Raw genomic sequence first — 288358 nt, forward strand, 5'->3', positions numbered from 1 at the left:
TTCAATGAATGTATGACCCTGCAGTGCTGACTGGGTGCACTTATTGTTTGCATGCTTATCCTGAGTGGATGCAAACACCTTTAAACCTCTGGGGACCCCTTTATAACAACTGTATCTTCCATTGAATACTGCAAAGCAAGATGGCCTGAATGCCTTGAAATGTGCACTATTTTCTTTTAGAATCGTATAAAGCTTATTCTTTTACCTTACAAAGCAGCGGATTTTGCTATCTCAACAATAAATATTTTAATAACATATATAGAGAGAATTTAGCACACTAAAAACAAAAAAGTATAAGTGGTTTTGAGTTTGTACCCACGTGTTGGGGGTGTTTATAGAAGAAACTTTTAAACTGTTTATACCCTGATCCTTAGGGCTTGCTTGCTCTCTTTCCCTGTGGTCTTATTTTTGTCTCGCAGCACTGCAGCCACACTGGTAAATTTGTATCAATGATCCAATACCACCCACTGTTTTAACACTTAAGCTTTATTTGATTTCATATTAAGTAGCATCTACTATCCTAAGTGATGCTTGAGAATTCTATAATCAAATTATTTTACTTCTGCTGGTCACAGAAGGGAAGGGAAAATCCTAAATATAAGGAACTAAACCAAAGTCTAAATGGAATTTATGTTTTCAGTTTGTTTTCTTTCTGGATTTGAAATTTGCTTCCAGTTTATTTGTTTTAAATTTGCTATAAGTCAAACTCTTTTCATTTGGAAGTTGATGCATGTGTTATGAAATGAGGTGACTTGAATTCTGTTTCAAACTCAAGATACAGTGTAGTCTAATGTGATATTTTTGTTTTCCTTTGGCCAGTTCTTTCCACTATATACATGCTACCACTGCAATGACAGTTCTTTTACCAGGCCACTTCTGCTTGCAAAATCCATTTTTGCTATTGTTCCTTAGGACTATTATGAAATGTTAGTAAGACTAATGTCTTTTAGTGATAAAGGTTTGGTAGAAAATTAGGGCGGTGATGGGCGACGATGGTTGCACATAGCATGTTTGGTCACATCTTTAACCTCAAATCAGATATAATCCTCATTATCCGTAATTTAGCTTTGCTCTTCTGTTTTTATTGTTTTGTTTTACTGTCAGTATTTTAAATTAACAAAACTATTTGTTATTGTGTTGCTTCTGCAAGTCCTTGACTTCCTTGAAATTATGTCTGTAGAACAACAAGAAACTATTTTAAAATTAAATAAATAGAGCGTTATTTAATGACCTAATTGTACAGCAATTTATTTTCTTGTCTCTAGAAAACATTCATTTTAAAAGCAGGAAACTGGTATGTAGTCTTTGTTCATGCTGTGATTGTTAGGATATCAAATGTCTAGTGTCATGCTTTGAACTGGTGAGGATTTGTTTGTTTTTTCATTCAAGTCTGAGGAATCGATGCCTGAAAAGTGTCTGCCAGTTTTGTCTGTCAAAAGTTATTGGGACTAAAGTCTTTAAACTGACGACAATGACATGTTGCATGTTTTTCATCCTTTCAGACAACTTTAACTACAACTTTAACAAACAACTTAAATTCTACTTACAAAGTTCTTCCTCAAATTTAAATATAATAATGGCAGCACACTGATTAAAAAGCCCAAAGTCCTGTCCATCAAAAAGTGTTTTGCACAAGTATATTCTTGTGTGTAGCAGTGAGAATAATTGCCATAATAGGTACAATACTTTATGACACGTCTCATTATTTTCTTTTATCCTGTTGCCAAACGTCTAGACAACCGCCTCGCTGTGAACAATACAACTTCACCGTCACCAACAAAAGTGGCATGCCGGGTCAGAGGTCACACTGTGACACCTGCCGCTAGGGGGACATATGGAGTTTGCATGAAGAGGACAATGAGGGAGTGAAGCAATGCAGTCTGCGGGGCCCTTTTCCTAAAACCAAAGCCCTTTAGCCAGCTCTTTTCACCCTCGGGGCAGAACATCAGCTGTATGCTAATTTTTACAGGGCAGTGGTGGCCTCACAGAGCAGTGAATGTGCTGGCTCACTCTGAAAAGCCAGAAATAAGTATCCTTCCTCTTGCAGATGTCTTTTTAGTCTAAATGATGCAGCTTTAGATTCTGTGTTGTACAAGTGCTGTTCCAGGCTTATTCAAAATGACAGCTCACTTGTTAATGATGCTCCAGCCACCAGCAGAGGGCTTTACACAAACAAAAAATCCATGTGACTACTTCTAATTACTAGTTTTACTTCAGACTTCAACATTTTTTCTGTTTTGAAACCAACTTCCATCCATCATGGATCTTGATCATTTCTGTTCTGAAAAGACAAGTTGGAACTCAAATGAACAAATGTAAAATATGAAGATTGGAAATGATTAGTCAATTAGTTGACTATTTTCATAATCGATTATTCGCTTTAGTCATTTTCCAAGCAACAATAGTGGGGGGGAAAGCCAAGCTGCAGATTCTCTTTGTCATATATAACTGTAAAATGAACATATTTGGCTTTTGGACTTTTGGTCAAACAAAACAAGACACTTGAGGATGTCACTTGGGCTCTGGAAAGAGATTGGTATTTTTTTTCACTATTTTTTTTTTTTTTTTTACATTCATAGACTAAACAATTAATTTTGAATTGATAATTTAAAAAAGATAGCTGCAGCTCTGAATATATTACATTATTTGTTGACATTATAATAGAAAGCAATGTGACTCATGAACATGAGGACAGAATGGAAATTCATTTTTCAAGAAAATCAAACATCGCAGTTGCTCTTGTTTTATATTATGCTAAAGGTATTGTAGTAAAAAGAGTTTGACAGTATTACCGCTCTGTTATTTGTGAGTAAAGGGAACTGACTGCAGTAGTTTGACCTGCACTGATAGTAAAGCATTGTGAAAGGCTCTTTGTGTGGCACGGCAGGCTTAAAGCATTAGATGGTGGGAACTGGAAGACGAGGACATATGGGACTAAGAATTTTGTGACCCCCTCAGCCTCCCCATGCCCATCTGTTCCTTGCCCCTTCAGGCTTAACACTAAAGGCAGAGAGGTTTTCAGGACACAGGCAGTTTTCAGCATATCTGCTGTACAGGAAAATGGTACAACATAGGGAGAGAATATTTTTCAAATTAATTATTATGAGAATTTAATATTTCTTAATGTTCTGTAGCAGATTATTCAGCTACATTTCCCTAATGGCTGTGTTTGTTAGTTACTTCTCACTGAGCCATCCTGGCTGGGACAACTGAGCCACTGGGTCCCAAAGTGTATAATTAAATTGAATCAAATGTGTTTTCTTGTCCTTAAAAAGATTCCTATTACAAACAGGCTATGTAATCTTTGCTCATGTGCTCATTAAGACTGAAAAGGAGTGTCGGATGTCAAGTGTGTCTAAGGAAAGAAAATTAAATTGGTGAGGATTGAAGTCCAATGAATGAATTGAATCTTCTTGTAATCTCCAAAACGTGGCTTTGAGTGTGGATTGAAAACACCTGTGTGGGTATGCAAGGCCTTTAATCTTGATGTATTATTTTATTTAAATTGATCATATGTTTTGTATGTAAAAATGAATGTCACTGGTAAGTATGGCTTGCAAATGTAGTGTAGTGGAAATAGAAACAAATTGAAGTACCTCAAAAGGTGTACTTAAGTACAGTATTGAGTGGTTATGGCACAGTGGATATGACACATACCTTTGGTGTGGGCAATCTGGATTCAATTCCCACTGCGATACATCAACCAACGACACGTTAACCCTAACCCTGACCCCTGACTTAACCCAGTTGCTCCAGACGCGTGTGGCCTCTGACATATATAGTAATTGTAAGTTGCTAGGAAATGTTGCTGAATAATATATTATAGGTTATTGGGTAATATTTAAATTGCATTTGAATTCATTTAAAAAAAAGCAGGCCCCTATTTCTGATGTATACATGCCAATGCTAAATATGAGATTGGTGAACTCATGTAAATCCCAATGGTCAAACATGAACAGGTCTTATCAGCCACAATGATTGAAAACACCTGTGGGGCCTTTAATCTTAAAAAGTACATCAATTACAATTTAGTACAAAGTACAATTTCCATTTTAATATTTTTGAAAAGCATTTCAGTGATATCCATCTCAAATTCTAAATAAACAATATATATGTGGCTCACTGGACTGACATTTAACCAGATGTCTATTTGAGGGTCTCCCACTGCCATTACCAAGTTCCTTATCTGGGCTGGTGGGTTCAGTAAAAGATGCTCTATAACCGTCTCTGGTAATAGAGAATATTTGGTTCAGTCATGGAGGGGCGGGTTGTCCAAAACACAGACATCCCCGCCCCTTTGCTCATCCCATTGGTGCTGTAGGTGCCAAAGCCGGTGGGTCCTTATTGGAGGGGTCCAGTGATTGGTTGATCGGGTCTGTGTGTGCTTGCAGCGCAGCCTTTCCGTTTGAATGTGCTGGGGACTGGAGGGGATCATTTCCATGGACCATCTGTCTCACTGGCTACCCACACAACAAAGAAGGACCCAGGATGGTGTTAGTACATGTTGGATATCTGGTTCTCCCCGTCTTCGGCTCAGTTAGAAATAGAGGTATGACTAGCCCTATATATTTTCTTATCCTAACCCTAACAAATGTCTCGGCTTTTCCTTCTTTTAAATGTCCTCAAATGATGTAAACAGAGCTGACACCTGCTAGCAAAAACGCAAGCCAACATAATAGCGACAGTCGAGCGTAGACAACATTAGCTGTCTTGCTAACCGTAGCGTCACGTGAAATTAGCCGTTAAAGACCGTTAAATCGTGGTTAGTCTGACTGAAGACATTTTTAATCTTATATAAAAGCCATGGCCGTTTGTTTTTATGATATTTCAAGGCCTGTTAACCGCATCAAATGACTGCAGCTGTCAAATGGCAGCCCCTCTTTTCTTTTATCCTCAGCTGTGCTAGCGCGGTCTGGTTTATATTTTACTGCGCGGTGTTTACGTGCGTTTGCAGCGTTTTTTGTGCAGTCACCGCTAAGCTACCGTCCGTTACTGAAAAATACCAGAGGCTTCATACAGCCACATATACTAGCTCAGCTTCAGCTAATAATATCCACCGCTCTGTGTGGATTTGTCATTAATTTGGCCCAAGCAAGTATCTGAATCGAGGCTGACAACTGATAACATGACAAGGGATGTTTGTCCCTTTGTGTGCAACTGGCATGGGGTCTGTTGATTTCCTGCGCTCATTTTACCCTGAGTTAGTTACGATAAGGGTTCTGCTCTGCCATTAAAGACTGGTAACGTTAGAGTAATGGCCGTAGCTCAGATAAGAGGCTATGACTGGCTAATTTAAATGGTACAAAATGGTCATTTTCACTTAAACCTCAAAACTGTTTGTCCGATGGAAAGCGTCAAATTAAACATGCAAATTAAGATGAAAGTGCAGTGAAAATCTGAACAGCATAAATATGAATAACCACACTCGCTGAATTGGGCATAATAACTATAATCATCATCCATTGCAGTATAGGCTATCTGTGCTGATTATGTAGTAGTAATAATAATAATAATAATAATAATAATAATAATGATAATAATAATAATAATAGTGGTAATACTTTGACGTGCATTGTTAAAACTACATGCAGTAGCACCAATGATTTCATTGTGCTTTTATTTGTGTTCTTTTTTCCTGTTCCATAGTATCGAGGCTGGCTCTACATTCCGCATTTCTCAGACCTTTGTCCCCCTCCATTGTGTAGCTAACGATCATCTGCTGCTGTCTGCCGTAGCCTCTGCCTGTTCTCTGCATCTAGCTGTATTGTGAACCCCTTCTTCCTCATTTCCTCTTTCCATCTGAAGACGACATTGGCATTAAACCGAGTTCTCACTCATACCGTATCCTTCTGTGTAACAGACTAAAGAATAACACCTTCTGTAGAAAACAGTTTGTCTTTATTTAAACTGTCATGTTGCTCTTCAGTGAATAACCCATTGTAGCATTAGACTTTACTACAAACTGTCATTGTGATTCTCCCATTCAGTGTGGATAGACTACATTTTGCTGTAAATTTCTGTAAAGTGGATACATTTTGATCCTCCCCGATTCGATTACAGCCAGGCTTGATCGAACTCTTTCAATTTTGTCTCCATCCCCTATTTGCAAAGGTGCATTGTACCAGCTTTTGTAATCATTAAAGCACTTGTACGATCACCTTCTCTAAATAATTTTGACCAATAATCCTTGGTTTTCCTAACATTCACCAATTAACCAATACCTGTAGTACTAAAACCACAGTGATTTGTGTGATGCCATTTTCACCTTTGATGGTCCACTGCACCTGTCCAAACGGCTGGTCATAATCCTATCCATGTGTGAAAGCCTTTGTTCCTGCTAGATGAATTGATTTAGTGAGTCACAGTAAATTGGCAAGACTCGGCTCTAACTCATCTTGCCATTTGAGAATCCCTGCTATCATGCACAGCCCCCCCCCCCCTCTTAAGTCTTCCCTCAGACACCTCCAGAATGCTATCCATTTTACAGGGATGTTTATATCCTGCACTGCTGTAGAACTCCTTTTAGAATGAAAATGTCTTTTATTCTTTGGTTGTGGTTTTCTACCTTATGTTCTTGTATTAGATCCTAATGCATGGTCATTTTACACTTTTGTTTTTTTCACATTGAACAGCAGATTCCAATGTAAACGTTGTGTAGAGATGTCCCTGCTATACTGAAATGTGCTGTAAGCATACACATCTACTCATTGGATGCTGCTTCTGTTCTGTTAACCCTACAGAGAGCATGGTCGGGCCTTGCCTTTTGGTCTTTATTTGCATGGTATTATTATGATTATATATGATATACTACTCTTATTATTACTATTATCACACAGTGCCGCACATACTAATATTTTCCAATAAAGACTGTAGTTTTCTTTCTAACCTTCAGTGTGCTTTTTGCTGATTTCCATGTGTTCCTCCCCTCCTCCCTTCACACTGTGCTGTCACTGAGACGGTCCCCTCACTCTTTATGTGCTCTCATTTCTCAGCTGTCTTTGACAGAGTTTATTCAAGTTGCTGCTCTGCTTACTTTAGAGTAGGGGCACCCAATTTTTCTATCCATTAAAACAAAAAAGCATGTTGTACTGAAAAACATCGGCATTGACTTTTAACGTTACACGCTGTCATTCCCTCCTACTCCGAACAAACGAAACAAAACACAGCCTCCCTCACATCCACTCATTGGTGTTCATTGACGAGTTAACATTGGAACAACTTTGGGCGATATGGATCAAATCTTCTGTTTGGGTATATATCATTTTGTATTTTGATGTCAATATATATTGTTAGTCAGTTTTCTGTAAAAATCAACAACTACAGCGTATGTTTTTGGCTAATCCAGCAAAATCCATGCACAAATCATATCAAAATCCAATATTGATTTGCAGCACTGCCTAAACTGGCCTAATACGCTCCAAAGATATTTAACTGTTGTACATCACGGTATAACGTAATGGCAAATTAATCGTCTTATCATGGTATATATTGTGTTATCGCCCAACTCTAACTCGAGGTATTTTATTTTAACACAAAGGACCTTTTCAAGTCTCTCCCCATTACATATTAAACACTGGATAACATTCTTCTGTAGGTTGTGTTAATAAAGGAATAGGTCAACATTTTAGGAAATCCTCTTTCTGGCGGAGAGTTAAATGATGTACAATAAACATAAAGCTCGGCCATCAGCCTGTTAGCTAAGCAAAGAGACTGAAAACAGGATTCTGTCTCAAGGTAACAAAGACCACTTACCAGCACCTGTAAAGTGTAAAAATGTCAATTTGCAGTTGTACAGGGGGTATGTGCCAGACTTTTTCTTGGCTTTAAAATAGTCACCAAGAAATAGTCTGGCACATAACCACTCATTATTTTGTATGGATTAAACAAGGGACAGAGAACCTGGCAGATAAGAGTGGTATTGATCTCCTCATATAACTCTCCACCAGAATGTCCAACTATCAATTGAATAAGAGTCTCCAAATGTGTATCATAATGAGAAATCAATTTGGCGCAATCAGCAGGTGGCAGCTATTTCATCTGTAAAGTGTTATATCTTTCTATGTAATGTTGTAAAATATTGGCCTCGTTTATCGAGTCCTTTTCTTGTCAGGGGTAGAACAGACCTTGACACAGAATAAAGCACTTCGCTTCTCAGTTTTAAAAATAAATTCCAGTTATCCATTTGTGCTGTTGTAGCTTGTGATAATAGCACAGGAGCAGATAAGGCTTTTGATTATTTATTGCAGGAAGTCCGTAATATTAAATTAAAGCTTTTTTGTTAATGAATAATAATATACTTACTATTTTCTTTTAATGTGCCTTGGTTAAAGAGCGTTGCTCGCATTTTAAACAATGCAGTAACAAGCCTTTTGTTTCTGTGATAACTTTAGAAGTGGGTAGATTGGTCACAACATTCAGCACAGGCTCTGGTGTCTTTTATTTTAAGTATTATTGAGCTGCACATTTTAAATGTAAACTCAGTGATTTAATTTTTAAAGTCTGGGACTTTTTGCTGTCACATTACAGCCACTTGAGCCTTGCATCTGTTCACAGCGTCTGAAATAGTCAAGTTATTTATGTGCGGACCCAAGGTGTGTCTGAGGCACAGCCATGTGTGCTCTGCAACTTTCTCCTCCGACTACAGCAACAGACTTTTAAATAACTCAACAGCTGTAATGCATAAGTTATTTCACAGTAGTAGCACTGGTACAGACCACATTAAAATCAGATGCTTTGTCTTCCACCTTGTCCTTGTTTGCCCAATGTTAAGCATCAAGGTCAGTAAGTGGTTTGCAAGCATGTGCCATGTACAGCCATTTGTATGCAGATTTTCTGTCCAGCTGTGCAGCTTTCAAGCTGATTTCACTCATTAGTCCCTCACTCTGATTATGAGTGTGCCAACCAGTGACATCAGCTGGTGATGGGTTTTCAATGAAAAACTGCATACACAAGGCACATGATGGAAGACCACCGCACAAGGCAGAAGACAGGATTACGTTAGAGGGGAGGTGCGATTGTAAAGCTGCAGTGATGGAAGCAGGAGGGGTGAGGGAGAGAGAGAGAGAGAGAGACAGGTTTGATGTCAGACTGCTGCAGTCGCGGCTGGGCAGGGCTTACAGGCTGTCACTCACGCAGGGACACCATGCCGCAGCCACACCGTGGGGGAGGGGCTGCCTGTGCAGCAGCTCAGGGGTGAGCAGAGGTGGATGGGAGCGTATAAGTGTGTGTGCTGTACGTGTGCGTTGATGGGTGGGGGTCTGTTCTGCACCAATCAGGCATTTTATGTCTGTAAGTCGAAGCAGAGACGGAACAATAACAACATCAGGGCTGTTGCTGGCAGCACTGCAATATGTCAAATATTAATGTCAGTGGTTCATACTGCGAAAGAGCCCAGAGACAAATCATTTGATATTTACTTTAAGCTTTGCTTGGACTCCATTCTTAACCGGGTCACAGGCTGTATTCAAAAGTGATGTACTGCCAATCCAAACCAGTAGTCTGCCATTTCTGCTCTACTTCCTCAGCCAAATGTTGTTTTCAGTTTGCTCATGGCTCTCAAGGTTCACTGGCTTCCCATGTCCCAAGGCTATATGCAACGAGAAGCAGCCATGCAAATATGTCATGTAAGCAATAATTAAAAGGAATTGTTTGACATTTTGGGAAATGTGCTATGAAATATGCTAAGATGAGAAGTTTGATACCAGTCTCAAATAAATTCCCCAAATATTGTACTATTCCTTTAAATATATATAGGTAAATGCACACGTATTTAAGGGATATTACTGTTTAACAAGTCTGGCTTAAATGTGCCTGACTTTGCTTGAAACAGCTGACACAACAGTAGATGAGACAATTATTTTCTTCCAACCAACACAACACTTCATTATACACAGTGCACAGTCCACCCTCCAGACCTGTTTGTACACACCTCATCCTCCTTTCAGCCCTCCTCTCTCTGAGCTTGGAGTAATTTGTATTGATTGTTTTGTGCAACTTGATACCGAGGTGATTCAGTGGGACTACCACACAATCTCGTGTCTCCTCCACCTCCTGATAGGAAGGGTGGGGGAAGGTAGAAATGGAGCCTGATAATGTTTTGAGCCTGCCTCAGTTGCTATGCAGGGCTTAATTAGAAATCCACAGTTGAATATTTGTTCCTTTAAACCGCAAACGTAATACAGACCCTGAATCTATTAAATTGACTAGCAGTGGACCAAAGACAACCCTCAGTGCCTTCGATCTTCTTGGAAACACAGCAGGCTGTTAGTGAAGAGCCATCCTTCATGCTAGCTGCACTATGGCAAGTGGAGAGGCAGGCCATTGGGTGCAATCTGTGTGTGGGTTTAGATGGTGCTCCACAGGGGGTCTTATGTCCTCCATCTGCTGTCGTGTGTGTGTGTGTGTGTGTGTGTGTGTGTGTGTGTGTGTGTGTGTGTGTGTGTGTGTGTGTGTGTGTGTGTGTGTGTGTGTGTGTGTGTGTGTGTGTGTGTGTGTGTGTGTGTGTGTGTGAGCCAGAAAGGACTTGTTTTTGCAATTATATGCGTCAATATGTACTTGTCACCGGTTTGTCTGGGTCTCTCTGTGGTGTCTGTCTGAATGAAAGTGATCCCAGCAGGCCTTTCTGGCTCAATTCTGATCACTTGCATTTACTCCCATAGGAGCACACTTCACCAGGCATCAACACAGCCATGCTACCTCCTGCCGACACTTTCACCTGGGCGCTCCCCAGGTGCCCATCTCAGCAGAGTTCCCTCTAGGACACGCCAGCCAGCCACCTCAGACAGGCCTGGCCACCCACCTGCCCCCGGCACACCACCCACCCCTCACTGCCCTGCCTGCACCCCCTCAGTTCCAGGATGTGCCGGGGCCTCCATTCCTACCTCAGGCCTTACACCAGCAATACCTCATCCAGCAGCAGCTTCTTGAAGCGCAGCACCGCAGGATTCTCCCACACTCAAGGTAGAATCACTACCTGCATGCAAATACAGTTTCCCACACAAACAGAAAACCACATCAGACATTTTGATCTTATCTTTATCTCATTGCAGAAGAACCCAGGAGCGTATTCCCCTGAACCCTCACCGACTGCGCTCAGGCTATGAGTACTCCCCTGCCCTCCATGTTCCCCAGCCAATGACACAGCAGCAGCAGCAGCGGTACCTGGCCGAAGGCACAGACTGGTGAGTCGCTGTTGGAGATTAACGAGAGTCCTGTAGAGTCGAGAAATGATCCCGCCCTCTCATCCCTGAACCCATCTGTCTGTCACATTGCCTAGCATGGGTGATGATGTTGATTTAGTCGCCTGTCTGTCTGCCTGCAGGGATCTCAGTGTTGATGCCGGCCTCCCTCACCACCAGTACCAGCTCCAGCAGCTTCCGCAGCACTATCAGCATTACCTGGCCTCCCCTCGAATGCACCACTTCCCCAGGAACACATCCTCTGCACAAGTGGTATGTTGGTCAGCCCCCTATCTTTCAACGTGAATTTTGTTATCATAATAATTGTTTCATTTGTCCTGAATTCCAAAGATATCTTGACCTATACGTTAAAGTTTTTCGCCGTTGATTTGATGCACTTCTGCCAACTGTGTTCTGCTTTTGCTGTTTTGGGGTTTGTGTCACCTTCGGTTTTCTTAAAAACTAGTCTTTTATTTCTAACAATGCACCGAAACAGTAGAGAAAAACTCTGTTTCACTTCCATCATGTTGCGGTTATATGATAGAGTTCTCTTTTGTTAGGTTGTGCATGAAATCAGAAACTACCCATACCCCCAGCTCCACCTGTTGGCACTGCAAAGTCTGAATCCTTCAAGGCACGCCACCGCTGTGCGAGAAAGTTATGAGGTAAATCTATCTCTTTATAAATTTCATGCACTTTCCACCCGTGCATTTATCAAAGCCGTGTTCAATTTGTATAATTTAGGTTTGTGCTTGTGCTTTTGTTCATGACCGTCTTCAGCAGTTGTCATGGAATTGTATTTGTTGCAGAAGAGTGCACCTTAGGGACTTTGAGGAAATTTGAGCTTCAAGTTAATTCTTGACCTTGAAAACATCAGTTTTACAAAACAATCTCACTTCGAGCTCCATTTAGTAGCTGTTCTATTATTAGTATTATTATATTATATTCTACTTTATACTATTCTCAACTGGCTACCAACTTTTCCTCAGGAGCTGTTGCAGTTGGAAGACCGGCTGGGGAGTGTCAGCAGAGGAGCTGTTCAGACAACCATAGAGAGATTCACCTTTCCACACAAATACAAGAAGGTAAGGCAGATAACCAGATGTTCATAACCAGTGGTGGTCCTTGTGTTTTTCACCTGGGCCTTCAGTACTATCCTACAGCAATTAAAACACCTTTGAATAACCTCAGGATGACACTAGGCCATTATCGTGTGGAATAAAGTGATTTACCACAAGGCTCAGCACCTAGAGTTTCAACACACTATAGCAGAGACATGAATACACGGGGACTACACAGTCCAAATTAATGTTATTACCAAAGAAACAAAAACAAACCCCACAACAACCGGTCACATTTACTCATACGACGACAACAAACACACACAAAACACAATTAGGAATCAACAGGCTTCCCCACAAATTCCAGCCAAGCTGCCGGGCTCAACAAACACGCCACCACGCACACACAGAGGCACGGCGGCCACTGGCACTGCTCAAACCTTGAACACCAGCAGCAACAATCTAAAGCAAGCAGTAATAGCTAGTAAACTCATTTGACTAAAATGCAGGAAAAAAAAATCCATTAAACTTACCAAAACTGCTCATCATTTGAAGAAAAAGTGCATCTTCCTTTCCCTTATTAACTTTACATCTAAAACTCTAAACGAACTTGAACTAACATGACCTATGAGCATTACTGATAACAGTTATGTGATGCTAGCTAGTTTTGCTTCAGTTGGCTAACTGGTATGGAAATTGGAAAATGCAGACGTGGGTGGCAAGGTTAGCTAGGAGGTTGTCAAATAATACGCCCAACAGGGCAAACTCGAAATTTGATTGGCTAAAGAATATGACAATAGACAACATCGCCCTATTTGCTTGAAGAGCAGACGGATTCACTCGGAATTCTGAAGGCCTCAGCAGATTTTTCAACCAGAGACAGCAAAGGGGGGAATCTGATTGGATAAAAGCTCTGATTTATGAGCTGCACAGGAAGCAGCACAACCGAGGGAGAGAATAGGAGAATAGCAATGAAATTACGGTAATAGACGCGTAGGAACCTGGTGGGAACGGACTTTGTAAACTACATATGAGATAAATAAATTATATATATATATATATATATATATATATATATATATATATATGTATATGTATATGTGTATATATATGTATGTGTATATATATATGTATATATATATGTGTGTGTGTGTGTATGTGTGTGTGTGTGTATATATGTATATATGTATATATATATGTGTGTGTGTGTGTATGTGTGTGTGTGTGTATATATGTATATATATGTGTGTATATATGTATATATAAATAATTATAAAAAATATATAGTTTTCTGATTCCGACAATCTCTTGGCCAGCAGAGAAGGCCTTGCTGGCCCTAAAGGCCCACCTCTGTTCATAACACACAGAGACTTACACTATTGAACATATTCACAGTTTTTATATTCCCTTTTCTGACCCTACCTTTTGTCTCTATGTAATCTGACCTGCTAACAGAGAAAGCCCCTGCAGCTGAAGATTGGGGAGGAGGAGGAAACAGATGTGGATGAGAAGTGTACCATCTGTTTGTCCATGCTGGAGGACGGAGAGGACGTCAGGTCAGAAATGCTTCACAGCCCCAGACATTTGTTTCCATTAAAACATCACTTTTTCAAAAAGGATTTTAAAAAGCTTTAAAAAAAAAACAATTTGGGAAATACACTTGCTTGCTAGCAAGTGAGATGAGAAGATTGATAGCAGTCATAGACAGACATGAGAGTGGTATCGATCTTCTCATCTAATGCGCCGCCTTAAGCAAATAGACATATTTTCCAAAATCAAACTATTCCTTTAAATAAATTAACATAATTTATAGATGCACATGCATATAAGGGATTGTGGGATTTTTGTAAAATTTTACAGACATTCATTTCATGTCATCATTTGTAAATTAGATCTGGACTCAGTGAACCATTTGCTGCTAAATAAATGTGTAAGCAAATGGTAAATATATCACACACCATTAACTGCAGCCAAATCCTCCCTCTTGCTTACATTAGACATACAGGGTCACAAGCTAACCAGCTGCTGGCTCTAGCTTCCTATTTAATGGACAGATATGAAAGTGGTATTGATTTTCTCATTTAACTCTGCCAAAAAGTTGAAACTATTTCTTTAAGCAGTGATATTAGCATGTGCACCCGCAAATGCATTTCAAACCAAGTTGATGTGTAAAGTTCAGGGGGTAGGAACTGTGTCCTGTGATAAGGAAAGAGGGTTAGTTTACAGCATGTGGAGTCTCAGCTGTCTGAGAGGCATGTAGGATTGATGACTCAACAGAAGTCATCTCTACGTGCCTGAATGAGCTAAATTAACCCCCTGCTAGTTTCAGAAGTTATTTTCAAGCACATAACTGTATTGCACTGGAAGAGTCAATGTGAATTAACATTGATCCCGTCTCTCTGTCCTCCAGGAGATTGCCCTGCATGCACCTCTTCCACCAGGGCTGTGTAGACCAATGGCTGGCCACCAGCAGGAAGTGTCCGATCTGTCGAGTTGACATCGAAACACAGCTGAACCCTGACAGCTGATGAGATTTAAACCCCCCTCCTTGTCAATCACCCTCGTCTGGTGTGGTTTCTGCTTTCTTCCATCCCGGCTTGCCGGCTCCCCGTTGGGTGCTTTGCCAAATGTCTCCAGACTTCATGTGACATCATCACCCTTCTGACTCACGCTTTATTGAGCCAAGCCAGGATAACTAACTGCACGAGAGGCCGCAAAGGACTCTCTTTATATAGAAGCACATCCCTCTGGAGGCAAAAGACACGCAGACACACACACACACACACACACACACACACACACACTCATGTACACAGGGTTTACTTGTAGCTTGCTGGTCGTAAGTGGGGTGTTGTTGCTGTTGTGGTGTTGTACTGTAGGTAGCCCCGGGCTGTGTAGCATGTCCTCAAAGCCATGACTTAAAGTCCTGAGAGTGGAAAACACATAACCCCACACTGAGCTGGCTACTTTCTCTCTTTTTCTCTATCTCTCTCTTTCTACATATATCTCTCTTTCAAACACACTTCAATCAAAATGAATATTCTGCCACACAAGAAAGCTTAACAAATGCTCTGATGCCATGTTTACCTAAAGATCATTTGTGGTCGTAGTAGAGTAGCAGTAACCAACAAGTGATATCTGGCTGTCGCCTTCTTGGGGGACACGCACCAGCTAGCTGAGTGTTTTAATTCTATCATGCAGCTTTGACATTTTTGCAATACAGTTGTACATTTACCTTGGGTTGGTGTCGTGTGAGTAGGTCTCTTTTACTGCTGTGGAAAACCGAGCCCAGTGATCGAGTCGTTAAGTGTTTTGAAAATTTTAAATATAGGTAGAAAGTGTTTTTACCAAAATGCATTTTGTCACGGTATAGCTTGAACCTGACGCGCAGGTGTGTGTAAGTGTGCTCTGCTCTGTGTGACTTAAAGAATATGTCTAAAAACGTGTGGATGTTCAAAGAGTGTGAATGTGAGTCTGTTTTTAAGGGTTCGACGCAACACCTCGACGTTAACTCACTGTAGGTTAATAGCATGGCCACTGGAGTGCTTATACAACACAAAGCCAAAAAAAAAAAAAAGGGATGGAAAAAGGAAAATATTAGGCACTGCAGAGCAAGGTGGGAGGAAGATTTAGCTGCCCTTGTACCTGTATCTTCCACCAGTGGCAGAACAGTATGTACTAAAATGCATGTTTCATCTTTGACTTGGGCTGTTAGCTTTGGTAGCGTTTCTTCAATTTAAAAAGGTACAGAGATGGCTTTGCATGACTTAGTTAATCTGAGCTGTGACTATCTTCTCAACACTAACAAACAAAACATAAAAACAGTGTCAGCGGCTGCTCCCCTGACTTGTAGCGTGTGTTCATCCTGTCCCCCTTTGGTGGCAACGATGGGATCCTCTTTTTGATGTTTACCTTATTGCCTAAAGAACAAGCACATGTGACAATAGTTATAGCAACAAAAGTTTTTTTTCTTGGTATTGCATTTGCGTTGGTTTATATTTAGGTATAGATTCATGCAGTGTTTCAGCGGAGAGAGGAGCTTGCGTATTGATCTTGTGTTATTTGTGTGACAGACCTCCCCTCGTGGTTGCTATGCTGGTTGCTATGCTGTATTGCTAGAACATGTAGAACGTGGTGCGACGGAGGCAGCCTCCCTCTCGCAGTGCACACAGACACCAGACTACATTCAGGCTGTTAATACTTGGTCTGACCAGTTTTTTACCCTTTGTGTCAGCCTGCCGTTTCAGTTCTACAGGATGCCTTTAGGACCCTCACTGTCCTATGCACTGTGATAGTAAAGGTTAAACCCAGAGACTCTTTTAGCCTCGTGGGTTAAGGATCAATTAACTCAGATTACTCCCTGTCTTGTGCACTGCCAGTGTCGACACTGCCTCCTCCTGTAGTGGAGTCATCTGTGATGAAGTTTTCATAGTTTACCCAGGGTGTTGTCAGTTGAGATGCCTTAAGTATTTAACAATCATAATTTATTACTAACTGTAGATATTGTGGGTATTTAATTTTATATAGTTTTTTTGTGGGGGGCTGAATCATAATTTATTTATTTAGAAATAACACAAAAATGCTATGAAAAAAACTATTACCTCATTTTTGCATTGTTTTGGGAATGCTTTGCATGCAGTTGTACTTTTTGGAACACTAAAGAAGAAGAAAAAAGATCCCTGCTGTTTGATCTCTACAAGCTGGCTGTGTGATGTTTACTGTCAAAGGCTGAGCTACTGAGCCCGCTCTCCATCTATCTCTCTCTCTCTCTCTCTCTGTCTCTGTCTCTCTCTGTCTCTCTCTCTCATGTGGTGCTGTGGATCTCGGTTACATTCCATTCAATGCAATTTCTCTGATCCCCCATGCTGTGATGTAGTGGACAAACTGCAATCAAGTGATTTTCTTTTTGTTTTGCACTTGTTTAAATATGGGAACCCTCTCACTGGCAAAAAAAAAAAAAAAGTTAGTTTAGATAATTTAATATTATCACTAAGAACTCTAGCTTTTATTTTTTATGCTCTGCTTCTCACAATGCACTATGGGTCTTAATAACGATCATCTGTGAAGCATGTTACTTCGCTTTAACTCTTTGTATCTAGCTTTGAATTTTCATCTCTCTGGTGTTTCTCTTCAGTTTGTAGACTTAAGCATAACAAGTGCCTCGCTTTATGTATTAGGAGATATTTCCATATTACTGAAACCATTAATAACAATCAATCCATGAAGCCACCATGCCTTATTGGTTGTATAATTAACTAAAAGAGTGAGTTGTGAAGGAGCTAAGACAACATTTGACAGGTGTCTACAAAAGCCATTATCCTCAAAATTGAAGTCAAACTGTCCAAACTAGCTGTTGGTTTGTAGAACTGGAGCGTTACATTTTGTGGAAATAGTTCTAACTATAAAGAGGCATGTTTCAGTGTGGGCTTTACAAATACTTCAGTAATCCTTCTTTAATTCTGTTTCTCTTTGACTCTTCACTTGTTTTTATTTTTTTATTTTACCGTCCATCTCTACTCTCAGAATCTATCCTGTTTCCTTTCAGTCTAAAAGGAAGGCAAGGATTTAAAAGCACAACCTTTTCTAAAAATGCATGTTTTCTCAGGTTTCAATATAGTCTCAATGGTTTAATAGTATATGGTGAAAATATATACAAAGAATATAACAGAAAAAAATTATAAATTTTGTTGCTGTTTGAAATTGAAAAACAAAACTGAAGAGAAAATAACCCAAACAGTGCCAGTGAAAGGGCTGCCGCCATTCTTGTATGAAACTCTGCTGTTTAGCTGTGACTGCGCAATGTTTTTCAATATAGGATATTTTATCTGAAAATAGAACTATTTATCATTAATATTAAAGCAATAGCGCATTAATGGTGATGAGTGTGTTGATGAAGAAATGGATGAGCATATTATGGGTAAATGTTAGATTCACATGTGGTGGAATTTTGTACTTTATTTATTATTACTACTAATAATAATGATAATGATTTCAAAAGTTGCATTGCTAAACCCAAACTGTTCTGTTTTTTAATTTTATTTCATGGCTTGTATATTATCCTTTTGTATGTGCTCTTTTTGTAATAAATTGGATAAAATGGACAGGTACTTGTTTTTATGTCTTATATTCTGGTATGATATGGTCTCACCTTTCCCCCACAAATACTAATACATTTGAGAAGCTATTACGTAAAAATCTGAAAATAGTAAAATAAAAAATAAAAACTGCCATCTTTTTACTTTACTTTTACATCAGGTGGAAATATTGACATGTATTGAGCATCAATTTATACACGTTCCTAAAATCCAGCTTAATTTATTGGTAACTAGACTTTAAAGCAGCAATACTTGTTGTTTTTTTTGTCCCTTGGGAGCAGCAGAACAAGCTGTAAACCAAAAATAATAATATAGTATCTCCTTATAAATTTGAATTAGCAAACAGTTCCCTTTTTACACACCCATCAGACACAGAGCACCATTGGCATTCATTTGGAGTTGAATACTAATTCCATTTCGTTCTGTTTTGGTCTGTTTTAAAGGACCAGTGTGTAACGTGTTTAGTTCAAAATCTGTGTTGCCCATTCACAAACTTTTTTTCATGAATATTTACCAAAACCATCAATTCCAAGTATTCCTATTGGCTTGACATTTTACATTTGCATTCGCATGAACTGGGGTAGACGCTCCATATTCATGCGCCATCTTGAAATACGTTAGCCGGTAAGGGACATACAGAACATAGTGCTCCGCCTTTCGTGTTTTCGCTATCACATGATAAACTCACAGGTGCTGCTAACGCTGCTAATGGGTATCGTAGCTTCCCGGCCCCGGCAAGTTTGAAGAAGTAAACATGGAGGACCACACGTATTCAAAATCCAAATTTCGGGAACAGGAGTCTTCTTCTTCGCCCAGAAAAAGGATATTGAAAAGAGCAAGAGACCGGCTTTTTGAAGCGTGAAGGCTACCGTAGCTGTAATACGTACTTTGAACTGCGTGGTGCGAGAGAGTTATGATCTCAATACTAGATGAGAGAAATTCCTACACATTGGACCTTTAAAGGTCCTATGACATGCTGCTTTTTTGATGATTTTATATAGGCTTTAGTGATCCCCTAATACTGTATCTGAAGTCTCTTTCCCGAAATTCAGCCTTGGTGCAGAATCACAGCCACTAGAGACAGTCCCACAATGAGCTTTCCTTACTGTACGTACACACTGCCGCCGACTTGAGCTTCTAAAGATACCGGAAGTCATTCATTTTCAATGGAAGCTGGCTTCTCTCAGCTGCAAGGAGCGTCAAATCTGTTGGCGTCGCGTTTTGAGCGTCCAGAGCGTCAATCAGAAAGTTGAACTTTGGTCAATTTTATGGTAATGAGCTATGACGCGGTTCAGCGGCAAGCAGCGGCAAATGCCAGCAACCAATCGGAATATAATCGTCCTTCGCACTGGCTGATCCCAGAGAAACATACGATGTAAACTTTTTTTCCTACCAAAACATTAGTTCCGTGAAAATGGAGGAAAAGCTCATAATTGCCGTTTCTGGGTTCCCCTATCATTTATGATATGACATTGTTTGCGTATAGTGACCAGTAAACGTTACCTGCCATCACATGGTCTCTAAACAGTCCGCTCACGGTGAAGTCCTGCACGGATCAACAGCTGCCGGCTGCTCGCTCTGCCTGCCTTCTGCTGAAGTTCAGCCGCTAACGAGCGAGCTAACTGCTAACAGACACCGCTGCGACCAACAAACAATACAAATTCTGTCCTTATATATGTAATTTATAAAAGGTTTCTAGTGTCAGTGTGTTGGCCGTGCAGTGGCTGCTTGTGCTTTGTCTTCAATTGTGTGTTAAAGTATCTTCTATCTATCTATCTATTGAACATGATCGAAGAATGCTGCCACGTCAGAGCGGCCAAAGCGTCAAACAGCTTCCCCGTACTTTTTGACAAGCGTCCTTGACAGGGCGGCCAGAGCTTCTTTGCAGCTCAAGTCGGTGGTGGTGTGTACATACAGTTAGTATGTGCCATTTCTGTGTCTGTAGCTATTGAGGAGGAGAGGGGGGGATCAAGGTGGAGAGTGGGGGTGTGACCTTGACCAACTGCCACTTTGCTCGTTTGAAAGCCATCATGTCTCTCTCTCATGGGTGGGCCAAATTCTCTGGGCGGGCAAAGCAGAGAAAGGGGAGGTAACCTTGCTCCTTATGACCTCATAAGGAGCAGATTCCAGATCAGCCCATCTGAGCTTTCATTTTCTCAAAGGCAGAGCAGGATACCCAGGGCTCGGTTTACACCTATCACCATTTCTAGCCACTGGGGGACCATAGGCAGGCTGGGGGAACTCATATTAATGTTAAAAAACCTCATAAAGCGAAACGGTCATGCCATGGGACCTTTAAGTAAAATATCTGGTTCTACAGTTGCTTAATGCTCCACTTTCTTCACCAGCTAGTACCTGCTGTACTGTTGGTTTATCAGAGCTTTTTTTTTCTGAAAACAGCTGTCTGCTGCTGGAAATGGATTGAAAGGAGTGGTGGAAGTTAACCAAAACAGGTAAGATGTGGGCCGTAAAAAACAAAACATTTAGTTAACAGATGCTAAAGCGCTCCGTAGAGCTGCAATAACCTGCAGAGCCAGATGAGTCAAACAGGTTCAAAACAGTATTGAGTATTGCAAAAGAGTTTAATATTTTATAAAACCTAAATTATAACAAAACAACTAAACAAACCATCCCTGACATATGAAACCTAAAAAGAATGGCACATTCAGTTTCCTACCCTAAGAGGGTATTGTCACAATATTTCATTGCAGGCTATATTGCTGTAGTATTAAATATCTAAATATGATATAATAATAAATATAATAAAAAACTGAGAATGTAAAAATCTGCCTCAGTTCCTGAGATATAAAACTTGCCAGAGCAGAATCTCTTTGGTCATTACTTTTAAACATGAGAGGGGATCTCTCTGCAATGGGAGTTTGTATAGATAAATAAATAAATAGTATTTCTAGTATTTTGGGTAGAAGACCCTGGCGATCTGCCCGTCAGCCCTCTTGGTGTCTAGCCACTTCCCACAGAGGAAGATGGTGGTGACACCATTGGCTGTGTTGGTGACTTCCACGCGATCCAGCAGCCAGCCGGGGCTCAGACCAGAGTTGTCGTGCTCCACCCGAACTTTCTGCAGCTCTCCCATGTCCAGCATTTCCAGCAGGAAACGGTCCGTCCGCCCGCGCTCGAAAAGGTTACGAAACTTCTGCCGCAGTTGCCGGCTGCCCGAATCTCCATTGGAGCCGTAGATAGTGATGAAAACATTGGCGTCTGTACCCGCTCCCTTTTCATCACCCGTGATGACAATAATCTCGTACTTGACGGGCACCAGGCTTCGAGCTTTACTGGCGAAGCTCTCGATGGCCTTTGTGCACTCAAAGGTCAAGAACTCATCCCTCTTTGGAGAGAGAGGGACGAGGGCATTGCAACTGAAGATGTACCTGGAGGTGACAGCACAGAGGAGGAACAATGATGTGTTACCAGCAAATGGTATGATGAACAGTAGAACGAATGACTTCTGCGTGGATGTAGATGTCTGAGCAGTAACTGTGATGTCTTACTTGTTTCCCAGTTCCCTTTCAGTGACGGCGACTTCCTGCACATGCCAGTTAACCTCCCCCTTTACTTTCTTTCCATCCTTGGGTGTGTGGCCCAGGCAGATACCAGCGATGTCCCCCAGGTTCTTGGACGAAAACTCAAACCTGTCAACATTGCCCCTAAGAAGAGAGAAAAATAAGCATGTTAGAGAAAGGAGCTGTTCGCTTAAATTAGCCCACGTACTTTAAATTCATGCCACTGCCAATTTGTTCTAGATGGTGTAATGTCATCATCTTGGATTGCAGCGTTGGTCTGAGCTCAAGTGCTTGGTGCTGGTAGGATTATCATAATAAGTGGAGAGGCCGAATTACAGGGAGAGAAAGCACATTTCTTTAAGCTTTTTCATGTAAACACGTTGCAGCTCATTTAATTAATCTTGCACCAAGTACCTACCGCAAGAACCTCTTCTTCTTTGAGGAGTTCTCCATTACAAATTCTTTGGATCGGCCCTTCCTCCCCTCAAGTACAATCCAGGCATTTTCTTTGGTTTCAGGATCTCCAGTTGTGATGCAGATTTCGTACTCTTTTAGAGAGAAAACATAAAGTAAATGGTGTCAGTTGTCCGCAAACAGAGATGTCCTGCACCGCATCATTTCCACACAGATGCCTAGCACAGAAATATATGGGATAATTTAAAGTTATAATCATTTTTCATGAATTTAAACCCCATTTTGTATTCTATGTATGGTCTGCATTTGTTCTGCAACAGCCATTTAATGTATTTACAATGAGTATTTGTCCTCCCTCTATATAGTAGTTTTCATTGTTATTGACAGAGTCCGCCATTTCCTCAGTGGAAACTATGCAGCATGTAATCCAATTTTGTCTCATTAATACCAGCCCCTTTGTAAGTAACTGCTAATGCAAACAGACCATCCTGCTGTTGCTGATTCACATTAAAAGTGCGTGACTCTTACTGTGAAGAAGACAGAGGAAACACAATGCATTTGTCACCAAAGGGACTGCTGTCTACTAAACAAGACAGCGTTCTTTGTGCATTTTACGCTTTTAAATATTGCAGGGAGTGATGGAACAAGAAGGAGCAGCCACAGTGAGCTCCTTAGGAAGGTAATCAATGTTACTATGCCCTGCTGTTGGGTGGCAAACTACATGTGCAGCATGAAACCAGATTGTGGCTGATCATGGCATGATGGGATAAGGCAGATGACTTGTTTATTAAAATGATTTGTCTTGCTGCACTGTAAACATAAACATGTATTTCTGACAAAGTAGCTACTCAAGGAGTGTTTGCTGCCTCTAGAATTCTGCAACATGTAGTATTCATCCATGCTTGCTGGTACCAAGGTAACCACATGTGTCACCAAATCAACCAGGACTACAATCTTAAAGATTACAACTTTAAAATGTGTCGTATGTGTGGGAGCGAGAGCTGAGCCCGGAGGGGAATGTAACGACAGTTTGGGACATTTCGCACTGTTCCAAGAACCCAAATCACCAGCAGATCCACTTCATCATATGCCATAGGACATATTGGACTCCTCAGAAGAGATACGTCTCCAAAGGCATTCCTACTCCCTATTACACGTTCAGCCAACGTGAACAAACTGGAACTTTCCTACACATGGTCTGGGAGCGTGAACAGGTGCATGAGTTTTGGAATAAAACAACAATAATATCTGATGTGATAGGATGTTGAATTCCTACTGACCCGATTGTTTTGTTACTTAATGACGACTCTAAATTACATCTGCTTGGGAGACAAAAGAAAATTTGGTCTAAATTTGTATAAAACAGTGGTTGGCGTATTTTCTGGACATAGTTATGCTTGAGCTCTCTACAGCAAGGATTAACAAAGCCAAATCATCTATAGACCTATGGAAAGGTGCAGCAGCACATGCATTAGTCCTAATGATGTCAGCATCACCAGAAATAGAGGAGGGCGACTAGGCAAGGTGTGATTTCTGTTTTTGTTTGTTTTTTCTTTCTTTTCCTCGAGACCGCGGAGGGTTGGGGGTGGGAGAGGGGGGTTGTTCTTGTTCAAGTGTGTTTGTCTGTTCTGTTATTGTTTAAAATGAAAAACTAAATAGAAAACTGATCTTAAAAAAAAAGTGGCGTATGTGCTGGCCTTACTTGTCTTCTCGTTGAGGTCCAAGTAGTCGTTGTTGGCGCATGCCAGTTCTCTCATGATCTGTCCATCATCGTCATTCTTGGCAAGCCAGCGGTCACAGGGGAAACGAAATGTTTTGTCCATGATCTCATCCTTCACATCGATATAATCCAAGTGCCATCCTGGAGCAGGACCTAGGAGGGATGTGATCAGGAAACCAAAAAGACACTAAGTAAAAATGTTGTCAAGGATGATGAAACAACAGTAATGCAAGATTCTTTCAGGCCAACGAGTAAAAAGCTGTGTCACCGCTTCAGGTTTCCTCAAAGCCAGACAGTGGTCGACAGCAGCTCAATTAAGCCATCAACTGTCCAGGTTTCATCAAATTCACAGAGGTGACTCAGACATCTCCTGTCATCTGTGGTCAGATTTATCTTACACACACTTCCTTTGGGTCATAAGTGAAGGATTGAGAGGGATTGCTTTTGTATTAGTCTAAGACCCTACATATTATACCTTTAAGTAAACTTCCTTTATACAGCACTTTTCACAATGCCAGTTATAAAGTGCAGATTTAATCGGCCCATGCAAAGTGACTGATTATCTCAGGGCTGACCTGAGTTGTCGTGCCAGACTCGCACTTTGGAGAGCTCTCCCATGCTGAGGATATCCAAGAAGCGAAATGTGTCCACCTGCTTGCGCTCAAACTTGTTGGACTTGTTGCACTCTTTTAATGCCAGCGTCCCTGTGTCTCCATTCTCTCCGAAAATTATGATCCACACGTTGGCATCAGTGCCTGCCCCTGAGAAGACAAGAGAGAGTCAACATTACCACGTTGGAGTCAAACATCAATTATTCCTACTTCGCTCCTCCTGGAAAACACAAATATTTGCCCAAGGTTGGGTCAAATGAGGACCAGGAGCTATGTAACATATATCCATGAACTCGGCCTTGAGCTCTGGATAATGATTGAAAAAATGAGACTGCAGACATAAATAGTCTCTACAAGGTTGTAGCGCTAATTTGGTATTACAGGGTGAGGAGTTCACTCATCTGAGAAATATCAAGCCACCATCCACTTTCAACTTAGCCATTTGGGCACCTGTAGGTTATCCTCAACTGCCTTAGAAAGAAAACAATCACGAGAGGTGATGGCAAGGTGGACCCAGGACCCAGACAAGAGAGAGTCATCCATTTAGAAAAATGTATCAGAATTTCTGCTTCCCAAGAACAAAACATGTTGAAGAACAAAGTGACAAAATGGGAACTTGGCAATAAACTGTATTAGCATCTGAATCAGCACATTATAGTTTCATTTAAACAATATAATTGTAATTACATTTCTAATTGTATCTTTTATATTATTCTATTTATTAACTCATTAATAATTAGAATACAATGTTGTAATGTAATGCTAACTACAAAAAAATGCACTAGATATTATACATTTAAAAGGGCTTGAACTTTGTTGTAGATCTTTTAAACTGCAATGCAGCTCAACTAGTGCAGGGATTTCTTGAATTGCCAATAAATACTGAGATTGCAAACTGAAGAAAACTGATCTGCTAACAACCAGCCACACTATGCATAGAGTAAAATGAGCAGCAGAGAAAGCTGCGTGACTCAGACAGCACATCTATAATTCCTCTATGCTTTATTATTTCATTACAGTGGGTTAGACACTAAGTGAATGTGTATTAGGCAATTGAGAGCCCAAACCTTGCTCAGTCTGCAGCACTTTTTCTAGTTCTTCATCTGTCTCTACACTGAACTAGAAATCTAATATTATAGTAGGTATAAAAAAGAAAAGAAAAAAGGAGAAAGAAAAAAAAATATAAAATATTAAATATTTTTTTTTTTTTTTTTTTTTTTTTTTTTTTATTTTTTTTTAAAAATAAAAAACATAATAAAAAATAATATATTTTTTATAATAAAATGGGGGAAACAGATAGGGGGGGGGGGGGGTGTGTGTGTGTGTGTGTGTGTGTGTGTGTGTGTGTGTGTGTGTGTGTGTGTGTGTGTGTTTGTGTGTGTGTGTGTGAGCCTGGCTCATTATTCCTCCCAGAGCCTCAGTGGTGGTTCAGGGCTACATCTTAGCTTCCAGTAACAGCCAAGGGTAGAGATCAGTCCTTTGAAGTCGGCTCAGACTTCTCGCCACGCTATCGTATTGATCAGCAGCACTACTGAGCTATAGAAAAGTACTGCGTGAAGAAAAGAGGGAGCAAAGCCGTGTGGCTGGTTTCTGAAGAGGATATCTTTCATTACCACGTTGGAGTAAAACATCAATTATTCCTACTTTGCTCCTCCTGGAAAACACAATTCTCTGCCCAAGGTTGCGTCAAATAAGGACCAGGAGCTATGTGACATATATCCATGAACTCGGCCTTGAGCTTTGGATAGTGATTGAAAAAATGAGATTGCAGACAAAAATAGCCTCTACAAGGTTGTAGCGCTAATTTGGTATTACAGGGTGAGGAGTTCACTCATCTGAGAAATATCAAGCCACCATCCTCTTTCAACTTAACTTAGCCATTTGGGCACCTGTAGGTTACCCTCAACTGCCTTAGAAAGAAAACAATCACGAGAGGTGATGGCAAGGTGGACCCAGGACATGACTTGATGAAGATGAAGTCTTGCATCCGACATTTGAGTCCTTCCTTTGAGCCGGAGGATGTTACTGATGAAAGAGGATGTCTGAGCTGATCTGATCACTCTAAGCATCCCTGGTTCTGACCTGACGCTGACCCAGAGATTTAAGGATGGATGGATGGATGGAGTCAGCATGCCTAATAAGTGTCCACTGTCTCACAGGTCTGATACAAATGATAACGTTAAAAGGTGTTTCCCAAAGATCAATCCTCGGTCCCCTTCTTTTTCTGGTGGAAATGTTAAAAAATATTTGATTTGATATTACTGAGAGCCTTTAGGTCAGTGGTTTCCAACCTGGGGGTCAAGACCCTCCAAGGGGTCCGCTAGATAATGAACAGTGCTATAATAAAGCCGAAAATGTTTCCTGCACAATTTTCTTTTCTAAACTTAGATTTTCGCTTGTGAATTACTCATCTTCAGGCTGCTAAAAACTCTTTAAATTAAACTTAACAACGAGCGTTGACATATGCAACCAGTGATGACGAGTCACAAGTAGATACAATTTCTTTTAGGCCAAAAAGGTTGAGAACCACAAGTTCACACACATGTACTCGTTTTCTCAGGGAAAGTGAAAGAAAAAGCTCATTCTCCGACTGCAACAGGACAGATCACATTCATGGTTTTCGACGGGACTACCTGATAAACTTAAAAAAAAACAAAAAAAACATTTTCACGATCAAGCTGACAGCAGCCGGCATGTGTTAAGGACTTACCTGCATTATCACTGGTCTTGACCTGGACTATATAGGTGGTGGGCTCCACCATCATCTCCTCGTTCACCACAGCAGCCATCTCGCAGATCATGGTTCTCTTGGGTCCACGGGTCCTGGAAAGCCACTCCTCATATGTGAACAAAGACACCTCCTCTGTGGTCAGGTTACGCATGATCACCTGGATGCACAGAGTTAGCTCTTTAAAGTTAATGTCATTCAGAATCCTGATGTTGATTTATTTATTTTTTTTTATGATCCACTGTCACAGTCAAAGCAAAATAAACCACTGGAGAATTAAAGTGTAATAAAGTATAAAGTATGACACCAAAAGTGTATGAATGCACACTTTTTCTAACATAGATTTAACAATCATAGGTACTGTTATTATAATGTGTTGTAAAGATTAAGCCATGTCAGCGTTTGTGGAATAAATATGCATCCACATATTAATCGTAATCAAAATATTTAATCAGTACAAGAAAGACACCTTTAACCATTAACTCTGATATAATGTGGAAGAGTCTATAGCCACCCAAGCGGCTCTGTGAGGTTGTACTTAGGCAAAATGGAGCTTTGAGCTAAATGCTAACATGCTCACAATGACATGCTAACATTCTGATTTTCAGCAGGCATAATATTTCCCACGTTCACCAACTTACTTTAGCAACACTACTAATTAGCACTATAGTACACCTAGGGCTGATGAAAATGTCATTTGTCATAAACCAGTATTAGACAAATTAAAATGTTGACCTGATGATGGCACTAGAAGAAACAATAAGGGATCAACTGTATCAATGTTTGCTTTAATGGCAATCCAACAGCTGTGAACCTCATGAAGATCACCAAAAGGTCAGTCAGATTTATTCTCTGGGCACCATGAGTGTACAAAATGTCATGTCTATCCATTAAATAGTGAGATATTTCAGTCTGTGGGCCAACATCCCTAGAGCCATGCCACTAGCTGGATAAAAACATGATCATATGAATAAGTGTTGTGTCATACATAATTATAACACTAATCGGACAAACCCTGCCTCTCCCAGGATGTCTGATCACTAGTCCTGGGGAACATTTCATTACTAGACAAAGACTCAGGCACCCACACTCATATTAACTCTCCAATCTGCATATTTATTTGGGCAGATTACCATGCTGGCAGTCCGCCCGGTGCACTGTTGTGTCCATTTTAATACATAGACCCAACAATTCATAAAGGCAGCACATCCGCTTGTGATGCTGAACACACAAGGCTCGGTGCAGGGTCAAGTCAAGGAGATGTTTGCAGTCGCTAAGTCCCAGGCACGGACGGACAGGGCTCGGTATTGTTCCTGACTGCTCTGCTGCTCTGCAGGCATGGTGCCTTTACCAGAGAAGACATTTGCATAGGAAATGTGTTCTGTTTCATCAATGCATTTGGCCTGAGACATCAGACTGAATTTGGAGGTGAGCAGTGATGTTGTCCTCACAGGGTCAGCCAAAGAGAAAAAGTACTGAACCATTTTGGGAAACGTATGTATATTACTGCAGTCTATTATATTGCCGGACTAAGCATTACAAATTGGAGATTTTTTTCACTAACATGCACCAAGTCACACTAAAGGAAATTTAAAATGAAATGTTTTCTCTCTTTACTGAATACAGACAAAACACACATCGCTCATTACTGTGTGTTTGTGTGTGTGTGTGTGTGTGTTTGTGTGTGTGTGTGTGTGTGTGTGTGTGTGTGTGTGCGATACCAGAAACAACAGCATGATGATTAAAATGGGTCAATATGTCACTCCAGGAACTCTGGGCCCTACTGTGTGTGTGTGTGTGTGTGTGTGTCTTTGTGGGTGGATGAATCATTGACCATTCTCCTGCAGGCAGGGATAGATGTGTGTGTGTGTATTTGTCTGTGTGCTGTGTGATATAATAGATTGAATGATCCTGTGACCTACAGCATACAGTGCCAGCATAAAAACACAAACCTGTGACTGCTTTGTACTATTGATTTTTGAAGAAGCTTTTACTGTTCTGCTTTTTATGCTCCTGGTTTATGTTTTATGGATGAGATCTGCAGTTTCTTCTTCATAACCAATTAGCCCTTGACAAGATTTAAGGAAACCTGGGCATCGTGCATGGTCAGCTTATTCTGAAGATTAAACCTGCATAGAGCTTTCCTTTTGCTTTAATCTCTGACAATTTTCTTGCATGTAATCATCCAAAACTCCTGTCTGTCTTGGATTAGGTTAGTACGAGAGTCCAGCACTGATTTAGCATCGCAATGCTGTCTAATTGTTGGAACTCCTGATGGACATTTAAATGGACATTTATATATATATAAATCAATGTTGCAGAACCAGAGATATTGTCTGTCTTATTCCATGCATTGTTCTTTCTTGTCAATACCAGGTGCCTACATTACCCACCACAAAACTCAACTGCTGACAGTTGAGTGTGGTATATTAGTAGTGGCTAATGTTGTCTTAAGCTGCTAGCCTCAAGCAGAGATGAGGAGCAGGCTACAGAGGTCTGGTAAGCTTGTTGCTTTCTAACTCCACACCTTTATTTTTATCTGGAGCCACAAAAGGCTTCATACATTTTTTCCCCAATATGCAGTAGTACTCCTCAAGACTTTTACACAGACTTTGATGTGTATAGTATATCCTTTAAGATGAGCTGACCTTTTCCAGAAACCAGTCAGGTCGGCTCCCGGAGCCATCAATGCGAAGCCTCATTTTCTTCAGTGGAGCAATGTCATCAATCTCCATGTTGAAAGTATCCTCCTGACCGCGCTCAAACCTGTTATCCACCACACAAACCACACAGAAGTTCATAATCTGCAGCATCATGAAACAGTCTCTTTATTTTATATTGTTTTCTGATGTCATGTTTGGGCTACCTGTCCTCATTCTTCTGCAGCAGCATCTCCTCTGTGCTGCCATTGGCTCCAAACACAGACATGAAGATCAGGGTGTCTGTTCCTGCGTTCTGCACGTCTCCCGTTACTACAGTCACCTCGTAAATAATCTGACAGGAAAATATTAGACATTTTACTTGTTATATTTTCTCCTGTACCCATCTCTCAGAAGCAGTATTACCTCTAAAACTTAACTAGACAAGGATATGAATTTATCTTGAACCTAATGAACAATATACCTAATTATGTTTTAGCAGGTATGAGGTTGACGCTGATGCTGTAAACATCCATAAATAATAGTGAATGATGAATGAAAAGCATGCTACAGTTAAAACAGTGGCAGGACATGGGGAGGGACAATTTAAAAATAGCCAAAGTTGTCAAGCAATGAGATTGCAATGTAGTAACTGTATAGTCTTATTGTTTCTAATGTTTATATTTCTAACATAAATAGATATGGAGACAGGGAACAACCCAGTCCGACGCCCCTTGATAATCAGATATCTTAAAAAGATACTTGTTGTGTATAATCTTACTTGAAATATGACTGTGTATAATTTCACCCAGTTTATTAAAGTGCCACCAAAGTTAAGGGGCTCCATATATTTATAGAAATAATCCTATTTTACGCTTTCGAAACATTCTCAAAATCAACCAGGATGAGCCCTAGAACATTTTAATTTTCATAAAACTTATTTTCCAGAGATGTCTAATACCTTCACCAATAAATCAACCTGTAAAGATTGGTTCGTTTGGCTGAACATACAACATACATACAACCGGCGGAGCCCTACTCTGCCTAAAAGATTTTTACACCAGGTGCTGCAAGAAAAAGGCTAGGAGGCTCATTAAAGATCCAGACCACCCACTGTTTTTAATGCATACATTGAAAGAACTGAAAGATTTTAAACTGAAATTGTATTTTTATATGATTTCACGTGACAAATAAATTTATTGAAGAAATCCATTTGTTGTGAATTATACTTTTATTTCTAAGATTCTAGTGTCATAGTAGCACAATAAGGGATCTTCAATTCTTTCGATAAATCAGATGTTTACGCCTACTGCATCTAGTTTAAAAAAAAAGACGAGAAACTAAAGGTACTCTCCCCCATCTCAGATGTATCTGAATATTTCTAACAGGCTGGATGTTGTTGTTTAATGAACTCAAATGTCTTATGAAAAGAATTTGAAATCCCATCTAAACCAAGATATTGACCAGATAAATGTATGGATTAGAAATGAATGTTAATTATGATTCCGAGGGGCAACAGTGCTGGTATAATTGGACAGAATTTTATATCTGTGCACCATGTTTCTTAAAGTAAATAGCTCCACTGGTTTCATTAGTGACAGTATAATAGAAATGGACTCATTATCACTAGTCCACTGCGGTAATTTGATTTATGTGTGATATATGTTTATCAGCCATATAACAGTGCTTGCGTCAACTTGCTCACATTTACATACCTGTTGGGAGATAGAAATGGCCTCTGCATCCAGCACGTTGAATACTCTAGCAGTCAAACCATCTCCCCGATCTTTGGCCAGCCAGCACTTGCAAGCAAAGATATATTTGACCCCTTTGGTTGGCACAGCAACAGACAGCTCATCAACCAGCCAGCAGCTCTCCGGAGTGGCCCCATCATGACCGAGCTGCAGGAAGCACGAGAAACAATCACTTCTCACAACGTGGGTGTATTTTTCTGCACGTTCATGTGTGTGCGTGCGTGCGTGTGGATGCATGAGAGTGCACGATCATCACTGAAATTCTAAAAGCTTCCCACCTCCCTCACCTCAACCTTTTTGATCTCCCCCACATCTGAACCGTGGGACTGAAAGCTCTCCAGAGAGCCGGCCTCAAAGCCCTTCCTCTCGTCCGGCAGGTCCAGCCACAGCCTCTCTGTCTGGGTGTGATTGCCCCCGATAATGATCACATAAGCCCTGCTGGTGGTGCTCGCATCCCGCTCCAGTCCAGTACAGATGGTGATGTGGTATGGTATGACTGCACAGGAAGGGCACAGCACTTATTCATTCATGACAGCAAGAGATTACATAAAGATGTCTGTGTTGGAATATTAATGACAAACATTCACAGAGCAAAGAAGAAATCCAGCATGCAGTTCTGAAGATTTACTTACTCGGGAGCTGAATTTCTTCTTCCTCCTTCTTCTTTTTGCTCTTTTTGTTCATGTTACTGTCGACACTCTTTACTGTTGGGGCTGAGTTCTTCTTTTTATTGTTTAGGCTCTCTCTGACTCCTTCATAACCCTAAAAGAACACAACACACACACAGTGATGCAGACAAACACACCAACACAGACAAATGCTAAGATCTATAGGAACACGAAGTCTATGTGTGTTTAATAAGGCCTTTTGAATATATGAACTTAGTCATGGTATTCATTACCATTCATTTATATGGCAGCATGTTAATGTTGTTATTGTGAGCATTTTAGTATTCTGACATTAGAATTTAGCACATCCACATATAGCTGCTGGCGTGGCTGTAGAATGCTTGTCTTGTTCAAATGTCATTTTTCAATGCTGTGAGCACCCCAACAACATTCCTTTCACTTTCATTGTAATAGGATGAAAACCCAAAACCTAAGAAACTGTTATCTCAAATCCTCACAGCACGTACATCTACATTATGTCATGTCAGGTAGATAGATACCATGATGGTTTAGTGACTTTTTTTTGGTAATTTGGGTAAACTGACCCAAAAGGTGCCTTACTACTTTTATTCTCCTTTCTACTATGTAAAGGATAATGTAGAACAAGGCAGTCATTACTCCGACAGGGTGATGCAGGTCTTGAATCAGCTGTTATAAAGAATTAGCAGACCGCAGAATGCTGTCGGATTCAACCAAGTCGTGTAATGTGTTTTACTATTTCTAGCTCTTACAAACTGTCACACACTGATGTCTTTCATGCTACCTTAACATAGAAGACTCTCTCAGTGCGTCGGTCCTCCCTCTTCCTGGACAGCCAACGTTCACATAAAAAGAGAAAGACCTCTTCCGTATCCCCGTCAACTACCTCTACCTGGTCCAAGTACCAGTCCGAACACATCATACTGTTATCATGCCTAATTTTTATCTTGAAAACCTGTCCGAGGTCAACGGCCTCAATAGTGAATTTATCCACCTGGGGAGATAAAACGTGACCATTGGTGAAATAATAACACAAGTACAATCATGCAGTTTGTACTTTTGTTGTAATATTCTTCTGTAATTCAGTTTTTTTTTGTAAAGTTGCTCATTGTGTAAAGCTTATTTGTCTATCCTCAATTCATTAGATAATACACAAAATGCTTTCTTACAGATCCCCGTTCAAACTTGTTGCTGTTTGTCTCCGACTTGCTGAGTTTCCTCTCCCCGGTGTCCCCAAGCTCCCCGTAAATCGTGAGAAAGACGTTGGCATCGGTGCCGCCTCCATTCACATCACCTGTCATCACTGACACGTTGTATGTGTGAGCTGTAGTGGGGACGATGATCACAGACAAGCGGTTTGAGTGCAATTGGCAGAAAATAGAGTGAAAAGTAATTTTCTATTGCTGGTTGATGCCACTGTCATAACAGAGACTCACTCAGGGATTACCTGAAGACCTGAAGGGAAAAGTGTCTTTCTGAACTAATGCTCAGAAAAGTGGGGACCAGACAGAACCAAGACAGGAAAACAAATCCTGCACATATTTTTGCATGTTTGTGTGTATAAATGTATTGTTTGTCTGCATATGTAGACATACTCTCCAGGGCATCTTCCACCTCGACTTCGGTGACTTTCAGGCTTCCGTCTCGTGAAAGTTTCTCAGTGATGATGTCAGAGGGCACCAGCTCTCTCACTGTTTCACCATCATCCTCCGACTTGGCGAGCCAGCGCTCACATGGGAATATGATAGTCTCTGAACCCTAAAGAGAGAGAGAAGTAGGCACAGGGATAAAACAATGCCTCAGAGAAGAATCATTGAACACAGTTTACTGTCTTTGTCTGAGTCTCGGCTCAGTAAGTAGGATGAAAAATGAAACCACGGGGCTGGATTACCCTCATCTGTCTGTGAGGAGAACATCTCCACCTGCTGACCAAAAATAGTGTTTGTGTGTTACCAGTAGACGTGAGTTTTAAGATGTTGGCAAATGTAAATCCTCTGCAACACACATATGAGATGTTTGTTAAGCATACAAGGTGCAAGTACGGAAATCAATATCAGTGTTTTTTTGAGGCACATGTACCTTCATTTGCACTCAATGCTACTTTATACTTCTACTCCACTTCTAGAGGCAGGCGGATTTACAAACATTTTACTTTTTACTTCCCTACATTTATTAACAGATTATTCCGTACAAAACATATGATCATCTTATAAAAAATGATGCATTGTTATAGATGACAGTATCCAACAGTATATAAAGTAGTTAAAATAGCTCCACCTTGACCTACTTTAACCGTAAAATGCTACATACACATTACTGCATCAGTAATAATCATCCAACAATATAATATATAACAGACACTCACTATGGCCACTTTTGACACTTTAAGGACATTTTGCTAATACATACATTAATGCAAGTTACATTTTCAATGTAGGCCTTTTACTTAAAGAGTATTTTTATTTTGCAGTACTGCAGCTTAAGTAAAGGATCTGTCCTTCGTAGGCAGTACCTTTCCCTTCCTGAGCAGACGTCTGATCTCCACTCTGTCCAGATGCCAGCCTGGGTTGACCCCACGGTTGTCATGGCCAATCCGGATCTTTTCAATTAAATCCCCCACATCTTCAAGCTGCACAGAGAGCAGAAAACATTACTAAATTAACACTGTATTCAGTAGACACTGATGGCCTTGCTCTACTGTACTGCCCTGGTCAACCAAGCTTAATGAATACACCTATTCTTCTTATTCATCTATTTATGACTATACATGTTACATGTACCTCAACAATAAACATGTCCTCAGCTCCTCTCTCAAAGTACATTATCCTCTCCCTCTTGTTGACACACAGAGACTTCTGCTGGGTGCACACTGCGTTTCGCCCGTACAGGACAATGAAGACATCTGCATCTGTGCCGGCTCCAAACAAGTCACTCGTGAAGATTTTAATTTCATAAGGAACAACTACAAAATGAAAACACATTCAAACATAACCAATGGTGTGCGTCAAATGACAAATATCTTCATTTTTGTGAGAGTGATGTAGACTGTCATGCAATGATGATTTACATGGTGTGTAAAGTTCCGTCTGAAGAGGATTTGGGAAAATGTCCCTGACGATGGCCCCGTCATCCTCCCCTTTATCCAACCAACGGCCGCAGGGGAAGCGCAGTTTCTGTCCAAGAGACGGGGCATCAATCTCCACCCAGTCAAGGAACCAGCCTGCTGATCCTCTGCCTTAAACATTAACACAAATTACTTTATCATCGCGCATGTGGACACATTTTGCATTATTCACTGCACAGGCAGGGAGTCCATCCTACTGTACCACAGTTGTCATGTCCAACACGCAGCTTCTTCAGTGGTCCAATGTCCACCGCTTCCACAATAAACTCGTCGATCATACCCCGCTCAAACTTATTCCTATGAGTCTTTGAAGCCTTCAGGTTAATTATCCCTGTAGATGTGCGCACGTCATAGAGTCATTTAATCATTTAAATACTAGATCTAATTTTTTTTTTTACAGATATAATTTCTGTATGGCAGTTGGAAGTATTACCTGTGTCATCCTTGGTGCCGTACAGGATGATAAAGACATTAGCATCAGTTCCTGCATACTTTTTGTCACCAGTTTTTATCCTCACTGTGTATGTTGTTGACATGGCTGTAATTATAAGAAACCAGCAAACCACAAATGAAGCATTAGGCAATCTTGTGGTTATTATTCATAGTCAATAACAAAAAAAAGCTCAATGTCTTCGTCAGAGGTCACTTTGATTCTCCACTCTCTTTTTGAGGGCAGCCATAATGTTGCTCTCACCTTTCTGTTCCAGACCAAGTGTGGCTTCAGAGTCTTCCTCATCATCATCATCCCCTCTCTTCATAAAGGCTTCGTCCACAGGAACGAGCTCCCTGGCAAGCTGTCCATCATCCTCATCAGTAGCCAGCCAGCGTTTACAAGGGAAAAAGTACCTAAAACACCATATATAATATATAGGTATTTTGTGCAGTGTGCAGTCTGCATAGTATCAATACAATAATCTCTGTTTAGGACTGTCAAATGTCCCTGTGTCCTTAAATGAAAAAGAAAATGGCCATCTCTATTTAGATTGATGCCAAGTCTCCACACTTTACCAGAATATTTCAGAGTAACATTTCACGCCACACGGTGGAGCTCTACAGACATTTTATGTACAACGTTTCTGCCTGCCATGTAGGATGATGCTGTTTTGTGAAACCTGTGGCAATGATTTGGTGTCTAGAATGACTCAGCGAGGTGTATATCATTTATCTATTAAATGACTGATTAACCATTTTTTGTAATTAATTGGTTGAATTATTCAAGGGATTTGTGTGAAGCTGCAGTTACACATCTGAATTAAAGTGCCGATATACCGCTGCTCTCTTTCTAACGTCATCATAACTTACGTGGTGTCATCTTTGTTGTCTACAATTTCCACTCTGTCCAGAAACCAGCCGGCACTGGCCTGACTGTTGTCATGTCGGATCCTCAGCTTCTTCAGGATCCCTAAGTCGACCGCTGTGATGTTGAAAATGTCTTCCTATGTCACACGCAAACAAACCAGTGACAAAGGGTCAAGAAAAGTCACAGGTCTCAGTTTAGCAGTCCACGAGAACCTCATTACTAATTTATTTGATCTGTATTTAACCTGCATGGCTCCTTAAATCCACCATTTGTTTGACAATAGAGGCTTATCCAGGAAAACAGTACCAATGATAACAATCATGACCATGCAGAACACAGCAGATCAAAAGTGTCTCCTGACTCTAGCCTCATATTTAACAAACAAACATTTCCCAAAATGTCAGGACATTTCTTTTGCACAAAACAATTCATATTAACACTCAGATTATCACATAAAAAAGAGCACATCTAATCTTACCTGGCCTTTCTCAAATTTGTTCAGGTTGTTTGCCTTCCTGAGCCGTCGCTCCCCAGTGTCGCCAATCTCTCCATAGATGTTTATGTAAACATTGGCATCAGTCCCCGCCCCCCACATTGTCCCAGTGAACACATGAACTTCATATGAGTTCACTAAGAGGAAAAACACAGACTCAGTTAGAAAGTGCGTGATCATGAGTGACATTTTAACGTTGCACCTGATGACATATGCCTTGTTGGAGACATTTTGCAGATTTGCCTTATTTAATTTCTAATTATGCTTAGACATCATGCATTTTCCATTGTGTATTATGATGATAATGAATTGGAATGTCTGTTTACATTTTGTTATTTTGCTCATCATTGCTATTATTATGATAATTGATGTGTGAAAACGGATAGGATGATGTGATCTGGAGGCGTGGTGAACAGGTGTTCGGGTGAGAGCAAACAATGTTCAACCACATGAACACAGAATCTGCATAACTATAGAATACTTTTGTTTGAAGTTTATTGATTTATTTATGCTTTTTCTTTTTGCTTTAAAAAACGGATGAACTGTGACGCTAAGAAGTACAGAATGCGCGTTGATTAACGGACCGCTCCCTACATGCCTAATTCAACATTAATTCAAAATGTCACTAATACAACATACAGTCTAGCCTTTGGAAGCAAATAACAATGGGTCAACACATTACATGTAATTATACTTACTCTCCAGGTCTTCACTGTCCTCAGTCAGCAGCTCAACCACAATCTCCCCATCCTCCTCATCCCTGGCCAGCCATCGGTTACAGGGGAAAGTAAATGCCTCCACCACTTCCTGCAGCTCCTCAACCATCTCTACCTCCTCCTCCTCTTCTTTCTTCTTCTTTTTCTTGTCCTTCTTCTTTTCTTTCTTGGTTTCCTCCTTCTTCACCTCAACCAGCACCATAGCCATTGTCAGCCGCTTTATGTCCACCGTCTCCAGGAACCAGCCATCTCCGATACCCTTCCCGTCATGGTAGAGACATATCTTGTAGATCTTACCGACATCCTGAGCCTCAATCTGGGTTGTAGGTAGGGTTCAAAATTAGCACCATCCGCCAGCCAAATGCTGGGAAAATATGCAATTGGCTGGTAGATTTGCTTCACTCACCAGCCAAAAAAACAATGTTAGTTTATTGAGTGGCTGGTAAAATTTGAACATTCGCTAGCCGTTTAGCTGGTAGACGAAAAAGTTAATTTTTAACCCTGGTTGTAGATATCAAACAGTGGTCAAAACAGGAACTTAAATCTCCTGCATACATTTAAAAAACACGGCACAGGCTTTATACAGACCCTGAAAATCTCAGTGGTGCCACGTTCAAAATTGTTGGAGCGACTCTTGAGAGCGAGAACTTCAGTTTTTCCTTCATCTCCGTAGATCTGACAGAAGACATTGGCATTGGTACCACCTGCACGCACATCCCCTGTGACCACTGTTACTTCATAGTTGATCACTGTTACAGAAGGGGCATCACAGTATTATGACAGGAGGAAAGATTATGCAGAGCAGAGCAATACACCTCAACTCATAATGTTAATGAACTAATGTTACTGTTTTTAAAATAATGAATTTTGACTATAGAGTACTTTTAATGTTGTTGTTTTTTACATTGTTCGATGTCCAAGATCTCACTGGGATAGATCTCAACCTCCACTTTCCCGTCAGCCTCGTCTTTGCAGAGCCAGCGGTGGCTTGGGAACATGTACTGCATCCCATGAACTGGCACAGAGATCTGCACACTGTCCAGAAACCAGCCAGCCCGCAAGCCCTCATTAGTGTGACCAATCAGGAGACGGTTGATCTGTAAACACAGAGGACATAAGAGGATGAAATAGAATTAGTAAACATAAACTCTGTTCTCCATGAAGTGTGTTCATGTCCAAACTTGCCTTTCCGATGTCAAAGGTTTCGATTGTAAAGATGTCAGTTTGTCCCGTCTCGTAGTAGTTCCTGAGGTCGTTGTCGGAAACTGCCAGTATCGTCTTGTTAGTATCACCCTTCTCCCCATACAGCTTGACAAACACCCTGGAGTCTGAGCTGGCCCCATTTACACTGCCTGTCTTGATTGCAAAGTGGTAGCTGACATCTTGGGAGGGTGGACCGATGGAAATTAAAAGTAATTTTAAGAATAATTAATAAGATATGTTGTCCTTTTTTAGTTTGCTTAACCTAAAATGTTATTTATGCACTCACTAAAGAGACGCAGGCCATCTCCAGCTGGGACTAACTCGCGGACAATCTGTCCATCATCTTCATTACGGTCCAACCATCTGAAGAAAAACACAAAGACACAGACAAATTGAATCATGTAGCATTAAACAAAGAATGAGATCAATCCTCCCACCAAACCACCCTGAATATTTAATTTGTGGATTAATTTATAACTTATAATAATTCATAAACATAGAAACATATTTAGTTTACAAAAGGAATAGGGTAGAAATGGTAAGACCCTAAAGTAAAAGTAGCCTAAAGTATTATTGATCATTGTGAAGAAATTAAATCACCATTAGCATCAAAATAAACTAATCTGAAAAAAAGATCAAACAGAACATAGCCACTACAAGCAACACAAACAACCGTTGTACGTTGTATTGCAACGGAAGCTACCAAACCTTTCCCTTTTAACAGACAGACAGGAAGAGCCTCTTTCCAGATGTAACACTGCACCTCCGCCTTGCGGTTTCGGCTCCAGTTACTGAAGGAAAGAGCTGGCTGACCGCTGCATTTAGTGCCTATTTGTAGTAGCAAACTCATCCATCAGCTGCTTAACTACTTAGACACACACCACTGGAGAACTAGTGAACGTAAGCGTGGCCGGTTTATGAGGCTTTCAGGGCAATTTTGTCCAGCTGTTTGGTGGGTTACAGACAAATTAACTAAGAAGAAAATTCAACAGACGCTTATGTGCCTTCTTGCCATGAGTTAGATTACACGATTAAAGCCACTCTCATATCTGTATCGTAAATAAGAAGCTACAGGCAGCAGCTTGGCATAAAGACTGAAAGGACTCCCTGCAAAACCACCATTTGCTATTTTTACACTTTATACTGTGTGTGTGTGTGTGTGTGTTCGGAGATGCATGCAGTTGGATGCTGTCCTCATCGCCAACTTCAATGCCTAACGAATCTATCTCTTTCTCTCCCCTGTCTTTCACTGGCTGAAAGCTGAAAATACTGTAAAACAAATTAATAACATAACTAACTACTGGTTTCAGACTGATACCTCCAGTTCAGGCTGGTCCTTATCCTCAACACGTGCCTTTTTCAGTCGCGGAAAATACTTTTCAATACTCATCTGGATTGAAGCAGCAAACATTCAGTGTAAGAGTAAAAAAATGACATAACCTTATTTATAATACGTTTATTTGATTCACAGCTGCTACATATAGTGTTTTGACCTCGACAACCCAACTGCATTTTACCGCAAACTTGCGACTAGCTAGTTAACTTTCTAAAGCGGGCACAATCGCTTGTTTGCTAAGAGTCGGGTCGGTGATTGTGAATGTGTGATTGTGTAAAGGTGTTCACGAGATAGATACCAACCTTTCATGAACTTGTGAATTTCGCCAGCCGTCTTCTCTCCTTGGTTTTAAGCCTCCAACGTCGCCTTACAGGCACTAACCCTCACCGTAACCTTAAACATAACCATTGCCGCGGTGCCTGGAAGGTGACGTTTGGGGGCTTAAAAAAAAACAACACCGCACTGTGGGAGGAGCTGTGTGTGTGTGTGTGTGTGTATGTGAGCGAGACACAAGTGACAGAGAGACGGAGATGAGCAGGGAAAGGAAATGCAGAAGAACATATTTGAAATAGCGTTTAAAAAAATAATAATAATAACGAAACACAATGTGCGGCGGACGGTGTTGATAGTGAGGCGGACCGCCACACAATAGTCTATGTGTGGGAAACACTGATATGTACAATAGAGACATGAGAGTGGTATTGGTCTTCTCCCACAACTCCCTGCAAGAAAGCATATAACTGTATATCCCAAAATATCAAACTATTCCTCTAAGTTATGTGTAAAGTAATATTGACTTGCCTGAAACATGGGAACTCAATGGCCAAACTCTCTGGCTGGCCCTCTTCTCTGACCATCACCTTATCAAGGAACCAACCGCAGCCTCCACCGCGGCCATCATGACCAACACGCACTCTGCGCACCCGGCCCAAGGACACGGACTCAATGAGAAACTCATCGTGCTAAGGGTAGACACAGAGAAAACTGGTTAAAAATGTTGGCAGTGCATTTCCCAGACAATATTTATTTATTTTTGTGTATTAATGATGCACTCACATTGCCCTTTTCAAATTTGTTGACATTGTTTTTGCTCATAAACATGAGTCGCTCCCCTGTGTCACCCAGGTCACCGATAATATTGAGGAAGACGCTGGCATCGGTGCCACTGCCACTGACGTTGCCAGTGCAGATGGTGACTCGATACTTTATCACTGGAAAAAATTTTAAAAAAAGGACATTCTGCAAAATCTGCACTGACTCTCTATCAAACAGCTTGTTTGTGTTTAGGATCAACCGAGCACATTTATATGTGTGTGTCCTCAGTGTTTCTTACAAGGCAGCGGCTCAGTGATGAGTGCTCCGGTAGCTTGAAGCTCTCTGACGATCTCATTGTCGTCTTCATTGATGTCCAGCCAACGGCCACATTCAAAAGAATATTTCTCCATTGTCAGGGTTTTGAGCAAAGTGACCTGCAGAAAGTCAAAGCCTCATGTGTCATCATACACATCCTCATCTCTGGTTCATGATCTAACCATGAAAACTGAAGCAGTGACATTAACACACATTTTCCAAATTAAAGTGAGATAAAATAAGTTACTTCCTAGCAGTGGCGGTTCTACATTGAATGGCGCCCTGGCCGAGACCCCCTTCGAGGAAACACTGTTTTTAAGGTGCATAATCTCTACCTCCAACATTGCCAAAAGACAATGAACACAATTCTGCACAAAATATGACAGTATAGGTTATCAGAACTTAAAATAAATATACACTATATACATAAATGTGCCAAAAATATATACAATCATAAAAAAATTTAACAAGAGCAGAGAGCAACAATAATATATATAGAAAAACACAAACTAAAACTAAAACCTGACCTTTCTGGCCTTCCTTGATGCAAAATCATCTATGATGTTATCGTATGAACTCTGCTCCCCTATTGAGTGATTGATAGTGATGACGGTAAGGCCAGTGATCCGTTCCTGGGACATGGTTGACCTCAGGTATGACTTGATCAACTTTAGTTTGGAAAAGCTCCTCTCTGCTTGAGCCACCGTTACTGACAGGGACGGATCTGCCCTGGCATTTTGGCCCAGACCGGCTCACCACATAAGATCACAAATACTACCCTTCCTTGCGCTACCCTGAATATGTATAGCAACTCCTACTCCTTAAAACTACGCCATGTGTGAACTGACGCCATGTAAAGCAAGAATCAGTGACAGTTGACACATTAAATACTTCAAAAAAGTGCCATTTATTAATAAAATAAAACGGCATACTCCTCATGAATCATAAAACAAGCTCTACATCATACCTGCTGAAAAAGGTGACAAATATATATATAAAAATATATATTTTTTTATCATTTCAAGAGGCCCTGTGCTTTAATTTGAAGAGGTTTATCATGAGTTTTTGTCTGCCAATGCAGATAGAAAAGCTACAATTCTCGTTAAGAAAGTTTGCATGATGTGCAACGTTTATATAGGCTACTAATGCAATCATACAGTAAAGCATGCCTACGTCTTTTATTGTTGTAGTGTTATCATCAACAGTTTGTCCACCACTCAGTTTTTGACTCAGTTTTATCAAGGGACAAAGTGTTTTAAGGGGAGTTGTGCTTACCGCAGGTTGTACCCTCACTCCCTCATCTCTGTCCCTCTCCTCCTGAGTCTCCTCCTCACTGTGCATGCCACTGACACTGACGCCGACACCGACACCACTATCATCAGCCAAGGGAGCTGATGAAGGTCCTGCTACTGCCGAAAACATGTCTTTTCGCTTTTTTCTTTTATTTGAGCCGCTTGGGTAACTTTGTTTTATTTTCGCGTTTAGACCATTGACATAAAAGAAAGGTTTAGACTCGTCTTGCTTCGTCTCTGTGTACTTCCCAGTTCTCCTGTCACACACAGTTACAGACTAGTCCATTTCATTGTGAAAGTAGGGGGTACAAGCAGGGCGCCTGCAGCTCACTGTGTGGGGAATTCCCCACACAGTGAAACGATAGATAACAGAAAACCGCTTCGCGCCGCAGAGGATTTTATTTAATTTTTTTAAGTTCTCGTGCCGCCCCCCATGTGACCTGAAAAAATGCCGCGCCAGGCAGCTGCCCGGTTCGCCCGTGCCAAAAAACGCCACTGCTTCCTAGTACTGTATACTCCTCCAACTGAATTGATTGCCAAGGTTTTTTCTGAAAGCTTATAACTGAGAAAACCATAGATTTCTTTAATGCGAAACATTTGCATTGCAGCCTTATTTACACATACGCTTTTCTTTATTACTGAGATCAGGTGCAAGATTAAACTCTAATTCAGTGTCTAACTTAGTGCTAAGAGGGGACACGCTACAACAGACTGAACAGCTTACAGATCAGACACAAAGAGCAAGGGGTCTCACCTTCGCTAAATGCCAGCCAGCGAATGGAGATCTCTTCTCATGCCAGATGCGCACTTTCAGCAGCCTTCCAATGTCTGGCATTTCAATCTACAGTGATAATACAGACAACAGATGTGATTCCTTAGGAACTTAGTGTAGAAAAGTGTGAAAACTTAACAGTGGAAGACACTGTAATGTGCCCTGTCATGCAGATGAGCAAAGGCTTACCATGAATTTATCAAGCTGGCCCTGTTCAAAACTGTCTGAGTTGTTTTCCAGTTTGATCTCATCAGACTTGCCCTTTTCTCCATAGATCTGCAGAAACACCTGGGCATCTGTCCCTGCCCCCTTTACATCCGATGTCCAAATCCACAGGGACCATGGGTACTCTGGAGTAAAAGAAGAGTAGATTTGAAGTAGGTTAGTCTAGTTTAATTAGAAGCCAACATATATAGATAGATAGATAGATATAACTCGATTAAATGCAACTTGAATTCTTTTTGGTAAAGAGAATATGAGTGATTTGTTTTTCTTTCAATGAGGAGAGATATATGAGTTTAATAAAGCCACACACTCTTCTGTTTTTTCTGCCTGAGAGAGACCATCTCGTACAGCTCCCTCTCAATCAGTCCGTCCCCCTCGTCCTCGTCCAGCCACTTGCCGCACGGAAATGTCTGCTCAATGCCCGTGAACGGACAATATATTACCACCTAGAAGGGAAACGGATGCTTGATGAGTAAACAACACTTTGAGAATCACTCTGTTAGCATAAACAGAGGTGTAGTACCTTTTCACAGTACCATCCAGCACCAACAGCCCCGTTGTCGTGCCCAATGGTGACCCTGCTGAGTGGGCTGATCAGTTCACAAATCTCCACGTTGAAAATGTCAATGAGACCACGCTCGAAGGCACCACCCTCCAGGAAGACTTTGCCGCTGTTCTTTAAGCCCTTGGAGCCGTGCATGACCATGTGGATCTTCGAGTTGGTGCCCGCACCCCTCACATCTCCAGTCATCACTTGTACATTGTATACGATTGCTAAGTACATGCAGGAAAATGCACAAAAAAATATTTGTATCCATGATTTATAATGGAATGAGATGTGATAATAGCCTATGACAATATATTCTTAGAAATCAGCATATATATCCTTGGTGTTTGTTTTGAATTATGTAGTTGTTTGGTCAACATTGTAATTCCCTAAAAGAGTTACATTTTTAAATTATATTTAAATGTTCTGCAGTGAAATAGTGGCTTGTGTTGTTCTCACCCATTGGTTGCACGGATCCAACCAACACATCTCTCTGTATTTTGCCATCGCATTCATCCATGGCAAACCAGCGATTAACTGGAAACTCATACAACTCTTTATTCCCCATGTCATCAATCACTACCTGGGAAGAAACACAATGCACCATCATGAGTGTTTTTATGCATGTGTGCACGTCTGTGAAATAAATGATGCACGCATGTGTAGATTTGACATGCCTTATCTAGAAACCATCCAGCTGATGATCCTCTGTTGTTGTGGCCAATGGTGATTTTCCTCAGCTTTCCCAGGTTTGGCGCCTCTATCGTAAACTTGTCCTCTGACCCGCGTTCAAAGTTGTCTTTGTCACTGTCCAGTCGTCTCTCTCCTTTCATAACAAACAAAGCATTTTGGAGCAGGAGTCAAACACATTGAAATCATATACAGCTACATTATTACAGTAACAATAAATACACAACAGTATTTGTCATGTCTATTGTTGGAGGTAAATAAGAGCCACCTGTGTCTAGCGATTTCTTGATCAGGACAGAACCAGAACAGAAACTAAATCCACTACTATTTTGATATTCAATTCATTGCTTAAGTCATTTATCAAGCCAAAATGCCAAATGTGCTGGTTTCAGCTTCACAAATGTGAGGATTTACCACTTTTCTCTGTGTATATCGTTGTAAATGTAATATGTTTTGGTCTGTAAATAAGCCAATTAAAGATGTCTCCTTGGGCTCTGGGAAATTAAAATTGTATTTAAGTTATTTAATATATTTTCCAACATTGTATAGACTATGTGGTTAATAAATTAATAGAAACATTTTCCACAGAATAACAGATGAAAAAATCATTAGTTCCGGCCTTACCTGTGTCACCATTCTCTCCAAAGATGTTTAGGAAGACATCAGCATCAGTTCCACTTCCCTTCATGTCAGCAGTGAACACACTTACTATGTATTTATTTACTGCAAAACATAAATTAGGAAATCAAGAATACAGTGATTTATATAACCAATGCCCAAGAAAGACTAACAGTGTAGTAAATGTTGATCTTTCAAAACCAACTGTCTACCTAGTAGCACTATTCAATTATAATTAGTTGGACTTTTCTATTGTCATTAGACAGGTGCCTTGCTAATCCAGCCTAGGATGGTTTCCAAGTTAAATATTCATAACAGTGTGTGTGTGTGTGTGTGTGTGTGTGTGTGTGTGTGTGTGTGTGTGTGTGTGTGTGTGTGTGCATATTGCTATGACCACTCCCTCACAGCACAGTGTCCTTATGTCTTTACTTGATCCTTGGCTTCACAATGTTCTGCTTGACTGACTGCAGGTACTGACATGTTGGATCACATTGCAACAGAGGACACATGGGCTTTACCTGAAGATTATACTCTGATGGCATTCTATTTCAAAATGAAACTGTAGGAAGATATGTAGGCTATCAGGCACCTTTGTGTACAACTGTCCAGACACATGGTACTAACACTGTCAAGTTTCTAAAATGCTTTCTTTCAAATTTGTAATTTGGAAGACTTACCTATCTAACATCAGTGTCAAATTGGTTTTAAGGAGATAGTGACATTAGCATAAGTATTAGAGCTCTTGGTCTTATTAGTTGTGAACTGTCGAGGCTTATGTATATTGTATTTTATCTTAAAACTGTAGTCTCTCTGGTGACATTTCAAACCAAGTGGTTTCTCTGCAATGTAGTGGAGGTATTTGGAATTTAATCAACTGTTATTTCATTTTAACCTTAGTGAACCTTTGTGTCTGCTTTGTGTTATGCGTTTGTCCCAGAGTGACCTACATTTTGGGACGTCCATGGGGTTCATGCTGCCCAGCAGGTCCCTGACAAACAGGTTGTCAGCCTCCTCCCGACTCAGCCAGTTGTTGCAGGCGAAATAGAAGCGCAGATGGGGCCGGTTCATGTCGGTCACCATCACCCTGTCCAAGAACCAGCTGGCGTTCATCCCCGTGTTGTCGTGCTCAATCCTGGGGAGTCAACCGTCATAGTGTGATATGAATTCACCCTGCAGGTAATCACAAACGAATTTCCCACATCACATGCACCAATGCATTTTAAAAAAGTATTTATTTATTTCAGGTTGTTTGAATTTCTGCAGTGGTAAATACCAAACAATGGAGAAGATGAGGGACGATGAAATACAGCCACAAGCAACTTGTTTTGACATATATTGATTTAACAACTTTTAAAGCACAATAGTCACTGTGTGTGTTAATAACAGACAGTAGAGAGAAACAGGAATATTCACACACTAAGGTTCCTGAGCTGGATTACAACCAGATTTAATATTCATTAGATTTTTGTTGTACAAATCGTTTGGGAGTAGTTGTGTAGATGCCAAAAATGGGCTTCTGCCAGCACTCACACAATAAAGAGAAAAAACAGCCAAACAGGAGAATAACAGTGCCTGCCAGCCCCAACACAATTAATCCAGACAATTCCAAGAGCTTTACAGCACCGGCGGGTCTCAATTTATGAGTAGCTGCCACGTTAAATGTAGACATATGAGCATATATATTGTGACAGGCTCCTATAAACTTTAGGACCTGTGGCTAATTTTGAGTAAACATGAGAAGAAACACTCTCCAGTGGTCAGTTTCTAGGTTAGTAGTCTGAATTTCACTTGAGGAGTGAAAAGCCTTGGTATCCCTCCGTCTGATTTTATAATATGCTACTACTTTATTGTTGAAATATAATTTGAGTAAATGGATAGATTCACACTCCTCTGGCGATGTCGACAACAATATTGTAGAAGCAATCATAATTTTGGAAGTAGTTGTTTGACAAAACAATCAGAACTCATGGTCCACTTACTAGCCTTTTCAGGAGCTTTCAACCATATCACACAATCTTTATCAGTGGATAGAGTTTCATCAGTTATTATGGAGATGGATCTGACATGCGAGATCAGCAGTATCAGTAGTAAAAGAGACAAACAAATGCTGGAAAGTGTACCTTAGTTTAGATTGTTTTGTAAAAAAAGGAAGAAAAAAAAGAAGTAAAACATGCTGGGAAAAAAAAGAAACACTCCTATAGTTCTGAATTTCTGAACCATGGTGCATTTTTTGCAATCTTTGACTAAATGTATCCTGCTGCCTCATTTCACTGTTCATGTGTGGCAGCTATGATGTAACTCAGTCGCCTCTGGAGTAAGACACTAACTCCCAACAGATGGGGCTTAACCTTCTGTCACTAGATGAAATCCTTTGATGGCCAGCTGCATAGCTGAAAAATAAGTGAGAAATGTTCCTGTGTGATCCTCTCTGTAAGCTGCTGTGATCCTGTGTGAGGTATACTTAACTATGAAGCATAGACAGTGATGTTGTCAGTGACTCGTAGCTGTGCTTTCTGTGTATCTGCTGCAGCCATGCAAAGAGGCATTATAGGATATATATATATATATATATATATCACAAATCACAGTGAGCGCTGTGTGGTTTTCTGTCACATTGAATTTGCTGTACAGTACCTCAGCTTCTTCAGAGGCCCAACGTTGTGTGTTTTGATACGGAAAACATCCGTCTTGTTCTTCTCAAATGCAGTTCGGCTTCTGTTAATTGAGGAAACATGGAAAACGTCAGAATTTGGGAGAAAGATAACTTTGTGTGTGTGTGTGTGTGTGTGTGTGTGTGTGTGTGTGTGTGTGTGTGTGTGTGTGTGTGTGTGTGACAGAGAAAGAGAGAGATGCTCTATTTGAGTCACAGAGATTATAGGAGATGAAGAAACAGTCCAGACAGACAGAACTGAACTCTGGAACATAAATTACATCTCCTGACTGATTCGCCTTAGGGAACACTGGTGGTCTCGTGGCAGTTGTATAATCTGAAACTCTCCTGAGGCTTGGCCACTTCAACGCTCCCTCCTCCTCATGTACCTTTACCCCTCACAGAGCCGAGCTCAGCCTGTGTGCACAGCGGACCCCCTCTGCCAACCACGGTGAATCAGACACCCTCTTTTCCATTAACAGAGAATACCTGCCTTTGTCTCTGACCCACATCTCCATCTGTGCTCATCTCCCTGTGATATTCAACCCACAGACAATGCCAGGGCTCGAATAATTAAAGTGCACGGTGTCATATACTGTCAAAAAACTCGTTCTCTGTTTCCATGTAAAATCACCTGTAAGACAATGATGGGGAGACATTGATTATGTGCAAAAGCAAAGCCAATGCAAACTTTGGAATTCATGCAATTTGAATTTGTTATAATCACAATGAATTTCCAACGAGTTGCATTTTTAATCTGCTGCGATTGTTCAATCGGGGCAAATATGCTTGGAGACATAAAAAAAAAAAAACTCCCTTACCTGTATCATGTTATAAAGTTTTTATCGATCATTACACAATACAGGCAGGACCTAATATATATTGGAGTAAGGTGAAACTCCTTACTTTGCAATAGTTTATTATATGACTCATCAAGTGACTCATCAACATCCATGTACTGTATGCTATTTCACCTGCTGAGCAACACTATGGCCACACAGCATGGCGATACTGAATACATGGCATGTTGATGTTGTCTAAAGTGGATGAATGAGACCACCGCCAGGTGTGGGTGACATGGTCCAGTGTGGCTTACAATACGTTGGTACATCCTATATACTGCACAGGTAACCCTATCAATCAATGTGTGCAGAGATAAAGGGAGCCAACTGCTGATAAGCTCCCCTGAGAGTCATTTGATCATCCACAGAAATGACATCGTGGTCTTCTTTCATTTGCCTCTAAATGAAAAAGAAGACCGGCCATGTCACATAGTTCCTCCTTACTCCAGATATTCTGTGTCCGACATTTTAAACAACTGTATAGGGGAGGGATTCCTGCACCACAACCAAACCTTTATCAAGGTGTGCTGGTGAGGATTTTTAAGTTTCTGGTTGATACAGTTTTGACAAACGGGTCAAAGAGATCCTTGGTGTGCAAACTGATTTTGTTTTGATTCATGGGCTCTGCAGGCATCAGATTAATGCTGAGCAGGAATGCTCCCCCATACAGTGTTATATACACAATACAACTCAACACAAGGACAGAATCATAACCATCCTTCAAAAGGCTAATTAGAAAATACCTCTTTTCTGTGCTGAAGGATCAGAAAGGAATAGAAAAGGTTAAAAGTTAACAGGTGACATTTAAAAAGTATTAAACGAGCTAGGCTTACTAATAATATGAACTGAAACAGAATGAAATCCAATGGACTCTATGTGACACATACAACCTGATATAATAAGTGAAACAACAAGTTAGAGCAAGTCAGTGAGACCTGATTTAGATCTTACATATTTTTTAAGCATACTATATACTATAACACAATGACATCAACATAAACCCTTTAAACTCACTTGCTTGCCAGGTGAACCTTGGGCGTGATGCCAAAGTCTCCAAAAAGGGTGACAAACACATTAGCGTCTGTCCCAGCTCCCTTTACATCACCAGTAATAGTGACCACCTCATACACTGAAACAGAGAAAAGATTGGAGATTAGACAGAGGAGAGATAAAACAAAAATGTGTGCCCCGTTGCCCATGTTGCAATAAAGATCACAAATCTGAAATAGTGAGATTATGTTCAGGGAATAAGTTCAATTAGATCTAACAAGGACTTAATTATTTAAAAAGTAGAAGGTTGAATAAAAGGACAAAGACACAAAGTCAGATCCTCAGACAGTGTCCAATAATCTATAAACATTAGGGAGCATTATGTTTCCTTCCATGCACGGTTGCCAGGGAATTCAATGCGGCGAATCTGCAGAGAATCCATGTCTGGTGTGATATACCAGCCAAGCCTCTCTCACATTTCACAAATATGTGTCTTCCTCTGGCCAAGCTACTGAGTTGATGGGAAGATAAACAGGATAAAAACTGAGTAGTCTGAAATATTCCTAACCTAATTGATATCGAAAATAAAATTGAATCAGGAATACAATCGATGTAGGACCTGGTGAATCGGAATCAAATCAATTCGGAAAATCATTGATGACACCCAATCCTAATGGTTAGTGCGCCCAAGTTAGCATTTAGCTCAAAGCACCACTGTGTCAATGTACAGTAGACTATGCTTGTGACTAAATAATTAAGTCCTTCTTTGTAATTTCTCAAAGATAGACAATCATTTCTCTTTTTATTGCACTATTTGCACATTAACACTGTACATTTTATCTTTTATATATTATTACTGTAAATTTGTTTTTAATATATATGTTAAAGTCTGGATAATATATGTTGTTTGTATATCTGGAGTTGTAACAAAAATAATTTCCCCCTGGGATTATTAAAGTATTTCTGATTCTGATTTACTTACAAAAATGCGTTATGGTCTGTGTAATCACATTGTGTGTTTTTTAATTTAACTTTTGTTACCATGGATCCAATGGGCTGATGATGACTCATCAGATTACTTTTAATTCCAAACACACAAACAAAGTATCTGTATTATTTGGAGAGGATTTTGAAAGTCACGCCTGTGTTTGAGTTACAGTAACAACATTAAATCTTCAGTAGGAGAATAGTCAGCAATTGATTGTTGCCTGTGACTTAATAGATCGGCCTGTACAGTGGTAATTCCATAGTCTATAGTCCTGCTGCATTACTGCTGGCAAATGTAAAGTCCTCTCTCCTGTGGTTATGTAAGATAGACAGAAAGGTATGGGACACTGTCTAGACTTACGGTCAAACCTAATCAGATGAAGGATAAAGTTGTGTCCAGTCTGAACAGAGGTAGACTGTGTTTTTGAGGGGTGGTAAGCTGTGTTCACTCATATCCAGGGTGAAAAACATCCATCAAGGAGTGCATAAAGGAACTAGTAGGAGAGGATACATTGAATGAGGGAGACATGCTGAAGAAGCAGAAAGAGAAGACCGACAGATTACTTAAAAAACATTCAGGAGAGGAGGAAAGGAGAGGCAGAGACCTGATAAAGAGTAATTTGGTCGCTCCGATAAGGACATGGATACCTAATTAACAGTGAGCAGAGCTATTAAAGTCAGATTAAAGAGAAAGAGAGACACCTGATAAAATCAGATAGACAGTGGCCTGGTAAAACTGTGCCTCGATAAAGTCCTTGAGTGTCAGAGACCTGAGTCAGCCAGTGAGGTATGAAAGACGTGTGCACAGGCATGTATCACTGCTACTGATGCTAAATAATGATACTTAATGATACATTAACTTTAATCAGCTACTTTATGGTAGCAATTATCTTACAGTGAAAATGCTGGAAAATACAATGAAATGTCATGGGGGTGGGGTGGGCGGATTAAGACATAAAAAGCTTTTAAGTTCAGATGTTTTGTGTTTATGGGCAATTTCCCCAATTACAGCACCTTTGAAAACAGCGCAGTGCTGTACTTTCCAAATGCAAATTTTTGGCAACTCTGTCTTCTAGAAGTTGCGTATATACCTATACCGGTTCTACTAATTTGTTTTATCAAATACGTTTCCCAAGAAAAAAACTTTAATTCCAGAGAAAGGGGTTGGCATCCTGAGTCCAGTGTGTGGTTGGGATTAGGCAACAAGAGCACTTTGGTTGAAATAAGGAAAAAATGTGGTTTTGGTTTAATGTAATTCCAGATATATACATATACTTCCTGCCTTATGTTGAACTCACTGTTGACTCCTCAATATTAAACCACAATCTTTCTATGACTGTAACCAAACCATAAAAATCAATATCACCCCTTACTTGCTTACTATGAGTAGATATATTGTGTTGTATTGCAGATACTGTCAGAAAAACAAACAGAATAAGTTGACAGTGAACATATGAGCTACGTTGAGTATGAACATTTTGTTTCTTTGCAGATCCGTTTAATTCCACATTATGTTGTTTAAAAAAAACAATTCAGGTGGCATTATGTTTCTCTCAACAAAAAAATTGCTATTGCATAAATGCATAACGTAATTTCTTGGAGACAGAGTTGTTTATCGTCATGATTTGAGCATGCAGAGCAGTAACAGTGCAACCGAGTAGTCTAAGCTGACTGGCTTTTGCAGGGTCTTTCAACTGCAAAATGTTTGAAAGATCAGGAAACGGTAGCAAGTAGACGTTTGAGCTCAAATTTTTCAAATGATGATATAAACTAATTCATGGTTTTCATTGCATGATAATGTAACTCATCTCCCACACAACTGAGTAGCTCAGAAGCAAGATTACATTAAAGTAGCTTTAGTAAAAAGAATTTACCGTATCTACCAGCTATGGTTATTCTGTTCAATATAATATGGTTACATTGACAGAGTAGTTGTCAGCATTTTCATTGTTCAGGTTGTTGCATCTTGTTTTTTTACCTAGCTCATAAATCACCCTGCAGTCCCCTTTCCCCTAACCAAACAAAAAAAAATATGTTGCAGCCTCCTGCGAGATCTGGTTCCCCCATTTTAAAACCTCTGATATGCTTAAGAAAGCTCCTCTGGCTCCCGGCCCTGCCTCTGGCCCCGGTGGTTCTCTCAGCCCCATAGTCTGGGACGGCACCCAGCACCTGTCTGCCCCTGAGCTTCTGTTTGGCTCCATTCATGTAGAACATAACTGAGCTTTCACCCAAGAACAATCACAGAGGGATTCCCCGGGGTGCTCCTGCTCGTGAACTAGAGGAAACCTGTATTCAACATTTGACCAGTTGGGACACTCCAACAGGAAAATACATACGTCATGTAACTGAGACTTACCTGACATACAACATGTGTGGCTTCTCTGTCAGCTCTACAATGTCAATCCTTACCTTTCTTTTTGTAGTACTCATCCTCATATCCATCAGACGAGTCTGTGTGGTAGTTCAGCAGCTCATTCTGGTAGATCACGCCATAGTCCACCTGTTTATTTTTGATTTTTTTCCCCTTTTTCTTTTTATCTTCGTCACTGTCCGCCGATCCCTTCTTTGCCTTCTTCTTTTTCTTTTTCTTTGAGTCCTCTTCCTCTTCCTGCTCCTCAATCAATGGCTCGTCATCACCACCATTATTGTGAGACTTCTTTTTCTTCTTTCCATCTTTTGACTTCTTATCCTTGGATCCCATTTCCTCCTCTCCTTCTGGATTCTCTGTGGAGGACTTCTTCTTCTTTTTCTTTTCCTCCTTCGCTCCCTCAGTCACTTTCTCTTTGAGCTTCTCTGATTTCTCCTTCTTGGAATTGGTCGTGGGGTCATTATTGTTCTGCTCACCCTCCTCAGCTTCATTTTCAATCACAGCAACAGCTTCAACATCATCATCTGGTTTCTTTTTCTTCTTTTTCTCTTTTACTTTTTCACCCTCTTTTTTCTTCTTCTCTTTCTCCGGGGCCTCCTGATTCTCAGAGCTCTCTGTGCTCTTGTGTTTCTTCCGACTCTTCTCTCCTTTTGTGGTGTCCGCACGGGTCACACCATTGCTCCTCTCCTTAAACTTTGGCTCTGTTTCCTCCACTTCGTCATCAACCTCTTCGGTTTCTTCCGAAGCTGTGGATTTTTTCTGTTTCGACGGCATCTTTTATTCATCCACTTCCCTAGCCTTTAGTTTCGTAAGTGCTGCCTTGAGTTTGTAGTGGTGTAAGACAATTCATTTGACCCTTGGCTGCAGAGAGGTCCTGGGATCGTGGGGTTCAGAGCAGCATAGGTGTGTGCAGCTGCAGGTTTACAGACTCAGGACACGCAGAGGGTGCAGTAGCTACCTGGACATCTCCAACTATGGCAGTTTATGGCCATATGACTAACACACACTACTCATGAAAAATTACTGTCACCTCAACACTCACGTGACCCATGGGAGAAAGCCCTGTGAAAAAGGAGCCTTGCACAGAGAACTTATCCTCTTTGCCACGGCACACTTCATTATTCATGGTGTTAGGATCGCTTTACGGAACGGGGGAGTCTCGCTTTTACCTGCAGTGACACGCACGCAGAAAGACAGACGCGTTAACACACACACAAACTCTTCCTCCCTTACAACAACTTCTTTTAGTTTTTTTCTGATGCTGTAGAAAAAAGTGTAGCAATGTGAATAAAGTAAAAGAAACACATGACTGGCAACATACTGACTGTATCTTAAGATTTACCATTGATGATTAAATAATCCTTGAAGCAATGATTTATTTCTTTTATGGCTGCATTCAGCAAACAGAAGTGTTCACTTAAAGCAGCAGTCCAGCATTTTGAAAATAGGCTTATTTGAGTTGAATGAGGAGATTAATACTACTTGTGCGCTCAACATGAAGCTAGGGCCAGCAGGTGGTTTGCTTGGCTTAGCATAACCACTGGAAACAGGGGGAAATAGTTAGCCAGGGTCTGTCCAAATCAGCCATTCCTTACAACTACAACAACTTCCTTTAAAAAAAAAGGGCCATGAGAGCGTAAAAGGAAAAGTATTTTCAAACAAAACGAGACTAGCTCGCCCCTCCCTCCTCCTCATCCCGTCCCCTACCCCTCCCTTCCGTGCTTCAGCAAACTAACCCCCCCAACCCCCACCCCAAATCCTTCTTGTCGGTTATTGGCCGAACACTGCAACACGGTTTGTTATGTTTTTGTGGTCCAGGTTGGCCACTTTGTTTTTGTTGGCGTTTGTGGACCCTGGGCTGTCTACAGAGACCGCGTTTTTTTACAGTGTGTTCAGGGGACCGGCAGCTCGCGGATAGTGAGGAGAGGTTTGCTGTATGTGACAAAAAATTTAGTAGCTTAGAGTACTTTAAACTAAGTTGCACTCTATACATTTTAGTATTTGGTTGGATGTTTTGATAAGAGCTGAAGTGTGAGCTGTACTGATCCTTCTCATCTCAGTAATGAAGCTTCACATTATTATTTTGTCCCCCAAAGATTTAACCAGATTTACCAAGAAATCTAGTTCAGTAAATTGCTCACTGAAGTAAGTAATATTAAGCATTTCATTCCTGATTTAGATTTTCAAGACAACTCAAATGCAAGTCTAGTCAATGCTTCAAGCAGAAATATACATCAAATTTTCCTCCCATTATTTGTTCAGGGGTGAGGGGGGGGAATTGCTTTCAAATGATGGATAATTAATAGGCCTACTGTATTGCTTTACAATGCGAAATCCTAAAAAACAAATGTTGAGTTGTTTACCCAGCATAGGTTTAGTTATTACATGGACTAATTTAATTGTATATCAACATTAACATGTAAGAAAAGCATCATAATATGTTTTGCGTGACTTCAGTCTTTAGAATTACGCAAGACTGTTTTTATAATAGCACAAATTCCTCTATGCAAATTTGTGTTGCAGTTTCATCACACTGGCATACACATCTGCACCTCTGAGCCACATCATCCTATTAGCCTTATTGCTGCCACCTGACACCTGATCATGTAGGCATCAAGGGGAAGGGCAGATTTTGGTCATATTGATCTTTCACCATCGGATTACCCAACCTACGGATGACAGCAGAGTCAAACCGTCAAACCTCATTTGATCCAATGCACTGAGGAATCATTCCCTAACATACAGACCAAACGCTACATTGTTCTTCACTAACGACTAGTGAGGAATACCGTAGCATTAATGATTAAATCACATTTAGAACATGTAGCTAGGCTTATAAAATTGTATAATTCGTAATGTCCTGCAGACCACCAAGGCGGCAGCATGCTTTTTTTCTTACTTTCCCCTTGTATTTAAATGAAGCAGAACTGCATGTTAATAATATCATGAGACTAAACTTGAGCCCTTCATCAGAAACCTGGATATTGTTAAAATAACTTTAACCATTTAACCGTAACGTTATAGGCTACTTTTAGCATACTAGCTACTACTATTTAAACTGTTTATCCATTAGGCCTACTTTTAGCCAACATTAGCTAGCTAGCTGTTTCAACTGTTATCCATTAATTTTAACCACTGGAACTATTTAAACTATCCATTTCTTTTGTTAACTATTTGGACGGTGTATTTAGCTAGCCTATTAGCCTACTTTTATGATATCCATCACTTTTAGCAAGCTTGGTATTCAACCGTTTATCAATTACTTTTAGTTAACTATTTTAATGTCAACTGTTGTTATACATTAACTTAACTACTTTAGCTAACTATTTTAAAATGTTATCATTAAAATTGTTTTAAAATTACATTACTTTCAGCCAACTATTTCAAGAAAGTTGTAAAAGTGTGCGACATCAACCATACGTTACCACGGCTGCGCCTCTCCCTTGCGTCCAGCAGAGCGGAGGAAGAGAGTAGGCTGAAACAGACGAGAAATGATGGCGAGGCAGGCCCTCGGTGTGTTTTGTGGCTATGTGGTTAACCAATGGCAAAGCCTTGAAGAGAACTCACAGGAGGCATTCACGCACCACGACTTGTCAATAAGGGATTTTGTCAGTCTTTATACTATGTCTCCTCCCCTGACTTTTTTGATAGCGCTGCAAACCCTTGGTGTTCTCTCAATGAGCTTCATGAGGTAGTCACCTGAAATGGTTTTCACTTCACAGGTGTGCTTTGTCAGGGTTAATTAGTGGAATTTTTTTCCTTGTTAATAAAAAAAGCAAAGGGTGGCTACTTTGAGGAATCTAAAATATAAGACATGTTTTCAGTTATTTCACACTTTTTTGTTAAGTACATAATTCCATATGTGTTCATTCATAGTTTTGATGCCTTCAGTGAGAATCTACAATGTAAATAGTCATGAAAATAAAAAGGAAACGCATTGAATGAGAAGTTGTGTCCAAACTTTTGGCCTGTACTGTATACGTACGTGCATATCCTTATTGGGTTGGTGGTCAGGGAGGCTGGTGGAGTGCATAAGCACAGGACTTTTAACGAGGAGCGTTGGGGTTCAAGTCCAGTCCAAAACCATAGGTCAATTGGCTGGTCTAGTGACTTATTTATTACTTACTTGACTTTTGTAACAAACATACTTATTTATCCCAACTTCATCCCAGAAGTACGGTGTATATAATTAATATACTAAAATATGAGCTCAGGTATTGCAGTGTGCTTCTATGCCATCCCCACTCACTCTAATGTACACACATAATAATAAATAATCCATAAAACATAAGTGAGAAAATCCAAACAAGTTTATTTACAAACACATTATCATTAAAAAGAATGATCCAGAGTAAGTTAAGAAGTACTGCGTTATATATTACATCTGTTCAGTACACAGACCAGTTCTAATCCTTTTCCATTCTTGATTCAGTTGTGTCTGTGCAACAATTTAGTGGTCACGCCAAAACATTTTTGGTGTTCATATTTGCTGAACTCATATCTCTTGTGCATAAACACACAAATAGTCTGTATAAATGATGAAAGAAACAATATTATTATTAGCAATGATGTCCATCAAATACAAAATAAATGAAATGGAAAAGTGCACAGCAGGGCATGAACAGAAGAGTGACAAAATATTATTTTACAGTCTCTTAAAAACTTTTGCCATGTACAACAAAATAAACGTTAAAAACCTACACAGCTTTCCAGTGCTTAAATGCACAATGCTTGCAAACTGAATTTTCACAGTTCAAAGGGGAAGGTGAAATAGTAATAAAAGTGTTGTAGCACTTCACAAAGGGCAGCAACCATCTTCATTTGTGTATCTTTAATCAATGAGAACTACATCTACTATTATACATTTCAACGTACCCATTCATTTTTTCTGTGAAAAGGTTTGTATACATATCTCCAAAAGCACTGTGCGCTCAAGTTGAGGCTTAAGTGTAAACATATTTCAGTGATCATTGAAGCAGGCACACACAAAGCCAAGCATAGAGTAAAGTCATGCAGAGTGTTACATGATTATGAATAGATTTTACAGGAACATTGCTAATTCCAATAGAATATAAGATAAGAAACACACATGAATTTCTATACCTTAGAGTCCCAAATGTCCTTGATTCAAGAGACAAATTAAGATTTAGTTTGATGTTAATGTATTTGTAGATAAGCAAAACACATGTGTGCATTGCATATCATATAGAGGGGTTTGATATCTCATAAGGCAGCATGGCTTAAGACATGAGAGGACACGAGAGGCTGGGTGGCATAACAGTACAATGAGTACTATTTTGCTATACAAATAAGACGGCCTTGAAAACAACATTTTGCTCAGGTGGTGTCATTTCAAAATATTTATCTGGCTTTTGTTCAAAATCATGAAAAGCCAAAAAAAAGGGAAAAAACCCTCCTCGCCTCTTCTCATACACACTTTTTTTTTACCAGATATATCAGAGGATATTTTTAGATGGGAGAAAGTAGGCCACTGAAAACCGCCGTTTCAATAGTGTTTTTAAAAAATTCACCCAGTGAATCTGGTGAATAGGAAATAGATTACAAAAGTAGACAATTGAATGTTACAATCTTTTTTCATTTTCCTTTTTTCAAATATTAGCTTAATATCAAGGTTCAGGTTTTGTTTTACACAAACATTAAAAGCTGCCACACCCACAGAGTGTCCAAGATAAGGAGAGAAGACAGGAGGAATGAGGGGGCAAAAAAACACCCACTGCGAACCATTTTAGCATAAATATCTGTGCAACATTGGGTAGAAAACAACACCTCTGTACAGCAGAGCCACTAGAAAACTTCACAGAAACAACATCACTATGAAGACCACTTTTCACATTAAAAACAAGCATCCTATGGTTAGAGAATCGGAGATGACCGTTGTGATTTGATTTAAGTAAATTAACGTACACATCGAAAAGAGAAGTATGAAATCAATAAAAACATTGTTTAAAAAAAAGAAAAGAAAAAAAGAAGTGTGTTGGCAAGTAAAGCAAGCAACCTTCACTGTGTTGTGGAATAAGTGTGAGGCCAACTCTTTAAATAGAGAGAAAAGTGATGAGTCTCATTGACTGAAATAAAACACAACATGTAAACCTGATTGAAAATAAAAAAAAACTAAAAGTTTAACCACATTAAAGCAGAGGAGTAAGGGATCACGTGCACTGCCCCGTGTGTACATTGAGGATCCCACGAGTATGCATGTGAATGAAGTTGAAAATTTCATGGGGCATCGCATGGAAGCCCGGCCGTGGCTTGACGTTGTCATAGTAATGGTGAGTGATGAAGATGCCAGAGGGGTTCATGGGGAACGCCCAGAAACCGTAGAGGTGGACTTCCTCGCACATCTCTAAGGCGGCGGTCACCAGCATCAGGCCGCTGCTGACCCGTTTGGCCCGGACACCCTGCACTGCCCAGAAACGCTGCACGTTGAGCAGGTACTGCGGGTGGAAGAAGAACACGCCTCTCTGGGAGTCAAAGTCATCCAGCATGTACTTGACTCTGAAAGAGACGTCGGTGTTGCGAGTGTTATAGAAGGCGGGAAGCACCACTGAGGAGTTCTCGTAATTTTGAAGGACTTCGTAAAACGGTCGCCGCCATTTCTCCAGCTTCTGAAATCTGCAAAGGAAGTGAAAAACATGACATTACAAAAGCCAAAAGAGAAGGAGACTAGAGACAGATTGAGAGAGAGAGAGAGAGAGAGAGAGAGAGAGAGGGAGGGATAGGCCTGATTTCTCACTCAAGACCCATATTTACAGTACCTCTCAGTAATAATGCTAGGATTTATTGTCACCAGATCTGTTTTAGTGCCAACATCAGCTGAGTACTTCGCATTGATGGGTGGTATGTTGCACCTGGAGAAAAAAAACAAGAACATGTCCACTGATAAGAGATTAAATGTATTTGAGTTGGGCTTCTACAATAAATCAACCGACTGTTTGCTAAACCCCTCCCCTTAACAGCAATTGTCCAATCATAGCTTAGAAACCTTAACCAAGCAAGGCAGGCCTGTCTAGCCTTGGATTTTCCCACATGTTGAGGCATGGAGCTATACTGTTAGTACAGCCATCAATTGCACATTTAGGACTCTTTCACAGCAGTCCCATTTTAAAACAAGTAAGATGAAACTTTAAAGAAGTCAGCTTGTGACAGTGTTTTTATCGATCTCATGTTAGCTTCCTTAGCTTGCTAGCTACAGCTGATAAAATCAGCCAGCAACTATTTATTTTCAGCCAGGACCGTCACCAGCCAGAAATAAGAAGCCTGTTTTTGTCTTCCTATATCTGAAATTAGGGTTTCAAAATTACTAAAACTTTCAAAAGGTAGATCTGCCATTTTCATTGTAAAATGTAGACTACTATGCAAGAAGAGAAAGCTTGACAGGCGTAGCAACAGTAACACTTTTTTTTACACTACACTGGCAAAATTTCAACAGTAATATAGAATGTTCTATGTAGGGATAGGTCTTTTGGGATTGCATGCTCTGTTGGCATAAAACCAACTTGTATTCATAGCAACAAAAACAAACACTGAATGATTATATCCTGTATACCTAAAAACAAAATCTGCTGAGTCAATTTCCTTCCCACATTTGGTGTTCTTGATGATGCCACCATTTCCAACAACAGCACATTTCTTGTACTGTGATTTGGAATACGGCATGTCCTGGATGAAACAGACATATTTTGTTAAATTCAGACAGCATTGTGGGCTCTCGAAATAAAAAAAGATCATATCACCAGGTTTAGTAGCATCCGACCAATGTTAGAATAACATAGCAAGCTCTCATAAACAGGTGATGAACTCACATCTTGGAACATATTGAAGACTTCATTGGTGATGGGAAGAATACCACTGGTGTCCACCTCGTACCTCAGCTTGGTCCCTGCAGGAGTGTTCCTCTTGGTGGTGAAGAGAAAGGAAGGAGCATTACAGCAGCGAGACAGAGACATCCTTCAGGAGGAAACCAAAGAAAGGAAGAAGTTATTATTGTAATATATAATAGTAATTGCAAAATAAAACAATTGTTTTGCTTTGAATATATGATTTTTTCTCTTTTTGTCCGATCTCAAACTGGGCTTTCACATTTGATGAAGGTGACAAAATGCAGATATTACCATAAAGCACTGTTATTGCACCACATAAAATTGTTTAATATGTTAAAGGACTATGTATGAACAAATATAGATTACTTTTGTTTGCCAAAAAGTCAATTACAGATGAAGAAATCTATAGTATGTTATACTACATAATGACTCTACTTATGTTTAGGATGAATTGGACCCCGTAGGAGTCTAACTCACCTGTTTGATCTCTTATGAACAAGATGTTATAAAACTCCATTACAGAAATCAAAATAGACTGTGTGGCGGGGTAGATTTGCATAAAAAAATGCTGTCAACACCAATCACAGATATAGAGAATATGAAAATCCACAGATTTACAGCTGGAGTCTCTGAGACTTCAAACAGCTATGTGGCGAACTTCTGAAACATATCCTTGGTTCAACATCCTGTTTATAAGCAATTCTTATAAAATTAGAAAATCTAAAAGTGATAAATCAATGTTAAGTATGTTTTTTTTAGCTGTATATGAACCCAATTAGAACATGGGTTGAAAGCACCAAAATGCATTTGTAAAAACAGACAATGAAAAGTAGAGAAATGTGCAGTGTGCAAACTGAGGGGTAATGAAATCATGTACAAGATTTAAAAAAAAATCTAGACATTGAGACGGATTAATGCTTACTTGAAGTTGCTGGTCTCCTCCTTGTTCTGCTCCCATCTACACACCTGCAGGTTTCGCCATCGCTCAAACAGCTCTGAGGTTTTCACCCTGGCAGACAGGCAGAGAGACTTGTGGAATGAGGAAGGATACCCATGGCCATGTATTTTCCGATTAATGTCTCTATAAGGGTAGTAAATTGAAGAAACATAAAAACGACTCACAAAGACAAACAAGGGGGCAGAAAATTGCAGTAGTTACTCTGTGATGGCTCTACTGACAGCACTGGATCTAGACTTCTTAATACAAAGACAGTGGCTTCATCAAGCATGTCTGTAAATAGCTGTCCTTGAACTGACATTTCCTTTGAGATGATTGGGAGATGTGTTTTGCTCTGGGGGGCAGAGTGGCACCATTATTCATCAAGCGTTCAGAATGCGTTACGCACAAAAGGTCACTGGACAATGTTTTAAGGAAATATGCTGCCCAAATTGCATTGAGCACAACCGGCTCACTGAGGCATTCATCTGCTCCATAATGTGATAATGTGTTATTTATAGTGTGCTGCAGTTTAACTGACAATAAAAGTTGAGTTAGGCAACTTGCTGTTTGCTGGTTATAAGATAATGACAGAGTCTCTGTCAATCACTTAATGATGATTAAAAAGAAGTGGGTGAAATAACTTATTCATAGGCTCAAGAGTCGTCAAATCCATTCATTAAATTCAACTCATCTCAGCCACATTTAGCTGAAATGCTACTGTCAGAGTCATGGAAAATATGTACATCGAATGCCAGACTCTAGAAATGAAATGGAAACGCATCTCTTTTTTGGTCTGTAATTCACCATAATATCAAAACTATAATGATATAATTTTAAACTGAACAACGTGAAAGTTAACAAAATCATTTATACTGCCAATCTTATATTTACACACGTCTTTTGTCTCTTATTGTGTGTATTTTAGTTTGTAGCTCTAGGGATGGCATTGAAGGCCAGTTTGTCCACCACTTTGGTCCGGACTGAAATAACTCAACAACTTTTGGGTGGACTGCCATGACATTTTGTGCAGACATTCATGTTCGCCAGAGGATCATTTGTTCAGATGATCAATCCTAATGACTTTTGTGATCCCTGACTTTTTCTCTAGCACCACCTTGAGGTTGACATGTTTTTGAGTGAATTGTCTCAACAACTATTGGATGGATAGCCATGACATTTGGTGCAGACATTCATGTTCCCCCTCAGGATGAATTCTAATAACTTTAAAATGTAAGTTTTTCTTGACCAAATACCTGCAAAACTAATGACATTGACATCAGCTTCAGCTGCACTTGGTATTTTGTGCTAGGTAGCTAATTTTAGAATGCTAAATTTAAAGCTATAGTGCATAGTTTCTGTTTCCCCCATGAGGAAGTAATGACAACAAAACTGTCTGCGTGTCCACATGATACGAGCCTTCCGTGATCCGCACCACCCCCACCCCTCTTCCAGCCAGTTGCATGTAGCCAAGGAGGACACGGAGGATTAAGAAAACATGATGGACTCTTCAGAAGAGGTAATTATCTTTGCTCGATTTTCTGCATGCGAAAGTCGCCGGACGACACCAGTTTCTGAACATAGCCATACTGAAAAAATACAGAAAGAGAGTTTGGTGGAGCTGATAGTCTTAACTAGCTTTGTATCAACTCATTTGGCAATGGCTTGAATGTAATGGACATTCATTCATATAAAAAAGTAACGCACTAAAGCTTTAAATATTGAATGTTAAACACTACACCTGCTTAACATCAGCATGTTGTCATTGTGAACATGTTAACATTCTGACATTAGCATTTAGCTCAAAGCGATGCTGTGCCTAAGCACAGCCTCACAGAGCCGATAATCAACAGTCAACAAGCTAAAGGAGTTTTTCACAGTTCTCACTGAACACAGGAAACTATTTAAAGGCTGTCATTCTTTTTGAGGTCCCACAGACAATATTTTGGGCTATTTAGGATTAAAGTGACAGTTGATATTTGTTTCCTCAGACCTGAAAGATATTTAGCAACTTAAGTATATGTATAGATCACAAAACAGGTGGTGAATTTTCTCCCTACCTACCAGGTGATAGAGGGTCACCTAAGGGAAAAAAGATGTTACTCTAAATAGAGTTGTCCACCGCAGGTGTGGGCTACGTCATAATGAACACTCACATTGTCAAGACTTTGACGTCCATAATCTCCTGCCTGAGCTCCCTGCATGCAGTGGAGTTGTATTCATATGAGCCATCATAGTTTTCCAGATACCTGGAGGGATAGACACAGTCATCCTCGGCCTAAACCTCTCCACACACAAGAGCATAAACAGAATTAACAAAAAAACTGTGGAGATAAAATGCAATATACGAAACAGTGCGAATAGACACAATACAAAGAAATAGCTTACATTTATTTCAAAATGTCTTTATGAAATAATATCAGTGTGGCATTGTGGGATGACAAATGACAGAAGTGATGCAATTGATTATAGGTGTCACAAACAGGATTGTAACTTACGGTTTACTGGACACTTGCACCAGATTCTAATACATCTTAGCCTAAACCAATGTGATACACTAACTGAAGAAAAATATTACCTCTCATATTTTCACTTATTTGAGTGGTTATGATGTATATTAATTTAGAAGAGAAACAAACTGAAATAGCAAATTGGTTATTCCATTGCATAGCTTGTTAAGATGGTTGATTTGATAGCAGTGCAGTGTCTGATGGATATGAGTATGAGTGCTTTTGCGTAAGGCAGTGCAATATATTTATTACATTTATATAATTAACTGCTTAAAAGTAATACGGTATGTCAATTGTGCTGGAAATAACATGACATTTGTACTAATTGATACAATTGTGCACATAAACGCATGCACAGATGTTCATGCAAACTGGTTATCAGAGCATGGAGGCAATAACCAACAGGATTTTTTGGAATTTCATACTTTCAACTAGAGTTAAAGAATCTGATCAATCAATTTTACATATATAAAACAATCATCACATTAAAATGTCAACATTAACCAAACAAAAATAATATCTTCAGTATGGTGGTGTGACTGTGTTTTGGTGGATTTGACAAAATGCATCTGCAGTGAAAGTGTTAATAAGTTGCCATTTATACGTGCACTCACTGATGCATCATATCTTGCAGCACAACAACGTATTTACATGCAATAAGATAAAAGCAGTCTGGATCAAATTTGTGCATTTGTGTTTTGGGACGTGGTGGGGTTGGTTAAGATGAAGGTTGAAAGGGGACATGAAGGAAAGCACTAGTGTAACGGTGTTATTATCATGTTGGGCAGAGGAAATTTGGGATTACGGGCACTTTGCTGAAACATTTAGTAGATGAAGTTATTTGCTGATAAAGAGGTTCAGTTAGATCACTATGTTAGATGTTTGAGATGTAAGTTCTGAAATTTGGAATTGGCATATACATATAGATATTTATCTGAGTCAGGGAACTCATAGAGTGGAAGAATCCTCCTTTTTCTGCCTGCCTCATACTAATTCTCTAGTAGAATGTGACTAAAACAAGTGCTTCAAAATAAACTTTAAAAAGCATTGAAAAGGCCTTTGAAATGTTTGAATTTACTGTTTATCTTTGCTACACAGGCATGAGGCAATTAACATGCACTAAAATGTAACAAATGTACATTAAGTTTTTACATCAGCCAAATGATTTTGTCTAATTGTCAATACTTTCACCCAAGGGTTGCTCTCTTTAGCCCTGATCTATAATTTACCTTTTACGTTGGGGCAGAGGGCCACAAAACTCTTTTTTTTTTTTAAATAAACTTGTTTTATATAAATAGAGATACTGATCCATACAGATCATTTTACTTTTCTATTTAACTTTTAAAATCTACAGTGGTCATAATTTTAAAATATACCCCTTCTGAGGTACATCTGAATGTTGGAATGCTTTAAATGTCCTAATATATTTTTCAAATTTACATGTGCAATGCTCGATGGAGAGTGACAGGATTAAATGCCAAAATGGCAGCAATTGCAATGTATTTGTAAGAATGAATGTTGGTTTTTGGTCACATCAGATACTGTAGATGTGTGTAAATGGATTGTGGTGTTTTGGAAGATGGATAATATTGCAGAATATTACCCGTGGCTGTGGAGGTAAATGAAGCAAGTTAATAAAACAAAGAATCATAATTAAAAAAAAAACACAACGAGCATTACAATGGAGAGATGCATTAAAGGAACAAGATGCTCAGATGAAATCGTACAAATGGGGAACGATGAAACTGGTTGTCTACATCCACCTGATGATGCAGTGTATTTCTGAGGGTTTACTGAGAGGAGCGTCTGTTTTTTTTAATATCTGAATAGGGCTATTCATGCTTGTTTTAGCTAAGATGATGAAACCTTTGCAAGTGTTCTCTGTGTAGTTCTAAAAGCGAGAGAGCAATTCACTTGATGAGATGATTTTCATCTCATGTGGCATCTTAGGTAAGCGTACAATGCTGGTTCAAAACCAATCCAGAATGAGACTAACCAGCATCTTACCACAGATACTGACATCTACTGCTCAGTGCAATTTGGATTTGGACCTTTTGGGGCAAAAACAATTCCGGCACCTTTCTGTCTTATTGTGACAAGGAAAGTAAAGTGGAAAAGGGGGTAAATCCAGGTCGCAGAGAGAGACAATGCAGATGTGAGAAGGGTAGATAGGGGGAGCAGAAGAAGTGGCCACACTATGTACATGGCATACACACAGAGCTGTGCAGAACACATGAGACACAGATTGAGGAGGACAAGGCATTCAGAGATGGGTGCTGGATGGGACACAGACGTACGAGGAGAAGCCAGTACATCAACAGGAGACCGTGGTTCAACCAGCTTCTGAAAAGGTAGGATCTGGGGTCGAAGTGGACGAGATCAGACAACATGCAAGAGCAAATCTAAAGTGCAACCACCACTGAAAAAATATGAGAGTTTATACCTTTCAGAGTAATGAAAAAGAAAGAGGCATTCTTGGGTTTCTGTGAAAATACTAAAAATGCCTTCAAACTGGCCTACCTTTTTTTTTTCTTCTTAATATCGGCTAGGCAGGGTGTGACTATTACGGAGATCTGTGAATCTGGCTGAAAATTCTGACGGAAACATCTGTCAACATGCAGACAGGTTAAGTTAGAGTTAAATATGTGTTGAAGTCCACCCCTGCTAACTTACTCAACCTGCAGATTTCAAAACAAGTAGAGCAAAAAAAAAGTGTACATGTGCTGCAGCTTCTATTCTCTCTAAAGCATCTGAGTAAACTGCTGTGCGTAACAGCGGCCCAGGCCACACATGCAGGGCTGGGTCATCACATGTATTTTAAACTTGTGTTCTCTTTCACTCACTCACTCTCTTTCGTTCTCTCTCTCTCTCTCTCTCTCTCTCTCTCTCTCTCTCTCTCTCTCTCTCTCACTCCCTTTCTCAGAGGTGTAGTGCAGTCAGTCACGCTGGAAAGGTACCTTTTCCTTCCATTTCTGGCAGACTTCAGAGATCCATCATCCGAGAAATTAATGGGACCGGTCCAATTTCCTGTCTCGTCCCCTTTGAGTCGGCTAAACTGTTGCGCACTAGTAAGAAAATGAGTCAGTTTATTTGGGATTTAGTGTTCTTAATGTGCAAATGTCAAACACATACAACCCAACCAATGTGTTCACTCATAAAACTCAAATTTGCACATTCTCTCTCAAACACACACACACACACATGCACACATTAAGGGGACCAGCTTTTTGGCTCAAGAAAAACAAGTCAAAGTATGGCACCAGACATGGTTAGAATGGATTCCTTTTTAATGGTAATGACGTCATGGTTTAAATGCTGGGCTGTTGCCAATATGCTGAGTGTGATTCAAACATTCACACTGTAATATTGGCAAGCGGAAGTGTTTAGACTTTTAGTTCAATATATTGAAGCCACAGTGATTTAAGGGGGAACAATAATAGTTGCCAACGTTTATTTTTATTTTTACCTTTATTTATTCAGGGAAAGGTTCACTGAGAGGAACACAGGAACAGGAACACCCTGATCACATGCACACAGTTACACATGCATACCTGGAAGCTGCCCAGTACAACCACAGTCTGATCTGCTGGCCACTGAGCAACTCTACTGGTAGTTGGGGTTAAGGGCCTTGCTCAAGGGCACCTCAGTGGTGGTAATGAGGGAGGGACAAGTGCTGCTCTTTCACTTTCCCCACCCAGATTTTATATGAACCGACGACCTCCCGGTCACAAGCTCGCTTCTCTAACCTTTAGGCCACCACTGCCCCATAATGTTGCTGTGTGTCAAATTACTGCTGAGGAAGAGATGCCAACAACAGACTTGCCAACAGATTCAACAATTTATACCATATTTTCAGCCAGATATTACTTTTAAAGGTGATGTGTCTAAAAGACGCTCGTGGCTGCATTACCGTAAATGTAGTGCTGTGTTTTTTACTAGACAGGATATCTTGGCCTATGTTGCATCAGTTTTCACTATAATCATCACAGTGAATTTATCAGAGGAGGCCATTTGGTGCAGGTTGTTTATAAAGCACTCATACTTACTGTAATGAGAATCTTGTGCATTCTAACAAATCTTTAGAGAGATAAGGGGCATCAGTATTTTCAGAGCCTGTTTTCAGTAATGTAATCTTTTTGGGTTTAGTCTCCTTACGGGAGAACAAGGTGAAACTTAAACAATATCAAGCCTTCAAAATATATATATATATATATATTGTGTATTTAAGGTATGGTTAGCAATATTCTACATTTTTGTTATTGTCAACAAATCCCATAAAAAGATCAAAACCAACAATGCATAACTTCGTTGGTTCCTTTAAGACATACATATAGTATATACTTCTATTCTTTAAAAAGGGCTCCGTAATTTCCTAAAACAGCTGGACAGTGGACTGTATATCAAACATCATTCAAATAGAAGTAAATTGTGTATTTGTTTGGGACTAGTTTCAGCCACAGATTTTGTGCGTTGGCTAGTATTTACAGAACTAGGATGATATACTATACTACCATACTATTGTAATGAAGCAAAGAGTCACCTAGTGCAACTGTGTTTCTCATTCGTGTATATATTTTTTTTGACAAAAATGGAGGCCTGTGGCACAGAGGAATGCATTACATCAGACTGTGATTATTTTTGGTTTTGGTCTTTTCATGGGATTTGTTTACAATAAGTATCCTTTAAAATCAGTTCTACATATGAAAGGTTAGGAGTTTTTCAATGTGTGAACTGACAATTCACATTTTACATCTGAATATCAATGGGTGTAAAACTTCTCCCATTACTGACTGATTATTATGCAAGTATTCATGTGTGACTCATTTCTGAGAGTGCTCTGTGGGTGGTGTAATAAATTTAGCAGAGAAACTGAACCAGAAGAGCCTTTCTGGGTACATTATGTGATCGAGCATTCACCATTGGCGACTAGTGTCAATACTGATCTGCAGGCGCTTTCTCTGAGTGCCACTTCAACACCTCAATAACACTCTGCAACCAGCTGCATAAAAGAACATCCTAAAATCAGCCTTGGTTTAGGATGTGTCCCTAAAAGAGGACAGCTGTTATACAGAAAAGCTAATCAAACCAGAATGATTTAGTCGCTTATATACCATTAATCTTAATCATCACCAAAACACTATACCTATTAAAGCTTGACTTGATCAATATCACATATACAATACTGATATTTTCCAATAGTGTGGCTACCAACAAAACCCTAATCAATCTCATGTGACTACCACTGACTCACAGATCAATCCAGTGTTTTCAATTCAAACATTAAGAGTCAATTTATCTCCCATTGACTCAATTATGAGCCCAGTTCAGACAGTAATCTCAGCAGTAGATCAGACAAACAGACTTTTGTGTCTGTTTCTGCCCTTGAGCGTTGTTAATGGTACTTGAAAGCAGCAAGGACTTTTATACTAATGGATTTTGTGACTTGGCTGGGTTTTAGGGTAGGCCTGGCACATTGACACACTGATGTCCATTTATTATGTCCAGGGGTATTTTCCTTTAACGACTAAGGGCTCCTTATTAACCTTATTGTCTTTATCAAAATAGGAAATGAAATGCTGTAATTTATGAAAACAGATTTGAGATCCTCTCAATCTCTTTCTTGTTTCCTTTTTGCTTTAACTTTTACCGGGGAACCACAAATGGTGTAACCACTGTGTCTTATAAATGATGAACTACTGGTTCCATGCTGCTACGTGTTAGAATCAATATATTCATACACAGCCCTGAAAAAAAAGAAACACAGAAACCTCTCAGAATAGCAGAGATACAACCCAAATACATGATGCATCAAGAAGGGCTCATAAACAGAGTCACATACAACATTAGACTGTATTTACTCTAAAGCCAACCATTTTGATAATAGTATTTTTTTAAGTTATTTATCAACCAAGAATGCCAAATATTTGCTGGTTTCTTCTCGAAACTTTGAGATTTTTCTGCCTTTCTTTGTTTTAAATAATAATAATCTAAATTGAGTTTATTTTTGGTTTTGGACAGTTGGTTAGACAAACTAGCAATTCTAGAATGTCATCTTGACCTCTGGAAAACTGTGAGAGGCATTTTTTACTTTTTCTTCTGTTATATAGATATAGAATTATCAACAGATTAACTGACAATGAAGATAATCATTTGTTGCAATTGCAAAGCCACAATGTTTTTGGATGGTTCCTAACCAACCTGCTCCAGCCTGGAGCCTTTGGTGCTACTCTTTGTAGCTGAGAGTATTTTTAAATATCACCCTCTTCAAGTCAAATAGAGTTGAAAGTTAATATGCCTTCATTTGCAGAAGTGTGTCACTCACTGTGATCATTTAATAAGCTTCCCTCTTGAATCTGCACTGCCATTTTACAATCCTACATTCTCCGCTACTTCATCTTAATGTGAGTGAAGGCCGGCAGCGAGTCGATTCATGGGACTCTATGGAAACTGAATGGCCAAAATTATCAAGTACAACAATGTTCATGACTTGTCTGACTTTAATGGGTGTCCTCAGTTGACAGCCCTTTGCCCTTTAGTAATGTACGATGGACATATACACAAAGTAAGCTGATGTAAGATGTATTGATGAAATGTTATTTCCTCAGCTTTCTCCCAATCTAAGCACCCAAATGTCTCCTCTGCTACCGTTAGACACCTCTAGTAATTTGCAAAGATGTTTGTTTTTGTTGCCCTGAAACACAAGAGCGCATGATAAACAGCCTGTCACCTTGTTCTTATGCTCAGGTTTAGCAGGAAAAGAGGCTGGGTGTGGTCGAACCCATGTGGACAATGATTTCTGGTTGTTTACGCTTGGAGAGATGTCATAAGATGACGTCTTCTCCCTCTCTCTCTGCATCTCACATATACACACACACACACACACACACACACACACACACACACACTCATTTCATAACTCCCGCTCACTCTTGCCATCTCCCTCCTTTCTCTCCCCCACTTGCACTGAGGTGTGTATGCAGACAGACTGTAGCAAAATGGCTGCCGCTGCAGGAGTCTACTGGTTTCTGTTGTATGGCATGTCCCCCCCCTCTTTCTCTCTCTCTCTCTCTCTCTCTCTCTCTGTCCTAAAGGGGCACAGGCGAAGGAAGGTGTGTGTCGGTCCGAATTCATGCATCTCACCGCAGAGGTGGCGATGCCATGAATCCACATTGAGTACCATCAGACCAGCCCAGCAGGGTGGAAGGGGAGGGGTTAGCTGTGGGTAGCTTTCAGATTGCAGCACATATATGTTTGCTTTGAAGTTAACATATATGTCCTGTCTGTCAAATATCTGGAGGTGGGGATAAAGTTTTCAGATTGTTTCTTTTGTTTGGAGTGAGATTTGGTGAGATTTTCTTAAACCACCTAAAGATCAAACATCCCAGCTTCTCAGCATCTGCTCGTCTCACACTGAAATTTTTCTCAGAATGACAATGAAAGGGGCATGCATTTTAGTGGATAAATTGGTCTTTAAATGGGGGTAGATGAGTGCAAAAGTGGACTTCCAACCAGCTCAAGAACCCATATCAGGGAGACAAATACTGTTGCAGAGGTATTATAAAACATGGCTCTGCAGTGGCTGTGTGTGCACACTGAGTGCAGCCTGGTAAATTATGTATTTAACAGGGACCAATAAGAAATACACATCATCCTTATCATGTTGATATCTGTAATCATCATCAGCTCCAATAGCTTTCAGTGTCATTATGATAATCTGATGCCTCTGTAAGATGTAGGCTACGACCAGTCAAGAAGGCTGAAACGGAAAATCAAATAAAGATCTTTGGGGGAAAAAAAGAAAGAAAGGGAAAACATTACCATACACAGACGGAGCACTGTGTATGGCATGAATGTGATGCTTCGTTTTCAGAAAATATCAAAAAATAATAAATCCAATGGAAATTGTTTCTATGCACTGGGAAAAAAGATGGATGGTTAATTGCTATTGTTCTTTTCAGCCACGCAAGCTTGTTTTCCCCATGCCTCCCGACATGTAGTTCATCCAGACTACTCCCATTTATACTGAACAATTTATCATGTTATTATTCATGATTTGTTTTTCACTATCCAGTTAATATGTGGGATCCAAACTGAGCAATAAGCCTCACACAAAACGGCTATGAATGCATGCTTTTGAAAGCTGGATGTTATCCTTACAGTGTATATAGCTCGACAAGCAAGGCCTGCGCTCTATAATTGACTTGTTAATGGCGACTGAACAGAGATAATCGACACTTACCTCTTAATGTAGTTTTTTCCGTAGAGAATTTGTTGCAATAGTGTGACGAGTCCAAATGCGCAAATAAATATAAAACAAAGGGATCTATTGCCTAGTATATCTTTACCCGACGATGGGTCGGCGTATCCCATTCTTCGGCGCAGCATCCAGGGTTGACGGTGACACCCGGTTAGGTGTCTCTCTCCGCTGCATTCAGGACCAGGAGCGCAGGGGTCGTGTACCCGCTGGACAGGACATTGTCCATCACCTTCCTAGGCTATACTGCTCTCGTACTGCAGCATCATTGCTGTTGGACGATAAGCATCGCAATGTATCGCCAGCTGTGACATTAATTGCCAATCATTAATGACCCTGTGTCCACGTCAGCCAAAAATAATTCTTATTGGCTATATTTAGGCTAGAGTCTATTTTTTTTGCAAACGGACGGGTGTAAAAGCGTTAAACGTCCTTCGACGAGGTGCAGTCGCTCGGTCGGATGCAAGCAATGCAGATTATCCAAAATGACGCGCTCCAAAGGTAATTGCTCTAGAATAAACCCCCAAATGTTAAATCAGATAAAGCAAAGGCATCGATGCAAAGCGTGGATTTCTTTTATTTAAATTAGGCTACTGATAAAACACACATCCTCCATGCTTCATCTCAAATCTGAGCAAAGCTGCGTGACTGAAATGTAAAAGGAGGACGATGCGCCTTTTCTCAGCCAGCCGGGGGCGCGCTGCGTTTCATTCAGATGCTCCTCACTCAGCCAAAACCCAAGGTCATGGTCTCCTTTACACCCGTGCTCGGAAAATATATACATTCACCTGATAGGCTACATCTGACCTCCTTATAGGCTGGGGGAAAAAAAGTATCAGGACCTGCCACTAAACTAAAATTAGCCTACATTTCATAACAATGTCTTTAGAACTCATGCTGTTGCAAAACCCCTGCACATGATTTATTTTTTCTTTATGCTTATTATTCATTGCAGTTCATGTCAAAGTCACAGACAAAAGATTTTCTGCACTGCATTAATGATAGGCTACCCATCTTCTGTCTAATTTGAATTTCCCACCGTTAAGGGCCTCTGGACACTTTAAAACCTTAAAAAGCTCAACCCTTATGCCCTGACAGCAGCACCTCATCAGAGCCAAACTCCTGACAGAAACCAAGGAATCTTTATAGCACTGGTGCTGATAACAGTATTAGTGCCATTCATTTCTGCCAGTGTCCACTTTGACAGCTTTTTAAATGTGTTATCAAAGTCTACAGCCTGGACTGATTCAGCAGTATTGCATTAACACCTTTTTTTTTTTTATTTAACATTTATTTATCCAGGTAAGTCAATTGAGAAGAAATACTCATTTGCAACGACAACCTGTCACATTCACACAGTTACACATTCATACCTGAAAGCTGCCCAGCACAACCACAGTCTGATCTGCTGGCCACTGAACAGCTGGGGTTAAGGGCCTTGCTCAAGGGCACCTCAGTGGTGGTCATGAGGGAGGGACAAGCGCTGCTCTTTCACTTTCCCCACCCAGATTCTATCCTGTCGGTCTGGGGATTGAACCAACGGCCTTCCGGTCACAAGCTCGCTTCTTTAACCTTTAGGCCACCACTGCAGCAGAGCCAGGTCAATGTGAAAGAAGAATCACCTATAGCATCATGTGACCATGGTGTCGGACATGTGATTGAATATATCTGCCCTACACATCATAAGTGATCAGTGAGCGTGTCTGCAAATCTGTTAAGCCACTTTTTATAGTGACACGTATTGTAGCCTACAAGGGCCTTTTTTCCCCCACTTTTAGCCATCCATCAATTTATTTTCTTGTCACTTAGCCTATATTGGTCCAGGTTGTGAGACAGCAGGTTAAGCAAAGAATTCCAGACATTCTTATCTTAAGCAATGGCCCTCAGCACCTGAGGCACTCCCAGGCCAGATTGCATATAGTCCTCAAGCGTTCTGGGTCTGCCCTATAGGGCTCCTCCTAGTTGGACATACACAGAATATCTCCAAAAGGAAGAGTGCACAGTGTTTGTCTGTGTGTGTGTGTGTGTGTGTGTGTGTGTGTGTGTGTGTGTGTGTGTCTTATAGGAAAATGTGACACTTATAGCAGGAACTAGCTAGGTGTTTATATTTCTGTCTGACTGTGGACACATTTTGTCACCACGATTGCGTCCCAAACATGCAAAATGCAGTCATTTACAGACGTGTAGGTTTAACTTAAAGACTAAAAGAACCCATTTAAAGATGGGTGTTGTCCATGGGCACCCCTGGCCCGATTTGGAGTTGCAGCTGATGTGATCCCAACACAGGATGGTCTGTAGTTAATTTTGTTCAACATTAAGGATGATATATATATATATATATATATATATATATATATATATATATATATATATATATATATATATATATATATATATATATATAAGCATAGGCAATATGTCGTAACGTTCAGTGTAGCTGGATGTTTTAGAAGGGAATGAGTGTCAGTTGTTATTTGTAATTATTTTCTGCCTCATAAACAACAAAATACTCTGACTCTGTCAACTCACTAATTGCAGTGTTATTGTCTCCGTTTCCAAAAAAGGGACGTAACAGTGTAGGCTAATGATAACGTATGTTGCTAAAATGCTATATGTCATAGGCAGGGAAATCAAATTAACGTCTCGTTTTGCTAACTATGTTACCAAAATGCTACATGGGGTCACATTTCTGTGTCACACAGGAAGCAGCGCGGATATGATTTGATGCGGCGCAAGCTCCTCTTCCGGTCTCTTTTCCCTTAGCCACTGGACGAAAATGGTAAGCTTCAACGCTGGCAGACAGAAATCTCTTAACATCTGTGTAATGTACTCTTTATCCGATACGGACTGTTGGTGTTTCGATGTCGGATAAACATCGTAATCGTTTGGGTGAAGTATTTTTCAGATAATGCTGCATTCTAATAAAATTAACATTGTTCCTGTTGCATCCATCCAGCATTTAGTTGCTGCTCGTAGCATTGAGGTTCAGGGTACAGAATGGGCCTAAGTTAGCTAGTCGGGAAAAGACCCGATACCGCTTAGATTACTCTGAATATTATTAGTTAAACCCGCCAGGTAACCACATACGAATTACTGTTATTATTCGTCTTGCCACGGTAGCAAGCTAAATGGCATACTAGCTTTTCCATAGCGGCTAATGTTAGCATTTCTGGCTCGCATTGAATGTGCTTCCTCTGTATGTACACACTGTTAGTATGCAACTGTGACAAATGCAGAATTGCAAACTCTGAGGACGAGATGCCACCTTTTGGTGGCTTTATACTAATGTATGTAGCTACAGAGAATATATATAGTTTTGCTAACACGGAGGCAGTGATCGATATTAAATCCCTTTCCTCCAACATCAAGTGGTGCTAGCTGGTCATATGAGTCTTGTCAATGATGTTTATAAACACAAATGTCTGAACAAATGATTTCCTATGATTCATTCTTCTGTACTGAGACAAGACTTGTCAGAGCTTTGACCTGCAATTAAGTCTTTGGGAATTGTTTCTGATCTCTTAATGGTCTCTCCTCTCAGACGAAGGGAACATCATCTTTCGGTAAGCGCCGGAACAAGACGCACACCCTGTGCCGTCGTTGTGGGTCCAAGGCCTACCACCTGCAGAAGTCCTCCTGTGGCAAGTGTGGCTACCCCGAGAAGCGCAAGAGAAAGTGTAAGTCACCTAATGACACATTTAAATAACAAAACATGCCATGCAAGTGAACTGTTGACTAAAAATGGCAGGCAACCCTGTGGGGAAGTTGCTTTAAGTCCTTATTTAATAGAGGTACAAGTCTTTGAGCAGATTTTGATTGCCTTTAATGCAACAACCCACAGTGACTTATTTATGACATAATGCGGAAGTTTTGCTGTTGGAGCTTTCACAGAATACTTCATTAAGTTTTGGGTGATGTGGTGTTTTGAGAAATAATTATTCTCAGATGTAATGTCCAGATGAGCACAATAATTTTCATTGTAGTCAAATAGAACCTACTCGATACGTTGTATCACTACACTACATATAAGTGTTAGACCAGAAACTGTGTTGGTACATTATCCAGCTCTTCATTGTTGTGAATGGCCAACCGGTTTGTTTTTGTAGACAACTGGAGCGCTAAGGCCAAGAGGAGGAACACCACTGGAACTGGCCGTCTGAGACACCTGAAGGTTGTCTACCGCAGATTCAGGTAATGTCTTAAAATGTCATGCACACGGCTAAGATAACACAGAGCAGAGCAAGTGGTTCTAGATGTGTTGCTAGTTATGTGTCGATTCTGCTGTGACCACTTGTTTGCTGTATGTGCTTCAGTTCAGTGGTGATGGGTTTTTATTGCCTTGGCATCAGTAATACACAGGATGAAATGTCATCTTGATGCTAGGACTTTAAAACATAATTAACCCAAAGACCACCGTGAAAATGTGTTCGCTTGAAATAGCTTCTAAAACTGTTAGACATGAGTATCGCTTTCTAAGATTACTACATTGATTAATCAACTTGAACTACAAACATGGGATTTGCTGATGTTGTGTTGACATATTCCCATCAGGGAATATAAACAAGATTCTGGCATCTTACTTTTAACTGCCAAGGGAAAGCTGTTATCAGCAGATTTCCCCATTCAGGTGGTCATATTGATTTCAGGCCGTGATATGAAACAGTTAAAGAAACTTTGCATTTGACAGTTGACTTTGCGTCATGAAAACATGGTTATAAACAATTTAAAACTGTTTACAAAAACACAAGACTAATGTAATTACTGAGCTGCTTTTCAATTGGAGACTATAAACGCAAGGCTGTAAACTAAATATCTCTGGTAGCACGGCCTGTCTACAATGCAAGTGTGCCTCAACTTCTTTCATTGCTTGCTCATTTTTGCAATGGGGAACTGAACAGAGGGTATTTTTTACCACCAGGTGAAGGGGAGTTTAGTCTCCCACAGGTCTTTTCCCTCCTCCACTCAATCAAAAAGGGGGTGGTTTGTAACCATAATGGGCCTCGAGTGGCAGGGAATCTGGTGTACTTTATTGTGAACAGTACAGGTTTTTTACAACATATTTGCCGGCTGTTTTGTCACATTACATCAGGCATACTATAAAATATAACCGATTTGGCAGAGGAAATGTGTGTGCTTTGCCAAATACAGTGAGATTCTGTTAGCAACCTGTCTGGTCCTGTTATAAGCCTCGTCAATGCTGCTTGCCAATGATGGTGAAAAATAAATGTCTGAACAAATGAATTCAATATGATATCGGTATTTTCTCTGAGGTAAGCATCATTGGTAAAACGAGATTAGGGACAGACCAATTCTCTGGAGTGCTGTGAGCCCAATGGTGTCTCTAATTGAGACAGTTCCAGGTGTCTCAAGCAAAACAAACCCCAGTTTAATTGTAATTCATATAACATTAGCATAATTAAGTTGACTGTAGGTTTTGCTTTCATCCTTGTGTGTGCGCGTGTGGATAGTTAAATATTTAATGTTATTACTGCCTCCATTTCACTTAGCTGTGCCAGTTCAGGATACTGGTACTGTGTATGCTCGTTAATTGAGACACTGACACCTGTGCTTCCCCTGATGTCACAAGTCAAAATGTCTGCTTTGAAAACGGCCTATTCATTGATGCTAAATCTCAGTAAAGCTGAATTTATAAAACTCGTAGTTCTTTTTGGGGACTCGTTTCTTTTTAGATTACTTTTTTTTTGTATTATTAACTGAAATGCCAATTTGTGTTTGCTTACCAAAAGCACTAGCATGCTTAATGTCATTTGTGCCACAGACTTTCTATTTATACTTTTTGTTTTAAGCAAGTCAAGGAGAATTAAACCTTTTTATAATGAAGAATCAATCATCGGCTCTCAACAGCTGTTCCTATTTTAGCTGGTTAGCTAGCTAGCTCACCAGACTAACTACTGGCAGAAGACTGTAGTCCATGTGGCATAAAGTGTTTTTTTTTTTTTTTTTTTATAAAGGAATGTGGAATATAGTGACTAATCACCAGGATTTACTCTACTCAAATGGCATTTTTCTGATTCACATTCAATTTTTTTGTTTTTTCCAGGAATGGTTTCAGGGAAGGTACCACCCCCAAACCCAGACGTGCTGCAGTGGCTGCCTCCAGCTCATCCTAAAGACACATTTTTTGTTAAATAAATGTGATGTTAAACAGGAGTTTCAGTCTTGTCTCTTGATCTTTTAAGCCTTGTCTGGCCAGTGAAAGCAAGACAGGCACCATGATTGATGTTATCAACAGATTAAATATACACAGGGTGTAATGACTTTATATCCACTTGATTTGTTTGTGCAAATCTCTAGAAAGTTAAAAAAAAAAATGTTGAAAAAATAATTAAACACAGACCTGAAATAAATGGTGTTTTCAGAAACCTGAACTATTGTTTTAATGTTACAAACTGCTACACTTGGAATAAATGTGTGAACAAATCTATCTGATTAAAATGTGGAAACAACAAACTAAAGTAGTTACTATGTTCGTGATTAACATTTTGGGGGGGGGAGAACTCTTGCAATCACCCACCTTTTGGAGGTCCTACCACTGTCTAAAACCATTCTTCAGTTCACTATTAATACTGATTCAAGACTGATATAAAGTAGAGATCCATCAAAATAACTTATGGATAATGGACCCAACTCTACCATATGTTAATTTATCCAAAACTTGTTTTTTTTTTATGCTAATGGTTAAATACATTATTCAGAATGCTTGACCATTTTATATCTCAGAGAATGACATGTAGTCAGTAAGAGTAACTTTTCATACACAATTTGGCAAAGCCTCCCCTGAAATCACACCATTTATTTCAGCCGTACAGTGAATTTAATGTGATACTTTTAAATCAAATGTACATTGTAGTGTATATTTAATGAAATCAATGGTACTTTGTTTTTGTCTTCTGCAACTGGGAAACCCTAGGAAAACAACGTCCTTAAGTTATACATTTTGCAGTCTAGTTTATGACACCAGTAAAAAAAATTGTTTCAGTAGCAGACTTATGGTAAATTGAACCTTCATATGCTGAAGATTTAGACCAAGTCATGTACCGAGCACAAGATCTAAATACCAGTATATCAACACAACAGCTCATTTAGGCAGAATGAGCCTCAGACTAGTTGTTTTCAAACTGCTTAGAACTTTTAGCAGCGCCCCTGCCCCATTCACTTAGTGCAGCTGGAAGATAAACTGAAATCTGCAGCTTTAATGTCAGAGCAGCAGTTTCCAAACCGCTTCAGCAACAAAATTAGTCTAAATATTTAGCAGAAGCCAAACAATACTGAAATTTATCATATGACTGGAAAGAAGTCAGTTTAGAAATGAGTCAATGGTTTGTGTTTTATGGTGGCAGCTGGAAAACGACAGTGGAGGTTACCACAGTGAAGAAAACCAGCAGCCAAATGTGCCGGGAGTGTTTAGGTGTGGAAATTTGGAGCATCAACTGCATATTGACACGAGAAGTATCCTAAAGCTTTATTCTGCAGATGCCTGCCTCAAGATTCAAGCTGAAATTGATGAGGAAGAAGAAGAATTTCCCAGCGCGATAGTGTGACCCTAAACATGCATCAAAGAGACATTTAAATTTGTGAAATGTCCTGAGACCATTCCATGTTTGTTCCGAGTAACAATAAAGCCTTTGTCACTAAACTGACAGTATATTATGCAATCCAGGGTTTTCAGGGGTGTGGTTTCTCCTTTCCCTGATATCCAGTATCAACAAACATTATTTTATCTGTTGGTGAGAGTGTGGCTTCAATCACAGATAAGCCTGCATGGATTTCCCAGCAGCAGTATTTTGCAACATACACCTGGGCTGCCAAAAGACTGTCCAGCTCTGAAATACTACTGTAGTTTTCTTTTTTTTCAAAGTTGTACTTCTGCCAGTTTCCCTACAACTTATCTGTATCATATCTGTTTTCTTTCTCCAGTTAAGTGCATATTTGCCATTTTTTGGATATATACACATTTGGAATTTATGTTGTGGTATCTGGCCCTATAAGTTTAAAATCTGTATAAAGCTCAAATATGCTGAGAAATCATGAGCACTGTATTAGTGATGTAAGTTTAGCAGAGTGATGTGTTGAAGAGGATGTCCTATTTGATTCTGTGAATAGGTGACTGAGTGAGATCAATGATTTTATGAGTAGTGTTCGAGCCCCCCACCCCAAAGAGTCTCTGACCTCAAAGGGACTCAGACCTTTACTTACCAACTCACAACTGTTTATTTGATCTAACATGTTACCTAAACGTACCCCTTATAAACCATGTTCTTGCTGCATCAAGACAGAGTGCATATTGGCTTTGTCTCTCCGTGTTCTGCAGGACCCGTCATTGATGCTGGAGACTTGATGTAATAAAACCTTTATGATCAAGTACAGTGTCAAGCGGATTTATTCTTCATACAGCATCACAGCATCGCTACTCAAAACACAACAATGTTAAAAGAAAAATTATGAAAAATGAACTGTAATTGTTCCTGTTTGCAGTATAGCAGTGTTGCCAGTCTTGTGTGTGCCCAGCATTAGTAACTAAGTAACTACAGCAATGAAAACTAAAATAGTACAAATACCTAAATAATGCCGAATTAAACTACCGTTTTTTCCAAAGCACAAAATGCAACTTCTATATCATAACTGATGTGCTTTGCAATAACTTAAACGGTCAGTCTAAAATGTATTTTGGAAAAAAGTGTGATATGATTCTGTATATAAATACTTCCTGCCCTGGGCACCCCAGTCTTGTAGATTGCAACACCACCTCTTACGGGCCGCCTACACTTCAGGGTAAAAAGTGATATCATCCATTACATCCACACACAGTCCAGACACACCTCCTCTACTTGCTGGTAATGTTTCCCTACTTTGTAAAGTCTCTGTCTTAAGTGGGAGTGATACACCTCAAGTAAACATTATAGAGCCACCATGTGCAGCTCAGAGACTGATCAATGAAGAAAACAATCAGCCAGAAAGACCTACTGTGGTTCTTGTTGTAAGGTCACATGAACTTCACTCTGCTTTGTTTTTAATGTTGCATCTTTCTTTTGAATGTGAATTTAATGTATTGTGGAGCCTTCTTGTATGAAATGGGATATCTTATAGATTAAGTTTTATTATCACTATGACCCTTCCAAATAAAGCCATATTAAAGCAGATCTAGAATGCATAGCACTTTGACTTGTCATACTGTAATAGGAAAATCACAGGTGTTACTAGTAACATTAATGAGGGCTTCTTTATATTAAAGTGTCCCAGTAATGATGACAGGGAGCCAGCATGAACGGTAGCCTACCATGACCCTGAAACTGAAACACCTAAATGAAATTAAGCCATTTATAATTGATTTTATGTACACTTGTTCTTTTCCTACTATGGAATGTCAACATTTCTCTAATGAAGCCTAGATAGACTTATTTTGTTTGCTGTGAACCAAAAGATGAAAGCATGCAGTTGCAGTGAGGCCTTGTTTGCCAGCAGGGGGCGAGAGAGAAGTTTAGATCCGCGCCTGGCTGAAGTCTTGTTGAGTTAAATAAAGTTGTAACAATGCTGATTTTAATAACTATGTATGTTTTATGTTTTAAGTAACAAATTGTATGCTGCTACCGGGTTATGAAAATAGGAATGAATGTATTTGACTGTAAAAAATAGGTCCAGACTGATCTGGTAATCACAATCACCACCTTTTGTCTCTGTAAACAATAGGTAAAGACAGACCCTTCCTCTCCCCCTCTCTTCCTGTTTTTGGTTAAATTGATTAGGTTAAAAGCAACTATTATCATATAAAGAGAAACCTTCTGCCACACAGCAGGAAATAATCTTCTGCCTCTATCAGTCTCCAACCTCCTGGTGCTTTAGTCTGGGTTAGGAAAATAGAATGTTAATTCCTGTAAACTTGTAAAGACTTCTGCATGATAGAGCCTATTGATCTGTGGGTGCAAATGACCCCTAGGGGGCAGAATTTAGAGCATGTCCTTCCTAATTGGACAGCGAAGAAACCAACGAGATGCGTCCAACCTGTCACCATGCCAACAAAGAGCCTATGAGGAAGGCTCTTACTCACGAAGGAGAAAAGTAACCGCCCCTGGGATTGGAGGAATAAAGCAGGGGGCCGACAGGGGTTCGGGGCGGAATAGATGTGGAAACTTAAGGGTTAAGCAACTATTTCCAAGGCCCGCTGCAGCGTAATTCTCTGTATTTTGACTTATCATTTTTATAAATAAATCTTTGTGTTAACCTTTAATTTGGACCAAGCCTCTCCTTCTTCAGAGATTCTGAAACACGTAAATTCTCTACAGTCTCCGTCCCACCTTTTTTTACGTGTGACGGCAGGTAAAGGCGCAGTGCGGCGGGGCTGCAGCACTCTCAGATAGGAGTTAACCTGCTGGATTTCTGGTCCTGCTGCACTCTGATGCTCTCACTCTCTGTCTATCGACAACTGGCTCTCCTCCTCCTCCTCCTCCTCACAACCCTCTGAAACCAGCCCCCGGATATTTTCTTTCGGACACTTTTCTTAGAGTTTCATGAGTTGGAATAGAATTTGTCCTGAAGTGAGGCTGCTGGAATGAAATGTAAGTATGTCTGGTTGTTGCTTGTGTGGCTGCTGTACGTTTTTCTTTTTTCTTTAACCTTTCTATTCCTAAACACAAATTGATTCCCAACTGTTGTTGAAGCTTCTGTCCTAGGATCAGTTTGTGCTCTGCTCCTGCTGTTGCGGGTGCCTGCATGCCGGGGTGATGAGGTTACTTCCAACACAGGTAGGTGGGGGAGTCAGTGGGTTTGAACAGAGTGTTACGCCTGTAATCTCTCAGAGTATTTGTTGCTTTAACAGCTGCCACTGGTCAGATGTAGGGAACATTTACATTAGCTAGTTATCAATGTGCGTGGCTGTTTTCCTTCTCTCTGTGATTTTTATCAGGTCTTCCTCTAGCACTGCGGGTTAAGCTGCCAATAGAAATTCCGGTGGGCTAACCCTGATAACAAAGACAGGCTCTGGCAAGCCTGCTCCTGGCAGAATTACAGTTCAGCAAAAGAGGCACAGCAACCAAAAAAGACAGTTTATTTAGTGTCATGTTATTGACACCTTATTGTTATTGTAAGGAAAATGTAGCATTGGGAGGCCTAATTATGGATTTTCCAATGCATATTTTATTCATCTAATAAGAGGAATATTTAGTCTTCCCTAAAAGATACCATTTCGAGACTTAACACTGACAAGGAATTGGATGCGCATATTCCTACCAGTGAAACCCCCAGTCAGACTTTTCCTGCTTGACCTGTGGGCAAACATTTAGCCTGACCTGTACTTCCAGATCCCACCTGCCCCTCCCCCCCCCCCCCCCCCCCCCCCCCCCCCCCCCCCCCCCCCCGCCAAATTTTTAATATAAAAAATTTTTTTTTTTTTTTTTTTTTTTTTTTTTTTTCAAAAACAAAAAAACCCCTCCCCTCCCCCCCCCCCTTTTTTTTTTCCTCTAAAAAAATTTTTTCTTTTTTTTTTTTTTTATTTTTTCAGTACTGCCAAGTCGTATTTCCTGAATGAGATGCTGTGTCATTGCTGCAGTAAATGGGGATACTTGCACTCAAGGGGTTTTGAGACAAATTGAGTCACAGGAGAAAACAACTTCCTGCGTAAACTGTTGACTCTGTGACAGTGATTGATTTAAATGTATAATACAAGTTGAATTTCCCCATTGCATGTGAGATGTGAACTCATTGTGAACTATGGAATCAGATAGTGTCCATGTAGTTTACATAGCAGGCAGATGAGGTCTGTTGGATGTGCTGCTAGGAAAAAGAGAAGGATTGGGGGCTGCGTGGGCAGGGAGAGGCATGTTTTTGCACGTGCAGGGAAGTGTATACATTGTCAGAGGAGCTTGTCCTTTACCTGAGTGTTTTATAGTTTTTTGCACGGTTCACATTACATGCTTATCTGTAATGCGACACCCTGAGCTATTATGCTGTAATCTGCTTGTTTTATATATTGCCAATACATGTCTTAGACAGTCCCTCCTCTCCTTCTCCTTCCTCTGTGAGTAAGAACAAAGGCCTTTTCATGTGTCTGACTTTGTTGGCCAAAAGTTTTTTTGCCACTTTGTGATTGAATTGTAAATTAATTACACAAACATAAACTCAACCATACATCACTGACAGAGCTAGTCATATTTATTTGTAACATCTGTGTGGTTGTACAATTTTGGTTTTAGATACAGAATCCATCTTAAAGAGACCTCAAATCGTATTTTCTTAAAGAAGAAATAGTTTGACATTTCTCAAATATTTGCTTTCTGGCTGAAAGTTAGATGAGAAGATCAATGCCACTGTCATATTAGGAGTGATCTTCTCATTTCGCTAACTTTCAGCCAGAAAGTGGATAAGCGTATTTGAAAATTACAAAGAATAAGGCTTAACACTTTATTTTACAGTTATATGAATTCCTAATAATAAAAATGATATAATTTCGAACTAATTAGAGGTAAAATGCTGGTAGTGCTACATTTGGTAAACTATCAAATAATCAGTTTAAGTTTAATGTAAGCTAGTGTGCACAGCAGGTGAGCTGAACATACAAACAATTCAAAATGCAATGAGCAGTGAATGATGAATGAACATTTTCCTGGGTTTAAATTGAGCTTCTTTTAAAGAAATTCTTCTGGATATCACACTAAAATGAATTTGTCTATGAACTCTGTCTCTATTTTCCTTAAAATGTGTAAAGTTTATTCTAGAAAAGAAATGAAGAGGAAATAACGGACCTGTAAAAAATGTATTACCAAGTGTGGCAATGGGGGCTTATTTCATCTCTTTCCAGCCTATATAAATGTCTAGAAAGTCTGTTTTTATTTTTTCGTCATTTGTGTACAACAATCCCCAATCTTTTTAAAAGATTTTTTTTATTTTTGGGCATTTCTGCCTTTATTCAATAGGAATGCTGAGCTATGAAAGGGGAGAGCGAGGGGGGAAGACATGCAAGAAAACCGTCACAGGTCAGACTCGAACTAAACCTCTGCATATGTGCGCCCTCTCTACCAACTGAGCTAACCGGCCACAACAATCCCTAATCTTTATTCAAGATACTACAAGTATTCCTGAAAATCTGCACTGTGAAGGTATTAAATTGATTTACCTCACTTTAGCCGTTAAAGATGTTTTTTTTTTTTATAAACGTGGGTCCTGGCGGCTCAATCTGACGCTTCCTGTTTGGCTAAAAGACAGATGTGTTTTTAGGAGTGAAGATCCAATCTTGGACAGATGTTTTTGTATAGAAACTAAATAACTTTGCAGGAAATAACAGTGTCAAGTCAATATTCAATCTCACAATGTCACATTTATAAGTTTATATAAGTATTTCTCACAGTCTTTGACAGGAGTTCTTCTTGTATTCCACAGTGAACCCATGCTGTTATTTCCCCTGTCAGCACTGGGGTGTGTGTGTGAGATATGGTGAGGACAAGTACGAATGTGACTGCACTCGTACCGGCTACAGCGGAGAAAACTGCACTGTCCGTAAGTCCAGTTATCCTCATGATACAGTTCTCATATCCTCCCTTATAATTGCACTTTTAAAGAATGTGAAATGTTCTGTTATTCCTTTGTACACAAGATGGAAAGGATCAAAAGTCAGGCCGAGGAAAAAGTTCACCATTTCATTTTGTTGTTATTAAATCAGGAAATAGTGCAGCATATCTCATGGCTCACAGAGTTGGGACTTCTTGTCTAGACCCAAATATTTGGAAAAATTGGAGTAACAGAGCTGCTTCTGCAGATCCCTTTACTGAACCCCCTACTAACTCTGCCGCTCTGCTTCTCAATAACAAGGAACCCTTGCACACGTCTCTAATTAGATGAGATGTAAATGGCTGACAGTTATGCAGTTACATCACCCTCACCGGGCATAATAACATTTAACCATTGATTTGATTGTACAGAGAGAGAGAAAAGAAAGAGAGTGGGAAGAAAAGAAGCAAAAGACAAGCAAAGTCAAACAGGAAAAGGGGAAATGGAATTGAGTGATTACCATAATAGTTTCTTACATATGGTAGAATAGCCACACGTGTAGCTCATTTTAGAGAATCCACTTTAAAACATCTTTATAAAGCTTCAGGATTTTAGAAATACTGAGGTCATGAATCCCAACCGGCAGACAGACACAGTTAGCGACTAGCTGGTGAACATGGTGGAACATTTAGCAGCTAAGGAGCCAAAAATTTCCCTCAGGAGTTGTTGGAGACCAAAGACAGCTAGGAGAGAGTGAATATTGGACTTACATTTTTCAGGTGCTCAGAAACACAACTCCAAATGAATGCTAATTTCATAAAACTAAAACAATGATGGTTTAAAAATGATATTTCGACACAAGGCCCCAAGATAAAGTAAGAAAGCAAGACCTTTTTTTGAGCCTTTGTCATATCAGTTGATGTTGTGCTTTAATGGAGCAATATCTCAAACAAATGTTGAGTTTAATTAACACAAACCAATTGACACAGAGTAAGCCAGGAGCTTTCTTGGGCCCTGGGACACTTGCCCCTTTGCCTGGTTGGTAATCCAGCCTTACTCCCAGGACTCCCATTTTGTGTTACCTCATTCTTTAAATCCCTGAACAATCCAGAGGTGTGGTTGGCTATTCAGAGGCCTGGAACCAGGCTACAACACCAAGGCCAAGCTTGCCAACGTATCCTCTTGGACTGTGACATAATGTCTTTGTTATCCTAAAGGAATCTGTTGCTGCCCTGACTTCCAATAAAAACAATATTGTTTTTTCATGTCTCTCTTCCACCCACCCATGTCTCACTCTTCCACCACAGCGGAGTTTTGGACCAGAGTCAGTCAGCTTTTCAAGCCCAGCCCAGATGTGGTGCATTACACACTCACCCATTTCCACTGGCTCTGGGACATCATCAACTACACCTTCCTACGGGATGTCCTAATGCGGCTGGTTCTAACAGGTCCAGAGTCAGCTGTTCCTTTGTTCAATGAAATTCATTCATGGCTGTCACATATTCAATGTATCTAATAACTTTTTTTTTTTTTATGAACAGTGAGGTCTACCTTAATACCGAATCCTCCGACCTTCAACTCAAAGTATGGCTACCTCAGCTGGGAATCCTACCATAATCTGAGCTACTACACTCGGCTTCTGCCCCCAGTGCCAGAGGACTGCCCTACACCTCTGGGGGTCAAAGGTTAGCCACTCATTTATCTTTTATTTAGATAACAGTTTGATATTTTAATCTGTATTTTCTAAAATGGTTTTATGTTTTGGATAAAAATTCTTTAAAAGATAATAATATGTAGTAGCTATAAGACACGTGTGGATAGTAAAGGAAAACTACAATATGTCCTTCTAAAATGTATTACAGTAGAAGTATAAAGTAGCATAAAATACTCAGGTGAACTGAAGTACAGTACTTAAGTAAATGTAGTTACTTTCCACCACTGCATAGTATTTAATAAATTACATTATGAGACGCAAATGTGTGACAGCATCAATAATATCTAATGCGGAACATGTGTCGGTATTTTGCTCAGTATTGTTTCAGTTGGTGAGGTTAGACAGTTCACCACAGCGACATGCATGCAGATTACTGACCTTGGATGTTTCAGAAGTGCAGTGTGATATGTTAACTGTATCAGGACAGTTTTCACCGACACACTATTTCAGTGTTATGACTATAGAGGCGTGGCGTATCTGTGTTTTGCCCCATGCTGTGTTTGACTGTGTCCTGGTGTTTCTGTTCAGGCAAGGCTGGGCTGCCTGACCCTGAGCTGCTGGTTGAGAGGCTGCTGAAGAGAAGGACGTTCAGACCCGACCCCCAGGGCTCCAACCTCATGTTTGCCTTCTTCGCACAGCACTTCACCCACCAGTTCTTTAAGACCTACAATCGCATGGGTCTGGGCTTCACGAAGGCTCTATCGCATGGGGTTAGTCCATTTACAGCTTTTGTCCATACAGTAATAATAAACCTTATTTGAATAGCACTCTTCTTGCTTGTGTTTTCCTTGAGTTTGATTATGAAGCATTTATATTTTTAAGTGAAAGTGTTGTTGACCGAGTGGAAAAGGCCTCAGAATTTGGCTGCAATAAAACTTTGCATGCATGCTTGTAACAAAGAAATAAATAGCTTCATTTATTTCCTCTCGTTGTCTCACTTCATTTTTTTCTCTCATCTCGTGACACATAAAGGTGGATGCAGGGCACGTTTATGGAGACAACCTGAAACGTCAGCTCCACCTCAGGCTTCACAAAGATGGAAAACTCAAGTATCAGGTGAAAGAATCAAAACTGTTAACAGAGAAAACATATGCACAAAGACTCATCTCAACATGTAGATCAAAATCGGAACAAATACTTTCCATTTTAAGGACAGAGTGAAATGACATTGTGTAGTTTTCAGCCAAATCTGTAACTTACTAACAGTGCTGTCGATATTTATCGTTTCACTTAATCTGCTGATGTTGCCTTTGTAATACCTCAGAGAATATAGATGTATATATACTTTTATACATGCTTTTTAAGATGACATGTTGCTGCAGGAGTACAAAATGGATAACACTATACTGTTAGATAAAGTGGAGATGTTGGGAAAGACAGGCATTGGGTTGTAATTAATCGCGATGCGATTAAGGGCCGTGCGTAACGCGTTAATTTTTTTTAATCGCATGTCGGCATTTATTCATTTATTTTACACTTCACTCGGCTTCGCGTTGTGCCTAACAGGCTACTATTTTGACCCTTTGCCGCACCTTTACTTATCATCAAGCTGTTATACTTCCTCATAACACATCCTACTGCTGCAGGCATGATGGAAAAAGACAGCAGCAACAAAATTCTGAATGGCGCTTTTTATTTTCCAAAACTCCCGGACGGCTCAGTAGACAAGTCAAAAGCCATATGCACATTTTGTAAAGCTGAATTAAAATATCACCGAAGCACGTCAAGCTTGAGCTACCACCTACGAGCTAAGCATAGTACAGTTAACATGACTCAGGTTGATGCTAGTGGGCTCAGGGAAAGCACTATTTTGGAGAGTGCTACTCACCGACCTGTTGATGAAACCAAATCCCAAAAAATTACTTCAGCTCTTGCGAAATGGGTGGCAACTAACTGCAGACCTGTCAGCATCATAGAAGACTCGGGTCTTAAAGACTACGGTTGGCATGTTCTGACCCGTCTTATACATGAAGGGGACAGCAGCCCCACGCTCACACAGCCTGGATGTCAGTGAGTGATCAAAATTATTTAGAAGTTACTGCACACTATATTGTGGTAAGGATATGGATTTTTAGTTTTTTAGTTAGGTACTTGGAGGAATTGTGCAATAATGACGGATTCCCACCTTTTTCTTTTGTTTACAGTAAATAAATAATAAACAAATACAAATCTTAAAGTCAAGTTCATAAAATAACTTTCTTTGCATTCATTTGATCCCAATGAAGATACACTGGTAAGAATTGCTTTCCATTGTTAATATGTACTTAAAAACAGTTCTGAAATGCAAAATAATAGAATTTTAATCATGTAATAAAACATGCGATTAATTGCGATTATCTATAGAAATTTAGCGATTTATCGCGATTAATAAAAATAATAATCGTTTGACAGCCCTAGTTGTAATGTATAGCATATCATTAATTATTGTTTTTCCCATCAGTTAGTTGACGGCGAGATGTTCCCTCCTTCTGTAGCTGATGCACCCGTTAGGATGAGCTACCCTGCTGGGATCCCTCTAAAGCGTCAGATGGCTATTGGTCAGGAAGTGTTTGGACTCCTCCCCGGTTTGGGAATGTTCGCCACGCTGTGGCTGAGGGAGCATAACCGAGTATGTGACATCCTGAAGGCAGAGCATCCCACCTGGGATGATGAGCAGCTTTTCCAGACCTCACGCCTCATCATCATTGGTGAGCTGGACACAGTTTTGAAGGAATAGTTTTGTGTTGATGGGTGAGCTTTAGAGGTGCTGGTTGGCAGAATTTGTTACTTTTGGACAGAGCCAGGCTAGCTGCCGATTTCAAACCTGATAAGCTAAGCTAAATGGCTGCTGGCAGTTGCTTCAATTACTGACAGCTATTTCATCAAATTCTCAGAAAAAAAAAGCTTACTTCCCAAAATGTTGAACAATTTCTTCAATGAATTTACAGTTTATTATTGTTTAAATTTTTTTATTTAGTTTGTCTAGTGCTGGCTTGCTTGATGTTTAATGTCAATATATTTTAAGTCAGCACATCCCCACATAAGATCAAGGATGATCATTTAATTGGAGTCAACTTGAACCTCTTCCGTCGTGACTCAGTAGGTGGTTAAATCATTCCCACGTTGCATTTTTTGGTTTTAATCTGTCTGCCCTCTTTGTGTCTCTGCACGTTTCCCCTCAGGTGAGACAATAAAAATAGTGATAGAGGAATACGTGCAGCACCTCAGTGGATACCTGCTGCAGTTGAAATTTGATCCCACCCTGCTGTTTAACTCCAACTTCCAGTATGGGAACCGAATTTCTCTGGAGTTCAGCCAGCTCTACCACTGGCACCCTTTGATGCCTAACAGCTTCTTTATTAACAGAGATGAACTGGCATACTCACAGTTCATTTTCAACACTTCTGTTCTCACAAACTACGGCATTGAGAAGCTGGTGGATGCCTTCTCTCGGCAAGTCGCTGGCCAGGTAACAAACTACAGTAACATCATACATATGCAGTGAAATTTTTTTATTTTTTAGTGTACTGTTTGGAAAGTTCCCATAGTTACAACCAACTCTTAGTTATAACTATGGGATAGAATCTGCAGTACAATGTGCTTCAAATATCCATGTAAAAGGTTTTTTTGACTTTCGCACTTAACGTCTTCCTGTTTTGCTGGATTTGTATCCTGTTAGTGAAGTTGATTGATTGTTTGATGTAGTTGTGTGACTAACTGAGGATGTTTGGGAATACCATATCTCTACTTCTGCTTTATGTTGTGCTGAACCCAAAGTACACCATTTAATTAGAGTGAAGATAATGTGATAACAGTCGCAGCTACAAAAATGGTTTACTTGCTGAGCAGTAACAAATATTGATAGTTTTTGCGTTGCCTGTCACAAAAAGAGATGCATGTACTGCCTGTAAACAACATTGATGTTTGTTAATTACACATAGATAATTCCTAGCCTACATCAGCATACATGCTACATTTGAAACTTAATCACAAGTAAACATACACAACCCAGCCGCCTCCAGGCATATCAAAGCAAATCCACATGAGCTGCTTAGTGCTCTATAACAACCCTGTTTATACTAGTTTCATTTGTGGATGAAGGGCAAGCATTATGCTGTATATGAAGATTTATATATATATATATATAGTATACATCTGAGAATGTCGCAATCTTGTGTGTGCTGTATCAATGAATAATGTCCTTTTTACAGGATACCAATATTTAAAATTGCAGACTGACGTGCATGTGTAAAAGGAGGTTATGTCTGACATTTTGATGTATGTTTGTATTCATGTTTCAACATTTAAATATTTCAATGATGTTTTCATCTGCCATTTAGATCTGGCTAAGTTAACTCAACATCTCATAGATTTTAAAATCACCATATTATATTTTGAATAATGCCATTTTTTATATATAAGATGCCTAATTCTCAAACATATGTCCTACTAGATTGGCGGTGGCCATAACATCAATGCTGCCGTGACCAATGTGGCTGTGAGGACCATAAAGGAGTCCCGCCAACTCCGCATGCAGCCCTTCAACCAGTACAGGAAGCGTTTTAACCTCAAGCCATACACATCGTTTAGACAATTCACTGGTAAGAAAAACATCCCTGTGTACAGACCACACAACACAAAGTGCAACAAAGCACAAAGCATTTAATTTTTCACTTTTACAAGTCCCTGATGAGAGCAGCTGAGCACACATTCTAGAAAATGAATGGCATCCACTCCCTTTGAAGGCATTTGCTTAAAGACTATCCTCCATTGCTATCATTTGCTTTAACAGTATCTTCCATTGCTATCCTCTGAAGCGTAGCAATGGATCCCTAGTGCCATGCTGCTTGCATGGATAAAAGGTTACTGTATATATTAGTCCTTGATGCATTGTATTGTAGACGTTTTTACTGTATTAACTGTGCAATACTCGTGATTACATTCGCAGATAACGAGGAGATAGCGCGCGAGCTTGAAGAATTCTACGGTGACATTGATGCTCTTGAATTTTATCCTGGTTTGCTGTTGGAGAAAACACGAGAGGGGGCCATATTTGGAGAGAGCATGGTGGAGATGGGTGCTCCCTTCTCCCTTAAAGGCCTCATGGGAAACCCCATATGTTCTCCAGGCTACTGGAAGCCCAGCACCTTTGGAGGCAAAGTCGGCTTTGACATAGTAAACTCTGCCACACTGAAGAAGCTGGTCTGTCTGAACACCAGGACGTGTCCTTATGTGGCGTTTAAAGTACCAACAAAGCAGCAATCACAAAGAGGAAATGATGACAGTAAAGTAAGGACTGATGAGCTATGACATTTTCCAGACAACAGAAGGTTACGGTTTTGAGATCCATATATTAAGGTAAATGAGGCTGCTGCTAAGAAAATAAGTGTTCAGGATGTTTGTGTGGAAATTTGAGAAGATACAGTAATTGTTGTGTGAACAGCACTGGATAATCATACAGGACTCAGCGTTTGGCCTTATAACTCCCAAACTGTACATCGCACATAAAAAATATTCGTAGCCATGCATTCCCTGATTTCAGTTGAATCTCCTGTTATAGGCGCCTATACTTTTATACTCGCGATTTATCGTAAATCTACCGTGCGACCGATCTGCACGAAACTTGCTACGTAGTATCTCCAGACCAACCTGACAAAAAATAATCAAAAGAATTTTTATCGGATAAAAATTGCACAAATTATGCACAAACAGATTTGTGTAGCTAGCTACATGAGAAAACTTTTTTGCACACCTCTTTTTGTCGGGCAGGTGCGTAGGATATGATCAAGAGTAGCAGATACATTTTTTTTTAGAGAAAATCCCACACACTGACCATTATGCAAGCAATAATTTATTTGGAAAAAAATACGTTTCGGTCTCAGACCTTCATCAGGTAAATACAAAAATACGAACTTTGCCATATCTTGGCCAAAATAAATACGATCAAAGCCAGACTTTAGATTCTTGTTTGCTATGACCCTTTGGGCCTCCAAAACAAAACAAAAACACATTTTCTAGTTCTAGTTTTTGTTTGTGCCTGAAGTCTGAAATACCATCATGTTCACACTGTCCAGTAATAAAGTTATGTACTGTCTGTAGATTTATTTTGTCCATTCATTTAAATTGTCTGGTATTAAAATCTTTGTTTTGACTATCCATTGTTCCGTACCGCTACATTCCCACTTCCAGTTCTCACCCACTGCTTCTTGTGAATAATGTGTTTATACAAACACATTAGTGTAAAACAGGATGCACAGCAAGGTTTAAAAACACAGGGTTAGCGCTTGGCTTCGAACATTTAGTTAAATTAGGATACATGTGAGATGATTCATGTCAAGGACCCACCAGAAAATCCACAGATTCTGTTTTTTCAGATTATTTAAATTATGTAGTGATTTGTATTAACAAAAGGGAGACTGAACCTATAATTATATTATTGGTAGCCTATTATGGTACCTTTTGTGGAAATTTCTTTTCAGTGTAAAGTATTATGTCATATTTCACAGTCATATTGCCCTCTAGTTGTACAGGTGGGAACTGCACAATTGCACTTCCAGCATCTTCCTCATTTTCATACGTCAGTGGGATGAACGTGCTGTCGTGTTGCCTTTAAAAGCTCTCTGTAAAGTCCAACTTTACAGCACAGTCACTTAGAAAAGAATATTACCCTATTACTATTATACTTTGAAATACAACTTTCGATGGCAATAACGCCAGAATGACCTATACAGCTCATTCATTTTGAGTGGCTGTGGTTTGGTTGAGTTATTTGATACTAACTAAAACATAAAGTGTAAATGTGCGCATTTGGGGAAATATTTGTGTTTCCATGTTGTAACAAACATCCCAGATTTAGTGACCATAAATATATATTTAATCGCAACTCCTGAGCTAAATGTCAATTCTCTATGTACTTGCACATAATAATTACGACATTTACGTGAACCTTTAAGGCATCATATTCCAGGAGAGTGGTTTGCTGCAGCTAAAGGAGCTAAACCAGCAGATTAACTGGATTGAGAGCAGTTGGGAGTTGGTGATATTTTTAACGGTAGCTGGTCAGAAATCAAGGTAAGATCAAAAGCAATCGTTTATAAGTATTGGGCTTTTTTTGTTGCTTTTGTAGTGGTGTATATATTTGGAGAGGTGAATTTAATGTACACTTGGTTAATGGCTAGCTAATGTTTACTGGTTGTCACAGAAAGTCAGTGTCAGAAAAGCTAGCTAGCTAGCTAGCTCAGTTGGCTAACGCTAATCTAGCTCACTTTTGAAAACGCTTGCTGTGACTACGGCCCGTGTCCTACTTAATACATAATATAATTGCATTGTCTCTGTTCTCTTTCAGTAGCGTTTAGCTAGACACTTGAGAAAAATGGCAATAACAGTTACGAGCCTGATAACGACAACTACCCGATGTAGCTATTGTAACGTTAGCTAGCTAGCTGTCACATCGCCGGGGATTCTAAGACAATTTAGGTGTTGGCTGTAGGCCTGCGCGCCTAGCTACTGTTTATTTGTGTTGAAGACATTTTATTCAAATGCAGTGGAGAGATATTGTTTTGTATTGTCGCCTAATGGCAACTTTATTAAACAAACGAGCTGTAGTTGGGCATAATATCTTTTATTTTGCTGCCTCACCACTGGTAAGTAAGTAAAAGGGATTTATCAGGGGGCTCATTGTCTCTCCATCTGTGTAGCTACATAAGTTGGCTTATATACGACTCCGTGCACCATTAAAGGCCTCTCGGCCCATGTTTTGTTGACACACTTATTATAAGCTATGTTTAGATGCCCTATTTTTGAAATAAACCCTTTCTGTTCGACCTATGACAGCTTGGATGGCTGTCAATCTGGATTGTTGTGATGCAGTGAGTGATGTACTCTGCCGTACTGGTGTGTGATAAAACTGTTGTTTATCTGAAGAGGTTTTATTTATGAGGCTTAAAAGATAAAGCAAATGGCAGTATTGTCTCACTGTCAACTGCAATGCTCATGCAAATTATTAGTCAAATTACCCAACAAAATGGAGGTCTGGAAATGTAAGGCATAGGTCTTTTAGATTAGTTCATATTTATATTACTTTGTACAGACTTTTCTTTGCATGCAGTACAAAGATGTAGAATGAGCTCTGTCATGTTAATAATAAGAATAAACAGAAAAATAATGATACCATCCAATACAACTTTATTTGTTAAGTGCTTTAAAACAACCCAAGTTGACCAAAGTGCTGTACGGAAGAATAAATAAGACATCATAAATAAAATGCATAACATTATGACATGAATAAAAATAATAGCTGTGCAATAAAAAGCAATCAATCTAAATAATTAAAAGAAGTAAATTAAGTCAACATCTTACTAGGTGTCAAAGGCCACAGAGTAGAGATGGGTTTTAAGACAGGATTTAAAAACCGACAAAGAAGAGGCCTGTTTAACATGCAGAGGCAGATCATTCCATAATTTAGGAACCGACACAGCAAAGGCACAGTCTCCTCTGAGCTTCCGCTTAGTTTTAGGCACACTCAGGAGCAGCTGATCATCTGACCGGAGACAGCGAGTGGGTATATAAGGGCGTAAAAGCTCCGAGAGGTAGGGCGGGGCAAGACCATTCAGGGCTTTAAAAGCAAATAAAAGAATTTTTAAAATGAATCCAAAATTGAATAGGGATCCAGTGGAGTGAGGCTAAGATGGGGGAAATGTGCTGTCCAGTTAAAAGACGTGCAGCAGCATTCTGTACCATCTGGAGACGGGCGATGGAGGACCCACTTAGCCCCACATAAAGTGCATTACAGTAATCCAGCCGAGTGGTAGCAAAGGCGTGGATTCCCATCTCACATGAAAGCATTTATCTTAGCGTTGTGTCCTGTACACAGTTGTATTAGTGAGTTGGATCTGTGCCCTATCTAACACATTACTGCTGCCCTTAGGTGAGCCATGACGACTTTAGATGACAAGATTCTCGGAGAGAAGCTGCAGTACTACTATAGCAGCAGTGAGGATGAAGGCAGCGACAACGAGGATGAGGATGGGGAGAACAAGACCATCAGGGACGCTAGCGTCACTGAGCCTGAGATAGACTACAGCGCCGATGGAAGTGCTGTCAACACAGGTACTGATGCAAGCACACACACGCGCACACACACATTGAGAGAAGTACTGTCCTAATAAGACCACTGTGCATAACTTTGTATAGGAATTACAGTAACGGTGACCCTGGCTTCTCTCCTTTAGGACCAAAGGGTGTCATCAATGACTGGAGGAAGTACAAGCAGCTGGAGGTGGAGCAGAAACAAGAGCAGAAAAGAGAGATGGAAAGACTGATCAAGAAGCTGTCGATGACCTGCCGCTCAGACCTCGACCTGGAAAAAGACAAAGAGAAACAGAAAGATATGCAGGACAAAATCAAAGGAAAAGTAAGTAGGATGAGGACAAAATATATAAACATGGGAAAGAAAGGCTTGTGAAAAGCTCCCTTAGCTTAAACGTCTTGTTCCTCAGACTCCCTCTTGATATTTTGCCACACTTGCTAATGGAACACTTGCTATGGGAAAAGGCTAAATAAAGGCAAGATATTAATTAAAGACGACCTGATTAACATAGTGGAATCCCTGCACCTTCATCCTCTAATTTCTGACACGCTCTAATTATAGATTAGTGACACACTTGGTTTCACTATGCATTAAAGGTGCAGTAGGTAAGCCTTATAAAACTAACTTTCTGTCATATTTGCTGAAACTGACCCTATTTTCCAGTAGAACTACATGAAGCAGCGGTGGGCGGTGTCTAACTGCGTGTGTCAATCACTGCTCATGCACACGCATTCATTCTCCCTTGTGGGGGGAGGGGCTTAGGAGACCGTTTTGGGCTTTAGCAGAAAGGGGGGAGGGACTGGCTAAGTCCTGGATCTTCACAATCCTACCTACAGCACCTTTTTAATGCACCTGCCAACTATTTTACTTCTCTTATTTCCCAAGAAACAAGTTTATCCTTATCCTATAAAGTTATAATAAGCCAATTTAGAACAATTTAACATTCCAGAATAAAAATTAAATTCATTGGAGCATCTGTAAAAGAAGCGGCCCATGAAATTGCTCTTTTTAGGACATTTTAAACATTGTGTAAAACGGCAATTCACCATCTTATGGGGGGTTATGTATTGGACCGTTTCTTGGCTGGGGCCAGTAACTTCCTAGAGTCTCTGCTGGTTGCCTAGCAACTGGTCCTGTCATATTTACTGCACAGACATCAGAGCGGCATTAATCTTCTAATCTAATTTTCGGTAAGAATGCATATTTCCCAAAACCTCAAACTGTTCCTTTTTACTAACTGCATGTTTTTTCCTCTTTGTCTACCGCACAGATGACCATGCAAGAGTACAACATGCTCCAGGAAGAAGAGGATGACGAAGACTTCCTCCAGCATTACCGTCTGCAGCGCATTGAAGAGATGCGGCGCCAGCTCTGCCGTGGCAAACGCTTTGCGCAGGTCTACGAGCTTAACAGCGGAGAGGACTTCCTGGAGGCTTTGGACAGGGAGGACCAAAGCACGCTGGTCATGATCCACATCTACGAGCCGGACGTCCCGGGCTGTGAGGCCATGAGAGGCAGTCTGATGTGTCTGGCTCAGGAATACCCGCTGGTCAAGTTCTGCAGCGTACGCAGCTCGGCCATCAGCACCAGTGCGCTGTTCAAGGAAAGTGCTCTGCCTGCTCTGCTTGTTTACAAAGGAGGGGACCTGATCGGCAACTTTGTGCGGGTCACAGACCAGCTCGGCGAAGACTTCTTTGCTGTAGACCTGGAGGCCCTTCTGCAGGAGTACGGCCTGCTGCCTGACAAGGCCCGCATCGTCCCGAAGACGGTTCGCAATGGAGCGATCGTACAGAACACTGTGAGCGATGAAGACTCCGACCTTGATATAGACTAGAGCCATAATATCTAACATGCATTATGCTTGGGGAAACATGCGTACACAGTCTGCATGGACTATAGATCATTTTTTATGTGTGTGGCCCCCCGTAGCGATGAGGGACTGAGCCAGGATTGCATTGAAGCAAGTTAATGCACACAAAACATCATGGCCCTGTGAGTTTTATCATGACCGCAATCTATAGTAAACATAAGTTGTTATTATTAATAAAAGTACATTTTTTTTTTTGCCATTAATAATATCGAGGACCTGTTATGCACAGTGAGAATGATGTAGATGTTAGGTGAAATGTTTTGTTTGAGCTGTGACTGTCAACTATTTATTCGTTGTGTAAGAACACATTCCCTGTTTTTGTTTCTCGTGCGTCTTCATCGTATTAAATGTGTTTCACTCTGTAGAATACGAATCCTGCAGCCCAAACTTACTTGTAGTTAATTTTATAACTTTTATATGTGCTGTACCATTTCAAATAGTGGGAAGAATAAACAAATGTTTGGACTCACTGCCTGTTGTATTTTTTATTTATCAGGTGTCCAAGGTAGGTATGATGGACACTAAAATAAACAGGAGGATCTCAGGAATGTTAAAGCTGCACTACTCAATAAAAACTGCTCTCATCAACCTCGTTTCTAGCTGAGTTTTCAGCAAAAAAAGAAGCTCTGATAAGCCCACTGTATGCTACGTGCTCAGCACCAGACAAAGACCAACTTAGAAACTAGCTGGTGAACACAGTGGAGAAATTAGCAGCCAGAGAGCCAGATATTTCCCTCAACAAAGCAAAAAAATTATTGATTATTGGTCAATTGGTATTTGTAGGGTGGCCTGAATCGCAACTCCAAATGGATGCTAATTTTAGGGTGTGTTAGGGTCAGTTTAAATACAACTTTTTGCCTAGACGTTCCCCCATAACTTGTATAAGGTGGTAATTGTCAGTGTTGTGTTTACAGCTTTTTCATTTTTCATTCTGTTGGTTGGTTAGTAATCATAAGTTAAACACACTGGCCTGCTGAGGTCATCCCATTAGTAACCATTCATTGTATTCACAGATGAGCTCTGATGAGTCCTGGTGTTTACAGACACTGGATCTTTTTCAAAGCAGACATTTTGACTGGTCAAACGCAGGTGTAATTAATGTTGTTAATCGCTGGAACAAAGCCACCTATTAGTTCTACCTGTGCTTTTGACAAGTTGAAATGTCTGCTGTGAAAAAAGGTCTACACCCATGATTATTTCTCAAGAATTCCAATCTACTCGATGTCTCTGTGTTTATAGCTGAACAGTTCAAATAAATAGTCTTAATTACATGAAAAATAAAGGTAAAAGTCATGACTGTGTTTGTTAACATCTTGAAATTTGGACTGAATTACATTTTTAGGTACATTGAGTAGCCAAAAGTTGAATATCTTATGTAGTTATTCTATTATCATGAAAACAAAAATGTGGTTCCTGAAACAACACAATTAACTGATAGACGAAAAAAAATTGCCACAATGGAAGTAATTACACGAGTCGCCAGGTTTATCCTGCTACAATTCAGCTTTCTCTGTCATGATACACCCCAGCATCAACAGGCTCCATTCCAGTTCAGTAAATTCCCGAGAGGTGATTGGTCTAACACAGATTGGTAGGTCAACTCATGCAACCCTTTCCACTCAATAATCACTCTGAAGAGAAAAAGGTGGGGCTTGGGCTAATCTCTGCAACTATGTCACAACTCATTATTCTATTATTATTATCCCCAATGTCCACAAGATAATAACTTCACTTTGTATGAAAAATGGAGCGACACAGAGAACAGTTAAAGTTCTGTGTAGCTCCTCAGTGGGCACCAGGCTAATGTAGCCTAGAAATATGTCATCAGCAGCAGCAGGGTGAGGCAGAGTAACGTCAGCAGCAGGAGGGTTGTTTCTTCATTGAGGGGAGCAGCTGAGCCATGCAGGTCAGGTCCACAAAAGGCATGCTCCAACAGGAGATGGGTTTGTGCACTGATGCCTGCCAGGAAGGAAAACATCATAGTGTTACATCATCTCATGCAGGAATGACTTAGTCCCTTTAACCTTTCATTTGTGTGCAACATACTGTGCTGCTAAAAATGCTCACTTGTGCCCGAGTTGATTAACATTTCATTATCCCTCTGGTGCTCTGGCTACGTGACCCGTAGGCCTCCCTGCAGCCTACATGGCCGTGTAACAAATAATGCTATGGGCTCTGCCACAACTTTGCAGTAGGCCATAATCTGCTGGAAGTTTTTAAATGTTTTAAGTTAGCTGTAAAGTAGACCAGCATGTCGTGTTACACACCGTGTTCCGAAAATTCGTCCCACAGATGCTGGGCATCCTCATTGTGATGCTCATGGTGTTCATGGTGATCTGGGTCTGCATTAATCACAAAACACAAAAAAATATCATGACTGAATAAATGTATTACTCCTCCGGGTGAGGAGGAGTAATACATTTATATATAAAAAAAAGCTACATAAGAACCTGAATGAATGAAGACAGCATGGAAAGGATTAAGATTAAACGGACAGGACACAAACAGGAAATGAGAGTCAGGGGAAAGAGCAGGGGGCTGTTTTGACCTTGGGGACCAAACATTAAAAACACACTACGTTTAAAAAAACAAAAAAACAATATGCATTTCAGTAGTGGTCCCACAATGCAGTAGAGGACCTATAGATTACATCCTGTGTCTTGAGATTAAGATTCAATTTAAAGGTTTTATTTGCATATACACAAGCATTATATGGTGTGCAATGCATAATAATAATCACAATATGAGTAAAAATAAGAGTTTGAAAAAATATAAAGATTTAAAATAAAATAAAAAAAATATTGTCATATTTGTATTAGTTTAAGAGTGTTTTCTATTCAGTGAATATGGTGAAAACTTGATAAATCCACTCAATATTACTTTGAATATTGTTGAACATCACAGTTTCTAATTGGGCTCTATGTTACACCCCTAAATAACTTTACACTATAATTATGTGTCTATTAAATAACTAAGCAAGTACTTTATACTGTATATAGAAGGTAAAGGACTCTGTACCATTTGAGTGATGCCAAAGCATTCGTTTGAATTCCCTGAGGGCTTGGGTGAGGTTTTCCAGCTGGTCATGGAGGTGGATATTCTCCTCTATCAGTGAATGAATTGTATCCTGTAGTTCAAAGCTCCGACTTTGCAGGACCAGCAGAGCCAAGGGCATGAAGAAAAGCACTCGCCTTAGTCCCCTCATAGCGACCACAGCCTCTATCACATCTTCACAGATGCCAAGCCATCCCTGTCATAGGTAAGTCCCAGTCCCGTGTGAAAGAGATGCCCTTCACTTCCAGAATATGTTATCTGCTTAAACTCAAGGGGAGGTGACAACAGCTTGTTTTTTCTTTCCAAAGCCATGGGGTGGAAAGCTGCCAGCGGGCTGCTTTAAAATCTATCCAATGTTTCCACATCACTTAATCACTGTGACCAAAGCAACAGAGGCCCTGTTTGCTTTAGTTATAATCTACTTCTGATGAAAATGAAGTTTCAAACATATGCTGTGTAAACAAACACACGTGTTCCGTTCTTCAGGAATGTAGGTCAAAACAGTTCAACTACATGGGTAAAGAAGTAAACAATTGTGTCAGCTGGGTGCACACATAATGGATGAAGACAGACACTTTCCTGGTATTTGATTAGATGCAGCTCATTTCTGTCACGTGTAGTACAGCATGCACATCATCACAGGGAGATGAGATCAGTGAGGTCAAGAGGACAGTACAATACGTTGCAGTTATATGCCCTGAATAATTCAGTAGATTTCAACTTAACTTTAAGAACCTAACAGGTTGCTCTGGTGCTGCTGAAATCATTCAGCGGATGGCTCAACAAAAGCTCAGTAAAACTAACTCACTGACCCTTTTCTATCCATAGCAACTGCATTAAATGATCAGGTTCCGGATGTTTAGTGCTAAGGAAATAGCACATGCCTCAAAAGCAAGTCAACAAAAATATTAGTAACATTTAACATACTATAGAAACATGTTTCCTGCTTATAAGGCATTTACTGTCTGTTGATATGCATCTTTCCCCCAACATTCTACATTTTTATGGAGGCAGAGCTGGCGCCTCATAACCACAAGGTCAGTGGTTCAATCCCAGGCTCCTTCAGCCTCAACTGGGTGTGGCAGTAGCTCAGTCTGTAGGGAGTTGGAGGGTTGCTGGTTCACGTCCCCGTACGGAGTATGGACTGGTAGCTGGAGAAATGCCAGTTCACCTCCTGGGCACTGCCAATGTGCTGTTGAGCAAGGCACCAAACACCCTTCAACCGCTGAGGGTGCCTGTTCAGCAGTCGCAGCCCACTCACTCTGACATCTCTCCATTAGTGCACGTATAGGACCTGGGCTTGTGTGTGTGTTTCAGGCCTGTGTGTAGTGTGTAATAACAACAGAGTATACATTGTAGTTTCCCCATTGGGGATCAATAGAGTAGAAATTATTAAAATTATTATTAAACTAAGCATCCCTTGTGACATACTGTACTAGGACTTTTTCGACATACTATGCTAATTTTTTAAATTACTTCTACGAAATTATTCCTACATACTATACTATGATTTTTTTATGACTGATTTTTTGACATAGTATGACTTATGACTTTTTAGACATACTAACACTTTACTTTTTTCAACATATTGTACTAAAACTTTTTTCGACATACTATACTGAGTTTTTGATGAATTCTTTCAACATACCATATTATGTCTTATGAAATTCTTGTAATATACTATAACTTTTGATAACATTATGGACAGTAATTACATTTTTCTGACTTTTTGACATACTATACTGATTTTTTGACTTTAAAAATAAAGTTTTTTTGATTACTTTGTGGACCTACTAATTAGGTCTTTGACTTTTTTCGACATACTATCCTATGACTTCATGACATACTACGACCTTTGATAAGTATACTATAGATTTTTTTCCACTTTTATCGACATACTAAACTGAAGTTTCAACATACTACACACTGACTTTTGATGACAGTATAGACATACTAATTACATTTTTATGACTTGACATACTATGACATTAATAACTTAGTTACTTTTGACATTTTGTACAATGACTTGACATACTATACCACTTCTATAATGTAATAAATATTAAATAATCTACTTGTGGCTCGGAGGTCTAGCTCGAAGGTTGATGGCTCCATCCCAGGCCACGTCAAAGTGTACATGAGCAAAACACTGAATAATATGACTTAAATAATGACCTGTTATCAAGTCGTTGACATACTCTAAATACTGGAATAACTTGATTCATCTCCATACCAAATGACTTCAGATTCCTGCAAAACCATGCACATTAGAAACCACGGATGTAATCGAGATTCTTTTTTTCTCCAAACAAGAAGCTTTTATTTATTTATCATGTGTATCAGTTTATGCTGTCTTGGCAGCCCTGGTGCGCTTCTTCTTAACCACAACAGGCTTCTGGCTCTTCAGAATGGCACTGGCACGACGCAGGGCAGCCTGTTGAAACAAATTAAAAACTCAAATTATGTTCGTGAAAGCTTTGAAATACAAACTACAAATAAAAACGGAACCCCATGCAACCCAGTGTGGCAATATATTTGGGATTTTGCTTTCTAAAAATCACAAATGTAGCTCACCATGCGCAGGTCCTTCCTGTACTTGCTCTTGCTAATGATGTGCCTCACGCTGTTGAGGGTGGCGCGAGAGTTCTTGTTGATGGTAATCTTCTCGTAAGAGCTTGCAGGTTTGTGCTGGCCTGTGGAACAAGAAAACAAAATGGACGTTTCAATGTTACATTAGCTGTAACGATACAACAAACTAAATTAAATAACCTCAGACTGCAAAAAGTCTGAGGTTACGTAAACCCTCTCAACATCTTTCTCAAAGTGCAGTGCTCAGTTGCTTGTCCTTACAGTTCAGTGTACGTTAGCTGATTCCAGGAAGAGCATGAGCAACTAATTTGAATTAATTGGAAGAAAGCACACTTGATTCAACGAAGCATCAGTAAGTCACAAAAAAAAAAAAAAGTAGCTGCCGTCCCTTAAAAATGCCACCGATGTTTAATTATAGGTCAAATTTACTATAAATAAGAACAGCTGTCAGGCTGTAGAATGTACATTCAGACGGTTTGCATTTAAATGATTAAATGACCTCTTATGAACATCAGGTAAAGCCAGCTTTATCACACCCAATAAATCACTTGTTTTACAGACACAGGAAGTGCCCGAAGATGGAAACCAAGTCAAAAGTTCACCTGCACGCTTCTTCAGCACGACGACGACTCCCTTGCCATCGGCCGCTGGCTGCACACCTACAGTCTTCTTGTGCACCAAACCATTGAAGCGGAAAGAGTTCCTGGACTTCAGGTTGTTGGGCTCCTGTCACGTAAAATGTTTTAATTCAGTGCGAGGCTTGAGTTAGTAACTTCAACTACTGATTAGGTATTTACTTAAACATCAAGACCAGCCCCATCATATTAGCTACAAGATCTATACCGAGCACATACAGTGTACTGGCAGTTTTACAGTAGTAAATAAGCTTTGCTTAGGTATGTGGGATATAAGTTTGCTTGGTAGTATGCAAGAAATCAAAGTAGGAAAATTATGAAATATGAGTGCCAACGTTGATCAATTAAATTGTGACTTTGGAATGCCACTGCCAATTAAAGTTCAAAAAGTTTCCCCACATAGTTAATATTTATGTTTTACAAAATCTCCAGCACTGCTTTCACTACCTTTGTGTATTGCACTATTGTGTCATACTATACATCAATGGCTTTTAGTTTTCACTTTTTGAGAACACCACATTGTGTCACTTTTCCTGCATGATCACACCACATACTCAAAACCCTGGTTAGAACTAATATGCCAAGTTGGGACATAGGTCTGCCAATCAGTGTAACGTTACTCACAGTGCTGTAGGTCTGTCCGTTCCTCTTGATGAGGAAGCTGGAGCAGTTCCTGATGACCATCCACTGCAAATGGGACGACATGATGAACCTGGACAAAACGGGACATATGGGGAGTGTTACCGAAATAACTAACGTGGCCAGCTGAAGACAACTTCAAACAGCGGTTAGACGTACGGCCACCACCTGCAACCGACAGGGCTCATTTAGGTCTCCTACCATTTTCTCAGCAACTAACGTCAGATAAACGTGCTCACGTCTTCGTTTCACGATTTTTAAACTAGACACCAGTTACGTGGTCAAATTATTAGCCAGTGTTCAAGTGTTGTTATACAAACTAGTGTGTTCATTTTACGTTTGGACTCGTATCAAGAAAACAGCGCTGTTGTTACACTGAAACAGGTTAGCTCCATTGCCCAGCGCAAGGGACTGATGGAGCACGACGAGGCCTAACATGAGCGACGTGTTCACAAATGTATCTCTCCATTCCTACACTATACAGGGACATTTCCTATCACAAAGGGTGTACAACAATCACCACACAGAAAATATCGTACTTTATGTTACTGAATACAAGTAAGGAGACACAATAAACATATTTAAGTGAGCGGCTATTAGCTGCCGAGGCGACCACGTTACCTTTTAGCGGAGGAAGAGGACCTGAGAGACCGGAAACCGCTTTACGGAGCCTCTGTCACAGATCATTGCGCACCTACAGACTTTTTTTTATTATTTTTTAAAATAAAACATTTACCATCGATCCCACATTTTTACACAATTAGAACATACACATAATTATAATTATCATTACAGCAGTGTAGGTATTTGTATAATGATGATATATGATATTTTGCAAGTAATTTTATTGAGTACTAGTTATCCACAAGCCCAGCGGAGGAACACGTCCTCGCCGCGCTCTGTGAAAGCCTAACGTCATTAATGCGCGACTCGTGTTTATAGACAGCCGTCAAAAATTAAATTTCCAAATCTCAGCTACTTTAACCCTAAAAACGGGAGTCATATTTTAGCTTATAGCATGAGTGCCTAAAGAAGACAAATATTTTAGTTAAAATCTGCATTTTTTTTTACGCATGATTTTGTCGATGTTGTCTTCATGTTAATGTGATTGTTTTAACCTGTGAACCAAAAAGTTGGCAGAGGTCAAAGTCTTCTGTAAATCTAATAATAACAAAGATACGATGTGGTGTAACATGGCACCTGCAAGCAGTGTCTTAATGTGAAAAGTCAAACATGGATCAAGCAGAAGATCTGGAGACACTTGGTGAGAAACTGTACGCTCTGATTTACCCCAAACACGCAGAGAATGCTGGGAAACTCACAGGTGAGGTGACCTGCATGGCACGTTGTTTGTTTTGTGACATTATAAACGTCTTTGTATGATAGTAACTTTGAAAAAACGACATAAGGCCAAAGTTCCAAAGCCTACCTGTGTGTTCCAGGGATGCTTCTGGAGCTGCCAGGTCCTGTTCTGAGTCAGATGCTGCGGGACAAGGCCACGCTGAACGCAGCCGTGGAGAAAGCCCTCCGAGCCCTGCAGCTGGCGCAGGAGCCCAGGTACAGCAATGGCAAGGGGGTTGCCAGACCTGATCTCCTACTACCTCCATCATCATGAACAGTCTGGTCTTAGACGAGTATGTTGGCTCTCATAAGTCATAAGCAGAGAAGTGAGGTAGCATATAGATGCCAAGGGCACATTTAAATGTAACAGAGACAGACGAAACAGAGGAAATGTCTTTATGTGGGTAGTTTTGTCCACAAAGGTAACATCACCTAATTACCACCAAGTTTAGGTCAATGGTAAAGTTAATATATGTGTTTGCTTGCTGTATGTGTATGTTAGATTCTTATGTGAATGTCAAAAACCTTTCAAAGTGTGCATTGTCATGTCCCTGCACCTCTTTGCAGCAAGGTAACATGTAAGGACGAGGATGATGTGTCTGTGTCCTCTGACTCTCTGGGGGAGCAGCTGTTTGAGCTGGTGAATGTTTACAACACTGGCCACTCACAGAAAATTACAGGTAAAGCAACCAGTCCTGTGACTCAACAAACACCTAAAACGATGCATTAAAATAACACTTGGACGTGAAGCAACATCGGCATGTTAGCATTGTCATTGTGAGCATGTTGCCAATGAATGCTACAGCATTTAATGCTGCTCAAACCATTGCTGTGCCTAAGTACAGTCCCATATAGCTGCTAAGCATGGCTGTTGACTGATGTCTTATTATCATTTATATGCAAATAAATATATGAGCTACTAGTCTGTAACGCATAAAAATATAATTTGCTGTTTTTTTTTTTAACAGGAATGCTTCTGGAGCAGCACAAAGAGGCAGTTTTAAACCTTCTTTCAGATCCAACTCTGCTGGAAGAGCAGGTGAACTTCGCCCTAAAGACACTTAAGGAGTATGTGATTTAGTACTGTTAACTTGCAATTTAAATCTACAAAATAAAAGATTAAAACAGAACCAATGTTCATTGATAAATTACAGTTAAACCCCTTGTTTGAGATAATGTCCCTGCTGCCTCTCTTCAGACAGAACATGGAGGAGATGGACATTAGTGATTTGTCAGACGCCGACGACACAGAGAGGCTGGGAGAGAAGATCTTCTCACTGGTGGAAGAGCTGGATCCACTTCATGCAAATGATATTACAGGTGTGGTAGCATTCCCTGTAAATATCATAAATCTTCCTACATGTAATATCTTTGGAAGTTTATCATTTTTTTTAACATTAATGATATTTGGGATCTGCTCTTCTGCATCTATTTGTGCAGGTATGCTACTGGAGATGGACCCAGCTGCTCTCCAACAGCTGCTCAGTGACCACACGGTGCTGGAGGTTGCTGTTCAGAAAGCACAAGCAGCACTGGACACACATAATCAAACTCTCTCTACTTAAACAGAAGAGGACAACACCATTTTACACACAGAATAAGACATCAATAAATGAACGACTTTGATGAACTCGGATAATATAATTCTGGGAAAAGCTGGCACATCATACAAGTTACCTACAAGCAGCTATCTTTGTTTTATTCTGATTGTTGAGCGGACTGTGGAGTCTGGTTTGACTGGACTCACTGTAAATAATTGAAGAGTCTAGTAAGCCCAAATGTATTAAAATATATTACCCCTTTCTAATACAGGTGCTCACTTTGCGAGCACTTTGTCTTTCTCAGATAAGTGGACTGAACATAAGTGCCAGTGTCTAATGAAAAACATTGATCAATCAATATTGCTCCATCTGGGAGCCGAACTTAAACAAGACATCCGAATCATTGTCGCTGCTCGATGAATATGTTTACGGTCAGAGGATTTACTTATAAGGCTGTAAAAGTGTTGCCAACAGTCAAGCTATGACATTGTATTACATTTTGGATTTGTACTGTACATAATAATGAAAGTGTAACTTGGTGAAATGTCTTTGCTAACAGAAAATAGAGCTGGTTATATACAAATGAAGGACTAACTTAAATCTATATTATCTAATTTCTCAACATGGTCACATCAGTGGTAGAAATGAAATACTAACCTGTATATCAAACCTGTAATTCCCCTCCATCACTATCCAAATACTCCTGGCTACCGGGCCACGCAATCTTTGATGAAATTGATTATTGATCATATTGGAGCTATTTTCCATCATATCTGCATTACCAATTATGTGCAGAAAAAGGTAGTAGCTCCACAGTTTACCCCCAACTGACAGGTAGACTGTCCTTTATTATATATATTTAATGATTTGAAAACAATGTAATGAAAAAACAAACAATAGACATCATTCAAAGTGCTACAGAGCGCAAAAAATAAGTTTATTACCATTTTGTTTTCACATCTTGTGTTCACCGTTTTATGTCAAGAATTTTACATGAGGAATTCTAAAACATTGGGGAAAACAATTCCTTCTCTGAAACAAAAGGGGACCTTTTAAAATCATAATCTGATGCCTACAAAATCATTTAAATCCGAAACAGTTGGGCCACAAATGATTGCGTTAAAAATCACATCAGTGAATTAAAATGACAAGGAAGTATTTAGAGTACTCATTCTCATTTCACAATTTAGATAAAGATTTATTTGTCTGCAGAAGCGGCCAATAAAAACGATTAGAATATGAATCCACGTCATCTCTAGTGAATCATAAATTCATTTATTCAAAGCTAATCAGAAAAAAAGGAGTTGCTCTTCACACACACTCACACACCTTTTTGCCTACATCTCATAAATACAATCAATCTGATATACAAATATTTGGATAGATTTATTTTTAGCGACATTTAACATTTTACGTTTTAATCCCAATTCCTGTTGTTCTGAAGACCACCCCTCGTTTCAGTGATATTGTCAAATTTCTCAGAAGAGAAATTGAAGCCTAACTTGGACGAAAGACCGTGACAAACCTTTTAAAGTCAGGAGTTGTTGATGGACAGGAGGACATTTAAATAAATATCTGAAACGAGCAACATCCTAACACTGCAGACTTTCTCCCAACTCTCAGGTTGTGAAGCCAGTACGAGTCTCTTTTCTGTGTCATCCAACATCTTTCCTTAACCGGAGGCGACTGAGAAAAAGCCAACAACACAGCAGACCGTGCACTATTGACACAATTCATTCTCACACTACATGCCAGCTCCAGTTGACAGACGAACACGGAAGAGCTGAAAAGCAAAGTCCATAATAGGAAATTAAAAAGGTGCCACTTTCTTTCTATTCATCACACATACAATCAATCAATCAAACATTTGGACTTTAGACACAAAGGGAAATCTAAAACAGGATCTGGGATGATCATTCTGTTAACAGTGTTAGATTTAAGGGGAAGCTGGACAGCTTAGACTAGCAACATATTTATTGTACATGAACATATAGTTTTGTCTATGAATGCATCCATGGATAAACCTTTTAAATGTGTTTTAAAACACATTACACAACTGTCTGTTTTCTGTTTAGATGCAGGAAAAAGCCCTTCAAGAAAACACCGTGCCTGTAAAAAAATACACCAGTGACAACTGCTGAACCGAAGAAAAAAAGATGAAAGAGTGGTTAAGCTGTGAGACAAAGATCGACATGATGGAGACTGTGATTATGCCCTTCTTAGGTGCGGGCAAAAAGAAGGGTCCTTTAAGCATAGAGCAGTATGTCCATGTCCAGGTAGGATATCACTATATCCAACAAGTCTGTTTACACAATCTCTCTGCAAGATGATGTTTATTTCAACACCGGGTACTGGCGCTGACCGCCCAAACGTCCGGGGCGGTGTCCACCTCCCGATGGTGCACTCGTCTGAGAAAAGGGGTAAAAACAACAGCAAGGGAAGAGCATTATGAAGGTAAAAGGAAGGTAAATGAGAGAACCTCATTTTACAACTGCAAAACTATTTCTTATGCGAAATCCTCACCTGTGCAAACTGTGCAGGGTTATAAAAGGTGACGCCTCCAGCGGGTGCAGTTGCCTGGGCAGGTAGACTCTGCAAAGAACAGTTACTAAGTTACTACAGTGTGTGCATTGTTCCTATCCCATCACTTCTATGGGCAGAGGTGGAGAGGAAGAAGCACTTACATTGCCACACAATGGTTGGCAACATAGAATGGCAACAGAAGCCAAGGAAAAGTGGCAAAGGAATGGCAAAGAGGACTGGGATCCGCAGCGAGGCAGCATTACAAACCACTTTTTCACTTGATTTAGTAACCATGCAAGCTTTGTGACGAGGTTATTGAAGCGGTGTGTTCTCATGACAACAAGCAAGGGAGTTGTCCTGCAACAGTCTCCAGCATACTTCAGTCTGATCTACAGTATGGCTCAAGGTTACATGAATGTCAATTTCAAGGCAATCCATCTAATAGATGTCAAAACATTTAATTCAAAACCAAAAATGTCCATAAATGGTGGCCCTTCAGAAAAGGTCAGTAGGATTAATCTTCTGACGACCATGAACCTCTGTACATAATTTCATGGTAATTCTTCCAATAGTTGTTGAGATACTTTCAGTCTGGAGCAAAGTAGGGCTGGGCAATATATCGATATTATAACGATATCGTGATATGAGACTAGATATCGTCATGGATTTTGGATATTGCAATATCGTGATATGACAAAAGTGTTGTCTTTTACTGGTTTTAAAGGCTGCATTACAGTAAAGTGATGTACTTTTCTGAACTTACCACACTGTTCTAGCTGTTTGGAAAAAATTTGCCTTTTCCCCACTTAGACATTATGTCCACATTACTGATGATTATTTATCTAAAATCTAAGTGTGAAGATATTTTGTTAAAGCACCAATTGTCAACCCTAGAATATCGCCGCAATATCGATATTGAGGTATTTGGTCAAGAATATGGTGATATCTGATTTTCTCCCTATCGCCCAGCCCTAGAGCAAAGTAGTGGAGCGTCAAGCTGACATTACCATCCACTACGTGGCTAAAAAATAAGGAACTTCCTTGTAGTCACTGCAACTCTGATGTGTTGATCATTTGCTGGGTTTGGTTGTTCATACCAAATATAGAGTCAAGTTGGAAGTGCTGGAGACAGGCAGGTGAGCAGGCAGGTGTCTGGGTTAGATGGGCGGTGAAGCTTTAGGTGCAAATGGTGAAACATGCTACTAGTGATGTGCTGAGCTAGGTGGGTGGGCAGGCAGGGGTGAGAGTGGACCATTTGAGGCACAGCAAGAGGTACCTGGTTTAAATGCTGACTCACTTCGCGTGATAAAGAACTCATTGAGCTAGAACGCGAGAGCTAAAGACAGCAGAAGGGAAATAAACAGTAGACAACAAAAACATAAACCCATATTACTTATCTCCCATGCATTGTTTTGTTTCAACTAACCACCAGGTCAGAATAAAAATAAATAAAATCATCGTTATAAAATTCTGATTGTTGAAAGGAAAAAAAAAAAAAAACAGACATGGAGAGAATTAGATTAATACAGCAAATGGAACACAGATTTTACATTTCACCAAGGCTGTGCATTTAGCATGATTATGGGGAAAGATTTTAAGTTGACATGCTTGCATTCCCATTCACCCTCTTACAATTATTTAGATTTATACAAATAAGCACACGGCTGTTAGGGTGTGGAGCATCATGATTCAGTGGTGGCATTATGATACTATGGTAGCTAGGCAGTAAGAAGGTGACAGAAGAAATTTGTCTTACCTCCCCAGAGTGTGAGCCATCGGGCACAGGAGCACCTTCTGGGGCAGGTGGTAACAACGTTGGGTTGAACATCTAAACAGATCAATTCAAGTGCAACAGAAGGAGTGTGGATGAGTAAAGCTTCAGCTTTGTATTTCACGATGACTGGCTAAATAAACTCTAATCTGCCATCTCGACATGTTATAAAGGCTCTCTCTCGCTTTATTTGAAGAAAGCTACTTATAGAAATATGCCTAACAGTAGGGATGGGCATCGTTTGGATTTTAACAATTCTGATTCCAATTCCGATTCTTCCTTTCGATCCCGGTTCTTATCGATTCTCGATTCCGATTCTTTGAGGGGTGGAGTTGAAACGGGTCACATGCCTATTTTCACAAATAAGAGGAACGTTTTATTTTGATTCAATGGTGGTTTGCAGTTTTCCAGGGCTTTTTCAATGTAAAATAAAGCCATGCTAGAGCGCCGCTTCCTGTGCTCCAAGGCTGCAACACAAGTGCCTGGCCGCTTCGGAAACCAAAATTTGCGCATATTAAATTTGGAACCCATGATCAGATTTGAAACCAAATCCTCCAAACGATTCGAGACGATTCCAATAAAGAAGCGATTCCGATGGAATCGTAATTTTTGAAACGATTCCAAGTAGGAATCGGTTCTCGATGCCCAACCCTACCTAACAGCACCTCTAAAGCTCTCCAATTCATTCCACATACGTGATACGGTAGTGTTGAACTTATTCTGAGATTTCACATTTCAACAATAGTAATTTTTAGGTGATATAATTACAAAGGTAATTACTATTTGAGAGGTATGATGAAAATTAGGTCAAAATGCTCATACATATTTAAATCTACACTGCATTTTCAGCATTAGACCAACAATGTGAAAACATTATTATTTTTTTTAAACATAAACTCAAATGGTTCACTAGTAAAGAGAAATAGATACCTGTGGAGCAGCACTGGTATTTGGTGAATTCTGCTGCTGATTTCCTCCTTCGCTGGCCTCTAAAGGTTGTTGATCGTCGGGAGCTAAACCAGGGATAAAAGGAAAATATTTCAAACTAAAAACCATCTGCAACCATCAGTGGTACCTTGCTTGTGAATGTACTGTTACGCATTTTACAACCATCATTTAAATTGAATTCATTTTGACACATGACACGCACCTGAACTAGGCACAAATAGGTTACCGGTCATGGGCATTGGTGCCAAAGGAGCGAAGATGTCTGCAGGAGCAGGGGCTGACCCGCTCGGTTTAGCAATTCTACTGGGGTTCAGAACATCCACATATCTGCCCTTCGTGCCTGAGAAGAAAGAAACACAACTGAGCGGCAAGAAACCGAGCAAACAGGTGTGAAAGCTGACTGACGTATTTGTTAGACAATTATAAAACGTGGTGTCTCCTTGATGGATTTCTCAACAACTAATAATTCAACAGTCAGAAGTATTATGCAAGGTAAAGCATGGTGTTTGTGAAGACAAAAGCCACAGTGAATAACCCTCATTCTCACCTGCCCTCCTGGAGAACATGTTGACAGGAGGACCATTACCCTGGAGTGCGGCGAGCCCTCCAGGGACAGGCATCTGAGGCATCTTGGGGAAGCCAGGGCCAGGAGGAGGTGGTGGAAGGGGCTTACTCTAAAAAGAAAACCATAAAATCAGAACTGGTTGATCTATAAAGCTTTTAACAAAGCCAGTCCGCTTTAAAAATATGAATCAGTCTTTTTTTACAACATTACAGACCTCCTCTTCAGGCTCGTTCAAGTCGACCCATCTCTGCTTCTTTTCATCCCACACAATCTGAAAATAAACAACATAGCATAAAGTATTACTAGTACTACTGGTCATATGTAGAAGTACATAAACAAAACCCATTCAACAATGTGAAACTGAATACAGAGGAATGCTAAAATAAGACCCGCACACAACAGCTACAACTTACAGATTTGTTTTTGTCATCTGGCAAGTGAGCCTCATTCTTCCCCTTCCAGATCCGAGTTATCCAGCCACCAACTCCACCACCACCACCACCCTGTGTGAAAGAAAGGAAATAGCACTAATCACTTATGAATGTTGTAGGAGCACTCACTGAAGATCTGCGTGGTTGTGTGAAAATGAACCTTTTTCGGGGAGTCTTTCTTGACTTTCTTGGCCTCTTCTATGCAGGGCTGTTCAGGAATTGAAGGTGGAGGTGGAGAGGCCTGCTTGACAGCTGAGTTGCTCCTCTCTCTTCCGCCAGAGTGAGTGGAGGATTCAGAGGTGGTGCGAGAGCGACGTCCTGAAGCCTGTAGACCAGAAAATACTGGTCAAAATAATATATACACACACCTTTCTTTTGAGCCTCATGTAGAAAGAGCTTGTTTTTGGATAAATCGATATATATATATAAAAAAAATTAAAAATTAAAATAAAAAAAAAAAAAATCACATTGTCAAGATTCAATACATTTTCTGGAAACTAAAGCAAAGTTAAAATACATGTACGATGAGCTACTTTTTTCTAAGTAAAAACAACCCGCTCCATATCAGTTCTGGAAAACAAGTGCCAATACCAACAAGCCATGGACAGATTAAACAGAAGAACCTTCAGGCACAGAGTATCTTAGCAGTTTAGACGTGACACACAAACGCACCATATTCATTGAAGATTGCGAAGCAGTCCTTGTTCTCCTTCCAGGACCCTGCAGTGCCAGAAAAGACAATGTAGTTACTATTTGTTTTCCTAATTTACACAACACAGAGAATTGAGATGCATGAGATGTGTTGCTGAAAAAAAATGATGGCTTAACTAAGGATTTATTTTTTTAGATATTCAGACAGCCAGATACTGACCATGTTAGCCATTTGGTCATACAAGTCCATCTGTGGTGTGAAGGAGCTCCTGGTTGGGGAGGATGATATTGGTTGAGCAGGGTGCATCTCTGGTGGGGCGTGGGGCATGCGATCTCCAAATGGCATGTGCCCGGGAGAAGGGGGCATGTGCTGGGACATCTGGGGTGGTGGGTAGTTCAACTGTGCAGGTGAATGTGGCCCCTGAAGAGGGGACATTTGTGGTGACATTTGACCCACTTGAGAAGGTGGGGGACACGGCTGCTGATGGGCTCCTGGGTACATCTCTGTCTGCTCAAGTTGATGTTGGAAGGGAGGAGGGGCGAAACCAGGATCCTGAGGAGGGTAGCCTGAGATGGGCATCTGACCTGGTGGTCCCCTGGGGGGTACTGGGTAGAACTGGGGCACATCACTGGAGCTTAAAGGCTGAGAAGGGGCCATCCCATCTTGGAGGATAGAGGTGGGAGCTGAGGGAAAGTAGAAGAGATCTGATGAATTTTGAATCTGGCTCATGGTATAGATAGGTTAAAAAGGAGATGACAAGAAACACAACACAAATACATTTACACACAAACACACACACACCTGGAGGCATCAGCTGTACTCCCTGCGGCGCAGACCCGGGCAGTAATGAGCTCATTAGTGGGTTGTCAGGGGTGGGGCCATCCAACTCCACAGGCATGCTGTAAGGTTCAGGTGATCTGGGCTGGTCCAAGTCAGAGCTGGGGCTGCTGCAGTCGAACTGTGAAGGAGTTGCTCTGTCTTCATTGTATGTAATCACCCCCGTCTTAAAAAACAAAACAAAGCCAACCATCAAACATGTGTTACATGGGAACAAATTATAGATAATAACTCAAAGACCATACATGTAAGTAACCATTCCAAAAATAAAATGTCACAACCCTTTTTGGAAACCGATGAATTCTTGGTTTTCAACTATGGCTACAATCATGTAGAACATTAGAAATGCTACTACTAAAACAAAATGTTTTATTTTGTAAATCCCTGGTGTAAATAAAAATTAGCACACATAACTACAAACATGTTTCCTCACCCTTATCTGTCCATCCAGCTGTCTAAGGTGGGTCAGCCATTCAGGCTCATTAAACAACTCCTGCTCTGGCTTCTCCTTCAGTTGTGGATCAAAGAATCTCAGCTTTTCCGACATCTGTCAACAAACAGCATAAAAAAAATTACATTTGTTTATCATGCTAAAACTGGTACGTATATGAACAGAGGAGGCACAGAGGGAAAGACAAGTAGGAGAGTAGGTGCATACCTGTATAATTTGGCTTATGAAAATAGGAGAGTAATAGGATGGCTGCATGAGGACATTCTTAGAAATAACTTCACAGTAGTGGAAGGCCTGAGCACTGAGGCCTACTTCAGCCAAACGGCATGCATAGATCAACTTGAACACCTAATAAGAGACAATAAAGAGCAGAGAACAGTGTTATTCCTCAGTGGTATAATCTCAAAATCTCTCTATGCCATACAGGTAGGGAAATGCAAACACTCAAACTCTTTAGGAATTTACACAGACCTATTTAATAGAGTATAATAAATTATGTTTTTAAGACAAATCTGTAAATACCAAAAAATCTACCTGGAAATTGGGTAGTGAGCATGGCTGGGAGCCCAGAGATTGAGCATACTCATAGGCCTCAGTCCTCTGGATAGCTTCATTTGTCGCACATTGGTAAAATGGCAAACTGAAGTGAAGAGACAAAGATAAGGTTAGGGCATATAACTGCATTGTGGTCTAAAAAGGTCTCTTACAACGCTGTGCCTGCCTCGGTCTCTAACCTATGGTTGGAGCCAATCAGAACCATCTTGGTACTCTTCTTTGTGTACACTCCCAGACCAACTTGGGCCATCAAGTAGCAGAAATGTGCAGCATCAATCAGCCCCTTGGAAGCTGCCACAACACAAAATGAGGTCAGACAGAATGTGAGGCAATGTGTTTGTTGTGAAGAATGAAAACCTCATTAGTTCAGTGCAGTGAGAGACTGCGTTTTTTGATGCAATCCTACCGAGAGTGTCACCCATGGTGGTGATTGTGCGAGTATCCAGGTCCAGAGTGTGTGTGAGGTTAGACAGCACCATGGCCAGGTGAGGGCGCCAGTCACCCCACTTCTCCTCTCCGCAGCACTGTAGGAATATAAACATTACTCAACCGAAGTGGCAATAAAGACACACATGATTGCACACCTAAAAACAGAGGCTATGCAATTCAGAATCATTTAGAAAAATAGTTGAGGGGTTAAAGAGAGGGCCAAAGAAATACTTACAGTGGCTGATGCAGGCATCCTCCCCGACATCAGCTGGTACACTGTCTGGAGAGGGTCATTGATGGGCAAACTATTGGCAAACCTGAACAACAGAGACCGACAAATGAAAAAATTTTTTTAAATCTTTTAAAACAATCAAAGTTTATAGGTGCAGCCATTTTTAGGAGAGACAATATTTATTGTCACTTGCGCTTTACCTTGTCATGACACGTGCATGTGTCCTGTTGTCCATCTTACTGGCCAACAGCAGGGCGTGGCCCCAGAGACCTCCCTTCATAGCTGCCTCTAGCGCATCCTATTTCACAGACAAAGTGGAACTCATTTCAGATTTAACAAGATACAAGTTAAATGACTATAATGCAATTAAAGAGGGTATTTCTTTACCTTCTTGCGACCAAACAGTAGCAGCTCCCTGAAGCGTTCGGTTTCCTTGCCAAGGTTCTCTGGGACAGTCATGAAGGTGTCAGATAGGAGGGACAGTGGTCCAGCTCCTGGCTCTTCCTCCGCTCGTGCCAGCGGTTCATTGTTAAAATCAATTAAGTTGGCTTCATTAGGACTTTTCCCCGGTAGCCAGACAGAGCGATGCTCCTTCATCAAGAGGTCAGCGATGTCCGTGCCGACCACAGTCTTAAAAAACGAGAGCGTCACAGTGAAAAAGTTGCATGAGGAAAATATACAAAGTCACATTTAGACTTTGACTGATTCAGTTTTGTTCGCACAGTCTTACCCCGTTCTGTCTACAGAGCAGCATAATGAATTCCCAGAGCAGGCGGGCAGAGTCCTTGTCCAAGAGGTTGTTGTCACGGGAACACTCTAGCGCTTTGTTCTGGGAGAACTTTATCACGTCCACCTTATGGGTCTCCTCTCTGATGGACAGGACGCAAGATGTGAGACAGGTTAGCAGTGACTAGTCAAACCAGTGCTACAGTTTATACATACATATCAAGACACAAAATAACAGTTTTGGTTTTGTATGCATTGATACACGATGTCGACATCAAAAGGTTGGTGTAAATAGGTAGTTTAGAGCAAATTTTGCAGAGTGCTGGGAAAGTCTTAAGGATACATTTCTTTATAAAACCCCATTAAAAGACCAAAACCAACCAGCTTCGCAAGTGTTGTCTGTGTAGCCAAAGCCCCAACAAATACACTATCTACTCTACTTTGCTAATACTTAAAAACATTAAAAAGAAAATATAAACTCTTGATTTGATTTTTAAGATTTACACTTTCACTAGGAACCAATGGGCTTTATGTGGAAAGACACAGACAGGCGCAGGAAGTCAGAAAGTACTGAGAGACAGACTAATGCATGGTGGTTGGTTTTGGTCTTTTCACGGAATATGTTGACAATAATAAAAACAGAAGTTTGCCAGCCTTGGCTTTTAAGATCACTTGCACTTACCTAACAAGAGGTCCAGGGAAAGCTCGTAGTTCTGCCTGTTCTGGGGTATCCTGCAGCATGGTCTGCAAATACAGATATGGTTAAAAATATTCCTTTATAGGGCCTTAACATTGTGTGACTGTCATAAGCATGTTCTCTAACACAGAAAGAACAAAATGCACAAGGAAAGCTACCATATTCAGACTTTTTCCTGTAAGGCTAAGCAACATACCTAAATAACCTGAATAAGCAGTTAAGGTGCTATATTTGATTTAGTTTTAAGTTTGCAGGTTACAGGGCTTTTAGTACCTTGCTCCCTTTTAAAAAAACATTAGTGTTTATGAGAGAGGGTCTCTCCTGTGCTTCCTCAATGGGACGGACTAAGACGTGAGGAAGGGAAGCAAGTGAAGGAACTGTGGATGCAATTTAAGAGAACTGGTACTCAGCCCAAAACCTTTCACAGTAAAATGTTGAAATACAATCCGTTAAAAAAATGTACCTCCATGTTGTGGATATCAACGAGAGCAGGCTGTCCAGCTGAGGGGAGATTGGGAAGAACTTGGATCAGATGACCACAAGGTCCAAAGCGTGCACAACGGTGGGGTATGGTGAACTTCTCTGGAGTTGCAGGACGAGGAGGCGCTAGAGGGAAAACATCAGTCAGACTAACCGCAGGTGGACAAAAGAGTGAACCCGTATAATGTCGCAAATCTAGTGGTTTAATTAGTATTTGACTGAACACTGGTCAATTCTGTTTTTAAAGCATTTACATTCACTAAATGCCAACTTTTCTAGAATAAGGAGTGTGTACTAACGTTGATCAGGGGCGATCCAGGTGCTGTCTCTGTTGTACTCAGAGGGATAGAGGTACTGGCTGTAGTTCTGGGTAGCATCAGTCTGGTTCGTGTAGTCCACAGCCAAAGTGGATGATGTGGTGTCATAGACTGCTGATACTAAGTCAGGCTGGCTTCTGTATACCTGGCTCTGTAGGGTGTAAAGACAAACAGAGGTAATTTATCAAATAGGAAGACAAATAAAACAAACATAAAAGCACCCACATTTTCAAGACCAACAACAAATAAGCTTAAAAACTCATTTCAAGAGATTGGAACATTTGGTAAGTATGATCCTTGGTTTCAGAATGAGCTGCCAGGTCAGTATCTATATCTTAAGTATATGCTACTAATATTGGGATGATGCTGAGAACGAGCTCCACCAATCAGAGACGTCCATGTAACGCTTATGATTGTTGGAAGTGTAGGGCTGCTTGATTATGAAAAAAATAAAAATCATAAATCACAATTATTTTGGTCAATACTGAAATCACGAATATGAATGGAATTTTCACTTCTTGAACCTCACTGTAGTGTTGAGCTGTATTATAACCATCCCAAAATTGTCAAGGAACTGTTAAAGGAAGCAGCTGAGAACCAGGAAAATAGTAAAGAGAAGATGCTACAAGGGATGTCATAGGAAAGCAGCCACTATCTCCATGTTGGCTACACCCTTTAGAAGCTAAAGTAAAAACTAGCAGTGGAAAAAAACCCGAAAATTGTATGTATCTGGATTTATTTATTTTTTTACCAATGATTAACTAAATATTTTCTGTTTAGACGGTACCACTGACGGTGACTACATCAGATCCGTTTTTTTAACGAAAGCAGAAAATGCAGAAAATACATGTTATGTACTTCTTTACAAATGAAATAAATGTCATACTGACTGACATGTGATGTGCATTCTTATAAGAAAACAGTTAGTTTGTTAAAAAATATAAAAATATATATATTTTTTTTTAAAAAGAGCTTGTTATGAGTGCAGTGTAAAACACATTCCCACTTTTCTTTCCAGATTAGTTTTGAAACACAAGTACAGCTCACAGACGGAGCCACAAGTAGCTCAGCCTTTGAGCCCCTGTACTGTATTAAAGCAACAGTTAAAAACACCAATGCATACAAAATTAATCTGCACATATACCTGTTGTGACCGTGAGCTGAAGCTGCTTCGCCTGCTGTTGTGGCTCTGAGAGCTGTGCACACTATGTGCCGACTGCTCACTGTGGACACTGCGTCGGTCAAACTCATCAGCGTACGGCTCTCCACGTCGACGGAAATCATCATCAAAACTGGCATCATAACCAGGATAGTACCGCCACTGATCATCATAGCCCTCTTTCCTGTGTATAGAGTGTACAGTATTTTGTTAATCTGACAGATTTTACTTAGATTAACCTTAAACTTCTGTTGACAATATACACCATAGATAAACATCTACAACACGTACACAGTTCCATCTTTTACCAAAACATGCATTTATGTAATTTTGATTTATTCACATGTACACAAATGTTTTTTCTGCATACCTGGCAGGATACGGCTGTTGATTATAGTAGTCATAATTAGCCCAGTAGGACTGATCATAGTATCCTCCGTACCGCGGGTCATACTGTCCATAGTTATAGCCTTCCCACAGAAAATATGGAGAGGAGGAGGGTAAGATTGATTCCAAAAGAAAACACTTACATACAGAGAAGGAATAATGTGTTTTGTGAACTAATTATTTACAACAAATTCAGTGAACAAGAAGGGGGGAAATCATTCATATTCATACTAGTTAAGTAATCACAGCTTTTAACTCTGTGGCACATACCTGGATAATAATAGTGCTTGGCATAATCTGCATAATATTCATTATAGGCACTTTGGTTTGCTCTGTGGTAATCATCAGGATAGCCTTGCCTATGGGAGAAAGCAAGAACAGGGTCAGATTTATAGGTCAAGTGTAAGAACCATCCAAAACATACTTAAGTTTATTTTACACAGATTTTACGCCAAACAAAACCAAACTCACCATGTGGGATTTCTTACTTAGTTCTCAATATTCTCTTAATTAAGTAGGACACTTTATCACATTAAGGACTAAATAAAAAAAGTCTGACTGGACATAAAGTACAAGCCATATAAATGATGGTGTATGACTGAGAAACAGTTTCACAGACCTGGATGAGGGCCTGTCAGAGTACTGACTAGCCCTGGAGCTGGGTCGTTCTGGCTGAGGCTCTCTGTACTGGTAGTTTGGATCACGATACGCTGGGGTCTGTCCTTCATATCTGCCGTACCAAGGATCTGCTCTGCCCCTGTATGAACCATCCTAAAAGATAAAAGTAATAGGGGATTTTCCGTTCAAATTTTTGACATTTCAGGGCAGCAGTTGCTCATGCTTGATCTTGTGCATTTTGCAATGTACATATTTACAAAAAATAAAAATAAAAGTAGATAAATACATCTAATAAGCTAGCATATAAAAAGGATATCTAACATACTTGATAATATTGCTGTGCTCTAGGGTCCCCAGGTGGAGGTGGGTACTGGCCAGGAGGATAAGGTGCTCTGCCATCCGGGTATTCTCCATAATTACCATAATAGCCACCATACATCTGCCCTGGCACCGGAGGAGGGGGCCCAAAGCCTTGCTGACTGCCTGCAGAAGAAGGTGGTCGAGGTGGCTCTGCAGGAGCTGGCTGGGAAGCTCCTGGAGGTACTGGTCCTTGAGGCCCTGGAGGGTATGCAGCAGAAGGAGGAGCACTCCCTGCAGCAGGCCCCTGTGCTGGAGGTGGATACTGGTCACGGGAGGGTTGTGGTCCACTCACCGGAACAAGAGAAGCATAATTTTGCCCCGGCAGTGCATTCTGAGAATCTGATGTCTTAGGAGGTTCAGCTTGTGGCGGCTGGATGTTTGCAGCTGCTTGGGAGGGTGCTGGTGGTACCTGTGGGGTAGATGAAGAGTCCAGGGTCTGGACAGGGACATTCCCTCTCGCTCTTACCCCCTGCTGAGCGTCTTTGGTGACCTGTAGGTAAAATCCATTACTAGGCTGTGGAGACTCATGTAGAGAGGAAGGATGGCCAGATGCTTGGATTTGAGCTTGTGATTGGTGCATAGAATAATCAAGCAGTTCATAATTTGATGGCTGATTATGATTAGAGAGAGGAGCAGTCACGAGAGAAGCTTGTGAATTAACTTGGAGAGCAGAGTGGCTGTCTCCACCCAGTGATTGGCCCCTTGAAAAAGGAGGGCGGACTGTCTGAGACTGCGGCGGAGCTGTGATGTCTGATGTTGCTGCTTCTATGTTGTCTCGGGTCAGATTGAGCGGGCCCTGGTTAGAGGCTGAAGGATTGAAGCTTATAGGTCCAGGAGAAAACACTGGATTCTGATTAGAGGTTACTGAAGGTGGTTGGGAGGTACTGGCACCATGTCCCTGTGCAAGTAGTCTTACAGGGGGGGTAGTTTCCCTAAGGTTACTTTGAGTGGGTGGTTGAGCAGGGGCACTGTGGGGAATCACATTGTAATTGGAAACTGGCGGGGCAATTAAAACAGGCTGGTGTAGCGAGTCGGACACAAGGAGAGATGCATAGCCCAGGTTGCCTTGAGGGTCAATTGGCTCTGCCTCACTCACCTTTGGTGGGTTCTCTAGGTTCTCTGAGTGTTGCTGTGAAGTTGGCTGGATTCTCTGGGAGGGCTGCAGGTCCAGTGGGACATCCTCTGGAGGTTGGATGACATCAGCACTGGGCTCTCGTAAAGGAGCAAGAACTGTCGGGGCAGCAGGGGCTAGGAGGATGTTAGCGCCCAAGCTCGCAGGATCATGCTGAGCCCACAGAGTAGTGGCAGGGCTCTCGCAGGGCCGACTGGCCCCAAAAGCACGGGATGAAGGTCGAGAGTGAGTATGAACCACTGGGTGTGGCAGATGAGGAACACCACCTGCAGCCCCGGCAGGCAAGGGGTGTCCTGGCCCAAAAATATTTTCCATATTATCTGGTGGCTGCTCCAGGTTGCCAGGTGTAGAATCTGCGCCCCCTTCTGCTACCATTTTAGCCCTATCAACTTCAGCAGGACGCACCCCAACCCCATGTGAGCGCACTGGCTCAAAAGAGCTGTTAGCACTGGCCTGAAAGATACCAGTTGGTTTGGGAGGGCTAGGTGTGGGAGGCCACATCTGCTCCAGGGAACTCTGCTGCGCACCCATATCTCCAGCTGGAGAAGTGTCAATCTGCTCAAAGTAGCCTCCAGCGGCAGCAGACAGGTTAGCATCATCAGTGAGACGTGGACTTTCCTGCTGAATAAAGGTACTTACTACTCCCTGATGCCGACGAGGGCCACTTCCACTTCCATGGCTCATATTACTATAGTTGGAGGACACACTGGCTGATCTAATTGGTCTTGGAATAGAATCTGGAGTCTCCAGGTTAGGCCCCGTTTCAAACTGGTCTACTCCATGGGCTGCAGTAGCAGCAGGGCTGCCATGGATTTCACTGGGTAATACTTCCTGGTTCGGGACACACTCCAAATTCTCCACATGGTCGTACTGGGAATCAGGGACATTCTGGATACTTTCCTGTGGTGCATGGTTGTTATCATTCGGGGGGGGGGGGGGGGGAAAAAAGAAAAAAGGGGAGGAAAAAAAAAAAAAAAAAAAAAAAAAACCATGGGGGGGGGGGGGTGGGGGGGGGGGGGGAAAAAGAGAAAAGAAACAAAAAAAATTTTTTTTTTTTTTTTTCCCCCGTTTTTTTTTTTTTTTTCCCTTTTTTTTTTTTTAAAAAAATTAAAGCCGCCCCCCCCTCCTGAGAGTATGGTACTGAGACTGGGGCAGGGGCAGGACTAGGCCCAGGCCCAGTGTTGGACATGTGTTGAGATCCAGCAGAGTCAGGCTGGGGCTGAGGATGGGCCAGGCCAGTCCCCATTTGGTGGTAGCCTGAGTCTTGTGGAGGTATGTTGAACCATGCGCCGTGGGGGGCAGAGCTCTGACTGAAGTAGCTCTGAGTTTGGAAGTGGGAATTATGCTGCTGGGGTGCGTTTGGGTCAGCCCATTGAGAACTAGGGACATTTGCAGGGTTCTGGGGAGGAAGAGGAGCTTGAATCTGGTGATGTCCAGGTTGTGTTGGAGGGGTGGGGGTGTTGTGATGGGGTGATGGGGTATGGGAGGGGTACATCTGGGGCTGCGGAGGTAAATTAAAAGGCTGTGGCAGAGGGTCACTAGTAGGCTGGAAATAGTTCTGAACTGATGGAGGGCGACTTCCGTTATCAGGGGCCCACTGAGAATAGGAGGTGGTGGGAGGCACAGGCTGGAAGGGCACAGGCTGAGGAGGAGGCGGTCCTTGAAATTCCTGGTTAAACAGTGCCTGACCCGGTGCTGGGGCTGAGGCCACAGGTGGTGATTCTGTGGCCATGGAGGGGGTCTGTTCTGTTGAATTAAAATAGCCCTGTTCACTATGTGAGGATGCATATCCTGCAGGACCAGGTGCTGGGTGAACACCAGGGGATGCTGTACTGTGAGGGTTGAACAGTGTCACCCCCGGTAGAGAGGATGGTGGGAGACCAGGGGGAGCAGCTGGGACATCTTCCAGTGTCTGTGGTTGTGGAGGCAGCCCTGAGCCAGCTTGAGAGTACATGGTGTTAGGTGGGGCTTGCATTGGTGGAGGGCTGCTGTTGGATATTGTTGGGAGACCACCTGCAGCCATAGGGGGAGGAGCTCTAACAAAAGCAAAAGGGTCCATCATGGGTTGAGTAGCAGGTGGCATTGTGGCAGTAGCTGCTGCTGTATGCTTGTGAGGCCTGGTCCTGCGGAACATATAGGGCCCAGAAGGAGGTGGGCCAGAGGCACCTGGAGGTCCAGTCCGAGGAGGGGGCTGCATGACTGCAGAGCTAACAGGTCCGAAGACCAGGTCACTCTAGTAGATGTCACTGAAGAGACTGAAGTCAGGCAAAGCTGGGTAAAGAAAAGGAAAGGAGTGGTTAACAAAAAGCTACACCTGCCTCTCTGATGGCGATACCACACCTTTATTTGTGTAATGGTCTATGATCTTATTTAAACAAAGGGTACTACGTGGCACTTTGTACATCAGCGCTAAGATGTTATGACAAATATCATAGTACGTTATTAAGTGCAGTGAATGCCAACTTGACATCACGCAATCTAAATATAATGGTTTTACTTTTAGAGCTTGGTGCTTATCTTACTCAAACAACCTAAAGAAACAGGATCATATAAACAGATGCAAACATTTCTTTTATTCTGTAGGGGAAAATGTATAAAACCCATCACCTAACTGAGAAAAATATCTGTGGAAAATAAATCAGAATTTTTTTAGGGGAAAAATTCAAAGCCATGTTCTTAAGGTAATATCACTGAAAAAATTGAAGCTACAAAGGTCGTTTTTCCAATAGCAGAGGAAAATCCGAAATTCTTGATTTAAAAAGCAACTGCTTTTGGAACACAGACAGCTTTTAGAAACTACTGACAAATAGCACAGTGCCACTGCAATAATAGGTATTTAATGGGGTTTGGAAAGGATGAGCTCACTAATCTGTGAAAATTAAGCTTTCTAAACAGGAACTCAAACGAACAAGTGTCAAATAAGTCCTGCTGTTGACCTGTGCAGTTATATTGTTTTTGTTGGCGATACATTTTAATAAAGATGCCACAAATGGTTACAAAAGGTTACCGTGCCTTTAAAGTGGAGGCTCCCAAACGTTCTGTGGTCTTTGTGTGTTTTTTAAAGTTTTATTTTACTGCTTTATTGCTTGTATCTTTTTACGGGTTTTGGTCTTATTTGTAACAATTGTACTCATGTGAAGCACTGTTCTTTCAAAAGGTGCTATATCAACTTATTAAATAGAAAACATACGATCGTAAACCCACTGACTATGCCATGATGAGATTATTAACGTTAAATCTACCAGATAGCCTACATACCGTACTCTGTGCATCTGTCAGTGGGAGGTTCAAGGGAGCCAGCACGGGCTGACATTGAGCATTCAGAATAGGAAGATCAATAACAGAAAGACTTAGTAGGAAAGTGGTCTTGGTCAGATGGGCTCTACAAACGTGACCCCGGAATCCGGATCTTTTAATCGCCCCGGGTAATAAATTCGTTACGTTAGCGCCGCCGACGAGCCAACTCACCGACAGCCAACAAGAAATAAAGTTAGCCTTAGAGATATACATGATCGACTTCTGATCATTATCAACACTTGTTGAACTTTAACTGGTAGTTAACACTTTTTGTTCTGACACGAGATTAAATTAACGTTATTAAGCTTCAAGAGGAAAGGTCCAGAGTGCTTGGCTCAACAGCTAGCTAACGGTAACGTTACATTGCTCTACATGTCCTAAACGCCATACCCAGCAAAACACTGATACCTAAAGTCGCCTGTCGTCTAAAGACTGTCCGTAAACGAATGACCTAATCTTTGTATACATATTTAACACTGACAGGGGACACGCCGAGCAGTTAAAGGTCGCTGGCCACTCGTCGAGCATAATTTAACAGGTTCACTGCCTGGTCAGTTAGCTAGCATTAGCGTCGGTGCTTAGTTAGCACTGCTTGCTAACTAGCCTATGCTAACTACAGGGCTAACAGTTTTATGCCTGTTATATACACCACATTAAAACGTTCAGAGTAAAGCATTGCTAATGATCGTATATATTTACTCTTACCCGATGTCGGAAATGTGTACACAAATAAATAAATTCTTACAAATGTGCAGGACAGTGAGTCTGACACACCGCCACCATCTTCAATGAACACATCCTACTAGGCTACGTGTACAAGCAGCGTCACGGGCCAAACAACGCTTGCGTCACCGCGGGGCTTATTAAAGGTATATTCTGTGTGTTTATCTGAATCAGTTTATGTGCATCCAAAAAGTGATTGGCGTTTTATGTTAATGTCATTCCAGTACATTTGTTAATCTGTTAGCGTTCTACCAAAATTAAGTGAATGTGTAATGTGTAAACCCTTGAGTAAAGGGGGATTACTAATTATATTTAAAAGCAGGTGTTTACACTCAGGCGTGGCCATCAATATACATAGGCAGTTAGGACAGCATGAATTATCTTTTGTAAGTGGAGAGCTACAAAGCAGTAACGGGAAATGTTAAAATGCCAAGCCATATCTTTTAACCTAGCTGTTATCAAGAAGTGGGCATGCTGAAGGGTTGTCAACAGTGAAATGTTAAGGCAGCTTTAATATCATTATAAGACTTTGCTGATCGCAATAACGCTAATGGGGACTACATTTAAGTGTTGCTCAAAACACAGGTATAGTACAAATAAATCAAGTTAAAATGCCATATAATGTACATTACCCTACATCATGTGAATACATGAAACATACTTGCAAAAACAATGGAGTGGTTTCCCTATATTCCAGATCAGAGTGATGTAATAGATACAGTATATTTGAAATAGATACTGTATATGCATAATAATATATGCAAGCATAATGTGTACAAACATAAAATAATATGAATACAATAATAACAAATAATGACAAAAAATTAAATAAATTGTCAATCAATTAATTAATATGTGGTATATATTTAACAACATTCTGAATGATATATGAGAACAGTATGCCAATCACATCATTGAACATAAAAAAGTCAAGATGTATGTGTATGTGCAACACCAGATTATAGTATACTACTTTATTCCCAAAGATAAGAGCCAAAAATCAAAGATAAGAACCAGGGACATTTAAAGAGTGCAGGCAATGTGGATACAGCATTCGTCCACTAAGGGGCGCTCTGGTGCTATGTAGGCTGGGCTACACTATCTTACTAAGCAGTGTATTAAAATACTACCTGGCCCCCTTTCAATCAATGTCATGTTTTGGCAGGTTTAAAGGACACATTTCTTTGGCTTAGGTTAGCTGATAAAGATTAAAGCAACAGACAGACTTATAGCAATATATCAGCAAGACGTTTTTTTCTTGAATGTATGACTAACTATAAAAAAATTAAAATAAGACATAGTTACAAATACAGATTTTTGGGATATGTGTTTGATACTTATATGTTATAATATGGCATTGTATGTATATTAATGTAAAGATGAATCATTCTTGAAGTATGTGTCCAACAACTATACTCAAAGACCATTTTAAATATTCAGTGATAATAAATACATTCTGTTCCACCTTAATACCAGTTAAACATGATCTAAATTTCCATGCAACCACCAGTCCCTCATCATAAGCCATACAGTTGTCTACATGTGAAAATTCATAAAAGGCACCACTTGTTTTAAAGGAAATGGAAAAGTCCACCTGGAAAAGTTCTGGTCAAATAGCACAAATGAGAGTTTAAACACCCACGATACACGCAGATTTATGTTTTGTTCACACACCTAATTTTTTTCTACTTTCGCTCAGACTTGTCAACCGAAACCTACCCTCCCACTAGACTGTGTCTGGAGACTACGGGCAAAGGGGCAGGTTGGAACAGACCCTCACGTTAACACCTAAAAACCACTGGCTGGTCCTCTCGGTGCAGGGTGAGTGTGTTGAGTAATCTTAAATTCTGTTTGTGTGAAGCCTTGTAGCTGCTGATAACGTAACAACTTGTCAGAATGTAGTATAGTGTTTCTCATGATAGGATAATGTATTATTAGGTTATTATAGGTTAATGCATTATTAAATTGATTGTTTTTACATTATTTCTGTTAAGTTAATGTAACACAGGATTTATTGATAATGATAAGAGATAAAGTCACAGTAATTACACAATGCAGTTCTAAGCCGATATAAGGTCTAATAATGTATTTGTCAACAACCATAAGTCTTTGTGTGGGCACCCATCCAAGTGGAGAAAGGTGTATAAACACATAATAAAAGACAATACCGTAAAACACAGTTGTAATATACCGGTATGTCAATATAGTCTTCATAGGAAAAGTTTTAATAGCTGACAAATACTGCAAATTTACAAACCCTTAAAATGTTCATATATCTGTTTACAACTATTTTAGTGTGATAAACATTTATTAAATGTTTACATAGCGCTTATTCAATGCCAAAGTTGGTTACAGTGAAGTAACTCAGGATGTAGTGCTGTAACTGAAGTTGCCTTTTAGGTTTCTCACACCCACCCAGCCGCCCACCACAGTACACAGCATCTGCACCCCCACCTATAGATGCACACCACAACCACACACTTCACTGTTCACATTACATGTTTCATTTTCCCCCTACTCAATTTGCAACAGGTACTTCTCTCCGTCACTTCAATACAGTCAATCCACGGCCAATCAGCGATATCTCTGGCCTACATCACTTCCTGTGGGTACACAGTGTATGTGACACTGACAGTGTTTGTCCTTAGAGACTCAGTCTACCCTGTCATTAAGGTCATGTTTATGGGAAAGACAGGAGAGTGGTCCATGTTTGGTTAACCACTGTCTAAACTCCTGATAAGCCCCTGAATATCAACCTGAGCCCTGTGGTTTGTTAATGGCCCAGGGTCTCTGAACAATATTCCCGGAGTGAGTTCATCCTTGCTGAGGCACGTATGCTTGTAATCAGCTGTCACGTTTGGCAGGTGTGTGATGTCTGAGATAGGAGCTCAGCAGAGAGATCATGTTTTTGAATAGTCAGAAGGGAATACTAAGGTGTGGCGTTGCATCGTTTGCCTTTCTCACACACAGTTGTGGTTAATAGAGTGATAGAAAAGATTGTATGGGCAGGTGTGGGCCTGGTTTTACACTACAGGATGAAAAGATTAGGATGATGGTATTAGAACATCTCCTATCAGAGAATCTCTCACATCCCTTCAAAATAAAGTTGCTTGAGAAACCCACCCTCTGTCATGCTGCTGCATTTTTGTTTGCAGTTTGCACAGATGCAGTCAGTTAGAAGAAAGCAGAGTATCACAGTTACTGGCCTAAAATCTTGTATGATACTTAACACATTTTGCATATTCACTTTGAGTGTGGCTATTTTATACTTACCCCTTGAAAAGCAGTGGTAGAAGAAGTATTCAGAAGATTTACTTTAGCAATAAAACACTACAAACATACTGCAACACAAGTAAAAGCATAAATTACAGAAGTATTAGTCACAAAATATACTTAATATACTTAGTAGTATAAAGTAAAACTACTCCATATGTATGAATTGTCCCTGTCAGTATATTATTTAATTATTATTATGCTGCATTAACATGTAAGCAGTAGCTTTAGCTGGAAGCTAATTGTAACTGCTTTAAATGATGTTGGGTATTGATATATAACATCATCTTATCTCATAAACATTTCAGCCTGCAGTGAACAGCCTTTGCAGCCTTCAGGTTCTTGAAAACACATCCAGATGGGGGCATCATTGCTCAGGTGATTTATCATAAGACAATGGTGAATTCAGCTGGTTTGTCCATAGACACAGATGAAAAGTAGTGGAAAAAATGACACACATTAAAAGTGCTGGTTTATAATTAGTTTTGCCTTTCATGATGAGCTATTTAGTTTTAGATTTTCCAGAGAAAGAAGTTTGGTAAGAAGTTTATTTATTTTAATTTGTTGATCCAGCAAGGTCCTGTTTTGTGTTTGTGTGTGTGTGTGTGTGCATTATTGAGTGTGTATGTTAGGACATAGAAGTAGTGAGAGCAAAATGAAGTGACAGATTGAAGGACACTTATTAGATTACTCCAACGGTCCAGTATCACATTTAACCATCAGTTAGGACTGGATGCAATTATTGCATTACAAAATTAAGGGTAATTTTGTTTTCACGTTGATTAAAGCGAGAGTTATGAGAGGTGGAAAGTAATGTTTTTACAAGTGGAAGATGGATTATTTTACAAGCAAGGCAGAGTAGACGTCACATCTGTTCCTGCCACTCCCTAGTGGGCCTGAGAGCATGGGAACCTTCAGTAGCTCCAATGGCTGCAACAGGCATCACAGAGTGCACTCCATTTATCAATTTAAATGGTAAAATAAGCCAGATATAGATCTAAATGCATTGTATTTGGGTGGGGAAGGATGGATACTTAGCAGAGTTCCACCCATCATCCAGCTTTGAGATAAAATTAACTCTATCTGCTTGATTAGTCTTTGGGTATGGCAATGAAAATAAAAGCATCTGTCATCAGTATTTCATGCATGCGGTGGGTTCTGTGTATGTAAATACATCCAATAAAAGTATCTCCTGAATCTGGGGCTTCCTGTCTGCGGCTTGTGGCGTGCATAGTGCATAGTCTGCCAAAGAGGGTTTTGAGTTTCCCTCACTGTCTTGTCCTGCGTTGGCCCCCCAGAATGGTGACCACCACACTTTAATAAGCCATTTCACAGGGGTCAATTCTCCTTTCTCCACGGCGTCAGCTGGGTCGCTACATTCAACCTTTCCTCACCCAGGCTCCCCCATTGGCATGTGTTCAGCCCAGCGTTGTTTACTGGACGGAGCATTTAGAGGGGTTAGCGTTTCACCATGGCAGCTGTTGGCACCATGTGCCTCCCTCTTGGGCGGCTGGTCGACGGCACGCAGGCCACTGCTTCACACACCCTCCAGCATCCCCCTGAGGTCTCTCCCCTCCCTCCTCTCGCCCCTCACTTGGCCTTGGTTGAAACCAGTAGCCTCGATCGGATATCATATACCAGTTTAATGTGAAGACACAGTTCTGGCTTTAATTGATGGCTCCCGGTTGGTTGTCACAGTCTGCAGCCAATGAAGCTTGAGCTTGAAGAAGTAATTTCAGTGTCAACAAGGATGATCCCATTTCTATATATACAGTATACAGTACATGTGACATATAGGCCTACAGACTTCATTCATTCTAGCACGACAGCTAATATCATGTCTGTCATTAGCAGGATTAAGGGCTTCTGTCACTGCATTTTCCGTGTCACCTCTCTCATTGATTGGCCTGACAACTGTAACGACCACCAGGGCTCACGGAAAAACCCAATGTGAAGTTTCAGCTCAAGATTGCATATGGCTACCTTTGTTTTAGATTTAGATTTATATCGCCCAGATGTTGTGTATCTCCGACCAGATGGGAGTAACGTGAAGTGTTGGTTTAGGGGGTGATCCGTGTCATTTGATATTGTGAGTGCTAGGTGTGCTCTGAGGTTCATATGTGATAGACTGGGGTGTGGGACTGTCTTTAGCTATGATAGCTAGCAGCATGGCTCTATGGATGGCAATGCCCGTCTGTCAATCGTTCCACCACTTTGGTCCAAACTAAAATACTAAACTAAACAAACTAAAATTTTGTACAAACATTCATGGTCCAAAGGATGAATCCTAATAACTTTGGTGATCCCTTGACATTTTTGTTTTTAGTGACATGTCTCTACAACTATTTGATAGATTGCAATTTGAAATTTTGTACAGATGCCATGGTGCTCAGACAAAGTGTCCTAATGACATTGGTGACCCCCTAACAGTTTCTGCAGTGCTGTGAGACTTGAGCAAATGTTAACATTCTTACACGCTAAACTAAAATGTGTTACCATTTAGCTCCTAGCATCACTGTAGAACAGCAAAAAAGAGCAGCTAACATGGCTTTAGACTTTCTAACAAGAAAGATGGGAACGATCCAGAACTGTGAAAATTTCAGCTCAAAATGTGGACCAATGATAAGCTGAGAATGAAGGTACAAGGAGGATAAGTTGACAGAGCGAAGTAATATGCTACTTAATGACTATGTAAAGTGGAAAGAGGAAAGTATGTGACTTATCTCTGTGACATTTAGTTATGTGAATCAGACATGGCATGCCAATTTAGCCAATAAACCAAGTCAGCAATTTCTGGCGGACTGGTTTAGTCGCCTTCTGCTGTGATTCAAGGTGACATGCAAGAGAGGTACACAAACAATTTTATTAAATATAAACCCACTTGATGACATACCCTGAGGTCCTAACATGTTAGTGTCTTCTTCATACATGTGAAACTACCCCATCATAAGTTTATCTCTGTGATTGACAGATGCCTGTGTTTTTGGAGAGACAGTGGAGATTGTGAATGTTGGTAATCTCATCCTGCCCCGCCCCAGAGAGTCTAGTGAGTCTTGGGAGAGTGGTATAGAGAAGCAAGGTCAGGGTAACAGTTGTCAGACCCCCATCCATACCATTTGGATGGAAAGTGATACCACAGACAGCTGAGGCAGCTTCTGTCACTCTCAGGGTTAATTTGGAGCGTCTTAACATTCACTTTGCTCTGGACGGATTTGTAATGAACGTGGAACTGAGGGGTAAATGGAAATCTCAGCATCTGTGTCTCCTTACCTCTCCCCCCTGCTCTTTCTCTCACACACACACATACACCAAATTAAAGTGAACATCTCGAGGCCACAGAGTAGATTCTTGAGGTTGTTTTGTAACCGCAGAGTCATGCGGTGTCCATAACTCTTTCAATCAAATTCACTGTGGAAAGGCCTGTCACCCTCCTGCATACGTCCAGCCCCACCCACACACTCCTGGGGCCTGGATCATGAGCCCCTTGGTGAATGTTTCCTTCTTTCACCACACTCAGGCTGCATATCAGGAGGTCCCTAAAATAAACAGCGGGGAAATGCGATGGGGCTCTCAAGTCTGGATGATGGATTGAGCAGCAGTGTGATAATGGGTAATACTATAATATGTAGTGTACAGTGCATTTACTGTTTTCCTATAGATTATGTTCTTTTTGTTATAAACAAGAGATGTAAATGTTGGTCTGTTGGTTATCCCCTTACTTTTCTTCTCGCAACACCGTTAGGTTGACCTTTTTGGTTAAAGTGGAACTCCACCAATGTAATAGGCTACAACAAAGCCTGTTTGCAGATCTTGGGGAATACTACTGCTTATGTGAAAAAAAAGTTTTGTTGAGCCTTTTATGGCTGCAGAAGGAGCTGCACAGAGTGGTGTCACTTGATGTCAGCCTGTGTTGGGGCTAAAGGCGTGTGGAGTTAGAAGGAAGTGAGTGTATTATACCTCCGTAGCCCACTCTTTATTTCTGCTTGAGGCTCGAGGCTACATTAGCCACTACTCACACACCCGAATCACCAACCAAACTGTATTGAGGGCAATGTATACGCCAGGTTTTGACAAGGAAGAAGAATGCGTGGAATATAAAAGACATCTCTAGTTCTGCTGCATTGATTTTAATAACATTTTATTCACGAGTAAAATGTCTTGTCTTGACAATTATTGGATGGATTTCTATGGCATTTGGTACAGCTATTCATGGTGCCCAGAGGATGAATCTCTGAATATCTCCAAATCTACTAGATGGATTGGCACAATTGTTTTTAACAGACATTTGGTGAATTGGTGATTACCCTGTACTCACCAAGTTTAATTGCTGGGATTAAGCGGTGACAATAAAAAGAAGTCAGAGTGGGCAAGAAATATGAGCAGTCAGACAATCATACAGGTTTCAGAAAGATTCTCAGTTAGCCAAACTGGGCTTTGGGGAAGAGAAAACAAAGAGTGAACTGTAAAATGATCACCCAGGATGTTCTGATTCGACTTTGACCTGTACTTTACATGTCAAAGGTGTACGCACACACATCCTTCCTGTGCAATAAGGGATATTACTGACATTTTGTGGTGCATTCACTTTCAGTTTCACAAATCCGGCTAAACTGTTGAACAAATTTCTTTTCCTCTCGAACCTCGTTGCTGCTATGTCAACTTGTTCCCAATCTCAGCCTTTACTCTAGTGAGTACAATGACATCTTAACTGAGAGAAACAATTGCTAAAATGCAAACTCAAGTTTTAATAAACCAGAATTATCCTTTAATTATGGAATTTGGCTGAAAGTACATGAACCCTCTCACTGTACCCCCAAAACTTGGTCGGCTCTCAGAGAGAGAGGAAGAAAGCATACTGGCATCCATCAGTGTCCATTAGCACCAGCAGTATTGATGTGCGCGAAAGAGAAAGATCATTATTCACTGTCACTGTTCTCTAAAGTGTCTGAAGAACACCAACATCCAGTTAGTTATGACAGAGTAGAAACTCTTTCAAGGCTATTACACAGTCCAGCTGTGTGGTTATCAAACCATCATTACTGTGCACAACCATTGCAGTCTTTAGTGTTTCATGCTCCCTTGTCTCACTCGTGCATATGTTTATTCATAAATTCAAACGCAAATGTTTGCAGAAAACACACTTAATTATGTTAACACAAACTACAGGGGCCAGTCCCTGAACCCCACTTGTCTTCGCAGCCACAGAGGGAGGAAGAATAATGGTGGTGATGGGGAGGGAGCGGAGAAGTTGGATCTAAAGTATTTCTTTCTCTCCGCTTGCCTCCTGTTTACATTCCACCCCCCCCCCCCCACCCCCCTAACCAGAGCTTCAGTGCATAATCTCATCAGTGAATTCCCCGGCTGAACAAATATCTCCTCTCATAGTGAATATTCTCACTCTCTCACTCACTCACACACACACACACACACACACACACACACACACACACACACACACACACACACACACACACACACACACACACACACACACACACACACACACACACACACACACACACACACACAGAGTTTCAGTTAGTTTTCCTAGTTGTGCCTTGCCTTTGATCCCTTTGCTAGATTGAGACTTTGGTTTACCTCCTCTCTCAGCTGACTGGCAGCATGTCAGCACGAAATTAGTGTGGAGGTCACATTTCCACCTTCCTCTTTCATTTTTCTCTTTTGTTTCACTTGTCTCTCGCTCCCTCTTCATTTATCTAAACTGAAGGACACAAGTCAGACCCAGTTACAGACTGGCTGCACTAGAGGGGCTCGGAGTTGTCTGTGATGGGTTGTGGGGGCCTGTGGGTTCAGCAGGATAACGAGTATCTTTGTTCCAGTGTTGCAGCATTTGGTTGGCAGGAGAGACACACACCGACACACTGCCCAGAGAGAGACCTTGGGGCAGGATGGGGAGGTGGATATAAAAGGCCGGGTGGACAGACAGACATGGGCCTCCAACTGTGCGACCCTGAACCGTTCGTGCAGTTATTATGGATCGGATCAGTGAGCCTGTAAAGGCCAACTGTGTGGCCTGCTGCACTGCGCCAGGCCTTATCTAAAACCAGGCAATGCTCCTGTCTAAAGGCTTTCAACGTCTGCTTAGTGGGGCAGAAAATCTACTTAATGTTCTTTTTTGGTGATTTGCTGATACAGTTCATTTCTGTATTTAGGGTGTGTGTGATTGTCAGTGGTGTAAAGTAACTAAGTACATTTAGTACTGTAAAGTACAAATTTGAGGTACTTGTACTTTACTCAAGTATTTCCATTTTATGCACTATTACTAATTCTCAGAGGCAAATATTGTATTTACTGCTTCACTACATTTGTCTGACAACTTTGCAATTATTTTTTTAAAACCATGTATCTCAAGATTTAGTGATTTAGATTTTTATTGATGAACTGAAATGTACTGTAATGGGTTGAGAAAATGATCCTATTTAAGATAAATAAACTACTAAACCCCCCTTTGAATCAGAAGGAAAAAGCATTGTCACAAAGCTGAAAACAGGGCTGTTTTTCTGAGCTCATAAAAAGTCGACTTGTGAGAGACACTTGGTTCTCACAGGACACAAACATATAACGCATTGTTGTAGATTAAGCTACCCAACGTTACCAACATGTGCATTAGTAAAATGCAACATACACATTATTGCACCAGTAATATTAATCCAAAAACATCATATATAATTATAAAAAAACAATGACGGCGACCTTTTGTCTGCATAGTCAGTACTTTTACTTTTTAAATTTTGCTGAAAATACTTACATACTTTAACGTAAGTAAGGTTTTGAATGCAGGACTTTTACTTGTACTGGGGTATTTTCACAGTGTGGTATTGCTACTTTTATTAAAGTAAAGGATCTGATACTACTTCTTCCACCACTTGTGATTGTGTTTCTGCAGTTGTCCTTTCTGTCACAAGGTTGTGAATAAGAGCCCATTTCCTGCACTGTTCTCACTCTGGGGCTATATAGATAGGTGGGGGGAAGGACCCCAAGAAAAGGTCTTTGTCTATGTGTGTCTGTGTGTGTAGGTATGTATGCCTTTTCTAGGACAGCATGGAGCCGGGCCCATCCGGCATTTCATTGTTCCTTCGTCAAACAAATAGATACACACACGTGCATGTAGCCGATGAATATTTAAAATGATAGTATAATATGTATTATTATATTTGCATACATCACATTAAAATTTCAACAATATTCAGATATACAATACTATACATTATCATGATAACAACAACAATAAATAACATCTATAAAGCATAAATGGGCTCCTGTACTGTCACTTTGATAATAAGCTCTGTATTCATGTGCTGACCTGCCTCAGGGGATCAGACGTGATGCACAACATGTGGCAAAGTGCTCGATCTGTAACACTCTTATCTCATTATTATCATGAGTGTCTGGGCTTGTTTGGCATTAGCATGATGTATGCATACATATGAGTGGCTAGTTTAAAAACTGAATGTGACGGCCCTCAGAGGAAGGTGATAATTGTGACACCTGAGGACCTCTTTTCGCTGATCCAGGGCCGTTTACTCCAGAGAGAAAGCAAATAGAGGCTCCACACCAAAGGAGGGGGGGCAATGTTCCTCTTGATAAAGTTATCTTCAAATAACCAACAGAGGGGTTGTTTTCCAACAAACAACAGCCATTCAGCCCTTTAGTCAATACTGGGCCATCAGATTGGGAGAGACAAAGGTGTTAAGCGTCAGCAGATTAGGCACAAATACCAACAGATTTGAATATGGAATATATTTATATATGCTCAGAGCATTGCTGTAGAAGAGTTTTTTTTTTTTTTTGGTTGTAAATTGATTTGATGGGTTTTTAAATTATTGGTGAATTAAGTATAACCTTTAATTTGTAAAATTTGAAAAATGTTATTCAAAGGAAGGATGAATAATATTATATATGAATAACACAGTAAACTAGAGACCATCTTGCGATGAGATCACACCAGCCGTGACACCAAATCGGTCCAGGGGTGTAAAGTGTGTGTGTGTGGGGGGGGCCCTTCCCTACTTCAATCCCCCCCTACTTCCGGTGCCCTTGCTTGGACCTCACCCATTTTGGAACGTGGCCTTCATTTTCATGTCAACTACACACCTGTAAAGTTTTGTGACTGCATCTTGCACGGTCGTCATGCTATCCCAGTGACACAATCTGGCCGCAGACATGTAAACACCTGCCTCCATGGTAGTTCCCACTACAGGTATCTCCAGGACCACATTTTGCCATGATGACAGACACACACACACACACACACACACACACACACACACACTCGGTAAAAACAATACCAGTATCTCTTTGTTGCAGCTGGTAAAAACTGTTTCATGACTGCGTCATAGTGCTTTTTTGAGACTTTGTTGCATCTGGTTGGGTGTGAACAAAGAATAATACCTCCAGCTCTGGTCAGACTTTGAGGTCTGATAGTAGGATGACATCATGTAGTCCTTGTCAAGTGGAGCTACTTTTTATCACAACCTCTGGCCTTGCTCCATTCCTGCGCCCAGAGAAGGAAGGAAGAGAGTCTGAGTTAAAGGAATTGCAATGTGCTCCAGGTTCGGAGTGTTCAGGGTTCAAATTTGTATTTAATCTAAAAAAAATTACTCTGTTGTCTTGCACTTTGCGTCGACCTCTCCGGGTTTTGTTTCTATATTAGGCTTTGATAGAGTTTGTTTTCCGAGCTTTGGGTCTTCCTCTCTCCAACCTTGTGAATCCATCACAGAGCATTTTCTCATGGCCTTAAAATTTCCCCCCGAAACAAATCAAGTCAGAGAGATCCTCACAAGCAAAAACACAAGCTCTGATTTCACGACAGATAAAAAGACGGCACGCTCTGTCAGCACTTCTGACAAATCAGTACGTTCTGATTTAGAGGCCAAACCACACCTTGCTACATGTATTGTGGATGCAGGAGGGCATGTGGTAACAGCAGGCATGACATGAGCTGAATGTGTGCCTGATAGATTTGACATTTCTCACGGTGGGTCAGGTGTTTTTCTACTATCACCCTACATGCCTGTACACATCTCTTTTATTTCTTACGTTCAACACTTTGCTTTTCTGTTATGCAATACATTTGTGGCTTATGGCTCACACCACCTCTTTCCTTCTCTTCTCTCCCGGTGTTTCCCACGCTGCATGCACCTCAAGAGACCTAGCCCCTTTTGGCGTTGATCCATTTGGCTGTCACACCAACAGAAGGACCAACATGTGCGTGGGCTTAATAATAAAATAATCTTTGCCCTGGGGTGCTGAAACTCTGCAGCTACTCCCTGACAGTTTCACTTGCCCTGAGAGAGAGAAAAAAATCTGGCACAGACACGCACTCTCTGTGTCTGTGAAATACTGTATGTCGTAACTGAAATATCAGCTAAGCTTATGGAAAGCCTTATAACAAGAAAACAAGTTGTCATGTGTCTGCAGAACAAGGATCCATGCTGTGAGAATGAAACTGTAACAGGAACTGAAATGTGTCCTTATTTTATGAGATAAAGATTGATGGTTTGGAGTCCAGAATACCAGAATTCAAGCAGACACATAAAGATTGTGATTCTCACATCAGATGCACAAATGTGGAGTGTGTGTACCAAAGCACAATGGACTGGCTTCTGCAGTCGTACCTTCATTTGATTTTACATAGAATATCCTTTTGTGGTTCTCTAATGTCAGTGGTGGAAGTCAAGTCAAGTAGTATTTATTGTCATTTCCGCATACAGAGTATTTGGAACCCAAGGTGCTAACATAAAAATACACACATGCATGTAGCCAATTAATATGTATGCAAAAAGAAACGTAGACACACAAAAAAGAAGAACTATACAGAATGTTTTACTTTCACAGAAGCAATACACCACTGTTAAAATACTTCATACAAGTAAAAGCCCTGCATTTACTCAAGTAAAAGTACTGAAGTATTATCAGCAAAATGTACTTAAGACCAATACTAATGCTTGATTGTGCAAGAACCATTTCATGTTAAGTTATGATTGAGCTCATTGAACTATATACTGTTGGGTAGTTTGTATAAAAAGATAATGATGTATAGGTTGATCATATTTTGTATGTATCTAAGCTGTCAAATAAATGCAAAAACGTTAAAATTACACTATTATCTTTGAATTGTTGAAGTAGCAACTCCACAATGTAAAAATATAATAATTACAAGTCCTGCATCGAAAATGTTAAGTAAACGTAGGCTACATAATTATGTATGATTCATGTAAAAGTACTCCACAAAGATAAATGGTAGCATTATTTATAACAGAGGCATTCATGTTTAAAACACATTTCTCTGCTGTATTTTATCATGGTGGAGCTACAGTTTAAAGTAGGCCTATGTCATATGGACAGGTACATTTATAACAATGTGTGTGTGTGTGTGTGTGTGTGTGTGTGTGTGTGTGTGTGTGTGTGTGTGTGTGTGTGTGTGTGTGTGTGTGTGTGTGTGTATGTGTGTGTGTGTGTGTGGGGAGAGAGAGAGAGAGCGGCTTTTATTTGGCCTGAGGAGGAGGAGGAGAGGGGGAGGAGGGAGGAGTGGGAGGAACTTGTAGAGTTGCCTGCAGATTTCATTGAGAACTCGGAAAGCACCAGGTTAACATCTATGAACTAACTCCTCTTGCAGACCTTTCCTCTCTCACTGTTGGATTTACCTTTTTTTCCACAAGGATATTTATTTCAAGCAAACACCTGGAGTGTCCCAAACTGTGGATCTATGCGAACCCTACGTGGGAGTCAACGGCATTTGTGAAGTTGAACAGGAGGAATGTATCGTTTCTTTGTGAAACTAACATTTCTGATTCCTGCAATCGTCATCTCACAAGGTAAAGAAAATCAGTAAAAGAATTGTTGCGGAGTGTGACGATACAGGCTGCGGAGAGCATGAAGGAAACCTCGAAGAAATCAAATTAGGTTGTTAAAGAAGTTAGTGAATGGTTAATAGCTGTATTTATTTGATCATTAACCTTACATTGGGGGTTTTATACAAGTATGAGCTGAAGACTAAAAACTGATGAAATCTAGGAAATACCGTAACAACTTTTATTGAGTTACTTTAAGAGCCTTTCTTGGTCGTGGGAATGAATTCACTACAAGTGCAGGAGCCAAATGCTGCGGTGTGATTGGCTGTTGTACGCTCGTGAAAGTTATTTCACACAAGTTAACTGTTTATTTTGTCTGCACAGGCAGTCATACCAGTGTTAATTGCTACTCTTAATGCAGTAAATAAGTTAAAAAAGAAACTTAGCCTTTCATAAAAAAAAAAGAACTTGACTACTACGTGAACCGAAACCCATGATTGTATTTGTAGTTTTGTCTCGCAACCAGATTTCATGGATTATACCTAAACAAAAATATTTGGATGTAGGTAGGTCTTAAATTGTTCTGAGAACCGGTTTTAAATAACATGGGGGATAATAGAAGCAGTGCGTGTGTTGGGGCCGGGAGACTCGGGGGGGGGGCACCTTTTGTCTGAATGTATGGGAGAGTGTTGTGAGTGCCGGGTGGAGGAGGTGCTGCTATTCCGTCTGCCGGTAAACAATGCCCGAGGAGAGTGTTTTATGGCTCGTGCTGGACTCTTGATTTCTTTTGTTCCGCATCTGAGCTCCGCAGCTGCTGCGCTTTCCCCGCAAAAGCGTGCGCTCCCCCCCCCCCACAAAAGCCGCGCACCACGCGCTCTGGCCTCACCGGTGTCCACAGCAGGCGTCCCAATTTCCCCCACGGGCAACTGTGTAACAAATCAATTAAAGATTAGGATGTAGACGTACATGTGTACAATACATTAAAATTCCTGTGAATAAAGATGTAGATTATTAAAAATCTCACTGATGAATAATTCCCACTAATAATTCCAACTCAACCTAATCCTTGTTAATCTTAACAGCTAGTTTAACAGTACATATTTCCCACATGCTGTTTGCCTTGTCAGCTCATTATGTGCTTTAATATTTTGTATATGCTCAACAGGTCTAAAATGCTCCCTGCCTACTGAATCATGCCTGAATGGAGGAAGATGTGAAGCCACCTCTAATGGAAATGGAGAATGCAAGTAAGTAACAAGAAAACCAAAAGGCAGGAAAGTGTGATGTAGCAGATGTTTCACTGCAGACTGCCACAAAGTATTAGCATTTCCTGTTATCTTTACCCGTTCTTTGTATGAAAGTTGTGCAGTCTTAGAAGTGCAGTGTAGTGTAATTTTGGTACTTGAAAGTGCTTTTTAATTGGAAAGAAAAAGGGGCCACATATTCCCCCTTTCATTCCAGCCTTTGATAGGTCCCTGTGCCCAGCAACCAGAGGCCCTTGAGTTTCTTCTGGGCTGGTGTGCTCCTGTACAGCTCCAGGAGCCACATCGCTCTGTGAGGCTGCACACATTCCCCAAAAAGAAAAGAGTTTAAGAAGTGAAGAAATAAAAAGAAAGTGCAGTACCAGAGAGGTTGGAGAAGAGTAGCTGGACAAAAGCCCCCCACCCCCCCATCTGTAGGCCTATTAATGAATGCAAGACCCCTTCACCAGCAAAGTGAGAGGACGCGTCCAGTCCTAAATCTTGTTTTTCTGCCTTTTCATGGGCGACAGCTGGGGCTCGCCCGCCGCCCGTCACCCATTGTCCTGCAGTCAGAATAATGCTGTGTGACTAATCTGAGTGGGGCTTCCCATCATGCCACAGTCACCCCAAACACCACAACACACACCAAACCTCTGCCATACCCCCTTCCAGCCACCCCCTCCAAAAGGCTTGTCTCCTGCTTTCTGAATGGACACACACCCCTCCACCCCCCACCTCACCCGCATTAGAAAGCCAGATGGCTGTGAAATGTAATTGGATTGGATGTCAAGAGAGTGAGATTAACTGGAATAAAGTGCAGAAATTTGAAGGCAAACAGGAAGGGAAGGCAGATTGTGGACTATTTGTTTAGGCTATGGATTGGTGTTAATAGTATGTGGGTGAGACACCTTAGACTTAGACTTAGACTTCTCTTTACTGATCCTTTTGGGATGACTCTCGCAAGGAAATTAGATTTCCGGCAGCAGATTTTAGCATTTTACAAAACACTCTTTAAATAGAAAAAAAATACAGTATAAGAATAACAATAAACTTTTAGCTAAATATTTTTACAAAAATAAACAAACAGTAAAACAACAATAAACTACACATAAATAAAGATAGATATATAGGACTGTTATTGGTATTGTGTTATTATACAGTTAATAAATAAATGACATTTAGCATAAATTAGCAGTTAAGAGCAGTTAGAGTGTCCAGGTATGTGTAGTGTGATTAGATTATTAATAATTTATTGCACAGTGTTCTGTTCTGTCCTCTTTAACCTATTTCCTCCTCCCCCCGAGTGAGGAGTTGTACAGTATGATGGCATGAGGGACAAAGGAGTTCTTGAGTCTGTTGGTCCTTCACTTTGGGAAGGAGCAGCCTTCCACTAAACAGGCTCCTCTGGTTGCTGATGACGGTGTGCAGGGGGTGGCTGGCATTGTCAGTAATGTCCAGCACCTGTCCAGTGTCCTCCTCTCTGCCACCGTCACCAGTGAGTCCACCTTCATGCCGACCACAGATCTGTTTGTGGTCGGCAAACAGATCACAAACAGAGTCCAGCCTGATCAGTTTATCCAGTCTGGAGGTGTCCTTCTTGGATATACCTGATATGCTAATATTCCCTTTAGCGTACCTACATGTATGTCTGTGTAAGCCTAATTCATGTTGAATGTTTTGCTAGAGGACAAAAGAGGATCTCAGTTTTAAGTTTTACTAATGAGGAGTTTTAAGATTTAACTCCTGAGGAGGAGAGACAGAAAAGAATGCAGAATTTATTTTATTGTGATTGCAAGTTGTGGCATCATCTGTAAAGAAGCTCAGGGGTGGCCTGATTTACCCTCAGGGGCATGTGGTCATGGCAGGCGCTTCTCTGGACTGTAGGGACAAGGGGGAGCTATTGAAGAGAAAAGCTGCATCAGCCCAGGGCCACCAACTCACAATATCTAATCTGCACACTCCCCACACACAGACCACCGCACGTGTGCACACAGAAACCCTCCACCCTCCTCCTCCACAAAGCTGTTATTGAGGTCGCCATCTCTGCTCAGTCCAATTAAAAACAGACAGGATAAGAGCATCACTTCACCCACCCACCCACCCACCCCTCGCTCTCTCTTCCTCCTTGCTTTTCCTCTCATTAATCATTCATCCCTGCCAAGCCAAGCAGCCATCAGGCTTGGGGTGAACTACGAGATTCAAGCCAGTGCTCAGGGGTCAGAGTGTGTAGCGTCTATATACCAAGGGGGCTTTCAATAACCATTGTCATCATCATCACCATTTAAATGTTGTGCAACATTAACTGGAAATTGTGTGGTGGCATGCGCCCCGTGACAGCATACGTGGAAATTCCACCTGGTTAAAAAGAAGAAGAGGCTGGCACTGTGATGACAATGTAAAAGCAATGCCACAAATTCAGACTAGTTTTTGTGAGGTAAAGATGTTTAGTTCCTGTCACACAAGAACAAACACAAAATGCTAAAATGCTTTAAACCCACATATGCAGTTCTTTAGTAACAGTTGAGTCATGTTGTATGATGGGGTTTTGTGCAGCATTGTCTAAACGCATGTGGTGACACAGATGTGAGTGGTACGTGGTGGATTTAAATCCTCTTTCAGCACAGTTCCCACGAGCTTGAGAAGAGAGTGAAATCACATGCTGGCATAGAGAACAAGGTTAGGCTTGATGTAACCTGTGGTAATCAGATGTCTTACGGATGGGTTTAGTGGGATTATTGTGTTGAGACAAAATTGGTATTCCATTACCCCGTCCTGCAGAAAGGATGTTTTCTGTCCTTCCTGGTTCTAAATATAGTCACTCTTAATTTAAAGCTTTTCAATGTGGATCGTTCCCAAAACAAAGGCAGGAACAATAGAAAATGTTAAGTCAAGAAAAAAGTCCGGCTGTCCGGCATCTTAGTTATAGAGACAGGTTGTAATGCCTTCATTTTGAACAACAACAAGAAAATCCTTGACAATCCTTGGCATAGACCATAGATGAGACCTCCGCTCTGCCTCTAGACAAACAGGGCATGTGAGGGGAGAAACACAGTATCAACAAACAAGTTCTAGCTCTCCATCTTTTTTAATCCTTAAAACTCGGATGGGGAAAAGAAATCGTGTTTGTTTGATTTAAAGAAATCATTGTTATTCTTATCTTCTTTTTATGTTAAAGAAAAAGCTTCAATACCAGAATAGGCTTCAATTTGGGGAAATCTGAATCAGACTTGAAAGTGTACTTTTAGTTTGTGGTGGTACTAGAAACACGGAAACAGCAACGAGACGCATAATGGGGAAGCACTCATGTCATGATTTAGTAAAGTAAAAGGTTATCTGAAGGTCTGGGGCTTCCTGTTTCCCATGCAGCTGTAGCCGTCTTGTTAAATAGGCAGCTTAAAAACATGTAAGGCCACAGCGTCGTGTGAGTCAAATTTAGTTTCCATTTGTGAGAGGGCACAGCGAGGTTGAAAGGTTGTTGCCCTTTGCACGACTGACTGACTGTTGATGCTGCTTTGCTGAAATAGACACTGTTTTGGTCTGAGGTGACTGTTAATAATAAACCCAGAAAACATCTCAACTGTCTCACTACATATCTCAAATACTGCAGAAGTCTGACAGAAATAGACTTGAGTCCGAAAATTGAAAGTCTGTGGTTGGTGTAGTCAGACCTCTCTGACCTTGCACAGAGCTGTCTGGTATTGCGTATTGATGATAAAATGTCTCACCCATAAAGACTGTCTAGAGGGAGCCCAGCACCACTAAAATGATGCTCCACTCTCCCTCAAGAAGGAATGTCGTTCTTCATTTGTCCTCCTATAGGATTACCAAGCAGGTCTCTGTTAAGGCTCAGCTCCATGTGGGCTTAAGCGAATCAGGTGCATTGCTGGGTCAAGTGTGCCTGTTGGTGCAGGGCTTTTATTGGGGTTTAAGCACCGATGCTGCCACTCCCCTAGTTGGGCCCATTCCCTAGATGCCAGGGCCCCCCGGATACAGCAGTGAATGAGATTGGTGGCACGCAGTGTTTAAACTTATATAGATTTTTAATTTCAGTCTTAAGAACAACCTCATAATGCTACTGTGGAAAATGTTTGATACATAAACAAATATTTCCCCATAGTGTTGGTAGGGCCTCAGAATAGACTGGTTAGTGATCCGGATCCTGCGAGTCTGGAGATCCTCAGAGCGGGGCGATCAAAGCTGTGCTGTCACAGCACATAGATAAGACGCTATTTGGCTCTAGTGGGTGCTGGAAGTTCACATGCACTAGCACAGGCTGTCAGATGTAGAAACACCCACTCCTCTGGCAGGTCAGTGTTGGACTATAGGGCGTGGGGCAATGAGGTAAATGGGTTAGAAGCATACGTGTATGTGCAGGCCTTCTTCCTTATCTGTGTTTTGATTATATCCATGAGAGAAAATGTTATCCGTTAAAATAGTTACCGGTAGTTGCCACTCATTATCCCTAATGTCATATATTACAAATTAGTATATTTGATACAAGAGACAAGAGAGACTGGGAAGAACTGGTCCCAGTTCAGCTTCAAACTGAGGTACTTTAGCAGATGTGTCACTAATAACAATTGTAAGAAGTGGAGTGGCAGGCAGGTGCTTTTCCTTGTTTGACTGTGAGCTGGGATGTCTCCAAGAATCTGCCACCAAGGTCTATCACTCAATCACACACAGTTGAAGTTATGACCCTGGTGTTGGCTAATTGGTATTTAGTGCATGAAAGTGAGTTGCAGTCATTAGTCAAGCAGATGCTCAGTTTTTGTCACTGTGGCTGACCCACATAAATCTTCCCACTTCACTCCTTTTAGAGTGAGACAGGAAATAGCCTTATCCCTATGAAGAATGAATTTTTTTTTCCTGTGACACTTGTTACTTGTTGAACCTATTTTGTTTTTGAAGATTTAACTTCACTAAGCCAACACAATATTTGAAATTCATATTTATTTATTTTTTAAATGTATACTGTTAAAAAAGTACAGCTTGAGAGACAGGAGAACCTTTAATAAGAATCCATTCACTAGCTTATATATATCCCGGTATATACAGCAATTATGCATGCCTTTATTTACATCTACATGATCTCCTACTGCAGTATAAAACCCACTAAACCTAGTAAAGTGCGGTGGGAGTTCAGAGCCTTCCAGGCCCAGTACATTCCTCATTTCCTCTAGCAGAGCTTCACTGTTCTGTTCTTGGTCTTACGTACAGATGTGGATTCCATGGGTCAGACCTTGGCTAATGATTAGACACATCCATTGGAACATCAGCTAACTAGACAAAATAGATGAGGAAGAAAGGGCAGAAACAAAGAGCCACTTAAAGAGAAAAGGGGAGCAGTGGGTGTTAAAGAGAGTGTGAAGTGAGAAGAGCGATAATGATGTTATACTTTCATAAACAACATGAAAGAAAAACCAAGAGAATACAACTCTAACTTACACACATAATTACTGTACGCCACCCTCAGCCACTTACATAACATCTTCCACAGCGGTGGTATTTCCAGCACACAGTGGGGCTGGTTTTGTGTCGTAGGATAAAGTCACTCCAGAGTGGCAGATGGTAGATCAGGCCCAGCGGGGAGAGGAGAGAGGGGGGGGAGAGAAGGCAAAGAGGCCGTCCCACAGTCACAAAAGTGTTTGGGGTCAGAGGTCGGGGAAGCATCTGCTCTGGCCTGAGGGGACATTGCATCGCTGGGAGAGACCTGTTGCCGTGGTGTGTGCTGCTTAGCTTTTCAGCGTGTGGGTGGATCTTTATCTCACACTGGACTGACTTCAGGACAAAGAGAATCTATTACAGTTAGTTAGCATGGGATGATACACACACACACACACACGTGTGTTTTCATGGTAAAGTGGAATGGGTAGCAAGGAAACTTCAAAGCCACACAAATACTTTTACAATCTTCTGCCAGTTGCAACTGTCTGGGCCCCCTGTGGGGCTCATGGCACTGTTAAAAACTCCCTGATTGGTCACACCTAAGTCAACAAGGGAGTCTTCGGCAGTCCCATGTGACATAAGGGTAACGCTGTAAAAAGCAAACTTCTGGGAGCTGTAAAAAGTCAACACATGAGAGAAACGAGAAGACAGAGCAATGAAAAGCCAAATGTGAGAAGCAGTGACAGGGAGAAGACTGAAGGGAAAGAAGATTCAGTATTAGTGTAGAAAAATGAATTCAAAAGAGGAACAGGTAAGGAAAAGAGGAAATTAAGAATAATAATGGTTAAGGGGAGGGGGGGGAGACAGAAGTTGCAACAGCTGACTTCACATGGGTTCTTTATGTCCCTGGAGAAGAGGTTGGCTTGTCAGCACCCCCATCTGACAAGGGGACAGAGGGGAGGGAGGGAGGAGGGATTTAAGGGGGGAGGAGGAGGAGTCCTGTCCAACAGCTGCCTTCATTAACATGCGCACCTGCTCCCTGTGGAGATACTCGGAGGCCAACAGATGCCCTCCCTTACACATTAACACTCACACGCCCACATGCACAACTACACACTCGCACACAAGCCCCAATTCAAACATAAACACTTTTTTGCTGACTTTAAATGCCCTTGCACGTGATAGGACTTCACTGTTAGGTACAAGCTGCATATCAGATTGTGTCTGAGCAGTTGGCAGTTTGGAAATCAATATCTGTGAATTACTTGTAATTCGTTTTTTGGTGTTGTGTGTGTGTGTGTGTGTGTGTGTGTGTGTGTTTGGGGGGGGGGGTGTATTATGTATTATTACCCAGACACTACAAAAGGGGAGGCCAGCCCTGTTCTTTGTCAAGCTTCTGTCCCGAGTTTCTATGTCTTCACTTCAGCCAGTTTGAACTATGACTGTTGCAGCATCCATCCTTAGTCTGGATGGAAGGGAAGCAGGGGCTTAGGTCCTGAATGCAGTGCTTCATATAGGACATCCAGAGCCGGCACAGTCCCCTTGATCTCTTTAGTCATTCAGGATGAGTGTGGACAGCTTGGGCGCGAAAGGTAGTTGGGAACGGGCTGCTACGGCTAGACTATTATTTAGTGGCGTCTGTTGTCCCAGCAGAATGTGTTTTCAAGGTTCTGAGGGAGTCTAATCCAGAGAGACACACTAGAACAACATGCCGTCCCAGTCCCGCTGCAGTGGGACTTTCCTAGGCGGGAAACTCTTAGTCTCTCTCCACTACTCCCTCTTCCCACCCTCCCCTTATTCCCCTTTTGTTTAGATAATTGCCCCCATGAATTAAACTAATCACCACTACTTCTCCCTTTACTGTCTACTCCCAGGTGTCCCAATGACTACGTAGGCAATCGTTGCCAGTATCCAAGCCCCTGCAGCCCTTCACCCTGCCGCAACGGTGGTGAATGCCGCGCTGTTTCCCATGGCAACACGTTTGATTTCCGCTGCGTGTGCCGCCTGGGTTTCATAGACCGGCTTTGCCTGACCCCCACCAACCATGCCTGCATGAGCTCCCCCTGTCGCAATGGAGGAACTTGTGATCTCATTACCCTCAACGCCTTCCGCTGCCGCTGCCCACCTGGGTGGTCAGGTATGTAGATATAATGTTATCATACACTTTTTTGTACTCTTTGTAATCATTTCCCCATGAACCATAATGATTAACAACTCTCTTGTTGTTTTGTATTCAAGGTAAAACCTGCCAGCTTGCCAACCCATGCGCGTCCAATCCATGCGCAAACGGTGGCCAGTGCTCAGCCTTCGAATCCACGTACATCTGCACCTGCCCACCCGCCTTCCACGGTCAAACTTGCAAGCAAGACGTCAACGAGTGCGCCCAGACTCCCTCTCTCTGTCTTAATGGTGGTGTGTGTGTGAACGAGGTGGGCTCATACAACTGCCGCTGTCCTCATGAGTACACTGGTCAACACTGTGAGACACCCTACATGCCATGCAGCCCTTCACCATGCCAAAATGGAGGCACCTGTGTGCAGAAGGGAGACACCACCTATGATTGCAGCTGCCTTCCAGGTAACACACAAACATACACATCTACAGATAAACAAGCGCATATAGTTTTTTTTTCTTTTGACATATGGAGTTGCATATGGCTAGTGTAGCAACAAAACGTACACTTTTGTTTTCCTATTACATCAGTTGACCTAAAAACCAACCTGTTGTTGTAGTAAAATCTGATTAAGTGGAATGAGTAGACTCTGGCTACCTCCCTCTCTGCCAGCCTCCACTGGCAGGATGCACTCACACAGACGTTTCCTACTGATAATCACCAGCAAGCCCCCACAACACCAGGGGTACACACATGGGCCTACACATAATACGTATAGATATACACACCCTATTCATGAGGTCACACACACACACACACACACACACACACACACACACACACACACACACACACACACACACACACACACACACACACACACACACTCACACACAGAAATATCTTGTTTTTCAGTTAAATGCAGCCAGTCTGTTTGGCGTCTTTATTGTGTTGGCACACAAAGCCGTTGCAGAGTTGTGTAAAGCTCTGGTTAGTTTTGAGCAATTGTGGTTACTGCTGTTAGAGGCAGGACTGCAGCTGTGAAGAATTTTTCCTCTCCATAACACATCGTAACTAAGAACACATCTATTTCTCTGAAAGGTTCAACATGTGGTCATCGTGTAAGCTTTTAGCTGTCTGTGTTGTTGTCTGACTGAGTGCTTATGGTCAGCACAGAGCAAGTTGTTTAGATATGCAGATCAATGAGGGATATTGTGTGTTAAAGTTTAACCCATGCTGTGTGGCTCTCGTGGGTGTCCGTGCTGGAATGCGGCTAGATAGTGAAGCTGCACGAGCACCTGCAGAGCTGCGGGTTGATTGTTAATCAGACTATCGTGGCTATAAAACACCCACTCAAACCTTTGATGTTTGACGAAGACACAAGTTGCTCTGTCATCTATAGGGCATTAAAACAATCTGCCACGAGGATATAGATAGCTTATCTTTCTCTTGAGTGCCCAGTTATAACGAGAGGAAGAAAGGGTCTTATTATTAACTAAAAGCAAATGTTGCTAAATCTTTTTCTATATCTTTGTTACTCCCCACTTTTTCACATTGTATTTCTTTTTGTCTTGGTCTCTCCCTGTTCAGGCTTCACAGGTCAGCACTGTGAGCATAACATCGATGACTGTCCCGGCCACAACTGCCAGAATGGTGGTATGTGTGTGGATGGTGTGAACACCTACAACTGCCGGTGCCCACCTCATTACACAGGTGATCTTTTGCTTTGAGACAGATTTTTTTTTCTAACTTTAAAATGAAATCAGAAAATTCCAAAGATAGCACGTATAAACTTTGCCTCACACTGCTATTTTGCTTTATAAACTCTTTCAGGTCAATACTGCACAGAAAATGTGGACGAGTGTGAGTTGATGCCCAACGCATGCCAGAATGGAGGGACGTGCCATGACACTCACGGCAGCTACCACTGCGTCTGCGTCAACGGATGGACCGGTGACGACTGCAGCGAGAACATTGACGACTGCGCCAGCGCGGCTTGTTACCACGGCGCTACCTGCCACGACCGCGTAGCCTCCTTTTTCTGCGAGTGTCCTCATGGGCGCACAGGTACACCTATCTGTGGCTGTTCCAGACATACTGTACACACGGATCTTAATAAAGTGAATACATGTAATGATACAGTTTGATGAAATATGTTCTTGTGGTGCTCCCCAGGTTTGCTGTGCCACCTTGATGACGCCTGCATCAGCAATCCGTGTCAAAAAGGTTCCAACTGTGACACCAACCCAGTCAACGGCATGGCGATCTGCACCTGTCCCCCAGGTTATACTGGGTCAGCCTGCAACCTGGACATTGACGAATGCTCCCTCGGTAAGTTAAAAAGTTTTCTTCTGGTATAGTTTGGAAATTATTATGCATAAATGACCACATATGCATAACAACTTGTATCTCAAATGTTGTAGGTGCCAACCCTTGTGAACACGGTGGCCGCTGCCTCAACACCAAAGGCTCTTTCCAGTGCAAGTGTCTTCAAGGATATGAAGGACCTCGTTGCGAGATGGATGTCAATGAATGCATGTCTAATCCTTGCCACAATGACGCCACCTGCCTGGATCAGATTGGAGGGTTTCACTGCATTTGTATGCCAGGTAAGAGCATCGGTTTATATTGCATGAGGGAAAGGGGAAAAGGTAAATGCAGGGATCTTCGTAATTTTGGACCATTATTAAACCCTGGGGCATTGACTAGGGTAAGGGTACTTGATTTGGTCAATAACTCTTTTCTCCTCATGTGTCTGTACGCTTTCAGGATATGAGGGTGTGTTCTGCCACATGAACACAGATGAGTGTGCCAGCCAACCTTGTCTCAACAATGGCAAGTGCATCGACAAAATCAACTCCTTCCACTGCGAGTGCTCAAAAGGTGAGAAATGAGCAGTGAATGTGAAAGACGATAGAGTTAATTGAGTAAAATAAATAGGCTCTTGGATCCTTTTGGTGTCTTTTTGGTCAGGCAATGGGAGCAGGTTAGAGGCTATAAAAGAGTGGATCATTAACTTAGCTGAGTATAACTCGTTATATTTGGTTTACAGATCAAATGGAAATTATTAACTTTCTCTAATCGTTTCACTGGAGGGGTTTCGGGTAAACAGGACATAGGGGATCAGGTTGCAGGAACATTAGCATATTTGGCGGGCATGAGAGTTTGTGTTAGAGCTTAGCGCCAAAATTGGGGGAGGGCAGGGATTGGTTTATGGCCGGGGAGCTGGAGGCCATTGTGTAGTGGTTTGAAAGAAAGATTTCACTGCACAGTAAGAGCCGAGGAGGGGTGGGGGTGGGGGGTGGAAGTAGTGTTGTGGAATGGTTCGTTAGGACCTTCAGTGTCCTGCAGACCTACATCAGATGCAAATTAGTTGTTTTTTCTGTCTCACTATTCTCGCATTATGCACACTGAAGTCATGATATACAGAATATATAACTAGCTAAATTATTTTTGGCATAATTTCGTACAATCATTTCAAGAAAAGTTAAATTCTGTATTTTGTTCAATGAATATGCAGGTTTTTCGGGGAGTCTGTGTCAGGTGGACATTGACGAGTGTGCCAGCACCCCCTGCAAGAATGGAGCTAAATGTACCGATGGTCCCAACAAGTACACCTGCGAATGTGCTGAAGGTAAACCAAACAATTATTTTTTTTCGGAATTGTCTTGAAAATGTCTTCCACTTTTTTTTTTTCTCTCCAAATGAACATTGCCATTAATCTTTTAAATACTTACTCTTTTTTTCCTGTCCAGGTTACACAGGACAGCACTGTGAGACTGACATCAATGAGTGCTACTCTGACCCCTGCCACTATGGCACCTGCAAGGATGGTCTAGCCTCCTTCACCTGCTACTGCCGCCCCGGCTACACTGGCCGCTTGTGTGAGACTAACATCAATGAGTGTCTTAGCCAGCCCTGCAAGAACGGTGGCACTTGCCAGGACAGGGAAAACACATATATTTGTGCTTGCCCTAAAGGCACTGCAGGTAAGACATTAGACATCAACATTCAATAGATTCCTGCAGCTAAAATGTTGAGCTTTTCCTCATATCATTTGCTTACATTTGTTCCAATTGACAGGTTTCAATTGTGAGGTGAACCTGGACGACTGTAAGAGCAAACCCTGCGACTACGGGAGGTGCATCGACAAAATCAACGGCTACGAGTGTGCATGTGAGCCTGGCTACACAGGTGAGCACTGGGTGGAGTTTACAGATGCAGGGGGGGTGGTCCCCTGAGCTTTGGGAGGGGCAGGTAGGACAGGTGGCTGGCGGGTCCACTCCTGCGGAACAATGGTGTTGGATTGCCTGTGTGGGATGGCGGGGGGGGCAGAGAAAGGAACACAGTCCCCAACCTGATACACACACAAAGCGCTAACTTTGTTTGCCATTTGAAAAGGTTGTGACGTTGCGCCTGGAAGAAGTCTGTAAGGTGATACTTTAAAAGGAAAAGAGCCTGGCCTTTAATCACATATCTGATGTTTAGTAGTGTGTAACTGCATGACAAAACCCCAAAATATCTCAGATTAAAGTGTTTTCACCTCACTAACTTCACTGACACATGTCCACCTGTAATATACCAGTATATAAAGCTTCAGTGAAAAAGTCTAAGCTCAACAAATAGACCCCTCTTCCTCCCTTTCAAGGCCCAACAGAGCCGGTTCTGACTGGTAGTGGCTGTGTGATTATGCTAGAAAGGGGCCAGGGAGGAACAAGTGTGTGTGTGCAGGCTTCTGTGCATCCCTCCTCCTCTTCCTCCCCTCCATCTTTTTGTGCTGACGGGGTGAGTGTGGAGGGCATGGCGGGACTGAGACACAGAGGGACAGAGGACTATTGTAACTGAAGATCAGGCAGTTGGGCCCTCCCTTCCTGATTGATGAAGAGCAGAGGAGGAGGGAGCTGGTTGGGGATCAGAGGGGGGTTTAATTGTTACTCGGCCGCGTGTGAAATGGGTCTGGCCTTCTGTCCCCTGTAAACAGCCCTGGGTGAGGTTAGTTCTCCCTGGATGGGGGGTGGTGTGTGTGTGAATAGGGAGATGAGATCCCCCCCCCACACCTCCTGGCAGCACCTCCCCCAATCAGATCCAGCTGAAACCCTCCTTCTGCCTATTCAACAGGGCCCCATTTAATCAATGGAGGAGAGGCAAACGGGCCTCCAGGGGCCGCCAGGCTAGGCCCACATTGGAGCTGCTACAGCTTCTGCCTGTTGAATGTTTAGGGAGTCTTTAGTGTTAGCTCTCTCTATTGTCCAAAAGCCACCCAGTGCACCTTAGCTAGCAGCTTGTAAAGGCTCAAAGAATTTCACACCCAAGACCAAAGTGTCCAGCTGTTGGACATTTATAATGCCCCACAGTGTAGGTATTTTATCAATTCACATCTTACATAAACAATATATGCTGCATTGTCCTAAAATCATATCTTATTGTCTTTTAGGATCAATGTGTAACATTAACATTGATGAGTGTGCCATAAACCCCTGTCACAACGGGGGTACATGCATCGATGGCATCAACAGCTTTACCTGCCTGTGCCCAGAGGGCTACAACGACGCCACCTGTTTATCTCAGGTGGATGAGTGTGGCAGCAACCCCTGCATCCATGGCCGTTGCCAGGACCTCATCAATGGGTGAGCATAGATAAATGGCACAAATACATTTCCTTAAATAAATAAATAAAATAAAAACAGCACTGACTTGACAATTTCTTTGCATTTAAGCTACAAATGTACCTGTGACTCCGGCTGGAGCGGCCCCAACTGTGACATCAATAATAACGAGTGTGAGTCCAACCCGTGCATGAATGGGGGAACCTGCAAGGACATGACCAGCGGATACCACTGCACATGCAGAGCCGGATTTACTGGTCAGTTATAACCATGACTTCCTTTGCTCATTGAGACTGAGTGTGTGCCCTGTTAGGCTATATCTAACTCATTGGTGCCCTCTAATCCTGCCACTGTAGGACCTAACTGCCAAACTAACATCAACGAGTGTGCCTCCAACCCCTGCCTCAACCAGGGTACCTGCATCGATGATGTGGCTGGATACAAGTGCAACTGTTTGCTGCCTTACACTGGTACGACATGCAGCTGTTTATTTTTCACACTAATACCTGGGTTGTTTGTTTAATTTAGTTAGCTGTTTGTACAGGTCTGAAAATGTAAAGACAATCTTCCGCTTTCCACACAGAAGGCCTATCCAGTCCTATCTTATGTTGTTTTAGAAAACACCATGTCTGTTTTTCTGTGTGGAAAGATCTGCCTGTCTGCTTTGCAGGGATAACAGTATGTGTGTGTGTTTTGGAATAACATGCCACAGCAGCTAATATAAGCCGGAGCCTGCTCCAAGCCCTATTCCCACTTCCGCCACGTCCTGTTTCCTGTCTGTGATCACACAATAGCAGGAAACAGGAAGGCCCTTCCTGTTTAGCTAACTCGTCATGGAAATGGATAAGGAAGTGGGATAGAAACTGGGATTTAGAATTAATGTCCCTCTTCGAAAACAAATCTTTTGCAGATAAATTAAACCTACATTTTATGACTTGGTGTTCGATATTAAAGTCTGAAACCGTTGCTCCATGTTACCAGTGCAATTCAAGCACTGATGTTTTCTTTTATCTGTTACTAGGTGAAAATTGTGAGATCCTGCTGGCGCCCTGCAGCCCCAGACCCTGTAAAAATGGTGGAGTGTGTAAGGAGGCTGAAGACTACCAGAGCTTCTCCTGCATCTGCCCTGAAGGATGGCAAGGTGTCTATCCATCTATCCATTTCTACCTGTCCAATAATCTATCCATCCACTGGACAATGTGATAAACTTTTCTTCAAATATCTTTCTCTTCCCCTCAAGGTCAAACTTGTGAGATCGATATCAACGAATGTGTGAAGAACCCATGTCGCAATGGTGCTATATGCCAAAACACTATGGGTGGCTACCAGTGCAAGTGTCAACCAGGTTACACTGGCCAGAAGTGTGAGACCGACACCGATGACTGCAAACCAAGTAAGGAACAGATTATGACCATTAGAAGTTCTCATCTTGTCTACGATTCAGAGCGAGAAAATGGTTATTTTATTTCCTCTTTTCTGTGTTTCAGATCCCTGCAGTAACGGTGGTCTGTGCCGCGATAGCATCGACACTTTCACGTGTACCTGTCTGCCCGGGTTTCGTGGCAGCAGATGCGAGCAGGACATTAATGAGTGTGAGAGTAACCCATGTAGGAATGGCGCCAATTGCACCGATTGTGTCAACAGCTACACCTGCACCTGCCCGCCTGGCTTCAGTGGCATCAACTGTGAGATCAACACCAATGACTGCACCGACAGGTAGCTCGCCTTGTCAAAATGTTGTTTTAACTTATTTCCCTGCCCAAAGCAAGTCTAATAAGGTTTTAACCTTTTAATTTCCTTGTGTCCCTCCAGCTCTTGCTTCAATGGTGGCACTTGTGTGGATGGAATTAATGCGTTCACCTGCCTGTGTCTACCTGGATTCACTGGCAGCTACTGCCAATATGATATCAATGAGTGTGACTCCAAACCGTGTCTCAATGGAGGATCTTGTCTTGACAGTTATGGGACGTACAAGTGTACCTGTCCTCATGGCTACACAGGAGTCAATTGTCAGGTAGAAATCATCTTTTGTCAGGCTATTTGTGTAGGCACTGTGGTGGTTCCATGCATTGCCTCCATTTATACAGTTTATTAAGTATTTTCTGCCTTTGTTTTCCTGTTAGAATCTTGTGCGCTGGTGTGATTCATCCCCCTGTAAAAATAGAGGTTCGTGCTGGCAACAGGGAGCCTCTTACACCTGCCAGTGTCAGACTGGATGGACTGGTCTCTATTGTGACATCCCCAGTGTTTCCTGTGAGGTCGCAGCCCAACAGCAAGGTACGATAGCCAGCTAAAAGTCATTTTCCATCATGTGATATGGATTTTTATGTTACAAGTGTTGAATCTACAAGACCTGTGTATGATTTGTGCATTCTGTAACTCCTTCCTCGTTGATTTCAGGGGTGGAGGTGGTTCACCTGTGCAGGAACTCAGGCCAGTGTCTGGATGCTGGGAGCACACATTACTGCCGATGCCAGGCCGGCTACACCGGGAGTTACTGCCAGGAACAAGTGGACGAGTGCTCACCCAATCCTTGCCAGAACGGAGCCGCCTGTACTGATTATCTGGGTGGCTACAGCTGTGAGGTAGGTTGATTTGGATTGGAATGAAATAAATAACATGGAAATCTACAAATATAATGAGATTATTGGACAGTTGAGAGTTACTGTACAAAATGTGATAGTAACAAATACATAATAATTCCTATAATGATTTTCTTTTTTCTCCGTCAGTGTGTCCCTGGCTACCACGGTGTAAACTGCTCCAAAGAGATCAATGAATGTCAGTCACAGCCCTGTCAGAATGGAGGCACATGCATCGACCTCATCAACACATATAAGTGCTCCTGTCCCAGAGGAACACAAGGTATACACCTACATAGCACATTCAAAGTCTGACATTGTCAAAAAATCAACTTGACAAGAAAAATGAGAATTCAAATATTTTCTAACGCAACATTTCTGTCCCCTGTAGGTGTCCACTGTGAGATTAATTTGGATGACTGCATCCCCTCCAGCGACCCACTAACCAACGAGCCAAAGTGCTTCAACAACGGCAAGTGTGTAGACCGCATTGGAAGTTACCAGTGTGTGTGTCCAGCAGGCTACGTAGGAGAGCGCTGTGAAGGTGACGTCAACGAGTGTTTGTCAGACCCCTGTGACCCCAGAGGGTCCTACAACTGCATTCAGCTCACCAACAGCTACCGTTGCGAATGCCGCACTGGATATACAGGTACCGATGTGCACCAGCAGCATGTAACAAGACTGCAGTACCCCTGTGTCTGCAGTGTCTGAATGGTGTACAGATGGTAACACGTTTGCTTATGTTTTCCAGGTCAACGTTGTGACAAAGTGTTTGATGGCTGTAAAGGAAGACCCTGCAGAAACGGAGGATCGTGTGCTGTTGCTAGTAACACACCTCATGGTTTCATCTGCAAATGTCCACCTGTGAGTACAGCTGTGTGATCCACTTATAGCATTGCCTCTTGAAAGATACTTTTGCTATCCTCAAGTATACCACAAAGATTATAACCTCATTTCTGTCCCTCTAGGGCTTCACCGGCTCTTCTTGCGAGTATGATTCTCGCTCTTGCGGGAGTCTGAATTGCAGGAATGGAGGTACATGTGTGTCAGGCCACCTAGGCCCACGCTGCCTGTGTCCACCAACCTTCACTGGGCCTGAGTGCCAGACCCCCACTGACAGCCTCTGCATCTCCAACCCCTGCTACAACGGTGGCACGTGCCAGATCACCCCAGACGTGCCTTTCTTCCAGTGCAGCTGCCCCAGCAATTTCAACGGCCTGCTGTGCCACATCCTGGACTATTCGTTTGTTGGAGGTTTTGGCGGGGACATCACCCCGCCTCCGGAAGTGGAGGTGAGCTGCGAGATTCCTCAGTGTGACGAGTGGGCGGGCAACCATATCTGCGACTCGCTGTGCAACAACCATGCCTGTGGCTGGGATGGAGGAGACTGCTCACTTAATTTTGATGACCCGTGGCAAAACTGCTCTGCGGCCTTGCAGTGCTGGCGCTACTTTAACGATGGGAAGTGTGATGGCCAGTGCAACAGCCCTGGGTGTCTCTATGATGGCTTTGATTGTCAGGGACAGGAAGGACAATGCAAGTAAGTCTTGAAAACACAGATATTTTGTGGATTTGTCATAGAGTTGTCTTACTTATTATTTATTTTATATATGTGTATGTCAGAATGCTAACCCAATCTCTTACTTTTCTTCCAGTCCGCTGTATGACCAGTACTGTAAAGACCACTATGCCGACGGTCACTGTGACCAGGGCTGCAACAATGCCGAATGTGAATGGGATGGCCTGGACTGCGCCAACAACATGCCAGAGAAGCTGGCAGACGGGCACTTAGTTCTGGTGGTCCATATCCCCCCCGAACAGCTTAAAAATCGTTCTTCAGCCTTCCTCAGAGAGCTCAGCAGTGTTCTCCACACCAATGTGGTGTTCCGCCGTGACGCCAAAGGAGAACCAATGATCTTCCCTTACTATGGCAACGAACAGGACCTCGTTAAACATAACGTGCTGAAGCGCTCCACAGATGGTTGGCCCGAGTGGGCTTCAATGCCAGCCAATGTTTTGGATCAAGTGAAGGAAAGCGTGTCTGCCATGGTTAGCCCTCGAAAACGCAGAGAGCTCGATCCTGTGCAAGTCAAAGGGTAGGCACCACATAAAAGTCACAATTTTTCATGTGTTTTCATTAGCAGAACATATCTATAATGACTTGTATTTGGATCACAGAAGTGTTGAATATGAATGTTTGCATCCATTTCTGCTCGTAGGTCTGTGGTGTACCTGGAGATTGACAACCGTCAGTGTTACCAGCAGTCTAGTGAATGCTTCCAGAGCGCCACAGATGTAGCTGCGTTCCTTGGAGCACTGGCCACCAGCGGGAATCTCAATGTTCCCTATATTGAAGCTGTCACCAGTATGTAACTCATCTCCAGCCTTTCGTATATATATTCAATGTGTTATATTAAAAACACTTAATTACTTACAAGTGGAAATTGTAAATAACACACGATGACTTTGACTATCTTTCCAGGTGTGAGACCTACTCCCTCCAGTTCAGAGCTCTACCCCATGTACATAGTCTTCTTCGGCTTGGCTGCTTTGGGTTTCATCTGCCTTGGTGTTCTGGTGTCCCGTAAGAGGCGACGAGAGCACGGCCAGCTCTGGTTTCCTGAGGGATTCAAAACGTCGGAGCCCAGCAAAAAGAAACGCAGAGAGCCACTGGGAGAGGATTCTGTTGGATTGAGGTAAGGAGATTTTGAAAATGGAATATGAAGGCAGAAAAACTTTACCTGCAGCTAGGTGTTTTCTTAGCCTTGACTGTCAGCAGCATACTTTATCATGTGTCTTTTGTATTTGATGTAATGTAACTACTCTAACATGCTTCCAGGCCCATGAAAAACTCAGACATCAATCTTATGGATGACAATCAAAATGAATGGGATGATGAGGATCCAGACTGCAGGCGCTTCAGGGTAAGAAAAAAGTCTACTTGTCTAAATAAGCTATGCTTTACCAAACTGTGTATTCTCAACCCTTTTCATGTGTGCTACCAATGCTGACGTTGTGACGATTGGTGTGTCTTTCAGTTTGAGGAGCAGGCCATGTTGGATTTAAGTGACCGTACTGACCACAGGAAATGGACACAGCAGCATCTGGATGCAGCTGACCTGCGTATTGCGTCCATTGCTCCTACCCCTCCTCAGGGAGAGATAGAGAATGACTGCATGGATGTGAATGTCAGAGGACCAGGTGTGTACACTGGTTATTGGATGATTTACAGAATATCATGAAAACCCCTTGAAAGATGTTGTAGTCTTCTGTGAACAATGACAGACAAGTGCCTGGGAACTCATTATAATCCTCTCCCTTCCTCTTTCAGATGGTTTCACTCCCCTGATGATCGCCTCCTGCAGCGGTGGAGGACTGGAGACTGGTACCAGTGAAGAGGAAGAGGATCCCTCAGCAGAAATTATCTCTGACTTCATTTACCAAGGCGCCAACCTCCACAACCAGACTGACCGCACAGGCGAGACTGCCCTCCACCTGGCGGCTCGCTACGCCCGCTCTGATGCTGCCAAACGCCTCCTGGAGTCCAGCGCCGATGCCAACGTTCAGGACAACATGGGCCGCACTCCGCTTCACGCTGCTGTGGCTGCAGATGCACAGGGAGTGTTCCAGGTAGCCTCTTCCTCCACAGGAGTCTCATGTCTCTCCTGGCTTTGATTTCTCATAAAGGTTTGTCCAGCATCTTAAAAGCACCTAACTAAACAAGTCTGTATCCTTGCAGATTTTAATCCGAAACCGCGCCACTGATCTTGACGCCCGCATGCACGACGGAACAACACCGCTGATTCTAGCAGCCCGATTGGCGGTTGAGGGCATGGTGGAAGAGCTTATCAACTGCCACGCTGATGCTAACGCCACCGATGATTCTGGTAGCTAACGTTTTATCAACATATCATCTCAACAGTCCATAAAGATCCCTCCCAGTGTGCTGAGCTGTTATCATAATCAACCCTCACCCTTTTTACTCTCCCTGCAGGTAAATCTGCTCTTCACTGGGCCGCGGCTGTAAACAATGTGGAGGCAGCAATGGTGCTGCTAAAAAATGGTGCCAACAAAGACATGCAAGATAACAAGGTATGTGAAATGATGTGACTATGATCGAGCTATTTGACAAGTATTAACAGCGTTACAGTCACAGTAGTATACATAGTGTATTAACTTTTTTTTTTTTTTTTTTTAAGGAGGAAACACCAATCTTCCTTGCAGCCCGTGAAGGCAGTTTTGAGACAGCTAAGGTTCTTCTGGAACACTTTGCCAATCGTGAGATCACCGACCATCTTGACCAGCTGCCCAGAGATATTGCCCAGGAACGCATGCACTATGACATCGTCCGCCTTCTGGATGAGTACAATTTGGTTAGGAGTCCCGGGCTTCACAGCGGCCCCCTAAGCACCTCAAGCCTATCCCCACCTCTCTGCTCCCCCAATGACTACCTTAGCAACCTCAAGCCCACCCTGTCTGTCAAAAAGGTTCGAAAACTTAGCGCCGGTGGAAAAGGAGGGAAGGATGGGGGCAAAGATAATAGAATGAAGAAGAAAAAGTCGCTGGATGGGAAGGGCAACTTGCTGGACACGTCAGCTGTCCTCTCCCCGGTTGATTCCCTTGAGTCTCCGCATGGCTACCTGTCTGATGTGGCCTCTCCTCCCATGACGTCACCCTTCCAGCAGTCCCCACCTATGTCTCTAAATCACCTACAAGGCAATGGAGACCACATGGGCCAGATGAGCATGGGTAAGGATATGGGCTGTATGTCTTTTGACCCTCACCCACTCCGTCTCTCCCACATGCCTGTGTCCAGCCCCAGTAGTCAGGGCACAACATCCATAGGTGGCAACAGAGGAGGCCAGGTTGACTGGATCTCCAGGATGCACCCAGGTGTCGGCCAGCAAGGAGGCTTTACCCAGGCACCACCAATATCCCACAACATGATGGGTGCTCTGCATGGCGTCAGCACTGCCACTCTGTCTCAGATCATGGGCTACCAGAATCTGCAGACCAGCCACCTCGGCTCTGCACACATGATGCAGCAGGCTCACTCGCGGCAGCTCCAGCACCAAAACTCCAACTCCACCACAGCTGGCCAGTCCCTCAACCAGAGCTTCCCAAACGTTGAGCTGAACGGCTCCGACATGCAGCAAAACAACGGCCACTCTATGCCAATCCACACCGTAATGCCCCAGGAGACGCAGATCCTTGGCAACCAATTTCTCACCCCTCCCTCCCAGCACAGCTACTCTAGCCCCATGGACAACACACCTAACCACCAGCTACAGGTGCCTGACCACCCGTTTCTAACTCCCTCCCCCGGCTCCCCTGACCAATGGTCCAGCTCGTCCCCACATTCCAACATGTCCGATTGGTCGGAAGGCATCTCCAGCCCGCCTACAAGTATCCATTCACAGATGAATCTGATTCCAGACCAGTTTAAGTAGAGACTTGTAAAATGGACAAAACCTTTTAGTGGAAAAAAGATATATACAAATTTCATACAGAAAGAGAGTGACAAACCTGTCTCAAGACTAAAGATGCTCCTTTTATATTATCTGTTTTTATACTAACGATAAGAACCGTTTTAGTCATTTTGTATTTATTTATGTACTTTTTTTGACCTGAACTATAAAGAAGATGCTTTTATATTTATGTTTTTTTTTATTTTTTGGTTCTGTTATGTATGGGAAGATTAGAAACTGTTTAAAAGGAGTGTATATGGGAACAAAAAACTCCAAGATGTGTACACTGGCTATTTATTTGTGTCTTGTGTTGCTATATTCACTGGATTTATTTTAATCTTTTGGTCTTTACAAATTTTTATTTTTGGGATTTGCATTGCATTATGCTTGTACAGATTTTTTTTCAACTTTTATAGATTATTTTAAAAATTTTCAGTATTAATTAATTATATTTTTAACCTCCTTTGTCTTTTTAAATGACAGGTTTTGTTACTGAACTACATTTCACTAAGTCTTATCACTGAGTCTGTTAGATGATGATCAAATACATATATATATGAAGTGTCACCTTTCATGATGTTACCTGCTATACTGTCTTTTGTGTCAAACTAATAGAGAGAGTAACTAAGAGGTAACAGAGACCTTAAAGCACAGAACAAATATCCCTTATGAGTTGAGAGATTCTTTTCAAAATGAGTGGAAAATGCATCTAAATTAACCTGAACCTATTTTTTATTGAATAATGGTCTTGGCCGGTGCTGAGTAATTGATTTGTCATTACTTTATTTTATTTTATCCCAAATCAGGGATTATGGTTACCATGTTTAACCTTTCAAGTGTTAAATTGCAGACCTGTTGTAGAAAAGTTGAAATGTTACATTCACCACAGTTTAAAATAGTGCCAGTGTGATTTTTGTTTTTCCTAAGAAAAAAAAACATATTTGTGAGATTTCTTGTAAAAAACAATGTCTTTGAGGTGGAAGACATAGCATTGTTTGTGAAAGAAATGGGGACCTTTGTTTGTGTGTTTAACGACATTGCCTGCACTTTGTGTGGTTTAAGGTGTCTAAATGTCATGTTTTATAAACTAATTCAGAGATAAAAGATGTTTTTAAGAAAAGATGTAATTCAAAATCAACGTTCATGCAAAGTTGTAGTTTGCAAAGAAGTATCTCCTGATTAAAAATGTTTTGTAAAAATGGTCTTGATTCAATAAAAGCTGCTGTTAAGCATTAAGATATGGCTTCCTTTCTTGTTTTCTTTTCTGAAATATTATGTGACTGACAGTATAGCCACCTGATCTGTAGTTCCTCAAACGGAATGCATCATCTGTAAATATGAGACGTCACAGAATTCACCCTATAACCACTGGCGTTGGTGTCTGTTGCCCTCTGGTGGTGATAGCCTGATAGTACCACAATGGCTCAACATCACTGCTGTTGCTGAAAATAATTCATTTCAGCTACATTTTTGGATTTGAATACATGTGTGGATACCACTAGAAAACATTTACCAGTAACAGGCTGTTCATGTCATTGTTTGCCTGCATAATATACCTGTTGTGTTTCACCTTGTGTAAAAACTTCAACGGTTTAAGGCAACGGGTTTCCACCCAAATTTCTAGTAAAGTCAACTAATTCGGGATAACAGTATATTGTTTAGGTTACCTGGGATAGCTCCTGTATATGCATTTCATATTTATGTGGGGTTGACCAAATAATAAGTGACATCTCATTCATCACTTAAACATACCATAGATTAAGACTTTTTAGTTAACAGTGTTTTCAGCCGAGAAAGGACTTTTGTTGGTGGTGGATGTAATTAGTTTTATGTATAACATCTGTTTATATTAAATATCCCATCCACAGATTTTCTGGAGGACTTCCATGTCCCTTCAATATGGATAAGACAGTCTCAATCTGTTTATGTTATATTACATTCTTATTATTTGTAATATCAGTATTACAGTAGTTATTGATTGATGAGCATTGCAGCAGGCTGTGTATCAATGGGCCGCTGTCCTTGGTACTGACCAGAAGACTCTTTTCTTTCTCATTCTTTATTTTTTTTTATCCCCATTAGCTGCCACTAGGTAATAGTGCAGTTACCTTTCCCCAGGTCCACATAGGATATTTTAAGTATTATGCTTTTCTGGATACTTTTAATGCGAAAGTGTGTGTGTGTGTGTGTGTGTGTGTGTGTGTGTGTGTGTGTGTGTGTGTGTGTGTGTGTGTGTGTGTGTGTGTGTGTGTGTGTGTGTGTGTGTTTGTTGATTACCCTTCACAACAAAGCAAAAGGGAAACTCCACACAATTTTTTTTTTTAAATGTTAAAGTAAGTTTTAAGTATATGTTCTTGTATTTATTGTATAGGTATACTGTTGCTTGTCGTACAGTAGTACAGATGCAGTAGCTGTATTTCGGTGGGGAAATTTTTGGGGGAAGGAAAACTTTTATTTGGAAACATGCCATTATGAAATTTAACAGACATACAAATTAACATTTCTATAATGAAAAAAAAGACTGTCATGATACAACTCATTATAATGAGTCGTTTGAGTCACTAAATAATGAATCGGTTCTTTAATCTTGCATCTATTTATTCATATTTATTTCATAGCGCCTTCTTTATTTATTTGATATTAAAGCCTTTTGGGGCTCCATATCCCTCAACTTTATGGAAGCACAATACTCAGTAGGCTATCTGGAGTACTCCTTATAGCCAGTATTGCAGTATCACACACAGATAGTCAGATCAATACCAGCGCTCTGTGTCGCTGCACAGACCTACAGCGCCCTCAGCAGGTGAACAGGTATGTTGCAGCCGAGCTGACAGAGAATAACAGTCGTCCCCATAGAGACAGGCTCCTACAACAGGGCTGCGGACACCGGACCCGCTGGTCCTCTCTCATAGGCGATGGCATCTTCAATATGAAACAGCCGGCTTTTTAACATTAATAATTTCCTCGAAAACAGACTTCCGGATGGTTGCCAATCAGATTTTTTATTATTGGATTAACGACCATCAGCCGCCTGCCCCAGCTTTATCCTGAGAGGCCGGAGATTTGTGTCTCTGGGCGGGGAGGAGTCCTCTGTTATTTCAGCGCTAGCTGAAACCAGGCCAGCATGTCGGCGTTTTAACAACACATCTCAAACACAGAGCTGTTAAAAGCACCTAATGCACTCTTAGAGGTGAGTCGTATTATGTTTGTCAGATAAAATTCTGTGTGTGGGTGTGTGTGCACGCAGTTTAGCTAGCTAACCTAGCTAACGTTAATACTGTGAACTTAATAGTGCTAGGTTGATGTTAGGTCATTCATTGGTCACCCTAGTCCAGCCTCGACTGGACCTACCTAGAAAATGCAGCAGCTGTCAACAATGCATATATTGTATTTACTTTTTGGTAGCTTATTAACCTAGAGCAGCTCTCATTTGTGTCCGAAGGTGCTGCTTTTCTTTCTTTCCAACCTAACACCACAGCATCATCAGCAGCTGAAACATTGTGCAAATAAATGGTGTTTTGTGTGGGATTTAAACACATATATGATCATTGGATACGAATCATGGTGATTGACAGAAGAGACACGTACGGTACCAGCAGGGTAAACAATGTGAGTCTATCTATGTGTAGTATTTCATATCATCATCATCATCATCATCATCATCATCATCATCATCATCATCATCAGAGCAGGTGCTGTCAGTGAGACCAGGCCCTGGTTGTTGTTCTTTATATCGATGATGTAATGCAGTCGGCTATGACTGGCAATAATGTTTCTGTGTCTCTCCGTGCAGGATGGATGTGGAGGTGAGTGCTGGCAGGGACAGCACCTGGAGGAGAGCAGCAGCAGCAGATGATGATGTAGGTGGAGGAGGCATGGAGGCTCAGGTCGTACCGATCGAGCTCTACGACTCTGCAAGAGCTAAAATAGACGCCAATCTCCGCTGGTTGTTTGCCAAAGCTTATGGTATAGGTAAGGCTTCCTCTGTGTTTTCCTCGCACTATTGAGATTTTGAATCATGGTAGTCACATTATGCTGTGCTTTTGTTTATTTATTTATTCATTGGACCAAACAGCTACTGTGCATGAACTGAACTCAGACATTATTACATGTCATTTTTACAAATACTCAGTACAGTGTGTCTAGTCTAGCTATGCATCCCATCAGCTGCAATGTCATATCCTATAGTATTTGTGCTATATAGACTCTGTACTGTAGCTGCATGAACAGTTTGCTCGATGAAAATCCTGTTAATTGAGCCTGAACAATTGCATCAGTTCCTTTTATGGCATATCTATATCTTTGTCAAAGAGCCTTTCTAATATATTGTCATGCTTGTATTATTAGTTGATATACTATAGGCCTGGTATCAATAAAAATAAAAACACAGTACATAATGCAGCCATGCATTGACTATGACTGTGCACGAGAGGATTTAGAAATAGTGTTATCTATGTGTGGTTTATTTGTATTTTGCTTTTATTAGAGATATTACAGTGCAGATGCATGCAGAGAGAGAGAGACACGGGTATGACACCCAACAAAGGTCTCTGGCCAGAATCAGCAGGGTCATTGCAGTTATAATTAGAGCTGAAAGGATTAGTCAAATAATGATTAGTCAATCGACAGAAAATGAACAGTAATTTTAATAAAAGAAAGTCACTTTTTAACCAAAAATGACCTCGTACTAGTTTCTCAAATGTGGGGATGTCTTGCTTTTCGTTGTCTTATGTGATAGTAAACTGAATGTATTTAGGTTTCCGACTTGTTGGACTAAACAAGACATTTGAAGAAGTCACATTTGGTTTGATCAAATCCTGATTGGCTTTTTTCCCCCTGACATTTTATAGACCTAAATGATGTCAACATTATATATGAAATATGATATGAAAATAATCATTATAGCAACCTTATAGCGAAGTACAGGTATTACTAGCTGAATTACAGTACTAAAGGCCTATCCAGAGTTTAACCCAGGAAATTGTTTAGCAGAGGCAGTAAGCCGCCCATAACTTAATGGTTTATATCAGTATTCAGTCTAAAAAGACAATATGAATACATTTGATCAACATCTTTAGCTCCCACTTAGTAAATAATGTGTTAATGTATTGACAACCTTCCTATTTACAATGATAGATTTATAAGTTATAAATATAGTCACAAAGTTATTGAGTATCATTCAGATTGTCATTTTATTTGTTGTCTGGTTCTTTTCACTGTAAAAATTAATAAAAAAATTTCCTGAGGAAAAGACAGCAGCATAGCAACAGTCCAGAGCTTCATGTTAGTGAGTGAAGACTAAAGCCGACATCTCACGATCAGCCAAAGTCTTTTATCCACGGGTCACTAGCCTTGCCATCTCTGACGATGACGCCTACTAAAACATTAAAAATGATTGTGCTTACATTGCCAGGCTGTAAGTAAATGTCTAGAAATGACTTCTTGAATGTAGGTTTTTGTGTCACTCACTGATTGCTCTCTAGGGAGTGTGAGCAGGAGTTGAACTTCTGTTCCTACGAGCCTACTAGTCTCTGTGATTATATTATCAGTACGACAATGAGGCATTTGGAAGGACAGAGACATCATTCAGTAAAGGAAAACTCTTTGTCCTCATATCCATTTTATGAGCCAGACATGCTGTAGTTTAAGTGTTTCCTGCCTTGCAGTGCTGTCTCCTGTTTTGCAGTGGATGACTCAGTATATTGACTGAGAGGGGAAGAAAACCCCAAAATTCAAAGCTTGTAATGCATGGTGAGGTAAATAGCAACTGATCGGGGCGAGTGAAAATGAAGGGTAAAAATGAAAATGATCAGAGACACAACTTATCTTGCAAAGTGATGGTATAACTGTCCCAAATTTAAATTTCATTGCACCATATTAGCATGATTGATATCACATCAATCTCCCAACAGCTGGAGAATGTATATGCTTAGTGCCAATGTTGGAAATATCGTGAGCTTTCTCTTGCTGTTTGAAGCTTTACCTCTCTGTTTCACAGCAGAGCGGAGATCAGATGCCCATAATAAACACCAACCACCACCTATTCCCCCATCAAGCTCCCTGCTTCCCTTAATCTGATTGGCTCCTGCTGACGCCACAGTGTGCCAGGGGCACTTAGGAGACTGAGTTCTTGCACTAATTACACTAACTTAACTCTTTTTTTACACAGAATGGACTGTACTAGCATTGCCAGTTATAATAACTTTTACAAGTTAATACAGTTCGATATGGTACAGTACATGTAGTCTTGCCAATTGATGATTGAATAAATGTATCAGAAACACTGAATTTTATAATGACAGTAACAAAGTAACGTCATGGCAGATACCCGTTACACAATATGGAAGTGTATAGGAGTGGTGCATTTTAGTCAGGTCTGGTACCGTTGAGATGTTTGCTCTCTTACGTTTTACTGACTAATGCTGGCGTATTCAGTGTTACCATCACAATGATGCAGTGCCAAAGCTGATATGGGATTTAGGTTTAGGGAGGAATTAAATATTTTGGTTAACAGGCTTTGATACTGTGAGACAGCTAACTAACTGGAGCTTATGAATATATTATAGGTCATCTGTTCTAGGCAACATATTGGTGAATTATAGCAGCATTTGGGCAGAATGCCAACTGACACCTATTAGTACTAAATCCAAATTTTTATAACTACTTAAAAAGCTGAAGAATGCTATATTCTCGATAATCCTATAATATCTATAATGAACAGCCCAAAACGTATCAGTGACAATATATTGAGTTTATGTACAGTGTGTCCATTTTATTTTTGTTTTCTGTGATACAATCCCTGGTCATTGATAGTCAGTGTGGAGGTCAAATGAACCAAAACAGTTTTATTAGATTAGAGGGCAAACCAACCAACACAGCGGTGCTGGGAGGACTGTGTTGTCTGTGTGTGCTGGTGGTGTGAAAGTCAACAAATCCAGTCACATGTTTAAGTGTTTAACGGGATTTGGACCTGAAGGCTTGTGTCTTTGTCCAACACTGCCTGTTTGTTTAGACTCATGGCAGTTTTATTAAGAAACCTTACAATCTTTTCTAAATGTTACTATTAGAAAATAGGTATGTTAGTTTTTTCTTTACTTTATTTCTGATTAGAGACACAGTTTTTTTGGTTTATTATCAAAAATAAGGTTCTTAGAATTATTGTTGAATGTTAAAATAGTAACAACACCATTAGCTAAAATATAAGGTACAAAGACTTAAAATACAATACTGGAATACATATTCTAGAGGATGAAAATATTAATATACCAGTGAGAAATTGTGCATAATTTTGATGAAATTCCACATATTCTCTTCAATACATATTTTCTGTTTGCTAACAATACATTTAATGAATGTGACTAGACAGATTTACTGGATTCTCCATTAAGCATTCTTATTGGAGAGAATAGTTGTGGCTTTCCCCTGCAGAGCCGACACTCCGACAGCCTTGCCCTGACTGTCAGCAAGATATCTGCTGATCAGTCTGACCTTGTGTCTGAAAAAATAGGAACAAAGACTTTCCCTGCTCTCCCTCCTCTTGACCGCCCCCCCCCCCGCCACACACACATGCACACCCGGGTGGGCTTTAACGGTTGGATCAGGTGGATGATAAATATGTAAAGAGTATTAGCATCTAGGATTAGAAGAGGAGCACCTTCCTCCCCCTCCAATTCCCCAAGCCACTCACAGACCTTCTGATGTCAGGGACCATAAAACGATTCAATGAGCAGGCCTTGGTGAGGGGATGAAACAGCAACCCAGCCCCCACCTTCAGCCATGTTGGCATTCCCCATCACCATCTCCACAGCAACCATGAATGATGAGGGGGGAATTCTGGGACAGCTGAGGCTGAGGAAGTGGCAGGGTGAAGAGAGATGTGTTTGGAAATCTGCTATGCAAGATGTGCTGTTGTTGAGAAAAACACAAATAAGACAGTTCAAGACAGACCTGGAGGGATGTATAATGAGCATTTTCTGACATGATCTTGGATTCTCATGCCCATATGGCAGCACAGAGTGAAATACATACTGAAGGTAGACTGTGCCAAGCAAGCAGTCTGTTGTGAAAGAGACAGCTAAGGTTTTCACAGTGGGCTGTAGCTCTGATCTGAGCCGTGTGTGTGTGTCTGTGTGTGTGTGTGTGTGTGTGTGTGTGCGTGCGTCTGTCTGTCTGTCTGTCTGTCTGTCTGTGTTTTACAGCAGCAACACAAGCAAAAAGACGATCAGACAAGGAGTAAACATGTCACCAATGAGCCCAGTTTTTTTTAAACACTTATTTTCATAGTGAAACCAATGGTGAATGTATACAAAGTGACCATTATGCATTATAAAACGGTGTGTGTTTTTATGGTAAGTCAAAATTGAAGTAGCTCAGCACTATCAAATGGTTGTTGCCTATATGTTGGCTGGTTGCCTATGTAGCTTGCAAAGAGTTTAGAAGAATTATTCCACTTTTTTATGCCTGTGCATGCACTTTGAAGCTTGATCCATTAACTAAGAAACTAGATCCAGTGGTTAGCCTAGCTTAGCATTAAGACTGGAAGCAGGGGGGAACAGCTAGCCTGGCAGCTAACCTGGCTCTCACCAAAGGTTGAAAGAATCCACCTATCAGCACCTCTAAAGTTCACTATTTAACATGTTTACTTGTTTGTTTACTCTGTGATGAAATGACAATTTGTGACCATTTGTTGTATGCTAATCAGCTGGTGGCTGTAGCTTCATACTTACAGTAGTGTAAAGACATGACAGTAGTATTGATCTTTTAATTTTTTCAACTCTTGGTAAGAAAGAGAATAAGTGCATTTCCCAAAATGCTGAAGTATTCCTTAAAGCTATGTTAACTGAAATGGGCATGCCCCTAAATCTCTATGATTTACCTGGATGGTAAAAGGTAATCAATACTGTGATGGACAAAATGATCAAAATAAGACCCAATTTGTAAAACAAACAAAAAGTCTGCATTTAAAGGGGGTATTTTCCTTCAAATAAATCAGTAATATTAATTATGAATCTAGGAAATATTTCTTAATGTCATTTTAATTGCAATTTCTCACCTCTTTTTTCTTTTAACTTGTACTCTTTATTCCTCCCTAAATCTACCCAGAAAGTGCTGGAAGCTAAATTTCATGAGTGCTCCAGGCCTTAACTCTGGATTAACATGTCCAAGGCATATAAAAATAGCTGTCCCATGTCTGTGACCATGAGCAGTAAAACACCCTGCAGGCTGGGACAACACCATCAGCTTAAGTATCGCCACTAAGTCCTGTTAGCTCATTGGCTTAAAGCCTCTGGCCCATCTATGGGCCTTCAGTGTTGCTACCTGGCATGCTGTATAACCATTGACTTTGTCTCAGTGCTTTCCTCTTGCACTGGTTTCTTCTTAGACAGCCTAATACCTTGAAAGTCTGTGTCCTGGGAGGCTCTCTCCTTCGTAACATGGCAAGGCATTGGACACGTGTGTGTACAAAAATAGTTTGAGTGTGGCTATATGCTGTGATTTGTGACTTTAATAGGTAAATACCACACTGGCTAACCCTGCATGTCTCATCAAGTAGACATGAATTTGATAATACATGTATGCTTGTCATCCTTTTTAGATCACATCCCTGCAGACCTGCGGGACCCCTTTTATACCGACCAGTATGACCAAGAACACATCAAGCCACTAGTCATCCGCCTGCTGCTGTCTGGAGAGCTCTACTGCCGTGTGTGTGGGCTCATCCTGCACGCTGAGCAGGCCGCCTCACTCCAAAGCCACCAGTCTGTCATCCAGGCCCTGTCCAGGAAAGGCACCTATGTCCTGAAAACAGACAACACACCTTTCTCTGATCTGGATCTCAGCGCAACTCCCATCAAGATGGTGGGTCACTTAACCTTACGCCTGGTTATAGACAGTGGTGGAAGAAGTATTAGATCCTTTATTTAAGTAAAAGTACTAATACCACACTGTAAAAATATGTGTTACAAGTAAAAGCCCTGCAGTGAAAATGTTACTTAAAGGTCCAATGTGTAGGAATTTCTCCCATCTAGCGTTGAGCACCACGCAATTCAAAGTACGTATTACAGCTTCAAAAAGCCGGTCTCTTGCTCTTTTCAATATCCTTTTTCTTTTTCTGGGCGAAGAAGAAGACTCCTGTTCCTGAAATTTGGATTTTGAATACGTGTGGTCCTCCATGTTTCCTTCTTCAAACTTGCCGGGGCCGGGAAGCTACGATACTCATTAGCATATGTGACAGCGAAAACACGGCGGAGCAGTATGTTCTGTATGTCCCTTACCGGCTAACGTATTTCAGATGGTGCATGAATATGGAGCGTCTGCCCCAGTTCATGTGAATGCAAATGTAAAATTTCAAGCCAAAAGTAATACTTGGAATTGATGGTGGTGGTAAATATTCATGAAAAAGGACAATTTGTGAACAGGCAGCACAGATTTTGATAATGAACTAAACACGTTACACACTGGACCTTTAAGTAAAAGTATGTACGTGTCATCGGGAAAATATACTTAAAGAAAGGAAAAATCCTAAAATGTTATAAACTGGAAACGATCAAAACAGTTCTGTTAATCAACTTAGTGTTTAATCGGCTAATCATTTTAGCTGTACTTGTAGGCCTGTATATTGTTGGATAGTTTAATTTATAATAAAACCTTGTATTTCATAAACTACATGTTTTCAAAATTCTTAGTTTGTAGAGTAACGAGTAACTAAAGCTGTCAGATTAATGTAGAGGAGTAAAAAGTACAATATTTCTCTCTGAAATGTAATGGAGGAGAAGTAGAAAGTGGCATGAAAAGAAAAGACTCAAGTAAAGTACAAGTACCTCAAATTTGTACTTAAGTACAGTACTTGAGTAAATGTACTAAGTTACATTTCACCACTGGTTATAGACCAACATAAACTTTTGCTCACACAAGAAAAGCAACTAGCTGGTGAACACAGTGGAGCATTTAGCAGCTAAAGAGCCAGATATTTCCCTCAGGAGTTAGAGACCAAAACAAAGCTAAAAGGAGAGTATTGGAATAGTAATAGGAATAGGAATATTGGACTCATTCATCACGTGATCAGACACATCTGGAATGCTAATGTTGCTCTGCTTCTGGAAATGTAACAGTTATTTGCTATATATAACAACTTGATGTGTTAATGTCGATGTTGTGTTTACAGCGCTTTCCACTGCCCCCCCCCCCCAATTGTTCTAAGCAATCAATAATACTGCTTTAAGAATTGTTAGATAATTAGGTTCACGTTTATGTAAAATTGGGTACATTCTCTGCAATAGTGTAACCTATCGAACTGGCATCCCACACTTGCCATCTGGCAACAAGCTTTCCAGAGCCGAAGACGAGCCAAGAGTATTGGAATAAATAATGCACCAGTGGATGTGAGTGTTTTGCAGGTTTTAGGGTGTGTAACTAAAATATGCATAAGGAAAAATGAAACAAATGCTTTTGGTTCATTTAATATGAAGCCACTCTTCGGAGATATTTGTCATATCCCACAGGTCTGACAACACAACAGGCAACAACCTGGAGTAGCAGTTTATGTGTCAGTAAATGACAGTAATCTTTGCTCTAGGCTACATAGATTCATATTAAGCTCAAGTGGAGACACTGAAGAGACTTTGAGAGTAAAAAGAAATCCATGTGCACGGCTTCCAGCAGAACACACACTTTGATTTTGTACAGCTTTAGCTTACCCCTGGCCTTTTTCTACTAATAAAAAACAGTGTGTGAGTCATAAAAAAATGGCATGCAGTAGTGGTCGTCTCATGTGTAGGCTGTTTTGGCTTTTAGAACTCTGAATTTTTCAGTTAGGAAGTTCTGCCCTGTTTCCATGTCAACTCAGTGATGGAGCAGCTCTTACCTCTTGTGATTGCAAAATCAGCACACACACTGTATGTACTACTATTAACAATGAAGTGTATACTTGTATGCAATACAATCAGCAAAATCTGTATACTTCCAGAGCTCCCACATCCACCTTATTGATGCCCTGATGATGGCCTATATAGTGGAGATGATCAGCACAGAGAAGGTGGTGTCCAGTGTCAAGCGTTTCTCGAACTTCAGTGCCTCCAAGGAGCTGCCTTTTGACCTGGAAGACGCAATGGTCTTCTGGATCAACAAGGTAAGAACCATACATGGATGTTAATGTTTGACATTTGTGTGTTCTATCTGTGTTGACCTACAGTATCTTTGTCGCTACAGGTGAACATAAAGATGAGGGAGCTCGTGGAGAAAGAGCTGAAAATGAAGCAGCATTTGATGGAGCCACCCAGTCACCAGAAGGTAACAGCTTGTGTGTCTCACACTCTCTTTGTCTGTCACTTTGTCACTTCCCTTACTGCTTCTGAAAAAAAGCTTCCTCTTTGTTGTATAGTGTTTTTCTTGATTTAGTTGCCTTTGTTTATTGTCTGTCTGGCTGGGATTTTACACGCATGCACCCTTTCCTCACTGGGTGCATTAACTGTCAGGTGTGTAAGTTTAGTCATTGGATCTTGCTTGCATTGTGATCTGATGACCACCTCACATCACCTTCTGATCACAAATTAAAACACAACCCCCCTCCAAGACTAATTTGAGACACCCCTCCAACAACCCCACCCTGGGTGCAATTTTAAATTGTTGACTGTTTATTTCCACAGGTTTTCATCACAGGGCAAGTATTTTACTGTATAGAGGAGAGTGTCAAAATATTGATAGTACAACATACAAAAAGTTAATATTAATGTAGTTACTGAGCTGTTGTTTTAGAACTACAGTTCCCATAATTTGGGGGCTTTGGGGGATGTAAACAAGAAGTCAAATTTTGCCATGGAATAAGTTAGTTAGCTTTGCAGAATTAGCTATTATCAGTTCGCGTTTGCAATGTACCCATGGATGTACAGATAGCTATCACTGGATTACTTTGATACTGAAGAAAACTTAAAAACATGATTCTCAGGCAAGTTCTGGAGTTATAGGGATCGTCTTTTGTCTATGATTTCTGAGAGGATTTATGTACCTTTATTTGTGATGGAGATTGGACTTAATGATTTCCTTGGGAATTGCAATTGTCATGTCTGTGTGTTCATATTTGACTGAGTTAAGACTCTGCGCCCCCTTGAACTCTCCCATGCCTCTCTGGAGAGACGTGCCTCACAGTTTGATAACCTCTGCACTTTGCAGCTTGCCTTGGGTCCTTGGTCAGAAAAGGCACATTGTTAGTATAAGCACATTGTCTTGTTGGGCTGCTTCTGTAAAATGGTTGCATTAGTGGGAAATAATGGGACAACACAAAGTGTAATAGGACTCATTGAACTTTAAATTATTAGTATTATTATTATACACACACATGTATTCCTCTTTTCTACCTTACCCTTTCCAGTTTTCTTTAAAGCAACACTAGAGAACATTTCCCGCTTCGGTCCCCCTACAGGTTGGAAGCGGAATTGTCCATTACATTACATTGTCCAGTTCATTCAAACTACAGATCCGCTACCCGATCTGGCAAACTTGCATAATGTAAGGTAATGTACGGTGCCCGACAGGGGCAAACACCCTGCAACTTCAGAAAACACATGCAAATAGACAAAACACAAGCAAATTATGAAAACAACTTCATTAATTTGACAACACATGTGCAGCATTCAGCAAATGCGCTACAAATACACACAACACAACCAAATACATAAACACGATGCAAATACACACAACACAACCAAATACATAAACACGATGCAAGTACACACAACACAACCAAATACACAAACGCACTGCAAATAAAAAACAATAAAGAAAAAAAGAAAAGCACACAAACCCCGAAAACACATGCAACAAAAAATAACGCTGGATCCAGATTACACAACGGCAGTTCTCCAGACCTCTAGAGGAGCAGCTAAGTGGAACAGCTGGATTTTCGAGAGAGAGAGAGAGAGAGAGAGAGAGAGACGTTCAATCTCAGAACGGTGTGCAACGGTGAGATCATAGACTGTAAATATTAAGTCTATGTTTGAGATATGTTTTCTCTCGTTTGGTGGGTGTGTCTCGGCTCAGGTCACAGGTGATACTCAATCAGCAGGGCGTCTGTAAACTCGTGGTAATAAAACATTTAAAACTGCATCAGCGTTTAACGTTGACGTTTGTTTAAGCCATATTACATGAGAGGGTTTAATTTCCAGGTCCGAAGGCGCATCACTGAAGTGTAGGCCTCCTCAAGTGTAATATTATGATTATACAACAAAATAAGTGACCAATCTGTATTCATATTGTGGAGCAATTCGCTCTTGAATTACAAAAAACAGACACACGATTTATAGTCCCTCCCTGTTTAGTAAACCGGCCAGTTTACGTGGGATTTATCAAACTGAATAAATCCCGCCCGCACATAAACACAAAACTGCTTTGCTTGCTCCATCGTGTTGTAAGTAAGACATCTGCTGAAAAAGCTATTGTGTTCATTAGCATGATTGCCGTAGGCTACTGTTTAGTTCAAAAACACCAAAGGAAGAAGAGCGGACCAGATGCAAGCTTTTATTTTGAAAAGTTGAAGCTCGGGCACGGCACCAGCCGGGAGAGCATGAGACGGGAGCATAGACTGTATATTACTAATATATTATATCATGTTATTAATAATAATAATATGATTTAATATACAGTCTATGGACAGGAGGGCATAAGACGGGAGTTCTCTTTTTAATATGCAGCCATACCCGACTCTAATAAAAAGGCAGAGTGCTCTCTCCCCGTGGGGTCAAAAATCCAGCTGTTCCACTTAGCTGCTCCTCTAGAGGTCTGGAGAACTGCCGTTGTGTAATCTGGATCCAGCGTTTTTTTGTAGCATTTGTTTTTGGGGTTTGTGTGCTTTTCTTTTTGCATCGTTTTTTATTTGCAGCGCGTTTGTGTATTTGGTTGTGTTGTGTGTATTTGCACCGAGTTTATGTATTCGGTTGTGTTGTGTTGTCAAATTAATGAAGTTGTTTTTCTTTTTGCATCGCTTCTTTTTTCGGGGTTTGTGTGCTTTTCTTTTTGCATCGTTTTTTATTTGCATCGCGTTTGTGTATTTGGTTGTGTTGTGCGTATTTGCAGCGCGTTTGCTGAATGCTGCACATGTGTTGTCAAATTAATGAAGTTGTTTTCTTAATTTGCTTGTGTTTTGTCTATTTGTTTGTGTTTTCTGAAGTTGCAGGGCGTTTGCCCCTGTCGGCCACCGTAGTAATGGACAATTCCGCTACCAACCTGTAGGAGGACAAAAGCGGAAAAAGTTCTCTAGTGTTGCTTTAAGATCAGATCTGTCTTCATGGCAACAGGAGATAATCTGATTCCTTGTCACTGTATATGACCCTTGACCTGTCTGCTGCTCTTCCTGTTTGTGTCTCCCCAAACTTTCCTTTCCTCCCTGCATCTTGGATACTAGTCTCCCTCCAAATGGTACTGGAAGCTTGTACCTGTAAGTGTAACCGCTAGCTATCTTCTATGCGAATGTGTGTATGTCTGTCTGAGGTAGGCGTGTGTGTGTGTGTGTTTTAGTGTCAGATCAGACAGCACAAAAAGGAGCCAATGCAGTGGTGTATAAATATTGTTGTGTACAGTGAAGATGCCACAGTGCCCCTAGGTGGCAAAGGCAGAAACAGTAAGCTCACAAGATTCTTTTTTCATAAGATCATAAGATTTCTTTTTTTCCTGCTCATTTGCTTTTATTTTGCATGAAACCCTTTAGCAATTCCTTCAATGATCAGCTGAGCTTTCAAATTCATCACCTTCCCTCCCTCAAAACATCCACACACCACTGTACCTTTCTTCACTTTCTCGTTTCTTTATATCCAGCAAAGATGAGTGAACTACCAGGCAGTAACTCATTGTTGCCAATACGGGCGGCCATCCAATTATAACGACCTCATTCACATTGTCGAAATTATTTAAATACTGAGCCATTACATTGAAAATCTTTTCGATAACAGGAGCCCATAATTTCTGTAGCCTACTCCTTAACAGCAGACTACCTGAACGCCTTTTTCTCATCTCGCGTTTCACTCTCCACACCACTGTCTTTGGACAAAAAGTCACATCCTGAGATCGATAATGTTGTCAGACACTTTTAGTAACAATGTGAGGCTATCAGTACCAAAAAGAATCACTTTTATTGGACAAAAAGCAAGGCTCCACAATTGCCCAATTAGGTTACATTGCGATCTTGCTCAAAACTGGACCAAATTCAAAGATTTTTGATCAGTCTATTAGACATACATTATACATAAATGCATGGGGAAATGGGGCCCAGGTTGAAAAAAAAAACAATAGTTACCATTTAACTTCCTCCCAATCATTTACTTTTTCCCTCACCAGCCTGATATATTGCATGCTCTGGCCAGCTGGTTATTGTACCCTGTGGAGTTCTCACGCGTGGTAATGTACTCACCATTGACCATTTTCTTTATTTCATCCTGACCTCCCACCAACTACTAAACCCACCTTAGTTTTAGTTGAATTATTATACCTGAAAGTGGTTAACATCTTTGCCATCCTGAGAGAAGGCACACATTATTGTACAACATGACAGTTCAGATGCACAAGGTGCTTCTCAAAAAATAGTTTGCCAAACTCAAGCACTGGATGCTAGTTAAAGATACCTACTCTACAGTACATATTAGTACATGTTAAAGAGAGCCAGAGGATAATTTGCAAAGTGAGAAATGTTGTGTTTGTGTGTGAGCATGTGACTCAGTGTTCTAATTAGATAGATTTGTGTATTTTGTTTAAACTTGTGCCCTCTCTTTGTGTGTAGGTGCGTTATCGGCGAGATCACCTGTCAGGTCGGACACTTCAGCACTTCCCTCTGTTGGACGACCTGTTGAAGGATGTATGTGACGGCATGGCTCTACTAGCTGTGATCCACTTCTACTGCCCAGAACTTATTAGACTAGAAGGTACGGTAACACTGGACTGCTAGATCCACTGAAGAAAGGTAGAATATTTAGATACTTACCTGACGCGCCAGAAGGTTTGTTACACAGAACCATCTGAAAAGCCGTCATTGGAAACTGTTTGGAAAAGAGCAGGCACTTTCAAAAGATATCTGTCCATCGCGTCCGCCATTGTTAAACAGGCGTCACACACATACACACACGCACCTACGCCCGTAGCTGCCAGTAGCTCCTCACTGGATGCTGATTGGTTCGGGTCCGCTGCTGTTCGGACACATAAGCATTACTTGAAGCCTGACACGATGGATTTTTGTGTGATATGTGATCTGGCGATTCTCACGTGATTTTGAGATATCGAGAGAATTCAACTGCCGTGCAAGGTAAACAAGATACTGTAGTTGTTCATGTTCACTCCCTGGAGCCACAGTCTATCACTCTGTTGCCCAAGGTTATATGATGCTTTAAAAGAATACTTTGACATTTTTGGAAATTACTCATACTTTTTCTTGCAGAGGGTTAGATGAATAGATCGTAAGATCGATACCACTCTCATGTCGTGTATCTCTCAAAATACCAAACATATTTCTTTTAAGGTCTCTCATAAGAAATACATTTAAAAAAAATTCTATCTACTTACTGCTACAAACTATATCTGTGATTCTCCACCGGGTGCATCACAGGCTGCGCCGCGGTTTTGTTCTGTCCTCTGCCATGCGCCATACCACACCGGGAGCATCTCAGAAGCAGAGCGCCTTGACATCTAGACCTGGCGCGTATCTTTAGCAGAGCGGAGAGCTGCTTCATGCACTCTTCTGGGATGCGCCGTGGCGCGGCTGGTGGAATAGCATTGACAGGGATTGCTCGCGGGGGTCACGGCACCTCCGGAACCCAGCGCAGACGCGCCCGGTGGAAAATAGGGGTTATAGTATACAGTTTTACCCTGAGAGTATTTACCATTGTTGTCCTGTTCTGTGCAGACATTTGTCTGAAAGAGGTCCCCTCCATAGCAGACTGTGTGTACAACATCCAGCTACTACAGGAGTTTTGTAATGAATACCTGGACAAATGCTTCTATCTGAAGCCTGAGGACATGTTGTATTCTCCACCAGTATTAAAGGTGAGCCCCCAAACATTTTACAACCAGAAAATAAAACAGGCTGTAACGACATTGTCATGTCTTCCTATTGACATTGAATGTGATCATTGTGTCTTGCAGAATAACGTGATGGTCTTCGTTGCTGAGCTCTTCTGGTGGTTTGAGAATGTCAAGCCAGACTTTGTACAGCCCAGGGACCTTCATGAAATCCGAGATGGTATAAAACACTCTCTACTTTGATATGTTTGTTTGTTATTTATCAAACTGCTAGTGGCTCTTTTAAACATGGCATACTATGTTGTAGGATCTCTTCTAATGGTTAATATCCATGTCTGTCATTTTTCTAGTGAGATTGCTTCTGCAGCCCAAGAGTTCACGATCCAATATTCCCATCTCCAACATCACCAAACGTAGTTTCATGACATCATCAAACTCTGCTGACATCTTGACCACGTCCCAGAGTCCTGACCTCAGGTAATATCCAGTAACTAAGTAAGTAACTAAGTACTGTTTTCTAGTAACATCACACACACACAGTTTTAATTTCAGGTCACAGGTTTACCGATTCATGTACTGGGACTGTATTGCACATTTAAATAAGTAGAACGCACACCAAAGCACTATAACCGTAATATTATAAATGCCTCCATATTTAACTTATGGTAGCATCTTCCCAAATATTTTAATTATTACATTAGTGTAGTTTTGGCCATTTTACCATCAGATATATCATAGTAATGAGCTTTAGGAAAGCAACATTTCAGAAGCTAAAATCAAACCAGATTTAACATTAAAACCCAAACCTTTCTGTCTTTACCTTACAGCACTAAACAGAGCTCCATAAGCCCATCTCAGTCTTTACTGCCCCTGAGACAGAGACAACAAAAAGTGGCTGAGGAGACCACTTCAGGTAACATAAAAAAATATTTACTTGGGCTCCTTGCTGCCTCAAGTCACAAACAAACTTCTTCAAATGGAGAAAAGGGAGAGGGAAGGTAGAGAGCAGGAAGCACAGTCTGATTGTTCTTTGAAGGTGAAATTTACCTAAGTTGTGTGTTTTTTTATGTTTCCTTATTTGAATATCCAATTCTAACAAAGAAAAACAAGTTATCGATTAATTAAAGCATTTTACTGGAATTTTTTGTGTCGGAACATTTCAAAGTTGTACACTTCTTTTATATAAGATCTTTTGGAGACAGTTTTATATTCTGTCTAGATAAATCATTCCTCAAGTGTAGATTGTTAAAATAGTCCATAATTAATTTTGCGCACAGTCCTTTTTGTAATATGGATCATATTTTCTTTGTACAGAGCTTGGAAATATGTCAAACTCTCTGACACGGGATGGGCAGCATCAGGGCTCAGTACTGGCCTGGCCAGAGAGGAGGCCGAGGTGAGCAGTGTCACAATTACTGTACTGACAGTTAATGTATCAGCAGGTACAGATAAAACAGATAATTGTTGTTCCGTGATTCATAATACATACAGCTTACATGAATCGTATTTCTTTCTCTCTGCCTGTCCAGGCCTTTATCCCAGCCAGTGCCCTACGCCCTGCATTATCCTCTGGAGGAAGATGCAGACAGTATCAGCCTTGCTCGCTCCATCAGCAAAGACAGCCTGGCCTCCAATATATTGAGCATTACCCCGAAACACATGCTGGGGTCAGGTCATCAACTGCCAACACACAGACTCAGTGGTCAAAGCCTGCTTAGTCACATGCGCATAGAGGATGAGGAGGAGGAAATAGAAGAGGAGGAACTGGTTGCTGTAATTCACCCTTCTGCATTTACTCGACGTCGACTTGGGAGTGACATGGAGCAGGATGAGCTGGAAATCCCGAGTGCAGCCTCCACCTCAAGGGTTCCTAATACTCGTTGCTCTCCCCGCCTTGACACAGGTCTGTTTACTCCCGGCCTCTCAGCAGACAGTTACTATTTGGAGCCTTTGATGCCTGCCATCCTTAAGCCAGCCAAAGAGAAGAGCATCAGCCTGAACAAGGAGGAGGAGAGTGGCGAGAGTCACTGTAGAGCGGCAGTAGCTGCTAGGAAAGCAGCCACAAATGTCCCAAGCACTTCACAGCGAAAATCCCCTGCGGCTGAGTCAAACAGAAGTACCTTTACACCCATACCTGTGGCAGAATCAGTCCCTAGCTCTCTCAGGCCACCCACAGAGGGGTCGGCAGACATCTCTCAGTCTGAGAAGAAACAGTCCCCAGGCTTTTTCCTTCATTCGTCAGGAGAGCCAGACTACTATAGTCCTAACTCCACTGCGCTGGAGGTAGGGTATGACTCCGACTCTGACATTGCAGACCTTGAAGAAGACGATGAGGACGAGATGGAGCTGACTAAAGAGGTGGTGAAGAGAGGAAAGGGAAAATACTTAGAGGAGGGAGAGGTGTGTGAATTAGGAGAGGGAGAGTCAGCCAAACTTAGAGAAGACTCGAAAGTTAGTGAGCGGGATGATAAGGAAGGCGGCAGTGGACGCTCAAGCCCTTGCCTCAGCACCATATCGTGGGCGAGCAGCTGCAGCGCTTCAGGCAGCACCAGTGTTAAGATGACCAGCTTTGCAGAGAGAAAGCTCCTTAAACTTGGCCTCCTTGATGGATTCTCAAGTACCAGCAGCTCTCAGAAGACCACACCAGATGGTTCTGAGGTTGCCCCCTGTCCCCCTTGGCAACTGAGGAGTGACTGCACCTCCGGCTGGCTCGGGAAAGAGCCTAGTTCTGTGTTGGGGAAGAATATGGTGGTGAGCCCCCCAGTAGTGCCTTCAGAGCTGCTGCAACTTCACATGCAGCTAGAAGAGCAAAGACGTGCTATTGAGTATCAGAAGAAGAAGATGGAGACACTATCAGCACGACAGCGACTAAAGCTAGGGAAAGCTGCGTTTTTGAACATCGTTAAGAAGGGCGGAGGGAAGAGTGACACACTTCCCCTGCCGATAAAACACTACCAGGAATCCTCAGAACTAGCTGACAGGAGTAAGGTGAAGACCCAGTCATGCAAGGATGACTCCTGTCTTGATGCTCTGAAGGTGCAGGCAAAGACAGGTCAAACAGAAGGAGCACAGATGAACAAAAACAACAGGTTGAACACCCTGTCCCAGGATAATGGGGCGGAACCTGACTTAAATGAGTGTTCCCACTCCATAGATCTTCTCAATGACGCTATTAGCTCCATTCAGCAGCAGATGATGCAGCTGTCTTTACAACAAGACCTGCTGATGAAGCGTGTTGTGTCACCTCCAGAGCCGCTAATGAAACGTGTGGTGTCACCTCCAGAACTACCGATGAATCGTGTGGCATCACCTCCAGAACGTGTAGAATCAAGCCCTGGCACAACCCCTGACACAACAACACAATCAACATCCTCTACCTCAGACTCCAGATCTTTCGCAGTTCACTTTGTAGACATCAGTGGCAGCAACACTGCCCCTGCTCGCCGTCCTCCCAAGCTTAGCTCCAGCCAACGCAGCAAAGCCTCGGAGCAAAAACTAAGTAAAGAGAACAGCAAGATGGCTTCTGTCAAGTCTAATACTCAGTCCCTGGAGTGCAGAGACAATTCTAGTAGATTCCAGGACAAGGGTATTGCTGAGAGCTCCAGGCTAGAGAGAAGCATTCAGAGAAACACCACCTTCAGAGTCCCCAATGACCTCGACCGACAAAGCAGTGGAGAGGGAACTGGGTGCTTCCTGGACAATACATTGATGTCTCCCTCACAGGCTGCAGAACAAGAGGAGAACAACGTTGCCAACTTAGGGTTAGAGGCTGTGGGTGGAGATGAGAATGCCAGGGCCAAGGGTCAACTGATCAAGGTGGACCTATCAGAGCTTAAGGATCCACTGGAGAATGGCAGTGAAGATGTTACAGACTGCACGGCAGAAGGCGAGCCGAAGAATGCGCTAGGTTTCTTCTTTAAGGTAAAATTCTCGGGTGTCTAACTTGATGATGATGATTGCAGACTGATCTCATAAAGTGGCGTATGTATGACACGCCAATTCGTATGCCGATGCATAATTTCTTTTTAGCGTGTTTATCAACGCCGTTCAGCCGCCATTGACCTACATTACGTGTGAAGTTTCGCCATAGCGAGTAGTATGAAAGGACGTAAGTCTGCAAAGGGAATTTGGTTGGGGTGGCGGATGGGTAAAACACAGGACTTTCACTCAGGAGAGCTGGGATCGTGTCCCACGTGTGGCGTTTGTCAACCATTTTTTATTTTTTATTTTATAAGCCTTCCCCAATGTTTCTTTCCTAAACCCAACTGTTTGTTTTCCTAAGTGTGTGATGTTGGTCACCGTCCTGTTTTTGTAATTTTTTGTGTTACTAAAGCCTTTCCCAATGTTCTTTTCCTAAACCCAACCTTTTTTTTTTGCGTTGTTCTCGCGATAGTACGGCACATTCTCGCGATAAGACGCCACGTGGCAACGCCACGGTGGATGTAAACATACACTGTATACTGTAGACATACACGTGGAAAGCTCAAAATGCGTACAGATAACACGCCATTTGGCTCTAGGAAAGTGGTGTGTATGTTTACGCAAAGTCATGATGCCATGTTGATGATTGGAATATTAAGAGGACCTTCTGAGAAGCATAATTACTAATTCAATGATGGTCTCCCTTTCTTATTCGTTTTTCTTTCTTTTCTCTTTAATTAGCACATAAAAAAGAACATTAACCGAACAATATAAAAACAAAATATGCAAGGGAGGCCCAAAAGCCTAAAAGACTAAAGGGTCTCCCCAAGTTTTTGATCGAAAAACAGACTGAATAAAATACAATAAATCGTATCTTCCAGGATGAGGAGAAAGCAGAGGATGAAATGGAGAAACGTCGTGCCGCCTTCCTCCTCAAGCAGCAACGCAAAGCTGAAGAGGCGAGACTGCGCAAACAGCAGCAAGAAGTCGAGATTGAGGTCAAGCGTGATGAGGCCAGGTATGTTCTTGTTTCACACACTTACTACAGTCATTCTAAGGATAAGGAATTGTCTGCAGGTACGTGTGCAGGGGTGTCTCTTTTTTCGTGCAGTTAAATTCTGCCTGTCTTAACTTTAAGGCGCAAGGCAGAAGAGGACCGTGTTCGTAAGGAGGAGGAGAAGGCGCGACGAGAGATAATTAAGCAGGAATACCTGCAGAGGAAGCAGGAAGCGTTGATGGAAGAGCAAGGTCTGGTCAAGCCTCGCCCACGAACTAAATCCCGCAGGAGCAGGCCTAAATCACTGCACCGTGAAGAGTCCAACAGCCTCTCCAAAGCATCCACCACGCGTAAGAATACTTTTTACTGTACTTACGCAGTGTATATGTTCGTCTATATTAGTGCTCCATGTTGTCTTTTTATTGTTTGTCAGCTTAAAGCGGTGCCTTTGTCTACTTGCTGATTGGCTGCGTGGGCACATGTATTTTCTGTTTAGTTCACATTTGTTGTCGTTCTCTGAGTGTGTACATGTGTGTCACGCAGGTAATTCTCTAAAGCCGTCCATGTTGATCAAAGCCCAGGGCTCAGCAGCAGGCTGCGGGGGAGGTGAACCTTCTAACCTGCTCTGCATGATGTTATATCAATATACATAACACAGTCCATAAAAATATGTTTATGTGACAAACCCCAGAGGAGTCAGCTATGAAATTTCATACTACTCACACTCACACTTTAGAGCAGCTGATTCTCACTATTTATGATCCATTTGTCATTATGTTGTCTTTCCTATTATGCAGCTTTTGTCTCTTGTTTGAATCACAGGGTTGTAAGCTATTATAATATAAACAGTAGAATGTGGAACGGGCAAACAACAATGCTATGTTATGTTATTTGGTTTAGTAAAAAAAAAGTAACTGGCACCAAATCCTTCTGTCTCTGTCATTTTTAGCTGATCTGAGCTGCAGTCATCGAGGATCGACGCTCTCTTTGGCGACTGAGGCAGATAGCGTTATCTCTGGAGGGGCGGAGTCACACAGGTGAGATTTCCTGTGTTGTGTGTAAAAAAACAGACACCATAATCTCTTCCCATCTTGTGTACCCATGTAGTCATTTGATTGACCTAAATTGTCTTCCACAGAGCTGGATCTGTGTGCTCTATGGAGACGTTCCCTATGCTGAGCAGGGCGTCTAGCAGGAACATGGAGAGGGACTGGGAGAACGGCTCTATAGCCTCTTCCATCACTTCAACCGAGTACAATGGTGAGCTTTAATGCAGAACAAGACTATATATTTATTTAACAAACTAGGGTTTTCGATTTATTGTCACCATCAAATAATGATAATGTGTGCAGACAATTTTCAAGTTGAGGCTAAAGATAAATAATATTTAAAATGTTGTCACTTGCTTGAAAGAAATAGTTTGAACTTTTGGGAAATGCGCTCATTCGCTTTCTTGCCGAGAGTTAAATCGATACAACTCTCTGGAAATGAGAGTGTATCAATCTTCTCATCTAATTTGGCAAGAAAGCATAGGGGTGTTTTCACAAAACTCTCCTTTAAACACTTACTTTTATGCATTCATCTTATTAATCCTTTTGTTACGTTTTGTTTGTTAAAAGGTCCTAAACTCTTCAAGGAGCCGAGCTCCAAGTCCAACAAGCCAATCATCATCAATGCCATCGCTCACTGCTGTCTGGCTGGAAAGGTTAATGAAACCCAGAAGAATGTTATTCTGGAGGTCAGTGTGATCACATGAAATTATTTTATCGATGGCGATTATTTATTGTGAATATGTAAAGTAGGTGTGTTTATCTCTTACTCTCACGGTTCATGTTTTGGCCGAATACCGAATCCACTGGTTAAGATTCTGCCGAATCCGAAACTGAATACCGAATCCTACTCCCATCCTTAGTCCATTAACACAGTAAACAAATTAATGAAGTAAACAACGTCCACAGCCTCTAAAATAGTTAAATGTGTAACCGAGGGTTTCTTATATCGTCTAGACTTAGGTTTGGCTTTAAAATAAAGACACGGGCTTCCAGTGCCGGAACCAAGACGGCACTGCACGTCTCACTTTATTCCACCCCACCACAGTCAACTGTCAGAAAATACAACACTTTATTCACTTCCGTTTTCCCGTCACAATAAAAGCTCTATGTTTACTGTAACTTCCTCTTAACCTTCAACTGAGAGGTTACACAATAAAATACCTTACAAATGTTAACAACTTAATGTTGAATTCACACGCTCTTTTCACATTGTAGGAAAGCACATCGCTATCGCCAGATGAGTGACAATTTTGTTTGGCAAATTTTCGCTAACCAGTGTATGATGAAGGCATGTTGGGTGGGTGAAATTAGAAAGCTAACGAGCAGCAGTCACTCCGCTCCCGTTGTAGGGAGACTCCGAGAGAACAGCTGACAGCCCGGGAGAGTCTGGTTAACACAAGTTTTTAGCTGCGACTGTCCTTCCTTTGCCATACCTGGGCTTGCTGCGTTTTGGCTGCTGTCTGTGGATTCCTTCATGCACGGCTCGTATTCTTTTGGATGTTTTCATGCGCAGGTGTTTTGGCAGCGGCGATGTTGTGTGTGTCTGTCAAAAAGCCCAATATTCGGCCGAATCTGAACCCGAATACTGGATTCGGTGCATCCCTAATTCCCAAACTATGTTTTGTGTCTGTTTCACTGATCACAGGAGCTGGAAAAGTGCGAGTCCAATCACCTGATCATCCTCTTCCGCGACAGTGGGTGCCAGTTCCGCGCCATTTACTCATACTCACCAGACACAGAGGAGATCATCAAGTTCACAGGCACAGGGCCGCGCTCTATCGGCCGGAAGATGATCGACAAGCTCTACAAATACAGCTCGGACCGCAAGCAGTTCAACGTCATCCCTGCCAAGTCGGTGTCGGTCAGCGTGGACGCCCTGACCATCCACAATCAACTCTGGCAGGTCAAGAGACCAGGAAGTGCACGGAGGAAGTGAGAAAGATGACACTTGTTATAGTTTCTGTTCTATCTACGACTGTTGGGCAGGACCCAATAATCTCTGAGATGACTGACATGTCTTAAGACAGAGGGGGTTAGATGTTCTCCTAAATGGAGATGCCAGATGTCCGTCTGTGGCAGTGCGAGAATATGAAACACCTGCCAACTGAATGTTTTTTCTTTTTGTCTTTCGTTAGCTTTTAATTCTGCATGTCACACTTCTAATTTGTGTGTACGTCTGACACTAATTAGGCACTATTGATGACAAACTGATTCTTATGTAGCAGTGAAGGATGGACCCTCAAGTCGAATAGCACTGGATCTACTTACGGTAGCAAGCATACTACTGATACCAAGTGCAACTACAGACATGCAGTGGTGGACATTCACTTGATAATGCTATTTCAGCTTGGCAAAAAAATACCCTACTGCTGTGATTAATCCAGGCTCCACAGAGCCCCTATTGTTCACCAGTAACTTCTACTGGTCAGTGCTTTTATGAAGAAGGAACTAACATTTTTATTGTAAGTATGGAATGGATGTTAGTGAGGGGTAATGTCCAGTCTTGTTTTCTATTTAGTGTGTTTGGGAAAGTGTGTAAGTCTTTGTGTTAGGGGAGGGGAGAGCTGAATGCACCGCTTGTGCATCCTGCTCTGAATGTGTTTTCTCACTCTCAATTATGCTTTAAAACTGCAACAGAACTATGGAGTAAAGCAACAAAACGTATTTTTTTTTTAAGTTTAGGAGCTATGTGCTGCTGTTGCAGAAACAGAGAAATATGTTTTACAGAAGGGGAAATTGTACAAGTATTCCAAACAGGAAGCGCTTTACAGACTCAGTGCATTATACCTTTTCAGTAGTGCATTATATGGTATTAACTTCATATGCCACCACCCGTACAAGCCACCTGAGATCCCTGACTGGCTCATATTGCTGAACCAAAATTATCTAAGCTATGCCACAGAGCTGTTTGCTGCTCATTAACTGCTCACTGGATTCTGGTGAGACGTACGATTTCAATGTAGCTTCTGGCACTCAACACTAGTAATTTCCCTGTATTGACTGACTGTCAGCAGCTGGTGTAATGTGGGGGTGTGTGTATGTGTGTGTGTGTGTGTGTGTAGTGGGTGGGGGGTGGTAACCGCACAATACTTGATATTTGTTTGCTACATTTTGTACATTTTTGAGTAGTATTTTTTGTACATTACGTACAAGTTATGTTTACTAAAAAGCAGGCACTATTTTAAGGTTTATTCTGTTACAGGCTTTCAGAGATGTTATGAGTCGTATTTCATTGTGTGATATTTTATGTTTATTTATTTTAAAGAGATAATAAAATGCAACTAGGTATGTTTTCTGATGAAGTGTGTGTGCTTGCTTAAGTTCTAATGGTCTGTTTGCATCTGTGTGTGTATACAGTATGTGCATCTGTTCCTTACTGCTCTCCTTTTCTTTCTTTGACCATTTGCCTTCCTGTTTCACTCTCCTCATTTTCTTTTTCTGTCGTACCCTACTGCTTCATTCCCCCCTTTCTTTGTCTCTTCTGAATGTGGTGGAGGAAAAGAGTGTTTAAGAAAGGTCTGTAAGGCTGTGACAGTCATACTCTCACATAAATTGCTATACACTGTTATACACAATAATAACCTCACTTACACTTCTTTTTGGACCATAATTCAGTTCTACTACACAGTTTGGGCAAAACAACTCCTTTCGTCCAATATAGGCCTTTTTTCAGGAAAAACGCAATCATCTCTAAAGCTCAATAATTTACACATTACATTTTTGTTTAATCTGTAAAGAGGTCGCTGCTCTCGGCCAAGAAACAGTCCACCACAACTTGGTGTTTTAACACTTTAGTTCTTGTACGGGTGAGACAAGGAAGATATAACATGCTAATTCCAAAAAGAAAATCTGCAAGGAACATTCTTTTTTCTTTCTTTAACCTGCAATAACTACTAAAGCATACCTTTGCTTTAGGAACAGTTATGGAGCAACATGTTCCACTGAAGTGTCCCAGCATTTGTTAGCAGAAAGTAGTGTATTGTAGCAGAGCCATAAGCAGAGCACTATATAATATAGAGCATTAAAGTGGCAAGAGGGGCAGTAAATGGTGCACTATACAAAGTGGTGAATAGAGGGGCAATACTTAACAACCTAATTGGAATTAAAACTACCACTGCAATGATAGAAAAGGATAGGAAAATTAATTAGATGTGGATTACTAAATATCAGATCTCTGTCTTCTAAAGCAGTACTAGTAAATTAATTGATATCTGATAATCAAATTGATCTATTCTGTCTTACTGAAACGTGGCTGGGCCATGAAGAATATGTTAGTCTAAATGAAGCGACTCCTCCCAGTCATATTAATACTCAAATTCCTAGAGGCTCAGGCCGAGGAGGGGAGTTGCAGCCATATTTGATTCAAGCCTGTTAATTAACCCTAAACCCAAACTAAATTATAACTCTTTTGAAAGCCTTGTTCTTAATCTTCAACATCCAACACGGAAATCAGAACAGCCAATTATATTTGTTGTTGTCTACCGAGCTCCAGGTCCGTATTCTGAATTTTTATCTGAATTCTCAGAGTTTTTATCATGTGTAGTCCTTAAATCAGACAAAGTACTTATTGTAGGTGATTTTAATATCCATGTGGACGTTGACAGCAATAGCCTTACTACTGCTTTCAACTCATTACTGGATTCAATCGGTTTCAGTCAGAGTGTGCACAAGGCGACGCACTGTTTTAACCACACCCTCGACCTTGTGCTGGCATATGGTATTGAAATTGAGGACTTAATAATATTTCCGCAGAATTTGGTATTATCAGATCATTTTTTAATTACTTTTGAATTCTTGCTACCTGACCATACTAAACTAGATAATAGCTTCTACACTAGATGCCTATCTGACAGTGCTATAGCTAAATTTAAGGAAGGTATTCCAACAGCATTCCACTCTATGTCGTGCCTTAACATAACAGAGGACCTCTATGTTAACCTCAGTCCCTCTCAAATTGATACATTTGTAGACGGTGCTACGACTTGCCTACGGACGACCTTAGACTCTGTCGCTCCTCTCAAAAAGAAGACGATAAAGCAAAGGAAAATAGCTCCTTGGTATAACTCCCAAACTCGCAAATTAAAACAAATCTTGCGAAACCTCGAAAGTAAGTGGCGCTTCACCAAAGTGGAAGAATCCCGTTTGGATTGGCAAGAAAGTCTCAAAACCTATAGGAAGGCCCTAAGAAAAGCCAGATCAGACTATTACTCTTCACTAATAGAAGAAAATAAGAACAACCCAAGGTTTCTTTTCAGCACTGTAGCCAGGCTGACAGATAGTCACAGCTCTACTGAGCCATCTATTCCTCTAGCACTGATGATGACTTCATGAGCTTCTTTAATGATAAAATTATAACAATTAGAGATAAAATTCATCACCTTTTGCCCTTAACTTCTAACAGTTCATCTTTAAATGCAGGACCGCTAGAACGAACGACTAGTCCCGACATATACGTAGACTGCTTTTATCCTATAGACCTTCAACAATTAATGTTAAAGATATCCTCAGCTAAGCCATCTACCTGTCTCTTAGACCCCATCCCAACGAGGCTACTCAAAGAAGCGTTACCTGTGGTAAACACTTCACTACTAGATATGATCAATATGTCCTTATTAACAGGTTATGTACCGCAGTCATTTAAAGTAGCAGTGATAAAACCTCTTCTGAAAAAACCCACCCTAGATCCTGAGGTCTTAGCAAACTATAGACCTATATCTAACCTTCCCTTTCTATCCAAGATCCTTGAGAAGGTGGTTGCTAATCAGTTATGTGATTTTCTACATAGCAACAGTTTATTTGATGATTTTCAATCAGGATTTAGAAAGAATCATAGCACAGAGACGGCACTGGTGAAAATTACTAACGACCTTCTAACAGCTGCAGACAAAGGACTTGTCTCCATTCTTGTTTTACTAGATCTTAGTGCTGCATTTGACACTATTGACCATACCATCCTGTTACAGAGACTGGAACACTTAGTTGGCATTAAAGGAATCGCACTAAGCTGGTTCAAGTCCTATTTCTCTGAGCAATCCCAATTTGTTAACATTAACGATAAACCCTCCAAGCACGCTAAAGTTAGCCATGGCGTTCCTCAAGGCTCAGTGCTTGGACCAATTCTATTTTCCTTATATATGCTTCCTCTAGGTAATATTATTAGGAAACACTCAATTAACTATCACTGTTACGCAGACGATACCCAATTATATCTGTCAATTAAGCCAGATGAAAGTGGTCAGTTAGCAAGACTTCAAATGTGTATTGAGGATATAAAATCCTGGATGACCCACAATTTCCTGATGTTAAACTCAGACAAAACTGAAGTTATTGTGATAGGACCAACGCACCGCCGAACTTCGTTTTCGAAAGATATAGCTACTCTGGATGGTATTGCCCTAGCCTCCAGCACTGCTGTCAGAAATTTGGGAGTTATTTTTGATCAGGATATATCCTTCAACGCCCACTTAAAACAAACCTCAAGAATAGTCTTTTTCCATCTTCGTAACATTGCCAAAATTAGGAATATCCTGTCTCAAAACGATGCTGAAAAACTAGTCCATGCATTCGTTACTTCTAGACTAGATTACTGCAATTCCTTATTATCAGGTTGCCCAAATAAGTCCCTTAAGACTCTCCAGCTGATCCAGAATGCTGCAGCACGTGTTCTGACGAGAACTAAGAGAAGAGATCATATTTCTCCTGTATTAGCTTCTCTGCATTGGCTTCCGGTTAAATCTAGGATCGAATTTAAAATCCTCCTCCTGACTTACAAAGCTCTAAATGGTCAAGCACCATCATACCTAGAAGAGCGCTTAGTACCTTATTGTCCCACTAGAGCACTGCGCTCCCGGAATGCGGGGCTACTTGTGGTTCCTAGAGTCTCTGGAAGTAGACTGGGGGCCAGGGCCTTCAGCTATCAGGCTCCGCTTCTGTGGAACCAGCTCCCAGTCTGGGTTCGAGGGGCAGACACCGTCACCACATTTAAGAGTAAACTGAAAACCCTCCTCTTTGATAAAGCTTATAGTTAGGGAGTGAGGAGTTGCAGCGTCCACCTAACCCGGCCCACCTGCTTCTCCTCGTAGTCATCAGTTTTATATACTGTATAATTAATAATATAGCGAGAGTAGAGGGAGGCAGGCCAGTACAGCCCGATCCGGTTGGGGAGAGTTCTAGCCCGACCAGGCACCTCTCTTTAACCTGCCTCTCTTAGTTATGCTATTATAATTCTAGACTGCAGGGGAGGCTGTTTCCTTCCTATGACACACTGAGCTGCTCTCTCATCTCTACTTGTTACTTTTGTATGCATCCTGTCCCAGAATTGCTTGTTACTAATCTAGCTCTGGGGAGTTTACTCCCCGAGTCCTTATGTTTCTTCTTCGCAGAGCTATGCGCTCTGCGATTCTCTGTAATTCCGGCGCGCATCCGCTGCGTCCTGCTGCATCCGCCGCATCCACCCATGCTCTGCAGCGCACGCTACATCCCGCGCACACTCCCTGTGATGTTCCTATGCACAGAGTAGTCTGGATCCGGTATAGGGGACTGCACTACTCAGTATGACACGATGTGCCCTGCTATGACATGAACTTCCACGATAACCTTCAAGGTCACTGTGACCTCTAATGTGACTATTATCGCCACTGTTCATCACACCCCTAACCGGCCCGTCAGACACCGCCTACCAAGAGTCTGGGTCTGCCGAGGTTTCTTCCTAAAAGGGAGTTTTTCCTTGCCACTGTCGCGATAGCCACTGCTAATGCTTGCTCTTGAGGGAATTACTGTAATTGTTGGGGTTTTGGAAATTATAGAGTGTGGTCTAGACCTACTCTATCTGTAAAGTGTCTCGAGATAACTTTTGTTATGATTTGATACTATAAATAAAATTGAATTGAATTGAACTATATAGCAAATAGGGAGTGATTTAAGTCACTGCCCTGCTCTTACTGGTTATATTGCCTCACCTATTCTCCCGTTTGCAGTTTATTCGTCCACAAACAATATATCAAGCCACTTGAATTGCCTGATTAGAGCTCGTCTCCAGTCTTGATTGCCAGTAATGTGACTCACCTGTTAGTCATACAGCTACCTCCTACTTTCTCATCTTCTCACCCTTCCTGCTTTCCATTAACATCTGCTTGTCTTTCACCAATTATTTCTCCTTTTATTTTGTTATTTTATTACAGTAGTAGAGTATAGAGTATAATTACTACAAAACTACCGGAGCATTATTCTTATGTGGTCTTCTGCTTTCCATTTAGGCTGGTAACTGTGACGAATCTACATTGAGCTCAAGCATTTAGCTGTTTACCCATTCCCAGCCTTTGTTCAGAGTATCTAATCTAAGCTAACATTCTCCTGGCTGTAGCTTAATATTTAGTGTACACACAAGAGTAGTGTCGCATTGTCAAACCTGAGTGGCATCGATCTTCTCATCTAAATCTCAGCAAATTCCTGAAGCTATTCCTTTAAATTGCCATTTCTATGTTAAAGACATGTAGCAATACTAAGGCTAAATTATCAGACAACTCACAACAGTTTTGAAATGATTTTTACATAATATAGCACTTTAATGTGCAAAGTAAAATAAAACTCCAGTACAAATATTTTCAACATTTAAATATGGATGAAGTCAAAGAGTAGAAATGCATACCTTGTCCAAACAGCCACAAATGTAAATTCATAAGCATATTCTTTCACTGAGCAGTGCTGAAAGTAAAATGAGGTTTTCTGGTTACAATTATATAAATCCTTTATGGCACAATACTGACTATATGTCACGGTTAAAACGGTTGAACTAAGCACTTGTAGTGCAAAAACCTCATCCAACCTAAGAAAAGCACTGCAGAGAAACATACACGTAACCATCATTGTTTGTACAAAACATACTTATCAAGACCTCTACACCACTGAACAACTATGTAATTCTATGGTTCAGCTACAGAAAAAAACAAGCTTTGAAGGAAAGCTTTAATGCACATATTTATTTAAGTCACATACTGTAGAACATTATTTTTGATTTTATGATTATATTTTATATTGGTGGGGAATAGGTGAGTGTATATGGCCCTGGGAAATTTTGAATAATTGCATCTGATTTATGTTAAGTCAAGCCTGGGCAACAAACCTCTGCGAATCTCTAATCTTGATGTTCAACTTGCACTTTTCCCGAGGGAGCCACAACCCAAAACAGCAGAAGCAAAATATACAATTCACTTTGATCCTGATTCTTTTGTTTGGTGAATCTCTCTAACTCACTCTAATAAAGGGCAACACTGCAGGTGTAATGGAACAGATTCAAATCCCTTCAGTTAGCTGAATAAGTTTGTTAACAAACTTGTCCCTGACGGCTCATCTGAGAGAGCTTTCACAGCAACAAATGCACTATTCTTATATTGTAGCAAGAAGATGAAACGTCACAGATGATGTTAAATGTCACTCATATAATACAGTTGAAGACTGCAGTGCTGGAACATTGTAGCACAAATTGTGCTCTTTCAGACTGGACCTGCGTGGTTGCAACCAGACCCCCTTGGAAGCTGAAGGGGGTGATTATGAAAGAGTGTACCAGTGAAGGTCATCATGGTATCAGAGCTGGGTGTCCTCTCTGGCGTCCATGCTGGACTCGTGTGTCTCTCTCAGGCTGCTTCTGTGGACAGGAGGCACCTCTGGGACGTGAGCCAGAGGGTCTGAACGAATCAAGTACCTGAGAGAGAGAGAGAGAGAGAGAGAGAGAGAGAGAGAGAGAGAGAAGATCAGGAGAGAAGATAAAGAAATGAGATAAGGGCGTGCATCGATTGTTGAAGAGTTGCCATATGGGAGCTCAGTGTTCAGGCACTTTTAAACTGATCCATCCTCACAAACCCTTCAGTACTGAAGTCCCATGAAGAAATGAGAGGAGCTAAATAAACAAGTAAACTGTGGGATGCAATGTCCAATCTCTATCATGAACAGGAAACAGCCAACGCCATGGATAATGATAGGTGCCTTGCTTGCTCAGCTGTTTGTTCATGTTGCTTCCCTGTAATTTTATATTATTGCCAAAATAATACACTACAAAATTGGAAGTTCTTATGATGAATGTTTTTTTTTTCAAATAATTACCTATTTACACATCCAGTAGACACAGAGCAACATCATTATCAGCCCGACACATGTACGCTTAATATTCACTCTACTTGTAGCTCTGTTTTGGTCTCCACGGACTCCTGATGGAAATATCTGGCTCTTAAGCTGCTAAATGTTCACCAGCAAGTTGCTAACTTTGCCTGTCGACTGTTTTTGTGAGCTTTTTTTTGTTGCTGGAAACAGATGTCTGCTGTGGCTGGGAAACAGGTTGATGAGTAAACCAAAACAGTAAAGTTGCCGGTTAAATCAAAACAATAAGTTAAAACACATTAAAGCTCTCATTACAAGCAATCCCATACACTTTAGTCATGATCATTTCATCTATTAATAATATAACAATATTGATTAGTGCAGCTTTAAAGGCTCAATTATACGCATACATGGACAGCTGGGGACACCACGGACGCATAGTAGCTCTGTTTATATTCTCCTTGGAGGATGCGTTCCACACACGCGCAGTAGATCGCTACACTACCACTTGAAGTGGAGTGGCTGCCCGATCTCAAATTTCCGGTACGCAATTTTTGCACACCCACGGACCATGGGTGTATAAAGACAACTGGATACAGCTTCTGAGACGGAGCCCCATTCATTCCTATGAGAGTTGTTTAGTCTCTTTTGCAATGTAAGTATATGGGAAAAAGTCTTTTTGGGCCCACATGGCATCACGTGACGGACACAGATGTTGTTATTCCACTGTTTGGCCACTCTGTCAAATTGGCTTGAAAGCCCAGTGCACTTCCTAGGGGCCTGTCACGGACACAGAGAGTATAATTTCAAGCTTAAGTGAAGTACTAGTTATAGTGACAAAGGGATATTTTTGTCTTCACTATTAACTTTTTAAAATCCACTATGAAAAAAAACTGTTTTGCTTTGATTATCACTTGGATAAGTAATACACATGAAAGAACATCTACAATAAGACAGCTTTGAGAAAGCTGAGAAATAAACAGTAACAGTGCTGACTCAAATTTCACCCATTTGTACTAAACAACAAACAAACCCGCACAACGGGACCAACGCAAAGGAGTAAAGGGTGATTTATGGTTCTGCGGAGGCTCCACGCAGAGCCTGCGTCGATCTCTAGAGAATAGCAGGGCCGGCATGTGTATGTGGGGAGTGTGTAGTAGAGCGAGTGAGAGAGTGACAGGGATTAGCTTCGGAGTGACAACCGACTGTAGAGTCATAGTGGGAGAAACAAAGTGTCTCCCCTGTGCTTTCTGACCACGATAATCTGGATCGAGGGAATCAAGGAAATCTGTAGCAGGAAAAGTTAACCCTCTCCTTGATTTCATGTTGTTCATGGAGAAGGAGAACCAGGAAATGAGTAGGGAGAAATGCAACGCTGCCAAGCCACAGCCTAACGACGTGCGTCGCCACAATGTGTAGTTACATTTTTCGAGAGGTGAACGTCAGGCAACCGCGTATGGTCTGGCGTAGGGTCCATGTCTCCACGTACCTACATACGTAGCCACAGCGTAGATTTAACGCAGAAGCAGAGGCTCCATGCAGAGCTTTTTCCATAGCCTTACATAAGTGGCCTGAAGTTTATACTTGTGCGTTGTTGTGTGCGTTGATCTCTTTAAGTGAATAGCAGGCATGTGTGTGTGCGTGGGGAGTTTTTTTAGGAGCGAGTTCTGACTCTAGAGGAATAGTGAGAGAAGTAAGTGCAAGCTGTAGCGGGAGAAGTTAACCCTCTCCTTGATTTCATATTTATGGAGAAGGAGAACCAGGAAATGAGTCAGGGGAAATGCTACGCTAAGACGAGAGGGGCACGGCAGGCATAGGGTCCGGTGTAGGGTCCGTGTCTCCACGTGCCAACGTACAAAGCCACGGTGTAGATTTAACGCAGAAGCATAAATCACGCATAATGCTTACACAACGTCATTGAGCTCCAGTCTGGTGTCAGGAGAAGGGTTAATCAGGACGTAGGACAAGGTGTTTTGGTGATCATTCTGCTCATCTGAAACAGAAACATGACCTCTATCAGTAAACTGGAGTGGTCACATCTGTATGACAGTGTGATGGTCTAATTTACACCTGCAATTGCATCATAATTTAAATCTTTACCTTGTAGGTATCCCAGATTGACTCTGTTCATGACGTCGCTGGCTGTCAGATTAGTGAGGTCTTCTGCACAAAACATAGTTAGACAAGAAACAGGCAAACTTTTAAGCAGAAGAAGACATGACCGTTTGGGTAAGGAAAGCTCTGAGCAGTTGGCTTTCTCAGTTAAAGATGTGTCCATCCTCACCATATCCAGAGGTGGGGAGGCCCAGATGTCTCATGCGGTTGCGTACCAGCTCAGAGAGCTCTTCCCTCTCAGAGCGTCGGTAGAGGTTGAGGCGCTGCTGAGCGATGCGCTGACCATGGTCCTTGCTCGAGTCGCGGCCCACTCCCTGCCGCCTCATGCTTTTTTTACTCAGACGCCGTGCCCACTGCATGCTCTTCTTCCTCAGCAGAGGGTGATCTGATTGGTCATTGCTGCGTGACTCGTCCCCCTTGTCCTTGGTGTCCTCGCAGTCATCAACACTGACTGACACCCGCAGTGGGGGTGGGGGTGGGGGGCAATGAATTACCTTCACGTCCAGGAAGTAAATTATAGTTTTTAGTGGTTGGCCAGTCCCCCACTTTGGTCCAGACTGAGAGACTAAAACCTACTGACTTTGGTCATCCCCTGACTTTTTCTCTATTGCCACCAGCAGGTCAAAGTTTTCACTTATTCTGGGAATTATTTTAACATCTACTTAATAGATTGGCACAATTTTTAGTACAGGCATTAATGGCTCTCAGAGGATGAATCCTAATGACTTTGGTGATCTGTAGTCTAAATCCACAACGTTCCACATGTTCCACCAAAACAAGTTCCTTTCCGAGGCTATTTTGCTGCGGCACCATTGCTCTGCCCGGTGCTTAGCGCTGCCAATGACGATTGTGATTGGTTTAAAGTGCCCATATTATGCTCATTTTCAGGTTCATAATTGTATTTTGAGGTTGTACCAGAATAGGTTTACATTGTTTAATTTTCAAAAAACACCATATTTTTGTTGTACTGCACATTGCTGCAAATCCTATTTTCACCCTGTGTGTTCAGGTCTCTGTTTTAGCTACAGAGTGAGACCTCTCACTGCTTTAACATCTTTGTTGGCAGTCGCACATGCACAGTAGCGAGGTAAGGATCACATCATCTAGCTGTTTGTTTCTACAACTTCAGTAGTACAAGGCAGGATTAGCTGGGAGACTTCTTAACGAGGGCACACTTCCAACTTTGCGTGGAATAGCTGCAGAACAGGGACATGTAGTAGTTCTTTTGTAGATTATGGTGAACTAGTGTGTGTTGTAGCAGTGTTTTGCCATTCAGAACGAGCTGGCATGCTAGCACTAGCATGCTACGGTTAGCCACCTCGTTTCACCTCGTGACGTAAAAAGCTGTGCCAATTTTGAACAGCTCACCCGGAGACTGAAGGCAGGATACATTCAGAAACCTTATCTCACTCAAAACAGCATGGATGTCTTTTTTTCCAAGTTTGAATGTGCGTAGAAGAGACACAAAATAACACCCCAAATCCCAGAAAAAGTGTTTTTTTTCATAATATGGGCATTTTAAAGAAATGCCAATAAACCAGAGCACGTTTTTCTCCCATCCCAGAATGCTGTATGGACTAGCCAGACCCTCTTTTGCAGCGCTGTGGAGGAAGGTCTGGCAAAGTGTGACTAGGTGATCTCTAACCTGTCCCCCTGTAACATTTGTGGTTCTGAGTAAAATGTATCAACAACTATTGGATGGATTGCCATGAAATTTGTTTCCCACAGGATGAAACCAGTGATTACAAGCTTATTTGTAATCAAGGTGGATATTTAGCTTGATACAACTTACACTACCAGCTCAGAGCTCTCACCTCAGAAGTTGGGAAAATGTGGGATTCTGTCCGATAGATCCCGATAGGAATTTCGGCACTGGAGGAGCAGAGTTTCTGGAACAGTCTACCATAAGTACTAATCCACAGATCTTCCTCTGTTACTTTCATCTGGAACAAGAGATACATGGATATACTATTAGTTAGATCAACTGGAGTATGGCACTGTGTCTACTTTTTTATTTCATTTTTCTATCTAACTCACAGCACAGAGGTATCCTGATCCTGGAGTGGTGTCCAGCCCCAGCAGCAGCCTTGCAATAAGGATCATGTAGTCCTTCACAAAAGACTGGCATGGAATCACAGAAAAACATTTTTATAACTAAAGAACAGAGCAGAAACTTTGGTCAGTTTTCTATCAATAACTGAACACAAGAGGGCACTTATGCTTTATGCTGTGTAATGCTGTTCTGTTTCTTCAGGTACTACGGTTTCTCTGTTCTGCTGTAAGACACATTCATTTCTTTCACCTAGTATTTATTTAGAGGGCGAGTTATTTAAGGGATGCTTTGCTGTAGGTGTGTAGTGTACCAACCTGATACAGCAGGGTGTCCAGCATGCTGATACTGAATACTCTCCCTGCAGCGAAGGGTAGGCGAAACATGAAGGCCAAGTTGGAACCTTTATCACGCTCTTTCTTGACACACAACACAGCAATGATCAACAGCATTTAAAGGTCTGTCGCTTTTTTGATAGTGTAGAAGGTCAGAGGAAAATGGCAAACATAATAACTAAAATACTAGCTTTAGCATCTTCTCTTTACAATTGATGTTCATAATTCACAAAATTCACTGTAAGCCCACTTGTTGTGTTTTACCTTCTCCAGCTTGGAGAGGGCCAGTGAATAGCAGTCCTTTGCTCTGAACTGCATGAACCTCATGTTGGATGGATGAGTAAGCTCTGTGATAATGCTGAGACTGGGAAACAACCTGGAACGTTGTTCAATTCAAAAAAAGTCATAGATGATGAGACTAAAGACCACAATTTATTACCAAACTTTTAAAATCATTTTAGCAAAACGGCTGTTGTTCAAACATGGTTTCCAATGCAGGCTAAGATACACACAATGCCCTTATAAAAGTAAAGACCATGTCATGAATATGATAAACATTACGATAAAATCGAATCAATTACCTGAACATAGTCTGTACATTGACAATAGTTTTGGCATCAGCCATGTAGTCCTCCTCAGCACTCATCGTACTCTCTTTATCCACAACAACCAAATTATCGGCGTACATAATGCCACACTGCAGCAGGCTGTCCAGACTGAAACACACACACACACACACACACACACACACACACACACACACACACACACACACACACACACACACACACACACACACACACACACACACACACACACATACACACACAAATGACAATGAGAATAGCAACAGCAGGCACTGCAGATTTGCCTGGAACACACATCCAATTAAATCTCAGATACGTAAGTAAAAACTTGGCTTCAATATATTTTAATCAAAAGATGAATGTAAGATATAATAAACTTATAATGAAAAGCAGAAGGTTAAATGCCAGTCTTACTTGTCTATGGTCCCAGCCATGTAGTAGACCATAGGAAAACAGCAGATGGCCTCCAGAAAGTGATTTTCTGGCCTACAGGAAACATGATAGAGAAAATTAGTTCCATTTTATTTTATATTGCACTTCTTACTGCAAACCACACAATGCATTGCTTAGTAAGTAGTTTTTAAAACATGGACGATGCATGAATGGTCAACTATTCATCTTACTGCTAACTTAGCGAAAGCCTGTAACATGAGTAAAAAACATGCTACTTGCAGTTATGTACAGTAAATGTAAATATGATGTTATGATTGAAGTTTTTTGAATTTGTTTTATTTGTGTTACTGGAAAATGTGATGTTTTATTTTAAGTTTGACATAAAACTGCCAAATATTTGGCAAAACATAGAAATAGAAATGAACGAACTAACTATATGAAAAGTTTACATCATGAAATGCAATATTTAAAATAAAATAAAAATAAGAAAATATGTTGATAACTTAGCAACTGTTCTCCAACATTTGCATCCAAGATGTTCAACTAAGTACACATTAAACACACTGAAAACGACTTTATATCTGCTTTAGAGATGGGAGTGTTTACTACTATGTGATGATGTACAACAGTAAGTACTGGGGCCTCAGGAGCCTCTGTGGTAGTTTAACTCCCTACTTGGTGTGTCTTTAGGCTGAGGGATGAGTCTGTCAAGGGGAAGGCACACTCCTGAGAAATTTAGTTGCTTTATTACTGTCTGTCTACCACCACCACCAACCCTGACAGAACATTACTCTATACATCTACCCAGTCCTACTAACTAGAGACCCAAGGCTGTCGTAAGGGCTTGCATTGTGTATCCAAGTGTGTGGGTGTTAGTTTTTGTGTGTGCAACAGCGAAAGGAAGGGAGAAAGAGAGAGATGCATGGGAGGGGGAGGGGGGGGTTATTGGTATGTGTGTGTTTCTTTGAGAGTCCTGAGAGCTTGCTTGTGGGGGCTGAAAAGGGACTGATCAGGGCTGCTTGGTGTTCTACAAAGAAATTATTTTCTTGATCTTTTTCTCCCCTTGTAGCAATATCATTCAGGTTCAAGGCAAAGCAAGTTGCTATGGTAACTGTCTGGAGCTACAGAGTGGAGCATTTTTTTTTATTTTCTTTGTCGCTCAAAACACACTGTCACTGTGAGCAGCAGCAGTAACCGAACATCAGTACTGACAATGGAGTTCCACCTCCACAGCCTTGTCCTTAGCGTTCTGCTGACATTGGCTTTTAGCATGCATAATGTTTCCCAGCGTTAAATGCTGATTGACAGAGTAAGGGTTGAAAGAAATGAACGATGTGTGTATTATTTGTGTGTTAATGTGAACTCACGAGTTATCAAGCAGCAAGACAATGGGGTTGAGTTCTTTCCTTGGTCTGTAATAAGCTCTGAGAGGCACTATGAAGTTATAAAGACCGTTCCCTGCAGTCTCAGCAGACACAATGATGAGCTTGTTTTTAAAACCATAAGCCTTAGCATCCTCAAAGCTGTTGTGCCTGCAACCCTGCATAAGGAGAAAAAAACAGGTATTTTACTGTAGGTTGGCTTTTATGATGTGAAGGACAGAGAGAGGAAGGAATGGAAGAAATTATGGAGGCAGTAAGTAACCGAGTGACTAAGTTGGAACAGCGACTGCCCACCTGGTCAAGTCGTAGGCAGCAAAATGGGGCTTTTTCAGCCAACAGATGGCACAAGGTAGGCGAGCTCCCAATGTACGGAGAGTTAGGGGGATAACCTTTCACGTACCTGCCAGAAAATCCAAAAAGCAAGAATGACACATTTCATAGAAACTAACTGTGCAATTTGTCAGGTTGTCTTGTTGTAATTTTATTCATTCATTCATGTTACCTTGGAAATGAGCCATCTGTGCACTCAGGTTCAACATGCATGCTAAGTAAACTATTCACAGAATGACAACAGGTAAGATTAATATGTTGGTCTGTTTTGGATGGACATTCTGGACGGTTGCACTAAATTAAAGATACTATAGGCTCAATTTCAATATGTATGGTTGTTTGCTTAATTTGCATTTTGCAGGTTTAGCATATATTAAAGGGCTGTGGTTTAAAGTATTTTAGGCTTGTTTAAGTGCTCTTTCCTGCATAAAACGTTTTTTTAATCATTTATTTTGTCATTTGCTCTGCCTCCTTGTGGTTAGGTATTTATACAGAGAAACAGAAACATTACTCAGTAGATGAGTGGCCTTTTTCATCTGTGAAGACGGAGTCATCTTCTGATTGGTCACTGAGGAGGTCACATGGCAGAATTGAGGAGGAGTCGGCGATCTCCTGAACTGGAGCGATGCTCGGCCGGCGGCCCTCTGTTCCATTTAACGCAGGTGGGACCAGTCTACCACCTGAGACGTCAGGTGGACTCGTATTCTGAAGATCCATGGCAACAGTGCCTGTAAATGATATTCACTGGCGCTTTACATCAAACATAAGGAACCGGCGTCTCCACAATCAATCCAAATTCATCACCAATACCTTTCAGACCTCTTTCATCAACAAGAGCAGTTTATCACACTCTCTCACCCATGCTAGCGATGATGCTGTGCACAGGAAGCTGCGAGGGTCCGTCATAGCGTCCCCTGGCAGGGCGGCCCTTCTTCTCCTCCTGGTTGAAGATGAAGGCTGAGTTCTCCTCCTTAGTGATGTTGATGTAATAGCAGGTGTCTGTGGCAGCCATGATGTGGCGCGGGCCAGGGTTCAGCAGGATGCTCTTGTTGTCTTCCCTCTTTATACCGATCAGACACACGCCGTACCTGCACGTCACAGACCTGCTGTTAGCATATACTTGAGGTAAATATCTGACAACATAATCTTGTCATAACATTTAAAACACAAAACTTCATAGTAGCCTACTTCGACATTTTGGGACATACACTTCGCTTGTTGAAATGCCAAACAATTTCTTCAAACAACACCAGTGTTGTCTTGACATTCAAGAATTGTATTCAACTTCTGTAGCAGTGAGCTAAAAAATGTTTTTGTAATGCGCAACATTATTTGACATAACTTTTTAGCTGGATAAATAACACCTACAGTATAATCAAAAAGTTAGATTATTGGATCTTTTTATCATTTTATTTATTTACCTGTGTAAAATTAATATTAAACTAGGATGAAACAAAAGAATAGTAGTGCACTGCTGCTGTACTTGATTATACAAGATGATACCGGGTCAAACAGACAAACGAACAACCCCTGTAAACGTCTTGGTATATTTTCAACTGGTCGGTATCTAAAGAAGATGCTTTAGTTTACATGTCAACTCACTTCTTGTGAGCATGAAAGGAGGCATATGTAAAGCTTTTGCCGTTATACTCTCCAAAGAACTTGCTGTCACACACTCGGATGTGGTAGACCTCGTTGCCAGAGCAACATCCGTACATCCTCTGCCATTGCTCCGGAGACTGTTGTCCTTCTCTGCATTCATTCAGGGAAAATATAATCAAACATACAGACAAATTAATACATATTATACATTTTAAAGTGTTAGAAATTTGCCACATATGCAATATACATGCAGTCAGGATCAATCATTATCGTCCTTTGAAAAACTCTCTCCCCACATCCCTCCAGACCCTCTCCTGGTCTGGAGGGAGTCTCCTGGGTTCTCTGATGAAAGCAGACAGCTTGATCCATGTGTCAGCCACTCGGCTTGTCTCTAATATGCCCATGGTAATGACTTCTGGTAATTATGGTAATTGCTCATGCATTCTGATGCTCAGAATAAACCTGAGGTAGCAGTTTACATACTTGATTAATATTTACATAAGATGACTTATAAATTGTATTTCACACTCAGTGGCTTCTATACTGTAACTCAATGTAAAGACAAAACAACATGATCATTAATATTAATATCTCCTGGTCCCGTTTAAATGTATTTTCCACTGAACCTCCTTGTTGGGCTGCATGTCTCTACATTCATCTCATTTACTCAAGGATGCACACATGCAATGCAAACACACACTTGCATAAACATTCTCCCTCATGAACAGTCAGATAACTATAATGCATATTCACATAATATACACAAATTACACATTTGTATTGATGCTTGCAATCTCGAAACCTGTTTTTATGTCTAATAAAAATACACATAGTTTCACTTTCAAAAACGTTGACATTAGGAACACAGTAAGTGCCATGGGCCACTGGTTCCCCTTCATTGCTTTTTCCCTGAGCCATTGGCATCTGCCTTGAAAAGATCCGCTTGCATGCTGTGAAAAATCATTTTCCCCCAGATAGCTTTTCAAACTGTTTAACAAAGAACACTTCATATAAGAATCCATTTAGGTGTTCTGATTTTTTTGCTTAAATGAACTCTTTACTTCCTGCCGTTTTCCACAATGGCCTAGGACTTTTGGCTTTGCTTGGCCTTATCACCTATTTGTGCCAGTTCCATTGACACATCCATATACATCAGCAGATATGAACATGTACAGAAATTTGAACTTTAGAATCACAGTTATGAGAAATCAAAAAGCCTGAGAAGCCCCTGGTTATGCAAGATGACTGACCGTCCGCGGGAGGTGTGTACAAGGAGCGTGACCAAGGTGGAGGTGGCAGGACACACACAGTTGAGAGCCAACATGGCATATTTGAACTCCTCCTCACACACAACATGATCTGAAAAGGATCCAGGCAGTAAAAGTTATATTACCATCTGTTACACAGGAATGGTGCTTTATAAGTGGATAACTAATTTTACAGGAAAAGTTCAACATTTTGCTTTCTGGCAAAGAGTTAGATGAGTTAGTTATGAAGCTAGCTAGAGCTGCAAGTCTATTAACTTAGTGTGAGAGTGAGAGTTACAGCAACTAACTCCCTGTCAAACAAGTGTCATTAAAACATTTCTGTCCTTCAAACGGATTAAACAAACAAGCTATATATCATATAGATATATAAATTGCTGAGCTTTCAAGGTTAGCTGTTTCTCCTGTTTCCAGTCTTTCCAGACTTCCAGCTTTAGCCTCATATTTTGTCATTTCTGTGACCATTTAAGGGCAGTGAATCAAGCTGTAAACACAACATTGATATATTATTGCCTTTTAAGTTCATATGGCCGACTTGTTGGCAAACAGTTAACAATTTACATATCCAGCAAATACAGAGCAATATTAGCATTCATTTGAAGTTTTGTATCTGGCCGCCTGACGGGATGTAAGTCCAACTATGTTTTTGTCTCCACCAACTCCTGAGGGAAATATTTGGGTCTCCACTATATGTTTGCTAGTCACTAACTTTGTCAGTCAACCAAAAATGATGCTACAAGAGAGCGGAGAGTGATTCAAAATAGAAAAGTAGTGGGCTGGAAGGCCAAAATAAAAAAAAAAAACTATAAGACGCTTCAAGACTGTAAAGCTGAGGTGAATTGTAGATTTGGTGATAATTCTCTGACCCATTCCACATACAAGTAGTCATCTAATCCAGCATTAGGCTTATAACTCTTGGCCAGAAAGCAAAAGTGTTTCCCTGACAGTTTGGAAATTCTCACCTGCAAATTTTACATGGAACTTATTTTCAGGTTTAAGTATTTGGACATAAAGGGGGCAATTTGGAGCAAAGTCCTTCACTGCCCAGGCTCTCAGGATGGTTTGATGGTCCTGATGGAATGAAAACAGTCAGAGATAATTCATTTTCACTCTAGCTTTTTCAAAGTAATCTTCTTTAATTAATTGATAATTGTCTTTGTGACTGCCAGCATGAATTACTTGAGTTTTTGTAAACAATTGAATGACAAATCATAATTGGTAAAGAGTTATGGTAGAGAGTTTCATTAATTGTTGCTCTTCTTACCGCAGCCATGCGATCCATTTCGTTACGACTGCTTAGAATGAAACAAGCCTCTGCGTCATCCATTCTGCAGCAGCGAGACATTATGACAAATAATAGATTACTCAAATATGAAACAGCGGGAAACCCTGCCACAAAAGAGTCAGCCAATGACGTTTGATCAGTCAGAAGAGACATTACATTACATGTCATTTAGCTGATGCTTTTATCCAAAGCGACTTACAGTTGCTATATATGTCAGAGGTCGCACACCTCTGGAGAAACTAGGGGTTAAGTGTCTTGCTCAGGGACACATGTTGGTGGTTGATGTATCGCAGTGGGAATCTAACCCGGATCTCCCGCACCAAAGGCACGTGTCATATCCACTGCACCATCACCACCACCAACAGCAACATCCTTTGATTTAATACTCAACTTAACGTTGCCTGCATACTGTATAGACAAACACACAACCTGAAATGCTCTGTGCTGTAAATGTGCTGTAAATGTGGTGTGCTGTTTTTGCATATGATTAACACAGCCAGGAGAGTGCAGAATGCAAAACAAGTGTGGGGGCGAATTTGAAATGTTGCCAGATGCAGGATGTAAGCGCGACACACACCCAGTCCTCTACTTCTAATTGCTCTATCACAACCCTATCAAATGTTTACAGTTGAAGTTGTAAAACCCATTTCATCGAAGTAATACTTTGGTGTTTGATGTAACGTGTTCCATACATTACGGTACAACTGTTGCACGGGACTATTATGTGTTTTTGTGTTTTATGTTTGTTGTTTAAGTATTGCAATTCCATAAATTTGAGAAAGAAAAAGAGAAAAAAAGAGAAAGAAAATGAATGTTGAAATTGAGATATCCTGACTTTTACTTCCTGATACATCCCAAGTTAGTGATGTAGGGTTTCTGATGACATCGTCACAATTATTTTCTTACACTGGAGAAAGTTCCTGCAGAGCCACATAAGATATTAACTGTAACTATATGACGAGTAAACTGACCCGTTTGTGTAAAATCAGGTGAATTTACTCTCAAAGCTTGGCTCTATCTTGTACTTTGGGATCTGCATGTGATTGATGCTACAGAAATAAACTTGACTTGATGTGCAGATTAACAGCAGTTTTTTTCCAATCCTTCCATCAGTGTTAACATGTTCCACATAGTCTCTTTCACAACACTTTCATGACTCAAAATTACCAGAAGAATGTGACAGATCATGTTTGCTTTCCTCAGAGGAAGTGATCCATTTAAGAGCTGAGTCTCAAAAGAAATTGGTAAAGCTTGAAAAAATAATTACACTCTTGTCAAATGCTCTCAAATTAAGAGAACGTGATCTTGAGTAAAGATGGGAATAAAACTCCATACTCAGTATGAAACACAATAGCTCTGACAAGCCTATTTACTGAGAAAGGACTGAGAGAACATTTGGGTAATGTTAAAGAATGGAAGGACAATAGAGATGCATATCCTACTGATAATAATAATAATAATAATAATAATAATAACTTTTATATTATATAACCCCTTAAAAAAATATACAAAGTGCTTTAAAGACATAAAAACAGAAGAAAATTATCATATAAATAATGAATAAAACAATAATTGATATAGTAATAATGACATGCAGGTTTATGAATTACTAAAACACAATACAAACACAAAAAAACGAAGAATAACAGATGGTTTGCCGCAATTATTTAAACCTGTCTAAAAAGGCAAAATATAAAAAGTCTGACACTTTGTTCTGAGACAAAGCTGTGCAGCTCGTGCAGGTGCATGATCCTAAGACAGATTGACGATCAAAGGAATCCATTAAGTTGTCTTTATTTTCGTGAAGCATCAGGGATATCAATCGATAATGCACTTAAGTAAACATCTCACTCCTGATCCTCCTGCCCATAAGTGATGCAGACACTGTTCAGGCCAATCACTAAAATCTATCATCCCTCCAGTAGGCCTATTGGTAACGGAGATATCAAAATTTGATCATTTGCTCCACCTTTAATTTTAGCAATTATAGCAATTAGACAAATTAGTGTAATCATATAAGCATAGTAAGCACAGTAAGCTAGACTGCAGCAACAACACAGCCACAGTAGCCGGCTGTGTGAGACTAGGCATATCGGATGCTTTGAGCGTCAATGATTCAGTGCAAACTAGTAGACAAGGTGAACTAGTCAAAACAAGACTATCGAAAATATATTCAGAAGTTGACCCTTCATGTAACCGATGCCATCAGGGCCCGGTTGACCTTTACCATTATGTTATTGGCCTGGCCTTCTATAACTCTGTATTGGATGTGTGTTTTTGAATTACTTGTCGAGGTGGTTCCCAAATCCATATATCATCAATCACTGCCCTCTTTGGGGTCCTCCCTGAGGCAACAGGTCTACCCAGATACAAATGAGATCTTATTGCAAGATATCAGAGCCCCGCTCACACTTGCTGGATTCAGGATGTATTTGTATTTTATGAGGTTAGAAAAGCATTATCTTATTTGTCTCTTTTTTTCTTTCTTGTATTAGTTTTTTTATTCATAATTTTCTTGCCTAGGGTGTATCTGTATGTGTGCATGCATGTGTATGCATATGTATGTGCAGAGATATGCATTTATATTTGTATTTTGTAGGGTCTCATATCAATTTCATCCGGAATTTATGAAATTTATGTTACTTAGAGCTTATTGGAAACTTAAATAAAAAAGACCATGGATTAACAAAAAACAAATATACATCTTCTGTGGCAATTGATCCAGCAGATGTTGAGATATATTTAACTGGATAAGTGTAACCTTTCATCTGTAGGCCTCATCCTCTGCGGACCCTAAATGTCATGGTAATCTAACTGATATATCTATTTCAGACTGAAATAGATATTTCAGTCTGAACCAAAGTGGTGGACCGACCGAAAGACAGACAGACCAAACTTTAAGTAACACTTACTTGGCTCTCAGCAGGTCCTGGTCTTTGAGAACTGATCCTTGCAGATAGATGACCCTTTGAGACCACAGAGGGATCTGGAGCACTCTCCGTACCTGGAGGTCCATTTCACTTGGGCACAGGATCACTACATAGTAATCCTTAAAGATTGCACAAGAACTACTTTGTTATCCACTGCGGAATGCACGAAGAACCATGTAGACGTTAATGTCGAAACAGTTACTGTCTTAGCTGAATCACAAGTTATTTTCCCTTTAAATATCCTTAAAAACACACAATGGAGACCTTTATCACAACCTATATGTGTACTTAAGAGTATAAAAATGCATTAGTTCGTGTTTTTTGGTACCTGCAGTCTAGGATGGGCATAGAATTCATTGAGAAAATCCATGAGCAGGTCTATCTTTAGTGTGCTGACACACAGCACTACGTGTTTCTCCGTCTGTGCTCTGTGGCGGCTGTAATTCCCTCCAGACTTCTGTCTCTCCATCCACAGGTACATCAGCTCCTCAAACTGACACACAACAAGTAAACTGAGTAAAACTTTCAATGGAACATTCAGATGTTACCCAAGACTATTTCAGCTTTGTCCTACCTGCAGAGGCAGCACCACCAGAGCCACACAGATCATGATGACCACCAGTAGCTGGGAGGGCCATATGCGGGGGGTGACGTCTCCAAAGCCCACGGTGGAGAAGGTGACAATGCAGAAGTAGAAGGAATTAAAGAGGGAGAGGTTTTTGCCTGCTCGCTCCAGGTGCTGGATTCCACATGTGCTGTGCAGAATAGGTTAGATAAAAACCATTTATACAAACACAATACCAGCATTTATGACTACCATGTACTCTTCACATAAAGCAGGAATAGGCTATCTAATAAGTAAAGGGATAACGGAATACAGTATATCGATATGTAATACAGTTATTTACGTAATTCAAATTAATTGCAAAAAGAAATTAAAAGCTTTATATTTTATATAACTTTATATAACTATATAACTTTTTATATAAAAAAAATAAAAAGGCTTTCTATTTTTTGTTTCTGATTTTTGGCTTCATGAATAAAATGGACGTGATTTGACTTGCTTTACCTACAATCAACTTGATAAAATATACTAAAACTTAATTCATTGACTTTTATTTCTATCTTTTACTAGTTTATTTTATTCTCAACTCCAACGTTTTCCTGTTTGTGATTTGCACTTACAGGTTCAATTATTTACTAATAATTTATTTTAGGTTTCCTGGAAAGAACTATGTTATTTGGTACTAATTGTAGGAAACAAAATAGAGACAAAGTTCTGAGGTTGTTATATTAATATAAGATCAATCTGTTGTGTTCAGTTTATCATTGATTTCCCGAAAAACTTCCTTTGAAGAGACCTTTCTTTTAAACTTAAATTGTCTCCTTGCCTGTTGAAAAATGTTCAGCTTTTCTTTTCTTTTCTTTTTTTACATCCAGTGAACTAAACACAAGTCTTAAGTGTACACTAGCTTAGCATTTGGAAACAATTGGAAGCAAATAGTATTTTTTGGCATCCGGTCAAGTTTATTCAAATACACACATAGAAAGGTTTAATTCACACTTAAATGTCTTAAAAAGTCCTTGAAGAAGCAGCCTCACCCAGTGAAGACAAGGCAGAGCAGGGTGCAGATCAGAATGAGGACCTGGTTGAACATGGCTGAGTTGGTCCTCTGGATTGCTCTGTGGACATCATTCTACCCATGCAAGAACAACAGCCTATTTTAACATTTGGAGCTAAAAACTCAACTCTACTTATATGAAAGAAAGAGATCAACTTGCATATACCAAATGTTTTCTTTGATCATTGACGTCAGTTCTGTCAGGAATCTCTCACATCATTATTGCAAATAGAGTTGACATTATGGTAATGCTCTTAAAATGCTTCCTGTTGCAGGAATACAGCTGAGCAGCGTGAAATACAGAACAGCATGATAAAATGTATAACCCCTCAGAGAAAGCTCTCAGGGTGCACACAATCAGCAGAACTAAAACAGCAGAAGGATTTGTGTTGTTGTCAATAGCAGCCGCCGTGCAACCTGAGCATGAAGTGTCTCGCATTAACAAAGTCATTAAAATGTTGATTAAAAACAAGTCATTAACAGAAACAATTAAGTTAATGCTTTTTACATACGATCATGTTCTCCAAAGCACACTTAGCCAGCCAGCAGTTGAGAAACACGGGAATGAAGATGTTTCTTATTGAGGGCCAGAAGATCTGAGGATAAAGTGAAACATTTCAACTCACTAATGGATAACATTTCATTCAGTTTCATTTCAACATTCAACAATCACACATTAAAAACTGCACACCAATGGGAAATGCTGTATGCATTGTGGCTTAAAAGCTTCAACTGTGAAACATACCAATCTTCTCTTATCTATCTATAAATTGCAGGAATGTCTGTCTGTCTGTGTGGGTGTTATGCGCATATCTCTCGAATCTACCTTCTACAAGCAACAATACCACAGGCCAAGCAATTGGCCCATTCCAGACAGGCACATTTTCAACGGGCACTGCACTAGTTATCTAACATTTTAACACCCAAAATGACTGTGGTGCAGCCTGCTGTTTCAAACTATTTACATGTGTATAGTTCAGTTCTCTGTGTCTGTGTGATCAGTCTGACTTAAAATACTTTAGCTGCTCTTCTCGAAGCCTAACACTGTACGAATATGAAAACAAGATAAGGCTTTATTTATAATTGCATAATAACATACTCAGTAGGTTGCTCAGTATGCTATTTGAGAGGGATGAGGGATGATGCCATCCCCCTTGTTAGCAAAATAACCAAAATGCATGCCCCCTTGCTAACCTGCCATCCCACCTCTCCATCCTCTAGTAGCAGAGAGAGTGCAGGGCAGAGGGGTTATTTAGTTGAATGTGTTAATCTAGTCTGCCTGACTCATTAATCCTTTTTCTGACTGAGATTGGTGCAAGTTAGAATCTATGGCCCCGACCATGGCACTGAAATGTCAGTAGCCTAACTGCTGTGCTGTGCTGTGTACTGGGAAACCCATGGCGCTGTCCGTGGTGCTGAACTAGCAAATTCATTTGTAATTGCGTATTCGTGTTTTCGAGTATTTCAGTGTTGCCATGGTAAAGGTTTTACCGTAATGATGAAGGGAACTGTGTTGATCATCTCCAGAAGAAAGGACACCTGGAATATCTGCTCCCAGATGTTCCCCTAAAATCAAAAAAACATGCAGACATTTTAACACAATAGACAGTGAGTCACTGCAGAGATGCAGATCTTAATTGTAGTCAGTCACTTTTCATGACCACTTAATCCTTCATCTCAACCAGATCCTGTAATTACCTTCTCTCCTTAATGTAGCCATGACAAATGACTGGCTAATTACGCCACTTATGGATTGTCAATCTCACAGACTGTAAGTGACTAATCGTGCAGATTGTATTACTGACGTGCATAAGATGTCTGTGTATTTATTTTGTGTGTGTGTGTGTCTTACCTTGTAGCTCAGATACATTAGTAACATAGTCTCCAGGAAACTAATGATGGCCACAATTACCTGCACAAACCAAAACAGGGAATATGAACACAAGCTCGAACCGAACAACCATTTCAGAAATAATCATCTGAGAATGAAATCCACAGTGTTGGCAAGAACCGTTCAACCGGTCAAATATTTGATCACCTCAGTTCATATACTTCAGTTTATAGTGGTTGTGTTCATTCAAATTAATTCTTATTTTTCTTTGTACATATTTTTTTGTGACTCACTTGAATGGCCCAGACAGGAACCTTTCTATCCACCCAGAAGATCAAATCCCTGTCAGATAGTGCACACAACTCTTATGTTAAGAATCAACAATAAATAACCTCTACATCAGTCAAGAAATGCATTACAGTAGCAGTAAGAGATAAATACAATCAAAATAAGACTTGACCTATCAGTTATATCTGATCTTGTTATATGTATAGCTGGTATTAATCGTGTAAGAGATAATACATGTGACAATCTTTCCAATTAACATGTCCAACATTGATCTCATGCCAGGTTAAGTTTAAGTGATCGCAGGACATGAGGTAAGATACCACACAAAGAGCTGAATGAGCACAAACAGAACGTTGCTCCCAACAGAGGCTACATAATAATGTTCTACTTATTTCACCCTATTAAGAGAAATCACACCTTGTGCTGCTTACCAGTTAATTTCTCTGTCCTGCACGGATCCGTTCCACTGGCAGTCGACACTGCAGAATAGTAAGAAAGAAAATAGAATGAAAAGTTAATGAATGTAGGCAGTGAAGTTATTTGTACTGATGCACTTTAGGTGGCATCTTTTATTAGATTTTCTATCTATTAGTCTGTTTAATCTTCATCCTCACCTGTCTGAAACTAAAAACTGAATGTTTTCTCAAGTTTTTATGAAATGTTTATTGTTGGGGCAGTCAAAAACATACTTTGATTTAAACATGTTTGGTTGCTTGGAGCACTTAAAACAGCTGTGTTTGTTTAAATCATCTCTTTGCACTTGGTGGGCATTTTATTGCCATTGTTTTAATGTTTTATCTCTCTTTTAATAATTTGGACTGTATGTTAGTGCTTCTGTTGACAATGGACAAACCATTTGTTGTTGCCACTGGGAGCGTTCTGCTGTCCTGTGCTGTGACTGGCACTGGCGCCCTGACCCGGGTTATCAGTCACCACGCGGATGGTGTACAGCAGGCAGGTGAGAAGCTTCAAGGAGAAGTTAAACACACGAATCCGAAGGCCTAAAGGCAAGATAGGGATCCATTTTACAAACAGATACTCACTACAAACAGCTTATGACTCATAAGCAACATCTTTGTGTATGCGGCACAGTCATTGGGCACAAATTTGTCAGTATTGCTTTTAATGTGTTGACCTTTAATGGACCCTTTCAATTATGCAACAGCCACTTTAGGAACGTGAAAAGATGAGTCGCACCATCCACTTACTTGATCTTTGGTTTTTGATGAAGAAAAGCTTCAGGCGTTCTTTGAAGGTGTTTTCATTCACGTAAAACTCCACCTGCACTCTAACAGGGATGAGAAGGAGAAAAACTGTCACACAGAATCATCAACACAAACAGAAAGAGCCATGCAGATGTTTTTCCAAGCCGTTTTTTAAGTATGATATTTTACACAGCATGGATATTCATAATGTTGTTTTTCTAATCAGCTGCCCGAGGAGAGTTTGGTTATTATCTGTCTCTGATTTTGTTACCAATTACTAGATACTGTAGGACATGCAGCATAAACAAAGGAGCCAAAGAGTAGCTGTTACAGTACGGAGGATAAGTTCACCCAGAATTCAAATTAAAAGATAAAATGGTACATACATACTTTATTTTAAATTGTTTTTGTACCCAGAATAGTCAGGCCATCATTCAATGATAAAGAAAAGTAAACATTGAAATGACAAATTGATTTTTGAAATAGCAACTTATCCACTCTCGAGACCACGCTGTCACGGTCTTGCTCTAGGCCAGTTGGTCTTTGGACATTAAAGTGATGGTTCAGAGTAATTTCACCCTAGGGTGCTTTGCACCATGACCTCGAGCCAAACACCCCGCCAGAAGCTTTTTTCAACAGGGTCAAACATTGGGAGAGTTAGCGTAGAGTAGCATTATCAGCTGACTAGCTTAGCGCAGGGGCTAATGGACCCACGTTTGTATCTTGTAAGTTACCCTACTAATAATGCCCGAAATTATACCAAACGTCTACAGTAGCACAAATAGGTTATGCACTCATAAACGATGGATTGGAAAGTTTGTAAGTACACCAGAAGTTTATGAACACTTGCCTGCTCTCTTCTGCTAGCTGCAGCTGCTGCTACCTGCAGTGCGAGCAGTGCTTAGGGCAGTCTACAAATTACAACACCCACCCAAAGAGATGCAACAAAAATATTTATTAATTTAATGATTAAATAAGGTAATGTCTCCAAACTTACCTACCTATTACTTGTCTCCTGCTAATTATACTACAGCACTTACTTAAAAAAAAGTTAATTTAAAAATATTTTTGTTGCATCTCTTTTCAGTGTTGTAATTTGTAGACGTCCCTCTAAGCGCCGTCTTACAGCAGCAACAACAACAGCAGAGAGCAGAAGCCAGAAGGCAAGTTGTTATTTACATAAACTTCTGGTGTCTTTACAAACTTTCCAATCCATCGTTGTATGAGTTCATTACCTATTTGTACTATAGTTAGTTAGGTTTATTATGGCATTTGGGGTAATTATTAGTACGGAAAAAAACAAAAGCACGTGGTCCAGTGGGCGCGGCTAAAGCTATTCAGCTGATAACGCTAACTCTCCCAATTTTCGACCCAGGTGAAAAAAGCTTCTGGGGGGGGTGTTTGGCTCGAGGTCATGGTGCAAAGGACCCTAGGGTGAAATTACTCCGAACCATCACTTTAAGTTTATCATCATTTGACCATGTGACAGTTTTTGAGTTCTTTGTTCTTGTGTTTACCTCATGTGTCTCTGTAGTCCTTACCTGCTTCTCTCACCCTTGTCCGCCTGTCTTTGTGTTATTGGTTTTTGTTGTATTGTTCCCACTGTCATGTCATTTAGTTTCAGTTTAGTTTTATGTTGTCATTCATTCCCTGTGTTAATGTTTCCCTTATTTGCTTTTGGTTATGTTTTACCCATGTTCTTTCTGTGTGGCTTTCCCAGTTTCTTCCTTGTGTATGTTTCATGCTTCAGTTTCGTGTTCTATTTTGAAGTGTCTCTGTTTCTCCTGTGTCATGTTTTGTTTTACTTCCTGCCTTGTATTTTCCCGCCTTTGTGATTGTCCAATGTTATGTTTTAATTTTCCTTTTTCAATTGCAAATTTAAATCTCAGCATTTACATTTAAGCTTGTAATTTGATCCTCCTGAAATGGAAAATAGAAAAGCTAAAATGTTCTTCTATTTTTCATTTCAGGATTTTAAAATTCACTACTAATTTTCAAATTGCAACTTCACAAGATACATTTGTCATTTCAATATTACATTTCTTTTTTAATTTCCCTTTATAAATTTGAACATGTATTTATAGTCTGAATATCATAAGTAATAACATAATTTATTTGTCATTTTCAATTTTTTTTATTTGACTTCTGAGTAACATTATCCTCCATATCCTTCAGGCAACTGTGACCTTCAATCTGTCAATACTTCATCATTTATGCAAATGGGAGAATTTACAGACAAAACATAAATTGAAAAATATAATCTTATTTAGGGTTTTTTGCTTCCATGCAATTTCAGAATAAACTGAAACAAGTGAAAACAAAATTCCCTGTTGGAATAAAGAACAAAAGTAAAACAAGGTTTTCATTCAAGTCACAATACATGTTGATTTGCTGGGTATGGATACAGCAAAACACAAAAAAGGTTTTAGGTGAGCCATCAGGAGTAACTTTCTTTTGGTGAAGAAATATTTCCTCTTTCAATTTGAAAAAAAAAAAATAGATTCATTTTGAAACAATAGTAGACATGTTAATTTGTGAGACAGAGCCAAGCACAGAAGGGGTAGAGTCAGTCACAGAGACTCATACAGTAGGTAGCTTGGCAACACACAGACAATCTTTGCACTATTATAGTCTTCACAGTACCGCCTGCAGAAGAGAGTGCAGACAGGTAAAAATGACAAGAGAGATTAGAAGGATTTGAGAAAGGTTGAAAGTTTGTGAGGCTCCAAGCCTGCTGTTGCTGCAGTAATCCCCAGTTTCAGCATGTGGCTGAAAAGTTCGCAGTGGGAAGGAAAAGGCAGTGTGGGTTGTTGGGTGCACAGGCATCCTTTCGGTGTGCACTGCAACAGCTATTTCAGTTCTGCACAATGATAAAGTGACAAAAAAAGAATGGTGAAACCCTTACAGAGATGAAACAAAGAAACACCAAAAGAAATCCTCTGCGATGAGATCTGAAAACAGCTGTCACATCTGGCCAGCAGCACGGCAGAGATGGGCTCCGGCGGAGGTAAAGGTCCTTCAACTAAGAGGTGGCTGTAAGGGTCCTACAGATTGCTCTTTGTCTCTGTGTCTCACCCCTTCAACTACCCACTCACCCACCAACCACACACACACACATGCACACGCATACACACACACACACACACACACACACACACACACACACACATACACACACACACACACACACACACAATGGTGCAAGTAATAACCCTTAATCAGTTCCTGTTGAGCACACAATTACTAGTAGGAGGAGGTCTGACATTAGTCATACAGTGTCACATCCAGTTTCATGCGCTACTGTGGGAATAATTAGATCTTTTAACACAACTAATTCTATAAAAGTTCTGCAACTGCAATCATCTTGCAGCTCTGGAACATGCTTTTATTACATGAACTTACTTCGAGGTGTTCATCAACACCAGAGAGAGAGAGACCTGTTGCTCTCAAGACAAAAAGTTCCAATAAAACCAGAGAGTTTGACTATGATTGTGAAAATATTTTTGCCACCATATCAAATAGAGCTGAAAGTATTCAATCAATCAATTAGTAGATCAACAGAAAAGTAGTTGATTAATAACTTATATCCTTTTTTCCAAGCAGATCTGACCTAACATTACATCGTCGCAGCTTCTCAAATGTGAGGATTTGCTGCTTCTCTTTGTTAAATGTGATCGTGAATATATTTGGGTTTTGGACTGTTGGTCAGACAAAACAAATAATACGATGATAATTGTTAGTTGTAGCCCTAATGTCAAACATTAGTTGATTAATTGATGAGTCAATTGACAGAAAAGTATTATTTAGCAACTACTTTAAAACATGGTTAATTTTTAATTTAATTTCCTAAGCAAAAATACTGAAAATTCACTGTTTTTGGCTTCTAAAATCTAGATATTTTGTGATATTAAACTGAATATCTTTTGGCTTGTGACTATTAGAAAGGCATCACCTGGTATTCAAGATATTGTGATCAACATTTGTCAGCATTCTCTGACATTTTACAGCTTAACCAAACTATTAATTGATATAGGCTAAATTGAGAAAGACAAAATTAGCAGATTAATTGATAATGAAAATAATCGTTAGTTCCGGTTCTAATATCAAACGCTTTATATTAGAGCTGAAACGTTTAAACGGTCAATTAATCAAAGGACAGAAAATTTATCGGAAGCTTAAAAAATCGAGTCATTTGTTATGCTTTTTTTTCTTTCAAAAAGTCACTGGTTGTGGCTTCTCAGGTTTGAATATTTGCCGATTTTCTTAGTGCTCTATGACATTGCAGATCTTTGGGTTTCGAAATGTTGGTTGCACAAAACAAGTCACATAAGTCAACGTGGAAATAGGGCATTTTCCACCATTTTCTGACACTTTAACAACCAAGGTGAATCAATAATTACAACAATTACTTTCCATTAAAGCCGTTGCGTCCATGAATATGATAAATAACTGACTTTCAGGTAATGAATAAACACGCAGGCATTTCTGTGGATCTCAGCAATTTTTGGGCGCGCGTATCAAATTGATCAGAGCGAGCACACGTTGTTTCTTACTCTGTTGTCCATATGCAAACATAGCCTTTATGTATATATGTATAATCTGTCACAGCAAAAAAAAGGAAAAATAATAAAAATAACACTTTCTCACAAGGTGGTACCCTAACTTCCCATCAGAGCATCCAGCACCAATCCACTGACATTAGGACATAATTGCGCACGTATAGACTCCATGTGGCCCTACCTCTGCCCGGCATCACTACCAAAGAGGTCCGACCTCCAAGTGCCCACGGACGGATTGACCCAGGTTGGGATGATGAGCCTCGGATCCATCGTGCGGGACACGTGTAGCTGCGTCGTGCAGTCTTAATTCCTACAGCATTTAGCTTCTCGACCAACACGACTCCCAGCCTAGCAGCTCTAAAACAACACACTAACTGTGAAGAAGATGAATTCTTTTTTGGACAAAAAAATCCAAACTCGCCGATAACAACAAAAAAGCTATACAGAATACAATAAAAAAGGATTTATAGACAAAGAAGGCTAGTGTTCGATTAATGATTTATTTTGAAGACTGAAGTGCTTATTTGAATATTTGTATATTTATACAATCTCTCTCTTTCTGTCTCTCCTGCGCGGGCCTGTTGCCACAGCAACGTTGCTACAGTATGACAGGAATAACCCTAAGTGATGCTGTTGCAGCATGGTCCTCTCCAGGAGCACTGCAGCTCCTGATGAAGTTGTAAACATTCACTGTGACATAATGGATTTTTTTTTTAACGGATGCCAACAAGCATCTTCAACTGCAGGATGTCAGAGTTTATTATAGCGACTTAGAAGTGTTTCAAATATGTCATCTGAAGCCTTCATGATTTATAGCCTACAAAGTCCAAAGTCAAGCACTCAGTCAGTCGTTCTGTTTTGCTCTTCTGTCAAGAGAAAGCAACAGGAGGGGGGGGGGGGTCCTCTCTGCTCTCTGCTTCACTGTTATGAAGCTTTCAGCATCATAACTGACAGACGACAGTAACAGAAAGATGCTTTTTCCTTTTCGATTTAAGAAAATGCAGACAAAAATAAGAGAACAATGTAAGAGGCTCTGTTCTCTTTCTGTCTGCCTCTCGCTCTCTCTCTCTTCTGCGTCCCTCCCATCCCTCCCAGCTTTTTGTCTTCTCTTAATTTGAAGAGAAGTAATGAAGTAGTAATTCATGCTTTTGTATTTTTATCTCATGCATGCCTGCCTTTGAGAAAGGAACATTTGAGTGATGGATGATATCTGGAAAGATGTGACCAGTGGCATTTGGGAGTTCACAGACAGACACAAGCCTGGACGCTGACCACTGGAAATCAGTCACCTCCAACAACACTATCTACTGCTGACAGAGGACAAGTGCATTTGCAGGGAGAGAGCAGAAAAATGATAATGACTGTCTTAATAGCAGCTGAAAAAATGTAGACAGCTTTATCAAGGAGAAAACAGTGGTTGTTGCAAGGACAGCTGGGGAAAGGTCACATTTGACTGAAAGCATTGGCAGAGCTTGTTGTTTTTTACTCGTCAAATAGCTGTGTCAAATATTACAAACAGCATTGCGCCCTCAAATTTTTGCTGCTGCTGTAATCACATCTAAAATTACATTTGATCATCACTCTCCTGACATCCATCTGGCAGAAACCAAGCTTACATACTGAATAAATATCTTGAGGGAACACAAATATGAGCGTTTAACTAACTGATCGAGATTGTTAAAAAGCAGCACTCCTTAAAACCACTGCAATAACAGAAAAAAGGGGCACACAAGTTGTTTTTTTAAATTCACTTTTTTTTTGACTTTAGAGGCAGATTCTATCTAAATCCTTGCTGTAGCACAGTTTTGAATCGCAGGACAAAAACAAATGAAGCCGATCTCAGAAAAACAGAAAACTGCTGCTGATCTTGTCTATTGAGCTTGCATGCTGCCACAGAGTACAGAACTGAGGGTAAAAGAGGAGACAGTATGGATTAGGAAAGGTAGATAACAAAGGGACTTATGGTGAGATCTTGTGTAAAATTCATATTGTGAATTAGGTCACAATAACATGTTTTGAGGCAGACTTTTTTAAGTTTCAAACACATTCTTGGGGGAATGTATCAAACACACACATGCACGCACGCACCCCTAGCCTACTTCTCAAAAACCACAGTGATTTAGAAACTTCCTCCTTTTCAGCACCATGGACAGCACCCTAAAGTCTCTCATATTTCTGGCTTCATTCTCTCTTTCCAGGCTGATAAACTCCAAAGCACACCCACCACTTACACCATATAACAGGGTTAGAGAGCACTTCAAATTTTACTTGTGTATGTTGTTGTGTATGCTAAGACTGCAGGGGGTAGACAAGGTAAACACTCAATGCACAATGACTCTGATGTAACTTCAAAGCAAGTGGGTACAAACACCGACAACAGGTAATTCAAGTAGACCTATTTTTAGCTGTAAAAAAAAACAGCACATTGTTGTGAAAGCAACATGAACAGCTGTAATGACATCAAATAATCTGTGCCAATGGTCAAAATAAAAGTGTTTTTTGCTACTTCAAATGAAGAAAGATGAACATGACATGACATGGACAAATTGACTATAAAGAGATTTGGTTGACAAATGGATTTATCAGCTAATCCTTTCAGCTTTAAAATGTTTACAGTATTGTCCATACAGTATGCGATAGTCAAACTCTGGTATGTCGCTCACAGTTTTACTGTTATACTTTTTCACTGAAAAAGAACCATCACACCATTTGAACCATCACCAAAAAATACATAAATAAAGGTAAATAAAAAGGTGATGTTTCTGTCTCTGACATCAGTGCTCAATGTACTTTCTGTGAGTTCTCTTCACGTCCACTCTGCTGCCTACCTGTCATCATTCTGGAAGCTCTGATCCCCGAGCAGTAGGTCTCTGAAGCGGAAGCGGGGAGGCAGCGGAGGCACCTCCTCACTCTCCTGCTGCTCCATCGTAAGAGTGGAGATGTCTAAGATAACCCCGCTGCTGTTGATGTTGGTCTGGAGTGGTGCTGGAGAGGAGCTAGAGGAGGAAGAGGAGAAAAGTAAAGAAGCAGAAGGGAAATGAAGGGAGAAAATGAGAAGAAGTGCAAAAGTGAAGGGAGCTGGAAGGGCAGGAAATGTTAAAAAGGAACAAGGAACACAGCAAGAAGGAAAGGACGTGCAGGTGGTGGACTGATACAGGAATGCAGAAAAGTATGGGAAAATTGGAAAGAAAAAATATATACTATCACAAACTGATAGAAAGTATTTCAGCCCAGTCGAGACAAGTCTCTTTACCTTTCTGTTTGCAGCTTGGTCTGTAATATGAGCTGTTCAAACAGCTTCCTGAAGTCATACAGACAATATAAAGTAAAACCAGCCAGCATATGTTCATCTAAAGCACCATGCATACTAACTGCTTTACTACAATGTAGGCATACAATGCAGTTACTGTGGCTGTAAGCATACATGCATTCTAGTGAATGTTATGAACAGAGTCTTAACTCTGTTTCTTACAGTCCATAACTTTTATGATATTAACTTTATTAAAAGAAGCATTACATTTGTTTTTTAGACTGATACGGTATTTTCTCTTCTGGAAAGAAATGAAGAAATGTTTTGTTTCTCATAATAAATCTGCTCAAGGTGACAGATATAAAAGGTTTAAACTTGACTATTATTTTGGTGTGCCTGTCGAAAAGTAACTAATTACATTTACTCAAGTACAAGTTTGAGGTACTACTTCCATTTCATGAAACTTTTACTTGTTGTAGCATAACGAGACTCAAGAGTAGATTAGCAGATTTGTGGTTTACTCTCGAGAAGAAGTCATGAGTAACATTTCAACTTAGTTTTATAGCGTCCAACAAACATCTTTAAAAATAAGCATTTAGGTCACATTTTTTTGTCTAACACAGCCCTGCACTCATCCTTGCATGCAAAGGTTATCTTACCAGGTCAAATTGGCCTGGCCTTGCGTGATATGATTATTATTCCCCAAATTTCCAGGAATTTATTTATGTTCTAAGTTCCCTGGAGACACCTATTGTTTAGCTGAGGTCAGCTGAGGGCATCTGAGACAAGCATACTGTACGTGACTTTTAGTCAGTTACACCGCAAGGCCTGTCTGAGACTATTAAAACACACTCTATACTCCACTTCCTTTGAGGGGGAATATTATACAGTTTACTTCATTGTATATATATCCTGCAGCTATAGTTCATTTTCAGATTAAAAACATATAAGATTATAGAATACAATGCACTGTTAAAGATTAAACCAGTGGTGCTTTATAAATTATAGAGTGTGGTCTAGACCTACTCTATCTGTAAAGTGTCTTGAGGTAACTCTTGTTATGATTTGATACTATAAATAAAATTGAATTGAAATTGAATTGGTTAAATCCAGTACAAGAGGAGAAGGACGTAGGTGTTGTGGTGGATGGTTCACTTTAATTCCACGCACATATTTCTGAAAAAGTTAAGAAAGTAACATCTATGATTGCAATAATAAAAATAACTTTTCAAAATGTATGCAAGGACATATTTTTACCACTCCCAACTTCATCAGATCCCATCTTGAATATGCTAGCTCAGTCTGGTGTCCATATAAATTAAAATATGTAGAAATTGAAAGGGTTCAGAGAAGAGCTATTAAATTAATTCCAGGAATGAAAAATATGTCTTATGAAGATAGATTGAGGAAATTAAGTTTACCGACTCTCATATTTAGGAGATACAGAGGTGATATGATTCAGGTGTATAAGCTTGTACAGGGAATATATGATGTAACAGTTGAGCCTGTCTGTCAGTTTTGGAGCAATAGGTATGAAACACTTTAAAATGTTACCCTAGAACATGCCTGTCTGAAAAGAGAAAGAATTGTTTCACACTCCGTGTGGTAAAATCATGGTACGAGCTTCCAGAAGAAGTTGTGCGTTCCCCTTCAATTAATTATTTTAAGAATAGGTTGGATGCATTTTGCCTGTCAAAAGGTGTACTATATAATTATAAAGCTTGTCAGTAATTTATGTAACTTATTTATGAATTGTTATAAAATATCAATTGTGAAATGTTTTATGAAAATAAGATTTGTTTTGTGTTTTTAGAGTCTGGAATAGAAGAAATTTAAATTTCAAACATTTTTGACTACATAAATGTAAGCTGAGCTAAAATTATTTCACATAAAAAACCCTTAGATTAGAGAATATCCAAAGCATTAATATTAATGTGTGAAGCAGACCTTCTTGCCTCATTAATCATCTGACGATACCTCAGATTTACCTTGTAAGCCTTTTTTGGAGGAGCACTTGACTAAAATAGCTAACTGTATGTAAAGTACAAGCTACAGCTCGACCAGGTGCAACAGTAAAATGCTGCTTGAGTATTAACAATCTAATAAGGTAATATGTAATAATGTATTGCTTCACAGGGGACATTTCTTTTGCAGATTGAGTACTTTCACTTTCAATACTTTAAGTACATTTAGCTGATAATACTTCTGTTTCAGTGAAGTAGGATTTTAAATCCCGGACGTAGATTCATCTGACTATCAGATCATAACAACTGAAGGACAGAAGAGCACAATTTAATGACTGCAGATGTTGAGTCACCTCTTCCAGTTCTTATTCAATCACAGCCTGAGAGCCTGAGTTACATGCAAAGAGAAGTACAGTCATGGGATACGCGGTTACCTTTCTGTGTGAAGGTGAACTAATGCTGGAATGAGATGAATTAGAAAGCCCAGAGTTTAGTGAATGGATTAATTTATACCTTAATATTTTACACTCTTTTAATAACAGTGCATTAATGGGTATTTGAGATATTACAAGCTTCAGTTACTGGAAGATTTTGCACCTCCTTAGCTCCTTGGTTACTCATCACAGGGAGATGTAACAGATGCATTTTGTTTTTTCAAATGAAGTGTAAGTGGTTTGGTGTTCATTCGTCTTGGTTGAAGACAGGTGCTGTTTTCCGGTCTCTTCCAAACAGATCACTGAAGAAGAAACTAATCTTGTACAATCTATAGGAAGAGAGAAAAGCCCTAAACCTCTGTTTCCTCCATCTCTCTGCCTCTTCTCTCCATCAGTCAGTCCTTAAGCTTGTCAAACATATTGCATAAAAAGCTGAAGGCTATATTTTCCCATGTGGTTTGGTGAAATCCATCCATCCAACTAAACCAAACAAAACCCAACGGCTACAGGGCACCAGTCTCATAAAAGGCACTGGAGCTCACGGGCATTTATGGCATCTGAGTATAACGAACAAAGAACAACACATGTTGCTTGAGAGGTTTTATGGTTTGAGCTTGTTTGACAACACATCTATTTGTCTTCTTTGGGACTTTCACTGTGCATTTTTTCAAAACATGTAGTTTTTTTGTTGAAAAGTAATACAAATGTTCCAAAGAAGACACACAGATACAAGCCCAACACATTAAACATTATTTAATGTGTTTATTACTAGTTCTAGCAATGTCACCATATTTAATATTATTATTATTATTATTATTATTATTATTATTATTATTATTATATCCAGGATGTAGTACTGAAAGCTGAGACAAAGAGCAAGGCAATGAACAGCTGAACACACAACAGTGGTGACAGGAATATACGGTGTATTAATGGAGCTCTGTAAAAACACTGTACAAACTAAAATCAGCATGCTTACACACTGAACAACAACTAACTGAATACAAAAATATTCAAATGTCATAAAAGAAGACATTTGGCACTTTTCAGTTTTTATTCCACAAATGTGAGAAGTAGGCAATAATCAAAAGCACTAAGTTATTCATTACTAATCTCCACATATGATAGCTAAAGTCTGCCTCCTTACTTGATCCTGTCTGTTGTTGCTTGTTTCTCTTACCGTGGCTTGTGGTTGTTCACGGTCCCATCATCGTGCACAAATGTCTGATTCACGTAACATTCACTGCACATTTTGACCGGTGATCCGGCGCTGCCCTCGGACTTGAGAGCTGCGGTGGTCGGCGTTGAGTCCCCCTTAACAAAGTCTTCTTCCTGGGTTAATTGCATCGGAGGGTGATCTGCCAAAAAAGAGTGGTCACCCGGAGAGAAAGGCGCGCTCTTGCAAAAAAACGGGTGATATCTCCCTGTGTGTTGGATGCACACCTCACCTATCCAGGTGCATCTTGGAGTCTATCTATGGAATTTTGTCAACGCAGATAGGCTAAAGAGGCTGCGAGCAAAATGACAACTGGCTAATAAACTCGTTAAACAGACAAACTGAGAGATGCAGATGAAATAATTTGTCCAAAAAAAAAAAATCAGGCTGACAGGGTGTGAGGGGGAAATATTGTGGGAGATGCAGAGGACAGGTCTGCAGCAGTGAACATAACGGTAATGACAGCTTTGCTTCCTAAGGTCGCGGTACACCTAATGACATAACTGTTGAATGATCACCCAACTCTTGATGATGGAGCGAGAGAGAGAGAGAGATTAGCACCATCTGTTGGAGTGCTCGGGTCTCTTCTGTGCTCTGGAATGAAAATTTAAAGTTTAAACGGGAACAATTATATTTAGACAAAGACTTATCAGCCTAATATACAGAATGCAACAACTCTTGGGATAAGAGGCAATGCTTACCGTGCAACTTTTAGTGTAATACCAAAAAGGATGATTGCAGCACAGCCTGAGTTTGGTAAATCTGCATGAACAAGAATCTCCTAACAGTTGAAAACTCCTGACAAACTGGGTTTAAACATGTTTTGCAACATGAAGTGGCTTTCAGTGTCTGTGTTGTAATTGTAGCTTTAAACAGAGGGCCACTAACACTGAACAGTCATATAAGGTGTAAGAAGGAGGAGAAGCAAAATGCTCCCAGAAGTGCCAAAATAAGAAATTAATATAAGATGTCATAAAAGATGGTTACACTTTACTTGAAGGTATCTACATAAGAGTGACATGACACTGTCATGAATATGTCATAAATATTATAAACAAGTCATAAACGTTGATGACATAACGCTTCTTTTAGTAAGTGTCAGTCGGTTTTTGTCATGACAAGTTAGGGTTAGGCTTAGAGTTAGAGTTAGGGTTAGAGTTCATGTGTCATGACTGTGTCATGACAGTGTCATGTGTTCATGACACTGTCATGTCACTCTTATGTAGATACCTTCAAATAAAGTTTTACCGAAAAGATTGACTGACTGGATGTTTTCTTTGTTTTTTTTGATGACGCAAACTGGAGCAAGTATGAAGGAGACGTGGGGGAGGCGTTATGATTCACCGGGGTGACGGTGGAACAAGGTTGTTGAAGGGTTTTAAGTTTATGATGGATGTCTGAGATTGAGTCATTTGCTGTGACTGGAGTGGGAAGTCTTTTTTTTTTATTGCTGGAGAAAAGTGACATCTGTGAGATTATCCCACCAGGGTGGTTGGGTTTGTCAGCAGATTAAAGGAACAATGTGGAATATGTCCAAACAGAGCCACGTTACATTTATGTAATAATTATATGTAACTTATAATAATCGTAATGCAAAACTTTTGGAAATGTGGTAATAAAAAAAGAACAAAGCCTGAACTCTTGGCAAGAAAGTAGTGATGCAATAGAAATATTCTCATTTTTGCATTCAAAATTGAAGTCAAGTAAAAGTATAAGCATCAATTTATGCTTAAAGTGTCAAGCCAAAAGTAAACATGCTTATTAATGCTAAAGTTATTTAAACAATCTACACGCCCATATTATCAAAGCAAAAACAGGGTTTTAGAAATGTTTGCAAAGAAAAAAGAAAAAACCCTGAAATATCAGAAGTATTTAGACCCTTTGCGATGACCTTGATCATCTTTGAGATGTTTCTACATCTTGTTTTACCTGCGGTAAATTCAACTGATTGGACAATATGTGGAAAGGCACACACCTGTCTATATAAGGTCTCACAGCTGACGACGCATATCAGAGCAAAAACCAAGCCATGAGGTTGAAAGAATGCTGCACTGAAGATTCCTAAGAGCATAATTCTTAAATGGGAGAAGTTTTGAACAACTTTTCCTAGAGCTGGCTGCCTGCACAAACTGAGCAATTGGTGGAGAAGAGTCACTCTGGCTGAGCTCCAGAGATCCTGTGTGGAAATGGGAGAAACTTCCACAAGGACAACCAGTGGCCAGACTGCAGCCTCTTCTCAGTAAAAGACACATGAAAGCCTGCTTGCTTGGAGTTTGCAAAAAAAATTAAAGCAACTAGAAGACTTTGAGGCTGTGAGAAACAAGATTCTCTGAGATTGAACAGATTAACCTCAATTATAATGTCTGGAGGAACCAGGATCTGCTCATCACCTGTGTAATACCATCGCAGCGGTGAAGCATGGAGGCAGCCTCATGCATTGCTGTGGGTGTGTTTTTCAGCAGCAGGGACTGGGGGCCTGGTCAGAGTTGAGGAAAAGCTGAACGGAGCAAAGTACAGAGATATCCTTGATGAAAACGTGGCCCAGAGCACTCAGGACCTCCCTACTGGGCTGAAGGTTCACTTTCCAACAGGACAATGAACTTGAGCACACAGCCAAGACAACGCAAGAATGTTAATGTCCTGGAGTGGCGCAGCCAGAGCCTGGAGGGTCTGCAGAAAATACCCAAAATCAGGTGTGCAAAGCATGCCCAAGAAGACATTTGGTAATCACTGACAAAAGTGCTTGAACAAGTACTTCATTATGGGGTATTTTGATGATGGGAAACAATGAATATAAACCATTTTTAGCATTAGACGGCAACATACAAAATGGACAATACTTTTCTGAAGTTTTTTTTTTTTTTTTTTTTTTTTAAAGTGTCCATATTATGCTCATTTTCAGGTTCATAATTGTAATTTGAGATTGTATCAGAATAGGTTTACATGGTTTAATTTTCAAAAAACACCATATTTTTGTTGTACTGCACATTGCTGCAGCTCCTCTTTTCACCCTGTGTCAGGTCTCTGTTTTAGCTACAGAGTGAGACCTCTCAACTTCTGTAACATCTTTATTGTCAGTCGCACATGCTCAGTGGCTATGTAAGGATTACATGAGCTAGCTAGCTGTTTCTCCAACTTCGGCCTGTACAAGGCAGGATTAGCCGGGAGACAGTGCGCCCTCGTTTAGAAGACTTTGCGTGGAATGCCTGCAGAACAGGGACATGTAAGTAGTTCTATACAATTTATTTTGTAGATTAGGGTGAATTTGAGTGTTGTAGCAGTGTTTTGCCATTGATAATGAGCTAGCATGTTAGTGCTAGCATGCTAACGGTTAGCCCCCTAGGCCCCTCGTTTCAGCTGGTGACGTAGAAAGCTGTGCAGATTTTGAACAGCTCACCCGGGTGGCTGTTTCACAAAAGCAGAATTTATAAATCCAGGATTACCGATAAAGTGAGGCTTGACCTAGTCTAATCTGTGCAGCCTGGCTTGGTGCATTTCACGCCGGCCAAGCCAGGCTGAGGAGGAGCGACTAGGTCGAGCCAGGATGTAATTGGACAGTAATTTGGATAGATGCACGTTCACAGCTTTCTTTAACAGACCGCGAATTTACTGATGCTAAAATGGAGAATATGCAATGTGAAACACAGTATTTGTATAAAAAGAAAAGAAACACGTCCGCTGTAATGAAACAGCAAAAGAAAGCGAGGCAGACGATCGCGGACCGACTGAATGCGTAAGCAGCCTAAATATATACATTAACTGACCACTTCTCTGAACTGAAACCGTCATAATCATACCATTCAAGGATTAGGCTACTAATCATTTGCACAAATTAACAGTTGTACTTTTTGCCTTAAAAGTAAGCAGAAGATAATGTTATTCAGGAAATTTACCATGAAGATCTATTTTCTCTAACACTAGAATATGATGCATAAATATCTCTTTCACCATGTTCCTCCCTCTCTCTCATGGGCTAAAATATAAATTTCCTAAGTCATATTAACTTCCACTGCTCGCTTTTAATGCAAAGTGTACAACTGTTCGTTTTTGCAAATGACAGTGACTCATTGAATGGTTTCCATTAAGAGCAGTAGTTCATAAATGTATATTTTTAGACTATCATTCAGTCGGTCCGCTATTATCTGCCACGCTTTTTCTTGCATTTATTTAATTTTTTACAGAGGCTGAGTTTCCTTCTCTACATATTATATGCTTTTGCTTCCTCGTATATATGGATATAGAAAAGAAAGACACTGAAGAAATTGGACTCTAAAATCTAGAAACTATAAAAATAATTAAGTGATAAATTCCATGCACACTGTAAACATGAATGGAACAGAGTGATATTCATCAGTTTCCCCCCAGCAAAATATAAGGTCAAAAACCATTGGGGTGTCCTCTCCCTGTTGTCACATGAATGTACAGTAGCCTAGGTTACATCATTATATAGTTACTGGTCCAGTGAACTAAGACTATAATTTGGGAGGATTGTACAATTAGGATATGTTCTTAAAATTGTACAATCCTCCCTAATTGTAGTCCCAGTTTACTGGACAACACAAATTGTGTGCTAAGAATGCCAAATACAATGCACATGGAAGCGGAACAAAAAAATGAATCAACTAAAATAATTCAAGGTGCACTATAGAAACACACTTGTACAGCATTGTATGTATTGCCCTTAGTAACAGACTTCATTTAAAACACATATGACAACTGAATCAGCCTTTTCTAATTATCTCAACAACTGCCATAATATATTCATCAAACTTCTAACAATATGAACAGCAGTCTGCATACAGCAATATAACAGTAACAATGACTGTCACATGAATAATTAAAAAAAAATAATGATCCCAACTTTAAATAATTACAGTACTTAAATGAACAGCAATATGCACCTGTTGTATTTTAATCCAGGCTGATAACAATAGGGTGAAACCACTGCTGAGTGAACAGAAAAGGCTCCAGGATGAATAAATCCTGCCTGTTAGCCTGGTCAGGAGCAGGCTAGCTGTACAGAATAAATCTCCATGGTAACTTAGGTGTCTCTGCTTTTGTGAAACCGAGTCAAGGCTAAATTCATCCAGGATAACTGGGAAATCTCGGCTTAATCCCTTATCTTGGTTTTGTGAAATAGCCCACTGGAGACTGAAGGCGGGACACATTCAGAAACCCATATCTCACTCAAAACAACATGGATGTTTTTTTTCCAAAGTTTGTATGCGTGTGGAAGCACAAGAGACACAAAATAACACCCCAAATCCCAGAAAAAGTTATTTTCTTTCATAATATGGGCACTTCAAAGATTTTTTTGGGGCTTTTATTTTGACAGGACAGCTTGGACATGAAAGGGGAGAGGGAATGACATGCAGCAAACCGAACCCACGGCCGCTGGGTCGAAGACTGAGACTCTGTATATGGGCACATGCTCTACCAGGTAAGCTACCCAAGCGCCCAAATGCACTGTAAATGCTACACTCTCATTTAAAACGACCACATTCAGGGTTTTAATTGAGCCCAGTGAGGCACTTCAGTACTGATAATTTACCTTTTACTTAAGGTTTATAAGTTACTTGTAATGGAGTATTCTCAGGGTGGTATTACCACTTTTATTCAAAGGATCGGAGTACTTCTTCCATAAAGAATCAATAATCTGAAACTGGGTTTTGAGCTTTTGCCTGACATCTGATAGTGTCTGACGGAGGCAGAGCTGAACTGCTGTCCTCTAGTGGAGATGACAAAGAACACCACTTAAATCTCCAATTCAATCAAACCCAAAGATGGCCAACTATCTACCTACTAAATCTTCGTATTACTAACTTTTTTTATTTTTATTTATTATACAGGCAAGTTAAAAGTAAGTTACAATATAAACGGGCCTGACTCAGTTTAAAAACTTTATAGTTTATTCCATGAAAACATCAAATAAATCACCTCACGTGTTGGATTAACATCTGAAAATGATAAAGGCTACTAAGAACTATAAAAGTTTGATCATATCATCTTAGATGATTTGCCTTTATGAAATGTAACTATTCAAGTTAAACATACTAAACGTGTGTTCATTCTCTATGGTTTGGGAGAATCAAACCTGTGAAAATACTCCCTGATCTATTAATGCTTCCCAAATTATGCTGATGAAAATGTTTTTCAATATTGTCACAAGATATAAAATTGTGGCAGACGTGAAACTATTTAAGTGGCATTCAAAAAAACGATTTACGCCTCTTAATCTCTTAAATCATAAACCTAACAGTGATTTTATTTGGTGCCAAAAAATGTAATTGCAGTTTTAAAAAACGTTCAAGGTCTGTTTGAAATTCCAAGTATCACATTTCTGGGTGTGTCACTGTGCTACAACCCTTGTGCAAAATATGAAAATTAAAAGCAAACACATCTGTCAGACTGCTTCCTCTTTAATACAAAAAAACATTCCATTCAGTAAAGAAAATATTTTGACACAAAACATTTTAAATCAAGAGCAGGTGTCTGATTTGAAAGGTAGTGTATAGTTGATGTGAATTTGTACAAGTGCCTGGATGGTACATTTTTTACATCTTATAAAACTTTAATTACACCAGTATCCATGATCTTATAATGGCAACTTTGCTTGTGCAATTATAGCACCAGGTTTGATACAGTTGTGAGTAGCTTTTCAGCACACATTCATTGTGGAAGTTTATATTGTATTTTAGTATCATGTGTTATACTGTGGTGTCTATTTTTATTAATTCATTGCCAGTAGGTTAGTATTGTACTGACATGAGCTGAATGTATTCCCCTTTGTGGACAATAACAATTTCTATCTATGCGTGTTGCAATGAGGGGTTTCCAACTGTGAAAGGGATTTTGCTATAATCTGCATAATTAGGATAACTTACTCAGTTAAACCATCCTTTACCAGTTTGTTTCTTGATGCAGTTGAGATGTATACTGTGGAACGTTTAGCATTGTCATTTTTTTGTTGAGAAAACTTGGAAGTTTTCATCAACTGAGCACCATGCTCTAATTTGTTAGAACCATTTATGTATTTATCAGAGAATGAGTTTATTATGGCAGAGTATATGTTAACCCACGGTTAGATTATTGAAGCTCTTACCCATTAATTAAGAAATTAGAAACCAATAAAGTGTATTTGTGTGTTTGACTCAGTCTGCTCCTTCTGTGCTGACTGAGTTCACAGCTGTAACATAGTAGGGTCCCTCTCGGAGATAAGTCTTCAGACGGATGTAGTGCTGGCTGCCCAGTATCTCTGCTGCTGTTGATGAACCCACAAGTGACCCCACAAGTTCAAACTTAGCATCTTTGGCCTCTTTTGTCTGACCCGCTGAACGATCCAAAACGAACTCCATGAAACTGGGAGTGCTGATCATTAACTTCTGACCCCACAGCTGAGTGGCAATGGCCTGAAAAACACACACAGATATCCACTGATGAAGAGAAATACTACTGGAGCAATGTTGACGGCATTATGCTTTTGTGTAATCATACAAAATACAAGACACAATCTTTCAATAGCTGCTGTTCTTTTACAGGTTATCAAAAGGTCAGTAACACAGGGAGGAAATGATGGTAGTTATTAACAGCTGAACACTCACAGTGAATATCCGCAGAGCCCCACAATGCAGCTCTGGGAACGGCTGAGTGCTGATGTTGCGGATCATGTCCATTGGTTGGTTAGACAAAAGGTGGAACCAGGACTCTGTCAGGGCCAATAGGTCTTCTGTCTGCTGCTCTGGCTGCAATGAGGCATTATAGATTCATAAAATTATTATTTCTTCTGAAAATGGCCTTTAATTACATAAAAAGTACCTTATATACATGTGCACACACATACCTGTAGAGTGAGAAGATCCGCTATGGCGTCCAAGCTGCGCACTCTGAGCTCTGTAGCTCCAGAACTAGCAAGCTGGCTCATTCTTAACAGCACAGCCTTGAATTTTTCTCCTGAAGACACACAGACAATCAGACACACAGACCCCAAGACATCAGCTGTAATTACAATAATTAATAACAAAAATAACAAGCTAACCTGTTTTCTGAAGAACCTGCTTCCCCTCCACAGTAGATCCGAGTATTCCCAAAGTGTCCAGAGCCACACCAATCATTGCAGGGTCCGGGTCCAGAACCATCTCAAACACCTTGTTCTGGAAGGCTGGATATGTTTCACAAACCTGCTGAGGGCTGTCCATAATGGCCAGGTTTCCAAAGAACTTCACCAATCCTATAGGAGTAAAATTCTCACTGTAAAGGACTGAATAATGCAGAACTGAATTGTTGTATTAAATAAGAGGAATATGCCACATAATCATAACATTTCTGCATTTTCTTTGAGCAGTTTTCTAAAGAGACTCACCAGGAAGGTAGAGGGAGGAGAAAGGGTCAGTCTCTGCTCCTCTGATCATGTTGGAGATCTTGTCCATTATACCCTGCTGGGCCAAATACTGCCGGCCATGCTGACTGTGGGCTAGAGTGGTCACCATCTCAATGGCTGTGGCCCTGGAGAAAAAGACAACAGATACACATTTACAGAATGATAGAAGAGCAAAGAAGAGCATTAAAAAGGAAGGATTGTGAAAGCAGTCCAAATCACAATTCTTAATTTGCAGTAACTACATTATCATTTTCAACAACTTCTCAGTTTACATCTCTGTCTCTTATTACCTGATCAACACATCATCCCCTGTCAGTTCTCCAAGCAGCTGAGAAATTAAGCTGCTGTTGGCACAGTAACCGAAAGAAATGGGCGATACGGACGAGATTTCCACCACCAGCTGCAAGCAGCAAGAAAAGTCTTTATTATTAGGAAATGAATATGAGAGGTGTTTTATGTGTGTATATTAAGATGCATTCCAGACCAACTTTAATACAACTAAATCCTTGTACCCACATTATGGCAGGATATCTTGTTATGATTAGTCATCTTTTCCACTGATTCCAGTAAAATAAATGTACTTAAAATTTAGATTAAAAACAACTGTATGTCACACAAAAAAAGTTGCCACTTTTGCATTATCAGCCACAGTGAACCCAAAGTGACACACTGTTGAACGTACCTCATATATTCTGTATCTGACAATGTCACTTATAGCCATCACATCCTTTATAACTTTCAGCAGGTCGCTCTGGAACAATTTGTCTAAGCCAGGCTTGGAGTGGCTCAGTTTAGACAGGGACTGGATGGCCTAAGAAATGAAACAATTACTGCACCAACTGCAGATTCATTAAAATCTCAATGCAGGATATTTCAGTGCTTCAGTAATCACCTGCTTTGCCACGGCCAACTTCTCTTCTCCGATGGAGTGGATCACTGCTGCGAGAATGCCATTGTTGTTGAGGATTTCAGTGGCAGCGTCGGGGTGCTCCACCATTCTACCAATCTGACAGAGAAAAACATAGAAACTTGGCAAGGTCAGTGGCTTAAAAGGCAATTGTACTGTATAGGTGTGTGTGAGTGTGCGAGCGCGCTACCTGCGTCAAGGCCAGTATCTTAACAGTTTCATTAGGATGAGTCAGACCCCCCTGCAGCTCCACTCTGTAGTTCTGGGCCAGTGACACAGGACTTAGGGCCATTAAGATGCGTTCAAGGATGGCCACACACAGCTCAACCTGCTCCCTGTGAACACAGCTCACATTAGAAACGTTATGGCGGCAACTCTCCCAATTCTTTTCTCAGTTAATAACTCAGAGCCCACGCTGACATATACAAATTGCACTAAAGCCCACAGTAATTCTATCATAGAAGACCAAGAGGAAAACCAGTAAATATTCAAATGTGAGTTGTAACCGCTGTATGCTGGCATATTTGCTTAAAAATTATGTAAACAATCAATTAGCAAAACTGTTATGAAAAAGTGAAAAAGGAAAACACTCTGAGAATCGGGACAGTGTTGACAATGCCAATGTTTTATTGGTTGGCTCTTAACTCCAGCACACAAAAGTCATCAAATTAAACAATGACTGTGTAGTTTAAGTGCTAATTTTCAGCTCTTTCATCTCCATATTGGACGAAAAGTGTAGCAGCTCAGTCTTTCTGCATAATACTGTCAAAAATGTATTTGGGGGGGGCTGTGTGTAAAAAGGGCAACGACTTATGCTGCCATACAGATATGAACACCCCAAAAATACATTTAATATGAAAGTCCGTAATGTAATTTTCATTTTAAACCCAATAACACAGGGTTCTACAACGGAAAACGTCACTGTCCACATCTGTATATTCTTGGTAGCATTGTAGCCAGTTAGCTTGGTAACAACTAGCACCGGGAAAAAGCAGCCTTGTTTTCAAGCTAGCCATCTTACTTAACCTACCGGTATCAACTTAATGTTCAAATAACTGTTAATTACACTTATAATAAATGCTAAGAGCTGACTGACTCAGCAGTTTGCTAAACAGTGTGAATTAGACGCACTGTGCTAAACCAACCTGTCATTTGAGTGTAACAGAGAGAATATCACATTGAAACGCTGTCCGCTCACTGAGTCTCTCAAAGCGCTGAGAGGTAACGACAATAAAGCAGTTTTTAAACTCTGCAGCTCTTCAATTGGATCTTCAACACCGGAGATTTCTTCCAGTAAACTCTCAATGGAAGCCGCCATGACTTCGTTTGTAAATACAATACCGAGAAATGAAACCGCCTACTTTCTTCTTCTTCTTCTTCATAATTGATGGGGTTCAAATTCAACTACAGGCGCATTACCGCCACCTCCTGGACTGTGTGGGAGGCTCCATTTGATTTTAGAAAGTCTTGTTTTCGGATATTTTTTCAACCTGTCCACTTCAGTCTAATACAAATTATGGTAAATAATACAATTTCTAAACACCCACCACTTCATACATTTTATTTCCGCTTTTATTTTTATTTCCTGCCCCTCTTCTGCAGGAAGGCAACTTTTGCTTTAGGCTACACATATGATCAAGTTTAACCAAGGCAAGCAATTCTCTACAACTTTGGCTTTTTATATTCAACCTAATGTATGACCAATTTTACCAAGCAACACATTATCTAAACCTTATAAATCCAATGTAGAGGAAACACATTTCAAGTATGTCCATTAAAGGTTGCTGAAGTATTTTATTGTTTGTTGATGTTGTTTTTGGTTCCAACAGAGATGTCTTCTTTAACATTTTCTGCAGTGAGTTATGAACCTTTGCAAGCTCTCAGAATGAGAAGCCTTAATACTATCCACACAGTTTTGCTTATGTATGTGTATGTTTGATGCCTTTTTATGTGCAGCTTTTGACACTGACTGGGTGTTTTCACATTGAGCACATCTGCTGATAGGGGGACATTTTCTTTTTTCTCTCCTTAAAACAGACACACGTAACACATGTACGTATGCACTTAAAACATGTCGGGAGGGGATCCTTGTGGTATGAGATTAAACCTTCCTTCTCTGTATCATTAATGATGTATGCATGATGCAGGACACACTCCTCTTGATGAAGCATGTGACTGCATTGGGGTGCAGGGTTACATGCTCCTAGAGTTTCATGAAAGTGGAAACCCTGTCTGTCAGCTAGTATTGTTGAACTGACTGCAGCAGAAGGTCCTCTGGTCACAGACAGCCAATACACAGAGAAAAAACAAGGCTGTTAAGGCAGGTGTCATGCAGGTACAGTGTTAATTATTTGCAGCTTATGAATTATAATGTAAGTTTGATTGGCTACAATTATGATGATTCATACTCTATCTTTTACTGTCTCATGCTCCAGTGCTCTCCATGCAAACTGCGTACCCACCAGTGGTGTTTCCTCCTCTTCAACGTCCTCCTCTTCCATGCCCTGCTGTTTGGGGCAGACTTTGTCGAGGAGTACCTCCTGCAGCCCACACCTGGGGTCTACACTGATGGCTTGGTTGTTGATGTAAGAGAGAAAGCAAGGAAACTAGACCTGAGCAACGTCAGGGAGAATGTGTCCCTGGCCTACCCCATCACAAACCCTGATGCCTGCAGAAACTCTAACCTCTTCCTCCTTACTCTCGTCTTCAGCTCCACAGCTAATATCACCCAAAGAGATGCAGTCAGGAGGACATGGGCTAACCAAACGCTCATCCAAGGCTTCCCAATGCGGATACTGTTCTTCTTAGGATCAACAGAGACTTCCGCTGCACAAAAGGCCCTCATGATAGAGTCTGACCTCCATGGGGACATGGTCCAGGGTCATGCTGTGTCTGACTCGTCCCTCCGTGGCCCAACAGAAAGGACAGTGCTGGCGCTGCGCTGGGTGATTGCCTTCTGTCCCGTGGCAAGATTTGTTCTGCTGACTAAGGACTCTGTGTTTATCAACCTTCCTGCAATCGGAGGCTACCTACTCGGGCTGCACAGGCACCCTGAGGACCTTTATTTAGGTAGGGTGATCCAGAGAGACTCCCCTGACAGGGACCCCAACAGTCCTGGTTTCTTACCCCCAGCACTCTACCCTGACAAGTACCTGCCTGAATACTGTGAAGGGACGGCTTATGTTATATCCCAGGATGTGGTCCGAAAAGTGTATGTTGCCTCTGCAGCAGTTCGTGCACCTGTGCCAGCTGATGTTTTTGTGGGCCTTTGTGCTCAGAAGGCTGGTGTGGCACCAACCCACAGTAGCAGGTTCTCAGGAGAGAAACATATCCGCTACAACGCCTGCTGTTACCGCTATCAATTCAGCTCAGCAGGAATGGAAAGCCATGAACTAGATATAGTGTGGGCAGACCTGGGACAGAAGGGTGAACAATGCTCACTGTTAAAGACCTACTATGGCCTGGTGACCTGCAAAGCCCTGACGTACCTGGATAAACTGTCCTTCTAGCAACTCCAAGAGCCAAGCTGAATCGCACAGTAATTTATAAGAGTATGTGTGATTAGTTAATGCCTGTGCTTGGTGAAAGGGAGACTGACAGGAAGTGGGGGTTAAAAGAAAAAAAACAAGAGTGTGTAAATAAGTGTGTTGTCCTTGTGTAGCCTACCTGTGTGCCAGTGTTTGCATTTTGCCTGTCCGTATTGTCTTCATACGATGGCTAAGATCACTAAAATGAGTAAAGGATCAACCAGACACTGTAATATATTCCACATTACCAGATTTATGTAAATAAAATTGCAGTGCAAATGTTACTCCTAAAAGCACAATCGAGGAATAATTATTTTTTTCTTTCTTTCTTTGATTGATTTTTGCATCAGATTGTCTCATTAAATCAAATCCAGTTGTCATGTTTATTTCCATGTTATTAGTCATGCCTGTGCTTTTCCTACTTTGACCTCAGAGGACTAAAGGTGTTGTCTTGCCCTTTTTACTCATGCAGTAACAAGCAGGTGAGTCAGGGAGATGTCAGTGAAGCGCAGTCTGTATACTGTAATCAGGCAAAATCATTTGTTGTGGAGACTCTTTAGAAGAATTACAATAATATGTATGTACAAAACCAATTCTGGCATCTAGGTCATTTTTAAAAGACATCTGTACTTCAAACTTTCCCCTGGCAAATAAATTATTTAATTTAATAAATGAAGAAAAAAGGGATTTACCATAGGAATCTGTATCTGTTACATTTGTCAATAAAATATCACAGAATCAAGATAATCTGAAGATATGGTCCCACTTCTTTAGGTAAACAATGTTCTGTTTATAAGGAATATTTAATTTGTTGTAGTTTTTTTTATATATTTGATAATGGTATTTGACACATCAATTGAAACATCTACAACTGTGTCACATATGTATACCTCTGTGAAGATTTAGCCTGAGGAAAACTCACAGAAATACTTTGCTCATTTTCACCTATACAATATTGATGGACTAATGGTAAAAATCAGTCAATACACATGAAATATTTACCAGAATCAACATAAATGTTTTCAGCATTTTCAGTATTAACATAAACATGTGCCACCCTTTTTTCTAGAATGGAAATTAAACAATTATCTTTATTGTTTTAGCCTGACTGAAAAGTGTGATCATTGGTACTTCAGGAATTGAGTCTGTCTCACTTCCATTTTAGATTTCCAGCATGTTATGTCCTTTAAATGCTGCTCAGACTACTGCTGCTCTCCCTAAATTCCCCTTAAGGAAAGTTTGGCCTCTATCCCACTACTGCGAGCTGACCAAACAAAAATGTTTGGGTGTTCTACGAACCTTTCTCTTCTGTTTTCCTGCCAGTGGTTCACACTGTTACTCTCTACTCCACCTTGGCCAGGTTCCATTGTGTCTGCAAAGCTTTCCCTGGCTGCCTGTCTCACCTCATCAGGCCAAGGTATTCAAAGAATAACATCTCAGCATGTCTATAATCATTCTGGCTGGCGACCAGTCATAGCAACAATTTGTCTGGCATACCATCAGTGTGAACCGGGATCGCTCTCCAGGATTAATCTGGATTAGTTAGCATCAACACCTTCCATTCATGGCCTCAGCACCACATGATCCCTGGCCTCACATCTCTACCTGGGTGCTCTGTCTGCCTGTTCTTAAACAACTGGCCCCATCCTGCTTTAGTTTTAGGCCGTTGACATTTGAATGGTCACTACCATCCCATTTGTGCCACGAGTTTCTGTGAAGCATCCAAATGGCAACAAGTGTTAACTGGATACTCTGTTGGAGAGAATATCTTTCAGGCATGCTGGTGGCAGACTGCTAATAGTGAATAGAAACCTTTGAGGAAGCATCTTAATACTTACAGTAAGGGAATAGTTATACACTTATTCGCTTTCTTGCCAAGAGTTTGTCGGGAAGATCGATACTATTCTCATATCTGTCCGCTCAATATAAAGCTACAGCCAGAAGATGGTTAGCTTATTTTAGCATATGGGAGCAGGGGGAAACAGCTCGGCTTGTGGCTGCCCAATCTGGGCTTCAGCTTTGAAACAATTAAACAAACAAGACATAAGGTGTTAATTTGTTATCTTTATAGGTGCTGGATTTTTTTAACCTTCTGATAGAGTCAGGCCAGCTGTTTCCCCCTGCTCCCAGTTTTTATGCTAAGCTAAGCTAATTGTATCCTGGCCCCAGCTTAGTTAACCGTCTGATATGAAAGTGGTACCTCATTGTCTTGCCTTGTCTAACTCGTGGCAAGAAAGTGGCTAAGTGTATTTCCAAAAACGTCAAACTATTCCTTAAAAAGTTGAAGAGTTGTTAGTCCATCCTAGCTGTAGTCCATAAGGTCCATAGCAGGGTCTAACTCGTGGCCTTATGTCCACACAAAAACATACTTTACTTAAGACCAAAACTGTTGGAACTGTGGAATTGAAAAAAGTTGCCAAAACATTTGTGAGTGCAGGTATTCTTTACACAAAGTCATCAACAGAACCTACTGGCTCAAAAACTCAATCGAGGTCTAGAAGGACTTTCCAAGAGAAAGTGGAAACAGGGTCTGCAGAGCGAGAAGGCACCCCCAAAACCACATGTACACACACACACACACATACACACACACACACACTCACTCACTCGCTCATAACAGTGCCTGCAGAGATTGTAAATGTGAGGTCGAGGGGTGGGCAAACTGCATGTGGGTGGTGCAGCCCTCTAATGAATGCCTACCCTCAGAGACACGCATCTCTGCAGAGAAGGACTCATCATATTTAGACTGTTTACTCTGACAAAACAAGTCTGGGGCTCCACAGCCACGGCCCCAGCGCTAATTTGAAGTGAGGGTCAGTGGGAGTTGTCCCAACTGATGAAAGAAATCTTTCTGTCAAATTATAATTTTGCATGTTTGTGCACATGTCATTCATGAGAACATAGTGTGCGTTCTTGTACACGAGTGTACAATCTTTATAGATTCTCTTGAGTTTTCATGTTCAGATCAGAGGCTCAGCGTTCATGTGGCCCTACAGCCCCCGTTCATTTACATAGAAGCAGTAACCTCAAGGATAAACCCTCTTTTTTTGACGACATCCGTGGTTTTTTCTCCTTTCCCTTTTTGTAAACTCCATAATCTTTTCTATGTGGTTTTGGTAACTTTGCCAAACCAGTAGTTTGTGTCTCTCAGTGCAGTTGCTTTGACTTCTTGTGTTTTAATTATACATTCTATAGCTTTTGGCTGTTCTTACAGAATTAGTTTCTTCAAACACTACTCCATCTGGATGAAATTAAGTACATTAAACATGACATATTTCAGTATGATTCTCTATGTAACAGGTCTGGGGGTAAACACTAGTACAGCCGAAGACCTCTCATAGTACTGTATTAAACATCTCTATTAATCATTTTTATTTTGGTGACAATAACATTTATTAAACTAAACCTGCCATTTTGCTGAGTGATTTTCTATTATAATCTTATATTCTTATATTCTATATCATTTTTCTTTTTCTGGGCGAAGAAGAAGACTGCTGTTCCTGAAATTTGGATTTTGAATACGTGTGGTACTCCATGTTTCCTTCTTCAAACTTGCCGGGGCCGGGAAGCTACGATACCCATTAGCAGCGTTAGCAGCACCTGTGAGTTTATCATGTGACAGCGAAAATGCGAAAGGCGGAGCAGTATGTTCTGTATGTCCCTTACCGGCTAACGTATTTCAAGATGGCACATGAATATGGAGCGTCTACCCGAGTTCATGCGAATGCAAATGTAAAATTTCAAGCCAAAAGGAATACTTGGAATTGATGGTGGAGGTAAATATTCATGAAAAAGAATGAAAACTCCTTTTCAAGTCATTATACACTTCCCAAATTTCCAAAAATACTTCAATTTAATTATATTTATTATTGTGTGTTAACGTGTGTCTTTTACTTTTCCTCTTATCCCTTGCTGCTGCAACAGTGTGAATTTCCCCATTGTGGAATTCATAAAGGATTTTGAGGACCTGGTGTCCTCAATGTCGTTTTCTCTTACACTTCTGGCAGGTTCGCACATGGTTGGCTCCTTTAAAGTATTGCCAAGGTTTGGACATTTGTGGGCTGTTCGTTCAAAATGAGGAAATCTTTTGATATTTGCTTCTGGTACTACTACGGTGTGGTGGAATGCTGTTTTACAGCATTCCACCTATTGTTGTTTCTGTCGGCCATTTTCTTTATTTTTCTGCTTATTCCCTCTTCCGACGTTTTTGGCTTCTCTGTAACTTCTGCATACTTTCACCTATTTAAACCATTCAACTTTTCAAATGTTCAGCTCTTTCAGCTAATGATGGGACTTCTTCAACTTTTTTTCTACTATTTATACTTTTTCAAATTTTAAGCTTTTTAACACTTTTTTTTAACATTGAAGTGAATGAGAGCAGCCTTCAACAACTTGAAATCCTCTTCTGCTTCAACATGTATCTCCTCCTACATTCTTCCACCTACAGACGTGATTCAAAATGTAAAATGTTCACAAAATATTCAGGTATTCGGGGTGTGCTCAGTGTTTTGATATCTTTTACAGTTTTTGTGAAAAATCTGTTTAAGTTTAGTGATTATTTCGGGAAATTTTATCGATTAAACAGGGTGTGTATTGCGTTTGCTAGAGTGGATGACATCACAGCTAGAGGTGAAGCTTCAAAAAAATTTATCTTAGTTCCTTGTCTGTAAACGCTCTCACGCCCACAATATCTACTTGTCATACACAATTTATACATCAAAACGTAGGTATTTTTGTCTAGTTTCAGAAAATCTGCTCAGTTTTGTGATACGCCTTTTACTTTTGGCTGGTTGAGCTTCCAAATGACAAGATGTCCATATCGTTCTCCATTGGCTTCAATGATCAAACTCCTAGATATTTCCCAGCGAAACACTGAACGAACCACTTTTTGAAATCGCTGATATGACCACATTTTTACGTTTATCCATATAAATTTTATACCGATACGTTCACAAAGGCCTTGTGATGCTCAGGATCACGTCATTTGACTGATAGCAGTTATGGTGTTGCCACAGTGAGGCTTTGTTTGGGAGCTCGCTCTCAGGGACTCTGAATAGCTGCAGCACAGCACAGCTGACAGATTCAGCAGGTGACAGGCTCGTTAGCTTGATTACAGACATCAAAGCAAGTAAACATTCCCAGGCCATGGTTACCATGACAACACTTTCACAGACACACCCAGATACTACAGGCAGTAATATAAACAGTAGTCTATACAGATACTACAGGTAGTAATATGAACAGTAGTCTATACAGATACTACAGGCAGTAATATGAACAGTAGTCTATACAGATACTACAGGCAGTAATATGAACAGTAGTCTATACAGATACTACAGGCAGTAATATGAACAGTAGTCTATACAGATACTACAGGCTACAGGCCTCCCTCCATCTCTGTCTTTCCTCTCTCTGCCTCTTTTTCTTTACCTCTGCCTCTCTCTCTTCTCTTTTCTCTCTCTCCATCCCGCCTTCTCCCTCCCTCTCTATCTCTGTTTCTCTTTTCTCTCTCTCTCTCTCTCTTTTTCTCTCTCTGTCCTCTCTCCATCCCTCCTTCTCCCTCCCTCTCTCTCTCTCTCTCTCTCTCTCTGTGTGAGCGGATGCGTGAGTGAGTGTGCAGAGTGAGTCTCAGGAGCGTGTGAGTTTCTATCTTTGTTTTTCTCTTTATTTTGGGTTTTGTATGTGTTTATTTGGTTGTGTGGTGGTTAATTATTAGTTGGTGGAGGGTTTAGTTCGGGTAGTTTGGTTGTCAGCCGGGTATAATGCCCGTGGCTGGCGGCCATGCGGTGCTAGAGCCTAACACGCCATTACGCGGTGAGGATTTCCCCCGCATGTGGGCTGTTCAGTGGAGGAGGCCAGCTATGCTGTCGGGGAGGTAGTGGGGTTTGACAGCGTGCTGTCGGCCTCCCGTATGAACAGGGCCGTGGTGATTTTCCTGGATGATGTGGTGAAGGTTGACACTGTGGTGGAGAAAGGTGTTGATCCGGGATACTTTCACCCCGGGTTCTCCGGCGGTGAGCCGGCTAAACGGATCACCGTTTCAAACGCTCCTCCGTTCATTAAAACTGACGATTTGGCCAGAGAGCTGTCGCGGTACGGCCAGCTGATGTCTCCCATTAAAATGGTTCCGCTCGGGTGCAAATCACCAAAACTCAGGCACGTAATGTGTCACAGAAGACAAGTCTTCATGATTTTAAAGGACAACGCGGCGGATCTAAATTTAACGTTCAGTTTTAAAGTTGACGGCTTCACTTATGTTGTGTTTGCAACGTCGGATACGATGAAGTGTTTTGGATGCGGGGAGGAGGGTCATTTGGTCCGTTCCTGTCCGCGCCGATGGGCCGGGCGGTTCGGCGGGGACGGCCCCCGGTCCCGATGGGCCGGGTGGTTCGGCCGATCGGGCCGCAGAGCCGCCTCCGGGGGGCTCAGACTCAGGTGTTGCGCCTCCTGCGGCTGACTCAGACTCGGCAGGTGTGCAACAGAGTGCAGAAACTGCACAGGTTACAGAAACAGACACGCAGGAAAAAGAGGGAAATGTTGAACATAGTGAGAGTGTAAACGAAGGCCATGCCCAGTCTAATGACAAACCAGACAATAATAAACAGACAGGGAAAAAGAAAGGCAGTGCTAAAGGAAAAGGCTGCAGTCAGGAGGTTATTAATGTGGCTGATGTTGATTTGGCTGAAAATCTGTCTGAAGAGATGGAGATCATTAAAGGTTCCAGCAAAAGAAAGAGCAGTGCTCACAAGGAGCAGAGTGAGTCAAAAGCTAAAAAGCTGCTGGAGGATCTGAGTGATGAGGATGAGGATGATGAGGAGGAATGTGAGTGGACTGCATCCCAAGCAGAAGAGTTAACTATTTATCCTCTGGATAAAATTAAGAAGTTCCTGCAGGACACTAAAGGGATCAAGGCAGTTAAGACCGAGCAGTTCTTCCCTGATCTCAGAGGGTTCATCAGGTCTGTGGCCTGGCTCAGGACAGATACAGAAGGGTTCACTAAACAAGAGGGTTACCGCCTCAAGAAACTGGTCACCAAAGTCAGAGCTCAACTGATTGAGGATGATGATTAGGTGTAATATGTTTCTCCACATACATGTTGTGTGTGTTTTTGTTTTTGCTTTTTCCTTTTTAATGGCGGAACTAAAAATTGGATCGTTAAACATTAATGGAGCAAGAAGCGATGTTAAAAGAGCTTCTCTTTTTAAACTGATGGAGCTCAAAGCTCTTGATGTTATTTTTTTGCAAGAGACTCACAGTGATGTGGAGAATGAGAGTGAGTGGAGGAAGCAGTGGCCGGGGGAGGTTATTCTCAGCCATAAGGCCTCTAACAGTGGGGGGGTCGGGGTGCTCTTCTCTAAGGGCTTTCGGCCCTGCTCCTTTAGTGTGGAGGAGATCATGTGTGGGCATATCATAAAAATTAAGGTTCAGTATGAAAATGTAAACCTTATTTTTATAAATGTGTATGCTCCAGTTCTGGCCGTTGAACGAATGACTTTTTTAAACCTTTTGTGTGATGTCATTCAGGATTGTACTGATGATTTTTTGTTTTTGGGAGGTGATTTTAACTGCACAGAGAACCCCACTTTAGACCGTAACCACCTGGAGCCTCATCCTGCCTCCTCAGCCCGACTCAGGCGTCTGATGGAGGGCTGTGAGCTGAAGGATGTGTGGAGAGGGTTTCACCTGAACGCCAGGCAGTACACCTGGAGTCACTCCAGAGACAACATGTTGTCTTTGGCCAGGCTGGACAGGTTTTATTGTTTTAAACACCATTTTGGTGTTTTTAAGCAGTGTGTAATTACTCCTGTTGGTTTTAGTGACCATTGTCTTGTCCAGTGCTTTGTTTATATTCAAAATGTAAAATTGCACAGCGCATATTGGCACTTTAATACTGGACTTTTAAACGATAACTCTTTTAAAGAGGGGTTTGCGTGTGTGTGGGGTATACACCAGAGCCAAAAGTCCAGTTTCCCATCGTTGCAGCAGTGGTGGGATATTGGGAAGGTTCAGGTGAAACTTTTTTGTCAGCAATATACTCGCAATGTCACCAAGCACATTACCAGGTCTCTTCAAGACCTGGAGATAGAAGTAGTGGAGTTACAGGAGTTGGTGGATTCCACAGGAAATCAAGGGCATGTTGAAGCTCTTAAAGTCAAAAAGGCTGCTTTAGCCAACCTGTTGGGCATCACAGCACAGGGGGCTCTGGTCCGCTGCCGCTTCATGAACGCCTCCCAGATGGATGCCCCCTCGCAGTTCTTCTTTGGTCTGGAGCGAAAGAACGGGCAGAGAAAGATCATCCACTCCCTTCGCTCCGCAGATGGAGGTACGATCACGGGGACGCCTGAGATCAGGAGGTATGCCACATCGTTTTATAAAGACCTGTTCAGAGAGGAGTATGTGGAAGACACTGAGTCAGCTGCTCCTTTCTACGATGGCCTTCCTCAGGTGGGAGCTGATAACAACACCGTGCTGGACGACCATCTGTCCCTGAACGAGCTGCATGTGGCTCTGATGAGCCTGGGGAACGGGAAGGCACCAGGCATCGACGGGCTGCCTGTGGATTTTTATAAGACCTTCTGGCCCGTGGTTGGAGAGGATCTGCTGGAGGTGTTCCAGGACAGCCTGAGCAGAGGACGTCTGCCGCTGAGCTGCAGAAGGGCAGTCATCACCCTGCTGCCGAAGAAGGGAGATCTGCAGGAGATAAAGAACTGGAGACCTGTTTCTCTGCTGTGTGGGGACTACAAGATCCTGTCCAAGGCTCTCGGCTTCGGGAGGTGATGAGTGAAGTGGTTCATATCGACCAGACCTACTGTGTGCCCGGCAGGTTAATGAGTGATAATATCACTCTAGTTCGGCATGTTTTGGACGTCTCTAGCTCACTGGCTATGGATACTGGTCTTATTTCCATAGACCAGGAAAAGGCTTTTGACCGGGTTGAACATCAGTACTTGTGGCACACGCTCAATGCTTTTGGTTTCAGCCCAGGTTTCATAGCTAAGATTCGGGTACTGTACCGTGACATTGCGAGTATATTGAAGGTTAATGGTGGTTTGGCTGCACCTTTTAATGTGCAGAGAGGGGTCCGGCAGGGATGCTCTCTGTCGGGGATGCTTTATTCCCTGGCGATTGAGCCTCTGCTTCATAAGCTCAGGAATGAACTTTTGGGTGTCTATTTCCCTGGGTGTGCTTCAGCTGTTAAACTTTCAGCTTATGCTGACGATGTCGTGATTGTTTTAAATAAACAAGCAGATATCAATACTTTAGCTGCGAATGTGAGTGTTTTTAATCACATCTCTTCTGCCAAGGTTAATTGGGCTAAGAGTGAAGCGGTGGTGGTGGGGGCTGGGTTGCAGGGTACTCTATATCTCCCCAGGGGGGCTAACATGGACGAAAGGAGGGATAAAGTATTTGGGAGTGTTTTTGGGTGAGGACTGTGTGTTGGAAAAAAACTGGGATAATGCTCTGGAGAAGATAGAAGGCCGGTTAAAGAAATGGAAGTGGCTCTTACCGAGCATGTCCTACAGAGGGAGGACTCTGGTTATTAACAATCTGCTGGCTTCCTCTCTGTGGCATAAACTGTCTTGTGTGGACCCCCCTTCTAATTTGCTTGCTAAAATTCAAGCTGTTTTAGTTCATTTCTTTTGGGACAAGCTGCACTGGATTCCCCAGTCTGTTCTGTTCCTTCCACTGGAAGAAGGAGGACAAGGACTGGTACATTTGGCCAGCAGGGCGCTGCTTTCCGCCTGCAGTTCCTCCAGAGGCTGCTCTATGGCCCTAAGGACCTGGTCTGGAGACCTCTGGCCCACTGGGTGCTGAACAGTTTTAAAGGTTTTAGATTAACGGTTCGCTGTTCCTGATGGACGCCAGGAAGCTGAGTGTCCGATTTTTACCTCCTTTCTATCGAGGCTTGTTCACCGTGTGGAAGCTGGTGGTCAAGGAGAAGACGGCTGCAAGGAGACTCCCTACACTGGCTGCGCAGGAGCGGGCGGTCTACGGGGCCCGGCTGGATTACCCCTGCTGGGCTGGTTCAGCCATCACGGACACGTTCTGCAGAGCACGGGTGCTCACCCTGGGGACGGTTGTGGACATCACAGGACATAAACTAGACAATGCTGCTGCTTTGGCAGCTGTTCTGGGGGTGAGATCCGTCAGGATCATCACCAAACTGTTGGACTACTGGAAGCACAAACTGACCGGACATGAATCCATCATGTTGGAGCAATATACTGGTGGTCTGACCACACCTCAGACTGAGGACTCCTTCCCTGATTTATGTGTCCGTCCATGTCTGGATCACTATGTTGGTCGTTTTTTAAATGTAAAGCACTGCATTTTAGACATGAAGGAGGTGAAAGGGAAGGGTTTTTATAAACTGATGGTGCTGTGCTTAAATAAAAGTAAGCTCCACCAACGGGTTGACACACCGTGGCGAGGGCATCTGGGTTGGGCGGCTGATGTCCAGCCTGCGTGGAGGAGTTTATATAAAACCCCCGTTAACAAAGAGTAGCTGACCTTCAGTGGAGGGTGCTACACGGGATAGTGGCAGTCAATAAGTTCCTGTCTGTCATTAGTCCTGGTGCTAGTGATAAATGTCCCTACTGTGATGAGACAGAAACTGTGTTTCATTGTTACTGTGAGTGTGTGCGCCTGCCTCCATTGTTCTTACTGCTGGATAAGCTGTTCAGTAAGGTAGGGGAGGTCTTTTCTAAAAACATGTTCATCCTTGGGTTCAGGTACAGTAGGTTTGCTAAATATAAATGTCAGTTGTTGAATTTCATCCTGGGCCAATCAAAGATGGCGGTGTATGTGAGTAGGAAGAGGAAGGTAGATGACTCTGTTGATGTTAATGTAAATCTCCTGTTTGCTCGGATGGTGAAAGCCAGAATCAGGATTGATTTTAATTATTATGCAGAGATGAAGGATGTGGATGAGTTCAGGGTGATCTGGGCCCATGGTGATGTGTTGTGCTCTGTAGAAGGAGACCAGCTCCTCTTCTCTCAGGAGCTGATGTCATGTAGTTGAGTGTTTATGTCTGTATGTATTTATTGGCCTGTTGAACAGTTTTTTTTGTTTTAAATAACAGGAGGGAACATTGATTAAATAAAGTTCCTTTAAAATCAAAATCTCCTTCTCTCTCTCCCTGTTTCTTTCTCTCTCTCTCTCTCTGTCTCTCTCCTCTCTCTCTCTCTCTCTCTCTCCTCTCTCTCTCTCTCTCTCTCCTTCTCTCTCTCTCCTCTCTCTCTCTCTCTCTCCTCTCTTTCTCTCTCTCTCTCCTCTCTCTCTCTCTGTTTCCTCTTTCTCTCTCTCTCTCTGTTTCTCTCTCTCTCTCTCTCTCTCTCTTCTCCTCCTTCTCCTTCCTCTCTCTCTGTCTCTCTCTTTCTCTCTCCTCTCTCTCTCTTCTCTTTCTCTCTCTTCCTCCTCCTCTCTCTCTGTCCTCTCTCCTTCTCCTCCTCTCTCTCTGTCTCTCTCTTTCTCTCTCTCTCTCTTTCTCTCTCATCTCCTCTTCTCTTTCTCTTTCTCTCTCCTTCTCCTCTTCTCTTCCTCTCTCTATCCTTCTCTCTTCTCTCTCTTTCTCTCTCCTTCTCTCTCTCCTTCTCCTCCCTCTCTCTGTCTCTCTCTCTCTTTTCTCTCTCTCCTTCTCTCTCCACCTTCTCCCTCCCTCTCTATCTCTCTGTTTCTCTTTTCTTTCTCTCTCTCTCCCTGTTTCTCTCTCTTTTTCTCCTCTCTCTCTCTCTCTATCCCTCCTTCTCCCTCCTCTCTCTCTGTCTCTCTCTCTCCTTTCTCATCCATCCTTCTCCTCCTCTCTCCTCTTTTCTCTTTTTCTCTCTCTTTTCTCTCTCTCTCCTTTTCTTTCTCTTTTCTCTCTCTCTGTCCCTCTCTATCCCTCCTTCTCCTCCCCTCTCTGTTCTCTCTCATCCCTCCTTCTCCCTCCATCTCTCTCTGTCTCTCTCTCTCTTTCTCTCTCTCTCCTTCTCTCTCATCCCGCTTTCTCCCTCCCTCTCTCCCTGTCTCTTTCTCTTTTTCTCTCTCTCTTCTTCTTTCTCCATCCCTCCTCCCTCCCTCTCTTACTTTCTTTAACTTATTGAACCAATTTCCACTTTTTCAACTATTCTTCAGCTTCAGCTAAAGACTTCACACTGTTCTACATATTTTGTCATTTTCAGCTTTTAAAGCCAACAATTTAGCGTCAACTTTGAACTTTTAACGATTTCCACTTTTTCAACTATTCTCTCTACTTCAACTTCTTCTTACAGATTTCAGCTATTCAACCAGTTAGCTTTAGCAGTTCAGCTATTCAGCATTCCACGCATTTTCCTGGGAAATGCTTTCGTGTTGGGTGGAATGCTGTTCTCACGCTTCCACCTATTGTTATTCGGTTCTTTATTTATTTTTAGTGGGGAATGCTGTTCTACAGCATTCCACCTATTTATTCGTTCTTTTTGGGGATGCTGTTTACAGCATTCCACCTATTGATTCGGTTCTTTATTTTTTTTTTGGGAATGCTGTTTACGCATTCCACCTATTATTTTTTTTTTTTTTTAACTTTATTCCGTACGTTTTTTGGCTCTCCGTAACTTCTGCATACTTTCACCTATTTAAACCATTCAACTTTTCAAATGTTCAGCTCTTTCAGCTAATGATGGGACTTCTTCAACTTTTTTTCTACTATTTATACTTTTTAAAATTTTAAGCTTTTTAACACTTTTTTTTTACATTGAAGTCAATGAGAGCAGGCTTCAACCCTTCAAATCTTCTTCTGCTCCCAAAGTTTTCACCTCCTACATACTTTCACCTACAGGACGTCAAACAAACTTTAAAATGTTCACAAAATATTCAGCTATCCGAGGGGTCTACTTTTCAGTTTGATATCTTTTACAGTTTTTTTGAAAAAGCTGTTTAAGTTTAGTATGATTATTTCAGGAAATTTTATCGATTAAACAGGGTTGTGTATGGCTTTGCTTAGAGTGGATGACATCACAGCTAGAGGGTGAAGCTTCGAAAAAATTATCTTAGTTCCTTGTCTGTAAACTGCTCTCACGCCCACAATATCTACTTGTCATACACAATTTATACATCAAAACGTAGGTATTTTTGTCTAGTTTCAGAAAATTTGCTCAGTTATGCAATATGTCTTATACTTTTGGCTCAGCGAGCTTCCAAATGACAGAGATCAACAAATTTCTGTTCATCCGCTCCAATGATAAAAGGCGTCCATTTTTTTCCAGCGAAGACGAAGCGAAAGCGAACCACTTTTTAAATCGCTGATATGCCCACATTTTTATGTTTATCCATATAAAATTTTTATACCGATCGTTCACAAAGGCCTTGTGTCTCTAACGGTCAAGTCGCTGTTTCGATAGCATGTACTGTTGTGGATTTATTAAGGATTGTTTGAAGGGTTCTCTCACACTGTCTCTCACTAATTAGGTGTGGGGATTAATGATCAAAGAGATGCTTTATAAATACTAAAGGAACAATGTTTGTCTGTTCTGCAGATGGCGCCAGTGGTTATGGCACATGGCTAGGGTGTGGGGGCCGAGGGTTCCAAATCCCACTGTGGTATATTAATCAGTGTGTCCCTGGCTAAGGTGTTATTTGACTTTTCAACTACTCTCACTACTTCAACTTATTTTTACGGTTTTAAGCTATTCATCCAGTTTAGCTTTAGCAATTCAGCTATTCATGTTTTATTTTGCAAAGCACACACATGCCACAAACGCATAACACATACACCACACACATATACACACACAGACAGAACACACACATGCAAACACACACACACACAAACACACACACACACACACACACACACACTCAAACACACACTCTCCCCCTCTCTATCTCTCTGTTTCTCTTTTCTTTCTCTCTCTCTCTCCCTCTGTTTCTCTCTCTTTTCCTCTCTCTATCCCCCCCCCTCTCTCTCTCTCTCTCTCTTTTTTTCTCTCTCTCTCTCTCCTTCTCTTCCCATCCCGCCTTCTCCCTCCCTCTCTATCTCTCTGTTTCTCTCTCTCTGCTGTGCGTGGGATGCGTGAGTGAGTGTTCAGAGTGAGTCTCAGGAGCCGTGTGAGTTTCTATCTTTGTTTTTCATTTTTTGGGGTTTTGTATGTGTTTATTTGGTTGTGTGGTGGTTAATTATTAGTTGGTGGAGGGTTTAGTTCGTTGGTTTGGTTGTCAACCAGTTATAATACTCCGACATGACGGTGAGGATTTCCCCGTATGTGGGCTGTTCAGTGGAGGGGGCCAGCTATGCTGTCGGGGAGGTAGTGGGGTTTGACAGGCGTGCTGTCCGGCCTCCCGTATGAACAGGGCCGTGAGTGATTTTCCTGGATGATGTGGTGAGGGGTTGACACTGTGGTGGAGAAGGAGTTGTGATCGGGATACTTTTCACCCGGTTCTCGGCTGGTGAGCCCGAGGGCTACCGGATCACCGTTTCAAAGCCTCCTCCTTCATTAAAAACTAGCGATTTGGCCAGAGAGCTGTGCGTGGGGGCCAGCTGATGTCTCCCATTAAAATGGTTCCGCTCGGGTGCAACGTCCACCAAAACTCCGGCGCGTAATGTGTCACAGAAGACAAAGTCTTCATGATTTTAAAGACAACGGCGGATCTAAATTTAACGTTCAGTTTTAAAGTTGTCGGCTTCACTTATGTTGTGTTTGCAGCGTGGGATCTGGTGAGGGTTTGGTGTGTTCGGGAGGAGGTCTTTGTCCGTTCCTGTCAGGCCGGCCCTTGGTCCAGCGGATCCGCCCCGTCCGATGGGCGGCGGTTGCGGATCCGCCCCGGTCCCGATGGCGGCGCTGGTTGGCGAGGCGGCCCCGGTCCCGATGGGCGGGTGGTTGGCGACGGGCACGCAGAGCCGCCTCCGGGGGCTCAGGCTCAGGTGTTGCGGCTTGGGGGAGAAGTGCAGAAACTGCACAGGTTACAGGAAACAGACAGCGCGGGAAAGAGGGAAATGTTGAACATAGTGAGGGTGTAAGCGAAGGCCATCCCCAGTCTAATGACAAACCAGACAATAAAACAGACAGGGAAAAGAAGGCAGTGCTAAAGGGAAAGGCTGCAGTCAGGAGGTTATTAATGTGGCTGATGTTGATTTGGCTGAAAATCTGTCTGAAGGGATGGAGATCATTAAAGGTTCCAGCAAAGAAAGAGCAGTGCTCACAAGGGCAGGGTAGAGGCAAAAGCTAAAAGCTGCTGGAGGATCTGAGTGATGAGGATGAGGATGATGAGGAGGAATGTGAGTGGACTGCATCTCAAGCAGAGGAGTTAACTCTTTATCCTCTGGATAAAATTAAAGTTCCTGCAGGACACTAAAGGGATCAAGGCAGTTAAAGACCGAGCAGTTCTTCCCTGATCTGAGAGGGTTCATCAGGTCTGTGGCTTGGCTCAGGACAGATACAGAGGGTTCACTAAACAAGAGGGTTAAACACTCAAGAAACTTCACAGTCACTCAACTGATTGAGGATGATGATTAGGTGTAATATGTTTCTCCACATACATGTTGTGTTGTGTTTTTGTTTTTCTTTTTCCTTTTTGGCGGAACTAAAAGAATTGGATGGTTAAAACATTAATGGAGCAAAGTGATGTTAAAAGAGCTTCTCTTTTTTAAACTGATGGAGCCTCAAAGCTCTTGATGTTATTTTTTGCAGGAGACTCACAGTGATGTGGGGAATGAGAGTGAGGTGGAGGAAGCAGTGGCGGGGGAGGTTATTCTCCAGCCATAAGGCCTCTACACAGTGGGGGGGTGGGGGTGCTCTTCTCTAAGGGCTTTCGGCCCTGCTCCTTTAGTGTGGAGGGAGTCATGTGTGGGCATATCATAAAAGTGGGTTCAGTATTTGAAAAATGTAAACCTTATTTTTTGTAAAAGTGATATGCAGCTCAGTTCTGGCCGTTGAGCGAATGACATTTTAAACCTTTTGTGTGATGTCATTCAGGGATTGTACTGATGATTTTTTTGTTTTGGGAGGGGTGATTTTAACTGCACAGAGAGCCCACTTTGGAGCCGTAACTCCCACCTGGAGCCTCATCCTGCCTCCTCCAGCCCGACTCAGGCGTCTGATGGAGGGCTGTGAACTGAAGGATGTGTGGAGAGGGGTTTCACCTGAGCAGCCAGGCAGTACACCTGGAGTCACTCCAGAGACAACATGTTTATCTTTGGCCAGGCCCTGGACAGGTTTTATTGTTTTAAACACCATTTTGGTGTTTTTAAGCAGTGTGTAATTACTCCTGTTGGTTTTAGTGACCCATTGTCTTGTCCAGTGCTTTGTTTATATTCAAAATGTAAAATTGCACAGCATATTGGCACTTTAATACTGGACTTTTAGCGATAACTCTTTTAAAGGGGTTTGTGTGTGTGGGAGTATATACACCAGAGCCTAAAGTCCAGTTTCCCATCGTTGCAGCAGTGGTGGGATATTGGGAAGGTTCAGGTGAAACTTTTTTGTCCAGCAATATGCTACTTAATGTCACCAAGCACATTACCAGGTCTCTTCAAGACCTGGAGATAGAAATAGTGGAGTTACAGGAGGTTGGTGGATTCCACAGGGAAATCAAGGGCATGTTGAAGCTCTTAAAGTCAAAAGGCTGCTTTAGCCAACCTGTTGGGCATCACAGCACAGGGGGCTCTGGTCCGCTACCGCTTCATGAGCCTCCTCAGATGGATGCCCCTACGCAGTTCTTCTTTGGTCTGGAGGCGAAAAGAAGCGGGCAGAGAAGATCATCCACTCCCTTACGCTCTCCGCTAGATGGAGATGCGATCACTGAGGGGCCTGAGATCAGGAGGATTATGCCACCTCGTTTCTACAAAGACCTGTTCAGGGGGTAGTATGGAAGACACTAGTGTCAGCTACTCCCTTTCTCCGGTGGCCTTCCTCAGGTGGGAGCTCCGAGTAACAACACCGTGCTGGGCCGACCTTCTGTCCTGAGTCAGGCGGTGTGGCCAGTGAGCCTGGGGAGGGGAGGCACCAGGCATCGGACGGGCTGCCTGTGGATTTTTATAAGACCTTCTGGCCCGTGGTTGGAGAGGGATCTGCTGGAGGGTGTTCAGGACCACCAGAGCAGGGGGCGTCTGCCAGCTGAGCTGCAGAAGGGCAGTCATCACCCTGCTGCAGAGGGAGATCTGCAGGGAGATAAGGAGACTGGAGACCTGTTTCTCTGCTGTGTGGGGACTACAAGATCCTGTCCAAGGCTCTACGCTTCACCGGGGGAGGAGGTGTGGGAGTGAGAAGTGGTTCACACCTCACCAGACCTACTGTGTTGCCCGGCAGGTTAATGAGTGTTAATATCCTCTAGTTGAATGTTTTGGGCGTCTGCTCACTGGAGATGGATACTGGTCTTATTTCCATTAGACCGGGAAAAGAGCTTTTGACGGGGTTGAACATCAGTACTTGTACCCGCTCGCAATGCTTTGGTTTCAGCCCAGGTTTCACTAAGCTAAGATTAGTTGCTGTGTGACATTGTGGGTATATATTAGGTTAATGGTGGTTTAGGCTGACCTTTTAATGTGCCAGAGAGGGTACGAGCAGGGGATGCTCTCTGTGTGCGGGATGCTTTATTCCCTGGCGATTGAGCCTCTGCTTCATAAGCTCAGGAATGAACTTTTAGTTGTCTATTTCCCTAGGGTGTGCTTCAGCTGTTAAACTTTTCAGCTTATGCTGTCGGTGTAAATTGTTTTAAATAAACAAGAAGCAGATATCAATACTGTAGTAGCGAATGTGAGTGTTTTTAATCCCACATCTCTTCTACCAAAGGTTAATTGGAGCTAAGGGTGAAGCGGTGGTGGTGGGGAGCTGGGTTGCAGGGTACTCTATCTCTCCCAGGAGGGCCCTAACATGGAAGAAAGGAGGGATAAGTATTTGGGGTGTTTTTGGGTGAGGGACTGTGTGTTGGAAAAAAACTGGGATAATGCTCTGGAGAAGATAGAAGGCGGTTAAAAAAGTAGGTGGCTCTTACAGGGCTGTCCTACAGAGGGAGGACTCTGGTTATTAACAATCTGCTGGCTTCCTCTCTGTGGCATAAGCTTGTCTTGTGTGGACCCCCTTCTAATTTGCTTGCTAAAATTCAAGCTGTTTTAGTTCAATTTCTTTTTGGGACAAGCTGCACTGGATTCCCCAGTTTCTGTTCCTTCCACTGGAAGGAAGGAGGACAAGGACTGGTACATTTGTGCCAGCAGAGTACTCTTTCCTCCTACAGTTCCTTCAGGCTACTCTATGGCTAAGGCCTGGTCTGGAGACCTCTGGCCCACTGGGTGCTAGACAGTTTTAAAGGTCTTTAGATTAACGGAGTTATGTGTTCCTGATGTGGCCAGGAAGCTGAGTGTCCAGTTTTTACCTCCACTTCATCAGGGCCAGTGTTCACGTGTAGAAGCTGGTGGTCAGGAAGCCGCTACAAGAGACTTTCTACACTTGCTGCTGGGAGCAGGTGGTCTCTGGGGCCCCGGCTGCATTCCCCTGCTGGGCTGGTTCAACCACTCAGACCCGTTCTACACAACACTGGGTGCTCACCCTGGTTTGGTGAGTGGCTTTGCACATCACGTGTCAGCTAGATCCTCCACTACTGACTGCTTTGGCACTATTCTGGTGTCATCGTGGGATCATCACTAAACTGCTGGACTACTGGTTCAAGCTCTCCAGGACATGAATCCATCCATCATGTTGGAGCACTATACTAGTGGTCTGTCCACACACCTCAGACTCATGACTCCATTCCCTGTTTGTATGTGTCCGTCCATGTCTGGATTCCTGTCTGTGTGTCCTTATGTGTGTGTTCCATTGGCCACTGTGTGTCTACCTCCATTGTTCTGTCTGGTCGGGTCGTTCTCAGTTGGTCTCATGGATCTCAGTCGTTGATTCTGGAGATGGGATGTGGATGGGGTGATCCTGGGCCTGTGTGTGTGTGTGCTCTGTGTGTCATGTGTCTGTGTGGTTTCTGGTCCATCCGTTCCATGTCCTCCTTGCCTCTCTCTGTCTCTCTCTCTCTCTCTGTGTCTCTCCTCCTTTTTTTTTTCCTTCCTGTGTGTCCTTTTCCATGTTCCTCCACTGTTCCTTCTTTCTGTCTCTCCTGTCTCTCTGTTTGTCTTCTCTTGTCTTTCTCTCTCTCTCCTCCTCTGTCTCTGTTTCTCTCTCTGTGTCTCTCTCTCTTTCTCTCTGTCCTTCTCCCTCCCTCTGTCCTCTCCATCCATCTCTCTGTCTCTCTCTCTTTTCTCTCTCTCGTCCATTCTCCTCCCTCTCTCCTGTCTCTTTCTCTTTCTCCTCCTTCTCTCCTCTCCTGATGTCTCTCTCCTCCGTCCTCCTCCTCCTCTTGGCTTGGGACCAGTTTCAGCTGATTCTTCGAGCTGACTAGGATCCTGATGTCTACATGTCGTTTTCGGCACTAAAGTCGGCTTTTAACAGGTTCCACTTTTAAATTGATTCTCACTGATTTCAGCTTCTTCTTACAGTTCTCTCTCTCTCCTTCTCCATCCATTCTCCCTCCTCTCTATCTGTTTTCTTTCTCTCTCTCTCCATGCTTCTCTCCCTCCTGTTTGTCTCTCTGTCCCTCTCTCTGGTCTCATTCTCCACTCCTCTCTCTTTCTCTTTCCTCTCTCTCCTTCCATCCTTCATCCACCCCTCTGTCTCTCTGTTTGTCTTTTTCTTTCCTCTCTCTCTCCTGTTTCTCTCTTTCTCTCTCTGTCATCTTCCCTCCTTCTCCCTTCTGTCTCTCTCTTTCTCTTTTCTCTCTCTCTCCTTCTCCACTCCATATTCTCCCTCCTCTCTCCCTATCTCTTTCTCTTTTCTCCTCTCTCTCTCCTTCTCTCTGATCCTTCTCCCTCCTCTTTCCTGTCTCTTTCTCTTTTCTCTCTCTCTTCTTCTTTCCTCCATCCCTCCTCCTCCTCTCTTGCTTTCTTTAGCTTGATTGGACCAGTTTCCACTTTCTTTTCAACTATTTCTTCGCTTCGCTAAGGCTCTAATATTCTACATGTTTTATCATTTTCACTTTTAAAGTGTGCTTTTTAGTGATTTCCACTATTTCAGCTTCTTCTTACAGGTTCCTCTCTCTCTCCTTCTTTCTACATCCATTCTACCTCCCTCTCTATCTCTCTGTTTGTCTTTTCTTTCTCTCCCTGTTTCTTTCCTCTCTTTTTCTCTCTCTCTGTCCTCTCTCCCATCCATCCTTCTCCCTCCACTCTCTGTCCTCTCTCCTTCCCTCCTTCTCCCTCCATCTCTCTCTGTCTCTCTCTCTTTCTTTTCTCTCTCTCTCCTTCTCTCTCATCCACCTTCTCCCTCCCTCTCTCCTGTCTCTCTTTCTCTTTTTTCTCTCTCTCTCCCTCTCATCCCTCCTCCCCCCTCTCTTGCTTTCTTTGTGTGGGCTCCAGTTTGCTTTTCAGCTGTCCTTCATTCTTCGCTATCACAGTTCTCCATATTTTGTCATTTTTCCTTTTAGCTAACTTCTTAACGATTTCCACTTTTTCCAGCTAGTTCTCCACTATTTCAACTACTTCTCTACCCAGTTCAGCTTTATTCAACCAGTTGGCTGTAGCATTCAGCTGTTCAGCATTCCCCGCGCTTGTTTTTCAGGGAAATGCCACTGTTATTACACTGTTATAACGCAATTGTTATTACACTGTTATTACAGTTATAACACATTGTGATTACGTGTAACGCATGTAATTACACATTGTTATTACACTGTTATTACACAGTTATAACACAATTGTTATTACATTGTTATTACAGTTATAACACAATTGTTATTACATTGTTATTACAGTTATAACACATTGTGATTACGTGTAACGCATGTAATTACACATTGTTATTACACTGTTATTACACAGTTATAACACAATGTCGTTACAGTAACACATGTAATTACACGTTGTTATTACACTGTTATTACACAGTTATAACACATTGTGATTATCACTAACGCGTATATACACATTGTTATTATTACACTGTTATTACACAGTTATAACACATCGTTATTACATTGTTATTACCAGTTATAACACAATCGTTATTTCATTGTTATTACACTGTTATTACACAGTTATACTTACAATTGTTATTACACTGTTATTACACAGTTTATAACACATTGTGATTATGCGTTAGCATGTAATTACACATTGTTATTACACTGTTTTTACATGGTTATATACACTTTGTTATACATTTATTACAGTTATAACACATTGTGATTATCGTAACGCGTATATTACCATTGTTATTACACTGTTATTACACAGTTATAACACAATTGTTATTACATTGTTATTACACAGTTATAACACAATCGTTAATTACATTTGTTTTTACACAGTTATAATACTAGTTGATTACGTAACGCATGTAATTACACATTGTTATTACACTGTTATTACAGTTATAACACATTGTGATTATGCGTAACGTTAATAAATTACATTTATTTATTACACTGTTATTACAAGTTATAACACAATTGTTATTACATTGTTATTACACAGTTATAACACAATCGTTAATTACATTGTTGTTATTACACAGTTACTTATAACACAATGTGATTACGTTATTAGTATTACATTATTACACTGTTATTACACAGTTATAACATTTGTTATTATGTGTTATTACACGTTATAACACAATGGTTAATTACATTGTTATTACACGGTTAGCACAATGTATTACGTGAACGCTAATGATTAACATTGTTATTACACTGTTATTACACAGTTATAACACAATGTGATTATGCGTAACGCATGTAATTACACATTGTTATTACACTGTTATTACACAGTTATAACACAATTGTTATTACACTGTTATTACAGTTATAACACATTGTGATTATGCGTAACGCATGTAATTACACATTGTTATTACACTGTTATTACACAGTTATAACACAATTGTTATTACATTGTTATTACACAGTTATAACACAATCGTTAATTACATTGTTATTACACAGTTATAACACAATGTGATTACGCAAATGCACATGTAATTATACAGTTTATTACACTGTTATTACACAGTTATAACACAATTGTTATTACATTGTTATTACACTGTTATTACACAGTTATAACACAATTGTTATTACATTGTTATTACACAGTTATAACACAATCGTTAATTACATTGTTATTACACAGTTATAACACAATGTGATTACGTGTAACGCATGTAATTACACATTATTACACTGTTATTACACAGTTATAACACAATTGTTATTACACTGTTATTACAGTTATAACACAATCGTTAATTACATTATTACACAGTTATAACACAATGTGATTACGTGTAACGCATGTAATTAGACATTGTTATTACACTGTTATTACACAGTTATAACACAATGTGATTACGCGTAACACATGTAATTACACGTTGTTATTACACTGTTATTACACAGTTAAAACACAATTGTTATTACACTGTTATTACAGTTATAACACATTGTGATTATACGTAACACATGTAATTACACATTGTTATTACACTATTACACAGTTATAACACAATTGTTATTACATTGTTATTACACAGTTATAACACAATCGTTAATTACATTGTTATTACACAGTTTTAACACATTGTGGTTACAAATAACACATGTAATTATACATTATTACATTGTGATTACACACTTATAACACAATTGTTATTACATTGTTATTACACAGTTATAACAAATTGTGATTATGCGTAACACGTAATTACACATTGTTATTACACTGTTATTACACAGTTATAACACAAACTGATTATGCGTAACATGTAATTACACGTTGTTATTACACTGTTATTACACAGTTATAACACAAACTGATTATGTGTAACACTTGTAATTATACGTTGTTATTACACTGTTATTACACAATTATAACACAATTGTTATTATAATGTTATTACACAGTTATAACACAATGTGATTACGTGTAATGCATGTAATTACACATTGTTATTACACTGTTATTACAGTTATAACACATTGTGATTATGCGTAACGCATGTAATTACACATTGTTATTACACTGTTATTACACAGTTATAACACAATTGTTATTACACTGTTATTACAGTTATAACACATTGTGATTATGCGTAACGCATGCAATTACTCATTATTATTACACTGTTATTACACAGTTATAACAAAATTGTTATAACATTTTTATTACACAGTTATAACACAATCGTTAATGACATTGTTATTACAGTTATAACACATTGTGATTATGCGTAACGCATGTAATTACACATTGTTATTACACTGTTATTACACAGTTATAACACAATTGTTATTACATTGTTATTACACAGTAATAACACAATCGTTAATTACATTGTTATTACACAGTTATAACACAATGCGTTAATTACATTGTTATTACACAGTTATAACACATTGTGGTTTACAAATAACACATGTAATTATACATTGTACATTGTTATTACACAGTTATAACACAATTGTTATTACATTGTTTTATTACACAGTTATAACAAATTGTGATTATCATTAACGTAATTACAATTGTTATTACACTGTTATTACACAGTTATAACACAAACTGATTATCGCATTAACATGTAATTACACATTGTTATTACACTGTTATTACACAGTTATAACACAAACTGATTATGTGTAACACTTGTAATTATACGTTGTTATTACACTGTTATTACACAATTATAACACAATTGTTATTATATTGTTATTACACAGTTATAACACAATGTGATTACATTAATAATGCACAATTACATTGTTATTACACTGTTATTACAGTTATAATACACACATTGTGATTATCGTGTAACGTATGTACACATTGTTATTACACTGTTATTACACAGTTATAACACAATTGTTATTACACTGTTATTACAGTTATATAACACATTGTGATTATCATTAGCATGTAATTACACATTGTTATTACACTGTTATTGTGATTATGCGTAACGCATGTAATTACACATTGTTATTACACTGTTATTACACAGTTATAACACAATTGTTATTACATTGTTATTACACAGTAATAACACAATCGTTAATTACATTGTTATTACACAGTTATAAAAATGTGATTACGTGTAACGCATGTAATTACACATTGTTATTACACTGTATTACACAGTTATAACACAATGTGATTACGCGTAACACATGTAATTACACATTGTTATTACACTGTTATTACAGTTATAACACATTGTGATTATGCGTAACATGTAATTACACATTGTTATTACACTGTTATTACACAGTTATAACACAATTGTTATTACATTGTTATTACACAGTTATAACACAATTGTTATTACATTGTTATTACACTGTTATTACACAGTTATAACACAATTGTTATTACACTGTTATTACAGTTATAACACATTGTGATTATGCGTAACGCATGTAATTACACATTGTTATTACACTGTTATTACACAGTTATAACACAATTGTTATTACATTGTTATTACACAGTTATAACTACAATCGTTAATTACATTGTTATTACACAGTTATATACAATTGTTATTACACTGTTATTACAGTTATAACACATTGTGATTATGCGTAACATGTAATTACACATTGTTATTACACTGTTATTACACAGTTATAACACAATTGTTATTACATTGTTATTACAGTTATAACTCTCGTTAATTACATTGTTATTACACAGTTATAACAATGTTATTACATTAATAACGCAGTAATTACACATTGTTATTACATTGTATTACACAGTTATAACACAATGTGATTACGTGTAATGCATGTAATTACACATTGTTATTACACTGTTATTACACAGTTATAACACAATTGTTATTACATTGTTATTACACAGTTATAACACAATCGTTAATTACATTGTTATTACAGTTATAACACATTGTGATTATGCGTAACGCATGTAATTACACATTGTTATTACACTGTTATTACACAGTTATAACACAATGTGATTACGCGTAACACATGTAATTACACGTTGTTATTACACTGTTATTACACAGTTATAACACAATTGTTATTACACTGTTATTACAGTTATAACACATTGTGATTATGTGTAAAGCATGTAATTACACATTGTTATTACACTGTTATTATACAGTTATAACACAATTGTTATTACATTGTTATTACACAGTTATAACACAATCGTTAATTACATTGTTATTACACAGTTATAACACAATTGTTATTACATTGTTATTACACTGTTATTACACAGTTATAACACAATTGTTATTACACTGTTATTACAGTTATAACACATTGTGATTATGCGTAACGCATGTAATTACACATTGTTATTACACTGTTATTACACAGTTATAACACAATTGTTATTACATTGTTATTACAGTTATAACATTATGTAGCAATTACACATGTTATTACACTGTTATTACACAGTTATAACACAATTGTTATTACATTGTTATTACACAGTTATAACACTCGTTAATTACATTGTTATTACACAGTTATAACACAATTGATTAATTACATTGTTATATTATAACAATGTGTTACGTAACGCATGTAATTACACATTGTTATTACATGTTATTACAGTTATAACACATTTGTGATTATGCGTAAAGCATTTATCACATTGTTATTACACTGTTATTACACAGTTATAACACAATTGTTATTACATTGTTATTACATATTACATCTTTACTATTTTGTTATACAGTTATAACACATGTAATTCGTGTAACATCGTAATTACATTTATTACACTGTTATTACACAGTTATAACACAATTGTTATTACATTGTTATTACAGTTATAACACTGTCGTTAATTACATTGTTATTACACAGTTATAACACAATTGTTATTACACTGTTATTACAGTTATAACACATTGTGATTACGCGTAACGCATGTAATTACACATTGTTATTACACTGTTATTACACAGTTATAACACAATTGTTATTACATTGTTATTACACAGTTATAACACAATCGTTAATTACATTGTTATTACACAGTTATAACACATTGTGGTTACAAATAACACATGTAATTACACATTATTACATTGTTATTACACACTTATAACACAATTGTTATTACATTGTTATTACACAGTTATAACACAATGTGATTACGTGTAACGCATGTAATTACACATTGTTATTACACTGTTATTACACAGTTATATCACAATTGTTATTACATTGTTATTACATTGTTATTACACTGTTATTACACAGTTATAACACAATTGTTATTACATTGTTATTACACAGTTATAACACAATCGTTAATTACATTGTTATTACACAGTTATCACAATGTGATTACGTGTAACGCATGTAATTACACATTGTTATTACACTGTATTACACGGTTATAACACAATGTGATTACGCGTAACACATGTAATTACACGTTGTTATTACACTGTTATTACACAGTTAAAACACAATTGTTATTACATTGTTATTACACAGTTATAGCACAATCGTTAATTACATTGTTATTACAGTTATAACACATTGTGATTATGCGTAACGCATGTAATTACACATTGTTATTACACCGTTATTACACAGTTATAACATAATGTGATTACGCGTAACACATGTAATTACACGTTGTTATTACACTGTTATTACACAGTTATAACACAATTGTTATTACACTGTTTTTACAGTTATAACACATTGTGATTATGTGTAAAGCATGTAATTACACATTGTTATTACACTGTTATTATACAATTATAACACAATTGTTATTACATTGTTATTACACAGTTATAACACAATCGTTAATTACATTGTTATTACACAGTTATAACACAATTGTTATTACATTGTTATTACAGTTATAACACATTGTGATTATGCGTAACGCATGTAATTACACATTGTTATTACACTGTTATTACACAGTTATAACACAATTGTTATTACATTGTTATTACACAGTTATAACACAATTGTTAATTACATTGTTATTACACAGTTATAACACAATCGTTAATTACATTGTTATTACACAGTTATAACAATGTGATTACGTGTAACGCATGTAATTACACATTGTTATTACACTGTTATTACAGTTATAACACATTGTGATTATGCGTAAAGCATGTAATTACACATTGTTATTACACTGTTATTACACAGTTATAACACAATTGTTATTACATTGTTATTACACAGTTATAACACAATCGTTAATTACATTGTTATTACACAGTTATAACACATTGTGATTACGTGTAACGCATGTAATTACACATTATTACACTGTTATTACACAGTTATAACACAATTGTTATTACATTGTTATTACAGTTATAACACATTGTGATTATGCGTAACGCATGTAATTACACATTGTTATTACACTGTTATTACACAGTTATAACACAATTGTTATTACATTGTTATTACACAGTTATAACACAATTGTTATTACATTGTTATTACACAGTTATAACACATTGTGATTACGTGTAACGCATGTAATTACACATTGTTATTACACTGTTATTACACAGTTATAACACAATTGTTATTACATTGTTATTACACTGTTATTACAGTTATAACACATTGTGATTACGTGTAACGCATGTAATTACACATTGTTATTACACTGTTATTACACAGTTATAACACAATTGTTATTACATTGTTATTACAGTTATAACACAATTGTTATTACATTGTTATTACACTGTTATTACACAGTTATAACACAATTGTTATTACATTGTTATTACAGTTATAACACATTGTGATTATGCGTAACGCATGTAATTACACACTGTTATTACACTGTTATTACACAGTTATAACACAATTGTTATTACATTGTTATTACAGTTATAACACATTGTGATTATGCGTAACGCATGTAATTACACATTGTTATTACACTGTTATTACACAGTTATAACACAATTGTTATTACATTGTTTTTACACAGTTATAACACAATCGTTAATTACATTGTTATTACACAGTTATAACACAATTGTTATTACACTGTTATTACAGTTATAACACATTGTGATTATGCGTAACGCATGTAATTACACATTGTTATTACACTGTTATTACAGTTATAACACATTGTGATTATGCGTAACACATGTAATTACACATTGTTATTACACTGTTATTACAGTTATAACACAATTGTTATTACATTGTTATTACACAGTTATAACACAATTGTTATTACATTGTTATTACAGTTATAACACATTGTGATTATGCGTATCGCATGTAATTACACACTGTTATTACACTGTTATTACACAGTTATAACACAATTGTTATTACATTGTTATTACCAGTTATAACACATTGTGATTATGCGTAACGCATGTAATTACACATTGTTATTACACTGTTATTACACAGTTATAACACAATTGTTATTACATTGTTATTACACAGTTATAACACAATCGTTAATTACATTGTTATTACACAGTTATAACACAATCGTTAATTACATTGTTATTACACAGTTATAACAATGTGATTACGTGTAACGCATGTAATTACACATTGTTATTACACTGTTATTACAGTTATAACACATTGTGATTATGCGTAAAGCATGTAATTACACATTGTTATTACACTGTTATTACACAGTTATAACACAATTGTTATTACATTGTTATTACACAGTTATAACACAATCGTTAATTACATTGTTATTACACAGTTATAACACAATGTGATTACGTGTAACGCATGTAATTACACATTATTACACTGTTATTACACAGTTATAACACAATTGTTATTACACTGTTATTACAGTTATAACACATTGTGATTATGCGTAACACATGTAATTACACATTGTTATTACACTGTTATTACACAGTTATAACACAAACTGATTATGCGTAACATGTAATTACACGTTGTTATTACACTGTTATTACACAGTTATAACACAAACTGATTATGCGTAACACATGTAATTACACGTTGTTATTACACTGTTATTACACAATTATAACACAATTGTTATTATATTGTTATTACACAGTTATAACACAATGTGATTACGTGTAATGCATGTAATTACACATTGTTATTACACTGTTATTACACAGTTATAACACAATTGTTATTACACTGTTATTACAGTTATAACACATTGTGATTATGCGTAACGCATGTAATTACACATTGTTATTACACTGTTATTACACAGTTATAACACAATGTGATTACTCGTAACACATGTAATTACACGTTGTTATTACACTGTTATTACACCGTTATAACACAATTGTGTACGCATGTAATTACACATTGTTATTACACTGTTATTACACAGTTATAACACAATGTGATTACTCGTAACACATGTAATTACACGTTGTTATTACACTGTTATTACACAGTTATTACACAATTGTTATTACACTGTTATTACAGTTATAACACATTGTGATTATGCGTAACACATGTAATTACACATTGTTATTACACTGTTATTACAAGTTATAACACAATTGTTATTACACTGTTATTACAGTTATAACACATTGTGATTATGCGTAACGCATGCAATTACTCATTATTACACTGTTATTACACAGTTATAACAAAATTGTTATTACATTGTTATTACACAGTTATAACACAATCGTTAATTACATTGTTATTACAGTTATAACACATTGTGATTATGCGTAACGCATGTAATTACACATTGTTATTACACTGTTATTACACAGTTATAACACAATGTGATTACGCGTAACACATGTAATTACACGTTGTTATTACACTGTTATTACAGTTATAACACATTGTGATTATGCGTAACGCATGTAATTACACATTGTTATTACACTGTTATTACACAGTTATAACACAATTGTTATTACATTGTTATTACACAGTTATAACACAATCGTTAATTACATTGTTATTACACAGTTATAAAACATTGTGATTACGTGTAACGCATGTAATTACACATTGTTATTACACTGTTATTACACAGTTATAACACAATGTGATTACGCGTAACACATGTAATTACACATTGTTATTACACTGTTATTACAGTTATAACACATTGTGATTATGCGTAACACATGTAATTACACATTGTTATTACACTGTTATTACAGTTATAACACAATTGTTATTACATTGTTATTACACAGTTATAACACAATTGTTATTACATTGTTATTACACTGTTATTACACAGTTATAACACAATTGTTATTACACTGTTATTACACAGTTATAACACATTGTGATTATGCGTAACGCATGTAATTACACATTGTTATTACACTGTTATTACACAGTTATAACACAATTGTTATTACACTGTTATTACAGTTATAACACATTGTGATTATGCGTAAAGCATGTAATTACACATTGTTATTACACTGTTATTACACAGTTATAACACAATTGTTATTACATTGTTATTACACAGTTTATAACTGAATCGTTAATTACATTGTTATTACAGTTATAACACAATTGTTATTACATTGTTATTACAGTTATAACACATTATTGATTATCGTAACGCATGTAATTAACATTGTGTAACTTACATAGTTATAACACAATTGTTATTACATTGTTATTACACAGTTATAACACAATTGTTAATTACATTGTTATTACACAGTTATAACACATTGTGGTTATAAATACACATATAAATACATTACATTTATTGATTACACATTATAACATGTGTTATTACATTGTTATTACACAGTTATAACAAAATGTGATTACGTGTAACGCATGTAATTACACATTGTTATTACACTGTTATTACACAGTTATAACACAATTGTTATTACACTGTTATTACAGTTATAACACATTGTGATTATGCGTAACACGTAAATACAATTGTTATTACACTGTTATTACACAGTTATAACACCATGTGATTACATAACACATGTAATTACACTTGTTATTACACTGTTATTACACAGTTATAACACAATTTTTATTACACTGTTATTACAGGTTATAACACATTGTGATTATGCGTAACGCGTAATAATTACACATTGTTATTACACTGTTATTACACAGTTATAACACAAATGTTATTACGTATAACAATGTAATTACACATTGTTATTACACTGTTATTACACAGTTATAACACAATTGTTATTACACTGTTATTACAGTTATAACACATTGTGATTATGCGTAACGCATGTAATTACACATTGTTATTACACTGTTATTACACAGTTATAACACAATTGTTATTACATTGTTATTACACAGTTATAACACAATCGTTAATTACATTGTTATTACAGTTATAACACATTGTGATTATGCGTAACGCATGTAATTACACATTGTTATTACACCGTAAGGCACTCCCAAGGCAAAGTGGTCTCAGGTGAGGGGCCAGACAAAGAATGGTTCAAAAACCCCAATGGAAAAACAAGGTAGAAATGGAGTGACCCTGCCCGGGAGGAAGCCCCGGCGCCCCCGTCTGGAGCCAGGCCCAGACGGCGGGCTCGTCGGTGGCGCCTGGTGGCCGGGTTTGCCCGCGAGCCCGGCCGGGCACAGCCCGAACAAGCTACGTGGCTCCCATCTCTCCAGCCCATGGGCCCACCACCTGTGGGAGGAACCGCTGGGGTCGGGTGCGCTGCCACATGGGTGGCAGTGAAGGTCAGGGGCCTCGACGGACCAGACCCGGGCAGCAGACGCTGGCTCTGGGGCGTGGAACGTCACCTCTGTGGGGAAAAGGCGCGGAACTGGTGCGGGAGGTGGAGCGCTACCGGTTAGATCTGGTGGGGCTTTACCTCTACGCACAGTCTCGGTTCTGGAACTGTACTCCTGGATAGGGGTTGGACTCTTTTCTTCTCCGGAGTTGCTCAGGGTGTGGGCGCGCGGCGGGGCGTAGGGATACTAACAAGCCCCCGGCTGAGCCGCGCTGGAGTTTACCCCGGTGGACGAGAGGGTCGCCTCCCTACGCCTGCGGGTTGTGGGGAAAAACTCTGACTGTTGTTTGTGCATATGCACCAAACAGGAGTTCGTAGTATTCGGCCTTCTTGGAGACCTTGAGTGGAGTCCTGCATGGGGCCAGTGGGGGAATCCATTGTTCTGCTGGGGACTTCACACCTCACCGTGGGCAATGATGGAGACACCTGGAGAGGCTGATTGGGAGGAACGGCCTCCCTGATCTAAACCAGAGTGGTTGTTTGTTGTTGGACTTCTGTGCTAGTCATGGATTGTCTATAACGAACACCATGTTCGAACATAGGGATGCTCATAAGTGTACCTGGTACCAGAGCACCCTAGGCCGAAGGTCAATGATCGATTTTATAATCGTTTCATCTGATCTGAGGCCGTATGTTTGACACATTCGGGTGAAGAGAGGGGCAGAGCTGTCAACCGATCACCATCTGGTGGTGAGTTGGGTCAGGGGTGGGGAAAGACTCTGGACAGACCTGGTAAGCCCAAACGTGTAGTGCGGGTAAATTGGGAACGTCTGGAGGAGGCCCCTGTCCAACGGACTTCCAATCGCACCTCCGGCCGGAGCTTTCGTGCATCCCTGTGGAGGCTGGGGGCATTGAACCAGAGTGGACAATGTTCAAAGTTTCCATTGCTGAAGCTGCGCCGCAGAAGAGCTGTGGTCTTAGGGTCTTAGGTGCCTCAAGGGCGGCCTACCACACACCGTGGTGGACACCGGTGGTCAGGGAAGCCGTCCGACTGAAGAAGGAGTCTTTCCGGGATATGTTATCCCAGAGGACTCCGGAGGCAGTTGCAGGGTACCGAAGGGCCCGAAGGGCTGCAGCCTCTGCCGTGAAAGAGGCAAAGCAGCGGGTGTGGGAGAAGTTTGGAGAAGACATGGAGAAGGACTTTCGGTCGGCACCAAAGTGCTTCTGGAAAACTGTTCGCCACCTCAGGAGGGGGAAGCGGGGAACCATCCAAGCTGTGTACAGTAAGGATGGGACACTGTTGACCTCAACTGAGGAGGTAATAGGGCGGTGGAAGGAGCATTTTGAGGAACTCCTGAATCCGACTAATACGCCCTCTATGTTAGAGGCAGAGCTGGAGGATGACGGGGGATTGTCGTCGATTTCCCGGGCGGAAGTCACTGATGTAGTTAAACAACTCCACAGTGGCAAAGCCCCGGGGATTGATGAGATCCGTCCAGAAATGCTCAAGGCTCTGGGTGAGGAGGGGCTGTCCTGGTTGACACGTCTCTTCAACATTGCGTGGAAGTCTGGAACAGTGCCAAAGGAGTGGCAGACTGGGGTGGTGGTTCCCCTTTTTAAAAAGGGGGACCAGAGGGTGTGTGCCAATTACAGGGGTATCACACTTCTCAGCCTCCCTGGTAAAGTCTACTCCAAGGTGCTGGAAAGGAGGGTTCGGCCGATAGTCGAACCTCAGGTTGAGGAGGAACAATGCGGATTCCGTCCTGGTTGTCGGAACAACGGACCAGCTCTTCACTCGCCCAAGGATCCTGGAGGGGCCTGGGAGTATGCCCAACGGGTCTACATGTGTTTTGTGGATTTGGAGAAGGCACCGGGTCCCCCGGGAGATACTGTGGGAGGTGCTGCCGAAGTATGGGGTGAGGGGTTTCTACTCAGGGCCATCCAATCTCTGTACGACCAAAGTGAGAGCTGTGTCCGGGTCTCGCAATAAGTCGGTTCGTTTCAGGTGAGGGTTGGCCTCCGGGCCGCCGCGCTTTGTCACCAATCCTGTTTGTAATATTTATGGACAGGATATCGAGGCGTAGTCGGGGTGGGGAGGGTTGCGGTTCGGTGGGCTGGGGATCTCATCGCTGCTTTTTGCAGATGATGTGGTCCTGATGGCATCATCGGCCTGCGACCTTCAGCACTCACTGGATCGGTTCGCAGCGCAAGTGTGAAGCGGTTGGGATGAGGATCAGCACCTCTAAATCGGAGGCCATGGTTCTCAGCAGGAAACCGATGGAATGCCTTCTCCGGGTAGGGAATGAGTCCTTACCCCAAGTGAAGGAGTTTCAAGTACCTTGGGGTTTTTCGCGAGTGAGGGGACAATGGAGCGGAGATTATTCGTGAGAATCGGCGCAGCGGGTGCGGTATTACATTCCATCCATCGCACCGTTGTGACGAAAAGAAAGCTGAGCCAGAAGGCAAAGCTCTCGATCTACCGGTCAGTTTTTGTTCCTACCCTCACCTATGGTCATGAAGGCTGGGTCATGACCGAAAGAACGAGATCCAGGGTGCAAGCGGCCGAAATGGGTTTCCTCAGGAGGGTGGCTGGCGTCTCCCTTAGAGATAGGGTGAGAAGCTCAGTCATCCGTGAGGAGCTCGGAGTAGAGCCACTGCTCCTTTGCGTCGAAAGGAGCCAGTTGAGGTGGTTCGGGCATCTGGTGAGGATGCCCTCTGGGCGCCTCCCTAGGGAGGTGTTCCAGGGGAGGAGGCCTCGGGGAAGACCCAGGACTAGGTGGAGGGATTATATCTCCAACCTGGCCTGGGACAGCCTCGGGATCCCCCAGTCGGAGCTGGTTAATGTTGCTCGGGAAAGGGAAGTTTGGGGTCCCCTGCTGGAGCTGCTCCCCCCGCGACCCGACACCGGATAAGCGGACGAAGATGGATGGATGGATGGATGGAAATTACACCGTTATTACACAGTTATAACACAATGTGATTACGCGTAACACATGTAATTACACGTTGTTATTACACTGTTATTACACAGTTATAACACAATTGTTATTACACTGTTATTACAGTTATAACACATTGTGATTATGCGTAACGCATGTAATTACACATTATTACACTGTTATTACACAGTTATAACACAATTGTTATTACATTGTTATTACACAGTTATAACACAATGTGATTACGTTAACGCATTGTAATTACACAGTTAAAACACATTGTGGTTACAAATAACACATGTAATTACACATTATTACATTGTGATTACACACTTATAACACAATTGTTATTACATTGTTCTTACACAGTTATAACACAATGTGATTACGTGTAACGCATGTAATTACACATTGTTATTACACTGTTATTACACAGTTATATCACAATTGTTATTACACTGTTATTACAGTTATAACACATTGTGATTATGCGTAACGCATGTAATTACACATTGTTATTACACTGTTATTACACAGTTATAACACAATGTGATTACGCATAACACATGTAATTACACGTTGTTATTACACTGTTATTACACAGTTAAAACACAATCGTTAATTACATTGTTATTACAGTTATAACACATTGTGATTATGCGTAACGCATGTAATTACACAATGTTATTACACCGTTATTACACAGTTATAACACAATGTGATTATGCGTAAAACATGTAATTACACGTTGTTATTACACTGTTATTACACAGTTATAACACAACTGTTATTACCCTGTTATTACAGTTATAACACATTGTGATTATGTGTAAAGCATGTAATTACACATTGTTATTACACTGTTATTATACAATTATAACACAATTGTTATTACACAGTTATAACACAATCGTTAATTACATTGTTATTACAGTTACAACACAATTGTTATTACACTGTTATTACACAGTTATAACACAATTGTTATTACACTGTTATTACAGTTATAACACATTGTGATTATGCGTAACGCCTGTAATTACACATTGTTATTACACAGTTATAACACAATCGTTAATTACATTGTTATTACACAGTTATAACACAATCGTTAATTACATTGTTATTACACAGTTATAACAATGTGATTACGTGTAACGCATGTAATTACACATTGTTATTACACTGTTATTACAGTTATAACACATTGTGATTATGCGTAAAGCATGTAATTACACATTGTTATTACACTGTTATTACACAGTTATAACACAATTGTTATTACATTGTTATTACACAGTTATAACACAATCGTTAATTACATTGTTATTACACAGTTATAACACAATGTGATTACGTGTAACGCATGTAATTACACATTATTACACTGTTATTACACAGTTATAACACAATTGTTATTACACTGTTATTACAGTTATAACACATTGTGATTATGCGTAACGCATGTAATTACACATCGTTATTACACTGTTATTACACTTATAAACAATTTATTATTTTATACATTATAACACAATCGTTAATTACATTATTACACAGTTATAACACAATGTGATTACGTGTAACGCATGTAATTACACATTGTTATTACACTGTTATTACACAGTTATAACAATGTGATTACGCGTAACACATGTAATTACACGTTGTTATTACACTGTTATTACACAGTTAAAACACAATTGTTATTACACTGTTATTACAGTTATAACACATTGTGATTATACGTAACACATGTAATTACACATAGTTATTACACTATTACACAGTTATAACACAGTTGTTAATTACATTGTTATTACACAGTTTTAACACATTGTGGTTACAAATAACACATGTAATTATACATTATTACATTGTGATTACACACTTATAACACAATTGTTATTACATTGTTATTACACAGTTATAACAAATTGTGATTATGCGTAACACGTAATTACACATTGTTATTACACTGTTATTACACAGTTATAACACAAACTGATTATGCGTAACATGTAATTACACGTTGTTATTACACTGTTATTACACAGTTATAACACAAACTGATTATGCGTAACACATGTAATTACACGTTGTTATTACACTGTTATTACACAATTATAACACAATTGTTATTATATTGTTATTACACAGTTATAACACAATGTGATTACGTGTAATGCATGTAATTACACATTGTTATTACACTGTTATTACACAGTTATAACACAATTGTTATTACACTGTTATTACAGTTATAACACATTGTGATTATGCGTAACGCATGTAATTACACATTGTTATTACACTGTTATTACACAGTTTAACACAATTGTTATTACATTGTTTTTACACAGTTATAACACAATCGTTAATTACATTGTTATTACACAGTTATAACACAATTGTTATTACACTGTTATTACAGTTATAACACATTGTGATTATGCGTAACGCATGTAATTACACATTGTTATTACACTGTTATTACACAGTTATAACACAATTGTTATTACATTGTTATTACAGAGTTATAACACAATCGTTAATTACATTGTTATTACACAGTTATAACACATTGTGGTTACAAATAACACATGTAATTACACATTATTACATTGTGATTACACACTTATAACACAATTGTTATTACATTGTTCTTACACAGTTATAACACAATGTGATTACGTGTAACGCATGTAATTACACATTGTTATTACACTGTTATTACACAGTTATATCACAATTGTTATTACACTGTTATTACAGTTATAACACATTGTGATTATGCGTAACGCATGTAATTACACATTGTTATTACACTGTTATTACACAGTTATAACACAATGTGATTACGCATAACACATGTAATTACACGTTGTTATTACACTGTTATTACACAGTTATAACACAATTGTTATTACACTGTTATTACAGTTATAACACATTGTGATTATGCGTAACGCATGTAATTACACATTGTTATTACACTGTTATTACACAGTTATAACACAATTGTTATTACATTTTTATTACACAGTTATAACACAATCGTTAATTACATTGTTATTACACAGTTATAACACAATGTGATTACTCATAACACATGTAATTACACGTTGTTATTACACGGTTATTACACCGTTATAACACAATTGTTATTACACTGTTATTACAGTTATAACACATTGTGATTATGCGTAACGCATGCAATTACTCACTGTTATTACACTGTTATTACACAGTTATAACAAAATTGTTATTACATTGTTATTACACAGTTATAACACAATCGTTAATTACATTGTTATTACAGTTATAACACATTGTGATTATGCGTAACGCATGTAATTACACATTGTTATTACACTGTTATTACACAGTTATAACACAATGTGATTACGCGTAACACATGTAATTACACGTTGTTATTACACTGTTATTACAGTTATAACACATTGTGATTATGCGTAACACATGTAATTACACATTGTTATTACACTGTTATTACACAGTTATAACACAATTGTTATTACACTGTTATTACAGTTATAACACATTGTGATTATGCGTAACGCATGTAATTACACATTGTTATTACACTGTTATTACACAGTTATAACACAATGTGATTACGCGTAACACATGTAATTACACGTTGTTATTACACTGTTATTACACAGTTATAACACAATTGTTATTACACTGTTATTACAGTTATAACACAATTGTTATTACATTGTCATTACACAGTTATAACACAATTGTTATTACACAGAATAACACAATTGTTATTACATTGTTATTACACAGTTATAACACAATCGTTAATTACATTGTAACTACACAGTTATAACACATTGTGGTTAGAAATAACACATGTAATTACACATTGTTATTATATTGTTATTACACAGTTATAACATAATTGTTATTACACATTTATTACAGTTATAACACATTGTGATTACGTGTAACGCATGTAATTACACATTGTTATTACACTGTTATTACACAGTTATAACACAATCGTTAATTACATTATTATTACAGTTATAACACATTGTGGTTACAAATAACACATGTAATTACACATTGTTATTACATTGTTATTACACAGTTATAACACAATTGTTATTACATTGTGATTGAATTATCGGCTTGTAATTACACATTGTTAATTAAACTGTTATTACACAGTTATAACACATTGTGATTACGCGTAACACATGTAATTACATGTTGTTATGACACAGTTATAACACAGTTATAACACACAATCGTTAATTACATTGTTATTACAGAGTTATAACACATTGTGGTTACAAATAACACATGTAATTACACATTGTTATTACATTGTTATTACATAGTTATAGCACAATTGTTATTACACATTTATTACAGTTATAACACAATTGTTATTACACAGTAATAACACAATTGTTATTACATTGTTATTACACAGTTATAACACATTGTGATTACGCATAACACATGTAATTACATATTGATATTACACAGTTATAACACAGTTATAACACAATTGTTATTACACTGTTATTACAGTAATAACACAATTGTTATTACATTGTTATTACAGTTATAACACATTGTGGTTACAAATAACACATGTAATTACTCATTGATATTACATTGTTAGTGCACAGTTATGACACAATTGTTGTTAAATTGTGATTACGTGTAACATATGTAAGTACACATTGTTATTACACTGTTATTACACAGTTATAACACAATGTGATTACACATAACACATGTAATTACACGTTGTTATTACACATTTATAACACAGTTATAACTCAATTGTTATTACACTGTTATTACAGTTATAACACAATTGTTATTACACATTTATTACAGTTATATACAATTGTTATTACACAGTAATAACACAATTGTTATTACATTTATTACACAGTTATAACACAATTGTTAATGACATTGTTATTACACAGTTATAACACATTGTGGTTACAAATAACACATAATAATTACACATTGTTATTACATTGTTATTACACAGTTATAACACAATTGTTATTACATTGTGATTACGTTAATAATGCATGTAATTACATATTACCATTAAAATGTTATTACACAGTTATAACACATTGTGATTACGTAACACATGTAATTACATATTGTTATGACTACAGTTATAACACAGTTATAACACCAATCGTTAATTACATTGTTATTACAGTTATAACACATTGTGGTTACAAATAACACATGTAATTATACATTGTTATTACATAGTTATAGCACAATTGTTATTACACATTTATTACACAGTTATAACACATTGTGATTACGCGTAACACCTGTAATTACATATTGTTATTACACAGTTATAACACAGTTATAACACAATTGTTATTACACTGGTATTACAGTTATAACACAATTGTTATTACACATTTATTACACTTATAATACAATTGTTATTACACAGTTATAACACAGTTGTTATTACACAGTAATAACACAATGGTTATTACATTGTTATTAATAAGTTATAACACAATTGTTAATGACATTGTTATTACACAGTTATACCACATTGTGGTTACAAATAACACATGTAATTACACATTGTTATTACATTGTAATTACACAGTTATAACACAATTGTTATTACACATTTATGACAATTATAACACATTGTGATTACGCGTAACGCATGTAATTACACCTTGTTATTACACTGTTATTACACAGTTATAACACAATTGTTATTAAACAGTAATAACACAATTATTATTACATTGTTATTACACAGTTATAACACAATCGTTAATTACATTATTATTACAGTTATAACACATTGTGGTTACAAATAACACATGTAATTACACATTGTTATTACATTGTTATTACACAGTTATAACACAATTGTTATTACATTGTGATTACGTAACGTATAATACATTGTAATTAAACTGTTATTACACAGTTATAACACATTGTGATTACGCGTAACACATGTAATTACATGTTGTTATGACACAGATATAACACAGTTATAACACACAATTGTTAATTACATTGTTATTACAGAGTTATAACACATTGTGGTTACAAATAACACATGTAATTACACACTGTTATTACATTGTTATTACACAGTTATAACACAATTGTTATTACATTGTGATTACGTGTAACGCATGTAATTACACATTGTAATTAAACTGTTATTACACAGTTATAACACATTGTGATTACGCGTAACACATGTAATTACATGTTGTTATGACACAGTTATAACACAGTTATAACACACAATCGTTAATTACATTGTTATTACAGAGTTATAACACATTGTGGTTACAAATAACACATGTAATTACACATTGTTATTACATTGTTATTACATAGTTATAGCACAATTGTTATTACACATTTATTACAGTTATAACACAATTGTTATTACACAGTAATAACACAATTGTTATTACATTGTTATTACACAGTTATAACAAAATTGTTATTACATTGTGATTACGCGTAACACATGTAATTACATATTGATATTACACAGTTATAACACAGTTATAACACAATTGTTATGACACTGTTATTACAGTTATAACACAATTGTTATTACACATTTATTACAGTTATAACACATTGTGGTTACAAATAACACATGTAATTACTCATTGATATTACATTGTTATTGCACAGTTATGACACAATTGTTGTTACATTGTGATTACGTGTAACATATGTAAGTACACATTGTTATTACACTGTTATTACACAGTTATAACACAATGTGATTACACATAACACATGTAATTACACGTTGTTATTACACTGTTATTACACAGTTGTAACACAATTGTTATTACATTGTTATTACAGTAATAACAGGTTGTGATTATACGTAATGCATGTAATTACACATTGTTATTACACTGTTATTACACAGTTATAACACAATTGTTAATCATTATCAGTACAAATTATTACAATGTTAATCAATCGATCCGTTCTCATCCCAGGTTTGGGGGGGGAAAAAAAAATATTATGTTTCATTTGCCTGAGATATAATCCCTCCACCTAGTCCTGGGTCTTCCCCCAGGGCCTCCCCAGCTGGACGTGCTGGAACACCTCCCTAGGGGAGGCCAGGGGCATCCTCACCAGATGCCCGAACCACCTCAACTGGCTCCTTCGCGCGCAAAGGGGCAGCGGCTTACTCCGAGCTCCTCACGGATGACTGAGCTTCTCACCCTATCTCTAAAGGGGACGTCAGCCACCCTCCTGAGGAAACCCATTTCGGCCGCTTGCACCCTGGATCTCGTTCTTTCGGTCATGACCCAGCCTTCATGACCATAGGTGAGGGGAAGCGCAAACTTCGGTAGATCGAGAGCTTTGCCTTCTGGCTCAGCTCTCTTTTCGTCACAACGGTGCGCAATAGATGGAATGTAATACCGCACCCGCTGCGCCGATTCTCCGACCAATCTCCCGCTCCATTGTCCCCTCACTCGCGAAAAAAACCCCAAGGTACTTGATCTCCTTCACTTGGGGTAAGGACTCATTCCCTACCCGGAGAAGGCATTCCATCGGTTTCCTGCTGAGAACCATGGCCTCCGATTTAGAGGTGCTGATCCTCATCCCAACCGCTTCACACTCGGCTGCGAACCGATCCAGTGATTACGTGTAACGCATGTAATAGCACGTTGTTATTACACTGTTATTACACAGTTATAGCACAATTGTTATTACACATTTATTACAGTTATAACACAATTGTTATTACACAGTTATAACACAATTGTTATTACACAGTAATAACACAATTGTTATTACACAGTAATAACACAATTGTTATTACATTGTTATTACTTGTAATGCATGTAATTACACATTGTTATTACACTGTTATTACACAGTTATAGCACATTGTGATTGCGCGTAACACCTGTAATTACATATTGTTATTACACATTTATAACACAGTTATAACACAATTGTTATTACACTGTTATTACAGTTATAACACAATTGTTATTACACATTTATTAGAGTTATATACAATTGTTATTACACAGTAATAACACAATTGTTATTACATTATTACACAGTTATAACACAATTGTTAATGACATTGTTATTACACAGTTATAACACATTGTGGTTACAAATAACACATGTAATTACACATTGTTATTACATTGTTATTACACAGTTATAACACAATTGTTATTACATTATTACACAGTTATAACACAATTGTTAATGACATTGTTATTACACAGTTATAACACAATCGTTAATTACATTGTTATTACAGTTATAACACATTGTGGTTACAAATAACACATGTAATTACACATTGTTATTACACTGTTATTACACAGTTATAACACAATGTGATTACGTGTAACGCATGTAATAGCACTTTGTTATTACACTTTTATTACACAGTTATAACACAATTGTTATTACACAGTTATAACACAATTGTTATTACACAGTAATAACACAATTGTTATTACATTGTTATTACAAAGTTATAACACAATTGTTAATTACATTGTTATTACACAGTTATAACACAATCGTTAATTACATTGTTATTACAGTTATAACACATTGTGGTTACAAATAACACATGTAATTACACATTGTTATTACATTGTTATTACACAGTTATAACACAATTGTTATTACATTGTGATTACATGTAATGCATGTAATTACACATTGTTATTACACTGTTATTACACAGTTATAACACATTGTGATTGCGCGTAACACCTGTAATTACATATTGTTATTACACATTTATAACACAGTTATAACACAATTGTTATTACACTGTTATTACAGTTATAACACAATTGTTATTACACATTTATTACAGTTATATACAATTGTTATTACACAGTAATAACACAATTGTTATTACATTATTAGACAGTTATAACACAATTGTTAATGACATTGTTATTACACAGTTATAACACATTGTGCTTACAAATAACACATGTAATTACACATTGTTATTACATTGTTATTACACAGTTATAACACAATTGTTATTATATTGTGATTACGTGTAATGCATGTAATTACATATTGTAATTAAAATGTTATTACACAGTTATAACACATTGTGATTATGCGTAACACATGTAATTACATGTTGTTATGACACAGTTATAACACAGTTATAACACACAATCGTTAATTACATTGTTATTACAGTTATAACACATTGTGGTTACAAATAACACATGTAATTATACATTGTTATTACATAGTTATAGCACAATTGTTATTACACATTTATTACACAGTTATAACACATTGTGATTACGCGTAACACCTGTAATTACATATTGTTATTACACAGTTATAACACAGTTATAAGACAATTGTTATTACACTGGTATTACAGTTATAACACAATTGTTATTACACATTTATTACAGTTATATTACAATTGTTATTACACAGTTATAACACAGTTGTTATTACACAGTAGTAGTATAAAGATGGCGGTTTTGCGCGTGCATGTGTGACGTCATCTCACACGCACACGCAAACCTGCCATGCCAACTGATGATATGTGCGTGCGTGATGACGTCGCGGCCGCACGTCGTTACTCGCGATCGCCATCTAGTGGCTGAATATGTTAGTGCATCTAATCGTCGAACTCGCGCATCAAAGCGGATGTGATGACGTCGTGGTCGAACGTCGGCCCGCGAGCGCCATCTAGTGGCCGAATATGGTAGTGCATCTAGCGGATGTGATGACTTCGGTGTGTGCGGTGCGTACGCCTCCCTGCAACGAGGGTCTTGTGGCCTTGAGCTGAGGTGCCTCTCACACCCGCCCGAATGAGGTCACTCTGTCGGTACTACCTGGGGGTCTGCACACTTTTGTTTTTTGCTAGCTGCAGCTAGCTTACTACCACGTTTTCCACAATCAATACCAGTGAGTTGTTCTTTTTTTGTGAGAAAAAAAAAAAAAAAAGAGGATCCTTTTTCAGCGGTGCACTGTTTAAAACCCTTGTTTCATGCTAGCTGTCTCTTTTTTAAATGCTTTTTCCTAGCTAGTCTGGTAGCTAGCTAGATAGCTACCACGTTTTTCCTCATCAAAAAAAAACCTCTGGAGTTTCACTTTTTAATTCTTCTTGGTGAAAGCAACGCAGTGTTTCGTTTTTTCAGCAATACCTACTAGTGGTAAGTAAATTTAAAAGCACCTCTTGTGTTTAAGGATGTTCAAAGATATTTAATTCATTCAGTCATTCATGAATTAGCTAAAACTTTGACCGTGTGTGCGTAATGCGGGCGTGGTTGACTACCATATGACGATAGTAAAAAACGTGTTAGCCCAGTGGTTAGCTTGTAAATGTGAGGTCTATTGTTGTGGGTGTTAAATCGCGTCATAAAGGGGTGGTTTGTGGTGTTTAAAACCCCTTGTTTTCAAGGCTGACTGCTCACTTTTTACCTGCAGTTTTTAGCTAAGGTGCTAGCTAAAAATTTTCCCTCGGTTTCTCAGGCTTCCTCAACAAAGACCTCTGAAGAAAAGAGGATTCGTTTCTACAGAAATGGCTGCGTTTGGTGAGTAAATTAAAAAAAAGCTTATTGTAAGGTGTTTAATTCATTCAGTCATTTGTGACTTAAAAGTTTTTTTGTTGTATAATGCAGTTTCCGTCATTAGGTGATTTTACAAAGAGCTGGGACAATGTGGCTGTGTTAGTTGATGAAACACTTATACCACAAGGTAAAAACCTATAAATATATTATACACTACAGCATTAATTGATTTAGTACTGTGTTTTCATTAATTTTTTTTTTTTTTTTTTTAAAAAGAGCTGTGTAGCCCGATCCTACAGACCCCAACACACCAGAACATAAAACAAAAGGTCCTTCTAATAAGGAATAAGAACGTTGGAAACAGGTATTTATGGGGCTATTTATCTCTTTCAGGCTGTAATATTTATTACTATTTAATTTATCACCGTGTTTCTAGTCCTCTAATATATATATATTCTGTGTCTAGACAATCCGTTCCTGAACAAA

General features: G+C 40.3%; 13 protein-coding genes, 1 long non-coding RNA gene and 2 other non-coding genes across 31 annotated transcripts in view; 10 read left to right on the forward strand and 6 right to left on the reverse strand.

Annotated features, from left to right (window-relative positions):
• Positions 1 to 4359: 4359 nt before the first annotated feature.
• Positions 4360 to 14842, forward strand: rnf165a (ring finger protein 165a). 5 transcript variants are annotated; one of them, XM_039780046.1, is made up of 10 exons: positions 4364 to 4549; positions 5647 to 7039; positions 7167 to 7251; positions 10659 to 10959; positions 11049 to 11180; positions 11321 to 11450; positions 11738 to 11842; positions 12167 to 12262; positions 13694 to 13794; positions 14649 to 14842. In XM_039780046.1, exons 3-10 carry the CDS (start codon positions 7230 to 7232, stop codon positions 14764 to 14766), a joined length of 1005 nt encoding a protein of 334 aa, XP_039635980.1. In that variant the 5' UTR covers positions 4364 to 4549; positions 5647 to 7039; positions 7167 to 7229; the 3' UTR covers positions 14767 to 14842. The 5 variants fall into 5 exon arrangements, with proteins under 5 accessions (XP_039635978.1, XP_039635977.1, XP_039635980.1 ...); XM_039780047.1 differs by having other exon boundaries at positions 5647 to 6781; XM_039780045.1 differs by having other exon boundaries at positions 5647 to 7251.
• Positions 14843 to 20896: 6054 nt separating this feature from the next.
• Positions 20897 to 55532, reverse strand: LOC120546042 (lipoxygenase homology domain-containing protein 1-like). 4 transcript variants are annotated; one of them, XM_039780793.1, is made up of 42 exons: positions 51864 to 53904; positions 50540 to 50654; positions 50269 to 50280; positions 48668 to 49924; positions 46981 to 47165; positions 46040 to 46138; positions 45403 to 45551; positions 45185 to 45308; positions 44702 to 44952; positions 44489 to 44624; positions 44143 to 44303; positions 43936 to 44022; positions 41873 to 42008; positions 41596 to 41750; positions 41341 to 41501; positions 39490 to 39566; positions 39186 to 39382; positions 38905 to 39097; positions 38589 to 38749; positions 37983 to 38316; positions 37270 to 37421; positions 36794 to 36927; positions 36186 to 36337; positions 35925 to 36029; positions 35694 to 35822; positions 35435 to 35602; positions 35148 to 35329; positions 34880 to 34996; positions 33963 to 34125; positions 33537 to 33691; positions 33152 to 33361; positions 32353 to 32482; positions 32008 to 32216; positions 31682 to 31867; positions 30194 to 30321; positions 29976 to 30093; positions 27310 to 27487; positions 24564 to 24749; positions 23971 to 24141; positions 22273 to 22402; positions 21843 to 21998; positions 20897 to 21722 (listed from the first exon to the last, which is right to left on the reverse strand). In XM_039780793.1, the coding sequence occupies exons 4-42, from the start codon at positions 48955 to 48957 to the stop codon at positions 21242 to 21244; spliced, it is 6636 nt and encodes a 2211-aa protein (XP_039636727.1). In that variant the 5' UTR covers positions 48958 to 49924; positions 50269 to 50280; positions 50540 to 50654; positions 51864 to 53904; the 3' UTR covers positions 20897 to 21241. The 4 variants fall into 4 exon arrangements, with proteins under 4 accessions (XP_039636727.1, XP_039636731.1, XP_039636728.1 ...); XM_039780797.1 differs by lacking the exons at positions 50269 to 50280; positions 51864 to 53904 and adding an exon at positions 53912 to 55532 and having other exon boundaries at positions 48668 to 48748; XM_039780794.1 differs by lacking the exons at positions 50269 to 50280; positions 51864 to 53904 and having other exon boundaries at positions 46981 to 47203; positions 48668 to 48748; positions 50540 to 50558.
• A 2630-nt stretch (positions 55533 to 58162) lies between these two features.
• st8sia5 (ST8 alpha-N-acetyl-neuraminide alpha-2,8-sialyltransferase 5) lies at positions 58163 to 74115 on the reverse strand. 6 transcript variants are annotated; one of them, XM_039779659.1, is made up of 9 exons: positions 73398 to 74115; positions 68116 to 68223; positions 67679 to 67765; positions 64805 to 64897; positions 62634 to 62792; positions 61694 to 61838; positions 61438 to 61550; positions 60647 to 60739; positions 58163 to 60503 (listed from the first exon to the last, which is right to left on the reverse strand). In XM_039779659.1, exons 1-9 carry the CDS (start codon positions 73541 to 73543, stop codon positions 60041 to 60043), a joined length of 1407 nt encoding a protein of 468 aa, XP_039635593.1. In that variant the 5' UTR covers positions 73544 to 74115; the 3' UTR covers positions 58163 to 60040. The 6 variants fall into 6 exon arrangements, with proteins under 6 accessions (XP_039635593.1, XP_039635594.1, XP_039635595.1 ...); XM_039779660.1 differs by having other exon boundaries at positions 62634 to 62720; positions 73398 to 74114; XM_039779661.1 differs by lacking the exon at positions 67679 to 67765 and having other exon boundaries at positions 73398 to 74113.
• Positions 74116 to 76114: 1999 nt separating this feature from the next.
• Positions 76115 to 79801, forward strand: rpl37 (ribosomal protein L37). Its single transcript, XM_039779665.1, has 4 exons — positions 76115 to 76191; positions 76954 to 77089; positions 77519 to 77603; positions 79474 to 79801. The coding sequence occupies exons 1-4, from the start codon at positions 76189 to 76191 to the stop codon at positions 79541 to 79543; spliced, it is 294 nt and encodes a 97-aa protein (XP_039635599.1). The 5' UTR covers positions 76115 to 76188; the 3' UTR covers positions 79544 to 79801.
• On the forward strand, positions 76803 to 76882 carry LOC120546142. The gene has a single exon (XR_005636817.1). It is a non-coding gene; the product is annotated as a small nucleolar RNA SNORD72 (small nucleolar RNA).
• Positions 78611 to 78689, forward strand: LOC120546141. Its single transcript, XR_005636816.1, has one exon. It is a non-coding gene; the product is annotated as a small nucleolar RNA SNORD72 (small nucleolar RNA).
• Positions 79802 to 83554: 3753 nt separating the features above from the next.
• On the forward strand, positions 83555 to 100029 carry pdcl (phosducin-like). The gene is made up of 16 exons (XM_039780498.1): positions 83555 to 83986; positions 84089 to 84172; positions 86339 to 86398; positions 86802 to 86918; positions 88217 to 88357; positions 88451 to 88594; positions 89152 to 89333; positions 89596 to 89679; positions 91064 to 91310; positions 91785 to 92071; positions 93056 to 93203; positions 93551 to 93910; positions 95556 to 95673; positions 97532 to 97710; positions 97833 to 98014; positions 98961 to 100029. The coding sequence occupies exons 1-16, from the start codon at positions 83980 to 83982 to the stop codon at positions 99522 to 99524; spliced, it is 2904 nt and encodes a 967-aa protein (XP_039636432.1). The 5' UTR covers positions 83555 to 83979; the 3' UTR covers positions 99525 to 100029.
• A 4877-nt stretch (positions 100030 to 104906) lies between these two features.
• On the reverse strand, positions 104907 to 107130 carry rpl28 (ribosomal protein L28). The gene is made up of 5 exons (XM_039779269.1): positions 107099 to 107130; positions 106463 to 106550; positions 105806 to 105929; positions 105189 to 105307; positions 104907 to 105048 (listed from the first exon to the last, which is right to left on the reverse strand). The coding sequence occupies exons 2-5, from the start codon at positions 106541 to 106543 to the stop codon at positions 104959 to 104961; spliced, it is 414 nt and encodes a 137-aa protein (XP_039635203.1). The 5' UTR covers positions 106544 to 106550; positions 107099 to 107130; the 3' UTR covers positions 104907 to 104958.
• A 241-nt stretch (positions 107131 to 107371) lies between these two features.
• LOC120545180 lies at positions 107372 to 109942 on the forward strand. Its single transcript, XM_039779268.1, has 6 exons — positions 107372 to 107801; positions 107920 to 108034; positions 108386 to 108498; positions 108787 to 108886; positions 109017 to 109138; positions 109259 to 109942. Exons 1-6 carry the CDS (start codon positions 107711 to 107713, stop codon positions 109381 to 109383), a joined length of 666 nt encoding a protein of 221 aa, XP_039635202.1. The 5' UTR covers positions 107372 to 107710; the 3' UTR covers positions 109384 to 109942.
• Positions 109943 to 110265: 323 nt separating this feature from the next.
• sec16a (SEC16 homolog A, endoplasmic reticulum export factor) lies at positions 110266 to 128755 on the reverse strand. The gene is given in 32 exon segments (XM_039779267.1): positions 110266 to 111767; positions 111883 to 111951; positions 113159 to 113218; positions 113639 to 113710; positions 114584 to 114666; positions 114804 to 114941; positions 115149 to 115275; positions 115381 to 115437; positions 115580 to 115669; positions 115758 to 115922; positions 116270 to 116317; positions 116469 to 116932; positions 117051 to 117252; positions 117520 to 117633; positions 117745 to 117885; positions 118072 to 118177; positions 118272 to 118383; positions 118499 to 118616; positions 118757 to 118838; positions 118954 to 119051; positions 119141 to 119383; positions 119484 to 119622; positions 120162 to 120223; positions 120640 to 120782; positions 120956 to 121124; positions 122118 to 122316; positions 122503 to 122602; positions 122790 to 122878; positions 123139 to 123290; positions 123463 to 125646; positions 125648 to 126900; positions 128672 to 128755. Coding segments are annotated over 31 exon segments (7080 nt in total). The 5' UTR covers positions 126827 to 126900; positions 128672 to 128755; the 3' UTR covers positions 110266 to 111692.
• A 13763-nt stretch (positions 128756 to 142518) lies between these two features.
• On the forward strand, positions 142519 to 166367 carry notch1a (notch receptor 1a). Its single transcript, XM_039780131.1, has 34 exons — positions 142519 to 142760; positions 143902 to 143983; positions 151237 to 151499; positions 151601 to 151939; positions 153066 to 153188; positions 153309 to 153542; positions 153651 to 153806; positions 153899 to 154084; positions 154245 to 154358; positions 154996 to 155109; positions 155231 to 155464; positions 155559 to 155669; positions 156910 to 157102; positions 157193 to 157338; positions 157438 to 157551; positions 158103 to 158222; positions 158322 to 158474; positions 158569 to 158797; positions 158894 to 159095; positions 159205 to 159358; positions 159482 to 159666; positions 159814 to 159946; positions 160055 to 160312; positions 160415 to 160527; positions 160632 to 161203; positions 161319 to 161759; positions 161883 to 162028; positions 162146 to 162359; positions 162503 to 162587; positions 162702 to 162864; positions 162995 to 163293; positions 163403 to 163550; positions 163658 to 163755; positions 163863 to 166367. Exons 1-34 carry the CDS (start codon positions 142703 to 142705, stop codon positions 165111 to 165113), a joined length of 7431 nt encoding a protein of 2476 aa, XP_039636065.1. The 5' UTR covers positions 142519 to 142702; the 3' UTR covers positions 165114 to 166367.
• A 1590-nt stretch (positions 166368 to 167957) lies between these two features.
• On the forward strand, positions 167958 to 192670 carry LOC120545788 (calmodulin-regulated spectrin-associated protein 1-B-like). Of its 4 annotated transcripts, XM_039780369.1 has the most exons (20): positions 167958 to 168321; positions 168925 to 169103; positions 174727 to 174989; positions 177097 to 177258; positions 177339 to 177419; positions 180526 to 180558; positions 181894 to 182035; positions 183010 to 183149; positions 183249 to 183345; positions 183476 to 183602; positions 183953 to 184038; positions 184440 to 184521; positions 184655 to 187046; positions 187928 to 188064; positions 188185 to 188393; positions 188587 to 188649; positions 188993 to 189080; positions 189182 to 189303; positions 189663 to 189781; positions 190741 to 192670. In XM_039780369.1, the coding sequence occupies exons 2-20, from the start codon at positions 168926 to 168928 to the stop codon at positions 191029 to 191031; spliced, it is 4812 nt and encodes a 1603-aa protein (XP_039636303.1). In that variant the 5' UTR covers positions 167958 to 168321; position 168925; the 3' UTR covers positions 191032 to 192670. The 4 variants fall into 4 exon arrangements, with proteins under 4 accessions (XP_039636303.1, XP_039636305.1, XP_039636304.1 ...); XM_039780371.1 differs by lacking the exon at positions 188587 to 188649; XM_039780370.1 differs by lacking the exon at positions 180526 to 180558.
• A 5836-nt stretch (positions 192671 to 198506) lies between these two features.
• Positions 198507 to 229961, reverse strand: kcnt1a (potassium sodium-activated channel subfamily T member 1a). The gene is made up of 31 exons (XM_039778890.1): positions 229795 to 229961; positions 225795 to 225962; positions 218411 to 218490; positions 218056 to 218203; positions 217634 to 217681; positions 217208 to 217256; positions 216936 to 216995; positions 216575 to 216649; positions 215596 to 215679; positions 215064 to 215158; positions 214036 to 214216; positions 213790 to 213954; positions 213444 to 213580; positions 210511 to 210574; positions 210209 to 210317; positions 209232 to 209340; positions 207982 to 208131; positions 207238 to 207467; positions 206891 to 207107; positions 206344 to 206449; positions 206035 to 206207; positions 204689 to 204760; positions 204269 to 204403; positions 203952 to 204063; positions 203670 to 203771; positions 203340 to 203423; positions 203104 to 203245; positions 201472 to 201753; positions 201288 to 201350; positions 201096 to 201180; positions 198507 to 198795 (listed from the first exon to the last, which is right to left on the reverse strand). Exons 1-31 carry the CDS (start codon positions 229959 to 229961, stop codon positions 198678 to 198680), a joined length of 3810 nt encoding a protein of 1269 aa, XP_039634824.1. The 3' UTR covers positions 198507 to 198677.
• A 6268-nt stretch (positions 229962 to 236229) lies between these two features.
• On the reverse strand, positions 236230 to 240466 carry psmd5 (proteasome 26S subunit, non-ATPase 5). The gene is made up of 10 exons (XM_039780803.1): positions 240260 to 240466; positions 239305 to 239449; positions 239100 to 239213; positions 238890 to 239018; positions 238498 to 238607; positions 238190 to 238332; positions 237866 to 238057; positions 237671 to 237780; positions 237432 to 237572; positions 236230 to 237239 (listed from the first exon to the last, which is right to left on the reverse strand). The coding sequence occupies exons 1-10, from the start codon at positions 240430 to 240432 to the stop codon at positions 236982 to 236984; spliced, it is 1515 nt and encodes a 504-aa protein (XP_039636737.1). The 5' UTR covers positions 240433 to 240466; the 3' UTR covers positions 236230 to 236981.
• Positions 240467 to 241540: 1074 nt separating this feature from the next.
• On the forward strand, positions 241541 to 242623 carry LOC120545057 (putative UDP-GlcNAc:betaGal beta-1,3-N-acetylglucosaminyltransferase LOC100288842). Its single transcript, XM_039779038.1, has one exon. It carries the CDS (start codon positions 241541 to 241543, stop codon positions 242621 to 242623), a length of 1083 nt encoding a protein of 360 aa, XP_039634972.1.
• A 44860-nt stretch (positions 242624 to 287483) lies between these two features.
• The window catches only part of LOC120545825, a 955-nt gene continuing 80 nt past the window's right edge, over positions 287484 to 288358 (forward strand). The window contains exons 1-5 of the long non-coding RNA XR_005636748.1: positions 287484 to 287515; positions 287835 to 287896; positions 287984 to 288059; positions 288149 to 288236; positions 288339 to 288358. The exon at positions 288339 to 288358 is cut by the window's right edge and continues 80 nt beyond it. This is a non-coding gene — a long non-coding RNA (uncharacterized LOC120545825). The remainder of the gene's footprint in view (positions 287516 to 287834; positions 287897 to 287983; positions 288060 to 288148; positions 288237 to 288338) is intronic.

The sequence above is a fragment of the Perca fluviatilis genome, chromosome 17 (assembly GCF_010015445.1).
Source record: "Perca fluviatilis chromosome 17, GENO_Pfluv_1.0, whole genome shotgun sequence".
In the NCBI taxonomy this organism is placed as follows: Eukaryota; Metazoa; Chordata; class Actinopteri; order Perciformes; family Percidae; genus Perca; species Perca fluviatilis.

Coding starts and splice junctions, on each gene's coding strand:
- rnf165a (XM_039780043.1), top strand. CDS start 4,489: ATGGTGTTAGTACATGTTGGATATCTGGTTCTCCCCGTCTTCGGCTCA. Junction 12,263..13,693: donor TTCCACACAAATACAAGAAG/GTAAGGCAGATA, acceptor ACCTGCTAACAG/AGAAAGCCCCTGCAGCTGAA. Junction 13,795..14,648: donor GAGGACGGAGAGGACGTCAG/GTCAGAAATGCT, acceptor TCTGTCCTCCAG/GAGATTGCCCTGCATGCACC.
- LOC120546042 (XM_039780797.1), bottom strand. CDS start 54,644: ATGCCGTCGAAACAGAAAAAATCCACAGCTTCGGAAGAAACCGAAGAG. Junction 31,868..32,007: donor GGGAGATCAAAAAGGTTGAG/GTGAGGGAGGTG, acceptor TGCTTCCTGCAG/CTCGGTCATGATGGGGCCAC. Junction 21,723..21,842: donor GAAAGGGAACTGGGAAACAA/GTAAGACATCAC, acceptor TGTCACCTCCAG/GTACATCTTCAGTTGCAATG.
- st8sia5 (XM_039779659.1), bottom strand. CDS start 73,543: ATGCTGCGCCGAAGAATGGGATACGCCGACCCATCGTCGGGTAAAGAT. Junction 68,224..73,397: donor GGAAAAAACTACATTAAGAG/GTAAGTGTCGAT, acceptor TTTTCTTACTAG/TGCGCAACAGTTTAGCCGAC. Junction 64,898..67,678: donor ATTAAGAAGAAAAAAAAAAG/GTAGGCCAGTTT, acceptor CTATCCCTCCAG/GTATCTGGAAAACTATGATG.
- rpl37 (XM_039779665.1), top strand. Junction 77,090..77,518: donor CGAGAAGCGCAAGAGAAAGT/GTAAGTCACCTA, acceptor TTGTTTTTGTAG/ACAACTGGAGCGCTAAGGCC. Junction 77,604..79,473: donor GTTGTCTACCGCAGATTCAG/GTAATGTCTTAA, acceptor TGTTTTTTCCAG/GAATGGTTTCAGGGAAGGTA.
- pdcl (XM_039780498.1), top strand. Junction 91,311..91,784: donor CTCACGCCTCATCATCATTG/GTGAGCTGGACA, acceptor GTTTCCCCTCAG/GTGAGACAATAAAAATAGTG. Junction 93,911..95,555: donor AGTAAGGACTGATGAGCTAT/GACATTTTCCAG, acceptor TGAACCTTTAAG/GCATCATATTCCAGGAGAGT.
- rpl28 (XM_039779269.1), bottom strand. CDS start 106,543: ATGTCGTCCCATTTGCAGTGGATGGTCATCAGGAACTGCTCCAGCTTC. Junction 105,930..106,462: donor ACGGACAGACCTACAGCACT/GTGAGTAACGTT, acceptor TTTACGTGACAG/GAGCCCAACAACCTGAAGTC. Junction 105,308..105,805: donor CGTGCTGAAGAAGCGTGCAG/GTGAACTTTTGA, acceptor CTTGTTCCACAG/GCCAGCACAAACCTGCAAGC.
- LOC120545180 (XM_039779268.1), top strand. CDS start 107,711: ATGGATCAAGCAGAAGATCTGGAGACACTTGGTGAGAAACTGTACGCT. Junction 107,802..107,919: donor GAATGCTGGGAAACTCACAG/GTGAGGTGACCT, acceptor TGTGTGTTCCAG/GGATGCTTCTGGAGCTGCCA. Junction 108,499..108,786: donor CCACTCACAGAAAATTACAG/GTAAAGCAACCA, acceptor TTTTTTTAACAG/GAATGCTTCTGGAGCAGCAC.
- notch1a (XM_039780131.1), top strand. CDS start 142,703: ATGTATCGTTTCTTTGTGAAACTAACATTTCTGATTCCTGCAATCGTC. Junction 151,940..153,065: donor TGATTGCAGCTGCCTTCCAG/GTAACACACAAA, acceptor CTCCCTGTTCAG/GCTTCACAGGTCAGCACTGT. Junction 154,359..154,995: donor CCACTGCGAGTGCTCAAAAG/GTGAGAAATGAG, acceptor ATGAATATGCAG/GTTTTTCGGGGAGTCTGTGT.
- LOC120545788 (XM_039780369.1), top strand. CDS start 168,926: ATGGATGTGGAGGTGAGTGCTGGCAGGGACAGCACCTGGAGGAGAGCA. Junction 177,259..177,338: donor TGGTCTTCTGGATCAACAAG/GTAAGAACCATA, acceptor TTGTCGCTACAG/GTGAACATAAAGATGAGGGA. Junction 189,782..190,740: donor AGAAGAATGTTATTCTGGAG/GTCAGTGTGATC, acceptor CACTGATCACAG/GAGCTGGAAAAGTGCGAGTC.
- kcnt1a (XM_039778890.1), bottom strand. CDS start 229,961: ATGCAATTAACCCAGGAAGAAGACTTTGTTAAGGGGGACTCAACGCCG. Junction 210,575..213,443: donor CAGGACCTGCTGAGAGCCAA/GTAAGTGTTACT, acceptor TCGCTGCTGCAG/AATGGATGACGCAGAGGCTT. Junction 207,468..207,981: donor TCCTTTCATGCTCACAAGAA/GTGAGTTGACAT, acceptor TGTGACGTGCAG/GTACGGCGTGTGTCTGATCG.
- psmd5 (XM_039780803.1), bottom strand. CDS start 240,432: ATGGCGGCTTCCATTGAGAGTTTACTGGAAGAAATCTCCGGTGTTGAA. Junction 239,019..239,099: donor AGTTGGCCGTGGCAAAGCAG/GTGATTACTGAA, acceptor TTCATTTCTTAG/GCCATCCAGTCCCTGTCTAA. Junction 237,781..237,865: donor GCAGGTTCTTCAGAAAACAG/GTTAGCTTGTTA, acceptor GTGTGTCTTCAG/GAGAAAAATTCAAGGCTGTG.
- LOC120545057 (XM_039779038.1), top strand. CDS start 241,541: ATGCTCCAGTGCTCTCCATGCAAACTGCGTACCCACCAGTGGTGTTTC.